Here is a 288,358-nt window from a genome sequence, read left to right on the forward strand (position 1 = left end):
ATGGGCTGCCGAGGCAACATTTATAGTGGTAGGACAAGGGAAAGTTCTGAGTTTTGTTCCACATCTTGTAATGTGCATGCTAGCTATGTGCAAGGCATGTCTCTGCCCAGTGTAGGCTGCGGGGGACAGGACAACTCCCTCCCTGAACCCACCAGCATCTATTTGCATTTCTCAGAGCAAAAGCAAAGACTCCACCCAGCCTAAACCAGTACACCTGGTTAGAGGCAGGAGAGGGGCCGCTCAAAAATCCCACACGAGCATGATGTTTGGAAGTAAAAATGACTGCAGTGGGGGTGAGGAGGGGGACATCTGTCCTGCCTACCACATGTTGTTGGAGAGGCCCCCCACCTGGGAGACTGAGCTCATAGGCCATGTGGACCATGCACCAGTGGCTCCGCTGGCAGGGATCACCAGCACGCACTGTCCTGCAGCCTCTGCTTGGACACCGATACCTACAAGGTTGTGGTGTAACCCCGTATGGCCACCCAAATCACACTGCAAGCAGTGAGGCAGCCAGAGTCACAGCATGGGCAGCATGAGAAGCGACAGGCTTGGGCATCTTCTCACAGTTGCCCATTTGACTGCTGTAAAGCCACAGACAAAAATCTCCACTGTTTGAGTGTCAGACAATGTCCTTCACTGGAGGCTTTGTTCTGTGATCTTTATGGGTGGTAAAGAGCTGGAGGGGGAAATACTTGTACCCCGCCAGGAATTATTAATGCCTTCCTTTATGAAATGAGAAAGGCATGTATGAGCAATCCCTAGACACAAGCTAGATGGCTAGATCAGGGGTCTGCCGGTCTGGCGAGGTGCCATCTTTTATTTTGCTCTGAGGTTTCAAGCGGGACCTCCAGCAGTTCCTTGAATCCTGAGATTTTCTTCCCTGGTTAGGATGGGCCATGGGGATAAGGGCAGCAACTGCACTTCTTTCAAGCAATGAGCTCTTCCAAGTGGTGAAGAAGGAGCTACTGACACTTGGCATGTCCAGAAATCACGTTAAGTAATTGTCTACAGGGGTATGGAGCTGAGGCTAATGTCATCAGCCTGCTTTTAGAAAACTGGATCTCTGTAAATTTTCTATGTACCTTTTATACATATTACATGCATGTATCTATTTGCAAAAAGTATAAAGATGCACAATAGAATAACAGTTGTGAATACTTTAAGCTGTTGTGCCTTATTTTTTAATCACTCTTCTCTCCTAGTGAAAACCAAACTGGAAAAAAAAAAAAAGGCCCTTGATAGAGAACAAGAAGGAAACTAGATATCCAGGAGCAGGATGGGTTTCTAATTAGAGTAGGAGAGGGAGCAGGTTACAGCTGTGTCTCTAGTTTATGACTAGTTACTTTTTTTTTTTAAACACTTTTTGCACAGTTATCTTAATCTTTTAAAAAAAAGACCTACTAATCCACAGGTACTCAGTACAATATTCCATTAATTAGTTACAAGGAGGTTTATAAAATGTTTTGACATACTCAGATAGGGAAAAATTCTGTGCTGAAGCAAAGGAGCAGCTTTCTACACTGTAACCAGAATTTCTAAGAATGAAAGTCCTGACTGAAATAAACATCACACCGAGCTGAGACCCTAAACAATCTAAGTGCAAGTACTAAGGAAGTGAAAAGCATACCTGAGATTTCTTTTAAAAAACACCAAACAACAACCGAACCCAAGAGCAAATCTGTCTGTGATTCTTCTCTAGGAAGGACATTGTACTTTATACTTGTAAATCCCACATAAAAAAAGAAAACAAGGCTACTCCCACCCTTTCAGAAATGCACACCAGCCCTTCTGGACATCTATAACCCTGGAGTGACATCTGGCCTTTGTTTTACAAGTTTCTCAATTCTGGCAAGTATATTTGGGTACTTCATTGTGTCTTATCTAAGCTTTTGTTATGGGAAGAAACCAGTGGATTCAGGGACACTGTGCAACCCCCAAAGGAGCCCGTCAGTACAGTTCTATGATTCTGTGTCTCCTACTGCCTACATATATTATTTAGCCTTCTCTTCCTCAGACCCTTGCTTGTGAAATGGATGAAATGATGCTATCCTCCTCAAAGGGCTTTTGTGCGAGAAAAATATTGAACAGATAGTACTGCAGACATGCCTTTTAGTAACTGAGATATCATACGTGTGCAAAATAGATAGCAGTGCTGCACAGCGGGGAAGTGGTCAATGCAGCCCACATGGCAGAAGGACTCCTGGTTTGCTCCGTTGCTCCTATATTCCCCAAACAGAAGGGAGGAGCAGAATTAAAAAGAAAAATGGAGTTTTGTGTATTTGTAGTTTTCCTAATATAGGTATCAGACTTCCAGTAGTCAGCATTGCAGAGAACAGCAATATTAGAAAATAACTTAGAAAAGGAAAAAAAAAAGTGATGCCAAAAATAATGAAAAAGTCAAATGCTCTGTGCTCCTGCTAGACGAAGTGCCACAAATTCAGATTTAACAAAAAGTAATCAAAGATAAAAATATAAGTCTTAAGAACCAGCAGGTACTGTACTAAGGAAGACAGAGAAATCTTGCTGCATGGGGTGATGGGTGTAACAAAAAATCCCACACCTAACAAACAGAAAAAAACTAAGGAAAGGGGGAAATGAAGACTGCCCAAGAACTTGAGGTAAATAACAGAACATTTTTCAAACATATAAAGAAGAAAACGTCAACAAAGGAATCATTAGGGTCTCCCAGTTACAGAAGAGCAGAAACCAGATGCCAGAAGAGGTAGATATTACAGAAAAATTAAATGAACTTTTGCTTCACTGTTCATGGGGAAGGAGGATGAACTGTTGCCAAAGAGAGAAATGCACTTTTCCGAGTAAGAAAAATGAAACACAAAAAAAGAACTCAAGGCCAAAGAATAAAAAGTGGCAAAGCCATCACATTCTGACAATGTTTCTGAGACTCTGGGGCTGAACAGTTCCAGTCCCACTCATTGAGAAGAGCACAGCAAGGACCTCCTTAAAATGAGTTAGCCTGGATTTACTGAGGGTAAATCATTCCTGATCAAACCTTTCTATGATAAAATAAATGGATTTGTGGTCAAGGGGAGATCAGTGGTCATCACTTACGTCAATTTTAGCAAGGCTTTTGACAGTGTTTCCAACAACATTCTTGTATCTGAGTTCATTTGCTATGGTCTGGATGAGTGGACAACTGGGTAGATAAAAATTGGTTGGAGGGCTGGGCTCAGAGGAGAGCGGTTAATGTGTTGTCCTCTACCCAGAGTGAGGCTGGGACTGACTGGTTTTACTGTGAAGGTTCTGGAGAGCCCTGGCAGACAGCACACTGCCCGTGTGTCAGGAGTGTCCTTGGCAGCAAAGGCTGCTAATGGCATCCTGGGCTGTGCTAGAGAGAGTGCAGCCAGGAGCTGGAGGGAAAGGACTATCCTCCCACTAAGCACCTGTTGGAGCACATCTAGACACTGTGTCCTTTTGAGCCCCCCAATACCAGAAAGACATTGAAAAAATGGAGAAAAAAAAATTTAGGAGTTGGAGCACTAGACTTGTTCAGCCTGGAGAATAGGTGTCTTCAGGTGGACCTGAGAGTAGCTTGCCAGGACCTATGAGGAGGTCGTCAAGAAGATGACCAAGCTCTTCACAGATATGCACGGTGGGAGGATGAGAGAGACCAGGCACAAATTGGAACAAGAAAGGTTCAAACTGGATATCAGGAAAAACTTCTTCCCCATGAGGACAGTCAGATATTGGAGCAGGTTACCCACAGAACTTGTGCAGTCTCCCTCATGTAAAGTTTTCAAGACTAAGCTAGATAAAGCCCTGAGCAACCTGATACGATCTCACATTTGGCCTTTCTTTGAGCTGAGCTTGGACCAGAGACCTCCTGAGGTCTCTTTCATCCTGAATTATTCTGCAATCCTGTGATTTGGGGGGTTCAAAGAGAAGTTGGCTTAGAAGAGAGCAATGGAAGACCCCATTAGACCTTCGAGACATGCTAAAGAATAAACCACTTGAGAGTCTCTGGCAAGAGTAATAGCAGCAATGCCAATTAAAGCCAAGATTAGGAACAGAGATTAGCCAACAAGAGAGGGAAAAAAAGAGCATATAGGAGCAAAGGTAGAGTCTACCATTCAAGGCAGAAAAGCTGCTTCCACCAGCAGTGTTCTTAGCTTGCTGTGCAGATTTGGAGAAGTCCCAAGTAACATCCTCCCCAGTGCTTAAAGCCATGTTATTTCCTGCCTGTCTGATGTAAAAATATGGACAACCAACAACCCATCCATAGGAGTGCCTACCAAAGCAGGGGCAGCTTTCCTGGAGCCAAGGACATGATGATGATGACTGTGTTGAAGATACACAGATATATCCACAGGCACATTCTCTCCAGCGGAGACCTGTGGTCCAAGCCTGGACCTGTCTGAGAATAATTTTCCTACCTCTGCAGAAACCACCCAGAGAACCTCACCAGCAGGAGCAGCCACTAGGGCAGGAACTACTCAGAAAACTTCCACTATTTTTACCAGAGTTTCCTTTATCCTAGGTTAAATGCCTGTTTGCCATGGAGGGCTAGTAAATGCAAACATAGCGACCGTCTGTGGAAATTCCTGAGAAATCCAAGTTACTGAAGGCTGGAAAAGTATCCTAAAAGCATTACTGTTTTTCTGTCTCATTCCTGAGGGACTGGGCTGGGTAGACCTTTTTCCTGTTATCTTTTGTAATTCTTTTTCTGAAGTGATTTTGATTTCTATCCATAAAATGGATATTCTAGTAACGTAGGGAGTTTGTCAAAGTATATTCACAATAATAAGGGGCTGTTAGATCTTCAGATAAATGCAGATCACGAAAAACCATGTGGTTTTATGCTTGAAAATAATTACAATTTAAATTGCCATAAAAAACCAAGTCAATAAATCCATTCCCAGGAGATCAGCAAATAGCATTGTCCGAAGATTCTGACCCAAGACTGGGGTCATTCTCAATAGCTAGCTGTCTCATTTCCCTTTTAAAGAAATGGCCATATATCACACTGCAACTCATCACAAAAGTGTAATAAAAAATACACATTCATTAACCTGCAGAAAGGAAACGAGAAGGGATAAAACATGCTGATGAAACAAAAATAAGTCAGCCTAGCCAAGACAGGCGATTGCAAGAAGCTCCACATGTACTAAACCAAAGCAGGTAATTGGACAGCAGCATACTAAATGAAACTCAGCCCAGACAAGTGGTTTGCGGGAAACTGTTTAAAACCACTTCTAAACATTTATGGGCTCTGAATTAGTTGAAACCTCCAAGGAAAAAGATAAAGGCATTATTGTGGACAGCTCAACGAAGACATGTATTCAACATGAGGCAGCAATCAAAAAAAAAAAAAAAAGAATAAAAAGCTAAGGGATACTGAGCATGGAACAGATAGAGAATAATACAGCGAACATTGCAATCAATGAGATATCCTCAGCCTTGCTGAGTCAATAGACATTTATTTTGTATGCCACCTCTCCTGGAATCCACAGCCCAAAGTGCCTTGCAAACCAAAGCAACCTAATTGCAGAATTAAATAATAACAAGGGGAGATAAATTTGATTCTCTGTTCACAAATTGAGTAAAGAACAAAGGGCTGAAATGAAGTCTGGATGAGGGCTGCAGTCCTTCACAACTGATGGATAATTTCTGCCTAGAGAAGACTAGAGACAAAGGAGCAGAAGAGCAAGAAGGAAAAAAAAAAAAAAAAAAAGGGCTTGCTCTGACTTCTGAATGGGAAGCCGTGTGAGTAGATGGCTAAGTTTGTGGGTGGACATTGCCATACACAGAGAAAAGTCTATATACAATGTATTATCAGAGGTTAGCCCCAGGGGAATCATAGTCACTGGTTCAGTGGCTGCAGGGATGGACCTCAAGTGAGGCAGCCAGGGTTCAGAGTCAGCTGTTTGGATTTTCCGCACCTATTTTTCACGTTCCCATTTTTGCCTTTTTTTTCCCCTTTTGCTATATATTTTGTAGGTTACAAACTATTTCCTTATGTTTTCTGTATGTTTGTGCAGAACGGGAGGAGCGTAGGATGTTAACTGTGAAACAAATACACAGAACAATGCCGACAGACTCAGAGCAAGATAGCTGAACATCTGACCTGTCAAGGCCATGTCATATGTATACCGTTTTAGAGCGATAGTAATAGGGTAGATTTGCAGACTCAAAAGAAGGAAAAGAATACAAGGATACTACTGAGATAACAAACAGTAAAATTAACGGAAAGCCTGGGTTAAGGAGGCTTTAAGAAATTTAGGTAAAAGTAGCTGAAGCTCAGATGAACGAAGACAAAGGCAAAGTCATGATGCTGAATCCTACTGGAGTGGTTCACATTTACACTTTTAAAGGTGGAAAGGAATCGCTATCCCCATCATACAGATGAAGAAAATGTGAAGAGAGGAATTAAAGATGATTCACAAAGTCATAGAGTCAGGCATTAGCACATGGGGGAATCAAAGTCAGCTTTGTAATGACCTACCAACAGACTACACTGCAGAAAAGTCCCTGAAATGTTCTTCTATGAGAAACACCATTGACGTGCTCTGAAAGTTTCCAGCTAGAGGTGAGCTACAAAGAGTAAAAAGGCGAATAAGGAAAAAAAAATTGTCCTGAAAATGGCATTAACTTAGGTCACCTTATTTCAAAAAAGGTGTAGCAGAGACAGAATTGATCGAGAAAGAATAAGCAGATTGAATTAGCACTGCTCAGTTTTTGGGTTGTAACCCCCAGAAAGGGTACAGAAGTCAATGCAAGAGGGGAAGCTGAAGGAGAACTGGCACTGTAATACGCTGAGAGCTTCACTGCAGTCTAAGGCAATCTCACTCACCCTTTGCCTACACATCCTACCTGCGAGGTCAAGCATTCGCTGCCAATCTCTCTCAATGCACACACTTGGGCCCACTACATAAGCCTGGCATTAGTATCATGAATATATATTTTATTCTGACATGCAGAGTAAATTTAAATGTGCCAGGAACTTTTTTTTTATTGTAAGTAAGTAATTTCAATCTGAAAAGGTTGCATGGAATTAAATTAGAGAAAAGATCAGCATGGGCAGACTTTTGAAAGGAAAAATCAATCAGATATTGAAGGTGGATCTATTTTGTACCTTTTAATAATTGAAAAATTACTGAAAAAAATAAAAAGGAAAATCTCTTTACTGAGCAAAAAATAGTTTTTAATGGAGAACTAGATTGAAAAATACTGCACAGTTTTTATTTAGCAAATTCTCTCTTTTGAAAGAGTGAAATAAAGGGGGTGTGTGTGAAGAAGTTGGGAAGGAGAGTGAGCATTATTTCTTAAAGAAAGAATCTCCAGTCTAGATTTGACTTTGCGTAACACAGACATGACCTTCTCTCTTTTAAAGAGGTGAACAAGTAGAAAAAAAAAAAAATCAAAAGTGGTTCTCTTAAGTAAACATTCAATATTGTTTACTTACATCTGCCTTTCTGTCAAAGGGGAGAAAAGGGAGAGGGTAGAAACTGAAAAAAGATGATTTTTTTTTTCCTCTTACTTAAAAAAAAAAGCGCTAATTTAAAATCTAATATTGAAAACTAAAAATGGCATAAAATAAATTGGGGATATCTTATTTATCAAAGAGAAAGTGTCAACTTGGTCACAGCCATGCAGGTCACTATCTGGGACAAGATTTGAAGAAAGACACACATGACCTTTTCCTACAGTGAAATTCCCATTTGTACGAAACAGTGGTAGAGTGCTATGTGGTAGAAATCCAGAAATTTCAGAAAGCTGAACTGGAAACCATGTCTTCCCTATAAGGCCCTCTGCTTCCATGTTTAAGGCCTATTCCCTGCTTTCAGTGCTGTCATAGCTTCCATCTCAGTGCTCCCTTCTCTTAGCACTTCTCGAAGTAACATAGTTGACTAGATTAATTTAACTTGAAACTGTCATCCAGCTATAAAATCCGTATTATTCCCAAGGTGGTAAGTTCTTTTTGTTCACTGTTCTGACCATACTTTGGGGACAAAAGTGAATCTGGACTGTAATAAACATAAAATATTTCTAAACCTTTTTTTCCATAAACAGCTACCTGAGCAAGCATGACAGCCAAGTGTTACAGGACAGAGAAGTGCTTGAACAGCCATGGTCTGTGATGACCCACAAGTCAGTTTGACATGTTGAGCAATTGAAGGTCCTTTGCTTGTGATGTTGATGTCGAATGCTTGTTTGCTATGAGATATTAAAGCCAGGAAGCTCCCTTTTGCAGAACTCCACTATCCTGCTCTGCTGTCTGAAGGTGCTATTCTCACTGCTACTGGTGGTTTTTAAATACAAGGGGTTGGACTTTTTTTCCCACATCACTGTCTGTGATCTCTTGTATCATGAAACTGTTGGAGCAAACTTGCTCATTGACTCCTCCTTGAAGGTCTTTTCCACCCTAAAAACTTCTCAAAGATGTGTTTCTCTAAAAGATTTAGAGATTGAGGAGATACCTTTCTGCCTCAGTCAAGTGAGTGAAAAACCCATGGCTATGCCAATGGCTATGCCAAAGCAAGACTCAGCAGCTCCCCTCAAATTCACATTCACCTCTCACAACCAAACGATCCTGCAAGAGGTTCCATCCACCTGGGCAGAGCAGTGTGCTCTGAGCCCTCCATGCAGACTGTCCACAGGTGGGAAACAAGACAGTCAACGGCACCAAAGGCAGGTAGGACATTTGGGACATACTGCACTGCTTTAGCAGCCTCCAACATGGCTGCTGACTTCCTGATCCAACTGTGCAAAGCCTTTGCAGGCCCACAGTTTGCTATATCCATCCTCTGGAGCACACCAGCTAGGTTGACCTTCCATACAGGTTGCACACCAGCAGGACCCACATCTCCTTTCAGGCCCCATGCAATGCACCTGAGACACTAAGAAAGAACTAGTATTTTTGTTTTTTTCTCAGAGACGCACAAGGAGGTCTATACTGCAGCCACCAGAGCTCCACTTTACAGTGTGAAAAAGAAGGTGTGTTGCCAGCCTTGCACCACTGCGCAAGAGCACCTGGTATGTTTTTGGGTGAAGACTCCATTGTCCAACTTAACATGTGTCACTAACTATTGTCAGGGCTGTCTTGCCATCTTCCACATTCAGATAAGTGAGTCAGTCCCAGAAAGAGCAACCAGGTCCCCCACTTATCTTTCAAAAGAACTTTCAGGTAGCAGAACTCCTTCAGATGCTATGGACTGACACCACCTATCTTATCTTCATATTGAAATTGTCATGTCTGGTCCCAAGCCTCCCCTAAACAGCTACCTCATATTAGCTGTAACACACTTCTTGGTCAAAAAGAAGCTAAGAAATACATGAATAAATTATTAACCTTGTTATTCAATTAAGCAAGGGATCTAGAGTCTGTAATACAGTATTGTCCAAGACTCTTTTCAGAAACTAGAAATACAAAATTTAAGCATAAACCCAACTCTTAGAACCACCTATCCTAAGGTTTCCTGGTGCTGGTTTTTTTTGTAACATTTGTGTACTGTAGCCAGGACAAACAATATGTCATTTCGGTTTCTTTCACTCTCTCTGTTTTGTTGTTTTTCAGTAGAAAATGTCCTGTTCTACATTTACGCTGCTCCAGCGGTTGTTCAGTTATAACTTGCTGCAGGAAACATCCTGGGAAAAGGACATCAGAAGAGAATGTTACTTCTCTGAAGCATCTAGAAATTAATCTGCTACTATATGCCAGTGCAGGCAGGACAAACAAGTCAAGTCCTTACTTCTGCTCACGTCTGAGTTTGTAATAATATATTTTCTCCCTCAAGGATTCATGTAAAGACTATGGACAATAAATGGCTGACTTATCAAGCAGATTCCAAACCAGATGGAGTTAATGCAATTCTAGATGGCTGCACCCAGTCAAGAAGACATTCTGCCAGAAGAAGAATGCACTCGTACTATGGCAGCTTACGGTTACCATTCCTGGTATTTATATGCTCCTCTTCTCTCATACTAGTTTTTGATAGCTTCCTTCAGAAACTGAACAGCACTCCAAAGAATTGATTGCTTAGGACCACCATAGAAGTAAGAAATATTTCTGGAAATCAGCTTCCCCAAACATACAAGATTTTAATGCAATAATCTGGGCTCGATAAAGTCTTGCTGTTTCTCAATTATGCAGTAAAACTGTACAAAGACAAGGAGGTCAAAAGATTGACCAAGGTCACAACGGGAATCAGTATCTCAAGTTGACTGAAGTGTACAAACATGTGAGCTCTAATTTTCGTCATCTAACTATTGGACAACACTCTCTATTTCCAGCTACTATTGATTTACACCCTTCTAGCCTCGGAATCCAGCTGGCATTTTGTTAATTCAATATCCAATAGCTCACAACGATCCTGCTAAAGATAGACTGCTACGAGGCAGCCAAACTCCATGAAACAATTGTGTAAAAGTGTGATCAGGAAGTCATTTTTCTTACACAGTCTGATATGTAATTCCTCAGTCTGAAGAAACTTGTTGCTCAGCTAAGTTTTATGTAGAGCTGATAAGAAAACTTCCAGTGGAAGAGTTTTCTCGCAGAAATTGTTGAATATGTTCAAACTGAATGGTTTTCAGGAATGATTTTTTTTTTTTTTTTAATTCTCAGTGGGATGATATTGAGATTTTCCATTTTGATAAGATGGAAATTCTTTCCCCTAAAAAGGAAAGAAAGAAAGAGACTGTTCAGGAGGCATGACTATCAGGTAGATCTCCTTAAAACAGAGGCTAATAAAAAAAGAAGGAATTTTATCACATTGTTCATTTTCCGGATTCCTTGGATGACACAACATGTCAACTGGCATCACTCACATTATTTGCCATGACGGATCCTGCCTGACACAGTGAATCACAGTCACCCAGGGCATGTGACTGGCAACCATTAGTATAGCGGGGCTGGTAAATCACTGGTTTTCATTTACACCTACCTACTGTACATATGCAAAAGCTGTGGTCGCACGTGCAGCCAGCTGCTCTTGGTTCGTTTGCAGATTCAGAGAGAGCAACACCAAGGGACGGACAGAGAGTCCTTTTCAGCACTCCTATTTCTTTCCAATTCTCTTTGCAAAATTACTAGAGATTTCCATTAAAACATCAACATTTCTTTCTAGATGTAAGACCAACTCTGTACAAGATAAAGAAATAAAAACTGTATAAACAATCTTAGCATTCAAAAGCCTTTCCAAGCCAATTGCAGTATAATGAATTCAGTGTAAATTTGTGCTGACCTTGGATACAGAATGATCTCTTTCTGCCAATAATTTGCATAGTGGATATTGCTTTTGAGTCAGGAATACAGTAAATTGCAGTATGAAGGTTTTAAAGGATGAAAAGAAAGCAGAGACTGAATCTCAGCTCAGAGAGACCTGCACAAACCAACAGGGACACTAACAGAGTCAGCAGAACTTCCTTCCTCAAGTGAGGAGAGAATTGCATCGTTTTTAAGGAGTAAGTGCCTTTGTGTTTTATTCACGTATATGAATCCATCCACATGGTCTGGTTGGAAGCTCATAAAGTAAATTGTACGTAGGGCAGAGAAGACAGAAAATGGCTGTTCAACCTGCACCTGCTGCCCAGACAGCCAAATGCCTTTCCATCAACCTGGGCACGCCTTGTGCTTAGGGCAGGGGATGGTGTGGATCCAAGCATCTCTCTCCACATGCTTGTGAACCAGCAGCTGGATCCAGAACCAGCCTGCATGAAAGCAGAATGGAAAGGAGGAAAAAAAAAGAGTTTTCTGGCCCCTGCACCAAAAGGTTTTGCTCAGACTGCTCTCTAAAAACTTCACAGGCACTAGCATGCCATTGGGACTTCTGCAATCCACTCAGCTGCAAGGACAATGCCTCAGCATGGACAGAGCAGGGCTGCCTCCCTCTGCCAGCAGCAGCCTCTTCCTTGGAGGATCTTCCTCCAGTCACGGTAAAGATCCTGAATAGTCCTGATCCTCTCTGCTCTTGTCAGTGCTTTCCTCTTTCTTCTTCACCTTCATGTTACGTCAGCTCCTTGGAGTGTCTCCAACTTCTCCACTACCCCTTCAAACTCCCATATCAAACGGGTCCATAGTCCTACCAGTAGGACACTTCTTGAGTACTCTCAGGATACTGAAAAGTAAGGCAGGGCACCTTGCATGTGCTAAGCACCACTGGCCTATAAGCAAAGGATTCTCTGAAACGGTGGAAGGACTGAACACACCTGAAAGTTGCAGTCCTGCACCTTGAAAGCATCACTCTTAATTACAGTTTGTCATATTCAACGCACATGCCTTTAGACCCTACTGAAGGACTGATTATTCTCAGTGTAATATCAAGCCAGTGCAGATATTTCCTCTTACTGGTTGATATTGTAGAGCATAAATTGTGGTTCCTATTTCTCTGTCTCTTTTTAACACGTATAAGTATTTAGTGAGCTATTCACACTACATGATCTTATCTAGTTCAATCGTAATAAACATCATCTCGTGTTTGTAGAACACCTTTGTCCCATAGGATCTGAAAGCACTTAACAGAATTGCACTGTTTTCCTGGATAGAATCATTTTTATTCAATAAGATCATAATGTGCCTTGTACAGTCAGAGATTTTTTAAGTGAATCTTTAGATGTGTCAGCCCTTGCCCAAGAGAATTTCAGTAAATATGCCTAGATCATTGATTCATGCAATTCTGGACCTCTTCCACTTTATTCTGAAAAGTCAATATTTTTGAAGGATTTGGTATAGGAATGTTAGTACGGTACATTGGTAAAGACAGCTCTTCTTCTGAGGGGATATGAACGCCAGCACCAGAAAAACACTGTAAATATTTAGAGAATATTGCATATGACAGAGGAGCAGATGAAGTAAAATGAAGCCCTGACTAAGCACATGTGCTGTATATTGGGTGGGTACTTCCAACAGTGAGGAAGGGTTTCCTGCTACACGGCACGACACAACAGATATCAACAAACACAGTGTGGTTTACAAACTGTGTTTGACTTGCTGCCTGAAGGCATATTCCACCACCTTCCCCAAATCCTGGCTGACGATAGTATGGGAGAGCACAGCGCTGTGGAGGGCCACAGGGGAAAGGGTTGGATGAGATTTCAGAGGAGACATGGCAATGGAGTCCCACCTCTGCCCATGACGTGTTGCACTGCAGATGTCACAGAAGTCAACCAGACCATTGGCACTTGATGGTGTTTGGTCTTTCCGCACTCTCAGAAAGGAGCTACGTTCAGCTGTCTGGCCCCACTACTGCCCAGGGCTGTCCCTGTCATCCCCATTCTTCTCATTTGCACAGCAGAGGTAAAAAAATGGCTTACTATGGTGACACGAAGGGCTTTGAGACGATGCAGTGTAAAGCACTGGGTAAATGTAAACGACAGCCAGGTCACTGAGAGTAAAGAGCGTTTGACTTTTCTTCCTCTATTTGCACAGGGGATGGAAGCGAAGGGGGGTGACTTCGAAGTAGAGATGAGCTATTTCTGTTGATATTATTGGTGCTGATGATTCTTCCAGATGAGCTGAGAACAAAGGACTCAAACATACACATCTGCCCAAAATATAGTAATAGGCCACTTTGCAACATCTTTGTAGCCACAGGACAGTGGTCAAGTGACACCCTGCCCTCTGACATCCTGCCCTTTGGCCAATATTGTCAGCATAGGCAGACTGTTGACCCTCTGCCTTTGACCAGCATTGGCAGCACAGACTGACTGCCAACACCCTGCCCTCTGCTTGGCATCGGCAGCGTTGGTAAGATACTGCCCACATTAGTCATGTAAGCCGTGCTTCTCTCAAGTCTCACCACGATCAGTGGCAGAAGGCGCTTGCATCATCGGCTGTTGCTGCCAGATGACGGAACACCAAGTGTCCCTGGCAGTGCACGGGAGCCGTAGCATTGCTTCTGATCCTGTGTTTGCTATCAGTGACAGGCTGAGTTGCCGTATGGGCACGTTGTTGGTCTTATTTCCTACTGCATCAATAAAGCTTTGTTTTAGGAAGTGTTGTCAGACTCCATTGCTGTTTGGACTACACCAAGGTAGGTGGAAACAGTTAGCAATCTTAGAGCAGAGTAAGGGTTTTGGATGAAGACACAAAAACAAGGGTGAGAAGGTTTATGTGCAAGCAGGAGACAATTTAATACTTTCGAGCACCCAATCGATATTGCAAAATTATCTCAGTAACAAGTGTTCAGTTCCTGGTGGGATCAGATGATTCATCTTCCTTCCATAGTTTAAAGACAAGCAAAAAAACAGACAAAAGCCCCTTCCTATAGTACCCTGTAGTCTTGTTCTTCAAAACATTGCTGGAAAATGAAGGCCCTAGAGCTGTCCCTAGACAGAATAAATCCTGTGACACCTGTCATAAAAAGAAACATTTGTTGGGGAGTTATAGAATCATAGAATGGTTTGGGTTGGAAGGAACCTTCAAGAGCATCTCGTTCCAACTCCCCTGCCATGGGCAGGGACACCTGCAGCTAGATCAAGTTGCTCAAAGCCTCATCCAACCTGGCCTTGAACACTTCCAGGGATGGGGCATCCACAACTTCTCTGGGCAACTTCCAGTGCCTCACCACCCTCACAGTGAAGAATTTCTTCCTTAAATCTAATATCTACCCTCTGTCAGTTTAAATCCATTACCCCTTGTCCTATCACTACACAACCTTGCAAAAAGTCTGTCTCCAGCTTTCTTATAGGCCCCCTTTAAGTACTGAAAGGCTGCTAGAAGGTCTCCCTGGAGCCTTCTCCAGGTTAAAAAACCTGTCTTCATAGCAGAGGTGCTTCAGCCCTCAGATCATCTTCGTGGCCCTCCTCTGGACTTACTCCAACAGGTCCATGTCCTTCTTGTGCTGGGGGCCCCAGAGCAGAACACAGTACTCCAGATGGGGTCTCAAGAGAGCAGAGGGGTAGAATCACCTTCCCCTGATTTGAACTTCTTAGTCCTGCTGCATGTGATCCTCATCATCTGTTGGACCTCACAAAATGCCCTTTGAGTCAGTTGGATTCTCCTAATTGATTGCAGTGGGGTTTGCAGGTTACTTTTGCTGGGAACTCCTTGGGAATCCTTAGGGCACAAAAGACATTAAGTGCTTGATGGTAGAGAGGAAGGACGAGCTGCTTTTGAATGCCAAGCTCCAAAAGAAACAAGTTTGAGGCAGGTCATGGGGGAGATCAGACATAGCCATTCAAACCCACATATTTTCTTACGGAAAGTAACTTCACTTGTTTCAGCTAAGGACAGAATAAAATAGAAAAGCAAAGGGAGATGGAGACTTAAACAGATTTACTACAGGATCACTGAGCTCTTGAGCAAGACCTGTGGTCTCTCTGGCCTCTTTCTTGCATATTCTTTCTCCCAGTCGTACAAGAGGGATAACTACATGTTGCAGGATAGTTGCTGAAAGGAGAATTACACAAGTCTTTGTTCTGTGTTTTGGAGCCAAAATCTCTGCTACAAATGGGGAAATTAATATTGTTAATTCCAAGATCAAGTCCTATACGGAGAATTATTTGTTATCAGGACACTTTTCCTCTAACACCAGGGTTACTGCTGAAAGCTTTGTATTTTCTTGATTTCTTGCTGTTATACAGCAGCAGAGAGGGAAAACTACTGCTATACACACAGGTGGTATGAAAGTTAGGAGTGCAGGGGTAAATGGTCAAGGATATTAAAAGAACTTGGTATCATGCAAGCAGATGGCCAAATTCCTAAGATAGAGGCAGCCGCCATAAGAGCTACACAGACTTGGTCCAATGTCGCTTGGGATGTGCCTTCATCAACAGTTAAGAAGGGGTTGTTTGTCCGACATATGTTTTTCCATCTGACACTAAAGGCCATTTCACTAACGGCGCATCACAATATACGACTTCGAGCAGCAAAAGGAAGCAGCTGAAATATGGGATGTGCAAACTAAGCCTGAAAAGGCTAAGTATGAGGTTATTTGTTCCTGTTCTCCTAGAGGTAAACTAATAGTTGTCTGATGCAATCACATGGGTTGGATGAACTGGGACAGCTACCAGAAACCAGACGATCTTCCTGTGCTGGGCAAGGAGCTGACCCAACCTGACAACTTTTGTGTTGTAACCTCTATGCCAAGCCCCAGACGGGTGATTTTTCGATCAGATTCATCTCACCAGACCTTTCCAAGCTTGATTTTAACATTTTTGCCTAAGGGAGCATAATAAACATGAATGCTGAAATCTCTGCCTTCTGAGGGCTGAAAGTATAGGTGAAAGAAAATTTCATTTCAAACACTTAAAGCTGTGTCATTGTTAACTTAGTTGGCAACTAAATGCCATGCAGACACTTGCTCATCATCCCTTACCCCAGGGGAATGGGGAAGAGAATTAAAGGGGAAAAAGGAAGGAGACCTGCGGGTTGAGATAAGAACTATTTAATAACAACACTATAAAATTATAATTAATACTGATAAAATAATAATAATATATGAATATATATATTACAGTAATAATATATACAGACAAGTGATGCACAGTGTAATTACTCACCACCCAGTGACCAACGCCCATTCTGTCCTGGCAAATGATTCTGAGACAGATAGGTCCCAGCACCACAATCCTGGATAGATGAGACTGAGAGTCCGAAAGAGCCCTCAGAAGAGAGTTCTCAACTTCCCGGTCAACCCTCATCTACATATTGGGCATGTTTTTGTATGATGTGGAATATTCCATTGGCCAATGTAGCCCTCCATCCTAAGTCTAAGTCCATATCATAAGGGGAGTTGTGGGCCCTTTGTCCCATCTATGCTTCCCCCCAGCCTGTTGTTCTCCTGCACACTGGCAAAAACATGGGAAGCTAAAAAGTCCTTGATATCTCAGTGTCAACTATAAACATCAGTGTGTTGTTGTGATGGGTTGATGTAAAGGGGTTCTGGTGGCAGGAGAGGGGCTTTGCTCCCTGTGACTTCCCTGGTTTTAGAACCGGGTCAGATCTGGTTCTGGCCAACAGATCGGACTCCCATCTCCCTTGGGGTTGAGCCAATCGGCGCCTCTGCGAATTGTCCTATTCATAGAATCATAGAATCATCTGGTTGGAAGAGACCTTCAAGATCATTGAGTCCAACCATTCACCCTGCATGGTCACGGTCCCTAAATCATATTGCTCAACACCAAATCTACACAGTTTTTAAACACCTCCAGGGATGGGGACTCCACCACCTCCTTGAAGTTGGGACAAAGGAACTGGCAAAGGTGTTTTGCCCGGAAGTGAGGAGAGAAGAGAGGAGGGCACTGTCCCTGCTCCCCGGCACCCACTGAGGATGGCCGTGGCGGAGCTGCCTGGGGAGCTCGGGGAGCACCCTGCTTCCGGAGTGCCCATTGGGCCAAGTTCACCTGGAGAGGACTAAGATCTGAGAGAAACAGCCACACAGACACCAGGTCAGTGAAGATGGAGCGGGACAAGGTGTGCTGGAGTTGAGTTTCCCCTGCAACTGGTGGTGAGACGGCAGGCGGCCCCCTGCAGCCAGGACAGACTTGGTGGAGCAGAGACCCACTCACAGCCCGTGGAGAAGACACATTGGAAAAGAGATGCCTGAGCCTGAGGACGGTCGTGGAGCATGGGATGCATGACAAGGTAGAGATGCATCTAGAGTCCGTGGGACGACCCATGCTGGATCAAGTGGCAACAGCTCCCTAAGAATCCGAGACTGTGGTAAAGCCCTCACTGGAGCAATCCGATGGGGAAGGATTGCATCCTGTGGGTAGGACTCACACTGGAGAAGTCTGTGGATTTTCCTTGTGAGTAAGGGATCCACTGGAGCAATCCGATGGGGAAGGATTGCATCCTGTGGGTAGGACTCACGCTGGAGAAGTCTGTGGATTTTCCTTGTGAGTAAGGGATCCACTGGAGCAAGGGAAAAGGGTGTAAGGACTCCTCCTCCTTTAAGAAAAGGAGCGGCAGTAACAACACGGGATGAACTGACCTGCACTCCCCCATTCCCTGTCCCCCTGAGCCACTAGGGGAGGAGGTAGAGCTGGGAAGAAAAGGAAAGGGGGGGAGGTGTTGTTTTTAACATCTGGCTTTGTTTCTTTTTATCCCCTCAAGTAACTGGTTTTGTTTCTCTTTATCCTTTTAAGTAACTGTTAATAAAATGAATTGCTTTATTCCCAAGCTGAGTCTGTTTTGCCTGGGACCATGGCTGGTGGGTGCTCCTTCTCTGTTCTTGTCTCGACCCTCCATCCTTTTTATTATATTTTTCTCCTCTCCACTTCACTGGGGAAGAAGTGAGAGAGCGGCTGTGTGGAGTTTAGTTGCCAGAATGGCCTAAACCACGACAGTTGTCAACATTCTTCTCATAAAAAATCCCATACTAAGTCCAAAACACAGAGCTCTTCTAGCTACTCAAAAGAAAAACTAACTCTGTCCCAGTCAAAACCAGGACAAGCTGTTCTGTTTTTCAGAAAGGAATTCAAGTTTTCATGTTCCTACCATGGCCTGTGTGAAATAAATTAAGCACTCAGATGCTCAGTTCTTTCTCTCAGTGCTCAGAGAAGAACGTGGGTACTAAACCTCTTACTAACCAGAGAGGAAAACAACGGAGAGTGAACTCAGATTTGACAGCGTTGCAGCTGAATGCGCTCCTGCTCTCGCCTAGGCATTGCAGTCAAAAATCTTATCTTACAGGTGAGCGTTACCGGACTGCATTCAGCAGTGCCCAGTGAGTTGGTGCACCATGTCTGTACCACCGGCCAGACCCCCGTGCACCACAGGTGAGACTTTACAGTGAGGGTGAAAAGGCTCAGGAGCTGCTTGCTTGAAATAGCCTCTGTGACATTGACATTGCAGTTAATTAATTGTCAACCTTCGAAGTTACTATTGATCACAGACTGACAAGAAGCCTGGGGATAGCCTAGGACAGGTCTCCCCTTGCTGCCTCCCAGCCAATTGATACAACTGAGGTCCCATCACGCTTTCCCACGCAGCAGCAGCACCTCTTGCGCTGGATAAGTTCCCCGGTGCCCTGCCACCGCTTATTCCCTCCCACGTGCCTGCCTTCGGCCAGTGCCAGTGTGCCCACCACTGTGTGCAGCTCGGTGGGGAATGCAGCCAATGCCACCCACGAAAAGGGGTGTTCTTCAGCTGCACCATCACTCTGGTCTGCCTTTGTGGCCACACAAATAGCTGGGCTGGCCACGAGCAGCAGCGTGACCGGGGCCAGAGATCAGCAGGGCTGCTTGGGGCAGAGTAATGCTGATGAAAAGGGATGTCACAACATGGCTGCTGAGCAATCTTTCTCAGCCTGAGCTTAGAGGGAAGGTTGTTGCTTCTGTTCCAGACCAGACAGAAGGCTCGAGTGCCTGAGAACTTGTCTGCTTTCTTCCAGATATATTAATTGGTCTGATAAAAAAACGCCTCTCCCTATGACCTTCATCTCCTGCAGAACGCAAACAACCCTTAAGATAAACAGCAAAGTCTAACTACATGATGATTATTTAATATCAAGTCGAAAAGGAATTAGCCACTTTATATAAGCCGCACAGGAAGGCAACAACACAGCTTTTAATGGTCTACACAGATCCAACATAGAAAAATACTGGCGGATCCAAAAATATGATGGAGCTGGTCTTATGGACATGTGGCTTCAGTTCCCAGTCATGCACAGGTAAATTCCTCACTCCTCAAAGTAAAATAGGGGTAATACTGCATCCCACACCCCAGGAGTTTCTGGGGACCAAGGGGCTGATGTTTGCAGGATCTGTAGCAGCCACAGGCATAGAATTTTTCTGCTATGGTGGGGGACACTGTTTTGCTGCTCCTGGCCTGTATTTTTGAAACTAGTGAACACAGGGACATTTCAGAGAGCCTGGAGTGAGCTGGTGCCCACAGAGTGGTTCTGTGTTCAGCTCTCTGGAGACTGGGGATGCAAATGGTCCATCCCATTGGAGTGAGCACCAAGGAGAGCAGGAGCGTCCCTTACACCCATCGGTGGGGAAGGCTGCCAGGAGCGATGGGACAAGGCACCAGCTTCTGCCATCCCCAGGCACCGGTGCTGAGGCAGGTCTGGAGCAGACCCACAGCTGCTGAGCACCTGTGCCACATGCAGCAGCAACCTGGGATCACTGCCAGCTGAACCCCAGTTCAGCAGAAATCTGTTTATCTCAGTCCTTACACACCCTCTTTATCACAGTCTAGAGGTAAAGAAACTTTATACCTGAGATAAGGAGGGTATTCATCACTGGGAGCCAGGAGGTCAGAGTTTCGCTGTGGTAGGTGCCAACCAGGAATTCCCTTGCCCTGATGAATTTACAGAGAGGCAGCACCAAAGGAGAGCGAGTGGCTACTGACGTCACGGAGAGCGTAAGACCAGTATTCCCAACCATAAATAGTGACTTTATTCTTGTTCTTTGCGCAGTATTAATAAAATAATATAAACCTACTCTTTGCACAGATCAATAATTGATCAATAACAAAAGCAACTTCTTATCACAAGCAGGAACTTTTATGGTCCCAGTTAAAGTGCAAGATGAACTAAAAGGGGACACCCCTCATAATGATTTCACTGTGTTTGTATGTTTAAAAGCTGAGTGGTGCTGTTCATTTCTAGTCTTGCTCTTCAGAGCCACACCACAAGCGCTGGGATCTCAGAAGCCTCCTGCCACACTGCGTGCTGCACCAGGCTGCACGGACACCTCCACCTTTTCACCCTGCTGCTGACACTGCCTTCCTGAGCGTGACCACCATCCGATGAGCAAATGAGGGGTGATCCCAGGTGGTCAGAGATGGCTGCTGGGATAGACAAGCCCTTTGATGAACATGGCAAAGGAACCTGGGAAACTATTTCAAAGCAGAGGCTTCATGGAGTAAGTGGTAAGGCCCTTCATTCCCTCCTCAGGCCATCATCAGCAGCTGAATTTGGGAGAACAATGCATCTAGAGCAAGGGCTTTGGCTCAGCACTCCCTTTCCTTCTTGGCTGGAGAGAGCCCTTTTCCATTGACTGTCATGGATCCGGACAGTCTTTACTCAGGTTTCCACAGATGGCAACAAGTCAAGGGGCCCAGGCAGGGAAAGCAATTACATTTTCCATGCAGGCTGGATCTATTGTTTCTGGAGCAGACTGGTGTACTCAATGCGTATCACAGGCCTGGCCTTTGGAGAGATTTCAGGAAGGCAGAGGGACATATTTTATCCATTGGTCTTCTGATTTCTGCATCAGCAGAACCAGATTTGCAGCAGTAAGCCAAGCTTTAAGGCCAGTGGGGTCATTATGGTCGTCCCATAATGCCCAAGGGAGCCTGTCAGATAATCCCAGCGATGTCCCCATCCAGCCCAACACCGTGCTGTTTGGCGAGAGCACGCTCCTTGGAAAGACAGCCGTGCCTGATTTTACAGGTTCCAAGTGATGGAGATTCCCTCCCATCCCCGGGTAACCTGTTCCGATAATGAGTTACGAGGAGGAAGGGAGCCGTTTAGTCAATGGTATTTGTGTTCCATGATTTTACATGTTGCAACGGTGCCCACTGCAGTAAGTAAATTGCCCCCTGGCTTTCATAAACATCATCTGTACACAAACATTATCCAGAGCAACTGTATGGCAGGGAAATTCTCCAGTGTAAGATAATGTCATCTCCACAGCAATAAGAAAGGTAAAACAGTACTTACCAGCTGGGAAAGAGGGAGAGGCGACAAACAGCAGCCAGCTGTAAAATGACCGTGTCAGGGCTACAGCTGCTTAGGTTTGCCTGATTTAAAGCACCAGCCCCACAAAGGCATGCTGAGGAAACTAATTCTGTGCAAGAGTAACTTCATACCCAGGAAAATGATGAGGCACCCAGAGGTCAAGCTGGTTCTGTGGGGTGCCTTTATAATGCGGCCACCAGCAGAAAACATGACGGAAATTAAGTTCCATCTAATCAGGTGGAATTGGCAATAAAGCTGGGACTGCTCCATTTATTTATTTATTACATTAGGTCCAAGGGAACAAGAGCCCTTTTTCTTTCTAAATTTGGATGTAATTATAGCCAGCTCTTCATTAGTGCTTTCTAACCTCCATCTTGGAGCACTTTGCAGAGGAAGCTGATGGCATCGTTCCTGTTTTACTGGCAGAGAAACTGATGGCTAGAAATTGAAAAGTGATTTGGCCAAGTTTTTGCAACATCCCAGTAACAGATCAAAGAAGGGAACGTGGCCCTGCTGCATCATATCCCTTCCCCATGTCCTCTCAAGCTGTGCCCAGCAGGAGAAAAGCCCTGACAGTACAGCGTAAATCTACCACGGCAAACCACGTACCGTTGGACTAAATGGTCCGTTTTGACCACGGCCAACTCCCTGCCTACATCTCTGAAGGCTGCAAGAACCTTCTCTGACGAGTGATCAAGGGGATCAGTATTTTGCTCATGTAGTGTAGACTCATCTAATCATGCTATTAGGAAGGTATGCAGAGCTCAAGTGTCTCTATATTAGGCTATGTGACATCATTTGAAAGATGGGACACAACTGCTCTAGGTCATTCAGCTATTGCTTTTGTCATTGATTGTTACTTTGCAGGATGTGTCATTTAGCACCAGGGCTGACTGCTTCCAGATCTCAGCATCCTCCCCACCACCCTGCTCCAACCAAGGGAATGCTGCTTCCAGCAGCCACTCTGCTCCACTGGAAAGTAAAAAAGGGAAAGAAAGAAATGATGGTGTCAACCGAGCAAACAGTCTCTTTGTGCACCAGAGCAGGAATGTGAAGCTTTCGTCTTCCATCAGCACCTTCAGCTTCCAAAGAAAACACTAAGCAAATTGCTATGAATTCCTCCAACGTGGGGACCAAGGAGTTAATTTTATATAAATCATCAGGCCATGTGCCCAACACCAAGCCCCGTGGTACTAGTCAAAGGCATAAAATAAACAGCAGTCATCGCTCCCAAGGGCTTACAAATGGCTGGATCTTTCTGAACAGTTCAGCATGGCTTTTTTTTTCTGTTAAATCTATGATTAAGTGTCCTAGGGGTGGCAGCTGCCTGATGAGCACTTCAGGAAATGTGACCCTTATCTGCAGGTGCTTAAATGGGAGCCGAGCCTTGGGGAAAAAATCACGCCTCTGAGTATCCCAGTGAGTGGCAGTGAGGATGGCAGGGAGCTATTCCCTTGTCAGGAGAGCATGGATGTGATCCAGTCTGGGCCAAGGCAGGAGCAGGGAGAGCAGTATAGCCTCCCGGAGCACTCCCCAGCCCAGGAGGCGAGACGATGCAGGCAGCCAAAGACAACCATGAGTAGAAGGAAGGGCAAGGACCCAACAGCCACAGTACCTCAGGCAGCATCCCTCCTCCTGTGGGAACAGAGAAGCTGCTTCACCTTGGCCAATGCCAACACATGCACACGCATGGACACAAAACAAACCAAAAGCAGGATCTACCAAATAAAAAACTTGTGCTAAGCTGCCTGTACAATACATACTCTGCTCTGGTGGTTCTTCTGGCTGTTCAAGCACCCCAGGCATCACCAAACATTGCATTTGTGTTTAGGTCCCCCGTCTTGGTCCATGAACAGCTTGGCAGTGTTCCTACCAGAATGGGGCCAAAGCAGGGGCAGAGCACCCAGCTGCCAGTGATGTTCCTCATCGGCACTCTTCCTGGCATGGTTTTGGCCTGCGCCAAATCCTTGTCTTCCACACATCACCCATACACTATTTTGAGGGTGGCATAGGCTGGGGTCTGTACCTACCAGCATTTGACCATATTCATATTGGTTTTGAGGCCAGAAAGGGAAGGAAGGGAAAAACATCAGATGAGTGGACGCAAGCCAGACATGACATTCAGCCTCAGCGCTGGAGAACAGACCCTGTGCTGTTTTAGCTGTTTAGTTGGAGCCATTTTCCAGCCTTTCCCCATTTCCAGTCCATGGGTGTCAGCAGCTCTCCCCTGCTCTCCTCTGTACCCTCTGTTCCCTTTCTTTGGTTTTCCCAGACCAAACACTGAAGTCACAGGTCTGAGTCTAACATGCCTTACTCCAGCAGCAGGACTTGATGCCTTCATTAGCACATTACAGAATATTGACAGTGGAAATCACATGAGCCAGTCAAATTTCTATGCCTCAGAGGCAGCTCTCATCTTCTATTTCTACTGTCTTTGCTAAACAACCAGTTTCTGATACAACCGAACCCAAACTCCCAGCCAGACATTTTTCTCCTGCTCTTGAAATACTTGGCTTGTCCCATCTAACCCTTGTCTCCGGGGATTTCTTGCAAAGAAACCAGGCAAATAACACATGACCTGCTCCCTCTGCTCACTTCATTCTCACCTCTCTCTCCTCCACAAGCAGGTCATGAGTTTGGGCTAGAAGGGACCTTAAAGATCATCTAGTTTGTCTCCCTCTAGCCCCCAGAGTCCCCCAGGACAGAACACCCTCTGTTCTCTCATGGCTACACAAACACAATTTTGATGCTTTATCTCTTTACTAAAATTCTAGACCAATTTGTCTTCCCCTTCCTCCTCAGTCTGGAAACCTTTGCCACTTCCCCTGGTTGCTCTCATATCTTTTTAATGACTCCCCAGGGGCTTTTCTTCACCTTCTCGATAACTTTCAGGCAGAAATGATGTGGATCTCTGCTCCCATTTCTCTTCTCTTCCTCTTCCAAAGCTTATTCTCAGCCTATTCTGCTTATAAACTGATTGTTCCTGGACCTCACTTCTTAGTTCAGATCTGCAGGGACTGAGCACAGTGCATTCTTCCATATGTTCTACCACATCTTTCTGCTCACCTGCTCTCTAGCCAAATTAATTGTTAATTAGTCACAAAAAGTGAACCTTTCTGAAATAAACAGGAAAAAAAAAAAAAGAGTGAAGAGGAAGAAGCAGACAGAGAAATGGGCTTTGCAGCAGAGCGGGGAGGGTGGTCAAGGAAGGCCAAAGCTTGGAGGTCTACTTTGCCTTAGTTTTCACCTCCTGAATCACCCGAGCTACTGACAGCTTTCCTGGAAGGGGAAGACTTTTGTCCTTCTCCTTTCCTCCTCCTCTGTGGAAATGGCTGCATGGAAAGTCCCTCCAAAGTTGTTGGGAAGCAGCCCTGTGAGAGTGCCGCTGTCCCGTCACACCACACTGCCGAGGGCATGGTCCTGATCAGGCTCCTCTCACGTCCCAGACACCCTCCTCAACCAGCTCTGCGATGTTCCTTGCTCTTCAGCTGGTCTGATGACAGTTCTATGTTTTTATTAGTACTTTCAGCATAATCAGGTTGTCCCATTCATTCCCTCAAGTATTTTAAAATATACTAGACAACTAGTGAGGAGCAGCCAAATCCCACCCCTACACTCCTATCAAGAGCAAAGCAACAGCATACTGCTGCCCCTAATGGGATGTTTCCAGATGCCTTCATTGAATGTATGATCACATCATCTATAGATGAAAGACTTGTGCTATACATCTCCTTGCAAGGGCAAGATCCATACCCCAGATAGAGGACGTATACTAGATACTAAACATCCAGGACACCGTTTTCTGCCATACTGCAGCTGCTGAGAGCCACTGTCACGCAGCAGAGTAAACATAAACCTGGTTAAACTGGGTTTACAACTGCTTTGTGTTAGCAGCTGGAGTTCGCCGGTAGAACTGGCCCCTACAATATTCTCGGGGCCATGTCCGGCCTTGTTCTATCAGCACACTTTAGATGGCAAGGGTGGGAACTGTAGATCATGAATGGAAGTGCAATGAAATCAGTTAAAGATGATGATGCCCTCTCTGTGTCAAATTACACCGTAGCAAGTATTTTCTGGGAAACCCTTCATATTTGCCCTGAGGCTCGCAGGAGCAGCAGTGCTGCAATGATCTTATCCATCAACATCGTCTTCACTCCCCAGCCCAAGCCTTGCTTGAACATTGAAATTAATCACATTGTGCGGTGAAAAAAACTGATGTGTTGCCTACTTCTAAGTATTCATTTACTAACTTTCTACCACAGAGTCGAAGACAGTCTTTTAGCCTGGAGTTACATGTAGAAAGTTCATTGTTCACACAGGTTTGCAAACCCTCTTAATACGATGTGATTTAAATTTGAAGTAGTATAAATATGTAACCAGATAAAAAGGGGTAATCTCAAAAGAGTGCAAGGCAGAGCACACTTAAACCAGAGTTTTGGAAATTTAAAGTAAAAAAAGAAAGACTCAGCACTCTTTAGTAAAGAAGGAGGTTGTGTAAGCACTTGAGAGGAAAAAAAGGAAGAAAAAGCTTTTTTCTATGCGGAGAATTAATCTGCGCACTGACCTTCAACCCGCTCTGGCACTTACACAGCAGTACAAGGGGAAATGCGGACATAGTGCAAATGACACAAACAAATTCCTGCGGAGGAAACTCTTCAGATGGAGACATCCGTTCTCCAGACTCAAACCCACCGTGTGAACACACTTGCCTCTTGCACAGCACACGACTCCTGCTCCTAATGGAAAACTTCCCGCACCAAGCGCGGCTGAACAAGAGAAAAAAAATCAGTGGTGTCAGATTTGAATTTCTCAAGCGCCAGAGGTACCAGGTTTTGGCAGTGAGAAAAGCCTTTGGCTTTGCAGGGTCACCCAACCCACACAGAGCCCGTGCAGGTCACCAGCCTGGAATGTCTACAGCCCTCTGATCTACTGCACTGCGTGAGGCAGGACGGATGGCGGTGGGCTGGGGTTATCAGCTACACTGAGCTACTCCGACAGGTGAAAAAATGGATGCCATTGCCTGCTCGGCAGAGGAAGGAACAGGGAAGCAGCAATAAGGGCTGGAGACAGTTGTTGTAAGTTTGGCTAGGAACAGAATTAAATCAATGCAGTAAATGGCACTTAATGCACTTTAGTGACCCGATGCATTTACTTCATCATACTGTGCTGTGTGGCTGATTACATTTGATGCATAACACATGAAAAGCACTAGAGGCCATTGCTGGAAAATCTCAGGATGCGAAACAAATTGCCTGGGCACCTCAGGTTTTTAGCATTTCTGCACACATGTGCGCACCCGCACTCTTTCCAGGGCTCGATAGCACCTTTCAGAGGTCACCTTGGCACTGGCTTAACACTCCCACTGAGTTTGCCTTGTTAGGATCAAGTCGGGGCTCTGGCCCTGCACAAATTCTGACAGTTTCTGTGGTTTGGTTTGATCAAAACAACACAGCTGCTTTTTTTTTCCGGACCAAAAATCCAAGAAAACTTGGTACAATCTTGGAAAACTAAATAAACGGTCAAGTCTGCCAGCTGCAGAATACAGTGGGACTTCACTCGTTTGCATGGCATCAGTCCATACACACAAACCAGGCAGGCTGTCCTTAGAAAGTTCAACTCCGAGGGCTACGTGAAAGCTCAGATTTCTTCGTTATGTGACATCCTGGGGAATGTCCAATGCCAGAGCAGTGGAGATGTGAGAAAGGCAACACAGTCCTGGAAAGATGTTAGTTGTTGTGAAAGCTAGGTTCTTCTTTTTCTCCTGGCATTCATTTGCCTTATTTGTGTGCACACCTGCAGGAAAATGATCTTATTGGCATCATGGAGATGTGGTGGATGAATCCTATGACTGGAGTGTCAGAATGGAAGGATACAAGCTCTTTAGGAAGGACAGGCAGGGCGGGGTTGCCCTCTATGTCAATGACCAGCTGGAGTGCATGGAGCTGCACCTGGGGACAGATGAGGAACCAACTGAGAGCTTATGGATCAGGATTAAAGGGAGGGCAGGGACAGGGGATGTAGTAGTGGAGGTCTGCTACAGACCACCTGACCAGGAGGATCTAGTGGGTAAGATCCTCTACAGACAGATAGGAGCAGCCTCACGTTCACGAGCCCTGGTCCTTATGGGGGACTTCAACCACCCCGATATCTGTTGGAAGGACAACACAGCAGGGCATAGGCAATCCAGGAGGTTCCTGGAATGCATGGATGATAACTTCCTTCTCCAAGTGGTAGAGGAACCAACGAGGAGAGGTGCTTTGCTGGACCTTGCTCTCACCAACAAGGAGGGGCTGGTGGGGAACATGACGCTCAAGGGCAGCCTTGGCTGCAGTGACCATGAAATGGTTGAATTCAAGATTCTTAGGGAGGCAAGGAGGGTGCTCAGCAAGCTCACTACCCTGGATCTCAGGAGAGCAGACTTTGGCATCTTCAGGGATCTCCTCGGTAGAATACAATGGGATGAAGCCCTGGAGGGAAGAGGGGCCCAAGAAAGCTGGTTAATATTCAAGTATCGCCTCCTCCAAGTTCAGGAGCGGTGCATCCCAACAAAGAGGAAGTCAGGTAGGAACACCAGGAGGCCTGCATGGATGAACAAGGAGCTCCTGGACCAACTTGGACACAAAAAGAAGGCCTACAGAGGATGGAGGCAAGGACAGGTAGCCTGGGAAGAACACAAAGAAATTGTCCAAGCAACCAGAGATCAGGTTAGGAAATCTAAAGCCCTGATAGAGTTAAATCTGCCCAGGGACATCAAGGGCAATGAGAAAAACTTTTATAGGTTTAAACCTTTTTTTTAGGTTTTATATAGGTGATAAAAGGAGGAATAGGAAAAACGTAGGGCCTCTCTGGAAGGAAATGGGAGACCTGGCTACCCGGGATATGGAGAATGCTGACGTTCTCAATGACTTCTTTGCCTCAGTCTTCACTGGCAAGAGTTCCAGCTGCACAGTCCAAGTCACGGAAGGCAAAGGCAGGGACTGGCAGAATGAACTGCCCACTGTAGGAGAAGATCAGGTTCGAGACCATCTAAAGAATCTGAAGGTGCACAAGTCCATGGGAACTGATGAGGTGCATCCACAGGTCCTGAGGGAACTGGCAGATGAAGTTGCTAAGACGCTATCCATCATGTTTCAGAAGTCATGGCAGTCTGGTGAAGTTTCCACTGACTGGAAAAGGGGAAACATAGCCCCCATCTTTAAAAAGGAAAAAAAGAAGACCCAGGGAACTACAGGCCAGTCAGTCTCACCTCTGTGTCCGGCAAGATCATGGAGCAGATTCTCCTGGCGACTATGCTAAGGTACATGGAAAATAAGGAGGTGATTGGTGACAGCCAACATGGCTTCACTAAGGGTAAATCGTGCCTGACTAATTTGGTGGCCTTCTATGATGGGCTTACAGCATTGGTGGATAAGGGAAGAGCAACCAACATCATCTGCCTGGATTTATCCAAAGCATTTGACACTGTGCCACACGACATCCTTGTCTCTAAACTGGAGAGACATGGATTTGACAGATGGACCACTCGGTGGATAAGGAATTGGCTGGATGGTCACACTCAAAAGTAGTGGTCAACAGCTCGATGTCCAAGTGGAGGCCAGTGATGCGTGGTGTTCCTCAGGGGTCAGTACTGGAGCTGGTGTTATTTAACATCTTTGTTGGAGACATGGACAGTGGGATCGAGTGCACCTTCAGCAAGTTTGCTGAATGATACCAACTGTGCAGTGTTGTGGACATGCTGGAGGGAAGGAATGCCATCCAGAGGGACCTTGACAGGCTGGAGAGATGGGCCTGTGAGAACCTAACGAAGTACAACAAGGCCAAGTGCAAGGTCCTGCACATGGGTGAGGGCAATCCCAAGCACAAGTACAGGCTGGGTGGAGAATGGATTGAGAGCAGCCCTGAGGAAAAGGACTTGGGAGTGCTGGTGGATGAGAAGCTCAACATGAGCTGGCAATGTGCGCTGGCAGCCCAGAGAGCCAACCGTGTCCTGGGCTGCATCCGAAGAAGCGTGGCCAGCAGGTCGAGGGAGGTGATTCTGCCCCTCTACTCTGCTCTTGTGAGACCTCACCTGGAACACCGCGTTCAGCTCTGGAGTCCTCAACACAAGAAGGACATGGAGCTGCTGGAGTGAGTCCAGAGGAGGGCCACAAAGATGATCCGAGGGCTGGAGCACCTCTCCTAGGAAGACAGGCTGATGTTCATCCTGGAGAAGAGAAGGCTCCGGAGTGATCTTATTGCAGCCTTCCAGTACTTAAAGGGAGCTTACAGGAAAGCTGGAGAGGGACTTTTTACAACGGTTTATAGTGATAAGACAAGGGGCAATGGCTTTAAACAGAAAGAGGGGAGATTTCGATTAGATATAAGGAAGAAATTTTTCACATTGAGGGTGGTGAGGCACTGGAACAAGTTGTCCAGAGAAGCTGTGGCTGCCCCATCCCTGGAAGTGTTCAAGGCCAGGTTGGATGAGGCTTTAAGCAACCTGGTGTAGTGGAGGGTGTCCCTGCCCATGGCAGCGGGGTTGGAACTAGGTGATCTTTGAGGTCCCTTCCAACCCTAACCATTCTGTGATTCTGTGATTCTATGGTTCTATTTGCCCCCCCTTGCCACTGTAGCTAGGGAAGATCCTGAAGACCCTCTGAGACCCCTTGAAACTCCCTGAGAGACATCATCGGGCAATCCAACAGCTAGCCCCTGCCCAACTCCGCAAATTCCTGTCCCACAAACCAGGCAGCAGGGAGGCTTTTCTGCTACTCTCCACTCAGTCCAAGAGCTGAAGTTGTGATCTTCTGTAAACTGGCTTACTGGGCTGGGAAGAACCCCGGTGGGTGCTTTGGTCAGGAGGTCTGCAGGGATCCACAGCTCTGTGCATGACAGGCACCTGCCATGGACCTGCCTATGGCCACTTCCACTCCCACAGTGATTCTCCTTCAGGGCAGCATGCTGAGAGCTTGCAAGCGGATGGAGAAATATCATCCTGAACCCAGACATCTAAATTGATGCTGAGGGCACAGGTAACCTCCAGAACAGCTGGGTCTGAAGACAGTGCATATCCATAATTGTAATGAACTAGAACTCAACAGGGGCTGGGACGGCCATGCCTTCCAAGACTGGACTTCAAAAGTCTGCCCCTCTGTTACACAGGGATAATGGTTTTGAACCATTTTTGTAAATGGTTGTGACTGTGATGTTGTTATTCCTGTGTGTCACCATAAATCATGCTTTTCCAAGCCTTCTCTTCATTTAGAGATTAAATAGAACAAATGAGTGGAGACTGCAACCCATTACATACGCAGCAAGATGGGGGATTAGAAGCAGCCGCTCCCACCTACTAGTACCAGTTCCAGAGTGTCTTCCACATGATCTAACAAAAATTTACTTTTAAACCAAGTGCTTCACCTGAAGACCATAAAATGATGGCATGAACCCCTGAAGCTCACATTTTTCCTTCCAGAAGGAGGACATTTATGAATATCCACTTATTGTTTAAGAATAGGTTGGTGCAGAGAGGTTAAATGGGTTTTGCCCTCAGAATAAATCACTACAAGAGTTGGGAATAGGACCAAGAATCCTATCAACCAGTCCTCAGTCTCATTACATGAAAACCGTCTTCCTCGGCACTTTACTTAGTACTGACATTATTCCTCCAAATGTATATCAGACTTGACTTCTGCTCCTTGGGCCATAAAAAGCAATTCAGGGAGGCTGAGCCCCATCCCCACCCTGTTCATCACATCCCACTTCTGGATCCGTATTGCATCACAGCACAACCCGCACAGCAAAGCCACCGCACCCTCTCAACTGGCTTTGAGGGGAAGAGTCAGCCCAAGGTGACCTCAAGCCATGCTCGCCCCAAGGCCACGTGGCTAAGGAAGCTCACTGGTCTCCTGTGGGACCACGGCTTCGGGCTCAGGGAAAGCATGAGAAAACTGCAATCATCTGGATTTACTCCAGTGTTGCTGAGCGCAGAATTTGGCCCTGCTCTAAGAGAGGGAGAGAAAAATATATATAGGATTTATTTGCCTTTGGAGTGAACTAGACAGATTTCAATACTTAAGGGGATTGCATTTAAATCATCTGTGAATTTTGAAAACAACATTATTGCTTGGTATCACAAGCAATTCCCAATTTTTAGATCTTCCTGAGCTAGACTCAGTTTTAGTCCTAATAGCAACAATTCTATTACTGCTGCGAGGGAAATGGAATTGCAATGAACTGGTATACTTTTTCCTTAAAAATTATAAAGTGACAAATGTTTTATTTCAGCTTCTCTTGAGGATTTGCTGGATATTGAAAATAATCTTAATGTAGTGACTGGTTGGCATTAACATGGTGCCTTAACTGCCTGTTTTGGGGAAAGCAGAGGATTGTGTGTTTTCTTGGCAGCCTCTCACAAGGTGCTGCTCACATTGTAAATGGGCTTGGTTATCTAGCAGCATCAAGACTTCACTGAATAAAAGGGTATCATAACTTCATCCTTTGAAAGTCTCATTCCACCCTTTTTCAGGCCCAAAACAATCCACTATCTTCAACACAAACAAGCGGGATTTACACCAATCCAGTTCCTCTTGCTGTATCAGCCCTTCGTTACTGTCTTTTAAATTCTTAGTCTTCGAAGCCCATTTTTCAGATACTTTTAACTTGCCCATTTTCATTTTTTCTTCCCAGCTCCCTGATGCCCCGTGAGTCGCAGCAATAGCATGTATGTGGCAATCAATCAGGCCACTGGTACATTACCTACTGCACTGTACGGCTCCACAGCAGTTTTAGGTGATGAGACAGTAAAACAGGGCAGATTTTCAGAAAAAACTCTAGTACCCACACAGCAAATCATGATAGAACTAAAAACTGAACATTTTTAATATCTGACTAGTCCATTTCAGGCTTGTATTTTCAAAAGAACAGAGTGGCTGCAGATGCCTCAGTTTCTCCATCTCCAAGTCAAGGTGGCATAAAAGGTCCCAAACATTTCCTAAAAAACTTAGTACCTTTTCAGTCTTCTACAAGACTACCAAAAGAAAACTCCACTGGGGATGCGACAGACATGAGGATGCTTAATACAAGCAGGAACTCAATGTGGATCTCTTTTAGCAACAAATCAACCTCAAAATGTGTCCCTCAGTTGCCAGGATAGCCTGGTCTGCCTTATGGTTGTCTTGTGATGGTGAATGGGAGCTGCTTCCATGTAGGGAGGAAGGCAGAAATTTGATGGAAAATATTTTACACACTCAAAATTCTCATTTCTGCCGCAACTTCAAAAGACCATGGTGTCAGTTTTTTGCAGTCAACACCTCAGCAGTTGTTGTTAACATTACATTCCTCTTCTTCTTCAGGAATGGCTTTATCTTATGTCTTCTGGAAAGAAAAATATCTGTTCCTTAGTTCACTTCATCACCATCAGCAAAACAATAGTTAATTACAGAAAGGAAACGAGGAGAAGCCACTGCAGCATGGAGCACCCAGCCATCCTTAATGCGCAGTAGAAATGCAGGTAATGTGCAAAAGGAGCTGCCTGGCACTAGCAGCACCTGGAGCAGGCAGCTCGTAACAGCCGCATACACAGCCCTGAACGCCAGGTAGAGAAACAGAAGGGTGGAATAAAGCACATTGTGCAGCTACTAGAACGTCACCGTCACACTGCTCGGAATCTTGAGCAAAATCTGTTTCTCTCTGATAACATTGTGGATACAATTAGCTAATAGCTTTCAAAAGGGAAAGCAGAGGCTTGTTCCTTTTCTCTCTGCTAATCGTTTAAAAGAGAAAATAAAATAAGGCGTTGATCCATGCCAATTCTCTTATCTGTCTCCATTCAAGTGATAGCACACTGAGTTTCAGTGAGATTGTTCAAAAAACCCCTCAAAAGGGCATTTAAAGTTGAATTGACTATGTGTTAAGTATTTTGGGCCAGATCTTCAGTTCATGTAAGCAAGCAAGGTCCTAGGGACTTCACAGACCTGGTTTTGATTTATTCCAGCTAAGAATCAGTTTTTATTCCCTGTGTGGTGGGATGGCAAGCAAAAGTGACACGCAACATGGGATTCTCCTCACCTAACAGTACAACACAGAGATCTCCAATGAAGCTTGTTCTTCCCTTACCGGCCACTTCCCTATAAAACAGAGATGAATTAGGTACAAGTCTCTGAGGGCCCTGTTCATCTGATTTACTTGGGATTTGATCTCCGCTGGCTGCCAGGCTGTGAGGGGTGCACAGCGACAGCAGTGGTTCGGTTCAGCTCAGCATTGCACTTCTGAGATGTCTATCCTGATTTTCCCTGCTTACCTCATTTTGGTTCACATCACGGGGCGGTGTTGAAGCACACAAACCAGATCCTTTTCAAACGAAACTAAGCTGGAAAATGCAGAAGGACATCTGGCGCACTCCATCTCCACATCTAAATCATCCCCTCCAAGACGTGCATGGTGTGGATCTCAGGCTTCAGACTACAGCCCTATTCCAGCTAGCCCGTGCTAATTGCTAATGTATACAACAACCTTCTAGTAGCTCTTGCAGATGCAGCTATCTGCACTCAACCAAATGAATTCCACCCCAAGTTGTTTTGTACAAATAACATGGCCACAAACCAAGAATTCAAGTGTTTAAGGAGTAGGAACACTGGTCTCTGACTGTTTTCAGAGTAACATTTTTTGTTTGTTTTCTTGCAGGGAGAAGCCCATGGCCAATGTCAAACATCAATGGTTGTTGGGATGCTCTGTTTTGGAAGAACCTGTAGTGACTCAGAAAACCAGGAGCAGAGCAGACTCGCCCGCATCTTTCAGCCTCTTCCTGAGATTCCTTAGTCTTCTATGACTGGCAGGACAGATGGAATGACAATATAAGGACCTCTCCATGCTCTAGTAGTCTGAAGCCCAGAAGGGATGAGATCAGCCTGGACATCTCTGATGGGAACAAACCAGTGACTAATCCTTCAAATTTACAGGCCATGATCCCAAGCCCACTGGCGTTATCAGGAACTTTCCCTGCGTGGGATTCATCTGACCAGATGTTGGGACCAGTGCTGCAGGACCTGCGATCAGCGTGCTTGTTACTGTCAGCAGAGAGAAAACAACACACGCGAGGTGCAACTTATGTCATGCTAAAGCCCATGTCTGAAACAGGTGAGGAGGATAATCCTGAGCAATATTTCATCCTGTCCATTGACTACAAAGGAAGACAGGGAGGTCCAGCTCTGACAGAGAGGAGGGCTTTTCAGGCACCTAGAATTAGGTGGGATGAATGCGATCCTCTGTGACTGTGACAGGCTTCCGATAATCCCCTAACAACAAATATGGGTCAATAAGTGAAATATTCTCAGCCTGCAGGGATCAGCTTCAAAGGCCTCCAGGCTGGTGGAGCAATCCTTTCTGCACATATAGATCTACAGTGACTCCTTCTGAAAGCCACCATTACCTACCAAAGTCTGCGTCACAACACAGGGATACTGTCCTGCCATGCACAAGTGACAGAGACTCAATGTTTTTCTGCCCTCAGGTAAGATCTCAGGACCTGTCAACACTGCTAGACTAGTTACCACTGTGTATAGGTTGCCCAGAGAAGTTGTGGATGCTCCATCCCTGGAATTGTTCAAGGCCAGGTTGGATGAGGCTTTGAGCAATCTGGTGTAGTGGAAGGTGTCCCTTCCCATGGCAGGGGGGTTGGAACTAGATGATCTTTAAGGTCCCTTCCAACCCAATCCATTCTATGATTCTATCATTCTATCATTCTACAGATGCTATACCATGTGTATTATCTACGTAACAGAGACACAGGATATCCATATAGCCATTGCTCAGTTCAAGTGGATGAGAAAGCAGATAAAGAGTCATTTGTTTCACTACCCTGAATTTGAGACACATGGCAATCATACTCCCAAATTTGCATTCGTAAGAGCACAAGCAAGATCTGTTATTCTACCTTAAAAATAAAACCACACTGCAACAGAAATGTACGTCCTTTATTAACAACTTTTCAAAATAAATCTGAAGAAAAAAAGTCTTTGGTGACACTATCTATAAAAACAACCTATCTTAGATGGTAAACCTATGATGTTATACAGGTTAATGAAGTAAACCAAATTATATGGCTTTTTAATTTCTCATTCTCTCTTTTTCTCTCACTCACACACTTGCTTTAGGTTTAATTGCACCATGTTGTCAATAGTCAAACAAAGAGGGAGAAACACGTTAAAAAAGATGTGGCAGCACTATGAAAACATTGGTAATGCATTAGAAAATTTTTCTCAAAAATGTACATTTTATACAAAATAAGATTGTATTTTCTGTTTGCTTTTTTGCTTTACATTTGCCCACCTAAGAATTCCCATTTCAGGTTTCCATTCCCATCATCCAAACACTATACATATTTTCTCTCAAAATAAATATACAGGATTATGTACAAGGTCGCAAGGCCCATTGGATCATCACTAATCCGCTGTGAAATAGTCACTAAAAACGTCATGAAAGGGTAGGAGGGAGCATTCAAAAGCATCTGATGAGCCCCATAACCCCCCCTAATTGAACTCCCCCTGATTTAACTCCAACTTAAAAAATGTGTGTGAAGAGGGTTAAAATAGTGGTATAAAGGCCAGCTTGACTTAGTTTTAAACAAGGGTGAGATGTACAAAATTTTGGAAGATGCGGTTTTATTTCCAGCTGACACTGGCTAAGACCCCACGTCAGGCAGGTCCCTTCTTGGAAGACCCCAGGCTCATCCCGGTGAAATCCCGCTGAAGCCCAGGGAAAGGGCTTTGTCGGGCTGACGACCTTGAAGGCCACATTTCTGCCATCGACCGACAGCAGAGCCAGCCTGGGCAAAAAGGGCAGACCACCTGTCCACTCCGCGCTGTAAGAGAATGTTTAACTGGAGGAACTAATAAACTTGTCGTCAATTGATACAGATGTTATGACAAACACTGAGTAGACTTTTAGTTTCGCTATGGAGGGAGAGAGAAAGAGGACGCTGGATTTTACATCGAGCACGTAAAGATTTTTAAAAAACCCGAGTCTACTTCTCGTTGTTTCTTTCATTGCTTCAGTGTCAAATGATTGCTTCCATTCTCCAAATGACATCTTTTGGTAAATGAGCTATTTTCGAAGGCGCCCATTGGTGAATGATTAATTTCTTTGTCAAAGTTGGCTCTGAAAAAGAAATTGCAATCTGAAATTGATCAAATCCACGATGTTTTCCGATGGAAAAGATCAAAGCGCTCGATAGCCATGCATTAGCACACCAGTGTGTTCACGATGAAATTGTTACAAGGCTTAAACATTCACATCTAGAAAAAGTTATGGTAATAATTAGAGTTTTTCACAAAATAGAAAGAGGGCAAATAAAATCTTGTACAGGCCCAAGGGGCTGCAAGGAGAGCCAGGCACTTTCCATCTTGGAAGTTTGCCCCTATTTTTGTGTCGCCTTTTTCTCATTATGAAACCCTCCTCCAGCAATAGATCTCATTCAAATTATAACTGGGAAGGGTTTCATTCTTTTTTTTTTTTTCTTTTCTTTAACAAATTCAATTAAAAATTCATCAGTTCTCCCAAACTCTAATCCTTACTTTTATTCTGTTTTAATGGCATGGATCTATTCACATTCATCCATCCATCTCACCCCTGATTAAATTAAGGTCAGTAACCTTTAAGAAAGGCCACATGCGTAACACTCAGTCAAGTCATCAGGCATTCAAGTACCTGTAAAGTAAAGGCTAACATAGCCTGCTGTTAAAGAAAAATAATAAAATGAAAAACTACAAAAGGAGCAACAAGGAGTGAACCTTGTTTCAGCACCATCTGAATTAAGGAGGGTGGGGGAGAGGGAGAAAAAATAGAATAAAGAACCCTTAACTCGCACGTAGGACGTGATAAAAGGGTGATTTCATTCACTAAGGAAACAACACAGCTCTGTCCAATGCAGATGCACGCGGGAGGCTCGGAGGCATGCCTAGTGTCCTTAGGAGCGTTGGCCAATAATGTCCACATTGAGCCTAACACACCGAGTCTAAGCTGGATCTGTGTCCAGCCCTGCCCCTGGGTCCCTGGGCCACGGACACGGAGACTGACGGCTGTTTTCGAGACTGGCTGCAGGGCACATTCTTTCCTAGAGAGATGGCTATGCCCGGGAAATGTGCTGTGGAGAGAAACTCTCCTACCTATCGGCATCCCTTCTGGAGCTAAGCCTTGTGACTTGTTTAATTAGCGATCTGTAAACGGAAAAAGGCATCGAATCACCTTGCAAGTGAGCTTTAGCAGTCTCAGTCAGCCACCCCAAAACAGGGCGATAACAGAACATCAAGCACCTTAAAAGCTTGGCCTGACTTGCTGCACTTCAATAATGGTTAGGTACTCCCTTTTTTACTAAAAACCCAACCCACGTGCCCCAAAATAGCATTGACTAAAACCCAAGCAGAATCGCAACTCTCATTTTTGCAGGATCCCCTCTTTCCCTCTCCCTGGCCCCTCTTGCTGGCTACAGACCATTAACGGCTTCCCAGAGCTGCAGATGCTCCCGTGGACACATTCACACGCCTGCCTGCACATGGGGACACGAGCAAAGCGCGAGCCCTGCCTCATCCGCTGTTTGACACATTCCCCAAAAATCAAGTCTAAGAAGGCCTGTTCCAGTCCCTGAAAGAGCTGCCTGATCTCCAAGAGGAAAAAGGGTCATGGAAGCTGCTGAGCCATTCACACTGGAAAATCAAACCACTGGACTTCACCTTCCCCCGTGGATCAGCAAACGCAGACCTGAGAGCACAGGGAAGTGAGGTGCAGGTTTTTATGGGATGCGGGGAGCTGAATTAGCAGCTCACCCTACACAGACAGGAGCATAACCTGCTCCCCTTCCTCCCTGGCCCTGCCTACCTACTCTTGCCTCTTTACACATCTCTCCACACACTGATTTAACTCTCTAAAATGGCATTAAAAAAAAAATCCAATAAATCATCGGACTGTTTTTCATGATTTTAGAGAGTTGAATGGGCTCACAGAAGCATCTGGTGGACATCACCGTGGCAGAAGGTGTGAGGCGAGACTGCATGGCCAGGGGCTAGGAGAGCAATGGGAGCAGGGGGAAAAGTGGCACCTCTTCCGAACAGTGGCACCAGCATAAGTCACTAGCTGCAGTCTCACACACGTTTTGGCAGATTCCTTTAAAGATTAGGTTCAGATTAAACACAAAATGTCAGGAACCTGATGCTCCTGCCCTAACTCGCTGTGTTCTGTTCAAATATTGCAATATATATGCAAAGCAAAGGATTCTTTGCAAGTCTTCACATGTCAGGTTGCATACGAACATTTAGCAATATGCACTTTGCACTTGTAAAGCACTTTCTATTTAGGGATTCTGATCTTAGGAGCAAGAGAAATTATTTAGGCTTCACAGCATTCCCTCTACAACCATTAACTATCACTTTTTCAAACAAGGAAACTGAGGCATGCCTTGGTTATGGGAGTTGCTTAAAGCTGCATAATAAAGCAGCGTCTGAGCCCGAACAAAACTGGTGACAATCATAGAATCATAGAATCATAGAATCGTTAGGGCTGGAAGGGACCTTCAAAGGCCATCTAGTCCAACCCCCCTGCAAGGAACAGGGATATCCTCACTTGGAGTATTGTGTCCAGTTCTGGAGTCCCCAACATAAGAAGGACATGGACCAGTTGGAGAGGGTCCAGAGGAGGGCCATGAAGATGATAAGAGGGCTGGAGCACCTTTCCTATGAGGACAGGCTGAAAGAGTTGGGGCTGTTCAGCCTGGAGAAGAGGAGGCTCCGGGGTGACCTTATAGCGGTCTTCCAGTACCTCAAGGGGGCCTACAAGAAAGATGGGGAGAGGCTGTTCAGGAGGGCCAGTTGTGATAGGACAAGGGGTAACGGTTTTAAAATAGAGGGAGATAGGTTCAGGTTGGATATTAGGAAAAAATTTTTTACCATGAGAGTGGTAGAACACTGGAACAGGTTGCCCAGAGAGGTGGTGGATGCTCCATCCCTGGAGACGTTCAAGGCCAGGTTGGACGAGGCCCTGAGCAACCTGATCTAGTTGGAGATATCCCTGTTCCTTGCAGGGGGGTTGGACTAGATGACCTTTGAAGGTCCCTTCCAGCCCTAACCATTCTATGATTCTATGATTCTATGATCCTAGTCCACCCTTCCTATCACTCCAGCTACTCCTCATGCCTGCTACCGGACCGACTGCTTACAGAGGAATGAGGTATAGAAAGGCTTGCTGGTCTTCTGGGCGTCGGAACGAAACCCTCCCATTGTGACTTTAATAGAGCTCTTGGGGGTGGCGATTGTTACAGAGCACCCCAAATGCACCTCATCAAAATGTGAGAGTTCAAAACGTTTTGTTAAAGTGCTTATTTTCTTAGCAAATTGGAATGGCATCTTCCTGACCCAAATCACCATTTTTGTTTTCATTCTTCAATTGAAAGAAACACATAAACAAGCAAAGCACTACAGAGAAATAAACAACTGGAGTATCCCAATTTAAAAATACTTCTATTTGAAATGATAAAGCCATTTTGGCGCATGAGCAGCACCAGTATTTCAGGGGCAGGTTTTTGTTTGAGTTACCCCACCCCAAGTATGCCTGGGAGCACCTGCTGCCGCCAGTACCCAGTGTCTGACCACACGCTTTACTTCACGTGTCAGACCTCCAGGAGAGAATATCTCCACCTACTTGCACTTAAAAAAAGCACCACAAACCCAAAGGAAGAAAAAAAGAAAAGCCCATGCTTTCATTTCATATAAACCAATTTGTTACAGGCCAAATTCCTGCACTGCGAGCGCTAACACGCTTTCTTTTTTTTCGCCAACACCCCTTTTGCCCTCAGAACAAAGCTATTTCTAGAAATTCAGCTGCTGCGGCCAAGCAGTCCCCGTGGCCCCAGGCAGCAGGGACTGACGCAGGCTGTGCATGTCCCACAGGGCCACCGTGCTGACCATCCCTGCAGCGCTCATCCACAGGTGGGCCATTCGGGATGTGCCTCTCCTACCAGAACACACAACCAGCACCGCACCTCTGCTGTGCGTGAAGCCCTCCCTGTGCTCCACGTCACCGGTGTGCTCCTCGGCAGTAATGGTCCCCTCTCCCTTCAAGGCAAGGCTGAATACCTTGAAAAACGGGGTCCCCAACCAGAAGGATCTACACTCTCGTCTGGCTGGTTGGGGGTTCTCAAGTTTTCCTTCCGTCCAAAGGAGTTTAGCCATAGTGGCTGCTACCAGCTTGGGGAAACAGGAAAAAAAATTAAAAAGTCAGCAGTAAAACATTAATACTTCGGCTCTGCCCTGTTTGTGCTCAGTTTGTTTCTGAACCTGCTGCATTTTCTCCCCATGAGATTCAAGCGTTTAACTTTGCAGGGGAAATGAATGAAAATTGCAATGACAATCAAATGCATGAAAGAAAGAAACGGCAGCTTTGAAATATTCACAACCAACACAATTTTGATTAAAGAAAGAACTCTGTTTTTAATAGTTTTTTTTTTTGATCATTAAAAAAGTTTAAACCTGCATAGCAATCATTTCAAAAATAATTATTTAATGTTCCATAATGAAACTGTACACGACCTAGTCTTGAGCGACAGAAGCCTGCCGGGCGGTGCGAGGCAGTCCGGAGCGGCGCAGCCCCGGCACCGGCACGTGGCTGGCCGGGCTCGGGCGCCGGCTGTCGGCAGCACAGTCTGGCTCCAGGCGCCGGCGGCCGTGGGGCGGGGGGCGGCTCAGCCCCCTCCGCAGCGCTCCTCAGAGTCGTTCAATGTCTCGGTACTTCTTCCTCAGGATGGAGACCTGGTCTTTAAAGAGGACAGGGTCGAGCCTCATCTGAGAGTGGATCAGCGGCATATAGCCAAACCAGCTGGCGAAAGTGTTCATGCAGCTCTGCCGCTGGGCGAAGTGGTCGGGGTCGGCCCAGCGTGAGGCCCGGGATGTCTGTATGGAGAGGAGAGCAGAAATCAAACATTGGCCACCACACAACAAAATCACAGAATCATAGAATGGTTTGGGTTGGAAAGGACCTTAAAGATCATCTAGTTCCAATCCCCCTGCCACAGACAGGGACACCCTCCACTACATCAGGCTGCCCAAAGCCTCATCCAACCTGGCCTTGAACACTTCCAGGGATGGGGCATCTACAACTTCTCTGGGCAACCTGGTCCAGTGCCTCACCACCCTCAGAGTGAAAAATTTCTTCCTTATATCTAATCTAAATCTACGCTCTTTCAGTTTAAATCCATTGCCCCTTGTCTTGTCACTACACGCCCTTGTAAAAAGTCCCTCTCCAGCCTTCCTGTAGGTCCCCTTTAGGTACTGGAAGGCTGCGATAAGATCACCCTGGAGCCTTCTCTTCTCCAGGATGAACAGCCCCAGTTTTCTCAGCCTGTCTTCCTAGGAGAGGTGCTCCAGCCTTTGGATCATCTTCATGGACAGCTCTATGTCCTTCTTGTGTTGGGGACCCCAGAGCTGAAGGCAATATTCCAGGTGGGGTCTCACGAGAGCAGAGTAGAGGGGCAGAATCACTTCCCTCGACCTGCTGGCCACGCTTCTTTTGATGCAGCCCAGGATACGGTTGGCTTTCTGGGCTGCCAGCGCACATTGCCGGCTCATGTTGAGCTTCTCATTGACCAGCACTCCCAAGTCCTTTTCCTCAGGGCTGCTCTCAGTCCATTCTCCACCCAGCCTGTACTTGTGCTTGAGATTGCCCCGACCCACGTGCAGGACCTTGCACTTGGCCTTGCTGAACTTCATGAGGTTCTCACAGGCTCATCTCTCCAGCCTGTCAAGGTCCCTCTGGATGGCATCCCTTCCCTCCAGCGTGTCCACAACACCACACCACACAGTTGGTGTCATCAGCAAACTTGCTGAGGGTGCACTCAAAACGGCAGGAAAGGGCGGGTGGTGCGGCCAGGCTGACGCCATGCTGCAGAGCCGCGCTGGGGCTTGAGAGCACCTGGCTCTGCGGCAGCTGAAATCTGCCTGGCGGGGGGTTCTACCCAGGGGAAGGACGCTCTGCCCCAGTGGCAGCCAGTGATGGCCAGCTGGCCACCCCGACCTCCAGCAGTGCTGAGGGCAGAGCAGCCTGGTGCCCTGAGACCAACCGTGAGCCTGACCCACAGCACGACACCCGCCAGCACTCCCACAGCCTGCCAGCACCGTGCTTCACCACAGCTCTCACTCCATTTTTTTCCCCTAAACCCTCAAGCTATTTCAGAGACAGAACAAGTCCTTAAAAACTGCCAGGAAAGACAAGGTGGCCACTGTGCTCCACCAGAGGTGCCCATTCAAGCTCAGGCCAGCTGCTGCTCGTGGAAGAAAACACGCTGCGATTATTACGTTTTTTCAGGTCAAAACCGCACTTTTGCAACCCAGTCTGCAGAAATTTATACACAGTAATTTCAAGCAGCTTGTCACTGAGCTCAGCAGAAGTCTTTACATGCTTGGCACTACTCATGCGAGTAGCTGTCCTGCAGAGAAAAGCAGGGTGCTTCCAGGAATCCCACCGGCCACGGCCAGTGCGTAAGACAGTATCGTCTTACGGACTGAGAAAATTAACTGAAGTTCCACGTTACATCACGTTAGAGCTCTGGCCTGAGGACGAGACCACGGTCTTTGCACGCATACATGCAAAATCCTGTGGCCCGATTTTTCAAAGATCAGGGCAGGTGTAATTCCTATGAAAGTCTATCGAAACTCAGCACGTCTGGAAAAATAAGGCCTTAACAGCTTTGAAGCAATTATTATTCTCTATCTGAACCTCAACTATATTTATAAATATAATAAAACTATTATTTAAAAGTATGAATGCTGAGAATCTAAGGTTTTTTTTTGTGCCACTTCTCATGCATCTCTCTACAGCACTTATGTTTCCACTATACTTTGAAAACAAATACAAATTCGCAAACTCAAAGTATGTTAATTAAAACATGAAGAAACTGATAAAGTCAGAGACTTGCCAACTAAATGTCGTATCAGACTTGATCTTTGTCCAAGGCCTGTCCAGTTTAGCTCAAGTGGGAGATTATAATGTGCATTGATTACAGACTCTTGATTACACCGAGCCACTAAGGAGCAAGCAAAAGCTTGTTGCTAGAGGATTATAGCAGACATTCTGGCCATTAACAGTGAATTTCCATATGCCTATTAATCTCTGTCACAACATTGAGGTTATGTTAATTTTTTATTTTTCTTTCAAGGAATTATGAACATGGTCCATTACATTTCCCAAAGCTGCAGGAACAACTTGTCTTTAGGAGAGAGTTATAGCTCGTGGCTGACTCAAGTCATCCGCGCTATAAAAAGAAAAATGAATGTTCAGACTTTGCCAAACAGCCAAAGCATGGCCCTGTGGAGAGGTGAAGCTCAAACTGGAAGCAATAGGTACTTTCTGGATGGCACCTTCTTGTTCATAGAAGGTCTCCTGGGTACCCGGATGAGTCAGAATTGCTGACTGCTACCTATACCTCATGACGAAAGTGCAGTGGCATACAGGTAAGGCAGCCTACGAATTCGTGTGGCCACTCCCAGTCAAAGATCCAAGTAATGCTAACAGGAGAAAATGTGAGGGGAAAATAGAGGGCCCTTTCTTTCTCCTGCTCCCTAGTAATCATGGTACTGTTTGTAGTGAGGATCACATACACCATGGCAACACAGATGGAAGGTTGTTTAGGACTTGCAGGTCTTGCAGGATTTGCTATTCCTCCCATCGCTTGCTCACACAGGGCAAGAGGAAAAGTGCCCCCAGGTTACCGTGTATCCCCGTTACTAGCAGGTATATCTATTTCTGCAATGACAGGGTGCTTATCCAGTAGCTGGAAGAGGATCTAAGGCAAGTAATTCACGGCGGCTAGTGAGTGATGGCATCACTGTGGGACAAAATGTTCCTTGTGGGGAAAAAAGCTTGAACATCTACCTCTGTTGTGACAGTCCAATGTCAGTGCTTGAATCACACTATATACTTTAAAACAGTGGCCTGGTACATTATATTAATTCATAATTATTAAAAATAGAATATCTTTCTGCAATTTACTTCTGCTTCTAGCATTCCATGACTAGGTCTAGAATAGTTAATTAGAAAACTGGAGTTTAATTGAAATTTGGTTACTACTATCATCACTTCCATGAGTTTGGAATCACCGTGAATAACACTGTGTAAGAAAAGTATGAACAGGAGCTGTCATCCACAGTAGAATTTTGCCATTTCTCTTTTTCCTTCATTATAATAAGCATATCTAAAGTCCATACACAGTTCTGCTAAACTAAAAACTGCAAAAAAATTGACAGAACTGTATCACTCTGTAAGCCTAACCTAGAAGGCAAACTATTGTATTATCAATACATCCTAAGTGCTAAACCATGCTGTGGATACATACCTGTCCCATCATGGTCTCCTTATACTGTTTTTTCTGTGTTACTTTGATTGGAGGCAATTTTGTCACGGCTGATACCAAAAAATTCATTAGAATGTCCTCACAATTGGCCAGTTGGTCCACCATATTCTTTAGGCTGGCAGGCAGGTAATGAGTGTACAGGTAGTGATAATATCTGGAAACCAACAGCAGCGTTATTAATACAAGTCACTGGGCTTTCAGGGATTACAAACTCCAGGAAATTTCTATCTCAGTTGAGACACAAGCTTTGCACTCTATAGCACTTCCTTTCTTCGGTCTCATCCTCCAACAAGAAGGGAGAACAAATCAGTATCTCACCAAGACAGTAAATAGCGCTAACGGAGAAACAAAACATATGCCTTTTTTGTACCTGGGTTGAAAGAAATAATGCAGACCTAAGCATCAAGATAATGGAGAAGTAGGAAAGAGAGCATCGTATTGCTACAATGTGATAGACAACACTGATGGATTCATCCTTCACCTCTTCTCTCAAAACCGTTTCAAAACCGTTTCAGTTGGAGAGAACTCTATTCAACTGGCCTACATCTGTCTCTACTGTTGAAATTATTCTCCTTTGGGCCTATATCATCCCCTATGGTCTGTCTTCTCCTTTGCAGGGATGTGGATTAGATACTCTAGACTAATTTGCCGACTTTCTCCTAAAATCTGGAGGAGTCTTTTGCCCGCTGAAGCCCTAACAACAGGGGTCTTCTCCAACATGCTGCAACATGCTGATCTGTGATGTGTCCACTGTACTGCATTTCTAGAGTAGCCAGAAGACTTTGCAGTCTGCAGCTGTCAGCCAACACATACCTAGAGCTGGTCTGGAAGCAACCTCCTTTCTGCTACGCTACAGGCCATTCAGCCGAGCAGCTTAATGAACCCGGTAACTCTTTGAAGTGTGTAATTCCTGATGTTAAAAAGAGCAGTCTGACTGCCTCAAAATACAAGTGACTTCAAAGAGACCCAACAAGCGCAATAATGATTACCAGATCCCCAGAGCTAAGTCAAGAACATAAATTATTACCCCATAAAAAGCAGACCCATTTATTATCTTCCCATTTTTCCCCTCCCCGGAAGTATGCTCTTCACACCCACCCACCGCCCTTTACTATTTTGTTTCATATAGAAGGAGGACAGCAGATGCTTTGGGTTCTTACTTGTGGTAAATAGCAGCTCCTGTCAATACCATGGAATAGTCATTAGTCCATTTCGAGGTATAACCCCACCTCTCCTTAGTGTTGTCCCAGAAGTGACTGCGAGCAGGGTAACCTACGATCCTCTCAGGAAAACTCTGCCAAACTGTAAAGGCAAAATCCACCTGCGGACAAAGGCACAGGCCGAATGAATACTGAAATTGTTTCAACAAATGTCAACAAAACAAAATATTACCTTGCCACTAATTCGTAATTCAAAATCTTGGAACTGTTGCAAAACATTAATTCTATGTATTCATCGGTAAATTAAACTGACTGCTTGACATTTTGCCCTATAATTATGCACATTTTAATAGTTCCTGTTAAAGGGAGTCTAGAGCATCACAGCATTACATTAACATTTTCAAGCTTGCCCTTTACATATCAAACCTTTTCAAGTTACAGAAAGAATGGGTGTAGGTGCAGGTACTTAGATGCAATATAGAGTGGTAATAGCTGTGTGGTAAACGGAACGTTTTGCACATCTTTGTGCATCTAACCTACCATTTCAGTACCGTCAACACAAAGCTTGGAAAATCAGGAGTCAATCACCTTAAATTATAAGGGTGGCTCAGTGAGATTAAAACAGGCAATCAGTGCAGAGTCCTTTTATATTTTCCACCCATTTTGAGCCTTTGAGGACCGTGCAGGTCATACTTCTAAGACTGCCTATATAACCAAGAGGCTTAAACCATAGCTTAATAAAGAGGAAGATAAGATTCCCATGTAGTTATATGGCTTTAGAAGCTTTTACTTTAAGAAAAATGCTTGATGGTGCATGAGCCACAAGAAGATGTCAGCAGCCACAACTGCTGCCAATAGTGTTTTTTTTAATTATTTTACTGTCTTGCTGTAACTATTTTAATAATTCAAATCTCTGAGAACTGAAAAGGGGACACCATGTTGCTACCCCAGGATCCCACCAAACAAATCCTGGTGACACTAGGAAAGGGATGATTGAGGGAGTTTGCAGAAGGCTGGTCAGCACTAGATTTGAAAGGAGCTTGGTAAAAATACATATGGAAAGACTTTTATCACTGTAAAGTTGGTTGGCAGTCTCTTCATTTCAACTGAAGGTTTGGAGCTCAAACTAGACCGAAATTTCAAAGTTAAAGACAATTCAAATTGTCCCAGTCAAACCCAAGAAAATAAGGGCTTTGTTTCTGCACTGCACATCGAGTTCCCTCCAGTACCAGCGGGACCAAAAACTTTGCTCAAAAACACTTGAAAAACCTTCCCAGAACCCAGCCAAAGTCAAGGGTGTAGAGGTTAGGTAAAGAATAACTGCTCCGAGAACAGTCACATTTTCTGTGATTACTGTCAGACTTCTCTCATTTACAAGTGTTTTTATGAAACAGAAGAGTCGCACATGTACTGGAACACAAAATTAAGGACTGGTTACTTTCTTTCAAGTTGTTTCAAGGAATCTGAGGCCAACTAGAAAGACAATGTGCACAAACCAGTTACCATTGTGATAGTTCTGATCTCATCCAAATCAATACCACATGAAAGAACTGAAGGGTTGTTTTTTTTTCCCTGTAAAGGCCTTTCCCATAAAACGTGACATCTGTTTTCTTTAGGGAAGTCTGAGGATCTCAAACTTAAATAAATAATAAAGCAGCTGCACTCAGTGCCCTCACTTGTGCTTTCAAGTATCTGTCCTTGCACCACTGAGAGACACTAAAAAAAAGCACTCTAAGAGAAAACTCCCTTTATTAAAAAACCTCCAGTTCTCATCCTATATAATTTTCTGCACCATTATCACTTGGCTGATCAGCAGCAAAAGCCAACCAGGCTGCCAGACTCTTAAACCTCCGTACCACTTCTGACCCGTGCTGATTCCTAATTACGTCCCATGCAAACATCCCTCTGCGCGTGCAACACAGCTCCTCTCACAAGAGCAATTGCACGCCGTTCTGTTGTGAACAGAAAACCTTTACTACGCTAGAGACGGAAAGAATGAAGGATGTGCCTGGTGACTGCTCCTCCCAACAGGAATGCGATCACGTTTGACCATGTTTCTAAATTACCTTCTTGGGCCCTGAAGCTTTGCCACACGACCACCCATGAGCAGCCAGTTTCAAGGAACGTTTCACACGAGGCGTTTCACATCAGTGTTTCAATGCGCTGTTTCTTTGTGTAAGCCGCATGACGGCAGAAGTGAAGCAATAGAAAGGACCTAGTTCTTCGCAGAGAGTCGCCAACGAGAGTCGTGACCCTGGCACAGGCACACTGAAGCTGCAAGGCTACTGCTAGCAAGAGCTGGGCAGCTGGTTCTCCCAGCAGCACAGGGGCCACGGGGCTCGTAGAGCCAATATCCACTGTGCAAACATGCAATATTGGCTGCAAGCTGCTCACAGGAGGGAAGAAGCCACAAAGAAATGTGTATGTTGTCTCACACAACAACAAATATTTGCATTTCAGAATGTTTAGGGTAAAACATGGCCAAGTTGAATGAGAAACTCTATTTATTTCATATGTGTTCCAGAAGCCTGAATGACTCCAAAGTTTAGATGATGATTAAATACCAGCCAAAACAAAACAAAACCCCAGATCCGCATGGAATCCACGGGCTTGATTGCTGTAAATACCACCTCAGTGCAATGAATCACAGAATGGTTAGGGTTGGAAGGGACCTTAAAGATCATCTAGTTCCAACCCCCCTGCCATGGGCAAGGATACCTGCAACTAGATCAGGTTGCTCAAAGTCTCATCCAACCTGACCCTGAACACTTCCAGGGATGGGGCATCCACAACTTCTCTGGGCAACCTGTTCCAGTGCCTCGTCACCCTCAGGGTGAAGAATTTCTTCCTTAGATCTAATCAAAATCTCCCCTCTTTTGGTTTAAAGCCATTACTCCTTGTCCTATCACTACACACCCTTGCAAAAAGCCCCTCTCCAGCTTTCTTGTAGATTTCCTTTAGATACCGGAAGGCTGCTAGAAGGTGTCCCCGGAGCCTTATCTTCTCCAGGCTGAACAACTCCAACTCTCTCAGTCTGTCTTCAGAGGAGAGGTGCTCCAGCTCTCTCATCATACGCGTGGCCCTCCTCTGGACCCTCTCCAACAGGTCCATGAAGTCCCTGAGAGGGCAGCTGAGACAAGACCTTTCATCCTGAGCAACAACCTTCTTAAGAACTCCAGCCCCAGGACAAATGCCTTTTATTGGTTTTGGTTTGTTTTTTTTTTTTTTGGCTGTGCAATGTTTGGCAGCAGCTGTATTCTTCCTCATCTAGCAGAAACCACCAAGGTGTAACCTCGGTATCAAATAGGTCCAATGCCAACCACTTTTTCCATCTGTGCAGCAGAAGAGGGCTCTCATGGCTCCTTCTGGAGCAGTCTAACTACAGCACAACAAATCCATACTGGGAGAAAAGCAGGTGCAGTCTCAGTCATTTAGAACAACTTTGGTGACATCTTGAGGTAAATAGCAGTGATGGGTGACTAATGTTAGGAATTTCTTCACTGACATATAAGCGGTAGAAGCATCAGTGAAAGATCCCCAGCACTGATAAAAAAGCACTTCTATAAAGGTGAAGTGAGGAGAAGGGAATGGCCATGAACATGGGGGGAAAAAAGGGAAAACAAAAGAAAATCGAGTTTTTCAAGCTATTCCCTGGCCATCATTAATAATGTATTTCCCAAATATTGCACTCTATATAAACTGTCATCAGTTTCCCCTGTGGTTCTCAGGAAGAGGTTCCAGAAATCAATACTCATCCTAGTTGTAAAAATTGGTTTTCTACAGTATTTTTCTTTTCTTAGCGCTATCTTGCTCTTGGCACAAACACTCTAACACCTAAACTAGCAAAGATCTCCAATTTTATGGGGTGACACAATGGTGAGAGCATTCCTCAGTGAAATCCTGCATTAGGGTGGCAAAGCTGTCTTTTGGAGCGACAGCAGTCTCCTGCTGCTGACACTTCTTCCCTCCCCACCTACACCCCACTGATAACGTGGGGGTGAAAAAAGCCACCCCAATCAGAAAAGTGAGAACAGAGTATTAAAGCCGACTGCTCTTGGCTGCCTACACCCGCCTGCAGCTATGTTACTAAAATAATGAAGAACGGAAGAACCATATGCTAATGATGAGCCAATTAACCAGGGCGAGAAGCTCCTCTGATGGCAGGCAGTGGTAAGGCTGCTGAAACAAGTGCAACGCGCTAAATCTGAGGAGCGTAGCAGGAAATCTTGTAACATTCGCTCCCTGGCAAAGCCAAGAGACGAGCCTACCTGCTGTGCTCAGGATGAGCTGAGGAGCCAAGCCGACAGAGACCCTTACCTCAGTGGTTGAAAGCACGGTGTCCTCATCCAGGCTTAGCACTGCATCTGTCACTATGTTGTCGTAGGGTAGGAAGCGACTGCTCATAACCTGTGGGTATCCAAGGCAGGAAGGGGAGAAAAAAATCATTTGAAGGACTCGTTTCCAAGGGAAACACTCAGTTTTATCCCTCACTCTTATTTCATCTTGCCTGAGGCACATCACCTATCTCTGTCTGATGGAAAGGACCCTTCCACTCAAGAGTGAAAGACTCTCATTTTCGTCACTCCGGCACTCAGCCTATACCTTCTACCTCAGGAGTAATTTCTGAACAGACCTTCCTCTTTGGAGCAGGTTGCTTTCCTTTCGTGACAAACTGCAATGGTCTGTACTGAGAATCAGATGTACCTACAGCTTCTTTAGGGAGGACATTATCTTTGGGCAGTCTTGGCTCACTGGGGAAGTTCCGCTGGACTGGAGGCTGGCGGATGTCACCCCCATTTACAAAAAAGGGCGGAAGGAGGATCCGGGGAACTACAGGCCTGTCAGTCTGACCTCAGTGACGGGCAAAGTCATGGAACAGGTTATCTTGAGTGCTATTAATGAGCACATACAGGTTAACCGGGTGATCAGGCCCAGTCAACATGGGTTTATGAAAGGCAGGTCTTGCCAATCAAACCTGATCACCTTCTATGACAGGGTGACCCGCCTGGTTGACGAGGGAAGGGCTGTGGATGTAGTTTTCCTGGACCTCAGTAAAGCCTTTGATACAGTTTCTCATAGTGTTCTGGTTGAGAAACTGGTAACTGCTGGCCTGGATAGGCACACCCTCCTTTGGGTTAAAAACTGGCTGGATGGCCGGGCCCAAAGAGTGGTGGTAAATGGGGCTAAATCCGGCTGGAGGCCGGTCACCAGTGGGGTTCCCCAGGGCTCAGTGCTGGGTCCAGTTCTGTTTAACATCTTTATCAATGACCCGGATGAGGGGATTGAATGTACCCTCAGTAAATTTGCGGACGACACCAAGCTGGGAGGCTGTGTCGATCTGCTCAAGGGTAGGGAGGCTCTTCAGAGGGATTTGAACAGACTGGATCGTTGGGCTGAGGCCAATGGCATGAGCTTTAATAAGGCCAAGTGCAGAGTCCTTCACTTGGGGTATAAAAACCCCAAGCATCGCTATAGGCTCGGAGAGGAGTGGCTGGAGAGCTGCCTGGCGGAGAAGGACCTGGGGGTGTTGGTTGACTACCGGCTTGATATGAGCCAGCAGTGTGCCCAGGTGGCCAAAAAGGCCAATGGGATACTGGCGTGTATCAAGAATAGTGTGACCAGCAGGAGCAGGGAAGTGATCCTGCCCCTGTACTCGGCACTGGTGAGGCCGCACCTGGAATATTGTGTCCAGTTTTGGGCCCCTCGCTTTAAGAGAGATATTGAGCTCCTGGAGCGAGTCCAAAGAAGGGCGACTAAACTGGTCAAGGGGCTGGAAAATAAAACTTATGAGGAGCGGCTGAGGGAGTTGGGGCTGTTTAGCCTGGAGAAGAGGAGGCTGAGGGGAGACCTGATTACGGCCTATAAATACTTGAGAAAAGATGGTGGGGAGGTAGGGGAAGGGCTCTTTACATTAGTGATGGGTGATAGAACAAGAGGAAATGGGCATAAGCTTAGTCAGGGGAGATTCAGGTTGGATGTTAGGAAGTATTTCTTCTCTGAAAGGGTTGTCAGCCACTGGAATAAGCTGCCCAGGGAGGTGGTTGAGTCCCCATCCCTGGATGTGTTTAAGAATAGGGTGGATGATCTACTTGAGGATATGGTTTAATGGGGATTAGGGATGGTTGGACTCGATGATCTCTAAGGTCTTTTCCAACCTAGAAATCTATGAAATCTATGAAATGAAATCTATGAAATCTATGACATTTTACGTGGTAGCTAGGACTGTCCCTCTGCCCTCCTACGGGGTGTGAGGATCAAAGATAATAAACGCTGAGAAGGACTTTGCAGCATTCCTAAGGTTACACTGCTGGGAAGTCAAGCAGTCCAGGCTGCATGTGAAGGACTTTATGTTACCAGGATGGTTCCCCTGTAATGTGGTACAGCTCCATCTCCGTGCAGTGCTGTTGTATCCATGGGGAGCTGCTCCCAAATGGTGCAACATTCTCCATCAGAAAAGGAGAATATGCTAAAGAACATGAGTATCAGCTGAGCTTCACTTGCCTCGAGAATTATATTGGTCTTGTAGCATTTTAAAAAGTCACATTCTTAAATGACAAAATTATATATATATATAATCTGTATGTAGAATAAGCTTTCAAAAACTATGACAGGACAGTTCTCAAAGCACTAGGAAATAGATGAGAAAGCAGGATCAAAAAGATAACAGCAAGAAATGAGAATCCATATGGTTTCTTTAGCAGAATAATTAGCACCTTTTGAGAATTGATGAATAGTAACAAGGACACAACACTGTTTTTTTCCCTCATTTGTTAGGAAAAATATCCTGGCTAGTTAACAGACTTCCAATTTGTAACACCAAAAAACCACCACAAAAATCAGGCCCAGTAAGAGGAAATCACCATTTGGAAACAGGGACACAGAAAAGTTTTACACATCCCTCATAACGGACATGGTCAGTTCAGCGTGGCCTGCAACCTGTTTGGAAGCAAGTCCCTAAATCTATGTCTTGATTCAGAGAAATCTCTGTCTCTATAATCAGGAGGTTCACTGAGTCTGTCTGGAGAGCATCCCTCCACCGCCACGATAGCCTCGGTCCGGGGCGGTGGCTATGAGGAAGAGGTGATCTGGCAGTGAGGAAGAGGTGATCTGGCAGGGACTGATGGTTTTGCTTCGCTTACGCAAAGGCAAAGCAGAGCAAGCAGCTGGCAGGAGACCAGCGTTCTCACCCCAGCTCTTTTACAGATTGTGAAAAATTGTCAAACAGTAACAGTCAGGACTTCCCATGTATTTGTTTTTGTACTTAAAACTCCCTCCTGTAAAATGGGTGTGATAATATATCTTGGTTTCACGGGGAAGAGTGAAAGTTAGGCAAAGGCAGACCCCTGTGATCACCTGCACGGAGTAACTGTGCCTGCCAGTACGCTTCAGTGCAGTCTGAAGATGAAAAGCAGTTCCTTTGTGCAACCTTTGAATTGCACTGCTCTGGCTCTGCAAGCTTTGTCCAAACAAACAGCTTTCCACGCAAGAAGCCATTTGGCATACGTTGGGATATTAGAAGGGAGAGACTGTCCACTATAAACACACCTTTGTGTACTCAGGAGACTCGTTTGTAATCTAAACAGTGCCCGGGCCAATTTCTACAAACACTGTAGAACTGGTCAGAGATTTTCTCCTCTATCTCACCTCTGTAAGCTTTCCAAAAAGAAAGAAAAAAAGCCCACGACGTTCAAAAGACTCAGAAATCACTACAGCCTTTCTTGGCCCTGCAGCAACTCTCCTGATACTGTTTACATGGCTAGCTAAGGCAAGAGCCATTAGCTGCCAACCTTGCAGGGCTCTCGCTTTCCACTTGTCAAGGTGACTGGGAGAAAAGACAGGAGACAGGACTATAAATTCAAAACAGGATCGTACAGCCACAGCAACTACAAGTTCCCTTTGCAAACGCAGAGCTCGAGAGCCAGCTGACACACATCGCAGAGGGGACCAGCCCAAATCTGTCTCAGTCAGAGTCCAGAAGCAAGAAGTCTTGCTTCTCTCAGGCCTGCATTTGGAAAGGAATCATCCACTTCAGTGTGGGTTTTTAAAAAAGCCTCTTTTCTCATGTGGGTGGTGTCTGTTTCGACTTTGTGGAAGTGCAAACAAACAAGTGTGCTGCACGGCAAGAGATAACACAGTGGTTTTGTTCCCACACAAGTGTTCCTTGTCCCTTCCATTTTTTTGGTGGTGGGATCCCATCACTGGCAGCAGTACCCTACAGGGCCAGGAGAGAAGGTACGTTTCAAAGGTGCGTTAACACCATTCATTCTCATCTTTTCCTCTGCTTTTGAGTCCACAGCTGACCCCCAAGTCTTGCATCTGACTGCTCAGACTCAATTAATCCAGCTGCATCACTACTTTCATGCACCTGCAGAGAGAGAGAAATCTCCAAAGATAGGGCCAGCACTACCTACTCTCAGGTCCACATTTCAGAACCAGGTGCCACCTGTGAATCTCAGATTCATGGCATTAATGGCCATGCTGATGATTTCTGAGAGTATGGGGCCTCATGCATGAAACACGAACCTGTGACCAAGCTGGTACAAAGGGCCAAGGAACAGAAAGGAGCTGTCACACCGTGGGGAACTACAAAGCTTTCACCAAAGCAACTGGAAAAATAAATTCTGATCCCACTGGAGAATATACGCCAATCTTTTACGATGTTTCTCTCCACCTACCTTGCTCTCTCCTTCAATGACTATGACAGGCACAGAAGTGGCAGGCCAGCGGTGTTTGGCTGGGAGGGGTTTATCACAATTCCATAAAACAATAATCTGAAAGAGAATATCGGACCACGATCAGAGACCTTTGTGACAAAGCAGTCCAAACCCTAAAGACTCAGATCTCCAGACAGAAATGTTACATTCAAGTCAGGAATTTCAAAATCAACAATGATACAAATTTGTGTAAAAATAACACTTCCTACAGTAATTTCACCCATCCTGACTCTTTACAATATATGTCCTCCTAAGCCAAGACAGGCTGGACAGGAACTCAGGAAGTCTCTATCTAGGCCAGGTCACACGGATGTCTCTGGTTTACTTTGGCTTACTTTACAAGGCTAAACCACTTGCAACAGTCCACTGTAAGAGGGTGCTCCTACTGAACTCCCCAGGGTTTCTTTTAGAGAAGCCAAAATCCTCACACTGCTGAGACTAAGAGCCGCCGTGGGAGGAAGGAAGATCATGTAGGGGCTCTTGAGGCACAGACATCCTTTTGCAGTTTGCAGCACACACAGTCCTGATCTTTAAAGTACAGTCATTATTTTACCTGCCTCATGAAACAAAGGAGTTTAATTACTGTCTCTATTCCACTCCCACTATACTCAGAACTTTTGTTTCCCATACACGTAGGTCACAGACAATAGAAATCTCAGAGAAAAGAAACACCAGAATTGAATCAAGGGTTTGAAAGAGGACTGAGAACATCTGAAGTCAGTAGGCTCTTCACTCCTGGGACAGTAGTCTTGTCTCCAATGTGACTGACAGTCAAACAACAGCACTGCTTACCTGTGCACAGTACTGGGACTTGGCTACAGCAACCAGGAGTTTCAGTACAGGCTGAGATTGGGAAACCAGGGGAGTTACTGCGTGGATAACGGCAGTGAATGTGGAAAGAGGCTTCAGACCTGAAGTGAAGACATTATTTGTTCAGTAAAGACAAAATTGCCCCAGTTAGTACAGATTAAAGGACTCTGGAGATGGAAAAATAACTCGCACTTAATGCAAACCTTGCCATATTGTTTTAGGCCATCTCCTTTCGTCTTGGACACTAGGATACCAGATGCTTCAGAGAGATCACACTTCCCTTTAATTCCCACACCCTCTGAAATCCCTGACTCCAACACAATTACTGCCTTTTCTTACTCACTATTTCCACGGATGTCCTGCAATCTCTTTCTTTCATCCAGTTTGTCTCACAGATAATACTGCCATCTAGTTTGTTCAACCAAATGTCTTCCTTGACATTGGCTCTTGTTTTGCTGCCTGGCTCTGGATGCTTGATGTTTTCTACAGATTATCTCCACAACTTCCAGGGACTTGTTCAGTTTCCTCAGTTCCATTACAGTCTCTGTCAGATTTTTGCTCTTTCTGGATCAATCCCCATCCACATGCATCTTCAATTACCGCCTGAGCTGATAATTCTGCTTGCATCCTTGCCTTCCATTCTGATATTTTTGTCTCGCTATGATTTCCTTTCCTGCCTGAAATAACAGATCCTACTGGTGTCTACCCTTCATTACTGCTCTCACTCTTATCTAAATTCATCTGTGTGGGGTCATAGTCGTTTTTCATCAAAATTCCCACAGAAAACTTCTCCCTCTTTAACATGGTAACTGTGAATTTTTAGTACAGATCCACACAAGTGGGATGGCACAGGCTGAGCCAAAAGTAGCAGCAGTCTGGTAAGCAGCATCACTTCAGCCTGCAGGCACATTCCCCTGCAGAACTCATCTTTTAAACTCTGCTTCAGGAAGGAGCCACGACTTACGTCCTATTCATTCCTTCTAGTGGAATCCGTACAAAGACACATAGTATGGAGAATAAATCCATACCAACTACGCACTCCAATAACAAGTGTCATGGGTAAATTACCACTTTTCCAATTTGCCAAGCACAAATAAACAAAGCAAGCAAAAAGCTATTCCTCTTATGTCCCCTTGGGCCATGAATGGGTCAGTAACTCAGGCATTAATTACTGGCGACTGAAAAGTATGAAGGGACATAGATTTTTTAAAAAACAATCTTTGCAAGCGAAAGGCACATGATGCATGTTGATGAGTCAGAGACATTCCAGTCTACAGTGGGCAGGGAAGATTGAGACAGGATAAACGAAGGGCATCATTAACTAGAAATGAATGGTAAATCACTTGGCACATGCTATTCAAGGACCTAGTTCCAAATTTCCACTAGAAATGCCAAGTACCACTAGATTATAGCAAGGATTCACTCACCGAGATTAGCATAGTAGTAAGGAAAATCTCCCAGATATGAGGAATACTGTGGCAGTACAAATAACCCACCAGGATGTTTGTTCCATATTAAGCTGTTACGTGATATGTGCTTAAATATTCTGTCCTGAATAATCTGGAAAACAAGAGAGGCGATGATTTTTAAATAGACTGTAATAGTCACTGGTAGAAGCTTCAGGGACTCCAGCTGACTGGAATCATCACCCATTCTGCAAAAGCTGAGGCACACAAATAACTAGACATTCCTGCTTAATCTCTCTTAAAATGACACAGGACGTGCACACTGACACCACTTCAGCAGCTCGGGCTTTGTGCAATAGGTTTCAGAGCACCTCATTAGTCCCTCTGGACATGGGGACCTTGCAATTCACTGCATTTTGTATTTCAAGTCAAATATTTTTTCCATTAGAGTATCTTAGCAGTTGTAAGCCCGATTAGTTCATTGTCAGTTTTACTACCCAGAACTCACAGAAGATAATTATTTGAGGATGGCATTACAAAGCTAGGTATTATTTTGAGATAATGAGAGCATTCAAAACCACAAAGACTTTCAGCAAATCAGGCTGCACTAATTATTCATTTTTGCTTAATTATAAAGGGATATTAGCATTCAGATACATTACTGATTCGACGCCTCTGTTTTATAACAGCACCTTGTTGGATGAAACAGAAAAAGATCTTTTGGCAACTACTGTCTGTCTCTGTAGAGGGCCACAACACAGATTCCTAGATTTTTAAGGTCAGAACAGATTGCTAGGTCATCTACTTTCGCATCTAGAATGCCCCGAGCCACAAAAAAAGATACAAGGCTGTATGTACATTAGCATGTATTTGTAAAACTAATTGCAGTTACTCCGCATCGGATGACTGTATGCAAGAACCACAGCGTTTCTTGCACCGATGGGAGCTTTTTCAAACTTGCTGCAAAGGCCTAACAAGACTCAGCGTTGGGAAGCTTTAACTGGACAAATTCAGCCTCCAAGTAAGATGCAACTTGCTAAGTGCAATCTGCTGTTGGGCTACATGTTCTTACAGATTTGCCTTCCCCCAGAGCATCAGAGGTTGGCAGGTCTGGAGGTGGGACACTGCAAAGGGCCATGGGGTGGTGAAGAAAGAATTTTCCTCTAAGTTGGCTAAGCAGGATTGCCTTGCCTTCTTCTGCAGCTCATCTTCTGCGATCTCCCAAGGAGATTTCATGTAACTGGCAGTTTATGCATTGCACAGTGCTCAAGTGCCAAGAATGTGTTGGTTCTCCTAACCTACCATCTCTGGCCTTAACATAGGCATACATAGGTGAAACTCTATGACTCTGAATTTGCACTAAATCTGATCCCTCATCATTCATTCTGGCCTTAAAATCTATGGAACTAAAGAAGGTATATACCCACAGCATAGGAAAACCAAAACCAAGCAAAAAGATCCAACACGAGCCAAACAAAAGCAGCTGCTGGAGACTAGACAAGCTAAAATCTCTGCAAGCAGCTGAGTTCAGGGACATTTGGCCAATACAGAACATGAATAAGTGCTGCCACAAGAAGTGGTTTTCCTGGAATTCTTGATTGCCATGACAAAAGAACCCGCATTAAAACACAGTCACACATTGTGCTAGACAATCCACTGCTGGTGGCAATATACGTACTGCTAAACTGGGGCAAATGTTAGGTGTTTGCATGCTTGTCTGAATCTTGCCTACAGCCAATTACCATAGCTAATATGCAGTAATTTGCTCACATGAGTAAGTTAATTTAACCTTTTTTTTGGTCTCAGAATAACAGACTTAGGCCTGTATTTCCATCACTGGCAAGAGTGTATTTGAATATTTCTGTTTGAAAGTTGGGTGTATCAGTTGTCAGATCTCCTACATGGTAGCGGAGAAAGGAAAAAAAAAACCAAACCATGACTGGTGTTTCTCCATCTGCAAGTTATGCCACTAAACAAAGACAGAACCTAGAAGTACGTATTTTCAAGTGTTTACCAGAAAGCCTAAACATTGCAGCTCCTTCCTCCTGCTTTCTCAGAACCGCGGCGGCATAATCAGATAAGGAGAAGTCTGCGAATTTACATGGTCAGGAGGTTTTCACAGACAGTGGAGTTTTCCACTGTGCTGGTAGCCAACAAGGCTGCAGGGGAAACACATGGCTCCCATTCAATGCCGCCCCAGCGCACCCGGAGCGAGCGCAGCTCCAGCACGGAGCAGGCCCCCGGTGCCATGCAGCACACGCAGCCTTCGGTGCACATCAGGCACACAAAGCTCGCCGGTGCGGATCCGCAGCAGGCTGGGGAGCTGGCCTCGGTGATTTATCACAGTTAACAAATGGAAGATTAATTTATCACGCTCCTGGTCTATGTAAGAAACCTAGCTGTCTGTCATGGCAGAGAGGAGAAAAGACAACTTGGCAGAAAGAGAACAGAAAAAGATAAAAAAAGATAACATGGAGGACCAATCAATTAAAATGCAGAGAGTATAGCACTGCACATATTGCAGAGACGGACAGCAGCTACACGGTCTCTTCAATGATGAGGCATAAAAGGAAGTTTAATCAGAGGAGGAAGGGGTTAGGATCTCTGGTGAGATCTCCCTTTTCTTTTTGGAGTTCATTAAGAGTCCAATATTTTTGTCTCCCTCATCCTCACACTTCAAAAAAGTTCACATATTGCCTTAATCATTGCTGCTTCACAACATGCCCCAGGCAAGCACCAAACATTTGTCTGCACTTTGTGCTATCCCTCTCCCCTCCTCTTCCTGAGCAGAGGACTGGGCACGCTGCGCAGGGATTTAGGGACGTTTTGGGTTTGTTTTCAGAGAAGACCAAGCTGAAAAAGTGCAGATACATGGGAGCACGTGTCCGGATAGTGTTTGCAGCATCCCATCGCTGTCGGCGCTGACGCTCGCCTGCCGGGGCAGACCTTCATGAACATCGTTTCCTAATCCACACCATGTCCACAGCACTGGGCTGTTCCTCTGTGTCTGCAATATGGGGTTGCTGGCCAAATGATTCAAACTCCTCATTTTGGGCTATGAGCAGTTTGGCTTAGGCCACCAAATGCTGTGAGAGGATGAAGGACATTAAAAAGTGAATTAATGTTTTCAGAGGTGTCCAGGATAAAGGGCAGAGAAGAGCTATGATGTCCTTGCAGACATATGAGTTGGTGAAGACTTTTTCTGTACTGATATTCTCACATGTGGACATGTACCAGCACTGCAGTCAGGAGGCAGGTGATTATTCTCATGGTATCTAGCATCATCAGAGCACTCTGACGCAACAGTGTTACAATAGAAGATAGATAACATCCACCAGAAAAAAAACAACCTTGCTAGGAATTTACTTCCAGGCACCAGATGTTAAGTAGAGGATATACTGCTTGCAGATTTCCGACACCAAAAATCACTCTCAAGTGTTCTATTCCTTTCCTAAGGAAAGTTAACTCAGGACTTTACTTAGGCAAGTTGAAATGTGAAACAATTATCTGTTCACAAGAACAGAATCCCTCTTAGCTGTCCCAAAAATTTCTGAGAGTCCTGAATTAAAAAATAAACACCCCTCAAACCGAAAGCACCCTTGCAAACAAATGAAAAAACCCAGAATATAACTTCAACACCAGGCATACATTGTTCGGTTTCATCAAATTAAACCTTCCAGGAAGATTTTTGGTTTTGCTTTAGTTTTCCCCTCCGAGCGGAAACTCCAGCTTGCTGGTTGCCCAGCTGCTTCAGCTTTATTCTGGGTTTTGCTGTCCCCTGGGCACCTGCAGCCACAGGGGCCACCGTGTCCCAGGGCAGCGCTAAAGACACATCTGTAAGGGTTGGAGCTCGATGCGATGGACACCAAGGCCGTGGGGGCTGCAGGTCACATCCCCTTGAGACCAGCCCCAGCACAGGCGGGAGAGGGGCAGTGAGGAGAATCATGCACCCCTCTGCTTTTAGCAACCCCCAATGATAACGGGGTGCATGCAGGGAAGGGGTGGATGACACAGGAGGTACCTGATTTTCCCCAAGGGTACTTCTGTACGGGTAAATTAGACTGTGAGCACAGGCACCTGGTCTTCCAGCTTTGTGAGTCCGATCCTGGTGAGGGCTGTGACAATTACCACCACCTCATCGGTGCTTATGGGGAGTCTGAGAATGCAGAGCAGTTCCCAACGGGCAGCTCAGATGAAGACATGCTCTTCCAAGGGCGAGGAGAGCGTTGCGAGGACAGCTATGCCAGGGGCTCCAAAAACATTCCCTGGCTGGTTTTCTTCACTGGCACAGGAAAGCCTAAGGGACTGTCTTGCAGCAGCTGGAGGTAGATCAGCCACGGGCAACCTGTACTACAGGCAGCCGTGCTCATTTGCAGTTTTCAGGGAAAAGCAGGCACAGCAGGAAATGTGGAGCTTTATAACTGTTCACAAAGACGGATGCAATTGCAGAAGCATTAGCATAAGACGAATGCATTTGCACCTACAAAGTGAGTCACTTTCAGTGGTAAAAGTGTGTAAAAAATTTATGTGCAAAATTGCGAAACAATTAGAAGAGAAACCTGCTTTTGGAAGTGTAGCCTGGGCCCTACTTCTAAAGAGCCTTTCATCTCTCCTCCGTCTCTGAATTCAGAAAGGATTCTCTCCACAATTGAGATCATCTGTCTCCCTGTTTAATAGCAGTCTAATTATGATTATTTATTAATATTTTATACGGATGATCAGGCCTTTCTCTTACCCTGTGTGTGAAGATAAGACACCGTGATTTACAAGCCTCTCCTTTTCCTTCAGCCGGACCAACAGCCCCGTCACAAGGCATCGAAGTGTTAAGGAATGGTCAAGGAAGAGTTTACAGTAATATTTTTTCCAAAATGAATTCCGGAAAGGTTTCTTAAAGAAACACATTCACTATCAATGACAAGGATAGTGATTCATAAGCCATAAAGCTTTGCAAAGGCAAGATCACACATGACAACTTTTCCACGTGTCGGGTAGCTCCCATTTTTCACTGTGTCAGTTTTCTAATGCGGATTCCGATAATGAAGAAAGTATTTCCTTAGGGGAGAAAACTTATCAAGATGCCGAGTTTTTTTTCCCAGTGACCAATTGTGTGTCACAAAAACCGCAGTCCAACACCGGCTGAAGACAGGAGCAGCTGGACAGGTACAGAAACCTCGCTGCTCGGCAAGGTCCCAGACAATTTTTACTCACCTCTAGTGTAGTCAATACAATCTTCTCAACTGAAGAAAAATAAGCCTCCCACAAGAACTGTGTCTGCTGTCTAAGTGCTAGGATTTTATCCTGATGGATAGACCTGATTGTAGAAGGAATCTGTAATACAAGATGTAATATAGTCAGAAGCTTCAGAAAACAAGGCAATCTCATCAAATTAATATGCTGCTGACAAGCCCTCTCCTCTATTAGCGAGCTGCACGGCTTCGGCGCTCCTGTCCGACAGAGATGCGTGTGTCAACAGTCAAAGCCTTGATGTAAAATGAATGAGACACAACCCTTTATAACCTCTGGTACTGCATATATGATTTTTTTTTTTTTTTTAATTCCACTTTCTCTTAGTTTTCGGTTGCTTTATAGTAGAAAAGCTCCCCCTCCACAGTGCTGTGGCGTGGCACATTAAGGAGCTCCTCCATACATCCCGCGTGCACAAAGCTTTTCAGGGACTAGCATTTTAACAAACTAGCACCTGCAGGTCTTCAGAGTCCAATAATAACCCCCACTCTCACAGTATATTAACGGGATCTGGAATTGCACTTACCACAGCATGGCGGCACTAAGTGTCCTAAGGAAAACATTGCAACATCTTACATAAGACTCCACTTTCTGGGAGCCTGTGGATCAAATCACATTTTACTAATTACTGTGGGTGGAAGGAATAATGTCTCCCACACCACCTGTTACTCACAAGGGAAAACACTGCTGCTTCTTTCCCCTCTCCATTAAATCAACATGTTAATTCTGGTGTAAGTTGCCTTAAAAGTAGAACCCAAATTGTCCTGCTGCAATGCTTTGCCTTTAAACTGCTCACTGGATCAGAAGGGAAGGGCTTCACTTCTATGTCTTCCCTCATTCCCAAGTCCCTCTTCCACACTGGAGGGAAACCGATGTACGAACGTGTCATTGTTTAACTTAGGACCTTGACCAAGGCCTCCAGCACACCACTTTGACAATGAAAATTGACATTATCAAGGGAATTTAACTGCCATTTTCTTCAATTACAAGGGCTATTCACAGCATCAGAGAGGCATCTAGGATATGTTCCTGATCTGTGTTCATTTTTTCTAGGAATGAAGAATTGTGCTTTTGCACCTACTTTTTTGTGATTTCAAATTAGGCCACCTTCTTCTCAGACACTCGTTTCTCATAAATCTTTTACCTAAGTCGTTAGCTGTAAAAGCATATACCTGGGCTGTGTCTTGTTTTTGGTACATCCCAGCTCCTTCTGAAGTGTACCTGCATTCTACCACATCCCGCCCCTTCCTGACCATAACACTTTGCTTATACCTAAAATAATAAGAGGTGGTGGTAATTGTTATTTGCTTTCACATGCTCCTGAATCAAATGATTTCACATGAAACATTTTCCTGAAGAAAATTTGAGATGTTAAGAATGTATATGCAAAAAATTTCCACCAGAATCAGTAAATTCTTTACTGCATTGTTTGCACCCAGGTCTGGACCCTGTGTCCAACAGGACCATGGCTCCACAGGGTGCAGTGACAGATGGGACAATCTCTGCGCTCTGAAGTCTTCATCTCTTCGACGTTCATCTTAGAGACACTGCTAACTATAATAAAGCATTTGAGCTTTTAAAGGAGTTACTACTACAGCAAGGTGGAACAGAAGAAAATGGTCAGACTGTTGAAAATGGTACTTTACATTCCTCCGCTATGGGCTCTTTAGGTAAAACACAGGACTTTAGGTAAAATATTCCCTGCAAAACAAATATGAAAGACAGAAGCTAAAAACATGTATTAGCACATTCTTTTCTAACTGATCATGTCACTATTCCACAATGGTAAATAATTGCATCAAATTTCATCTTTTGAGGTGAATATTCTTTCTTTTCATTACTTTTCCATTAAGTTCCAGTAAGTAGAGGGATAATGAACATTACCTGTTCCAGCTGTACACAGATGTGTATTAATCACACCTGGGATTGTTATCAACAGCAAACCCATGATCAAAGTCACTTTACAGTGGTGATATGGCATTTTTTCTATAAACTCATTCATTTCATCGCATTATGTGCAACCTTGCGTGCGTGTGCATATGTGTGTGAGCAAGAAATAAAATCAATACTCATTCCCAACGATGCTTTTTGAAAGGGAAGGCTGCTCTGACTGTGAAGGTTACTGCAAGAAGTTAAGATTTTACAGATCACACCGTGCCTGCGAGCGCTGGCAAACACAGTGCCAAGGTTAAAAAAAAAGTCTTGGTGCCTGCTCCGTTACTACAGCTGGAAGGAAAAAGCAGAGCTCCCATTTTAACTGCATTTGCCTATTAGTTATTAATCTACTTGTCCAGAAAGACAGGTGGGGAAAATGATGTATTAATAGTAATCTGGTAGGATTACACTGGAATTATTAGAACTGGATGACATCTTAATAAAAGGTCATTTCAGCAATAAGTAGGGGGAAGGGAAAAACCACCCTGCACAAATAAATGCAGAAAGGCTGGATTAAGCTCTCCCAGTGCTGTGATGGGGAGAATATGCAAATAAAAACATCCGAGCTGCTCTCAAACAGGAAATGAAAAACTGTAACACAACAAAAACATTTCCCAGAGCAGACATTCAGGCCCTCTGCCAGCTCTTTAAAAACACTGTTAATAACGGTGCAGTAGCTGTTCAATATGGAAGCAGCTGTGAAGAGAACGAATGGCGTGTTACCGGAAAGCATGAAGATCAGCAAATTATTAGTATTTAAAGAGAGAAATAATAGAGAGAAATAATTTTGCTCAAAAAATGTGCTGTCCACAGAAGCAAAAATCAAATGGCCCTTTTATATTTGCAGCTTATGTTACATTAAGGAGAACAGGCAGCATTTTGCAAGGCTTGCTAGGCCACCTCTTCACAAGTATTTACTTCTTCAGACATGTAAATAGGCATCTAATGAGATTTTTGAAGGTACTTTATTTTTGGGGTGCCAAGACACATGTACCTTTGAAGGCCTCTCTCCATGGATGAAAAAAGCTTGCCACTTTGGAAATGAGTTAAATTCAACTATAAAAACTGCCTCTCTTAGTGGCCTCTTAGTGGCTATTCCAGGTCTCGTGGATGTCAGCTTCACACTGGGCAATGGCACTTTATCAAATGCTACTTCGGGAAAATCAATTTTTCAAGAACTTTTTCTAACATCAACTTCTCCATATACTTTACAGAATGCATTTAGACTATGAAACCCACTAGGGAAACAGAAGAAAAAAAAACCTAGTGGAGCTAAAACCAAAGTAGATGCTGAAGGTAGCAGGGAATTTCTAACTTCTCAGCTTGCTTTTGTTCTGTGCTCTCAAGGAGATTAACAATGTGACACGAACACTGCTTCAGAAAGCACCGTTACATGCTCCAGACATCAGAAAAGGGACAGATTCTGCCTCCCACAAAAATGTTAGGTGGTAACTTCTGCCTGAGAAAATGCCTGCTTTCCTGATCAGTCCCTTCACTACCTGCCAGCCAGACACACACCCTGACGATAAACTATTTCTGAAGGACTAGAGCAGAACCTGCCTTCAAATGGTTTCTCTCTCATCACAGCACCCAGCCCAGAACGGTTCTGCCTCAGAGAGGCATCCAGGTGCTCCACACCAGAAGAGATTTCACGCTTTTAGGAAAAATAAAAGTCTCCTGCGTTTACGAATGTGGCCTTGTGGCTGCAATGACCTTCAGGTCAAAAAATGAATGATGTCATATTAAATGAGTTCATAGCTGCTGTGACACAGACAATCCCTTCACGATAAAAATTCTTTTACAGCCCTGACCTTTTGGATTCATCTTCCCCATCCATTTAGACGGCGGCAGCAATAATCAACTGATCTGCTGAAGGCCACGGTCTTTTTCTTACCTGTAATAACAATCTCTCATCGCCTATGACGGCAGCTTGGTTCCAATCAATCACTTCCGAGAACGGCAACTCCCATCCATTGCTGAGCATAACTGGGACGCAGGCAGCCTGCACGCACACAGAGGCATGGCACTCGTTAGAATCCGATAATTCATAGAATTATAGAATCATAGAATGGCATAGGCTGGAAGGGACCTTAGAGATCATCTAATCCAACCTCCCTGTCATGGGCAGGGACGCCTCTCAACTAGATCAGGCTACTCAAGGCTCCATCCAACCTGGCCTTGAACGCCTCCAGGGAGGGGCATCCACAACTTCTCTGGGCAATTTATTCCAAAGTCTCACCACCCCGTACTGAAGAATTTCTTCCTAAGATCTAATTTAAATCTGTTCTCCTTCAACTTAAACCCATTTCCCCTTGTCCTATCAGTGGACACTCTTGTTAAAAGTCCCTCCCCAGCCTTCCTGTAGGTTCCCTTCAGGTATTGGAAGGCAGCTATTAGGTCCCCCCGAAGTCTTCTCTTTTCAAGGCTGAACAATCCCAGCTCCCGCAACCTGTCCTCGTAGCAGAGGTGCTCCAGCCCCTGGATCATCATTGTGGCCCTCCTCTGAACACGCTTCAACAAGTCTATGTCTCTCTTATGGGGGGGACACCAGAACTCGATGCAGTATTTGAATTAGGGCAAGCTTTGAGGTTTGGACCAATGTCATGACTGTTGTTTTCTGCACAAGCTCTGAGCCAGCTCTCATGAAGGTGGTCAGGAGAGGCAACTTGGCAAAGAACACCAGAAGCCAGAGGCCATCGGAAGGCAGCCCAAATTTTTACAGTTTTCCATTTTGTCCTTACTCATATTCACTGAAAGGTGGGGTTTGCATGGAGAGTGGCATTGGAAATCTGGTGCTTAGCCTGCAGGTGAGGGCAGAACCGTTAAAATGCTGCAGATGTAACACCAGAGAATTTAATGCAAAATGATGGCCTCCCTCGCTGCTTTGTGAACCATTCAGCAGGGAGCTAACTCCCTCAATTTTTGTAATATGTCACAAGACAACCCTACAGAAAATATGCATCATATTTAATTCCAGAGCACTTTTTCCACAAAGGAGGAGTGAATTCCCTATCGTGTTTGACATCAACTCTCCAAACAGAGGCAACTGCAAAGACACAACTCATCTGTCATCACCTGTCTACAAAAATAGGAATTGCTTTCTGTCTTAAAACAAACAAAAAGCGTACACATTTAGTATCTATTTCGTACCAGTATGATCTGTCTGAATTATTTAATCTTTTACGAGTTGCACAAGTTCCTCTGCACAGACAGCAAGTTTGCAAATATTCAGTAAATAAGGCAGTTATTTCCATAAATAAATGATCGCCACTATGTTCTGGTCAGCCAGATCATGACATAAGATCCAAACCAAAAGCCTCCTGATGTGATGCAAGAACCTATTACCAGAGGACCTGCCTCGAGCCTGTGCTCTGGTTCAGTTTCTTTTGGGTTAAGCCAAGCTTAAGCGCTCTGAATTTGGTCCAGACTGGGGTCAGTGCCTCCTGTACCTCGCAAAAGATGGTATAAAGGGGAACCTTTCAGACCACTGTGCCTTCCTTGGTAACATGTATTACACACAGGACCTTAGACTGGTCAAGTCTATGTATTACAGCCGCGTTCATAATGTGTAAAGAACTGTGATCTTCTCTAAGGAAATGACATTAGTGCATGAAAAATGCCACCAAAAAACACTTAGCAGTGTGTTTTCATGTTTAAAACATTCCACTAATGTCGATTACATCTTTCAACATGTCCTGGAGCCAGACAGAAATTGGGAATTCATCATAATCAGCCGTATACTGCTGCTAGCCTGCTAGGAAAATCCTCAATGCCTGCATTTTATCATCATCAACCTGGAGCCTCCAAGTTCTGCACAGCGAGGTACACTCCCTGCTTTCTTCTCTTGAGATGATCTATCACTTGTGACCCAGTCAAGAAAAGAGCTGAGCAGTGCACTTCATGAGGATCTGAAATGACTCGTCATCCCAAATAAGCCAGTCCCACATCCTTCTCCAAAGAGGCTGGAGAGGGAACAGCACTTTGCAGGCTATTAATCTTCTCCTGAGTAGGAGCAAAGAAGTACGTGACAGTCCAGAATTGGGATCTCAAATGTGACAGTAGGTGTAGGGTTCAGTGGTTAAACCTGTGCCCAGCACATTTGAGATGCTCTGAGGCATCCAAGATACCCATCCAAGGCCGGCAGACATGATGCAGCACCTACCGGAGACCTTCTAGAGAAGCAGCAGAAAGCCAGAACGGTACCCCTGGGCTTCTAAATGACATTATATACTTCTGCTTAGTACCTGAATCCTGCTCTGCATGGCAGTAAACAATACTCTTTAATAGCAGCTGGGACATTTTGTGATTGATGAAGAAAAGCGATGTGACGCTATTCATTAACAGCTTTACTGCCAATGCTGCGATGCTTCCCAAATGGCAAAAGGACACCTGGAGGCAGGACCCTGTAAAGTGTCATCTCACTGACACCAAGAAGCGCCTCAGCATCCCCTTCCCTTCACTCCAGCCCCCATGCAAGTCCAGATGCCAGTCCCAGAGAGGAGCTGCAGCATCTCCCAAGATGCTCTGTATGGCTGACTGAAGATCCACGACCCCAGGGCTGAGCTGATGCTTGCCAAAATAAAGGTCACACTGGCTGCAGCCAGGGTAGGTCCGGGTCAGGCTCGATCACCGTGCTGCCAAACCCCACTGCCACAGGGGCTCAGGAGCCCCTTTGCACCGCCCTGTGCTGCTGGTCAACAGCAAAAAACGGAAATCATTAACCAAAACGCTTTTAAAAGGAGAAGGGGATTCAGGTGCCATCCCAGGCACATTGTAGCACCCTGAGCTCAGCCTATATCCACTTCCATGTGAAGCTTCCATCTGCGGCTTTACAACCTCCAAGCCACCTTTGGCATGTTCAGCAAGCACGGTGGCAAGACAGGCAATGCATAAGCAGGCCTGTTTCGGCTAAGTGAAAACAAAAAGCTGTTTTTACTGCCCCAGGGCTTACTTGTAGAGGCCTGTGACTCCCATGGGAAGTCTCACAGCTTGACAAAATACTGCTCTAAACCAGTCCAACCTCTCAGCCCCACCACATCCAGGGAAACTCTTTTCCTGGAGGTAACGCAATTCAACCTTCAGATGAGCTCAGTGCTCAGCCCCTCCTGGGAAGAAGCTGCCAATTGCTCCAGAAGTATGAAGAGAAGCTTTCGCAAAGTGGATTACTGTCCACTAGGGAAATGAAACACATTTCCCTCCCTCCTCCCCACCTCCTCGCTGTTGCACGCTGAATTGTGGCCAGCATAGCCGATGCTTTAAACTGCAGCTCTTACCTGCAAGGCTTCCAGAAACCTGAAAGAGCCAAGCCTGCGGCCACGGGGAACCAGACAGAAAGTGGCATTGTGCAGCATTTCACGGTAATCATACCTAACAAGAACAGGGGAGAAAAGAGAAAATTCAATTAGCGCCGAGTTCTAGAGTAACTGGGCGTGAAAATGCAAACAGCTGTTGAGACACATCTGGATAAAATCATCTCCGACCAAGACCGCTCACCACCAGGTTAACTAGCTCTCTCCGTGCACGTGCACGTGCGTGTCAGCCGTCTCCCCGCTCCTTTTTGCTCATTCTAAGGAGCAATCACCATGGGAGAGAGCTGGAGAGTGTGGCAATGAAACTGAGAATGAAGGAAATCCTTTTGCCTTTGCAATAATTAGGCATTTCTATATAAACAGGCGTGCGTGAGTTCTAACGATAAACTTGTATTAGATATTTTGATACCCAAAGTATCGTTGTGGCACTTCTGTGACCCGGATTTCTATTCAGATTTAGTCAATGGTATGCACGAGTGTGTCCATTTCTGCATAGGAGGTTCGTACAGAGCAAAATATTCAAAGTATGCCAAAGGAATCTCCACTTATCAAGTAGGCATTAAAAAACAGAGGGGAGTGGGGTGGGTTCACAATGACTCACTTGGTGGTTATTGTCAAGTGTGGTGAGAGGGATAAACTTCCACATTTTGGCAATTAACCACATAGCTGCAATGACCCCTGCTCCTCCAAATTAAAACTTTAAGTGCTTATAGACACTCCTGTTTTTTTTTTCCGATTCCCTCAATCACCTCAAAACCATTTACCAAAACCACACATCAAATCCTAACAGTTTCCAGCCTGTCATTAGCTAATTGTACTTCTGGCAAACCCAGGGAACTGTGAATGGCACCGACCTCATATGAGACAAAAGAATCCAGATTAAACGCCCTCTGTTCTCCAGAGTGTCCTGGCCTCTGCAGACAGATGTTATTTTGACAGTAACTTGTGGCATTGAAATTTTTGAACACTAATAATCTAATTTAACCATAGTCTGCAAGCAGAGCAGGTTGTTTTTTTTTTTAATGTGTGTATATGTGTACGCATATACATATGTATATGATTACATTTTATACATAAAAAAAGTCCGGATCTACGTTTGTATTCTCACACAGGCCAGACAGATGGGAGTAAGCCAATTTTCAATTATAAGTTCCCTCTTTAGGAAGAGACATCTTGCAAAGGCCCATTTGCTTAAACAAGCGTGTATAGCTAATTTGCACAAGAAAAGGTCACTGTGAATGGATTAAGATTATCTCCACTGAGAGTAAAATAAAAACCCTCCTTGCATTAATTAAAACTACAAAACAGACTTCAAAGTACTTTTTTTTTCCTTTTTTTTCCTAAATCATATCTCAACTGTGGTTAAAATACATATATACATGTTCCATGTGAGTGGCAGCAATTTCTTTTTCTCTGTGCGGGATATTGATTGGCAGCCATGTCCCGGCTCACCAGCCAGCAGTGACACAGCACACGGGGGAAAATATTAGGAAATTGGAATACAAAAAAAATAAAAGAAGTTGCCATTTTTAAGCATTCCTTTTTTACATACTGAGAGGTCTGAGGCTCATGGCTTTCACTGTATATTGTGTGACAGAAAATGTTAATAAACACCAAAAATAGAAAACCCCGTAGGGCTAGAATACGCCAATCAGCAGTCCCCATTAGCTAGCTAAATATGTAAAATCCTGTTAATACCCCGGAACATAACGATATCCACAAAACACTGATGGCAGAACCAGAACACAAAACAAAGTAGAGAATGAAGGGAGCACAAGTGAGCCCTCCATATGCCAGCAACGTCTGATGTTGGGCACCTTTCCTATCTAATCTGCTGATATTAGGATAGATTTACAAAGGAAAACAAAAAAAAACAAGAAAAGGATTTTGTTGATCATTTCCCACCTGGAAACCAGTTAGAGTCTTGCTGCCGTTTGTGCGTTTTAAAGCCTAACGCGTGATTTATTGCTGAGCTCTGGAATAGCACGGTTCATGGTCATCAAGCAATTTATCTACATCATACGTACACAGAGAGCCTCATCCTAACCTTGATGTATGGGCACAAAATTTCCACTCACTTCAGGGAGGGCCCGCAAATACAACAGGAGGAGACCCAGAGTAAAGCAATATCCGTCGAGAGCTGCTGCGGCAAATGAATTGCACCAAAGACTCTTCTCATGAACGAATTTCTCTGCAATTTTAACCCAAATGTTTTACAGTGACTCGACAAGATCTTTGAGCGCAGTGCTAGCGGACTGGTTTCCAGTTTAATCCCCCTCAGTGACCACTCCAGGATCAAGCATCTATTTGAAATCCTTAAAGACAAGGTGCTAATCTTTCTCCTACTAGTTTGTGGGTAGCATGCAAAGCAAGGGGGACACCCTGCCTTAGCCAAAAGACAGAAGACAGCCCAGTATGTTTAAACACAAATTCGGAAACGCCTTTCGCACAACACCTGTAGCCAGCCACAAACACATAAACATCTCTGTCGAGCTGCAAGCACAGCTTTGTAATTTGAAGCATCGCTTGCGGAGGAAATCATTTACATGTACCAAATAGCACTTCAGAGTTGAGTTTGCAGCAGGGACTCTTTCATGTTTTTCTCAGACTGCCAGGCAGCATTCGGAGGAGACCTCGGCCACAAAAATGTCACCTGGTGAATGAAGCTCCAGCCCACTGGCCATGGGAAGGACAGAGGGCTTCAGGGACACCCTCAGTTTCAGACTCCTTCCCGTTTGGCCCTGTAGGAACCACGCACGTAGGAGGAGGTTTGAGCTTTGCTGGTGTTTTGCCGGGGAGAGAAAATTGCTTATGTATGATTGGCATTTTTGTCCACATACACGTCTCACCTGAAAGCATCTCTGCACCTCCCTTAACTCTGACTCGAAATGCTCTCAGCAAAGTCAGAGAGATAATCTCTCTGATTAAAGGGAGTTATCTGAATTAAATCTTTGCCAGACTTGAAATTTCTCCTTCACTTGTCCAGGAAAGAAACGGGAGCTGGCACAGACATCCAGGAACAGCCTCTCAGCTACAGCAGGACACTTGTACATCAAGTACTGACCTGGCATCTATTGCAAATACCAGTGTCACATCAACAATGGGCTTGATTTCCCCACCATCTTCTCTGACTAATCTCAGCAAGACCTCAGGGAGGCAATGAAGTATTCTAACCCTGCTTGCAACTGGCGGAGGGGCCTTAAATTACAGAGAAAAGAGTTAAGTGTTTAGAAGAGGTGCTTCCAGAGCCTCCTCTTCTTCTTCTCCCCTGGCAATGGGGGTTACATCTGTTTTCAGAACTACTTATTTCCATTAGCCGGTAACAGCTGAGGATGGTAGGGAGATTTGTTACGGTCTTCCAGCTTGCATCACTCTGGTTTCGGCAAACCCGAAGCTGCCAGCTTGTGGGGACAGCTCAGCATTACCTGCCTATCCAGATGCTCTGGCTTTACTCAGCTACGGAGGTTTTTCAGGCTCCACTTGCACATGAGGAATCGGAGTGCCGACCAGCACCGTGAGGCACAAGCAGCCGGCCGGGTACTCCTTCCTCACCCATGCCGCTTCTGTGTCGCACTCCCAGAGCTTTCCTTTCCTTTCCTGTTGCCAGTTAGTCTTCCTGAGCATTTAGGAAAGCTTTGAGAAGAGTCCTCTGCTTTGCTCAGAGGGTATTTATTTCCAGAAAGCTCCTGGTTTCTACGTTAGAAAACTGCCAGGGAGTGGTGGAGGGGGCACATGCTTATTGCTCACATTCCTGTATTCCTTCGTTCTGCACGCTTGCGTGGAGGTAACATTTTACTGCCAATTTTAGGGTTGGCTTGGCCTGGGCCGCAGCTGCATCATTCAAACATGTTAAAATCCAAAATGCAGACGCTTTTAAAATGACAGTTGGGGCTTTATAACTAAAATGGCTCCAGATTTAACCCAAAGCTCGCGTCCCTCCGTAAGGATCACCAGTGTGTTTTATTAACTTTCAGGCTTCCTTCTGTAATGATTAAGTGCACCTTGTTCACAGCTAATACCTTTTTAGGCAGCATAAACAAATAGCTCTATTTGTAATCAATTCTAATTTATTCACACTTTAATTGAAATACCCCTCCCTGCTACCACCCATAGCTGAGAAAACATGTTCGGCCCCATCTATCACGCAGGTGTAAACACTGCAACGCCGTGCGGGCAATTATCCGAAGGAGAAACGCTGCTCGGCCAAATGCTCTTACCCTTTTAACTTCTTGATCCAACACATTGCTTCTGTCTTTCCCCACTCCCCTTTTTTTTTTCTTTCTGATGTGCCGACCTTGTCAGTCAGCACACGGATTAGTGGGCTGCTTGGGATTCCTGGTTCACCATTATCCCAAGGAGGCTGGGCAGGCTGCAGAGGCTCTGCAGTGACTAATCAGCCATGCCATACATTCCTTCTTACAGCTTAAGCATTTCCCCATGTCGCTACACTTAAGAGATTATAAACTACCCTGGGAAACATTTTCACTACCAATATTAATATGAACTATTTTTTCCCAAAGCCACATCGTCATCACCATCACCACTGATTGAAGAGAGATCTGAAAAGACGCTGGCTGTTTAGACCAGCAGATATGTCCAGCTACCCAGATGTAATGATTATCGTACTTTATCCAGCTATATGTCTCCTGTCACATAGGAATCACAAAGCAGTGTACATATTGTCTTATTTAATCTTCTGAACACTGATACGGGACACCATCACCATTCCCATTTCACAGAAGGAAAACCTGAGACAGACCTGGAAAACAGATGACTGGTGGCTTCTCTAGCAGCTAGACAGACCTTGGGAACGCTAACCTCAGCGTCCTCACCTGCCTCCCTCTTCTCCAGTGATAACGTCACTCACCGAAAACCAGCTGTACATCACGGCTATCAAAATTACGATGGAAATACAGGAGCAGAACCCAAACCAAATACAACAGGTTTAACCCAGCAGTACATATTTTAATGGTGTTGCATGTAATCCATCTTTTGGAAGATGCTGGAGCTCATCCTTGGCCGGGAGTATCAGCGCATACCGACATAGATGTCGAATAGGACCAGAGCTGGCTTTTTCTTTCCTGAGCCAAAAATTGCTATGGCACTTAACCAACTACGTCCAGGGCTCCCTCTCTGAATCTGCAAGCCCACAAACGCACCCTGCAACTTCCAGAAGTCTCCAGTCCAAGTGCTACAACAAAGGCAGATATTAAACACCTACAACGCAAGGCTAAATGGCGGAGTGTTTCCCAGTTTTCCAGTATATTACGTTTCAGCTATTAACCCATCGGCCAGTTTTCCATGTGTGGAGGCTTAATGCAGATGGCTCTGAACTACTGGCTGGAAAGCCTGAAAAGAAACCCACACTGTCACACGGAGCATCGCGTTGCTTGGTTTCCATTAAGGTACGCTGGCTTTTAAATAAACTGTCAAGTAAAACTTGGCATTGAAAACACCCAGCGAGTAACTGTCTTTGTAGAAGAGCTGACAGCTCAGCTGTGCGTCAGACAGATAGCTGCCCAAGACCGAGCTCGGAAGGCTCCACATCCCACTTGGAAGGGTGCCGTCGCCGCGAACTGCTTGCTTTGGGATTTACGGCTGCGCAATGCTTTGGGGTGATCTTAATGCCGGTTAACAGGCTACTGGCTGGCAGTTCATCTCCCTCTCCGCAAGCGCTGGTTCTGGAACTAGAAAGTTTGGAGGTGCAAAAAACATAATTGGAAAACTTTTTTTTTTTCCCCCTGCTTAAAGGGCTAATTGATTTCACAGGTGTTTAATTATCATTTGCTGTGAGATAATACCTTGTAGTGCCATAAAAAATGGATTTAATTTTCGAGTGCTTGCAAAACCATTGCCAAAGCCAAGTTAGAGCTAAAGCTAGATAATTATTCTATAAATCAAACACACTGCCTCCTTTCTTTGAAATTTTTAATACTTGGCTATAATGATATCTGACGACCTTGAAACTAACATAAAAAGGATTTTCTTGCCAAGTGCTGGAAGGCAGCCATTGGAGTATTTCTTTCAGCCTGGTTCATTACCGCAGCCGCCGCCGCCATGCTGCCCGGGCTGCAGGACTCCAAGGGATGCTACGGTGCAAGAACAGCAGCAGCATGTGCAAACAGGGATCACGGCACACAGGCGACGGCCGAGTACGGGTACACACAAAAGCCCAATCTGAAAATGCTGATAAATTACTGAAAATCCGGCACAATACTTCTAGGCCTGGCAATGGAAATGAAACTGCAAACATCCAGCATCTAACGTCAAGGTACAACTGTTTTCGCCTTTTCATGCCAGCATCTTCTTTTAGTTCAGAAGGTTTGGTTAACAAAGAAAAACAGGGAAGCAGAGTTTTCACTTTAACATACTGCTAAAGGAACTTTGTTACAGTTAAGCTGGACAGTAGCCATTGAAATTTAAATCATCTGTAAAGTCTTCAGTGACGTCACGGTTGGATTCAGTTCACTTCCATATTATGCACAGAAACATTTGGACACACAAGCCATTAAAGTCAATGTACATTCTAACAAGTAAAAATGCTCTATTTTTGTCTAAATATTTACATGGATGCCCTGTAAATCCATACAGTGCTTGCAAAGCACGTGCAACATTTGGACTGCCAAGTACTAGCCAACCGGCTCCCAGTGCGGCGGTTACACCATCTAGAACGAATAAACTAGTACAGTAGCAAATGTGGTCTCACCAACACCATCTGATGTTTAAAGACAACTGCTTATTGAACAAGTGTGCCAGGGAGGGTTCGTGGGCAGTGTGTCAGAGGCAAATCTTGGTGAGGTGCCTCTTGAGGCAGCGTTATGCCCCAGTTACCAACAATCTGCTGTGTAGCGCTGCTTCTAAAACCAAACGCTGGCTCCCAGGCTTTGAAGTCCTCTAATAGCGCCTGTTTCACAACAGCACCTCGCTGTGCTGGCTGCAAGAAAGCTCGCAACACGCCTGAATAAGAAAAGTCCATGAGGAAGCAAATGCACTGCTTGCTTGGATCTTCCAAGGAATGTAAATGCAGCACCATGTATTGCAAATTCACTACAGTCTAGGTCGGTGGGAAAGCGTTGAGGACGCTGATGGTCGCACGCATGGATGCAGGCACAGGAACACACACGCACACACTGACCACAGGGTACGATTTTACATGGACCCACTGCATTCACCATCCCCTCTGAAGTGACATAAATGTATATGAATCCTTTTTGCCTGAAATGTGCCCGTCTGGCCCATTAAGCTGCTGGGCTCTCACAAGGTAAAGGTAAGACCAACCTGTTAAGATGATCCAGTGGTTCAGGCAGGCTCTTTCTAACAGGATTCTTATAACAATAAATTATGACAACACTTCACATCATTATGGCACCTCTACCTTGCCATTTTCTGAAGATCACAAACCCCTTTCTGAATATTTTAATATAAAGAACCTCAGCCTGCCAGTGGGAGAACAAAGTGGCATTTCCATCTTGTTGATGGGGAAACTGCCACGCGGCCTGAACTTGGGCTTCATCTACTAAGCCTTCTTCCCTAGTACTCTGCAAAGAAAAATGCAGGAGTAAGTTGAAAGTAGTATCTAACTCTTTGACAGTATGCTTTGACATTTCAACAGAGAACTAATACCTTGGGCTGCATCCAAAGAAGAGTGGCCAGCAGGTCGAGGGAAGTGATTCTGCCACTCTGCTCTGCTTTTGTGAGACCCCACTTGGAACACTGTGTTCAGCTCTGGGGACTCCAACATAAGAAGGACGTGGACCTGTTGGAGCGGGTCCAGAGGAGGGCCATGAAGATGATGTGAGGGCTGGAGCACCTCTCCTATCAAGACAGGCTGAGTTGGGGTCGTTCAGCCTGGAGAAGAGAAGGCTCCAGGGAGACCTTCTAGCAGTCTTACAGTACCTGAAGAGGGCTTATAAGAAAGATGGAGAGGGATTTTTTACCAGAGCGTGTAGTGACAGGACAAGGGTAACACTTTTAAATTAAAAGAGGGTAGATTTACATTAAACTTAAGGAAGAATTTGTTTACAATGAGGGTGGTGAGGCTCTGGACCCGGCTGCCCAGAAAAGTTGTGGATGCCCCATCCCTGGAGATGTTCAAGGCCAAGTAGTATGGAGCTTTGAGCAACCTGATCTAGTAGAAGATGTCCTTGCCCATGGCAGGGGGGATGGACTATTATGATCTTTAAAGATCCCTCCCAATCCAAACCACTCTTGTGATTTTATAATTTGAATTTTTAAAATTGGGGCTATTATATTCTCTCCTTCACTTTGTTCAGACTTTACCCTTCTCTTAGCAGTGAAGCAGTGTCAAACACTTGTCCTAAAGAGCCCCATCTGGTTCCATTAACCGACCTCACATGCTGTGACAGTCTTGCTGTGAACATCTTTGGGGCAATCTCCCACTGCAAACTCAGTTTTCTTATTGGTTTATTCTCTAATTTTTTATTTTTTTTTTTTAAAAAGCCCATTACTGGAATTTCAGTTATTAAAGCGTCAGTTTGGATTAAAGGTTCAAACAAAGAAAAATCCATACTGCATTTTCCGAACAAAGAAACAAATTTTAGCTCATCTGCCACCCACTCTAATTTTGTGATTACAGGACATACCTGAAAGCCTCAGAGCGCAGAGAAATAAAAGACTTATTGTGAGATCTCTCACCTGTCAACACCTGCTGGCTCTGAAGCCGATGATTCCCTCCTGCCTGTCAAAAAAAAAAAAAAAAAAAGGCCTCCAAATCCTTCTTAATTATTTTTAAATAGCTCTTTATTGAAAACTCGAGGTTAAAAAATGCTGAAGAGGATCAGTTTTCTAGAGTTTCATGCTTCAGTATCTGGGGCTACTGAATGTTTTAACTAACCTAGAAAGAGAAATGGTTGATTACAAGCCCTGGACGGTGAAATATGAATAAAATCAGTGCTCTGCACCCGTTCACGCCACAGTCCAATAACTAGACCCAGCAGAGTCCAGAGGACTCCAGTATAAAGAACACTTTCCTCTCCATTAAGCTGCCTGTAGGATCAGGACTTCATCAGGACAGTAGAGAAAGGACAAACCCCTGAAGACTGAATTAGAAGGGGCTATTGTTTCTATTCTTTCATTGAATGTCTGGCTGAGCTCTTTACCAAACGATTTAAAATAGTCCTTACGACGCTTATCATTTTCTATTCAGCTCCACAGATTTTCCCATTACGGCTATCGAGCTCCTAAGTGGCTTGTTGGCATCTTTAAAAGTTATAGTCCTCCAGACGAAACATCTAAAAATGGAAAGCAAAGATGATGTGCAATACTGGCTCTAATTATGCAGGAGTTCATTTCTATGAATGACTGGATTTGTTTCAAAAAAAAAAAAAGAGGGACTTTACACAGGAACTGCTGGCAGAGCCCCATGTTGTCTAGGCATGCTGACCCAAAATGTGACCATGCTTGGAGGAAAAACTAGTTCAGCAAATCCATGGAACAACTTTGAATGAAATAGAGAAGCGATTTATTTTTACTCATAAGAAGTCAGCTGCAGCTTAGTCCCCAGGAGTGGTAGCATCACAACAGATCTAGATACTTCAATATTGCACTTGTTTATTAGTTCTCATATTTGCCTTTATCTCAGGATCTCAAGTATTTTCTTTCTCCCTTCTATACATGACACAAAGCTACCTCAAAAATAGGACTGGGACACAAAATAGGGGGGAAAAAAAAACCCAAACCACCCTAGTTCTGTGCATTTTGATTTTGTAAAGCTCAACTTTAGAGTGAAATCCCAGCATCATTAAAGTCCAGGGGGGTTTCCATGCAGTGACTGTGGGCATAGATCTTCTGGACTTCATGAAGATCAACTTCTATAGTAAAGCACTTGAGGAGCGTGAACTGCGGACGGGCAGGAAACTCCACAAATTGTCTTCCTATTGCAGAACAGTGAGTATTAAAATAATTTTCATTTTCAGAGAGAGAAAAGAGAAGATACCAAGAAGAAATATAAAAATGCACTGAAAATTGTTTTTCGCTGATGCCTCTCATTCCCATCCTCAGTTTTGTTAACATAAAGCTAAATTAGGCCACCCCATGTGCACTTTGAGAACTAGGACCGTGCTTCACATTGCAGCCAGGTAAAACGGGGTCTGTCACTCTGCAGATCTGCTCCTTCTCTGTGCTCGCTCACTTCTGCTGACTACAGTAAAATCAAAAGTTAAAATTTTCTATTATTTGCTCTTCTCAGCAAAAAATGCAGCTAGAACAAGAGCACGGCTCCTGTGCATCTCTGCATCACCAAGACCCTTTTGGAGCTGGACTCTTCTCTCCTCCTAAGCCGGAGAAAAACACAAGCCACACGCCATGAAGTGTAAGTTTAGAATTGCAGCTGGCCTTTGTCAGGCAGCTTTCACCTTTTATCGGGTTGTTCAGGCAACTGTAATGGTCTTCAGTTGGCGTTACACCAGATCAGGGTGACTACATTCCATTCAATAGGGCTGGAGAGAATCTTACCCACTTTCAACAGGACAAGGGGCAATGGTTTCAGACTGGAAGAGGACAGGTTTAGGCTGGACATAAGGAAGAAATTTTTTACAAGAGTGGTGAGACACTGGAACAGGTCATCCAGAGAAATTGTGGATCCCTCATCCCTGGAAGTGTTCAAGGCCAGATGTGGCTTTGAGTAACTTGGTCTACTGAAAGATGTCCCTGTCCACGGCAGGGGAGGTTGGACTATAAGATCTTTTCAGGCCCCTTCCAACTCAAACCTTTCTATGGCTCTGTGATTGACCATGGTGGCACATGGGACTTATTAAGTCCCAGCCTGAGCATAGAAACCGGTGTCTAAAAAACCCCACAAGCACGCTTGCATCCATGCACACTTACACGTACATACTTCTGCACTGTTTACAAAGGACATGCATCTGGAAACCACTGATGCATGTGCATATCCTTCTTCTCTTGCCTGACTCTGCCCTGACACAAAAACAACGTCACACATGATTTTTGCAAAATTACTTTTTCAAAAATCAAGGCTTGTTTTGAGGACAAAGTTAGAGGAATAACCAACCAAAGCGAACTGAAAAGCTTGTTTTGAAGGAGAGCTCTTCTCAAGCATGCAAGGCGAGTCTTTTCAAAACCAGTCTGCAAATGTAAGTGCCAAACACTATTTAAACTGGGCCATACCGCATCTCTAAGCGCCGCTTTTCATTTTGCTCCTAAGAGTCCCAGGGAAACCACATACCTGCTGATGGCGAATGCCTGACTGCTCACATCTGTAGCCCTGATGCACCACAGCAGTGTCAGGCTGTGTTGGGACCAATCCTCAGAGATGCAGACTGTGTTTCTTGGTCCCTACTGATGCCTGCTCCCGGCACTCAGCACCATACAGAATCATCTGCTTCGCTTTTTTAGCATTTCTGCCCCGCTGGGCAGTGTCTGCCTGAACGTGCTACGTCTGTTTGTGAGCTAATACATTATTTACACAAACTATTCAGGCATAGCAGCAAAGATATAAAACATTTATAAACAAAGGGACCAGTTTGTCATTTTAAAATAATTATGTTTCTTTAAAGAAACCAACAAATTCAGTTGTCTCAGAATTATTTATTAGGTTGCACAGGCTTGAAAGGACTCTCTCTTTTGGAGGGAGGAGTCTCCACTCCAAATAAAGCTTTAGCCAGAAGAAATTTTATACCTAAGCAAGGAAATCTCAGGCTCAGGTTCTTTAGCCAGAACCCTAATCAGAAGCACAGGTCACGTTAGGAGTACGTTGGCACCTTCTCCTGTGATCTGCCAGACACTGAAACACCTCAAATGAACTGTGGCCTTGTAGGGCAGGAGTCCCAAGTGTATTTGTAATTCTGCTCCATTGTCAGTAGCTGGAGCACACCTACACCACACTTACACCTGGGAGCAGCTCTACCAGCGCCAGCCCTGGTGAGATACTCTCAGGCATCTCCTCCAGCCCTGCTGGGAAGGGTGCAGGGCCAGCCTGGCACTGCCTACCAAAAAAGCTGTTTGCTCTCTACCTGCTCCCTGCCCAGCGCTGCCTTTTTACACCTCCTCCAGCAATTCAAGCACAAGGACAAAAATGGAAAGGGAAAGGCATCAGCATGCAAGTGCTCGGATCGGAAATAGACCTGTGATCTGGTGCGCTTTGCAGATTGCCAAGGAAAACACAACCGTCCAGACAAAAGGGTTCACAAGGGGATGCCAGCAGTGATCGGATTAGTCGAAGGAGCGACAGCTCTTCGGCCAAGTGCTAACAGCAAACAGATGGAGGGGAATGATGTTGACTGTAGGAAAGGCCATGTGATGACACAGTGCAAAATGCAACTGGACTGCTTTTTTATATAGGTGTGTTGATTTTGATATTAGTTTTAAAATATTTAACATCAGGACCTTTATCTTTTTCTGAACCTTCCAGGGATAAGCACAGAGTAGGTACAAAGACATCTGTAAAGGGGGTTTTCGTACTGGGCTAACTCCAGCTTCCTACCTCTTACAAGCCATAACCGCAGCACCCTGTGCTGGTGGGAGAACAGGCTGCACGGTTCCCAGCTGAGTCTGGGTTTTGTGTGTCACGTCCCCAAGGGGTATGAATGAGATTGCAAGCTCTCTTTGCAAACTTCTGAGCAGCTGTTCTCCCCCAGCTCCCTGTCTCAGACTCCAGATGGGCTGTAATACAAGCATTTTCCTACAGCAGCGCCTCAAATCATGTGTTAGACACGTCAGCAATTTCTGTCGACATTGGAGGCTAAAAAGGTGCAGACCTGAAGCAGGTTTTTTTGCAGTATCCTCATGCAGTGCAGACATCTTTTACGTACCGCTTAAGAGACTATAAAACGCAGTAAGCCAAAATCCTCTGTAATGTCTGGCATCTGAAATGAGACTTTCTACCTTAGAAAGGAGCAATTCTTTAAAGGATTAGAGGGTCACCATGAACAAGCAGCTCAAGGCTGTTACAGGAGAGCAAATGAATCCTTAGACACATCAACACATTGTACGCACAGAGAAGAAATGGTCCCTGTGTACCTGGAGTTGGTGAGGTAGATACCAACCAGAAAACAACCAATGCTAATACGCTCACATTTTAGAAAGATGTTGAATAATTGAAGACAGAGAAAAGGGACAGAAGAGTTATTTAAAGGACTGTAGCAAATACCCTACTGAGAGAGACTTAAAGACCTCGGCTTGTTCAGCTTATCAGAGAGAAGAGGAAGAAGTGGCTTGATTACAGCACGTAAGTGTCTCTACAGGGAGAAAAAGAAAAGGAACTGAGAGTTCTTCAACCTGCTGAAAAAGGGCACAACAAGAATCAAGAGGTGGAAGTTAAAAGCAAAACAAACATCAATAGAAACCTCTGCTAACGCCCCAGCACCGAAGGTATTTTAACTACTGAACCAAACTGCCGTGAGAGACGGTGGCTCCTCCGTTAAGTGATCTCTTCAAATCGGGAGCGAGTGCTTTGCCGGAGCACAGGCTATAACCCCTCCCGGTTTGCTGGATGCAGCACAGGGGTAAAGCGGGTGACACAGAATGGGCTGCGATGTGCAGGAGATCAGACGGAGTAATCTCCTGGTCCATCTGGCCTTCCGTTTGCTGTAAAAGCTGCTAGTATCCGATGCTTTCTGATCGTCCTGAGCACAAAACCACCACCTCTGATATTCCATCATGCAAACTTCATCCCATTACATTAGCACAGAAATGCATGGGGACACATAAAGGGACAGTATCTTCTGATAAGCAACCCATGGCATACTGAGATCACTTTACTAGACTTACAATAAATTCTGTAAGACTAAACAATAACAGACTAAACTCGATAACAAACAGCCTTCAGGATTTTTACTACTTCAGACCAACACATTCAGCTTACTCAAGAATTATTTAACTGATGAATGGAACAGTTTAAAAGTATCTATTGTTGTACAATGTATCATATTTCTATAGATCTCAATTGGTTTCACTCTTGTAAAACTCGCCATACAGCTTTCCTGCAAAGATGATCATCCTGATCAAAGTATCAAGTGAAAAGATTCACTCTTTGATTATCATTCTGACAAATTTAATAGAGGCACCCATAAATTTGCGGGGAAGAAGGAGGGAAAAAAACCCAAGAAATTATTATGCCTAGGTGGAAATTTTTCGAGTTCATCTGCAGATACTGGAAACATGAATGGATAAAACTGGAAGCCTAGGGATTAGCGAAGTCATTACCACAATCGTGTTCTTCTTAAGTGGAATATTTTGCTTTCTCCTCCCTCCACCTTTCAAAGGTTTATGATCTCTGTCTAGTAATGCAGCCCGTTTTTCCACAAAATGTACCAAGCCCTCTATAATTCAGTGGGGAACATCGGTGTTTATTATCTTTTGCAGTGAGCAGTCCTGGTTAAAACTAGTTTCTCATCACATATTAATATTCTGGTATGGGAGGTTTGCAAAAGCAGAGAAAAAACAAGAAATAAATTTGAAGGCAGCTCCTTGCCTGTTTTATCGTCCCCCAGGTTAGTCTGTGTTCAGAGGGGAGGAAGGTCTGAGCAGTGCAGTCATACCTCACAAATACAGTTTTTTTGGTTTATACCTTCCTCTGCTTTGGGTTTTCTCGCTCTGCTGAGTAAATACATCTTCGTCGGGAACCCAACCAGGCGAGGAGACGTGTGGTTTGTGCCTCGCCCGCACCTCGGCAGCTCGAACCAGCTGTGGTTTCCACAGGTGTCTCCCACTCCGCTCAGCCTCGGAGCTGCCTCGCTCACACCATCTCTCATCCCCGTCTCCCTTTTCAGCCTCACAGGTTCAGCGGGGTTCTGCGGCGACCTTTTCCATGGAGTTACGAAGGAGAAGGCAATTGCTGCCTCAGCAGATTCCCCAGAAATTCATGAGAGAGGTTTCAGCTCTGGTTTTGTGAGGAATTTGGAAAAAATGAAGCCTTTAAAGTGACACACGACCTTACTGTCTGTCCCAGCGCTGCCACAAATGTCAAAAGCCTCAGCAAACACTGCTTGCATGAGAGATTCGACAAAAGCCCCATAGAGAAGTTATGGCAGACGATGTTAACCCATTATTCTGTCAGTTTTCTCGTAGCCAGTCATTGTTGGGTCTCTCCTCAAGCCCCGGACTCCCGACAAATGTGCAAATTCATTTTGCCCAAGGACACCAGCACAGAGTCACTGAACCGCTGCGTGTTTAGATGAATGCTGCAGGGAAATGTCCAGGTACATTCTCTGTAGCTGTTTATATTCATCACAGCTGCAAACCAGCAGTCTCTTCACCTCGGGTCTTACCGCACCTACACTCTTACTCATTTGCAGGAACAGAACTAATCTGCACGTGCTGCATGTGGAGGGAAGAGCAGCTTCGGCTGGACCAGAGGACACGCTGCTCCACGGCGTCCCAGGTGCAGTGGTGCAGTGCTGCTTCCCCTGTCATACAAACCACATCCTGCTAAACCTGGTACCTGTCTCATCCAACTTCATTTCCAAGCAGCAGAGAAGTCGGTAACCCCTGCTGCACTGGGGAGGAAAGCAGTGCCGAGGTCAGAAGAGAGCAGGCTCAGGAGACAGCCAGATGCTGCGTGGGAACAGGAGCTCCCTGCCTGCAAAGGGAGAGCTGGGCTCCGGGGTTAACCGGGATCGAAAGGCCAAGCCCCCAGCAGAGACAGCCCCCTGGGGCTGGCGGGGACCTGGCAGTGGCTGGGTCCCTGAAGGACAGGAGGGCAGCCTGTGGGCACCATCCCACTGCGCCAGGCTCTTACCCACACGCTGCTGAGCTGCGCTGCCCGCAGGGGCCAACCCAGATGCTCCCATAAACAAGAGCATCGAGGTCACCACGGCCAGGATTTTGCACATCCCGGTCTGCAACAGCCCCGCTAAAAGCTCTGCTCCCTTCCTGATGGCATGTGGCTGCTGACGGCAGTCCCGGGTCAAAGACATGCGGTGCCCGGGCCCAGGTGGCCATAAGGGCTGCTTCCGTGCCTTCTGCCTGGGGACGCGGTGCAGCCGCGAGCATCCTCTGTAACCACAGCCCCCAAGATTCAGCCGTTGGGGTTGGAAAATCTGGCCATAGTTTTCACACATCGACAGCACCAAGGCTGTTACTTTGCTCCGTCCGTTGCTTAGCAAAACACACCAAGGTCACAGAAAGAACATGACTTGAAGGCTCTTCCCAGTAGCATCGGGGTCTCGGTGCCTAACAGAGGTCACGCCAGCCGGAAAAACGCTTCTGCCTCTGACGTCTGTATTGTGACCCCGCACAGCCAGTACTGGGTGAGTTTTGTGCTTAGCCCGAGGACTGTTTGTAAAATGATCGATGACGCACGCAAACGGGCTCTTGTTTGTCTTACTGTACGTGGCAAATATTGCTTTTAGCAACGAGGTTTTTGCCAAATGGTTCTGAACACACCCAAACTGCAATCCTAGAGATGAAATCGCAAAAGCAAAATAATGTGATCACCGGCCGTCTTCCGAGAGGAACTGATCAATGTCTTCTGATTTGGGATTAGCCCGCAGGATTGTTTTAGCAGGGGTGAAAAACAGATGCAAGCAACGTCACCTATCCACCCCTGCTGCTCTTCGGATCAGCCCGGATTGCAGGGAGCTGTTGCACTGCTTTTAAGCTGAAAATCCTTTCCCACTCAGCTTCTGGAGCGACTCTAGTCCTTAAAATTTAAATTTCCTCAACTGCCAAACGAGATAATCGGAGTCTGTTTCAGAAGGATTCTAAGTTATTAACGAATACACATGTGCAGGTTTCAGTAGCAGAATCTCTAATTACTTTTACCAATCAGTGAAAGTAAATTGGTCATTACTGTATGACTGCACCACGTCCCCAAACAAGCAAAACTGAATTCACTCCTCTGAAACTGAGGTGCAAAAGGCTTATAAGAGGAAGGTAAGCGAGCTCTTCCCCATCCGAGCCCTCTCCTGACGTCAGGTGGATGATGTTGGCCAGATTCTGCTCTCAGTTACTCTGGTGTGAATCTCAGTGGAGTTGCTCTGGATTTACACCGATGTAGCTGAGAAAAAAACCTGCCCTGTCAGTTTTCCTTCTTCGTTGACCATTCTTCTAAATCTTGGGCTCCATCTTAGATCTGCTTCTTCTTACAGGTTGCCTGACTCCACCAAGATGCCAGCTGGCATCTCTCTGCTGCTCTGCCAGTTTTTAACTCAGAGGATTTCCAGGCGGCTTCACGGACGCTCTTAGTTAGCAGAAAAAAAAGCAGCTCAAGAGGTACCTTGCCTATTCTGAGTGCAGTCATTCGGCTAACAGGTCCAAATGGCTCTGCTCGCGCCCCAGAAAAAAAAACAGCAGCATCACGGAAACTTTTTTAATCTTTGGCACCCATGAAAGGCTGTTTTTCGCAAAACTGAGTGATAAAACCCTACAAGAAACACTCATCCCCAAACTATCTGTGTGGCTTTTGCGCACATCTGTTTCTCTCCTGTCCTCAAGAGATGTCTAAAATCTAATTAACCAATTAATTTGCAAATATATTCTAATTTATTCAAGGCAGATTTTCTTAGTGTTAAATTATCTGACAGTGAACCATACGCTGTACACAGGAACAGGACTTCATTAAAATACCAAAGGTTACACAAATGGAATAAAAATTATATTTGTACTACAGTCAGGACATACTTACACTCTCTAATGAGAAAATGTGTTTGTATTTCCCTATTTCTAATTTGTTTTTGCGTGTTTGGTGTAAACCTGCGGTTAATATATTTGCAACACCAAACTACTACACCTAGTGTGGAAACATGAATATCTTGAGAGGTTTCCCAGTCTATTTAACTTGCAACAGACATTAAATATATGTATAATCCACCATTAGTGCTGGTCAAAGTCTCCTCTCAGCCCGCGTGCTGCCACAGTTCACTCAGTAATGAGAATTACATCCCTGTCCCCAGCCAGCCCCGCTCCTCCTGCCTCCCTCTGCAGGTAGCACCATTTGCTGGGAAATCTCAAGTTCTAATTGACTGCACTTGTGCGAAGCGAGTCTGAAGGAAAAAGCTGATGCCTTCTTCTTGATGGCTGCATTGAACTGCTTGCTGCTTTTTTTGTTTCTTTTTTCCCAACTCAATGGCTGTGTGGGTACAAAATACAACAGCCGGTTTCAATTCTGGCAGCTACTGGAGTGATTGTATCATTCATCGTCGCGTGGCGTCAGTCACAGCTCCACTCGACCTTCTCAAAAGCACAGGAGATGCGCTGTTGTGCTCCATAAAAACCACCCAACAACAACAACTAACAGAAAAAAAGCCCTTCCCTAGTTACTAACTCTCCAAGTATCTCATTATACAGCGTTAGCACAAACAAAAATACTTTGTCTGTATACACTGGGAACAGAACCACTTCTTGAGGACAAACCAAGCTGTATTCTTCGCCGGACAAGCAACTTAGCATTTTTATTACAGTTCGTTACACTCCCATTGCACCATGGTCAACTAAGACCAAGTTACAGTTCTTCTAGGTGTACGTATGCAGAAGGGACTGCTCCTATACTGAAAGACGCTCAAACTATACCTGTAATGCATTAAAAAATAAGTGACTTCCCCTCCATCACACAACGGGTCAGCAGCTGAGCTAGGAACGGCAGCCGGATCTCTCGGCGCTGCAAACCCTGGGCTGTCGAGACGCACTCCAGCCTGTTTTCAGGCCACCAGGCCCACGTGCTCGCAATAGGATCCATACGTCAAGCCCTGCTCACGGCCGCGGGCGCCGGAGTGGCAGGAATCCACCAGCGGCAGCGCCGAGCCCCCGGGAAAGAGGCTGGGGGCTGTGGGGGGCACGGCACCTCCCATGGAGTTTGACAGCCCAGTGGGATGGTCCCAGCGGGAATCGAGAGCGCTGGCAGCGCTCTTCATTAATGAAAAGAGTAGGACCAGGCAGCTAGTCTGGGGGTGGGTGAATTAGGTTGCAAGACCAGTTAAGCCGGGGGAGGGCAAAACCCCCATCTCTCGGGGCACGCTATCGATTTTAAAATGACACTTTTCACACTTTTCTCCAGTTATTTTTAGAAGCAATACTTAAGGTAAGTACACAAGGAGGCAGAAGTGCCCTGTGTGCCCCCACGTCCTTATATTTAATTTTTAAAGTGTTTACTTTGAGTATGCACTGACCTGGAAGAGGGGATGACCTGCAAAGCGAACGACTCTGCAGGTGACTAGATGTATAGCTAGATGTATAGCAACTGTCAGAAGGGCAAGAAAAATATGAAAGCAACGGGATGAAGGAGGAGGGAAGGCCCATTAGAGCTCAGTGGTAGGATATGAATAGTACTGCTCAGGCAGCCTCGAATGGTCCCACAAGAGAATCTGGTCTGAGTCCAAAGATGGCTAATGAGAGGCTAATGAGAGGGGGCAGAAACAGTTTCCCAAAAAGAAAGCAAGTATTTAAGTTCAGGGAGGAGACTGGAGCCAGTCCGATGGGGAATGCAAAACAATGAGCAATACAAAGGAGGAAGACTTGGCACTTCCATTTGTTTTTAGCTGTACAATAAGAACAGCCAATAAAAAGAAGATGGATTTGAAGTGCTACAAGATTTTAATTTTTTGTAAGCCACAGTTTATAATTAAGACATGGAACTAATTGTCACTAAATATAATTGAGGCCAGGAACTTCTGGGAGATCAGGGAAAGGACAAGCAATAGATAAGGTGACTATCACAGTTACGTTATATTCCACGTAAAATGAGCGAGAGATGCTTAAACTCCACATGCCTGTGCTGTACCTTGGACCGGAGGTGAGGGAGAAGCCAAACCTTGGGGGAGCTATTTTATAATCAACCCTTAGGGACTGTAACATGTTCCTCATGCATCAGTACTGACCACAGCCAGAGGCTGGAGGAGATGTCCACAGACGCCAGCTGGCAAGCAGCCCCTCCAGGAGACCAGCTTAAGGAGAAGCAGAGAGACTCTCTCCTGTGCCGACAGGTGAAGGACAGATACAGAGAAGGACAGAAGACAAGTTGTGGGGGACTGAGGAGCAGAGACACAGTGTAAAACTAGTTTTAACTCCTTTTCCTACTTTTTTCCCTTATAGCTGTAGGTGAAGTGTGGAGAAAGCAAATGCCCAGGTACAGGGCCAGGAGCAGATGGGGCAGCGCTAGCAGTGAGGTGAACTGTATGACTTTCCTAGCACGGCCCATTATGTCAGGAGGATCTGTTTGCGTGGCTCAACATGGTCGATTACTCCTCCAAAAAGCCTTCAAATGCATTTATTTTTATTTTTTCTCATATCCAAATCGAACAATTAAGCTGTGCAGCTATTTATTTGCTTGCTGCAGTGGTCACAGACAGAGCTACCTACAACCACTGAGGACCAAAATGAAGCTCTTGCAACTTCACAGATAAACCACAAAAACCTCCTCATAGATGCTCTCAATTATTGTTAGTCTTTGACTCGAAACCCTGCCTGTTTGAGCTCCTGTGACCGAACTATGAAATGCAGACTGTCGCACACAGTGGCTCAATGCGTGGGGGAGCACTGGGTTCATGCTGGTTGCCTTGTGAGTTAATGTGGTTGTCAATGTACATGGGTGCAATCTTGGTCCCTTATGGAAAAGGGAACAAAATAATTGAATAGATTAACTGTTTTAATTGATTTGATTACATATCTGAGAATCTTTCCCACTTGTGCTGCTCCATATCCTTCTTCCACCCTCAGCCTGTGGTGGAAGACCTTCGAACCCTGGATTAACAGAAGATTGCTTCCTTTCCCCAACTTTGAAGCTTTCTTGTCCAATAAGCTCTAAGTATTTACATACTTGGCTATAATGCACCACTTCAAAATCGTGCAATCAGACAACACTTCTCTGGTTTAGTTACTAATAAAATACAGATGCAACTTCCATTGACCAAGGATACAAAGGTTGTGAAACATGAAAAAGGTTGATTAAAACCAGCTCTCGTTTTAGCAACAGCTTAAGCTATTAAAACATAGTCAGTTTCATCTGCCTTAATGTCAAACACAGTAAATTACTGTCCCGATACAGAGGATTGCAGGAGCAGAGCATAATTTCTTCTACATTTTTCATATAAAGCAGATGACACTTCTTACCTTGCTCGAGTAGGGTCTACCACTGACAACACATTTCATACGCATTCCGCTTTTGGCTCACCTCTGAAATGGCAGCACATACTCTCAGAACTTCCCGACAAGCTTTAGCGTATTTAAGACTTGCTCAATATTTTCATTGTAGCTGCTGGGAGAGGAAAATAAGGTGGGGAAAAGTCTGAAATTGTCACACCACCAAAGGGCATTGCCTACAATCACACAGCCATGATTTAAAGCCAAGTGACAGTCTGTAATTGAATTATCTGGGGCTGCCTATGGTTTAGTTACTGAATTCAAACATACTGCAGGGGGGTCGAAAGAGCACAGGTCTTTATTTATTCATAGGGAAAGCAGAAGGGAGGCCCTGGCACTCCAGGTACCTCTGGTATCGAGGAACCCTGATGACACCAAGCTGTGTGATGTGGTCGACAAGCTGGAGGGAAGGGATGCCATCCAGAGGGACTTGGATTGAGAGGCGGGCCTGTGCGAAACTAATTAAGTTCAACAAGGCCAAGTGCAAGCTGCTGCACGTGGGTTGGGGCAATCCGAAGCACAAGTACAGGCTGGGCGGAGAATGGATTGAGAACGGTCTGGAGGAGGACTTGGGAGTGCTGGTGGATGAGAAGATCAACATGAGCCAGCAATGTGCCCTTGCAGCCCAGAAAGCCAACTGTATCCTGGGCTGCATCCAAAGAAGCGTGGCCAGCAGGTCAAGGGAGGAGATTCTGCTCCTCTACTCTGCTCTCATGAGACCCCACCTGGAGCACTGCATTCAGCTCTGGGGCAAAAAGACACGGACCTGTTGGAGCAGGCCCAGAGGAGGGCCACGAAGATGATCTGAGAGGGCTGGAGTACCTCTCCTATGAAGAGAGGCTGAGAGAGTTGGGGCTGTTCAGCCTGGAGAAGAGATCTTATAGCAGTCTTCTAGTACTTGAAGGGGGCCTACAAGAAAGCTGGAGAGGGACTTTTTACAAGGGTGTGTAGTGATAGGACAAGGGGTAATGGCTTTAAACTGAAAGAGGTTAGTTTACGATTAGATATAAGGAAGAAATTTATTACAATGAGGGTGGTGAAACACTGGAATAGGTAGTCCACAGGAGTTGTGGACGCCCCATGCCAGGAAGTGTTCAAGGTCAGGTTGGATGAGGCTTTGGGCAACCTGATGTAGTGGAAGGTGTCCCTGTCCATGTCAGGGGGGTTGGAACTAGATGATCTTGAAAGTCCCTTCCAACCCAAACCATTCTATGATTCCACTTCAGTGGAGCAGCAGCAAAACATCACCATGTCAAGCGGAGGGGAAGATGTGCCCATCGGCATGGGACTGCCTGCCTGAGGAGAGGACGCAATTCCTTGCAGAAAATTGCTTAAGTCTCTCTAGACGAGGGTTTCACCAGGCTGAGAGGGCAGAGACATTTCTCAAGCCCTTGCCTCCATACCCTCCTTTTCTCCTGGGCCTGTCTCGTGTGGGTCTCGGGATGGCCTTTTGGAAGCAGGCACAGCTTCTTCTTCAGTATACTTAGAGGTATTGCTGGATTAAAAACAAATAGCTATGACAAAGCATCCAGATGAACCCATGCTGCTATCCTAGTGTGGGGCTACACAAAGGTGTGGCAGCCGTGCCAGCCCCACCAGTACAACCCTGTTTGCAACAGCCTCCAAACCCAAGCGGGCGAATGAACACCCGTGGTGGAAGCGAAGGACTGCTAACGCCTCCACTGCAGGGAGCTGATGCTCTGGCCCTGACCCCAGCCTCTCCGTCAGGGCCATCAAGACCAATTTGGACATCTGTCCATGGGAAAATAAGAAATAAAGGTCTGAGGCCATCAACGCATTTAATACCGAAGAGCTAGCAGAGTCTGTTAATCTGCACCACCACGACGTGTTAATCATCAGCCCCTGCCAGCTAAGGTCTCTGCTTCTCCAGAGTCATAGAATAAAAGAAAGACAATGGTTACCACACATTTTTCCCAATGAGAATGCAGCCTGATACTCTGGATATTTTACAATACTTACACACAAAACTGCAGACATACAGAAATGCTTCTGCAAATCTACTGGAACGGTTTTCGTGTGCTTTGCCACATGGGCTTTTAAGGACATCCTGTTGTCTGCCTTCTTTGCTCTACCAGTGAGCTAACAGCACGCAGGTGTTAGGAGGAACGAGGTCTCCTCTTGTAGCAACTAGAGTAGGAGGTAGGGAGAATCGACATACATATACACACACCCGCAAACACATTCAGATCCAACCTACTCCCTTTGACTCAAACTGGTCTTGTGTCCATTTGTGGCTGAGAAGCCCTATCCCCTCTGGCACAGTGGATTCACTGCACCATTCACTGGGAAAGAAGATGGGAGTGATGCTGTGGTTTAGGCAGAACAGCCTAGATAAGTGCCTGTCACTAATGACGAGCTCATAAGAGCCTTCGACAATACTATCCGTAAATTTCTGCGTGCTTTAGCCAACTCTAAAACGATCTGATCACACACTGGACACCCCTCAAGGCTGATCTAATGAGTGCTTTGAAACACCAGGTTTTAACTATAGCACTTCTCTTGCCATTTTTTCAGTTAAGGACACTTTACCTTTGCCCAGTATAGATATTTAGACTCATTGTAATAACCTGGGGCCATCCAGCTGAACCAGCTGATGCTTCCTGGTGAAACAAAGGGTGTAGCATTAAGGGGAGGATCAACTCTGGGACTTTTGGGATGGTATTCACTAGTCTGACTCTCTGCTCTCTCGGTCAAGCCCTAAGGAGGGGAAGGAAAATGCCAGGTTCTAAGTGGACGAAGCCTGAGTGTTATGGACTTGCTGTTCACACTCTGGCAAAACTATGGCTGTGAGTGAGAAAAAATAATCAAGTCCCAAATCTGCATTAAGATATTTTTGCAGGATTTTTCTCTTCAAGTAGAAAACTGTTCCCACGCGGTCTATTTTTAGGTAATCTTATATTAAAGAGATCAGAAAAAGTCTTCATGTTTTAATTTCTTGGTGGGAAGTTTTTGCAGTAAAGATACTTGGAACCAGGATAACGGTGACAAGAAGAGGGGAATGAGTAAAGACTGTCGTTTCTGGAAATACAAACTTACAGCTGGAGCCAGTGCAGGGGCGGTGAGGGGCACGCTCAGCTCTGTCGCTCCAGCAGCCAGGGTGTACCCTCATTAGCCACAGCTCATTTGCGCCTTATGATTACTTGCAGAAAAATCTCAGGTATTTTGGGATAATAAACTACCAAAGTACTGCTTATCAGTTCCATTCACACAGAGTAAGTCCCAGCATCAATCCTTCTGACACAGCTTCACTGAGACAAGCATTATAATTTCAAGCTGAAGTCCAGAGCAGGGTTGGGGACGTCCCCAAACACGGGAGAGGATGCTCGTGTCCCTCTGGCACTGCAAGGAGGGGAGAGCAGAGGGCAAGGAGAGGAGAAGAGAAGGACAAGGGTACAGAGAGTGAGGCGGCTTGAGTAGACAAAGGGATGAGAAGGGCTTTTTTTTGTCTTTGAAATTAAAAATAAGGCAGGAGCTGCTCCACTGCTTTGTGAAGCTAGCGGAAGGATTTTCTGCATCAGTCCCTTAGTAGCAGATGCTTGATTTTATTTTGTTTTTAAATAGTTTTTGAACAGACTGCAAGGCTACGTTCCAGCAGAGCCTTGGTGCCCTGGATTCAGTTCTCAGGTCTGTGCCCAAAACTCTGAGGTCTTGGTTTCTGAAGTTTGCTTTGCGAATCCCCCCGAGTCCAGCCTCGCACACCCATTGCACAGATCTCAGGGAGAAAATCATCTGTCCGCACCAGAAGCAGCTTCTGCATCATCCGCCGCATGTTTCCCCTTTCACGCAGAGGGAAAATATCTATTTCTAAATTCTAATTCCTTCCAACCCGCCCCAGAACATGTCTTTAATCCTTCAGATTCACATCCTCCACGATCCCACACACCAACGTGCGGAAAACCCCTCCCTCGAAGACGTGCTCTTCAGGACCCGGCCGACAGCACTTGGCTTGCAACTGGATGGCTCTTTGGAGACACATGTGACATTTCATGCTGTTGGAGAGAAAAAAATTGCCCAAAAAAGGCTGCTTGAACAACAACTTCTTGCCTTCTTGCTCAGCACCAATTAAAAAGAACTAAGGGTATTGGGAAGGAAAATTTTAGTGATGGAAAGGCCGTCTCAGGCCTCTCCCTCCTCGGCAAGATGCCAAGCAGCCAGCAGCAGCGCTGAACCACGCAGCGTCCCTCCCAACACCGTGCAAATCTAGGCGTGAGAGACTCAATCCCACGCACCCAGCTGGGAAATCATAGAATCATAGAATGGTTAGGGTTGGAAGGGACCTTAAAGATCATCTAGTTCCAACCCCCCTGACATGGGCAGGGAAACCCTCCACTACCAGGATATCGTCTGAAATTCACTTATTCACTAAACACAAGGGGATTTAAAAGCCTAATCCCGAGAACCGCTTGCGATGCTGACTAAAGTCAGTGTTTCCAGTCACATTAAAGATTAGGGAGAGCAAAAGCAAGGCCAAAAGCTACACGTTTGCTAAATTCCCATCAAAATGAGTATGTGAATGGCGCCTACAGGCTCCTGCGTATCTGGGCTGGAGTGTTTTGGCGCACACCACCACCGAAAGCATGGAAAAGAGGTTGGATTCCTTCAGATCTCCAGGGAGAACAAAGCTACCATGAGCATTCCCAGTACGGCCTTGCGCCACCTCTCACCCCGCTGCCGTTGCTCACCTCCGCGCCACATCCACCTCGAACCCAGAATTTAGGTATTTTACCACCCAAAGAGGTGCAGGGAAGAGAGTGCGAGTGAACATGGTGCTGAGAAATGAACTGAAGCAGCAGTGTATTTCACGCTGATGTGGTCTGCTGCAAGTAATGGGGAAACTTTTATTTATTTGGGCTTTGGCAGACAAGTAAATTGGACACCAAGGGTGCCATGGAAGGTGGATCACACGTCCTGTTTCAGGCAGACACTCCCAAATTAGCTCGTCTGATGGCCATAAGCGTCAGTGTGGGGCAGTCCTGCCCAAGCAGGAGTCTTGTGCACCCCCAGCCACGACCATTTCATGTCACTAGAGGGGTAGATGGGACAGACAGCAGTCAAAATTGTCACCTTGAGCTGGTTGAGGGAGACCTATTGGACTAACATCCGTCTGGGTGAGAAGTGATCCACGTGTCTCCTGTGGCCCTTTGGACCAGGGCAGAGCTGGAGCAGGTCACAGCACTAAGCTGGCCAGAGCTTCAACGCTGCCCTCCCTTCTTAGAAAGGAAACACAAAGCCTGAAACCCTTTAAATAAGAATTTGACATCATCCCTTATAACAAAGAGATACAAATAACAAATTTCTGACATCATCTGGTTAGGACATCACATCTTGTCCAATTTCAAATTGAGTGCTGCTAATTATTTAGGCTCCAGAGCTTCCAGATGAACAGAGGAGCGTGCAGTCGCTGCTGCTCGCCAGCAGCAATCCCTGCAAGACCAGCCCCACTGCGATCCCGGGGAGCCGCCTCGTCCATGCGCAGCCAACTGTCTGGCTCCAGGCTCCAGGCAATAACCAGCACCAGACACGAGGCATGTCATTGCCTTCGTGCAACGCTTACGGTTATTCTCGGAGTAAATAAGAGGCTCTGTCATGTTACCCATCGTTTGAATCATCGGTGATTCGAGTGGTTTTGCCTATAAAGATGAGGACATCGAGCAACTCAAGAGCAGAAGTAACGAATGTCTGACGGACCAAAGCAAATCCAGGTCCAAGCTGGTTTTTAAACTGGCCAATTTTTGAAAGGTTATTTGGCAGAGTCTGCTGTGTGTTCAGAGACCTGGCCTTTATTCTACCATGCTGATGAACTCCGCTTTTGAACTTTCTGTGCTTTAAGCCATTGCCCATTACCACTCATAATGCCATGGATTTTCAAACACTGCCAGAAAACAAACCTGTATTTCAAGCAGGTCGCTGGAAAACAGAAGCAAGGGGGAAGGAAGGGAGTGCGAACAGAAGCCATGCTCCTCGCCTAAGCCCTGTAAGGGGCTGGATGAATGGCTACCTGATTTGGCACCCTGGAAGCCAACGACCCATGCTGCACAGCAATGTCCCCTGTAAAACAGCTGAACCATGACTGGTCATCCAAAGCATCGGGGTGACAGAGCAGGATTTGGTGCCTGCAGGGCAGGGAGGGGAGACTGCACATGAGGGAGGTGCAATAACATGTCCCTTTAGGGACTACCCATCAACCACAGACACAAGTCAACCATAGCCCCGAGTCAACCAAGAGCTTTTGATCAGCTTTAAGTGACGGGCTGCAGCCCAGAAACGTTCCCCTGGTTTCACGTGGGCAGGTTTTGGGTCGCTGCCTAAACTTGCCTTCCCATCATTTCTGTGATGATGGCACCTGAACCACTCAGCTTGGGAGGGCAAAAATGTGCAAGAGGGAGCAGAGAATCCAAAGGTGTCATTTTTCTTTCAGAAATACGCTTCTTTCTCGTTTTGTAACCAAGCTTGAAAACAGCATCTCAGTAGGCTTCTGCTTACTTGAATAGAGGTTAATAAATTACTCTGCTTGAAAAATGTCCATATGTTTCAGACAGTGAGCTTCTGCTTGGAAGTTTCTTTAAAATCTGTTTTCACACTGACAGAATAAAACCAACTGTTTTTCAACTGTTTTTTACCCCCATGGCAGCACGTCTTAGACACCAAATAAGCACCCAAATGCAACCACGGGCGCAGGTTCACTTTGGGTGAACCCCTTGGGGCTGCGGGTGTGTTTCCACCATGGCAGTGTGCCCAGCAGAAAGAAGGATGCCAGAGCGCTCCGAGCATCTTGTCCCATCCCTGCCTCCTGCTCCTGGCACGGCTGCGCACCTTCTCCCACCATGCTCCGGACGCGGTGACGGAGATGAACATCCTTGGGCGGATGAGAAGGAAATCTGCCTTACATTCACCACAAATGTGTTCAGCAGTCGAAAGAAAAATTGCTTGAAATTGAGGATAACGTCTTTGCTAAAGCTGATTATGAAAAAAATAAACTTTTCATTGATTAATTTGTTTTGAGGTTGCTCACTGAAATCAACTTTTTTAGCGAAAACATTTGATTTAACATTTTTTGATGTAAAATCAAATCATCATCATGTTTGGTTTTAATATTTTAAGTGGTGGAAAAAGTCTGGATTTCTGTTTAAGAAGGCTTTTGATTTAAAAAACGAATTGAAGTTTAAAAGAAAAGCAAAAGCTTAAAAGCCAAATGGGGCCAATTGTCATTCTTTCATTTCCTGTTTTCGTCTGTTTGAATTTTATCTCTGCCTCAGACTCTTCCCATATTTTTCATGATTTCATAACCATATTTTCCCATTAAAAACAAGTTTCTTGTTACTGGAAGAACATCCTCAAAATCACAAGAGAGCAACTTACTGCCAAACGCTACCGGAAGAATAATTATCCTGACTATACAAGGCACTGTCACACAGAGTCAAGGTGAAACTCCTTTCCATGAAGAGGTCCAACACATGACTTCGGGAATTCACCTGCCTAATAAAATAGAAAAAAATATTTTTGCTACATTTCCTCCTAATCTTTCAGTTATCCCAGGTGTCGGTTATACCGCACCTTTGTAAAATACCATGAGGCTTCAACTACATGTCCCCAGAAGCTGTCCTTTCTCAAACTGAGGAGCCAGAGTCCTTTAAGTGAATATAATGTGCAAAGTCTGTGACTTATGTGGAAATCACCATGGACCAAACAGGAGATACTGCTGCTAATAATCTGTAAATAAAGGGAAAGTGGCTTTTTCGATTTCCCAATTAAGCAAGATAATACTTTCATCAATTATATTTTTATGTGACATATTCCCAATATGGATATAATAAATGATATTATGCTTCTTGGTTAACGGCTCAAAGAAAATCCATTTAATTGTCCCTGCCTTTGCAGAAAGTAACACCCATTGTCTGTAAACAGTTCCCTAACTCATATACATGACTGGTACATTCCTGGAAGCCCAGTTCAGCTTTACGTATCATTACTCACTAATTAGCAACTTCTCATCATAGAATCATAGAATGGTTAGGGTTGGAAGGGAATTTAAAGATCATCTAGTTCTGAATCCCCTGCAATGGGCAGGGACATCTTCCACTACATCAGGTTGCTTAAAGCCTCATCCAACCTGGCCTTGAACACTTCCTGCATGGGGCATCCACAACTCCTGCGGACTACCTATTCCAGTGTTTCACCACCCTCATTGTAAAAAATTTCTTCTTTAGATCTAATCGAAATCTCCCCTCTTTCAGTTTAAAGCCATTACCCCTTGTCCTATCACTACACACCCTTGTAAAAAGTCCCTCTCCAGCTTTCTTGTAGGCCCCCTTCAAGTACTGGAAGGCTGCTAGAAGGTCTCTCCAGAGCCTTCTCTTCTCCAGGCTGAACAGCCCCAACCAACTCTCTCAGCCTGTCTTCACAGGAGAGGTGCTCCAGCCTTGGATCATCTTCATGGCCCTCCTCTAGACCCGCTCCAACAGGTCCATGTCTTTCTTGTGTTGGCGACTCCAGAGCTGAATGCAATACTCCAGGTTGGCTTTCTGGGCTGCAAGTGCACATTACTGGCTCCTGTGTAGCTTCTCATCAACCAACACCCCCAAGTCCTTCTCCTCAGGGCTGCTCTCAGTCTCTTCTAAATCTCAGTTTCATGCCACTCCTCTGCTCAGAGAATATTCTTCCCTCCAAAGCAAAGCCAGGATTATCCCAGTGCCACGAAAGTCCTGGGGAAGGTGGTCCCTTTGTGATTCCCGTATCGATGGCCCCAAGATTTCTGACCAATTGCATGAGTCTCACATGAATGGGAGTCATGGGGTCTTGGCTTGTTTTCTGCTGGGAAAGCTCCAGCTCAGGGTGGAGAGGAGGGTGGAAGGAGGGTGGTGAAGTTCACCCTTTGGGGGCAGTTGATGGTGGTTTGGTAAAACAGGGCAGAAAACTTGAAGCACTGCTGCTGAAGAGCTGCAGTGGGATCCAGGCATCTCATGCATAGTGACTAAATAAATGCAGGTGATGAATCCTGCCCCAACTCAACCAAAAACCAGAGCTGTAGAGGAGAAAAACCAAAGTGAAGAAGATCCTGTCCTGCCAGGCTCTCTCAAGAGTGAAAGAGGAGAAAGGTCTGTCACTTGTGGCTACAGCCTCAGTCCAGGCCTTCTGACCACTCCCCACTTTGTTTCAGGGCATTATAGCAGAAACACGTTCTTCACATATTTTTCCCAGAGCTGTTTGTCTCCTGGCCGCCCATTCTGCTCTGTGTAAGCAAGATGGTTTATGGACTCAGCGCTTAGCAGCTATTTGTAGAGCTTCCCATATGTCATGAAACACTTTATCCCTAAATTTCATCTTGCGTATTCCTATTTCATTTAGCTTGCTGCTTTGCATCAAAGCACGCAGTGGCAGGCAGCTGCGACCTCATCCATCTCCCCCACCCAGGCTCTGAGCACGCTGGCTGAACACGTTCATGGTTTGCTGATTACACCTTTATTTTAGTGCAGGGTGAAGCGACTGAATATCCAGTCAGATTACAAATCCTTGACAGAAACCTTCTACGTTTTTCAGAAGCCGGGTGTTCATGTACTCTGGCCAGGAGAGCTGCTGAGCTTTCGGATGCTCCACCAAACGGCTGCACATCGGGCCAATAGCAGCAAGGCATCTAGGTCCACATCCCACGACAGGCTGAATGTTCTCAGGGAGAAGGCGGTCACTGTCAGCCGCCTCGTAAGCCCTGTGAAACCTCCACTGCTGAGCGGGGTGCTGCTGAGGATCCCTCAGCCTGCTTTCAGACCTCGCGGTCGTCATCTCATCAGCTACAAATCCATGAAAAAGGATGAGACAAAATCTTGGGAGTTTCTCTATTCTTCTCCAATGGTGATGTCTGAAGACCAATATGATGGGAGCTGGACCACGTTGGAGGCTGCGCTGTTTGACCACAGACACCTCCTTGAGAGCAACATCACTGCTGAGGCTTAAAGCCCAGCAGGCAACTATTTTCCCTCATGTGGAATACACCGTGTCAGACTTATGGAAAATAAGCTAACACGTACCTGTTTCTAGGTTTTCATTTGAATGGGGTGGGCGGTGAGAGAACAGCTCAGAAGCAGAGCCAAGACACAGAGTAACCAGCAAGTCCTATTCCTCAAAGCTTTGTGAAGTGGTAAAAAAAAAGGAATGAAAAAACTCTATTATTTCCAAGGCAGGTTGCTTCCCCTATTAGTGAGTCAGCTCTGCTAATAAAGATTGCAACAGGGCATGAAAGCAGTGCTGAAGATGGGAGTATTTATGCAGGTCAGTGGGGGTTTTCCTAAACATTTTGATTACAACTTTAACTGCACTAAAACACATGCAAAAACCCTATCATTAAATTTAAACAGCCTGATGATATGCGGTACCAGACTATGAGAACTGCAAATAAATTGCTGTAATCTGCCATACTGTCACTTACTCCTGCTCCTCAGCAGCCATAATTGACTAATAGGATAATAAGGTGGCAGCTACGAATCTGAAGGCTCGACTCCATTGTTTTTAAACACCCTTGAGGAGAAAATACTCCAAGTCAGAAGACAAAGTGGCCTGATCACAATCATCTCCCTTGATTCAACATATTTAAATGCTCATCTGGACACCCGGATTATTCGGCATAAAATGAGATGCCATCACGGCTGGTCCTGCAGGGTGACAAATGCCCAAGCAATGCCCTTGCTCCGGAGAGCCCCTGGCGCCCCCCGGCCCTTCGCTGCGCAAGCCTGGGAAGACACAGCAAGAAGCGAGAGACCCCGAGCTCGTGCAGCCCGGCTCTGCCGCAGCCTGGGGAAATGCTCTGTTAGCTCCTCGAGGCCACCTTCGCCTGACCTTGGGAGCAGAGCCCCAGCAGCCATCCCGTCCATGCAAGGGCTACTGGGGAGCAACCTCACACCGATTTCAGCAAGCGGATCGTCACCGTATGAAAATGGTCTTGGTGAGCTGGGACGTGGTGTACTGATCACTGGGGCAGATTCAGAGGATCCACTCTTCAGTGCTGTTTACAGAAGAATATCTGAGGGCTAAGAGCGAACAAGGCATTTTCCAAGCAAAGCAGAGGCCAATCTGGATTAGAGAAATTGCCTTTTTGTTATCACAGCACTCCAACCCATCCTGTAGTTGTCCTATGGCTAGAGTCAAAGCTCACACACAGACCTCCTACTATGTGTGTGTACACACACAGGAGAGCTGGACCACAGGAAACATCCTCACCAGCACTCAGATCCTTAGAGATGGGGCAAGATAAGCCGACGTGATATGGCCACACGGGTACCAGAGCAACCCTTCACACCAGCAAAGTCTTTCAAAGAGCTGAACTGCTCCCTGGTGTAAATGGAAAGCCAGTGACGAGAAACGGATAAGCAAACTGACCTCCAGGGTGGATCAGCATCTGTACTTCTGCAGTCAAATGTGCTCCTCAACGCAGCTCAGTGCCGGAGGGAAGGTTGGAATCAGTGCCAGCTCTCCATCTCCCACGGCTTCCCTCCCCGCTGCTCCAGCCCGCGTCCCAGACAAGCACTTTATTGCTTTTTCCCCTGCCCTTTGCCTTTCTCAGACATCAACAACTCGTTCCTCCTCTTCCTTATCGGGAATTAAAAGGAGCAGCGGGGCCGCTCTGCCGCGCTCGCCGCAGCGGGGTTCCCCGGCCGCCGGCCAGCGCAGCACTGCGGGGAGGCCACTGCCACCGCTTCGTCTCACCCTGAACCCACGTCACTCGGACCATCCTTAGCCCGGGTAAGAAACCACAACGGAAAACTCTCCAGTCATTTCACAGAGATTTGTTTTTAAAATCTGAGGCACTGCTGCCAGTTCTGGGAATCAGTCTCACAGACCCCCATTGCCTCCCACCCCTCACCCTCAGCAGCCACAGGGCCCCCACTGTGACCAAGAGCATCACTTCTCCATGGAGAGCATCACTTTTCCACAGAGAGCGTCCTGCTTGCTCCAGCTCCTTCAGGCAGAGCATATTTTCCAGCACTGTCGTAGGAGAGGAAAGCCCTGCTTCATCAGGGTGTCCCCAGCCCATCAAAGCGGGAAAGATGCAGGGTCTGCACAGGGATGGACTTTCAGAAAAAGAAAAAGGCACCACGAGCCTCAAAGCAGCAACACGGGTCCATGATCAACAGGGAGAGAGAGGCAAACCCGGACAACAGAAAAACAGCCAGAAATAGGATTCCAGAATCAGAGAAGGGATTGCTCCGCAAGCACCCAGGGCTAAAAATCAGGATTAGGAACTACTAAAGAGGAGTTTTTCTTTTATTTTAAGGACTTAGTTCCCTTGATTTAAGAATAAGGATTAACTCTTAATTTGAGCCAGCGCCTTTAACCCTACCAAATGACAGAGTTGGAAAGGACTGCTGTTTAGCCATGGTTCAGTCTGTTTACAGCGCAGCATCCTAAAGCAATTAAGGGTCCTTAAAAATAAACTACTCCTGAACAGTACGTCATTAGGTCCGCTTGAGCATGCAGTATCAGCAAGCAAAACAGTATCTCAATGCTCTAAGACAGTTTGAGCCTGGGTAATAACTTTTCTTTAATAATGCAAATTACAGAAAATAATGAGAACATTTGCATGCTTCCTCGACAAAGAGGGGCATTTCAAAGTCTCGGGAGCAGCCTAGGCAATAAGAAATGTTCTTGTTCTCATGTGTCAAACTGCTTTGCTTTTCCTCTTTCCTGCTGACCGAAGGGTTTCACGCTGCAAATGCTAATCACGCTTGCGTTTGCCATAGCTCACCCTCTTGTTCTTATTGTCTACAGAAACCTGCAATTCAACCAAATCACTGGCAACCGCGGTATTCACTACAGCGCATCCATATGCCCACACATGCTTTACCCAGGAACTCCTCCGCACATCCACACGCATGAATCATCGCAGAATTCAAGGCGATGGCAAGGGCTGAAACTTCCTAAGTGTTAAGCTAAAGAAGATGAATCCTCTCGTTTTTCTCTCTGCTGCCAAGTGCTTAGCTTTATGCTCCCATGCAATCATCAGATTAAAACGCTTGGTTTCCACAAACTTCGAAATTGAGCTTATTTGAGAGCCAGAAGATAAGAAGCTGAGGGTGCCTTCTGCTGAGGCACAGGCACTGCCTGGACAAGCTAAACAGTTATTAAGAAAACTTGAAAACAAAGAAGCAAAATATTTTCCAAAACCTCAACAGGAATGTAAAATAACTGGAATAATAATATGTAAGTAAGAGATTTAGAGGCCCCTAACCCAGTCCAAGAATACCGCTCCGGCTAGCACAAGCCATTTGAGAGAAAGCCCTTTCAACTGGCACATACAGGAGAATCAACGCACAAGATGCAAAGCTGTACTGTACGTAAAATCTGGCATAAAGTTTCCTAGTGTCGTAACTCATACACCACGTCCACGCACCACAAAGGTCTCACCCAATGCACATTCAAATATGCTTATAAAATTTCTAATAGGCTGACTTGGACTGGCACTGACCCCGGGAGGGTAACTCATACACCCAAGTGTGGATGTCTGCTAGCTTTCAGGTGTCCCAGGGTCTCCTGCCCAGTCTCCAGCTGCCGCTCCAAAAGGGTGCAGATGTCCATCGTGTCCCAAACCACATCTGCCAGACCTGGGCAGATGCCTTGGATGCATCTCAGCTGCTTGGGGATGCCCAGATCCCTCTCCTGGGGTCCTCACGGTGCTGGTGAGGAATCTTCAAACCCAGCCGGTGCTGTGCTTTGGCTGTCCAGAGGGTAACAGCTCAGGCGTGATTGACACATGATACCCTCATTAAAACAGCACGGGGGCTCTGAGAAATCTTCCCTTTCAATTATATTGGTGGAAACCAGAATGATGCTGCGAGTGCTGAATGCCTGTAGAAAACATAAATTTGGGATCGTTTTCAAGCCACAACATCCACCACTGTCTCAGGGTTACAAGCCAGGTAGTTCATTCACACTTACACCACCTACACACAACAACATCTGTAAAAAATTACTAGGTTAAAACAGTTTGTTTTAAACAAACTCGCTGCATTTTTCCCTGACTCTTCTGACAAGGTAGGATGTGAAACTTCTTAAAAATGCGGTTGAAAAACTTAAAATTTCATCTGTAAACTGAAAGAAGCAATAGCAAGCAAAAAATAAAAGACTCCAGTTTTTCCATTTCGTCTGCACTATTTGTTTACAACAGCAATAGCAAGCTCTGCATTACCTGCTAACTCCGGCTGTATCGTGGGGCAGAAAAAATGAACGAATAGCACTTTCTAGACCTAGATAACGACAGCGATCAGCTCAGAAGACAGCGTGTGGGAAATGAATTCTAGGGGACGCCCTCATTGGCTTTGTTATGCAGGAAAAAAATTACTGAGAAACCTAAAACTCCATTACATTCTCCCTAATCTTACACAAAACTTTATGAGGATAATAGAGTCTTCGGAATGATCCTAAAACATCTTTTCATGAAAGGTCACTTGCCTGTGCACAGAGCTCTCTGATGCATTTATGCTGAGTAATATGCACTCCCCCACTACAGAGGAAAGGTTGCATTTAGGGAAAGCACTTATTGAGATTAAATTTACATTTCGGAGATTGTCAAAAAGTGCTTTTCATGAAGAACAACTGGAGAGGCTGCACTCACATTTAGAAACACTGCAGAAAGCACTTTCCAAAATAGGCTTTACCACTCCTGAACCTGACGGAGAAAATCCACAAAGGAGCTGACTGACCGTTTTTAAAGAAATGTGTTGATGGCTTCAAGATTAAAAACAATATCAAAATTAATTCAGACTACAACTTAAATGAGAGATAGGTTCATAGACTGAACTGCCCACTTAGCTACATCTCTGACTCAGGACCTTATATACACATATATACACACCGGCATGCACAAAACATCTTTACAATATTTATGCAGGTCTCAATCCAGTAAAAATGCATTTTGTATATGTGAGCTTGCACTTTTACGTTAGAAACGTGTGCATGTTATACACTTGGGGGACACAGGCAAGAAATTCCTGAGACCGCAGGAAAAAGAGTTCCCAATGTATACAAACCAGTATTTTCTCTTAATACAAAGACCAAAAAATAAAGCAATTCCAGTAAGGCTCAGCCGCCATCTCCGCCGTTTCAAGAATCTGTACTATGAACTAGAACCAAACCCTACAAAGCCTGATAAACCAACAGCCCTGAAGAATTTACTGCACTAACAGCTCCACTCCTCTCTGCTTCAGCGCACGTTCTGAGGTGAGGGTTACATCCTCATTTCGGATAGTGGGGAAACATGCCTATAGCATCAGGCATCAACAAAAACCTACACTCCAGTTTAGTAAGTGAAGTTGGATTTTGCAGACGACATTAGCAAATTCATTTGCCAAATGGGTTGTTGCAACTCAAAATTCTCGACCACATGAAGCGAGTTATTGGACAAATTAATCCTTCCTGGTCTGTGCTCTGAAATATCAACAATTTGTCTGAGTTACAGTCTGCACTGAACCTTTTCCGGTGTCCTGTGAGAAATGAGTCTGGTATGTTTAGCCCAGTTGCCCAGAGAGCTAATATTTCTGCACCACAAAAATTATAACCTCCGTTATTGTTCTCCTTGCTGGTAAGTCTCAGCAGAGACCTCAAAGACTGAATATGCTCAAAACAGAAATGACTAAATGCTGGAAACAGCCTATTTTCAATCACAGGGAGCTCTGCTGTTGCCATCGATAGACCCAAAATTTGCTTCATCCAAGAGGAGGAATCCACACTCAAGTCAAAAGAAGACTGAAGGAGTTTGCTGTATTACTGCTACGTTGCTCTGGTACAGAACTACATTTGCTTCCTAGAAATGTCAATAATTATCTATTATTGAAAAGAAGAGCAAAAAGACATGACTTAAAAGTATTCTTGTTTTGATCAATTTTTGCCACTGTAGGCAGTTACTCATTAAACATTTAGACTTGAAACAGTAATTTGGGGAGATTACTACCACATTGCAGAGGCTCAGCAAGCAAAGAGCTGCTTCATTTTAAATTGCTACATTTGGTTTTTTTGTAAAAATTTGGTGTGCTAGATCACCCGTATCTTACTTCACTGAGATGGTTTTATTCTTTTCCTCTGATTTCTGAATGCATCGAAGATATTCTCCTGTGTCACTTTAAGAGCTACATCACTTCAGTGCCAAAACCAACAGTAATAAACAAAAGACCAAGCTAGTATATCTGTTTCTATGCATATGCATGGGAGTATATATATAAAGAAAAAATACAGCACAGCATTCTCATCAGATAGCTCCCTTCAGCTCTAAAAAAATTATTCCCCAAACACTCCTTCTTGGCCAAATTTGATTTAGCTTGATGAATATTCTAAAAGGTTTTTTTTTTTCTGCCTTTCCTCTCAAGGCAGAAAAGAATCAAAGTAATTAAAGACCAAGAATAGCCTCCTCCTGACTCACAACGAAAGCTGATCATTCCCACAAACTTTCCTACTTGCGGCTCTTTCCAGCCCGTGTGAAACTCTACATTCATGTTTAGCAAGGAACCAACACGGACCTTCAGTAACAGTGGATTGTAACTCTAGAAAGCAATGGAAAAGGAAAGGAGAGTATTACTAAGAGAGAAGATAAAACCTACTGTGGCTGGTGATGGTGGCCCAGGGCTGGAGGCGTGATGTGCTGGGGTACCACTGCTGGGGCTGCTTCCACAGCCCTGACACCGTATCACCGCAGCATCACCTTTCAGACAGGCTGCCTACCGACTGCAACAACCATCTCCTGAGCACCTCTACTGCTCAGCCACTAACACGGTAGAAGGTATTTAAGATCAACCACGCTGTTGTGCCACTAACAGCTATTTAATGTATTCTCTTGCTGAAATCTGGCAGGGCTATTCTGTGCAAAGGACAGTAACATCTGCTTCTTTCCATGGTGGTCTGACAACTCAGATGATAAATTTGACCTCTCCTCTCCCCTTCATTCTCCTTCCTTGAAGAGCCAGCATGCCATGGAAATCAAGGCTGACCAGCTCAGGCTTATTCTGCTATTCATCAAACAAAACCTTTATCAGCAGCCAAAATGGAAGGAAATTCAGGATGGACAGAAGTGGTACTTTCATAAGAGTTGCTCATCTGTTGAGTACATACAAAAATAAATGAGCAAAAAAGCAGCACTTGTGGGACAGTGCTGTATCCTTCCTCCAGGCTTATGATTACACACCGTGGAAGCAATTCAAAATCGTACCAAGATGGTGTTTGGTGCCAAACACTGACTACCACAGACCTATTCATCACTCCAAAAATGCTTGCACCAATGGCCCTCTCAGAGTATAGTCTATCCTGTATTAATATCATCTTGCCTCTGCATAAAAACACAAAATTAAGGTTCCCAGCATCCTGTATGCACCTGAAAATGTAGTCATTCCAGGAAGAATTCTCCATTAACATTCGTAATTATGGAACAAGAGAAATGTAAAGATTGAGCCCAACCAATTTAACTGCTCTACAGTCTGCAACACTGCATGGAGCTGAGAATTCAGAACCTAAACCTCTGCCATCAATTAAAAAAAAATTCTTTCCCTGTTATGGAAATAACGGTTGATTTATAGCTGGAGAATATAAAGTTGGCAGGTTTAGGAACTCCTCCAAGGTTGTGGAGAGTCAGCAGTTGGTCAGGAACCAGCTGGTGGAACCCAAACCTCTCCCTGCTCCAAGTTGATGATGGGTTCACCTACTCTGGTGAGCACACACAGGGCTAGAAAGGCCGTTCTCCCGAAGCCAGCTAGCCATATTATCTCCTGAGAAAAACAAAAATACATTTTTGGACAATTCCTGATGAGGACAAACTCCTCCCTGCAAGCTCACTGTGATGACAGCAAAAGAGCGAAAGTGGGGAAAAATCCCTCCCCAAAATCATTATTAAATATTAAGGTTGGTGCACTTAATTCCAGGATGACTTAAAGCATATATGCGAGGATAGATGATGCTTTCCAAAAAAACTTCGGAAAAACTCTTGGCAAAGGGTGCTTCCCTTGTCTCTTATTAGTGCCAGTCCAAAAGAACAAGACAGACAACAATAGCTGCCTCCCTGCAAACAAGTGCTGCTGGGAGTGCTGGAAACAGCCAGTGACCAAAAGTTAATTTTTATTAATTAGAGCACAAAGCATCCTGGCTTGTCCCTCATTAGGGCACCCCAGGCAGTTTGGCTTGGCTAAGCGGAGAGCCGAGGGAGGCGGCAGGCACCCTGTGACAAGGCTGTCGTGGAGAAAGCCGATTGCTCCCACTCCAGGAAAGCTTCTTCAACCAGGACACAGCAAGTTTGATCACCAGCAGTTTCCCAGGCTGGATAAAGGCAATTCCAGTGCACTGCTGGCATTGGTTGTCTGACAAGGCTCCTGAAATCTGAGCCTGCGCAACAAAATCCATCCATTTTAGCCAGGCTCATTTTTTTAAATAGTCTGGGAGGGAGAGAGTGCCAGGGAAGGCAGGCAGGAAACCAAGCAAAGGGAGAAGAAAAGAGTGAGAGTGGATATTACAGATATTTAAATACAACCCTACTATGTCTGATACACCAGAGCACAGGGTCTCAATTTGAAAATTAAAAATAGCTTAGACTGTGGAAATGAACCTTGCGGGGCTGGCACAACTGGAAATATACAGCACCAGGAGTCACCAAACTTGGTTGTTTTTTTTCCCTTATTGCAAAACAGACTCCCAGCACTGAAAACGTAGCCCCTCTAGATCATCCTCAAACCCTGAGAAGTCAGCTGAACGTCTCCAGATGTGACTGAGAAGACAAAGAACATACAGTGCCTGCAAAAACATCGCTTATGAGCTACATGTCCTTTCCCTCTGATACGCTGCAGATAAGGAACGCTGTTTCGCCCAGCACAAGCTGTGGGGAGGTGTGTGTCCGTCCACTCACGTGTCAGAGTTTCCTCTTTTTATTTCTTCTTCTCATTTTTCATTTCTTGTTCTCCTGGGAAGACAGCTCAGACAGTGCCTGGCCTTACCCGGAGATAAACCTCCTTGTTCTTGTCAAAAGTGGTGCCGGATGAATGGCAGTGCAGGCAGCACGGTATTTTAACTCTCCCTTTTAAAGATGGATTAAAGAATGGCAGCACAGCATTAGTGCTGGCACAGCTTACGCACAACTCACCGACAACATCCGCATCTTCCCAAAGCACCCAGTCTTTCATTTAAGTGTCAGCCAAACATTCTCATTTGCAATTCCTAGCAGGAGAATATCAAATGATACTTGTGACATGGTAACATATCACATCAAATTAAGGAGAGTTTAAAAATTAAAATCAATCACCAATTTTAAACTGAACTCCTTGGTAAGCTCAATGTTGCTGCCTCTTGCCATTTCTGCCAGGCACAGGCGGCTTCATTCCTCAGCCATCCTTCTAAACACTGTGTTTTTGATTCAGCTGCATTGCATCTGTCTAAAGATCAAAATGTGCTTTTCAAAAAATTACAAAACTCTGAATTAAGTAAATAAATGCACAAGCTGAGGTTGGAAGTATCTAGGAAATATACCCTAGCGTGAAGTTAATAAGCAGCAGAATTAGAAATAAAGCTGATCTCTAGATTCAGATTTCTTTTAGGAAGTATTTTCGAAGTTGTGAAGAAGCTGAGCCACTGGGATGCAAAACCAAGTATCTATTTCTTCAAATGACTTTAAAAGGTAATTTTATACATTGGAGCCCATGACTGTTCAAGTATTTTCAGAAAATTCGCTGAAAACTCATTAGTATGCCTTTTATATGCGATACTGTAGCCCAGTACAGAGGCAATAGCCATAGGTACCACATTTGCATTTTTATGCAGACATTTACATGAATAAATGAAGTGTTTTGTATGTCTGGATTCCCATTTAGACACAAATCCCTGTTTCTGAGAGCACATTTTCAGGAGCATGCTGAAAACAGAGCCCTTAAACAATGTCTTGCTGCAGCAACCTTCCTCCAACGTGGCAGTGAGCCTGCAATTTTAAACTCATTTTTCCTCGGTATCTCTGGAGCTGTGCAAGACCCTTTTGAGTATTTTAAACCCCTATGAGCGTGCCTGTTTACCCATGGCAACGCTACAGTTTACAGCAAATTCATTCCCTTGCAAATGATCCCCTTGGCACCACATTTTGGAATTTGCTCCTTAATTTCCAGAGAAGGTACAGCGAGACCTACAGAAGCATCTAGGCATGTGCATCCTGTGTCTTTTTAGCTCACTGAAAATCCAAACAATTTTAAAAAATGGAGATGGGGGGGAAAAACGGACCATGGGGAAAAAAAGTGATTAATCAAAACATTCAGACTTCCTTCCAGCAGGAAGGCTCACTTCAGCCGCAGCTTCTCCCAGATAGATGGTGATGAGGAATTGCCAGGGACTTCATGCCCTAATCAGTCTCTGGGGAAGTCTGCTCCAACAGCGACAGACGTGGGCTCTGGGTCTGCTCTGAATTTCCTGGGGGACTGGGCGAGTTATTTGAAACTTGCAGTGCTTCAGCATTTCGTTAATTCATCAGTGGGTCAAATCACAGTTTAACACCAGTTCCGATTTCTAAAAGGAATTTATTCAGTTCAGAAGTTAGTTATACATGTTCTACTCACTATGAGAAAAAAGGAAAAAGAAGTCCCCATGCCACTATTTAAAAAAAATAAATATCCAATGATATTTAGCACTGAAGCACTGCTTTTCACTAAATTCTGTGAAATGTTATGACAAGATATTTGCTTCCATCCCAAATAATTCCCCTTAAAAACTCTGCAGCTCAGTTGCAAAGTCTTTATTCCAAGCCTTTGGAAAGCTGGATTTTCTGAAGGATGTGGCGACCTTCGCTCCCCCGAGCCCTACTGCACACACACATCTGGGAAGCGTGGCTGGGGGACCATGGGGCTGAAGCCTGTGAAAGCCAAGCACGGCTTGGAAAAAAAAACCCAAATCCACAACTCCCTTAGCAAACATGTGTTTTTCTCTTTAAGTCGAATCCCCAGTTTGCCGTCTCTGAGGCTAAAGCTAAAAAAACCTATAAAATGTCTAAGCTATTCCTTTTTTTTAAAGGCCCAGACTTTAAGCTATTTGGTGAACAACTGTTTTTAGGCGTGAGAACAGCAGACGAATCATTATTTTTATCAAGTTCTGTATTTAAGGCAAAAATCCCCTATTGGAAAAGAAGTCTGTGGAGAGCCTGGCTTTGCAGATAGACAGCAGAGGGTAATTAATGCTCTGCCATGAAAAGACACCACAATATACTTAGACCCATACCCTAAGTCCCTCTTTGTCCTCTCCTTACCTGAAGACAGTGCTTAAGGCATGCTGAACCACTCTGAATCTCAGATTGAACACCATGCTGCCTAGGTGTCAAGTACAAACCTGCTGGAGCATCTGCCAGCCCCACCAACCCTCCTTTCTCCTTGCAGCCACCACTGCAGAGCACCCACCAAAAGGTCTTGCTCTACCAGTGGAACTTCAAGGCCTGGGTTCCTCCCCTCATAAAATAAGCCAAGGGTGAAGTCTCTAAAATTGCTCAATGTCTAAGGTCTTGTTTTTCTCCCGAGGAGACTGGTAGGGCACTTCAGCTCCAGCCTGGCATGCCTGCAGCTCGTCATCGCGTTTTCTTTCTTTTCTCTTCTTCTGCTGTACTCTGAGCCGGACAGAGGCTAATTGAAAAAACAGCCCAAACATTGCTTGCAGGGTGCAACGCTATCATCAAAACGTCACACCTCCTCCGTCAGGTACGGCAGAGCATCCTCTCCAGCTCAGTCTCAGACAGTGCGATGAAGGACATGCTGCCAGCGGTTCTCAACAGGCTCCAGCGTGACGACGGCAGCCACAGACAGGAGCGTGTCCCAGAAGCGATGAAGGGAGCATTTTCAATCTTGTTAGTGCAATCACATTAAGCTTAACGAAATGAAAAACACGCCTTGTCCGTCAAAACAAAGGCGTCGGACCAGCCAAGGCTGCTTTCTCAGCTCTTCCACTATTACTCTCGTTAGTGTGTGTGTACAGTATGTCTGGACTCCCTTCTTTACACCCTTAGTGTCCACATACGTACCTGAACCACCTCTCTTTTTCCTGTCTTTAAAATGGGTGGAGGAGCCTGCCCACACCTCGCTGGGCCATGATGCAATTCCACCACTGTTTGCAACATGCAGTGAATTTCTGGAGGAATGCAGTGCTTTCCTTAACTGCTCGGTAACGGAAAGCCGAGCGACTCGAATGCTGTGTTCCTACTTGGCTCTTCTGTGAAGTGGAAATTTTTATAACAAAGGTAAAATCATCAACCACACCAGGAACGACTGTAACGTAGAGACTCGTGCTCTGGCTTTTTGAGTCTGTAATTCCAGCAGGCCTTCCGTGGGGTGCCAGGACAAAATCGGCATCACAGGGAGAGAGACCTAGAAATGCAGCCGCCTTCCAGCCTGCTTCATGTCTGGTCTCTCCAAAAAAGGCTGAGACTCTTTTTTCCCTGCAAAGTACCTGGAGGAAACATTGGAGCTGCGTGCACACCCGCCTGGGGCAGCAGGGACGTGGGTTTCCCGGCCAGAGGAGTCCACACAAGCAGCTCACATTTTACCCCAAAGACTGGATGAAGTGTTTTGTTTCACCTGACTAAAGACTATGGTCTGTAAAAGGCTGTGCAGCAAAAATACTGATGCTACTGAGTGTGCCAGTAGTGGGCTGATGTGCTGGAAAACAACTAAGGCTGCAGAAATGGAGGATGGGGTTTGTAGGTCCAGTAATGCCAACGCTTTTAAGCCCTTACTTCACAAGTACCCCTCTCACACAGTAAAAAAAAGTGCCTTCAGAAATTTGGCGTTAGCCACCAGGAGGCAGGCAAATCTAAACAAGTTAACACAGAGGCAAAATTAGACCTGACAGCCGTACCGCTCCTCGGCAAGCAAACAATATGACCAAAGGGAAGCGGCAAAATGGTCCCGCATTTCTAAGGCCAAGCTTAATTGTAAGCAAAAATCCTTCCTAAAGGAAGGTATGAGAACCGATGGAAACCAACGACATGGCCTGTCACCGCAGGGGACTTTGTGTGCTTTGCCTGGTGCCTCTGCTCCGGGCAGTGGCCGGTGGCCCTCGGATCCTGCATAAACTTGCCAAGCACAGCTCCGGTGGTGGAGAACACACCAGCCCCGCTGTCCCAGCCCCTGGAGAGCAGGAGAGGAAGGAGTCAACCTGCTCCCCTGCTCCTCGTCCTCTGGGACCTCCTGCAAGGGTTATCGCTAAGGGCTGACCTGCAAGCACAAACGCTCCAAAAAATCCTTTAAAATGTCTATACATAATTAGGAAAATGCCGTGAACTATGGTGTGTAAATCACAGGTATTCTATAGACCGCGAGAAGGCATTTCAAGGCAGCTGAATTATCTTGACACAAAGGAGTTATTTATACATAAATTACAGTAACTTCGCCCATGCTAACGAGGCTGTCATCCCCCTCTGTGATTTACCGTGATCTTGTAATGGAAAAGCTTCATTTCCCTGACACTGGAGTGGTAATGGGACCGGTAATTCCCGCACTGCTAGCGCTTCCCCTGCCAGAGGTGGTGGCGAACCCTGGGGGCGTTTGCAGGTCCGGGGTCCACCAGCGCCCCCGCCCCGGGAGGCTGCCCCACGCACCGGCATCGGCCCCTGACCCGCCGGCCGTGGGGCGGTCCCAGCCCGAGGATGCCTGCCCTCGCCTAGCAACCAGCTCGGAGGAAATGGCATCAATACATGAGTAATTAAAACGAGGGAGACTGGCTTTAAAGCCGAAAGCTTAGCAGGAAAATTAAAACGTGGCTGAAGTGAATTCTTCCGTAACAAAGGCATGAAGAAGGCATGAAAAATTAGCCTCGTTAGGGCGTTTGCTTTAATAAACAAGGTGCTTTTTTATCTGCCCTCTGGATCAGCCGTAACTCACAAGCTCTCTCCCACCAGGTTTGCTCTGGCCACCGTCGGGCTGCCCATGGCGGCAGCTCCCAAGCCAAGCGAGGGAGGGATGGCAAGGAGAAGTCCTCAGCACAGGGCGCAGCTCAGCCATGATTCGGAGGTGCAATCACAGCTCCAGGCCCAAGGCAGGCTCTCCAGTAGGAACCCTTCCTTTCATCCCTGCAAAAACACTCCAGCTTTCCTCTCCATGCTCAGCTCCCACTCAAACATGAGTCTGTGCGAGTGCCACCTTGAGTCTTCTGCTTTTTTTCCCCTGTTTATGAGGCAGTAAAAAGGTATTTATCTCAATTTCAAAGCAGCAGTCACCCTGCGCAAGCCTAAAATTTCCAACGTGGCAGCACGCTGGCCCTTGGTGCAGGGTACAAACTCAGCCAAAATGACAGGAGTCGGTGTCAAGTCTGCATTTATGTGAAGCTGGAACTCAAACTTGCTTAATTAAAATACCTGATGGGGAAGCACTGGGACCAAGTTAGTCGAAGTACTGAGTCTTCTCCAGCTGGACTGTGACACAGAGCAAAACTTGGCCGAAGGATTGCACTGGCCCAGCTGTGCACGTGCAGTTAAAGACCAGCCTTACACCTGCCCAGCCTGGGTCATCCTTTTGCCAACACTCTGTTCCTATACACCCTGCCTAGCATGGAGAGACACAGATCCAGGGGGAGTTGGATCCATCCCACAGCGCTGGATCAGCTCCAATGGCAGCAGCCCTTTTGGGAGAGAAGGCTGCAGCATCCACCGCCACCATGCTGCTCAGCCAGTAGCCCCCGCCTGGGTGAAGGCCACCCATCCAGCAGCAAAATAAGGATGATAAAACCAAAAGAATTTCTCTAATCTGTGGAAATAAAGCCCACAGTGCCTCCCTGACCATCAACATAAACTATTCAGCTTCCAACCCTTCCCCATATTTAATACAAAAAATAGTTTTCTGCTACATTGGCAGTTAGAAAGGTCCCTTAAATCCCTCTAAGAAAGGAAAACGCTCCCTCACGCTCAGCGGGGCTGTCCTGCTGAAGAAGATAATCCGTTTAGGAACCACTGTAACTGTTCTTGGAGAGAAAACAACAATCTCAAGGAGACACTTTCACCTCATTCTCAAAACTCCCAAGTTTTAGCTACAAGGCTGCTACCCCTCTTCTTCACCACAGGACCCAGGAGCCTTGCTGTAAAGCGAAAAAAAAAGAGAGAGAAATGGCAAAGTGAAAAGAAAACCTCAAATGTGAAGAGAAACATTAATTTTGATTTTCTGTGAATGAGTGTAAAAGAAATCTGGCAAATTGCTTTACACCTTTTTATTCCTTTGCCTGTGACCAGGCGGTGTAAATGCCAAAGCCAGCTACTAGTAACGAACATGGACAAGAAAAGAGGAGTAATTTTCCCCGGAGGGGCTGGCTGCTTTTCTAGTGGTACTTAGAAAGCCACTCTTGACCAGAAGCTCACCAGGGTATTTCTTGGCTAACAAGGCTGCTGCGAAGCGAACTGGAATAATGCTAAAATGAGTGGGAATCCCTTTGGTTGCATTGCTAACAGAAGCTAAAAGAAAATTATCTATTTACACCTTCATGCAACATCCTCTCAAATCATCTGAGCACAAAGGTAATCAGCATTTGCCAGCGATTGCTGCGTTGCGTGGCTCATGGCAACCTCACGTTGGCCTCATGGGTTATATCATACGCTTCAGAGGAAAAATAATTATCACCGCAAGCCTAAACAAGTCGAATGAACAGGAGATGGGACCAAGCGGCTGCAGTGCTGTCCACCAGGTTTATGAAAACGGAGTAATTGTTACCGCTGTGCCTTGCAGGCATACAAAAAGAGAACAAAAATGCACAGAGGTAATTTGATACAAGACATTTCGTACAAAGCGGAGTGATGGCGAGTGAGTCAAGAATCAAACACCTCTAGCCAGCAGACTAGCTGCAAACCACATCTTCCTATTTTGCTGATTTGCTGACTTCTCAAAAGAGCTCGCTCTCCAAAGCTAAAATTGTAATTGACTGGTGGGAAGTCAACGTGAATATTGGGACTTAACACTTACCTTTCTGATGCACGTATGGCCGCAGAGACGAGAACCCCCATTCCACAGCACCGAAGTGCTTGAGAGACAAGAATTAATGGGGAAATAATAAGAAGAAGTGGGTCAGACAAGAGATAAGCAGAGCACAGCACGTTTCACATCGGCAGGGTAGGCACGGGACAGGGCAGGAGCTCCAGACCACTCAGCTCCTTTCCAGCTCACTTTGGGTGGTCAAAAGCCCATTGGTTGTCTTCTCCATGGGCTAGCTGCCACATCCATAAAACGGAAACAGGGGTACCCATCTCCTTTGTAAAACTCTTTAAGATTATGACTAAGAAGTACTCTGTGAGGTTTTTACTATGCTATGCATATGTGATACACACATAGTTCACAAAGGATTTTCTGAAATGAACTAACTGTTCCTGTTGTTATTAATACACTCCATGCAGGATGGGGAGCGACTAATTAGACTACAGCTTTTTGGAAAAGGACTGGTGATTACAGTGAATCATAAACAGAGTGTAAGCCATGATATATCCTCCTGTGGAAAAAAACCCAAAAACACAACAAGAAGGAAAAACCCCAAATGCCACCCAGCCTGGGAAAGCAGAGACAGAAGCACAGGCTGCAAGACACATGAAGTCATCTTTCCACCGCTGTCAACAGCTCGCATGGCCACAGCTGACAGAGCAGAGGTGACGTGCCTCCAGAAATATGTAGGGCAATTGAGTTTCCAGAGAAAGCCCAAGTGAGGTCACGTTGTACACCAAGGGAATGGGAAAAGTCCTTGAACCAGAGAGCCCTGCTGTTCCACACTGCTAGGCTGGCTGTGCATCGTACTACCGAGGTGGCCAAGAGGACGTGGTTGGGATTAGTCAGCCCAGTACTGCTGCACAACTGATATGGAGGACATTAGGCAGCCCTGGTGGTGAACAGCCAGGGAAACATCTGAAGCTACATGTGTCAGCCCTCCCAAGACAGCCCCCACGGCTCTGGAAATAAAGTTGTGTGCCAGGGATGGCACAGTCCTGCTGGGCACTGCAGCAGCTGCCATCACAAGAAGGAACCGCGGAAGGCAATGCCATGAGCTGTGTCCTCCCCCTGCGCATTTCCCACTTGGCTTTAGCATGGAAACCCCTTTCCAGCAAGTTAACAGAGCTGCCTTTAAGGCTCTGCTGGTAAACACTCCAGGTCAAAACGCTTTCCTCTGCTTCTAGGAGACCTGCTGTCTAAAGCAGTGAAGAGGAGATGCGGTTCCCTCTCCTCCTCCTTCTCCAACTTGGTTCATGCTTCGGTCTCCTCCCTCCTCTGCTCCCAGCAGTATTTCCTTGGGCTCAGCTGGAAGGATTGTAAATAGAAGCGGGTCAGGACGTGCAAGCTATTCAATATTTGCACTGAAAGAGGTCAGGTGCCCAGGGAACCAGAAAGCCCATTTTCCCCTGGACAAGAAGCATTAGCACTTTCTTAACAAGACTGCGCCCAGTAGTTAATTTAGCGACTCGGCACACACGTTGCACAGGTCACGCTGGCTTTTCAGAAGCCTATCCAGCTCTGAGATCGTTGCACCTCATTTCTTTTTCGTATATTTGCGATAAACCAATTTGTCATTTATGCCTGAACATCTATCCTCTGAGTCATGTCTAGGCACGAGGGTTTTTTAAGACCAGCATCTGGGGCATGAACAAAAAAGCCATTAATGGTAGCGGAGGCTACGGACAGTCAGAGGTTTAACTCACCCAGTTTATGAAAGTAATTTGCTTTCAGGTTATTGGTGATGACGGCGGACATCAGACACGCATTGCAAATATGAAGAAAGAAAAAAATCTGAGGCTCAGGAGCCAGGCTAGAAACAAAGCTGCAAATGAATAATAGTGGAAAACATTACTGAAAAACACTATATATCCTTTTTCCTAGAACGGATAAACCTGTGAAAAAGAAGCCAGGTCTGGAGACTAGTTCTCCTACAGTCTCTTTTTCTCATTTCCCCATTTTTTCTTAATACTTCATATTCACCAAGTGCAATATTAGATTATGACTGGCATTTCTCTTATGTGGCTTATATTAGAGAGGGGCCCAAGTAAGAGCCAGTTGGAAGGAAAAAAGGAAAACATTTCCCAAAATTTTTCATTAAAAAAGTATCATCTGCTATGAAATCCACATCTGGATTTTGCTGCTGAGACTTATCTCTATCTTACTTATTTCAATCTCTCTATTATTTTGCATATCTACTATTGAGTTTTCCTTATGCATATACCATTACATATACTCAGGTTCCCAGATAATCTTGCAGCCAATAAAATCCTTTTCCATCTAAAATCAAATTACTGTCCCCAGTCACCTCCAGCCCTGCTCTGGGTACAATGCCTACCCAGTTTTCAAGTCATCAGCTAAGCTGGATACTGCATTACACTCCGCTTGGGTTTTCTAAGTTGAACAATGCCTTTCTGTACGTTGTTAAGCAGATAACCTGTTTCTTAGAGGTTGTGTCATTTTACCAATGACCAAAAAGAAAGAAAACATGTTTGTATACAAGTTTAATTTTTTCCCAAATGTTAAGGTCCTTTATGTTAGGTTACATAACCTTACACCTTGGAATGGAAGGTACCATAAGAACATTTACTTCTACATATAAGAGTAACAGTTATACATATACACTTATATATAAACATATTATTTATGCAGGCATATATATCTTAAATTAAATGAATGAGTTTCAGCACTACCGTTTAAACACTGTTACCAGTTATTTGTGGATTTTTTTTTCCCCCCGAATCTTCCATGAGACTCTCAGTGATTGAAAAAACTGCACTACCAAGGTCTCCTTGTTAATGGATGTGTCAAAATCCCAGAGGTAAAAGTAGTGACTGCAGCTCCGCACATTACACTGCATTTCTCATCCATTTCACAGCACAGAGTTGAAGTTATTTTTTAGGCCATATGGATTCGCTATACTTGCAACCTACAGCTAATGCTATACTTTTAAGTGCATGAGTAGGCATTTACATACACAGAATACAAAACTCAATCTCGCAGTACTCATTTACATACATATCTTTGCACACACATGTGAGATTTATGTATAACGGATGCAATTAAGAAGCCCTTTCTGATCCTTGAGATATTGCCACCTCCAGTAATATGCTCCATGTTTGAGTGGAGGCACGTTATCTCTCCATTCCCCACTCCTTCCGCATACTACTGGAAGGCATAAACTGGTCTATATAAGCATTATGTATTTATAATATATGGCGCATTTATACCCAGAGAAGTACTCCCCATGCATTCATTTTGAGCAGCCTGTGCATAGATTGCTGCATACATCACCGGTGCAATCTCGTAAATCAGTCACCCTAAATTGAATCTCCACTGCCACAAGCATATCTTGTATGAAGATGTTAAACTCAGCAACAATACAATAACCACCTCTCATGACCTACTAAAAATTGCACGTCCCCATTTGTGACCTTGCTGCCTTAAAAGTTGATGGCACGCAAAGTTGCTGTGCTCAGTTGCACGCTTGTGTTTGGAGAAGAGCAGCCGAGGTGTAACTGGTAGTCAACCAAACCTACCATACGCTCAGACACAACCAGCATCGGCATCTCCCCGGGTCTTCCATTATGTGAGGAACAAAACACCGCCCAGTGCACTTTTATTTGTTCTATGAGAGCCAGGGACAAACATAAAGATAAATAAATAATGAGAGTTGGTGAGGTGCTACCTTTTATTCAGATTGTTCATTCACGAGGATAAAGACTAGCTGCCTCTACGGACCGGCTCAGCTCTCCTGAGTTACAGCAATACAGCCAACAAAAAAAATTACGAGGGAACCCTTCCAAGACTAAGTGCTATGCAGACAGGGCACGGATGGGTTTGAGTTTGGTTGGGCATTCATCTTCAGCAGGTCAGGGAGCACGGTCATGTCGCACCGATGTATACAGAGAATATATGCTGGGGAGGAGAATTACAAGGCTGTAAAACACATCGTGGGGTCCAGCTGGCATTGCATAAACCAGGAGAACGGAGCTCAAAGGGCTTGTGATGCCAAAGGAAAAGCTGTGAAGTGTTTACCGCCAGGTTCAATGTCACTGTCATTTCTCTTTTGTACAGTCCTGTTATTCAGATGCTGCAACACAGGCCATTTTTACATTTCATGGCTTTTGTGAAAGGGCTATTCCTACTTCGCCACCTTTTCCTGAACTACATCGACATGAATTTCAGCATTAATTCCACTCATTGCCTGATCTGCAGATGGTTATGCACATAAACATTTGTCTGTGCCAATCATGTTGATTCAAGGGAATTATTCAAATATATAAAGACAAGCAAAAACCTAAGAGCAAACAGGATAATAGCAAATAACAGAAGATGTATCCTGTTCAGTATTTCTTAAAAAACAAATAAACGAGAAAAGATACAGTGTCAGAAACATTGTAGAGATTATTAATAAAGCTTGACGCTGCATGATGCTTTATTTTTTACTGTTACTTACCTGACTTAATTAAGGGAATAAGTTAATGAAATAAATGAGGGGCACACCAAAAAAAATTTAAAACCCCAACATACTAGTGTTCACATTTTGTCTCCAATGTCATCCACAAAGCTACTGCCCTGCGAGTCCTCCTCAAACACCTTGAGACTAATTTGCCTATAAAGCCAAGGAGACTTATTTTCCCCAGGAGAAAGAGTCATTTCATTCTGGAAGCAATGTGCTACGCAAGCAAACCCAGGACCAGGCGACGGAGGTGCTGCGTGTATGTATGTGGGGTGGGAGCACAGATGCTGCAGAGGCTGGGGAGATGGGGCAGTCACTGCTGCTCCCCTCCGAACACCTAATCCGCAGCAAGACATAACCAGAGACCCGTGGCAGCAGGCAACTCGCACCGCTTGATGGGCATGCCAGCATTTCACACAAATACTCCCCAGCGCTACAGCCCAGCAACAGAACCCGGGCCAGAAAATCATATTTATTGTATTTTCAACACACGCACGGATGCAAAGAGACACTGCAAAGAGAGGCGGGGGAAAGGTTTTCCTTCTTCCATCCCCTACAGGCAGCTGTAACTGTGTGCCTCAGCTGAGCACAGCCCTGCCGGCTGAAAAGCTCTGGGATATACCGGCCGGGGGGGCGGGGGGGGGTGGGGGTGGGGGGGTGTGGTGAGTGGGGTAGATCCTGTTTAGGGAAGCCACCTTTCCATCCTAGCATGGGCTGGCAGAAGGTAGCTTTTAGGTGAAACTTCCTTTAGCTCAGAAATTAGGTTTCTTTATTTTTTCTGGAAAAAAGTAATTCTAGCTGACTCCATGGGAGTGATTCCTGTTACAAATGAAAGGCAGAGGAAGGAGAGGCTTAGCATGTATATTAAATTTAAATACAGACATTTGACATTTGGAAAAAATTAATCTGCAGTATTTAACCGCAGAGCTGTACAAATTGGTGCTTTCTGTTTACATAGGAGGCTTATGCAGTCAATTCTCATAGTTCAGTGGATATTGTGTTTTAGCTTTAACTCTATTAAGCTTATTTTTCTGTGACAGAGCGGAGGGGTCCGGGGAGCACGGTGTAGGTTACGCTCGGAGCAGATATCCTACGAATATGTCTGGAATGGTTTAACGAACTCTTAAATTGACAGCCAAGACAGGATAGCTTTCACGGAGAAAGGACTGGAAGGAAAAAAGGAAGCAAAAAAGGTCATTTTAAGAACGTTTTTGTGCCTCCCAGATGCCGTGCTGTTGCAGAGCTGTTGGCTAAACCGGGGTTGCTTCACAAGCACAGGACTCCAGGAACCACATGCCCTCTCATCCCACCAGCCCCTTGTGGGTCCCCACACCAGGAGGACCTTCGGAGTCCCCTCTGTGCCCCCAGCACACAGCCCACGTAGGGGCCGGATCCTGCCCCCGAGCCACTGCCCTGTGCTGGCCCTGCTGTGGCCCAGCCCAGCCCCACCGGCAGGAGCAAGTGGCTTCTGTCCACTGCTTCGGATTAAAAAAGAGAGAAAGAAAAGTGGTATCTCTCAACAAACAAGAAACAAAACCCAATTTCGCATTCCTTGCTCTGTAACCGAAGGCGGATTATCTATACGCTGGCGGAAACAGGAAGGCAGCTGCACGCTCCGCATCTCCCAAACAACAGCGCGGGTGTCATTTATCGCCGGTCCTGCACGATGATCAATCAAGCCCTGTTTTGGCTGCTCATAAATTTATCTGTGTAGATAACGTACCGTGTAAGAGAGAGAGGGAGGGAGGGAGGAAGGAGACGGAGAGAAAGCAAAACAACAATGCCACTTATCCCCAAGGCAATCTTAACAGCTTTCGGCAATCTGATACAAATTGGATTTTAAAACCTCAACGAGCATCTAACAAAATTTGAGATGGCAACATATAAGGGTATCAATGTGCCAAAGAATCACGTCCCTTCTCCTTTTCTTTAAGTAGTTAAAAGTTGGAAAGCTAACATCTAAAACCCCCAAACTTGTCCCGTGAAACACTCATTTCAAGGAGGTGCTCTGTAAGAGCCTGCAAACAACCAGGCTTGCACAGCACTGATGTCAAGTTGTCAGATGCACAAATCTCCACCATCAGTCAGGCTGATTAATATTTGAATAAAGCCCCTATCTCTACGTACACAGGAAAATATGTGCAAATGAGATACAGCAATGTAAGGGAGATTAAGAATCCAGTACAACATGAGATTAGAGATATTGCTCCTGTCTGGGGTGCGAGGTCAACATCACTCGCTCTTCCTGAGACGCAAAAGCATCTTTCTCAACTGTACACTAAGGGCCCTCCAAGGCTTTTTGTCGACTTCAGTTGCACGAAATAACACAGGTCCCTTGGTCTGGTGGTAGGTGCGTTTGGATTTTTTTGTGGCTTGGATCCAATGCAAGCCAAATATCAGATGGAGATGAGATGCTGAAATGCCCTCCTGCTGGGAAATGCAAGGTCTGGAGGAAGACGCCAAGGAGCCTGGGGCAGGGCCATGCATCCCAGCTCCTGTGTGAGGAGACTGCACCAGTAAGCAGTGCCTGAGGGGCAGAAGGACATGCTCTTCAGACTCTGGGCCTCCATAATGTGGTTTCATGGTCCCAACAGATGGGACTCTTGTCTCTAAGAGCATACATGGTGCTTGCTCATGGCTCTCTGCAAAATGCTGAGAGGCTGCCAAGACATGTGCCAGCCCCGCCATAGGTGTCGATGGGGCGAGACACCCCAAAATGGCCTGGAGCCATCCAGTAGCCAACAGCTGGCACCAGCTCTGGGTCACTGGCAAGCCCCACGTCTGCCAGGAAAGTGCATCTATTGATTGACCTTTCTAATCCTGCTGCATCTCATACACACCGCAGCGGATTGAGCCAAAGTGCTAAAGTTAGGCTTGAGAGTCCCCGTTCCTCGAAAGCCTTATCCCTCTGACACAGCTCATCATCTAAAAAAGAGATTTTCTCAGTCAACTGGATCTGTTCTGAGTGCCTCCCTCTGAAAGAAGGCCAAGAGCGGGAATTCAGGGGAGACGAGGCCAAATACCCTGCCCTTCATGCCAAAACCCATCAGCTACTGGCATTAGGTGCCGTTGCCAGACGTTCACAGGACAGGAGCCGAGGCTCATCAGCCCAGATGAGCGGATCCGGATGTGCCACCACAGCAGTTCGGAGCAACCTGGTGGCACTAACCCAGGCAGCGGCAGCCCCGCAGAGAGCTGCAGCACAGCCCAGGGTGGGCAGCACAGCTGAAGTGGGGGCACCACGCGCAGGTCCTGCCGGGGGACAGCAGTGGAACGCTGGTGCTCCCGCTCCCTTTTCCCTCCCTGCCCGTTCAGGCGAAGCAGGGGCACGTCTGTTCGTAACAGAAAGGGTCTTAAAACAACAAAAAAACCCAGACAGCTCTGCTTTTCTGCGCTTTGTTAATGACACGCTGGCCTCCAGTCAATACAATAAAATCCAAAGGAGGATACAAAGGTCACGTTACGAGAACACAACTCCCTCGACTTCAAAGAGAAATGCAAAACCACTGGCAGATTAGGGTTTAAGATTGCTGTAGGTTTCCCAGTGCCACATACCACTCACATCCCTGTGTGGACCCGGCCCCTGCACACGAGTGACCATCACAGCTCTGCTCTGCAGCTCCCTTGTGTCACTCTTCCAATGCTCCATGAAGATATTTTTCTTCCTTCTGTGGTTTTTTTTTTAACTTAATTGCTTCATTTACCAGCATATGCTGGACATCTGACATATAAGAACCTTTCTAGACTAAGAAGGAACCATCACGCCTGCTTCCTGCCATGAACAAGCTCATTTAAAACAAAATACGCACTTGAGGCAGGGCATCCTGTGCTGAAAGGCTGAGGCACAGAATCACTTCCTCCCTGAAAAAAGCAGCAAAGATTAAAACCACTCTGACACCGAACTGTCTGACAAGGACCCTGTTTGTTCCAACACACGAACAACCAGACACACGTGCGTTCGTGCCTACCGCAGCTGCAAACCATGTTACAGCCACGCTTGCCGAATAAAGAGCAATCAAAACCAGGCCATTATCGGCATGGATAATGGCCACGTATAGCTAATCATACAGAAAAAGTCAATTTTCAATTATTTCACATACAAATTATTTATCAAGCTCCATTCCAGTGCCTTTTCCCACGCAACTTTGACAAGTAACGGATACACAGCAAAATTTCACAAGGACTGAAATATCTGAGAAGCCATCTCTGTCCCGTTGACATCAATAAGACCTGAGCCAACGTCCCATCTAAATACACCTAAAATATATTTTACATAGACTTAAAACTGTACTCGAAGTGGAGGCACAGTCCCACGGTCTGAACACAGGCTGCCAGCCCTGAACTGGCCTGATGGCAACTCTGCAGAAGGGCTTTAGCGATTCACTTCACTTCTCTGCCTGTAATTTTTGCCTGTGTGCAGAGGATAATAATAACAGGGTTTTATCGAGTATAAAGGGGTTCTGGGATTAACATTTAAGAAGCACAGCGCGATCTAAGCGTTACATTTGATTAGGAGCAAGGCTCAAACTCTGACACGGAGAATATCTAAGAAAATGAGGATGTATAAAAATCACCATATGAAAAGCAGCTCTGTAACAGAGGAGCTGTTCTTCCCGGCCCTGCAGGACCATCCCGACTGGAAACCTCCAAGCTATGATTTGGCATTTCTACGTAAGATTTTCTCCTCTCTATCTCTCTCTTTTTTTTTTTTCACGTGATTAACAGCTTTATTAATTTAACAGCTCCTTACTTAAGAGGATTCCACCAGCTTACTGGTAGGATTCTGGATAGACAGCAAAGACTGTACAGTATACAGAAAGGCAATATAAGCTCATCCCTATGTAACAACTTCACACAGTACTTAATATAATCGAAGACACACAATGAAAGTATTCTTCCTAAACTAATCAAACCATTAAAATGTCAGCCTCAGCCCAGATGCATGATGCATTGTGTTCAACTGGCGGCGAGTCAATTCGAATGGCATCTCCCTGAATCTCCCTGATTTATTGAGTCTGACCGCGTGCTTCTCCCCCGTACCCCTCCTCGGTTTTCAGTGCTGCCTGCCCGTGTAAAGCCTGAGCGAGCGGATGCCTGGGCGCACTGCCAGGCACCGGAGCACAGAGCAGAGGTTTCTCAAACCCTTCCCCTGCGAGGCAGTCGTGAACGCTAATAATAATAGTTGCAAAAAAAGGTATTAATAAAATAATCCACCTCAGGATGCATCACGCTTTGGTGTGCTTTGCAGTATTCGCTCTGAGTCAACCGGTCAACAAATCAACCCATGAACATATTCAACAAAAAAAAAAGAAGAAAAAGGAAAAAAAAACGTATATAGTGCGCAGCGAAGCGGGAACGGGCGGGGGTGTGCAAGCAAAGCAGCACATACCACAAGTCGGATACAGACTGATTACTCAGCAAGCAGGAAGCCGGTGTCATGATCTGACTCACATTTCTGAAGTCACTCTGTGATGATTACAGTATCCACAGCCAGAGATGGCTGAGATTGCTCCAAAGAGGTAATGCCAAAACTATGAACAGCTAGTTTACAAGTTCATGGGAATTGTGTGACTTTTTTTACTTGAAAAACATTCAGTCTAACTCAGATGGCAACCTTCCTATCCCCTCTGGAAAATGCTTGTCTCCTCCAGAGCCAGCCCCAAGGACACTGCACCCACAGCGACGCAGAGGTTGGCTGCCACAGCCCCTGTGAATGCTTTTCTTGGTAACTGCATTCACAATACAAAGATTTTGTATTTTCTTCGAAGCAAGGCTTTCATAAAAACTTTTTTTTTTTAAGGCATTGATGATGTTTTTAATATCTGTTCTTCTTTGTTCTCTTCTGCAAAGCTGTATTACCTTCCAGCACAAGCAGTAACTCTGGCCCAAGATGAGGCACCTGATAGCCCAGCTCCCACCCCAGCCCCTATGTCCCCCCAGCCCCTGCGCACCCCTACAACAGCCCCTTCCCCCCCCCTCCCCTATTCACAAGCTCCTCTCCAGCCCGATTTCAACAGTACAGACACAGGGAGTACAACCTCTGCGCTTGCAACCGTACAAGAAGTACAACCTCTCCCCACTTTTTATCATTAAAAAGGAGCAAAGCTCAAGGGCAGGCTTGCCCGGTGACTCGGCTTCCCGTCCTGCCGTGCCAAAGGACTCGGCTGACGCCCGCTCTCCTTCGGGCCACAGCCCCATGTGCAATATTGCATCCAGCTGGGAGCGCAGAGCCACTCACACAGGCCAGGGAGGTCCCTTCTGGACTGCAAAGGATGTCAGCCATCATGCCAAGAAAAAACTCCCAAACCTCCCATTCCCCAGAGAAGCCGTGGGGAGGAAACGGCACACACTTCTTTGACCATCAAACACGGAGTAATGGAGCAAACGAGGCAGAGCAACATCTTCTCCCATGGTCTGTGCATCTCTGTTTCACCCCTTTTTGGGAGTATGGTCTATCAGGCATCACCATTCCCATCAGTTTTTCCCTGTACTTTGAGTCATGGTCTCAGCATCACGGTACTCCCTTCCCTGCAGACTGTACATCCTCACCCAAACCTCCTTAGCCCTCCAGACACACTAGCTGTGAGACATCCTGGACTGGTTCATTGTCCTCCTGCAGAAACTTTTTACTTCCCCTGTTCCAAAACATTTCCATGGCAATGCTCTCGCAACCAGAGCTTCCAGCCTCAGAGCAACACACATTTATGCTGGTGACAGTGATCCTTTCTGCACCCACTGACCCCTGAATGCTCAGTCTTCTGCAGTAGGCTCTCATACAGCAGTCACGTCCGATTCTCCTCCAGATTTTACTGTTTCCTTCTTGGGACAGCACTGGCCCTCAATGATCTTTTCTTTGTCCTTCCCACTCTTCTAGCATTACTCACATGCAAGCTGAAGGACATCTACAACCTCTACCACACGAGCATCCTGCAGTCCTTGTAACAGTTTCCTCCTATCAATTTTAACCACAATGATTTCTTACTCATGAGGAAGTGTAAATTTATAAAGAACATACCAGAATGTCTCTCTGGGGTATAATTCTGCTTATTAATTAGTTTAGGATTAGAAATAGCAGCAATGAGGTTCAAATGAAACACCCCCTCCGTCCTGTAACAGGAAATCCTACCCTGGCTGATGGCCGAAGCTATTGCTGAAGTCAGATAAGACGGTATCAACTCTCTTCTCTCTCTTGGTAGAAACTGACGTAAAGATGTGAGCCAAGGGAGCCTTTTCCCATGCGCAGCAGCACAAATATGCTACATACTCTGAAGATGCTCGGTGAAGGTGCTCATGGACTAAACTATTTATCTACTTGCAAGCAGAAAGGACTCAAGGGATGTTCCCGTTGCCCGCCCCCATATCCCCAAGGAAAATCCTCCTTTTCCACCCTCTTCCTTATTTGAAAAGATACATAGAGTGGAAGCTGCCAGATGGGAAAACACAAGGGAAACACAAGGCATAAAATAGGATAGCACATAAGACTAACAAATAGGAGAAAGAAAACACACTTTTTGACGGTGTGGTGCGATCTTGGCCAAATAAGCGTAGCAGGATTTATGCAGGTTCATAACCTGCTTCAATAAACAACAGACTTTGCTCCAGAAGAGAAAATGTCCCTAATAATTAACTTTCAAGTTGCTCTGTGGGATTTTCTGATGATCCCTTGCTGCCATTTGGCATCTCTGCATGGGACTTTCTGGGTCTGACTCACATCTCATTATACTCTCTTTCCTTACGCCACTATAATTTAATCAACTCCAATAAACTTACTTATGATTTACATCACCCTCAGCAAGAAGAGAGTTGAGCCCTCCGTCAGTTCCTCATTCTTAACCAAAGCTTACTTTTTAATTTGGCTAAATTGTGTCCAGCACTGTTTCTCTGTTAGACATCTAGATATAAGGAAAGCTAACACAAAGATTTTTTTTTTTGTTATAGGGAAAGAAACAGGTTGATTAAAGACATTTATAGGATGTTCTCTGCCATATGAATGCTACCAACACTGCACACAAAGACAAGCACAAACCATGTAAGAAATTACCTACATACATGTACAAAAACCTGCATTTCCACACCTACAGAACCGGCGCAATTTCAAACTCTTCTGTGCTTTTTATGATACAATGTGACCTTACACATGCTGTTTCCCTTTAGTTTTAATCCAGGATTCACATAGATTTGCTTTCCTCCTTCTTGTATTTAAGGCTTTTTTAAAACAAAACACCACCTAAAAAAAGAAGAGATAATTTAAAAGAAAGCATTGACCTTTCTGCAGCGTAAAGGAGAACAGCAGGAATGCTGCAACAGCACTAGCAGGCAGAGATGCTCTGCCCACTCCACGACATCTCTGCACACCCCGGGTGGTAATGTCTTCCCCAGACAGGCAGGACTCTTCCCTAAATGCCATTCCTCATCCCAGATTTCTCTGGGAAGGGGCCGACCGAGCATACACCAAGTGGGGGGTTTACCAGCAGCAGGCTCTGCAGACCCAGCAGTGTGACCTACGCCTGAAGCTGGCCCAGCACGGGCTCCATGCCTCCAGCCCCTCCAGAGCACAGCTCTTCCTACCTGGGGAGGATTAAAATCCTAAAGACTGCAAAGTATTCAGAAAAACATGCATTCAATCTCCGCAGAACCAAGTGCTCATTTCTCCTACAAATTTGACCTGACCTGTAAGAAGACAGCTACTGAGCGGGGCTGCCACGTGGCTGCTGACGCCGGCTTCATGCGAGGGGCAGGCGTCCTCCATGAATTAGATCTAAACTTGCTCAGTTTTGCCACAATCACACTTGAACTTAGACCAAGAGACTGGGAACAAGCTCCCTGATTTTCTCCCTGGCTCAGTTGTTTATGCATTTTCTGCCTCGTGTCTCCAAAAAGAGTAACCAGCTTCAAGTGCACTTGCACAGGCATTATGAATAGGAATAACGCCTTAAGCAGCTGCTAGTCATTCAAGCCTTCGAGGATTAGGAGACTCGCTTCTGCTTTAACCTACCCTTATAAACCAGCTGTGCGTTAGCCTTCCCATTTATGGTCACTGACACTTCTCGGGTAGTGTTTAGATCGAAACCCAGGTTGTATAAACAGCACCAGGCAGGCTGCATTGTGATTTCTTTCATGCCCACAAGCCCCAGCTTCTTTCTTTTTTTATTTAAAAAAAAGGGCCCTCCATTATTTGGTCCTTATTTGCCTTTCAAATAAGAAGGCAAGGCACTTTAAATAAGGAGATCTGCACTGGCAAAGATTAAGAGGGATAATTTCAAAAGCACAAAGGCCACTTATGCACCCAAGACCTACGGTAAGGGGACAACAGTGGGGAGAGGAAGGAATCAGGAAAATTCAGGACCTGAACTTGCGCCTTAGAGCCGTCACTGCTGATCCTGCCTCCCTCCAGCTCGGCTGCTGTTCCCCTTCATCGCATCTGCTGAAACAGCACTTGAGAGCTGTCTGATGGGAGTATTGCAGCCTGTATTCAAACCGATGTTAATGCCTACATGTGCCATTGTCCTCCAGCAGCAGAGCCCAATCCACTGCCAGGGACCTCCCAGAGATTCCTCTTTAGCTTGAGAAATAAAAACCAGTAGTTTGTAGCAGAAAACCTTGGATTCTCTAAATATTTTGGTAATGACATTCCCAACAGTTTATCCTCTAGTCTATTTGAAGCTTGACAATGTCCTCCAGAAGTCTCGGCTAAACAAATGTTTAAGAGCATGACGTGCGTCCTTACTGGGACAAGTGAACATTGCATTTATTTTTGGGTCCTTGGTTTTGGCCTAAGATTCCCTTCTTCGTCCTATCAGTTCAAGGTGTTCCAGCCCAGAAGCGTCTACTTCTCAAGAAAGCTGGATGCAAAGTGCTTTTAAGTCTTCTCTATCATAGTCTGACATGCGAGCATTAAAGATAAAAAGGTAAAAAATAAATTAAAAAAAACACAGATAAAAACTCTGGAACATGCAAAAAAACTCTATTCAAAAACCCAAACAAAACTAATCTGAAAAATGGTGTCAGGTGCATGTTTCTGAAAGCCACATGGGCAGAAGGAGCATGAAACCGCAAGCCTTATAAAGTGACTCCCAGGCTCCCACGGCTAACTGCAGGCACTTGCAAGCTGAAAGGAGAGGAAAGAATTCACGTCCTCCTCTGCTTGGACAGAGAGAGCCAGCAATAATTTTATACCAAAGAATGCAGCCTCATCTTACACTCCTTAGGAAAAAAAAAAAACAATCAAAACAAAACAGAACATGCCTAAAATGCTTCTGCTCCTGTCTAGACTTAGTCAGCCGAAGGGATTAATCAGCTTCTTTTGCCCAAGCTGTGAACCATCCTGGTCATCCAAGCAATGTCAGTGGTGCAGGGGGATGACCCCCCAGGGGCAAGAGCCCTGTTTAAAACAGCCAGCGGTGCTGTGCAGCTCTAACAGATGACACCCAGCAAGACTTCCTTCCCCACCACCCTCACTGTTTCCTTGGGATGAAACTACAGCAATGCTGCTTTGGTACAGAAAAAGTCAAAACTGGCATTAAGAGGAGGTAGCTGGCCACTCCTCCTGGCTGGGTCCGTGCACCAAACTTGATCAGGGCAAATCCCTGCCACACTTGCATGTAACCTTCTGAGCTGTCGGTTTCTTCTCCAGGTTAAGGAGCTCCCCTACCCGCAGGGGGATGCGCTGGGAGCAGGGTGAGGGGCAGGGACATGCTGGCCATTTCCACGCTGACCCCAAGAGCATTCCCACTCGGGGCCTAAAGCATCCAAGTGGCTTAATGTGCTCAACCACGTTTCCATTGAAACATGTTTCGTTATAATTGCAAGCCGGTCTCAGTAAGATAAGGCTATTGGGATTAGATACCGAAGTGATCTTATCCATTTAACCAGCTATTAGCAATAGCTTTACTGAACGTGCAGCCAGAAAGCAGCCAGGCCAGCCCAGGGCAGAGCAGCCTCTTCATCGGACCTCACCAGCCCAGCACCAGTCCCTAAATGTCTGTCATCCTGCAGATGCTTGACCCCTTCCAGCACGGCAGACTGAGCAGTGAGAGCTCATCGGGGCAGAAAGAGGAAAAGCACACACATAAAGAAAAGCCCTTACTATAAAATCTTACCAGTAACTTTTTCAACAGGCATCAAGAGCTCTCGTGCTTGGTTTAAGATCTGAGAAACGGTGGGGGAGGAGGAGGAGGGTTGGGGAAGCTCGGCAGCATATTACAAAGCGGCTGTATTAAAGCCTCTTCGAGGGGTGGCTGGGGATTTTTTATGATTTCGCAAGAATCCCTTGTAAACAGAAAAACTCAGTACTTCTGATTCAGAGGTATCTGACTTACAAAATAGTGTTAGCTTCAGCCCATAATGGAAATTTCTGTTCAGAAAAACATCTGTGTTGATTTAGGTATCACTGAAACCGAACGTGTTCTCTAAGTAGCAGCACTCCAGTAACAAAAACCACAAAAAAGGGCAAAAAAGCTCCCGTCACCTTGTACCGGATCCGGGTCTCAGTTATACAGATGCAAATGTAGAGGAAACACCTCTGACTTCAAAGGGAACACCACTGCAGATTTACACTGGGCTCAGAGATTAGCACCTGCCCTTTTACCTCCAGCCCGATACGCGAGAAAAAACACTGAAAAACAAAGGGGCAAGCTCTGGTCCCAGCGGCACCGAGCCGTAAGGCAGCGGGGCCACTGCAGGCAGACAGGACCCAGAGCAGCACAGCCAGCACGGAGCCCAGCATGATGGGGAAATGGTCGCTTGCGGTCCCCACTGCTGCCTTTTCTCCTGATGCTTGTACCTGAATTTGCTGCACCTGAATTACCAGCTCCCATACATTTTTTTAGCATGGCACACCGAACATTTCAGATCCAGTCCAATCCTCCTCCCAGAAAGTAAATGTCCAACATGAAACTACACCATTCAATTAATTAAATAACCTGAAGGAAGTTTCTAAGAGACTGTCATGCATATTCAGTCAGAGCAGCAGAGGAACTTGAAAAGCTGATATTCCTGATTGTCTGGTGCTTAGGTTAATGTTCCCAAACTTTTTGCTCATTAAAAATTGGCTATTCCCAACAAAAAGATCTTTTATAGATAGGTACAATTCAAACACCACAAATGCCAGGCAGTAAAGAGTACATTAGAAAGTTTCAGGAGTATTGGGTATTGAAGACTCAAAGCTAATTTTTAATATCAAGCATATCAAAAGGATAATACCCACTCCTTACACAGCACCAGTGGGGAGGGAACCAAAGAGAGACCTCCACAGAAAGGACAGGGCTCCCCACTGGGCTCAGCAGAAGCCATCTCCAAGTTCACGTGCTGAGAAGTCAGTTTCAGCATGGCTAAAACTGTGACTTGAATTTGAAATGAAATAAATTTAATTAAAATGGTCTCTCTCAGCTGACAGCTGTAGACAGCCACCTTCCTGATGGGACAACTTCTGTGACGGCAACAGTCCAGAAGCCAGAAGCAAGACAGAGGAGAGCAGTATAGTAAGTAGTAATTACATAATGCTTTCTGTTTTAAAAAAAAAGTTTTTCATGATCAATAATTAATCCTGGAAGAGAAGGGAGGGTTGTTATATCTGTGTGCTAAACAGAGGTCAGATAGAGATCTGACTCTGATCTCAGCTACACTGAGGTAAACCATGATCACTTCTGGAGATTTCGGTCAAGCCAGGCCCAGTTGACAGCAGAAACGTGACAGCACACTGGAGGTCTGTGCAAGGACATGCAGGGATCCTGAATCGGGAGTTTCTGGCCCTGATATTTAGTACATTAGATCACACTGCACCCTTGCTTCATGGAGCAGCACAGTGTCATTCACTGCTTCGGACGGCACGTCTCTTGCTGGGTACCTGGAGGTTAACCAGTGCAGGGATGCAATATTCCCGACTGCCCCCCACGAAGGATGCCGGCGAACTCACTGGAGAAGGACGCCTGGGCTCCGGCTGCACACGACGTCTCCCCAGGCGAGCCCAGTGGCAGCGGCGGCAGCACAGCGGGCTGATGCCAACCGTGCTGAGCAGCAGCCTCCCCAAGGGCCCACATGATCAAATACAGAGGACATCTGCTGTGTCGTAAGACCTCCGAGTCATGAACAAGCTCAATCCTCTGCCCTCTTCCCTTCCCCTCCTCATTTAGCAGTTACCAAGCATTTTCTACATGCTGCTTTCATCACTTAAGCTATTGTACAGAGTTTTTTCCAGGCGTTGCAGTTTACAACGGCAGTCAAAGTGACTTTGGACTATTTGCATACTAATTTATAATTAAAAACGGAAAAATATTCCCGACAGAGTAATTTTAGATTCTGGCAATCTTTTTTCCCTTGTAAATTTAACAGGTAATGCTATAAATCCTCATTTCCTTTTACACTGAAGAACAACGACACAGCCTTGCTCTATGGAACAGGAGGGTCTGGAAAGCAATTCATTTGCTGTCCACGTCCCCCCAAAATAAGCATGGGGGCTGGCAGCAGGAGCACAACGCCTTTTTTCTGCATCAGCAATCCAGCGAAAAGCTTCCCCAAGCCCGGGGCCACTGGCACACAACGGAGAGCCCAAGGAGCTCTGCATCGTGGCTGGCTGCTTGTGCCCCTCCAGCCAGGCTGACACTTTTACAGCTGGGTCAGCCCGGGAGGCGAAAGGGCAGGAGGAGATGGGGCAGCGTTCAAAGCGAGCCCCCCGTGAACCTCAGGCTCCTTCCTCCAGACTGAAGTTGCCTCCAACATGTAAACAGAAGGAATTGCTAGCGTGTCTGGCTCGCTGGTGATTTAGACCCGTTATTTGACTTACAGGGCATTGCAAAGGCATTGTCTGGCAACAGGTAAATCATCTTATCCCCCATGGGAAAGTCTGAAAAACTAAAAAAGGGGGGAGTTAACATCTGCAGGTGCTGTTAATAACACAAGGGTGCTTTAAAATTCCTGACTTAACTACTCTCTCCTTGTGTTTGCATCAGAACCTCTGCAAAGGCAGACGCTAATTAGCTTTGACTAATTCATGAAGAAAAAAGCTAATTAGCAACCCTCCAAACTCTGGACGACCTCTCTTCCCGATGCTCGCTGTTGCAGCCCATGAGCACCCATAAATTCTTTCCTCAGTGCAAAGAGAAAGGACGAAGTGTAACAAAAGGGTGAATGGCAACGGCAGCTAAGGGTCAAAACACAAGCTTTGTTTGGTGGCCTCGACCATTGGCATAAAAAGGGAAGGACTGGTTGAAGACAGAGGAATGAAGGTACCAGACACCCAGCAGCAGCTCCTGCCCCAGTCCCACGTGTCATATTCCCAAACCTTTCACACCGCACCCCACCTCTGGCAACAGTTTCACCAAGCCCATGAAGGACTCCAGCACCCACCAACAAGCTGGGTGTCACTGTGTATGTACCCTCTTACACCTTCCTAAGCCTTGGGCTTACCCCACTGCCTCAGGCGGATACAGAAACAGAGTAAAGACTAGGTAAGGAACAGCCCAAACTCCAGATCTCCTGCCGGGCTGGGAGGAGGCAGCGGATGCATTCTGCTTGGTGAAGTGGGACCCTTTCTGGTGGGACCTCATAGACGAACCCCCCGAAATGCAAGCGCCCCACCCCTCCGATGGCCTTAAGAGGTTTGTGTTTCGAGAGGAGAGTTCAGGGGTTTGAGAGCAGCACCTACAAGCAGCACAAACGATACCATTACAAATTCAGGATAAAAGTGAAACATTTACCTTGGCACAAAAGCCTGAGCTATTCTTTCCTAAAATTCTCCCAGTAAAAAGAATTTATTTTCATTACAAGACGTCTGAAGAGCTTATATTGGCCAGTAACACTGACACTGTGGTATCAGTGCGAACTGAGGGCTCGCCGTCCGCTTGGTGAATTTCAAAACATTTGCACTGGAATCAGTTCATCCCACCCCAATTTTTCCCTTCCCAATAAAGTGGTATTAGCAATCCACTTTAACTCCACAATTCCTGGCTGAATTAATAACCAAAATTACTGAGAAATGCGTATGTTTAGAAGGCTTCAGCTTCATGATTCCTAGTTAAAATAAATTTGAAGACATGATTAACATTGAATGCATTGATCTATCTATTTATCCAGTAAGATGATGTTTTAATATACCCAGGACAAACAGTAATTCATGTGCAAACATATTTGAATTGAAAAATGAAAGTCAACTATGAATTATTCCACTATCCATCATATTTACAAAAGCTGCTATGGCCATTTCTAGCTGGCTAAATCATACCATTGTCCCTAGAAACACCAAGCAATATCTAACAGTTCCTTCCATCCTATTGCAGCTCGGTTTTTACATTTTTTTTTTTAAATATGCTCTCTCAATTTACTGTTCATTTCTCTAAAACTGTGTGTTTAATACCTGTTTCCCTTGCTATTCCTAAGAATGCAGTCAAAATTATCACCACTGAAAAAGAAAAATAATTTTCTCTTTTTTCATCCTGTTTATTTCGTATATTCTCGGCTTCTCTGTTTCTTCTGAATATCTGGCAGTTTCTTTGTTTTCTGTGTTGTCTTCCACATAGCAACAGAAGAAAGAGCAAGGATAAAGGGGAAAATAACCCTTCACATGGGAAAATATGAGCTACTCTTGAATCCAAAGAACTTAGTACACTCAGAAGAGCTAATTACAAACTAAATATATACTTGGAATCAAACACTGACGCACAAATGCAAAACGAGGAATGAGAATCTGAGGGTCATGGGGAATCACAACATAAACATGAGTCAACAAAGTAATGTTGTTACAAAAACCCCAAAATCTTGATTTTTAGGAAGAGAAGTGGCATACATAAGAAATGGGAGATAATTACTCTGTTTATTCAGCCCTTTTGAGACCTCAGCCGCATTCCTGGGTCCAGGCTCAGACAATGCATTTTAAGACAGATACAGCAGCAGATAAATTTAAAACAGCCCAGCCACTGAATAGAGGAACAAAAGTCAGAAGAGATTTAAGAAATTTAACCAATGACTAAAGAATAATAGAATTAGACGTACAAAGTCTAAAATAAAAGATTATAAAGTAAAAATATATAGTAAAGCTGAAAAAAAATAATTTAAAATATAAAAAAAAAAATTGAAAATGACTATGTCCAATGATGGCTGGATATAAAATCTCAAATTGCAACAAAATGTATTTTATTTGGGTACCAAGGGAAAAATAATTCAATTTTAAGGGTAGTGAAACACTGCAACAAGGGCTTCCTAAATATGCTGTGATACTAACTTAATGGAAGTTTTCAACAGCAGCTTAGACAAATGAGATCAAGTCAAGACTTCTTCTTGTCCCAGTGCCAGAAATGAGATCGTTTCTCGCAAATGTGTGTGTCTTTTCTTCAGGTTTCTAATGGAGTCCTGCTCCATGCCTGAGGCTGAGGATGGAGCAGTAATACAGGTAGCAACAACCCAGGACAGAACGAACAAACAAACAAACAGAAATGAATCACACTCATCCAGCACCTCTTCAGATCATGGGGAGGATAACAGTTTGACAAGAGATGTTCATTCCATCTGCATTGCATTGACATTATCCCGTGCCAAGATCCTTGACGTTCATCTTCACACTGCAGAAATGTATTCCTATATTTAGCTAAACATCCAACCCTGACAAATAAATGTTTCATCAGCAATCTTGATTAGCAAGGATGGAAGAGTACAGATCTCCGCTGCAGTTACGTTTCAGTTCCTGAAAATATTCCTCAACCACACTGCAGGGAAGTTGTGTGCTGGGCCCATGCTTGCTTTAGGGGCTAGAAGCAATTGCAAAAAAGTCACAGGTTCCCACCCCTTGGCTGCAGCACGCTGCCAGCCAGCTGCCCTGTGCCCGCTGGCACGGGCTCGGAGCGCTGCTTCAGCCGCACCTAATATCACTTCTTGCCATACCTGATTCCCCCGTGGAGCCCGTATAAAATACCCAATTCATTATGTCCACTCCATTCCCGGAGGTGATTGAAATAAAAAGCTGTTCTGGCAGAAAAGCTTAGGAAATGAAACACGAGAGAGATGGGGAAAGAGAAGGAGAAAAATAGAAATCAGGAATAGAAAAAAAGCACTCAACCAGGTGGATGGAATGAGTCCAGAATTACTTACAGCTCCAGAGCTGAAAGAAAAAGGAAAAATGAACACCTGGGCGTATTGTGAGATTCAAAGTGTATTTAGTATGTGTGTCCCAAAAAGGGAAAGTCATAGATCTGAACCATGGGCTGAGAAAAGAAACTCTCTTTCCCACAAAGATGGAATCTCAGTGATTAAGTTCAGGAAAGAAGTATTTATTCATAAAGATAGCTTTCTCCTTCCCTGCCAGAAGTAATGAAGATCATACTCAAAATCTACCACCTGCACATAATTACCAGTTATTTAACCACAATCAAAATATTTTAAAAAATGTAAATTAAGTACACTGATGGACAGAAATGCCAGTTCTAGCCAAATCTCCCCGTGAAATTCCTTCCGTAAAGCTGGGATTGCCACGGGGTACAATTAAAAAAAATTGTCAACGTCTGAGGTTCCAAGTATTTTCCCACAGAAAATCCACAGAGAGATCCAAGATTTGTATGCTCTATGGCAAACATTTAACACAGTCATCAGCGTTGAGAAGGTAAACTTGGGAACAGCAAAATGGAGGCTGGTTCTCCGGTACTTCTGTGGTATTTCAGCACCTCTCCTTCATACTCTGTTTCTCCTTTTTCCTCTGTTTTTCAGGAAGGATGACTATTCAGAAGAACTGATCCTACGTGGTTAATTTGAACAATAAATTAGCAAACTACATCTAAAGTGAATCTACTAAATTGAGTCAAGTCTCTATCTACTGGAAGACCTTCTGGTGCAACTCATGTTGACTTACTGGAATGCTTTGCCCTTACAAAATGCCTTCCAGATTTCAAAAGGTAAAAAAATCGCACAAACCCAAGGCATTCATCCTGGTACTCCAGACAGGCAAGTAGGAAAGTCTAGCAACGCCAAACCAGCAAGGCATTGCCTCCCAAGATCTCCAACCCGAAAGCTTCGCCACATGGCTGAGCTTCAGCTCCGTGGCATGCACCCAACACGCAGGTTTGTGGGTCCTCCCAGACAGGGTGCATCAGCTTGTGGGCAACCTGACACGGAGACCACTGAGCCGTCCTGAGGAGGGTGACGGGATGCTCTTCTGCACAACCATTCGCTAAGGAGGGATTTTGTGCCCGGTTTTGGCAGTTGTGTTATAAAAGGAGATTGGAGTGATTTGGTTCAGACAGATACGGGTGGTTGCAGAGGTAAACGGGCCACTCCCTCATCTAAGCCTGGAACTGAAAACTCCTCTTAAAAAGAGTATAATCTGTTATTAATAAATCTTCAAAGGCCTGCTGACATGCCTAAACACACACACAGAGAAAATGAGGTTTTGCAAATGACACAGCGTTCAAGGCCAGTGCCTGCTCACCATCCACTGAAGAACCAGTACACATAGCAACAGAGGATGGCTCTTACACAAATACAAATACCCTGGAAACCTTAAAATCTGACCAGTGTCCCCTGCCCCTTAGCTATCCCATTTTTTTGCTGTTTCAATGCCACATTTTCCTATTTTATGAATCTGTTTCCTGTAGCTATAGGAAAGAGCCATGCAAACAACAAGCGGAAGCTGACGACACAGGGGAACGAGTGAAGTTGGCTAGCAAACGTGAAACGAATCATCTGAAAACAGCCATCTCTTTCCTCTAAACTCATGCAATTACAACAAATTCCTGTAAAAAGAATGGAGAAAAACAGATCTCACGCAAAATAACACAAGGGCTCTTTTTTTTTCCTGTTGTTAGGCTGGCAGTGCTCCTTGAAAAATGTATCCCTGCCTTGATGGAGGCCTTAATTTCAGCCTTCAGAAAGGGCACTGGCAAAGTTAAAACATGTTTAATCCAAAACCAAAACAAACTTTTCTTTCTGGCTTGCAAATATTACATCACTGAGGTAAGAGATTGGCAATACTATTAATTAACTAGTGCATTTAAGGTTCTTTAATCCTGGAGGCTACTTGCACGAAAGCTTGGCGATGGTCCTCAAGGGACAACTCATCATGGTAGTTTGTTCCACAGACACTGCTTGGCATATCCTTTACGCCGACTGTTACAAAACAAACTTGTACCAGAGTCCAGGAGTAGTACCAACCAGTGAGGGTCATACTGGGGAGATGGCTTAGTCTGCACGTGCTTCAGTGTCGGGACTGCTCTTACAGAGAGGTTGTCCTGGTAGAGGACATAACTGCTGGCTGAAGCAACTAACAGAGTTGCTGTTGGACTGGAATTGGCCAGTCTGCCAGACCCCCGACTGTAAAGCCCGCTATCATCTCAAAATTATGAAAACCAACTTGCTCCCATTCACCATGCATGATCCAAGGCAGGAGCTGGGTTATGGGCAAGGGAATCTATAGGTGTGACTCCACTGTTGGTAGACACCTTTAGGCACAATCATGTTTAACACATTTCCTTTTTTCTCCCAGATCTCTCAGCAGGGTTCATGGAAAGATTATTTATAAAACCCTCTTTGGTGTACTGTGATTTAATCTGATATAGTTTGAATATCCCAAGATGTATTAATTACCGTTGCTGCACAAGTGCAACTGAAGAAGCAAAATGTTTTTCATTTGCACGGGCTGAGTATTTGTTTAAAATGTTCTCGGTATCATTAGGATCTAATCAAAACAGAATGCATGATAGTTACACAGGAAATAAAAAAAAACCCTACCTGCTGCTTAAGTATCCAGTTTTCTAATATTGCAATAATGTCTTGACAGATAATTGGCTTCCCAGTTGTAATGGAATTCCTTATCTAAGTTGGTAAAATTACCTATTGGTATTTTCAAAAGACAAGGGAAGGTTGGGAATGAAATGATAATTCTCGCCAGTATGGAGAGATTTAATCAGGAAGATAAGTAAAGATATATCACCTGACTTCTTTTGAAAATAAAAATAAAAATGATTGAAGTAAGTTTTACAAAGGCTCCAATCCTTTTGGAAAATTATGCAAGTGCAATTTTAAATTAAAATTTAGAATAAATTGATTCATAACTGCTAGGTTGCTTTTAATGACCTGTTTGAAGGTCCCTGCAGGTAGAACACCTGATTTGAATTTTATAAATAGAGGTAGGAAAAGTACAAAATATTTAAATAGTTTTACTTCAAACCGTTACCAGTTGTGACCTCTCTTTTCCTGTCTACCATAAGGAATGGATAAAGGGCGACATTTTCACATATTTCATGACTGGTTCTTTTTTACTTTTGATTTTCCCAATCCCAGGAAACTGTAAAGTGACTCAGTTTCCCAAATCCTGCATGTACAACCTTGGAAAAGTGGAATCTTCTAAAACTTCCCAAAGCAGTCTTCAAGAATCGTAACACTGCATTTGAATTTAAGCAAGAGGATTTTAGGAACCCTCAAGTGTCTTTACACTGTGAAGAACACACAAATCGGAAAGCGTTCCGTCATGCAGCTTGCGCTGCTGTGGACACCCTCCCATGCACACCCACGCTTCCAGTCTTCGCGGCTTCAGTTCTGCAGCTCCTTCTGCAGCCTTTCATTTCGGTTGGTCAGTTCACACGCAGAAATGCATGATCCAAGTCACGAGCTGGACTACAAGTTAATTTCAAGATCTTAGTCTTCACAGTGTCCCGTGAATTACAATTGCCTAGGAATATAGCTAAAAGATGTTGCCCCCAACTAACCGAAGTGAGCACCTGAGCTAGATTTAAAATTTTTCCAGGCTTTTAAAAATGTTTTTTTCAAATCTTGGGGTTTTTAATGAATCAATACATCACTTCTTTGGTTTAGGCAAAGCACTTCTTTAAATGATAGCTCTTTTAATACTACGGTATCGATACTTTAATACTGAAGCTAAGCCATCACTCTAACATCTACCACTAAAAGCAAATTTTTTTGTTTTTCCAAAAGTGTTCAGGCTTTCCTCTCTAATCTGTTCTTGAATGTTCTGCATTTCACCTCACCTGGGACATAACATTTCAGAAGCATGATTATCTCTTGACAAAATGTCTTTCTGAGGAGGTGTCCCTCAGTGTGGTCTTAAGTTTTCCTAACAGTTAGCAAAGTGTGAGCAAGTATGAAGCAGACGCTTTCTAATGTGACCATAAGGGGGGCTGGACATGTGGGGTGGGGAGAACACAAAGCTATGGTGTTGGCACTTCTAGGTAATCATCTCTGTACTATGAAAACCAGAATAGTCAGCTAAAGCCACTAGCTACTAGCACAGTATAGATAGTATCAACAGACAGTATATAATGTACTAGTTTTGAGAGTCGTGCCCTTTTGCAGAAAGAAAATTAAAACGGACATGCAGAGATGGTAATTTTTAAGTAGTGAATTTGTGTAATGTTCTTTATTGTGCTTTGATAGTTATCACGCTTTGACAGAAACAGGTTCTAGCCACCAAATCTAATGTCCTATCTGGGCTCTGGTGTCAGGCTCCAAAGTAAAGTTTTATTCACTGTGCAGCTGACAACTACATCCAAAATTCCACCTTAGATCTAAGTTTGGATAGAGAAACCAGCTGCTCTTTGTCCCCCAAGTATTCAGAGGGTTGGAATCCAAATGTCTTGTTCAGGTCTATCCTCCTCACAAGGAAGATAAGCCAAATAAGTCTCAATAGAGTACATATTTGCAGGTGGCCTAAGAAAAAAAGCCCAGCTATTGTGTGCTATACAAATGTATACAACTCAGCATTTGTTCTTCTGGAGGACTTCCTATCTGATGATTTCTGTGTACTTTATTAACACTCGAGTTTTAAGAACATGTATGAGGCATTATCTTCATTTTACAGATAGGAAACAGAGATATTTATTCAGATAAGGCACAGAAAGGTGAAGTGACTTGCCTGAGGTCACATCAAGGTTTCTGGCAGAGGCACGATCTTTCCAGATCTTCTGAACTCTAGGTCTCTGCTTTAAATTACAAGACTTCATCAGGTTTATAGCATCTCACCCTCCCCTCCTACCAATCGTTTGCAATGCCGAATTTGCTCTGAGCAAAATCCATTCATTGATGAACTGTATTACTCGTTCCTAAACATTACTTACGGACTGCAACTTCAAATGAAAATCTCTGCACTGCAGTCATATTTTACCTACATGGTTATTCTAATTGAGTATTGAGCAAAGTGGCTAATTAGGAGTCTTCAAGGGACTGTTTGTTTAATTTTGTTTTGGAATGTGTGCTTGCATAAATGCCATACAAGAAAAGTCTGGAGGCCACAATCATCTGCAGTGTAAAAATATTTCAGTTTCTGTGAAGTTTTTCCTCCCCTGAGGGTTCTAATTCATCTCTACTAGTTGATAAATCAAGTCAGAAACACCCTCCCCCCCTGCTTTGGTGTCTAGCAGAAATATGACCCTTTTCTTGTCCAGGCATGCAGACAAGTGATGAATCAGACTTTCCCCAAGAAAATGCTGCAGCTCTTTTCCTAAGGCACATTGCTGCCTGAATAACTCAGGTTTTCCTACAGTGGGACTGCTTTAATGGCTTTTATTTACATGAAGAGAACACAAGGTATCGGCTGGGTCTGATCTGGAGCAGGTTATCAAGTGCCATCCAGACAATGTCTAAAGAAAACTAAGAGGTCTTTTAGAGCACGCTGCTTCAGTCCTCGCCCTGGTCCTGTGCGACTGCCGAGACAGTGCCAGAGGTTTTGGTGCTTGCAGTCATTCCAGCCTATTCCTTACCACTCACTAAAGTGCATTTAGGCACTCCGGGCATACCAAAAACCTGTGAAGACTGCCAAACATGACTTACCACCACCTGCAACACATACCAATACCCCTACCTCCTTAAAGCGTTAACAGAAGTTTTAACTTGAAACATTGGTATTATTCATTATGATCTAAATCACAAGATTTCAAAATATTTTCAACTCATTAGATCCCTAGGGCAAGCGGATTTCCCCACAAAACTGTTTCTTCCCCTTCAAAGTAGAACAGGGCCAATTTCTTTTCTGCCCTATAAAGACAGATGCTGATCCAAAGAACAGAAGAGATGTGGGCTATTTAGAAACGTGAAAGTCAGTCTGCTCTAACTTAAAACATATAACTGCTCCCCTGATTATCTGGGCTTTCTATATATCCACTGGCTTGGCCCATGCTCTTCCTCAGCACCACATTCGACACTGTGGTTACTGAAACTTGCTCACATTGTTAGGCACCAACATGACTGAACAAAGAAAATACAAGTTTGGTCAATGTTCAGGCAGTAACAAATTAATTTGTCCTCACAGCACTCATGCAACGTTTATGAACACTCCCATTTTACAGAAGAAAAGACTTCTGTAGAAAGACAAAGCATCCTGGCTCCTTTGCTAGAGGTCAACAACAGACCAGGGAAGAAATCTGGGGTCTGCTAATTTTTATTTCTTGTACCCTGGAGCATACACCAACCAAGTGCAAAGATTTGAGTTTCTCTACCCCTGTTCATTCTCCGTAGCCTTTAACTCCAGGTACAAACGTGGCTCCACTGAACTCACCAGCAGCTTTTACAGTATTATTCATCAGGCTAGGATCCCACTTTCTCTTACTTGACGAGCCACTGGTCACAGGACACAAAAAAAGCACTTGCTCACAGCAAACCAACAGCTAGTGTACGGCACGGCAAGGGCTCAGTCCAGCTAGGAGGGAGGTGAAACTGAAATGCAGCTGGAGCGGTGTATCCTTCTCACTTGCTCTACAAGCAGAGGTAAGACAAGAGCCTGACTGGTGGAGATCTTTTATCTTCCAATTACTGCTAGTTGGGAGTTTCTTGGTTTTGGTTTTAAATAAGAATAAACTAAAAATTGGCATATGTGCCAACTACTTGGAAGTGCAAGAAAAAAGCAAAGCACAAAGAACCCGTTCCTGTCCATATTGCCTGACAGCCCAGCAGGATACTTTGAACTTTGCCTGCAGCATATCGTTTGCTCCAGTATGTGCTCCATTGTGTACTAAAACCAGAAGGGGAACAAGAGGGTAAGAGTAAAAAAAGTCCTCCTAAGGCAATAAGCTTGTATATATTGGACCTTCCTATACAGAATTTCCAGTTGTTCCCAAATCTCTTCTTTTCAATCACGTGTATTTGGTTTTGTATGTTTTTCCAAACTGCTTTAAAATACTGTTCTTTAAGAATAGGATTAAAAAGGAAAAGCTACGTGCATTGGAAATAAAAGTACAGTGCATCTCATGGCTTTACAGTTGTTAACTGCTAAGCAGTTGTGTACGGGCACCAATATTTAAGAATTTTTGGATCAAATTTGGCAAGCCACCGTAACATGAAACAGACTCCCAGTCTTGAAAAACTTTTCCACAGCCCAGCTACCATTTCTTTCTTCCAAGTAGATACTAAACAGACTTTTTTCATCTCCCAAGAGCTGCGTAATAGAAACAGAGTGCTGCAGGATGTATGCCTCCAAATTATTATTTATTTGGATCACTATAATCCAGACTGATTTACACAAGAAGAAAGGTCCCTATTTAAGTGAGCTTGTTTCAGTTCATTCCTATTTCACACTTACACCAGGGCTCACCGAGCCCCATGAGTTAACACAGATGTTTGAGAGATGAATCGGGAACAGGGACTTAATATAAAGTTTGCAGACACCAGGCAAAAAGAGCACAGCTGTAATGCACAGACCCCCACTGTGCAAACGACTCCAGCTTCCTCTCTAAAATAGCTTCAAGTATTTTATTAATTCAGAGAAGGTCAGACTTACATATCAACATCCACTCGTTTCAAGACGGTCTGTGCTGCATGTTGTGAGATCTCTGGGTACAGTAACCAGCCATCCAGGTATCTGGCTGAGGAACAAATACTCTCCACGTGGCTGAGACCAGAATTCAATTCCTCAAAAGGTAAACTGCGCTTGCACAGCACAGTGAACTGAAGGCTTTTGGTAAAGGCAGTGAGCTGATGTTAGGATAGTGACTGGGAGAGATCAGTTTTAAACTAGGAAGTGTATGTGAGCAGTGCGTTACCTTGCCTCAATCTGTTACCCCTGCTTTCAAACTGCTGCTCCGTATCCTCGGGAATCACATATTCCACATAATTTCAGGGAGATGACTGAACTTGTGCACTCACTGTGCCGCTCTGAACATGACAGAGGCAGCATGGCCAAAGCTGCGTCTCACAGACTCACCCCCTTGCCAGAATCGGGGTGTAAAATCTCTACAGCATGCATGGATCTGGGCATTCATGCTGCTTCTAAGTGCTGCACCCCACACCTTATGGGACAGCTCCTCGCAGCTTGGGGATTCACACTGTAGCGTATCATTGTGATTGCAAATGACTGGAAAGACCATGATCCAAGACACTTATTAAAGTGGTCAAGTTAATGAAATAACACTGCTTGTGCTGAGCTTCACCCCCCCCTCCGCCAACTGAGCCAGGCTGACAGAGAAGGTCTAGGGGGATCTTAAACTTCCTACCTACTTAATACCAACTAACTTGAAAAATTAATCAAGGAACTTCACATTAATACAACTGACAGGCAAATGTAATTACAGTGTGCATAACATTTAATTCAATATAGTTACTGAGCCTAAAAAGCACATTATTTTCTTTATGAGATTGCTTTGCTATTTATTAGGGAAAAGGTCTTTGCAAAATGACTCTTTATCCAGCTGCCGGGAAGAACGAGAGATCTGGGAGCTACTCCCATGGCATGGAAATCACTTTATTCACTTCAGCTAGATTCATTTTTTAAAAACGAGACGTAAAGCAAGGCCAGAATTGCATTGCTGGTCTTCCATTTCTTTAGAGCAACTTCTTGGTGACCACTGTGGAAACTCACTTGAGCTGTGACTTTTCTCTTCCTCTGACCCTCCACACAGCCCTACACACATTCCAAATTGCTGTTTATCTTGTTGTTTTAACAAGACTTTCCTTTTTTTTTTTTTTTTCATCTTGCCAAATAAATGTCCTGTTCAATTCTAGGTTTCAAAGCTATATCAGATGGCAGACTTTTATCAGTTTAGCTTTCTTGCTTCTTGGGAAAGGAATGAGCAGCAGTGGTGACAGAAGAGTCACCTACTCGTAGACCTCAGCAAAACTCACTAATGCCTTTTAAATTAATTTGAAAGGCTGTCTTGGCACAGAAAGTCCAGACCTTCCTCCTTTTAATTAAAACTTAAAACAAAAAAAAGGCAGGGTGAATTTATGCCTTAATCTCCCTCTCTGGTCAAACAACGTAGCTTTACTCACCGCTAGCAAGTGGACTTTTTTTTCCCAAGCCCTGCCCTTCACTCATAAACAAACCAGCCAGAGCTCCATCTCATTATAGCCTGCACAGACACATGGTCCTGCTGCGAGGGCAGCCCCATGCAGAGAGGCGCACAACAGCAGAAGGAGCAGTTGTCTGCTAGTTTCTTATTATAACAGAGCTGCCGTTCATAGAGTGCTGGGGCTGTTTAGAAATTCCATTTTTAAGCCCCGTTCCAAGGGTTTGTAAACCTGGATGGGAAAATTCGTTACGGACTGAATTACCACACGCCGAGCCCTGCTTGTGCAGCAATACGTGGTCCCCTGCCGACGGATGCTTACGGATCCAGGGCGCTGGCTCCCTGAGCCCGACCCCCTCCGACCTCTCGCCTCTGCTGTCATGCAAACTGACTTTTGGTCGCCAGCTGCAGCAGCAACTGTGGTGTTCATATCTATGCGCTACAAGAAACAAGGCAAGAAGCAGTGGAAATGCAAATTTTCTTGTTTGCTTTTCAGTTTTGGATTCGGACAAAACATGACAAACTTGGCTAGCACAGTGAACAGAAACAGATACATTGCTAAACAAATCCATCCCTTTGCTAAGCCTGAGAGGTGCTAGCCTTAGCTACATTTTTACGGCTGTCTTAATAAAGTTTACAACTGTTTCAATACAATTAAAAGGAGAAGCAGTTTTGAACCCTGCAGTAACAATTATAAAATTAATCCAGACCTGACAGATATGCCAAAACATGCACCAGGACAAGCACGATTTCTTGATCCACAGCTGAAATGTTACAGCAGGCTTGTCAGTCAGCCACTGACGAGCACCCACTGCCCTGAGGTTTGTATGGCAGTGGAGACAGATTATAAATTGGGATAGAAGCGTGGATTGCTAATACCTAAGACAAGGGAGGCGCTCAGCGTGGCTGCCGATGTTGCCGCGTCCTCCTCCCAGTGGCTGGGACGCAGGGATGCAGGCAGGGACGCGGGCAGGCCATCCCCGCGGGTGCAGGCAGCACCCCGGCGCCTCTCAGATGGCAGCTCTCACGGCGAGGGGCCATTTGTCTGAAAACCGCCTCACACAGGAGCCCATCACCCCCGCTGAAAGCCATGTGTATTTTAAAAGCAATCCTCAGGATTGCCCAGCCTTACCCGCTGGCTGCTCCTCCCGCCTGATGGATAGGCGAGGAACACCGCCCTCCCGTCGCTCCCTTTCTTTACACACACAACGCCGAGCGGCTCCGCAGCGCTCCTCGGCCGCGCCCGCTCCGCAGTCGCTTCGGGCGCGGCTCCGCCGGCCGCGCCCGGGGCCCCGGCAGCAGCTGCTCGCCCTCGGCGCGCCGCGATCGCCGAGCGCTCTCCGCGACGCATTTGTGTCACCGATTATCGACAAGAAGCTGTGAAACACGACAGCCAGGCACAGGAGGCGCCCCGCCGCTCAGGCTCCCCCGCCGCCGGGCCAGGAGGGCCGGCGGGGGCCGGGGCGATCGCCCGCCCGCGGCAAGGAGCCTTCTGGCCTCCCCTCGCCCGCAGCCCGCGGTCCCGCGTTCATTCCAGACGGCTCCGGGCAGCGCCAGGCGGTTCTGCAGATCGCCTTTGTCAGGGCGAGCAGCCCCGGGGACAATCAGAGCAGGAGGCGACGGCCGCCCCAAGCCCGAAAAGCTGCTCCCGGGCGCTTTGGGGTTCCGGGAGGGGAGGGACGGGCGCAGCAGGCACCGTGCCCGCCCCGGTGCCCGGTACTGCTCACCACGGCAGAGAGCGGCGGGACGCACTGCTGGCAGGCGCTGCCCACACCGTGATACAGACACACAGGTATTCGGGAGTCTACAGATACAAATCCAGGAGGGTTTGTATTTGGAAAATAGGTGTGACCCAACTTCAAAAAAAATCCCTAAAAATCTACTGTAAGTAGAAGCCTTTCAGTTCCACGCTCCAGGCCATTTTTCAGTTCGCTGTCGCTTTTCACTTCAAAGGTTATTCCTTAAAGCTAAATAAAATTTATGTTACCCAGTACGAGGCATGAAAAATTTCTCTTTTGCTCGTTTCTGCGCACGGACTTGAAACCTGCCTGTAATTTCCCTCTGTCTGCAGGTTTAGCGGTGAATATTAAGCGCTCATTACTACTAATACTGAAAACCAACAACCAATCCCAAGGTCAAACCCAGATATTAAGTGCTGGGTCATTTCCTGCCTCAGTGACAGATCTTCCCCACAATGCTTGCTATCACATCAAGTCAATTAGATTTTTTCCTTTCCGTATCAGAGGTTATGGAGAACTTATTTCACCGGCTGGCACAAGGTGGACTTCTGCCCTGCAGGGAACCCTGCCCAGGTCACAGACTGTCAGATCCCTATTTACACGCATGCAGCAAATGTAAATACTGGTGCTCGACTTATCAAACAGATTTGGGTTTATTTGTTTGTATCAATATATCAAACATATCCAATTTTGTTTTCTTCCACCAACTCAGCTAACAGCTCACTGCATATACTGTGTAAATAAATCTCATAATATTGCAGTTCCATTTTTGTTTGTTTGTTTAAACCCCCAGCTTTAGAGCTAGCAGCTCCCAATTCAGAAATGAAAAGACAGGTTTACTCATCCCTGAACAAATTTAACTCCTGCTAAATTCAATGTTATTTTCCTACTAATTTCATTCAGGGTAAGAGAAAGTCCAAGGCTTTCTATGTCCTGAGTTAAATAGTGAAACTATAGTTTTCACCAAACACTGGAAGCGAAAAGGGCCATAAAAAGGCAATCATTACCCATCTACTCCCTGTGCATTTACTAGCCAAAACTAGTCTTTCTAAAGGCCAACTTTTCCCGTTGATGTTGCATGAGTAAATTTAATGCTGTTCTACTGACCTCGCTCCTATTTTTCCGTCGTAACTTGGTGTAGGCAGGTTCGAGTCATGTGGACAAGAACATGGAATCTTCAGAGACACAGGATTTACTTTTTGCAAACATTGGCCTTATCAGAGTAGGTGCTGGATTCCATCATGTAAGAGGCTTGATTAAAGCATTATAAATATAAATAAATAGAAATAAAGGTTAATAAAGCATTTTATTACCCACAACCCACCTCCAACCTGCATCAGATGAGAGGGAAATCCCTCCCTGTCCATGGGAGCTATCATCCCTGCCAAAGCAAGCATGAAACTGAGAGATGCTTAATGAACCAGAAGAACCAATCTAACCTACAAAGGAAAATGAGACGTTCATTTTGAGGCAGTGTAACCAAAAATATACTTCAGATGCAACACACAACATTGGGAAGCCAACCTAAAGGCAAAGACTACATTCACACATGAGCTATGGCCGCAAGGTGCCACGTGTCTTCTCAGATCCTATGGACACAAACAAGTTTCACTGCAGGCATAGAAACCCAAACTCATCGCGGGGCATCATCTGGAGCTGTTGTACATTGGCACATTAAAAATAACCCACTTAGTGTGATGATATGTGTGTGAGGCCATCATCATGTAACACTTACCCAACAGGTGGAAGAATAGCCCCATCTAAAGAAACTTTGAAAGAGGGCCTGTTGTCATAAAACATGAAATAAATTTGTCCTCATCTTGACAGCTTAAGAAACACAAATGAAGAATAATCCAGTAAGTAAACTATTACCACTCGGGGTATTCAAGTATTAGAAAGAAGCTACTTAAAGCCAATTGGGAGATCAAATATTAAATAATAATGTATTAGAACTAATAAATTAAAGATGAAACGTGCTTTACAATTTCAGTCAGAAGTACCACTGGCTTTAATCTGAAAAAATGCAACATAACTAAGAACAACTGAGACGGCATTAATCTCTGAATTCAGCGCTGTGACGGGGAAAAATAAAACAGAAGGACTTTAATCCCACATGAGGTTTTATCTTGCACTGTTTTGATCTGGCAAACTTACTTTGAAGTTTGCTTGTTTTCACAGCATTTACTAGAGAATGACAACAAGGGGCCAAGGTCCTCCATTCGGCCAAAGCTTCCCGGTAGGCACCAGTCCCGCCGTCCCTGCTCTGCACATGAAGCAGCACAGTGTCCAAACTCTGCTGCCTGCACCTCCATATTAGAAGATAAGCACGCCCGCAATCTGTTCCACTTCATGCTAATTACAGACAAATCCTGTTTAGTCTACTCATGAAAGTAAATTGATTTGCATGGGATTATTTGCAGGGGTAAACGGGATCTAGACTGGCCCTAAGGATTTGGGGCTTTTGGGTGAGATATCAATGAAGTCCCCAGCTGGTTGAATTTTGAGTGCCGTTTACATTGTGTTAATACAGGTCACCAAACGTGATAGAGAGATATCCTCCCTCCACCAGCCCTACACAATACAACTTTTTTTTCTTTTTTTTTTTTTTAAATAACAAGATTGGTTTACTATTTTAAATCTTAAGCTTTGCTTTGAATAGCCAAAGGATCTGTTTACAGTAGATAACTGTAGATTTTAAATTTTTTTTTAAGGTATTCCCAAAGGGACTACCTTCTTCAGACCAGTTTGCACTTTTGAAGGAGACGGGTAAAGCAATACTACCGCTTGGCCCAAACCTTCCTTTTGCCCCATTTACTCCACTCCTCAGAGACCCCTGCATCTTTTTGAAACAAGGCATAGCTTATGTACCTCATACATTATTAGTGCAGCGTTTTCTCCCCAGGCTTTCCAAGCTCTCAGCTCCCTCAAGAGCCGCTGTTGACACTTCACATGCACCTACTTTGTAGCTCCTTTGTCTTATGACAAGATAATCAGCGCGAGGCAGATAACTTCCTTCCACGTAGTGGCTAAGGTGGCTCTAGCGCAGGGTAGTCTACCTTCAACAGCAACGAGACTGAAGGTGACGTGAGGAGAGATAGCTGTAACCTCCAATCTCTGAATTTCAACTTTCTGGAATTCCCCCATTAACATGACGGCGCTGGTGCCGGCAGAGAGGGAAAGGGGGATTCAGCGTCATGCTGTGAAGCTCAAAACTTTGCATCTACAGTAGCTTCATCTTTCAGCAACTGCTGCATTGGCTGGGGCGGGAGTGGGGGGTGGATCACAGTTTGCTGGATCCTTGCTTTTCTCTTACATACATACCATCTGCACTTGCTGTCTTTCATCCTTGGATGGGTCTCCCAGTGCCTGAGGTCTCACAGGTCCAGCACAGCTCTCAGGCTCTTCTACCTCAAAAGAGGTACCATGGATTAAACTGGTCCCTCAAAGACCATTGTGTTTCTGCAAAGACTGTGGTAGATTAATGGATATTAACATGGGTGTTTCTCTCTTGGATATCTAAACGCAGGTGAGATTAGCCCCCTCAGGCTGCGACCCATCCTCCCCCTCAGGCCAGGCCAGAAGAAGGGCACCTTCTGGCCTTATTCACTTTCAGACACCTTTGAGGTCAACTTACTGTGTCCAACAGAATGGGTGGGATTTTTTAAAACCATTTCCAAGTTGGCAACATTTTAAAATATCCTAAATGTTGCACAGCTCAAAAAAATTTCCCTTTGCTTCAGCTCTCATAGCTGGGTGGCTCCGTGAGTAGGTGGTTGTTTTTTTTCCAAAGGCAGATAACCTTCCCCTTTAAAGCTCAGCAAATGTCAGGTATTTACAGTGTCATTGCTCCTCTCAGGTTTCTAAGGCCTCTCTGATACAGATACTCAACTATCACCAGGGCTCCTACACAAGAAGCTTTGGGTTTTTTTTCAGTTTGCCTGCCCTAACAGCACTTTAAAGCTTTTAAGCAGTAAATTCCAAGTCAGCTACAGGACAAGAGACAGAATTGCCTTAACCCAGCTCCTCTGCTCTCCCTGTGATCCTTGCTTACTCTTCCCATCAGCTACCTCACGTTAACACAGCAATTTTCCCAGTTTACTTCCTGTATCTACCACAGCCACTCATCTGCTGCTTAGGACAGGCAGCATCTCTTTGGTGAGCACTTCCAGGGACGCAGAAGGGTGAACCCCAACTCCTTGTGAGATCCCAGATCTGCTAATGCACAACAGCAGCAGCTGCAATGCAACATTCCCCAATCCAGATAGTTCCCACTCCTTGGAATTCATGAGCACAATGAAGAATTATATATGACCCTAAAATCCAGCTCAGTAGGCACCTCGGCCTTCAGCAGCTTTGGGGTGGGAGGCAGTCGGTCGCGGATCTCCTGGCTGCCAGTACCCAGGGGCAGTCCATCTGCAAACCAGCAAGCCTTCAGGTGATGAGCCAGACCCTTTGCCAAAGTCATACAATGTGTTCCTGATTCCTGACCCTACAGCGTTTCAGTTCCTGACAGCTCGGGATTTGGCGCAGGAAACAGGCTCGTTCAGTCACTTCATCCAGCATCCCCCACTTCCAGAGGGGCTTATCTTCACCAGTTCGGTCTGGCTAGGAAATGCTGCAAGGCATTTGGCTTTGCTTAATGGTGGGTGTATCTAGCACCGGTATCACAGACAGCAGCGACAAGAAAAGCCTGCAATTCCCAAACTTAACTAATGAGAAGAATAAGATGAATTCAGGCTGGATCAGGAGATCTCCTTTGCTAACTCGGTTTATTGTCTGTATTGACCGGCACAATCTGGTCAAATCCCCAGTGCAAACAAGCAGTTTTAGCCAATATCCTCACAGAGCCAACAAGTCTTAATTTGCTACAGGAAATGCTCATTTTACTGTATCTTGTACATCTGGCAACGGCTAAAATGCATCTAACTTAGTCAACAGTCAGATGTGATGAAACACAGCCAGCATTTTTCCACTGGCGTAACGCAGAGCTCAGCAGACGAGCTGAATCCAAAATTTGAACACCACTGAACATCAGATGCTTCTACATTCATTTTCAATTAAATGTTTTTGTGCAAGGCTCAGAGAGAAAGAGCCTGTCTAGAAATATGCTACATGACAGAAGATACATAAAGGAAAAAATAAATAGCAGCACCTACACGAAGCGCAAACCTGCGACAGTAGCACCGCAAAGAAGATCTCTTCGTGTTGCAAATCAGGTTTTCTCCCTGTCCACTGAAATACTCAGAAAGCTGGTTTATTCTTTGAAAGTTCTCAGAGGGTTGGGGTTGGGTTTTTTGACAGCTGTCCAATACAAATAATTAAGTTTGACAATTTGTTCCTATCTGAAAAATATTTAAGCCTTCTGACCCACGTTAGATCAAATCCCCAATTTTGTTTTTCATTTGGATAACATTTTGTAAACACGCAGTTTCCTTCTAGCCCTTTGGTCAGAAGGGAGCATCGTCTTCCTAGGTGCCAACACTGCCTACAAAATGAGCAGCCGATCCTCCCGTCCATCTTCCCCCCTTCCTCCTTCCATATACACACACTCTCCATGCTGATTTCAAGTTTTCCAGGATGGAAAACTGCTCCATGCAGTTGCATATGGAGTCACGGGGAGACGACCGGGAAAATTTTCCTCCGCTTCTGGAAAACATGACTAACCAGCATCTGAGATGGCTCCAAAACTGACCTGTTCTCCCAGCAGAACAGAGGCATTGGTTGCTAATGTGGAAAGCCCAAACTCCCAGCAATCGTGCTTAATTTCTGACTCATTCCTGTTACCATCATTCATTTCTCCCTATCCCCTCTGATTTGCTCTTCCCCTGACCCACAATTACAAAACCTTGGGAAAAAGTAACACAATAGTAATTACATTACATTTTATGTTCACCCCGAGAAATTGTCTCCAGTTTCCTTGTTGATCAAAGGGAAAGAGGAAGTGATGATCTCCACACCTGAACAGTTTCAGGATAATTCACTGATTACACCAATTTAGAAACACTCGGACTTTGATACCAATTGGTTGGTTGGACTTAGTTTATATGAAGTAGTACTTTCCTTCTCTTCAACCAGTTTCTCCTAGATTAGCAGACAGAACAGCAACAACATAAACATCTCCCACTTATTTCATCCTTATTTCTAGTTTTCCACTGCACTAAACCCAGTGTTTAATACCAAAGTATTGAACATCATATTAAGAAATGTATTACTGCAAATGAGAAAAAATACAGGCATAAAATCAAGTCACTTGATCAAGGGCACAGATATTCATGTTCAGAGTAGGGGCAAGAAACTGGGTCTCCAGTGAAAGCTGACATCTATTTCCCTCCAAGCAAGCAGAGCTTCATATGAAAGTCAGGAGTTTTCTTGCTTCCTCCCTTCTTCACGCTATCACTTGCTTTGGGAGTCTTTATTTTGGTCTGACACTTTTAACAGGGTTGGGATCAGCTCTCAGATTTGCCAGTTTTCTCATGGGAGGGATCTGTTTGGTTTAAGAGAGAGTGGGAGAGGAAGTGTCTGATTTTGCAAACACAACCTGTGCACAAAGATATTTTTATTCCCTTGCTTTCCTATCAAAAGGTCTAGGCTCAAAACCACTGAGCAAGAGGTGGATTTAAAATATCAAGATTAAACTGCAGAGTGCAGGTGGGAGGACCTTCAGTTTTCACTGGGGGTTTAATCCCACCACCCTCCATTGCTTTGCAACAGGCTGGGGATGAGACAAGACACACTGGCCGTAGCGCTTTTTTTTCTCCTGCTACACTGCTGCTGGCATCCTAGGAGCTTTTTCTGATTTTTTTCGGTCATTTTTACCTGGTGTCAGGCAGCAGCTGGAGGTAGAGGCAAGCAGAGAGGATGGAGATGCCAGGGCCTCCCTTCCTGGGGCCGGCTGCCAGAGGACGGAGGGGATCCCCATGGCCCAGCCACCCATCCCTCCAGGGCCAGGCAGCCGAACCGGGATCGCCACTGGCTGGGATCGAGGGAGTCAGTAAGTGGGGCTCGGCTCCACCTCTTGTCCTGCATTTGTCCAGCAGCACACAGCACAAAATAATCTTTCCAAACCACATTTTTTCATCCCAAAAGGAACTGCCTGTCTAACGCTGAAAGCACCCTAACCTCCTCTCCCCCCTCCTTTGGAGGAGGGAGCAATAAGTCTCTCACACTTGGGGGCTGGAACGGCACGACCCCCTCCAAAAACCTGGAGGCAGAGCCGAGGCGAGCAAACCCACGCTATGCTTTATCCCAGGGCTTAACAGAAAGAGGTTTCCTGCCCCCTGCTCTCATGAGATGCATTGCATGGACATCCGTCAGTAAATCAGAGCCAGTCTTTATGGCGGATCTCCTACCCCCTCGCCGGCAGGACCCTCCGGCCCGGCAGAGTCCCGCACCTCTCGCTGGCTCCCTGCATGGAGCCGCTCGCCCTTCGCTGCTCGCAGGGCAGGAGCACCCCGACACAGCTGCCCCAAGGGGCTTCAGTTGCCCAAGCTCTCCAAAACACAGGGCCACCTTTCTTTGGCCTCCACACGTGCCTCGCAGGAGAAGAGGGCTATTCGCTCAAATGCAAATAAGCCAAAAACCCCTCAAACCAGCGCTAAAAGTGTGAATGGGATAAATTGCCAAACCTGCAGAGCATTCCAGGGCTACTGAAGTCAGCAGCAGCATCTACAAGTATTCAGCACATTTGAAAGATCCATCAGTAACCTGATCGATTTTTTTTTTCTCTGCATGGAAATGTTACTTTAATGTAATTTCCCTAGTGTGTTTAAAATGACAGGATGTATATCTTTCTTCTGATCCAAAGAAAAAATATTTTTTTTAACATCTCACAGCCAGCTACAAATACCTATAACTTATGAATGCAAAAAACCCTTGGAAACAGAAGTAAAATCTCCTTATCTATATACTATTTTTTTCATGCAATGGATCAGGATTCTCAGAGGGCTCTGGAGCTGGAACAGGTTTTCAACTGTGGCAATAATTGTGAAAATTCTTCAGCAAATACAAGAGAATTCCAAAAATTAAGCTTTTATCTGCCTTCTGCTTCCAGTGCTCCATGCACAGCACTCTGCCTTCTGAGCAGTCTTGGTTGTCCACTGTGAAGGAGAATCTGTTCCATGGTACAATAGAAGTTTAAGTCATTTAAGTAATTCCTCCTCACCAAAAGAAAAAAACAAAGATGGTGGGGTACTGGGCAATGGGACAGACCTGCATTCATATCAGGAGGGAAGAAAGCCAGAAGCATTCTTCATTAAATTCCAGTAAAACAGTTTCATGTTGCAAGAAAGCAGCAGGATAAACTTCATTTCCAAGGAGAAGAAATACCGGGTTACAAAAAGCAGTTTGAATGAATCTGGTGTAGAACATGTGAATGTAATCCTCAAAGCTACTCCAAGTGGGTTACTCTCAAGCTGTGTTTCTTTTCCTTCTGGATTTATCCCCTTTTCCTTTTCCCCAAAATACACCATATTTTTGGAGCAAAGCTGTAGAAGCTGAGGGCTTGTGTTTCATTCTGTGTTTGTTTTTTGTTTCGGAGCAACCATTTCATAACCATAATATTCACAAACACTGCTTGCTTTTCGGCCAGATGTTGCATTGTAATTCCGTCCAAATGAATCAGTTTGGGGTTTTTTATTTGATTGGGGAACAAAGCCGATAAGCAAAACCACTGGGGCCATGTGAAATTTGCAGAAGTTTCGATGAACTAACTTGCAAGATTGCCCAAAAGCAACAAGACTGACCACTTGCACTTCCAAGATAAATTCATCAACAGCTGCTTTCTACTTCCCTCCCTAATATGTGTCTCAGAAGAAGCCTCAGGCAGACCTTCTCTTAATCCACCAGAGGGCTGGGGTCTAACAAGTTCCTGGGGATGGAGGTGAGAAAAGAGGAGCAGGACACCAGGGACCTGCACACACACGAGGGTGCTGCATCAGCTCCCTCTCCTGTGAGCCCATGCTTACCCAGATAGCGCAAAACCAGATCAAGGTAGCAGAATGTTGCAAAAGGACCTAAAAGCATGGGCTGAAATGAGGCTTGTTAAAGAAGAGATAAGGGAAAAAACCCACCCACACATGCCAGTGGAAAATGATGGCCCCAGAAGGTCAAATACTGCACAAAGGGAAAAAATGCTGGCTATTACGCAACACGAGATAAATTAATCGAGGCCAGAGAAATAGCAGCTGCTATGCAGATGGCACTTTCCACATCTTGACTGCCAAACGGGACAACTCAGGACTCTTTATTTCCGTTAATCTTCTTGGGCAATGATGGGCCGCAGCAAGCAATTTAAACAGTCACGTCTGAGCATCCTTGCAGTCTATGGAGAGCCTGTGGAAAACGATGGCTCTGGGGTTAACTAAGCCACGATCCTGATGAAAAGCAGATGCCGCTTAATTATTGGGGAGGGGTCCACTAATTATAACCTGTGGAAGTATATTTTATAGTACAACAAAGATCAGAATTAACAAGAGCCCAAGGCTACTAGTACACATAGTTCCTCCTATGCCATTAAAATTGTATGAGTGGAAAAAGCAACAGGCCGCTCCAACAAAAAGCCATCATTTCTGTCAGTGCAGTAAGTCCTGCATCTTGATATAAAAAGCAGTGCAGCCTTAGCTCAGGCTCCTTTTCTAACTGTCTGAGAGACTTCCTTTACCAAAATAAAACCAACTTCACAAATCAAATCTGTGTTAATCCAAAAGTTTCTTCCCTAGCCTTCCCCCTCATGAATACAGTACCATTCCTGACTAAACTACAACAGTCTTTGGCAGCTGATTTTTTTTTTTTTTAGACTCTGTTTCCCATTTTCTGTACATAGGAGCCCCTGAATTACGTAACAGGATCTTGTTCAAAACCGAAGAATTTAAATAATTTTTTTTCCCGTCTGCATGGTGATTGTAAAGGCATCTAAGCCACGAGCTCTTTTAAGCTGTGAGTTCCCATTCTGCTATGTTTGGAAGAAAATGCTTTCTATGAAGAGTGAGGTAGGAGGCAGTGGCAGATATCCAGATAAATTCCTTGCTTTGGTCCATATGCAATCATTTCTCAGTACCAAGAAATCCTAATGACCTCAATTTTTGCTCCTAAGGTTCACTTTTCACAGTATTCTAAACACACCACCCCCCCCAAATGCTCTTCAGATCTAATACATGCAACAATCCCAGGAAATTCCTTTTGGTTTACCCTTGACTTACAAAGAAAGCCTCACAGATGAAATTAATTTCTCCTAAATTCTTTAAACAATTGCAAGCAGCACAGGCTTCAAGTACAGTGCTAATTATGGGTAGCGGGCCTTTTTCTATTTAAATGGTCAGGTTAAAATTTACAGTGTGGTTTACAGACTACGAAAATTCCTAGTTTAGTAGGTAATGTTTGTGGCCTTTCCTTGTGAGGATCCTGTCTAGAAGCAGGTGAATGTAACGGCATTAGAAGGTACATCAAGACATAAAGAGCAAGACTTTAAATCACGTGTAGCAAAGGCTAAGGTAATCTCACCTCTAAGTTAGAAAATGCCACAGGCACAATTCTCCCAGTGTTTTATTCTCACGCGGAGGGTTTACCACATGAAAGCTATACACAGGCATCGACAGGGAGATGGTACAGAAGCAAGAGCTTGTGTAGAAAGGCAACTTGCCGTCCTTTCTCGGAAGAAAAGTCAGCCTGACTCCTTTGGTATCAACCCGTGGTAGAAACTCACAACTTCCCGGGTTAGTGGCGGTTCACGCTTCACTTATAGTACTCAGCAAATCTTTCAAGTCAAGGAAGAAAGCCCGGAGAACCGCCTGTGCAGGCGCCTTGCCTCAAAAGCCCTCTTCCTTTGGGGTCAGGCAAAGAATGACACCATTCGATCTGCAGCTGAAACTACACCCTCTCGCAACCTCTCCACCTTTAACTCAGCCCAAGACACTGCTTTTCTGCTATTCAACAGAGACTTGCCTTCCTTTACATTTCAGCATCGCTCCTCTGGCAGGCGGGCAACGCCAGCAGACAGCAAGTGCAAGGCTGGAGGGTTCCTCTCCCCCTCCCCGCAAGAGCCGATCGCACACCGGCTTTCCTGCGAGCCCTCACCCCAGTAGCAAGCGGCCTGAAGCCTGTCTCATTCATTTTAAATCCCCAGGAAAGACAAAACGGGATGTGCCAGGTAGCAAGAAAGCTTTTGTTGTACCGCAGCTTCCTCCACTCCGCATGGTTGGGGCTTACTTAAAAGGAGCGGAGGGCTGGTTTGAATTCTACCCCACTTCCTCCCCTTCCCGAGGAAGCTCTGGCGTTCTGACCCAGATGCTGGGAGCAATTCCAGCTCCATCTGTTTGAGAGTTTTGAGTTGTGGCAACATAAATTTTACTTTAATGTGTGGTAATAACGACCTCCAAAAACCCCATCTTGCCTCTTCAAATGTGCTAGCTGAAAGCCAGTTTTCATATACGTTAACACATTAAGTATTGCGGGGTGCATGTTAATGCTGTTTATGAAGATTAAGCCACACAAATTCCCATTAGCGCTAATGGCAGTTTCACAACCTAATCCCCGAGAAACGCAAGAAAACCCTCTATCTTTGAGAAGCTCAATCTCACCCCCGTACTCCCTACCCGTGCTTGTCTGATCACTCCCACGTTTCAAACATCCCACGTGCATCCATTCTCATTAGGTCTCCCAAGCTCCGCAGGTTCGGGACAGGTCAAGCCTTCAGACTGAAAAGGCTTTTACAAAAGTTACGAAGTGCTACAGGAAACGGCACCAGTGCTTCATTAAAGTGAATTTTCCCTCTTAAGGTAATATCAAATCAGGGCTAGGAGTTTGTCATTAAGTTTGGAAATTTTAAACTTTGCATAGAGTGAGTCTTTGGCTTTCTGCAGAGACATCTGCATGGCCTGTTTTAGCAAACCAGAGACAATTCTGGCTGGGCTCCCTTTCTGTAGCTCTGCTTTTTCACAGCCAACCTATCCTATTTCACCTACTTTTTCAATGGCAAAATGAAGACACAAAAGCTGATGAACTGAATGTTTTCAAATGTAAATCTCAGTTCTCCTGTGAAAAGGCAGAAAGCACTGTATTTCCTCCCACAGGATGCTCCCCCCAATCTTTGTTGCTTTGCTTTAATTCACATCCTAGCAGATAGAGAGAAGCACTGAAGTGTTGCTTTCTGGGTGATGTATTATTATCATATATATGTTATTTGTGTTCACAAGCACATACCTAGAGAGAGGAAAAAAAACTATCTGTTCTTTTCCAGGTGGCACATGTTATTCAATGCTTTTTCTTTTGCAAGCAAGCAAACATCCAGCTTTGCAAGAATCAGCATGATGGTTTATTTCTTTTCATTCTGCAAAGATCTTTGCAGAGGTCAAGGTCACAGAAGAAGGAGCTGTGCAAGCGGCAAGTTTCGTCAGAAACCAGGAGGAGGCAGAGTCAGGTCTTGGGGGCAGATTCACGCTGAAATAGTCATTTGCACCGAGCCAGGGTTCCCAAAGGTGCAGTTCTCCTCTTCATGTTGTCTGACTTCCTCTATCCCAAGATCAGTATTAAAATCAGACAGCTCCTTCCTCTCCCCACTTCATGCCCCCCCTTACTCTCAGAGTACCCCTAAACCTGATGGCTGTGTTGTCCACGCCTGTTCGCTCTGCACAGCCACGCACAAAGCAGCTCAAGGCTCCATCTCGGAGCATGCAGGACGCACATCTAGAGACTGAGATAACAACACGTTTTGTGCCATTCCTCACATTTCACAAACTAGGTCAAGGCAGTAAGCTACACACCAGACAATGGAGTAAAACAACGATACGCATCATTTACTGAAATTATTCAGCTCTTAAGACTGAAACAGTGTCTGTGTATCCAGTTACCACAGAAAAATGTTGTCCCAAGGCACAATGAATGAAGTCACGCATTTGGCCTTTGAGGTAAAGGAATTTTCTTGTGAACTGTCACTGGTAATAATAGATGATGAGAAAGGCGGTCATTTACTCATTGTTGATGATACTACAGAGCACATCGGTTATATGCACTGCACTGAAGCTTGCCTTTTAGTTTAATCTAATGGCAGTGAAGAAAACTAATAGATACATAGGCTTCAAATGCATGCTCTCCTGAAAAAGAATCAAAGAAACTGATGTTAAAAAAACAGAGCTCATATTTATGTGCAACACAAATCTGTGCATACCGAAACCTAAATGAATTTATGAAGTAACTTGTCTTTCATTCAGCAAACAGGCACAAACCTTTGTCCATGCTGAAGCTGCGCTCAGCAGTGAGCTGATGGACACAAAACCCTACACCTGTAGTGGACTCAAAAGATTACCAGTACTTCTGATTTCAGATTGTCTGCACTTATTGTTCCTAGCATCTTACACTAAAGAGGGGAAAAAATCAAATGAAAAAAAAAGAGCCAGAAGTTGAAGAGGAATTGAGCAACTAAGGAAACTGGATGAACTTTGATATGGAGCAGCTGATAATATACATTGAAATAAGCCCTAAGCCATGTTTGCAAAGCCCCAGTTGGATGCAGTGAAAGAGCAGAAACAACAGTCAGGACAGATCTGAATGCCTGCGATGAATAAAGAACAACAGAGTTAAGGCCAAACATGATGAAATCACAGTTTATTTTGTTTAGGGTGGGGAGCCCAGACTTTTCCCACTGGCCCTTTCTAAAATAAATAGGAAAAACTAACTAACGTCAGAAACTACAGAAAGTTCAACAAGCAAAAGGATTAGCCAGAGGTTCCAGACGACAAATTCTAATAGCTGGCACTGGCATCCTCATCCTGTTCTGGCTCGCCTTTTACTGACTTTTCAACAGGTCTAAACTGTCAAAAGAATCGTATTTTGGGCTTAAGAGTTTTGGAGCAAGGGAGAATCCAGACCCTCTCTCCTTCCCACATAATGTAACAGAAGGACTTAATCTAGTTTCCACAGCAGGCTTGCTGCCAAAATATTTAGTCACTTTTAGTCTGTTTGCTTTTGATACAATTATACGTTTCTGGTTTGTCATATCCTTATCTGATTCAGTTTGATATTTGTTCAACATGAGTGGTTTGGGAATGGGGTATGCTGTTTGTGTGCACATTCACATACACCTCTGACCATCATTCTCTGAAACACACGGACTCCTCCACACTCCCACACACAAATGAGGGCAGATTTAGTTAATTGCCATATGGAAAAACAAACATGTCCAAGACATCCTGTGAAAGAAGACAAGGAAATTGTAAACTCCTGAGCAGTACATAAAGAAGGTTTCGAGGCTTTTATTTGAGGACGCGATCAAATCATCTAGCATTCTGTTTTGGTGATTTGTGTCAAATTGACATTGCAATTTCGGCAGCATACATAAAACTGCACAATTATTTAGCACTGTACAGATTTTACATAACTCTTGAAGTTACTGACTTGATTCATTTTCCTTCTGACTGTAAGACAGATTAATCTGAAATGAATTAAGACAGGCAACCAGAAGTAATGTTACTATAGTCAGTAAACATTCTTTAAACTGCTATATCAGTAAGCCGCTTAAAAGCCTCACTATCATAGTATGCTACATCTGCTCAATAATTACTACCATCTCAAAACCAAGGATTATGACTATATACTGCGTATTGCAACACAACAGGCAAAGCAGTACAGGTAGTCAGCCATCCTGAAAGCAAAATTTGGTTAAATACTTAATTATTCACACACAAAATGTTACACCCCTGGAAAATCAGGTGGTGTGGGCAGCATGCCCACTCCCTCGTATGGGCAGATGCTCTGAGCCTTGAAATCAGAATTCTCATCTCATCTTAAAAAAAAAAAAAAGAAAGATCTAATAAGGCCAAGTGCAGAGTCCTTCACTTGGGGTATAAAAACCCAAGCATCGCTATAGGCTCGGGGAAGAGTGGCTGGAGAGCTGCCTGGTGAGAAGGACCTGGGGTCTTGGTTGAGCTACCGGCTTGATATGAGCCAGCAGTGTGCCCAGGTGGCCAAAAGAGGCCAATGGATACTGGCGTGTATCAAGAATAGTGTGACCAGCAGGAACAGGGAAGTGATCCTGCCCTGTACTCGGCACTGGTGAGGCCGCACCTGGATATTGTGTCCAGTTTTGGGCCCCTCGCTTTAAGAGAGATATTGAGCTCCGGGAGCGAGTCCAAAGAAGGGCGACTAAACTGGTCAAGGGGCTGGAAAATAAAACTTATGAGGAGCGGCTGAGGGAGTTGGGGCTGTTTAGCCTGGAGAAGAGGAGGCTGAGGGGAGACCTGATTACGGCCTATAAATACTTGAGAAAAGATGGTGGGGAGGTGGGGGAAGGGCTCTTTACATTAGTGATGGGTGATAGAACAAGAGGAAATGGGCATAAGCTTAGTCAGGGAGATTCAGGTTGGATGTTAGGAAGTATTTCTTCTCTGAAAGGGTTGTCAGCCACTGGAATAGGCTGCCCAGGGAGGTGGTGAGTCCCCATACCTGGATGTGTTTAAGAATAGGGTGGATGATCTACTTGAGATATGGTTTAATGGGGATTAGGGATGGTTGGACTCGATGATCTCTAAGGTCTTTTCCAACCTAGAAATCTATGATCTATGAAACAATCAAGCTACCGGTGCTGTGTTACAAGAGGCAGAAATATTTCACAGAAAGAAGAAAAACTGAATTTTTAAGGACAAGAGATTATATTGGAACTAAAGTTTACTAAGGTTAACCAAAAAAAAATATAAGGACTGTGCCCAGAGCGGGGTAGAGGAGGAAGGAGATTCCTCTTACTAAAAAAAAGGCTTTAAATTTGAGACAAAGACAAGAAGCACTTTAGGAAAGATCTGTTAATTCCTATAGGGCTGGTGTTTCTGTCGTGGTTTAGTCCTCCACACCTCCTACACCTAAAGGAAATGCAGGTGTTTAAAGAACTCCACAACTCCACAGAAGTCCAGGATAAAACATCACCTCTGCCCACAAGCACTTTGTTCTAGGAAAGGATTCGGATTGCACAGAAAATGTAGCAATTGTGCACTTAAAGAGTTTGGGCTGGTAGAAAGGAAATCATCACCACTGAGTGTGAAGCTAAGGCCAGATCCTGGTTGCATGCAAAACTGGTATTACACAGCTGCAGTGGCTGCACTAACTACAAAAATAAAAATAACCCCCAATGAAAATCATGCTGTTCAAAAGACAGGCACAGACCACAGCATGGAATAAGAATAAAGAGAAATTTGGATAATAAGAACGTTTCAGTTCTAAGTTTAAAATTAATTTATCTAAACTTGCCAAAGAAATATTTATCTCCAAGATCTTAATTCAGTGATGTCTCAGTCTACACAGCAAGAGACAGAAAAGAATCAAAGGAAGAATTATTGGCAATGTAACAGTTCCCAGTCTTGATTGCGTTTGTCTCCTCCAACAGTATCTTGCACATACATGTTCTAGTATCTGACACTGGAGACATCTGAATTTTGCTCTCGATCCTCCAGAAGAATGCAAGAACATAAGAAAATAGCTGTCTTCCACCTGGGCACTTGTTATACTCCACTTATCAGATTGTTTCCCGTTAAAAGTTAAAAAAAAAAAAAAATCAGTTTAGTTAAGTCACACAGAAATTTTAATTACTGGAGCTAACTCCTAACTACTGGTAAGTTTTCAATCTCTTGTCAGAACTGATTAAGAAAATGTATCCAAATACCCAAAGATATAGAAGCTTAGAGAGAAACAGAGCTGTACTATTAACTCTTTAGTTTCAGGATGTTTGGTAGCACAAGGACCTTCTCACCAAAAGCCTTTTGAACACAAGCATCACGGAGTTTAAACTTCAAGTAGAACCAGAAATACCTTTAAACTGTAGTTCTGGAAGAGACTCAAAGAAACGCAGAGAACACAGTCCTACGAGCTACTTTTTTCGAAGCCAATGTGTACAATTTAATATCAAGTAAAATTACGGCTGGATGGCACGGCTTTTATGAATGGGTGTGCTTCACAGGACTTCAAATGTGCTATTTAACAAATCAAAAGCAATGGACCATGCAAATGTTTCAACAAAATAGGATCAATGCTTGATAGAAAGTTAGCCAGTGCTCAAAGTAAAATGAAATTACAGTCTACAATGAGAATATTTAAGAAGATGATAACTCTTGTATGAAATAAGCCCTCTCTTACTCTTGCTCCTTCTATGACGTTGATAATTAATTTGGGCTAGAGGACAAAACAATGTAAGGACTCCCATGTGGGATGCTGTTCTGTCATTACCCAGTAAAAGGGTATACATTAAATACAAGCCTAAAAATAGTTCAGCCTCAAGCTTTTGATCAAGTCCTTCAGCATATTTATACCCTCACTGCTGTTACTCGGCTTAAAAAATTTCAAAGACGACCATGGAAGACCAGCATGGAAACGGGGGGACCAAGTCAAAGGGGAACTAAGGAAATTACCCGGTTACTATTTCCAGGCTGTCTTGTGGCCTGATCGCATGTCCCTGTGCGATCAAAAAGAGAGGAGCCAAGTCCGGAGGGCCCAATTCTGCAGCATTTACAGACATAGTCAAATAGGATGAAAAATCATCCGGGAGTCACACAGCCACCCCAGTGCCAGAGCAGGGTGGCGACCGCCAGCTGATCCAACGCGTTCCGGCCAGCCAGCTGCTGTGTACCCAAACTCTCCCACGGACACAAACGAGGATTTAAGCACCTAAATGCTTCATTATCAAACCCACCCAGGGACCCGGTGGATGCCCTGGATATCATGCTCATTAGTAGTGCTGCGGTACTGATGCTATGAACAGAGGCACCTGCACAGGCTCCCCAGCTACGGACGTCCTGCTCCATGCTGTACAAAACACACAGGAAGAAATAGTTGTGACAGCTCAGACAGGCACCCACTGGCACTTACAGCGACAGAGTATCACTCGCTCCTCCCAAACTGGTAACCTCACCTGTCTCCCTCCATCTGTTTTAAAAAAAAAACGAACTACCTCTACATCCAGGGAACCCGGCTTTGCAGGGCACATATCCTCCAACCCCGTAATCCATTTTACATACGTAAATCTGGTTTGCATGCACACTTCTGAACTCCACCAGTTAGGTGACCAGTGCTGGTTTTCTATCCCAGGAAGCACTGGCTGATTGCTCTACTGCATGCCCTATTTGGTTTAGAGTGATATATCTCTCTGCGACAAATGGGCTGAGGACTTCAAATGACTTGGGGGGGAAGCTTCTCCTTATTTGTGTTTCATTAAGAAATACTATGGTTCCAAAATCCAATAGAAAATTTCACTGTATTATCTGAGCAGACAGAAAATGTGATTTTTATTTTTTTTTTCAAATATACAGCTGCAGAGCATCTGACAAAAGGCAAGTAACTAATCCTTGTTTAAAATAGCTTGCTTGTTTAAAATACAACATATGCCCCCTGGCATTAACTACTTCAGATCTCAGGGCTTGAGGTTATTTCAGGATTCGGTAACTAATGGAATAATTATATTACTAGGGGTTTAAGCAACAACGTCTACATAGTTTAAATATCTTCCTGTAACTGCCTGGTGATAAACGCCATTACACATCCTCCAAAAAGGGCAATATATTCTGAATGCTCAGACAATATTTATGAGTTTGTTTCAAAGATTTCTGATTTTATTTAGAGTGTTCAAAGTGTGTAGGCATAGTCAAAGCAATACATTTTAAACCCCGCCATAAATCATTCCTTGTGCAAAAGCAAACTTTCATTAAAAAGAAAGCCCTTAATTGGTGAGAACTTCCTGAATGTAAACTGTCACTGCTGGGTACCACCTCTTGAGCCTTTCTTGTAGCAGATGGTCATTAACTCGCGGCAGGATGGACACTGCGACTGCCCGGATCATCTGGCTCTGCTGTACCGCCTCGGCGATCCTGCTGATGGGCCAGAGACCCCCCCACCAGCTCGAGCCCTCAGCAGCCCATTTAGCAGCACAGACCACCTTTACCACCCCAAGGACCCAGCCCATTGTTGTAGCTCCCGGCCTGAAATTCAGCGTTTCACTACCTGAACAAGTAGCTATGAGCTGAACCACTGAATTAGCAGAGGGACCAAAGATCTCTTCTGCCATTACTCAGATTTTTTCTCTAGTGTATGCTCTCCAGATCATACATTTAGCTTGGTCATGTAAATAGGCATTTATTAAGTTTATGGGTGTAAGGATTGCCTGTTAAGATCTCAACTGTCTTCACCTTAAACAAGATCTAAAAGAGATTTCTAAAAGGCATAAGCTGACAACACTCCAAAATGTGAAACCAAATTCTTACCACGTCCTTCTCTGCCAGCTCTTCTAAAGGCCGTTTCACACCTTGAAGAAACCATTCACATTTTAATGTACATGCTTTGCCTTCACTGAGGGACAGTTGATTTGCCTCCGCTTTCCTGGCTGCTCCACATGGAGAAGTCCTAAGGTACATTGACACTGCTCAGCAAGGGAGCTCAGCAAGGACCCTTTCACATGCAAGGATCCCCAGGCCAAATCCAAGTGACACCATCCGGTTACGCAGGAGGAGTTCGTAAGTGAGGGGTCAAAAGACAGAGATGTTGAAAACTGCATGGAAGGGCAGAATTCAAAACCTCTTCTGAAGATAAGACAATGCCACTTTAACAGACCTTATCAACATATCCAGGAAAAAAAACATGCTTTAGTGGTAAAGAAATCCAAAAGATTCCTTCTAGCCAGCTGCACAATAAACAGGAGAGAAAAATACTACTTTCTGAACCCAACAGTTGTTCAAAAACATGGACGCTGAGCTGCGTGCATCGCAGCTTTTACATCAGCCCTCTACACCTGCACACAGGTAAGGAACTCGGAGGTAACAGAAAGTGAGGGAAGGGAGGAACTGTAAGGATCAATAAACCCCTGATCTTATTTACAAGCCTTCTCAGAAGAAGGTACCTAACCCCTTCAAGCTTATCTCCCAACAAAGAATGTGACAATCTCATCTAGAACAGCACAGCACTCATCTATTTTCACATTTCTTCTTTTATCATGTCCTTTAACTGGAGACCTTGGTGCCGTGGCCCAGGTCACAGTTGCTCTAGTTACTGGGAAAACTGGGTGATTCCTCTGTGCAATGTCAATTATTATCATTCAGGATGCTGACTTTGTAAGCATTAGAAAAAATCAAATTAATTTCATCTGCATTACAAAAATGTAATTTATTTCTTTCATAAACACTAACTGGTTTTGCTTATCCAGATTTTCTAGCAACGAACCTTGCTCTTTAAAAGCTGGTCACTGACTTTTTTGTGATGGGCAGTTTTCTTGTACTGGCCAGAAACTTCACTTAGCTTTAATCTCCTTTTGTACCGCATAATTGAGATAAAGAACACTCTGTAGCAGTTAGGAGTGCTACATAACGCTATCATCTTCATGAAATTTACGTAAGAGTTTTATTACCTGCTGTGGTGGCTGTGATGGGCAAAACCACTCTCCAGGGCCAGTTTCACCATTATGAACACTCAGGAAAACTTCCTGCTTCATTGGAGTTTTCATATGGTCACGGCCATAATGCAATGTTTGCCAGTGTAAAGCATTTAGATATTTAATATACACTGCAATTCATGTCATCCAAGATCAAACTCGGTAAGGAACGGGAGGAGAACAGGGACAGCCACGCAGAGTAACAGCTGTAGATTAAACAGCATCCACAGTGCTTTGCTGGAGGGGAGGACAATAAACAAACGCAGAACTGCTGATCTCCACTCAGTCCTTGAGGAGCTGTAAGGTCCAGGCAACAGAACAGGTACCGGCGTAAAACCGCAAAAGCTACTGCACAGACAAATTTGGATATGTCTGTTCAAGAGAAGAGTCCAGGCTTGAGCGGGGGAAGGATCACAGATGTGTCACTGTTGAGAAGGAAAACCCAGTCAGGTAAGAAGATTTAGGTCACCTGCATAGTAGGACTAGGAAAATCCAGGCTGGCTGCCTGACCTGCATGTGACCTGCTGGAAAAAAAAGGCTCAAATTTACTCTCCAGACCGACAGCTCCTTACAAAGGAAACTGGAGATTAAGACTCCAGTGGAAATTACCACTTTGGAGATGAATATGTGCACACAACACACACTAACGCATTGGAAATGCCCTGCTGGAAGCACACCCGAAGCTGGTGGAAACAGCATGGAGACCAGAGCAGGCAGGCTGCTTCAGGCTGTGGGGTTTAATGCAGCCATAAATATTACTGGTCTCAGCTATTCCAGCTTGATGCAACCACTGCTCGTCAATATTACTGTCAGCTCCGCGTCAGCAACGAGCCGCACGACAGCCACGGCTCACCCGCTCCCCCCGCCTGGAGCTGCAGCCGGAGCTCGGCGTGCCCGCACAGGCACAGCCCGGGACACCTTCCTGCTGGGGGCAGAAAGAGGAAATGCAGACGGGAACACGGGTGTCATCTAGGAATTTGCTTGATAGCAGCTCTGTGATCAATCGCTCGGGGTAGTGGGCTTTTTAGGAATTATCCAGGAATGCAGAGGCAACCAGAAAGCTCTCTCTGAAGTCTTGCTGGAGCGAGTGACCTGCCTAACTGCCGAGGTGATGGATGTCTGCGTCAGGGAGGCCCGTCCTCTCCTCCTGGCCTCAGGGAGGGGGGCTCCGGGGCAGGGAAACAGAAAGGCTTTGATGCAGTGCGTGGGTGTACATGTCAGTGGGTGTCTACTGTGTGCTACAGAGCTGTCAGACCACTTTGCTAATGCAGCTAAGCCTTGAAACAGAAATATGAGAAATTACCAGTAATTTTATTTTTTAATTTCAAGTTCTTCTCAAACCACTTTTGATGCTGACCTCACACCAACAGGGAGGGGCTTTACTCCTTCCTTTACTAAAAGGACAGCTTTTAAAAATGGCATCTGCAGTAAGATGCATCAAAAGCAAGGTTCAGTTTATGGGTTTTCAGAAAGCTTTAACTATTTGTTCACTGGTATTTGCTTTGCATTCTTTAAAATACTCCCCATTCCTCTTCACTGTTGCATTATGTCTCCTATAATGTGTCTACAACTGGGTCGGATTTTCAGAAGGAGCCAGCTCTCGCACAATTCACCCCTGCTTAAACCAACAGCAAAAAATATCAAAGCCTTTGATCAGCAGTCATCTTGGAACTCGTGGTGCTGAAGTACTTCCACCATAAACATTCGTTTTCAAATTTCATTCTGAATATTCATTTTCAAAGGTTTAAAAACATTTTATGGCCCCTTCTCCACAGGACAAGCAACTTGCCATGAGATTCATGAGCTTTGGTCTAGATTTCAAAGGTGTCAACTTCCCAGTGAAGACATCCAGTGTCTTCTGGAGAAGAACATGCAGAGCAGCAGACTAAACTTTGCAGAGAGGGAGAAGTCATGGAGACTCAGTAGAAGAAATATTTTCTCTCATTCATAAAAGGTTTTAGTAGGTCTCCCCAGTCCAGCTTTCCTGCAAACAGACTAGCGTAATTACACACCGCCTTTTCCACGTCCCCAGGGGAAAGCCTGGAACACTGTACCGCATCTGATATACTGAGCTGCGATACCTTTGAAGAGACAAGAAAATGAGTTTTCTAGTTATTTATGTAAGCAATTCAGAGAGCACATCCACCGGTTTCTCATCTCAGAGAGATTTTATGTTTGTGGGGACTTTTCAAGGACAAAGACGTCAATTCCAAAACTTTAGCCCAGGAAAAGAAAAAAGCAAAAGAAATGAAAAACCCCAGACGCTATTTTAGCAACACAACGCTGCGCCAATTGCTGCCATCGGTAACTTCTTGGTGTCCCTGGCACACATGAGTGCCTGGTCAACCTGCTGTGATGGCAGCGGTTCCTGCTTGGTCTCGCTCCCGCGGCGCTCCTGATGGACGCTGCGCTGCCAGCACCACGTGGCATCCTCCTCCGGGCACCCGGAGCCGCTGCCCTTCAGAAGATAAAACCCTCCTGCTGTAACAAGGAGTCAATAAGGGAGATGAGAATAGTGGGCTTGCGTTTCCTTCAGGCAAATTAACGGGAGGATTCGAGTTCACTGAAATGTTTCAAATGGAAGGTAGGAGGGAAAACAACTGATGAAATACAACCCGCAGAACCTTACAGGGTGCAGTTTATGTGTTCCCGCCTCAAATGCCAGTAGTATCTCAAGCAGGGATCTCTAAATCAGGAGCTCTGAGCGACAGCCCGGTCACGGCACAGACTCTGGCAGCACTGGGCAGAGGGCGCGATGGCTCCGGCTCACCACCAGTGCTGGGTAGGGAGGAATGCCCAGGGCCCCTGGCAGCCTGCCGGGCCACCTGCAGGGACACAGCAGATAAACAGGATCTCTCTGCCTTTTCGGGAGTCATCCTGCACTCTCAAGGGGATTCCCTTAAGGAACTGGCACAGAGGTTTTTCCCCCCTCAGAGCAGAGGCAGGAGCACGTGCTGGGGCTGTCCTCTCTGCCTTTCCACAGAGCATCGGAGACCCCGAGCGGGACCATGAGGCTCCTTTGCACTTTCCCTTCCTTCACGGTTTCCTGCCTGTATGATGGCCAGCCATGGCAAACGGATCAGTGATGGGGACAGAGCAAGCAGCAGGGTGGTGCCGGCCTCGCCGCCGGTGATGGCAGTAGGGTCCTTCCCCGGAGCCACGCCATGCAGGTGCAGGTTGGCTGTTATGGACCTCACCAGTCATGAGGCCAGAAATTGTTGAATCGTAGACTTAAAGATTTACAAACGGCATCATAAACAGCTCCATCTCTCCAGTGACAGGAAGGACGTACTCGATAGCTCGCTGGAGCGTCTGCACTAGTGACGGGGGACGGCAAGGGGCAATGAGGTGCACACCAACGCAGAACGGAGGCCAAGGGCATCCGAAAAGGTTGTGTGTAGGGGGAAAACCCCACTTTACCAGCATTTCACTAGAAAACGCAAGTGATAAAACACGGGATGGAAACACCAGTGTTGCATTCTCAGCAGCACAGTGTCTTACCACCAAAACCATCTTGTTAAATACAACTGGAGTATTCCTGCACGAAGGTATTACTGCGTCCAAGTCAAGAACAGCAGAGTTGTTTGCTAGAGAACAGGCAAACAAAGCATGAATCTGAGAGAGAGCGCTAACCAAAGCAAACTGAGATGTTTGCAAAAGACTACTAGACAGGGTAAATAAAAGAGAGCGGAAAAAAAAAGAGTGGCTGTATGGAAAAACTGGGAGGTAGAGCTGGCTTCTCCCTTCTCAATATTTCTAAGGAATATCATTGCAAAGTTTTGACAATTACAAAGCACGTTAGCTAATCATGAAAATTCATCAAGTATGTCATAAGTGACAAGGAAAGAGTACTTGACTGCTAAAATTGGATGAGCCACAAAACCTGCTGACAATCACTTACATAAATCACAGGAACATATCCATCATTTGACACAGAAGGTGTTTCCAGAGACTAATATTTTCATGCCAAGAACAAGAAAGTTTGTATACCTCATTTGAATTATACCATATTTTGATCATTACCATATCAAAGCCATTTCAGTGAAAAAAAAAAAGGGTTATGCTTTTGTGGTTTAAAACCGAAATATTCGCAACTGAAGCAGAGGACCCTCCTGTCCACACCAAGGCAGCATGAGCAAGGCAGAGCTGCGTGCCACCATCTCAGGAGTGCCGCTTGCATGTAAATAATGAGGAATGACAGTAAACACACATGTACACTTTACACGGTGACACTTCGATCCAGGAAGTAGCACCAGATTAAAATGTTAATCCTAAATGGTTTACAACATTATTGGAACAAAAGAAACAAGGCAGAAGGTTTATTGCGTTTTGTTTCAAGAAGTGCACATGGGGCGTTACAACATACCCAAAGTTAAGAGCTCTTAAGCGAGTGCAATTGTGATTCTTTTGTTTCCAAACGTTAGGTTCCAGTTTTGCCAAACGTTAGGTTCCAGTTTTGCATCTGTAACTAGAAATGTACTAATTCATTTGTTGGTGTTTTTTAAACTTGTTTCTCTTCCCCACCCCTCCCATCCCTCCATCCCAAGTATTCCAAATACGAATTTGTCATTAATGTCATTAATATGAAATTTCTCTTCTTCCTACTACAAATACAAACCCAAGGAAATGACTTGCAACCTACCTGAAGATAAAGTATTCTTTGGTTTGGCTTTTTTAAAAGAAGCTCTGCTCACCTCCTGTACGCTCTTTGGAGATGATCCCCGTCAGCAGCCAGAACTGTTCTGTTCTTTAGACATTTGGTTGCATCTACCCCACACGGAGTACTCTCTGCATGCCTCCCTTTAGAGCAACTAAATGCCTTCCTTTTCCATAAATCCCAAGTGTAGAGTAGGAAACAGCACATAGACTAATACTGGTTAGCAGCTTATCAGTTTCAGCAACTGATCTTTGCATAAGGCAGGGTTTCCCTTCAGGAAGGGGTAACATCGAAGTATGGTAACACACAAGATACGGTAGGTAGTTCTGCATGCAAGGTAACAGGAGGATGCAGACAGCAGCAAAAAATACACATTTCTTGACACATTATTCCAAGGAGAAATAACCTGCCATCCGCAGCTTCTTTCATTCTGCAATTATCTTTTTTCTTATTCTGAGTCTTGACAGTAGCTCTCAATATCCCATCATGACATTTTATATAATATTATGCATTGTGAACATCCTATGGACTTCGAAGAGATCAACGATAGCTTAAAAAAATAGCACATTTGTTCTGTTCTCTACTGTTCTTGAAATGTTGTCAAGAGATACATTGATAATTAAATCTCTGTGTACATCAAAAGACATCCTTCAGCCAGGTAAAATGCATACACTCCAACAGCACAATTAGTCTGAGGTGACATCCTAGATTTTCTAGCTAGCAAGTCAAAAGAGAAAAGATGGGAAATAACACCTATACAACGGCAATCATTACTGGCATATGTCTGCGAATCTGTTGGCTGCATTTCTTTTTTTACATTTAAAACTTGTCTTGCTAGCAAAAGGAGAAAAAGATTTATTTTATATTCCATACACTAAAATATAGCATATTGAAAAACAGATTATAGAACAATATTCCACATGCCACATTCCAGGCCAGTAATTGCACAGCAGTTCTCACCATCTTCATGTAAAAATTTCTGCACAGTTGCCACCTACTTGAAAATGAAATAAAAAGTAGGTTGTCCCAGTAAAAGTAAGGCATCTCCATATAATACCACGAGCAAATTACCTTGGTTACCAGAATCACAGGCAGGTGGACAGTCAAAAAACAAGTGATCTTCAATTATTTTACAACAATATTTGCCACCAAATGAGCTCAGCTAAATTACTGTCAGTACACCTGTGCGTGAGCACGCGGAAGCACGGAAAGCAGCTGGAACTCCCTGACAACAGCAGCACTGGTTACGGCCACACAAAGGAAACAAAGAAGTCACTGATATTTATACTTTACACTGTTTATGTGACATTATTCTACGAAAGTGGATAAATCTGAAATCCCAGTTCTTTGCATGACCTGCAGGGCATGCAATATAATACAGCTCAGTAATTTTGCTCTTTACCTCTCCACAGAAAGAGAATTACATTTCCCTGCACATGCTGTGATTTATAGCGTTCTGTTTTGTTTGTGCTCATAGATTCCTATTAATACCATTAAATCATATAGCCACTGATGGACCTCAATTAGCACTGAAAACAGACAAGAAAAGCTTTGTCAAAAATAAAGTTAGCTCACAAAAGACATCTTCGAATCCAAGTTTCCTCATACAACAAAACAAATAACCTGATGAAATGAAATACAATGGGAAACTAGTTGCAACCTTAACTATGGAGAAACACCCCATCAGTTCATAATGAGCACGGGACTGTCATTTATCCTGAAGCTCAGAACAAGGCATTGTCCATCCGCTCCACCAGTTCTTTGTTACTATCCCCATGATCATTTGCAAGCATATTCAATCCAATTAACAGTTTTTAGGAACAAGTATCTGGCCTTTGCTAGGAAATGTAACGAACTCTTTGGAGAGAAATCGGAACCTCTCACTGAATTCCCGTTCATTGCACAAGAAGTCCAGGCTCCTTCCCACCCCCAACCCCAGAGGATGGATTTTGTCACGGTCACTTCACTCAGGGCTGAACCCTCAGAAAGCCAGAAGAGACTCAAATGGATGGCCTAGAAAAATTTATGCTCCAGAAATTCATTTGAAACAAGAATGTGCACAACAGTTTTGAGTATAAAATCAAATGCACCAAGGGGTAAGGGGTGACAAGAACTTTAAACTGCCATCAACTCCGACATTTGGCACTACTGTAATCAGAAAACCAAACCAGCCACGAAGCAAAAAAATCATTATGTATTCCTGTTTAACAGAAACACATAATGTTTGGTGGGTTTTTTACGATTATCAAAAGGGTACATCAAAATCCATCTTAAAGGTACCGACAGAAGATAAAGAACTAAGGTTTAATTAACGACCATGAAAACAAGTTAAGAAGCACCGAACAATGCTCACTACTGTCTTAACTTTCCAGAAGATGTAGAACAAGACAAATTCTTTTCCAGCCTCTCCAAACAGATTATCTCATGGGTTAACACATTCACTGTACAAACTTTTGAGTAGTAATTACAATAGACTAATCTTTTGTAACATGACAAAACTAGATTTTTTTTCAAAAAAAAATACTAACTTAAAAATCTGTAGTCGAAGTTATGAGAGGGAAAAAAAAGCAACAAAAAAAGAATAGTTCCTTTTTACCCATTTTCTTTCCTGCAAACAGCTGAAAATAATTTTTAAAATACTCAATTTAAAAAAGCTTGCATCAGTTGGCTTGGTCTAAAACCACGTAATATGTTTTTAATTAGCATAAGAGAAATTCTTCACGTGTTTTTACGAATAATAGAGGGATTCAAATAATAAAATATGAAGCACAATAAAAGCACAAAAGGAACTTTCAAACCTTTGCACTGACAGCGAAGTATCAATCCTATGAACCCTAACCACTGCGCACAGCACTTTCCCTCTTGCGCAGCTCCGGAGGGAACGGCTACTTAATGTCTTAAGCAATGCATCCCAAATCAGACAATACTGGTCCTTAAGAGATCGTGGGAAATGAGTAACACAGCTAAGGATCATATGGGATGAACATCCTTAATAGCCGGCTACTTTCTGAACAGTCAGCAGTGGGAGAAAGGAACCTTGGGGAATGCCAAGGAATTAAATTTGCCTGTTGGCAAGAATGTACCAATTTTTGGTTGAGATGTAGGGGTAAAAAAGGAGTGAGAAAATGTAGCCAGACCATGGCCCCTGGTCCTTAAGTTAAAAAGAGACCTAGCTAATGACTGTAAGTTTTCTTTTCCCGTCTGATCTGATGAAGCCATGTCCAGCTTAGACCTTGGGGAAAAAAAAGAAGTTCCAGAATAATGCAGATAAATTCTTAATTGCAGGTAGAGTCAAACACTGGTGATCCAGGGATTTATAATTAGTGGCGAGGAGCTATGAAGAACTACAGATATATTTGTGCTTAAGTAGCCGGAGGGAGATTTTACAAAACAGGCTCTGCATTTTCCAATATAAAAGGAAATGCAAAACAATAAGCATTTTAATTGGATTCATCTCTTAAAAATTAAATATCCAATCTCGGACTGAAAGCAACGATCCGCATTCCATCCACAAACAGTTGCAAACTTGTGAATATTTTAATTTCCAGTCTCCTAGACCTGACTTCTGGCATTTATCAAAAGTAACACAGGTTTCTACAAAGGGAACCAGCATGCATCACGTCGCCTTGTAAAAATGCATCAGGAAAGAGCACCACTTGACTCAAAATTACCATCTTGTTGCAGGGAGATAGCCATGCTTACTTCTGTAAGTGTGTGCTTTAACAAATCTCTGTATAGTTCAAATAAACCAACTGACCTAATTAGCAGACCACAGACCACAGGACAAACAAGGGAAAAGCTTCCTTGGCAAGTGCGTTTTCCTTTCCATTGGTGTCTAGGACCATACCAGGTTTATTAATTTTAAAATAGTCTACATAGATCACACTTTGACTCAGTATGTAGAAACACAACTCTTCCCTTTCTGAGTACTGTAACGTTTTAGAAGTGGTAAGAAAAACAGTTCTCATGGTGGCTTTTTGAAGAAAAAAGGATCTGTGGAAAACAGTGTCATTGGCAGGTAGGCTCCTGCACCTTCCTCCTACTTCTTTCCACCGATTTAGGACATCCACATTAGCAGATGGAAAGACGACGAAGATTTATTTGCTCATAAACACCTCTCGAGTCAGCAGCAGACAGCTTCCCTCTGTCTCAGGGAGAAGACTCTATTCTGACAGGCACATCAAATGCATTTGTCAATATGTGCTCGCGCACATCGATACCCGCTGCCTCTCATTCCCAAGCGTACGGTACCTCTTCCCCACTCCCATGCCATGTGACACGAAATCTGACTTCTCCTCAAGAGAAAACGAAGAACACGTACACTCGCATACACACGCACGCCTTTGACCCATATAAGCTCAAGATGCAATAACTTCCGCTCCATTATTCTTATCCTGAAATTTGACAACTGCAGAAGAGAGCCCAGCCACTTCAAAGTGAGATGAATCTCGAACAAGTCAACAACATTGGAGGAAAAAGAAAGACACACTTTTAAATAAGCCAAACACCTTGGTCAGGCTTGTGCCCAGACTGCTGTAATTTCAGAGGTGCAGGAGATCTGGATTTGAATTTTGCAATTTGGAGCTCACTCCAGGCCACCTCTTCCATCTTCTTCCACCAGCTGTAGCTTTCAATTGAGGCAGACTGCAGCTAACAAAGTTGTACAATTTAGCTGATCCAATAAAATCATCCAGATGGGAAAGATCCTTCCTCAAATGCCTTGTTATCTTAATTAGATAATAGAGTTTTAAAAGTTCTTTTGTTTGGGCTGCTAGGAGGCAGACACATACACATGACTCATAGAAATGACCCCCTGGGCAAAGTTCAACTATCTCCTTGCACCTGCATCTGATTTAGCGTGACTGTTTCTTGCTTCTTCGCTACTGGCCACATCAGCTCCTTGAGATTCTGCAATTTCCCAAAGTGGGTAAAACTCTGTCTCCCATGATTTCTTAATGAAATTGATCTTTGGAAAAAGCCTCCTTTGCCTTCTCTGGAGTAAGTCTTTCCTTTCAGCCCCCTTGCTATTCATGCCAAATAAAAGAGGCTACACATACTAACCAAGCCAAGAATGGAAAAAAGGTCCATATGGTTTAGTAAGGAGTTTGACATGATTACAGAAAGTTTCCAAAAACTAATAACTTTCATGGACTAAGCTGTGCCCTACATTAGCAAAATGATTTGTTTTCCATGAATTTGTAGCCAGCAGGTCGAGGGAGGTGATTCTGCACCTCTACTCTGCTCTCATGAGACCCCACCTAGAATACTGTGTTCAGCTCTGGAGTCCCCAACACAAGAAGGACATGGAGCTGCTGAAGTGGGTCCAGAGGAGGGCCACAAAGATAATCCGAGGGCTGGAACACCTCTGCTATGAAGACAGGCTGAGAGTTGGGGCTGTTCAGCCTGGAGAAGAGAAGGCTCCGGGGTGGTCTTATAGCAGCTTTCCAGTACTTAAAGGGGGCCTACAAGAAAGCTGGGGAGGGACTTTTTACAAGGGCGTGTAGTGATAGGACAAGGGGCAATGGATTTAAACTGAAAGAGGGGAGATTTCGATTAGATATAAGGAAGAAATTTTTCACTCTGAGGGTGGTGAGGCACTGGAACAGGTTGCCCAGAGAAGCTGTAGATGCCCCATCCCTATAGGTGTTCAAGGCCAGGTTGGATGTGGCTTTGGGCAACCTGGTGTAGTGGAGGGTTTCCCTGCCCATGGCGGGGGGGTTGGAACTAGATGATATTTGAGGTCCCTTCCAACCCTACCCATTCTACGATTCTATGATTCTAATTCCTTTGGTCTTTTGAAACCTCCCAAAAGCAGCACATTTCAGATGGTAATTAGCTTTAGGTTTGTTAATTTTTGCTATATTCCTCACAGAAAATGCTCCTCTTTCCTTTCACAACAGACGTTTCAGGTATCTCCTCCTGTTCATTTTCTGAGAATCTCCACACGTTCTAGATGTGCTTCTCTAAGAAAAGCTCCACTGAACAGGGCATGTAGATGCAACTAGGCTGGGCAAGAGGAACGGCACTTAGAATTGTCTCAAAATAAAACCACAATATCTAAAGCTTACACTTGAAAATAATATCATGAGAGACAAAGTTGATAACTAAAGTTCTGGAACTTCATTAGGGATCCACTGCTGGAGTGAGACATTTAGGATGGGTGTCCTGACACCTAACTTCAGCCATCTGAAAGCCTGGCACTGTAAGTCAGCAATACAGGCTCTCTGAGCCAAGAGAAAGGGATTCATTTCTCCAAAACGCGGTTCATTCTGTCCATTCCATTGCATGGTGTCAACATTCCATTGCATGTATGCAACATACTATCCCGAACAGTGCAGGACCACCCTCTGGAGCTGCTCTCTCTTTCATTGCCTAGAACGGGAGCTTGGTTGCCCATCCTGGACGAGGTGTCATGTTTCAGAAGACTAATTCTGAGCAATACAAACTGCTCTCTAATAGCAGGTACTTCATACATCTCAGAGGTGTTACACACTTTCATGTACAGATGTCAGCACGGTTCGTACACAGATACTGGAAGAAATTGCTGATGGAAGTAGCACACACCAGGGCACTCTTCTTTTGTGACATGCCAGTGGCACACAACCACCGCTCACCCATGTCTGTCATCCAGATGCAGCAGCTTTAAGTCTACTTTATAGACCAAGCAGGCATATACGGGCATGTCCTATAATATTCTGTACAGCTCACCACTGCCCTGCTTGGCATGTGTGAAAACGGAGACTGTATAAGCAAAACAGGAGCTGATCTAGGGATGGAAGAGTAGCAGCAGGAAACTTAAATACTTAAAGCTGCTTCTTTATGCGCAGGAAGATACCTCCCAAAGGAAATAACTCACTCTCTTCTTCACAGAGCAAAAATGATGTGGCAGTCATGAATGGGTAAAAGGGAAAGGAAATAACACAAAAAGAACTGAACACAGCCTAAAGCCCATTGTGCAAACCATGGACTTTCGACCTCAGAGCACTGTCTTGAAGAACTACTGCCACTGGGCCAACTAAGCTGAAACAACCTGCTGTTTCCAGGCCACGAGATAACACCTCACAATAAAATGGCTCTAAAGTAAGTTATTATGAAACAAGATTAGCTGCACACACCATGCATGCAAAATCCAACATGCAACATCAGGTCTGCCCTTCTGCAAAGGAACAGCAGTAAGACAGCCTGAATTTACTCAGAACATGATCGCTCATTTTATTTATCAATCTAGGGCATGCAAATCTTAAGGCACTACGTGAACAGCCTATAGCAACAATTTATGACCCACAATGATATTTTAATACATGCTGAAAAGCTAGATATCTACATCCTCCCAAGTGGAACTGAAATATATAAGGCCTTATGCAAATACTGAAGCAGTGTTATTAATGTAGAGATCCCAGCACAACTACTGTAGGCACTCAAAAAACCCCAGGCCTGGCATAAAACAGATCAAAACTGAAGTTTAGTAAGATAAGCAATATCCGGATATAACCAAACAGGCTAAATACAGAAGGTTGTTTCAAAGTTAAGGTTGTCTGGATCTAAATAACACTGGGTCCACTCTGTGCTTCAAGATATTGTCATTATTATTTCAGCCTTTGAATTTTTGTTGTACCTATAAATAAGGATCAGGCACAAGCATGTCCGCCATCCAGTGACCTGAACACTTCTGTCCTCGTTGCCTGCCGCACCCTGGCTGCAGATCAGGTTCACACCAGTCACATTGCCTAGGAAGAGCTCAGTCCATCTGAGCTGCTCATGAAGGCTGCAGCTTGCTCAGTCGCATCTCTGCCAGATCCCATGAAGACCTAGAAGGCAGCAGGACATCTTTTTCTAGGAGTTTCGGTGGTGACCCAAACTCCACACCTGAACACGTGCACGCTCTAGCAGAAGGTAAGCCATGCTGAACCTCAATCCTCCATTCTACTGTCTGGATTTGGGGGCAAACTTATTTTTACTAGCAGGTTACGCTAATATTTAGGACAATAACCCAGAAGCCCAGCTGACATATAAATGCACACAAGGGGTTCACCAACAAGCCAGTCTTCCAGCATAGCTACAAACCGTTGACAGCAGTAGCATCTTAAAGGCTGCAGCAAGACATGCCAAGTCTCAGCGGCGCATAAAAGCCCAAAGAGAGAGAAAGAGATATCCACCAGCATGCCTTCAGCCAAACAGAACCACTGATAAACCAAAAGAGAAGACAGATTTTGCAGACATCAACCTGTGAAGGTTTGTGAACACAGGTACCAACAGCTAGAACCTGAAATTTAGCTCAGTGGCCTCATTTCTGAAAGTCTGTAGACAAGGAGCACAGAGGAGCACAGGGAGCCAGAGCAGCACGAGGAGTTTGAGGGAAAGGGTCACTGGTGGCCACCACAGTGGATCACGGGTGCCTTAATGCAGGACTCGGTGCTGCTACCAGAACTGTTTCCAAATCTCCTCGTTGCAGGGGATGGGAAGGAAGGTAAGAGCCGCTGCTTTGCTTTGAATGGCAAAAAGAGCTGTGCTCTGGAAAAAGGATAAACCAATACAAAGACACTGAATGGTCAATGATGCCTGTTACTCTGAGCACCCTCATGACAAAGGGAAGCACTCAAGGCAGAGCTGGAAAAGGAAAGGCGTCCGTGGAGGCTGCCCACCTCTGCCAGACCCTTTCTGAACGCCATCCTTACAATTACCATGGCGGTTCAGAAGCATATGTGAAAGTGCAGATATTGTGAAAGAGAGGTCAGGCTGAGACGGGAAATCTCCCTCACCCACTGCCAGGTGCTTTTGACAGCTTTCATATTCAAATTTCTACAGGGTAAAAGACTTGGCTTAAAAGCTTCCCTTCATATCATCAGGGAGAACGAGGTTGTGCTCCCAAACAGCAAAATCAGAACTCAACCACAAAGCATGACTTGAGAAAAACCATGCCCCCGGTACCCAGCTGCCATCTCGCAGCTGCAGCCTTTAAACCAACACCTCCCTTCAGAGCTTCCGCAACAGAGGCACCACGTCCTCGTAGGTGGGACCAGTCTTTCATGCCACTCCATGCTTTGCCTTTGCTCCTCGAAATGTTTTCTTGTCCACATAACCCAGGCAGGCGACAAGCCCAGGGACACCCCCAGGTCAAGACGGTGCGTGACTTTTGCATCTGTCTTATTAGAGAGGGCGGTGGGAAGGGAGGAAGCATTACAGGGAATTTAATAAGAAAACAAATGCACAGGGGCAAAGTTAACTGCATCTAAAATCGTTGGTTTTGCCTTTCAGGTGTTAATCTTAAAACAATATACTAGAGATATCAAGACAAACAGGCACAGAAGACAATCAGAGGAAATGGCAAAACAAACACATAAACAGAGCAATTTTGGAAAGGGAATTAGCTCTCATAAAATGTTAAGCATGCTAAACTCTAACACGTTGATTTTCTAATACAAATGTAAATTTTACTTAAAACTTAATTTATTTTCTTTGCATTTTTCCAACACACACATTACAAGCAAGTTGTTGCTGGTGGGCTTACTCAGCTATGAACACTACACTACTGCTATCAGTAAGATCAATCATGCACTAAATTGCTGCTGAAAATACACTCTCTCTTCTGGCTTTATCTCTCCACATGGCTGAGCTGCTATTTTCTACTGTACATTTTTTATGTAGGGAGTAACTGCATTTTGAAGTTGCCTGCAACTTAACTGTTGGCTTTTGCACAAGGGTCAGTATGAAATATTTTTTTTCCCATACTCCAATGATACAAAAAACTGTGGCCAATATAAACACACAAGTTGTGGTCACGTTTATTTGGGACTGTGCTGGTTAACCAAGGAGTTAACAGGCTCTTAAAGGGAACTACATCCATTTTCGTCCGTTTTCACTGAGATGAACCCATAGCATTTTCCCTCTTCTCCTCAGAACAGGCAGATTTCAACTACTTCTCTCATCAGAGATTAGAAACTAATTAAACAATGATTACACTTTAAAATAAATTCTATCAGCAAAAGATAACTATCAACAATCTAGCACCACCATTTGAAAATTAAAAGATGCTGAAATAGAAGGCTCACAAAGCCTCTGCTTGGCTTTGATTTACCACAATTAGAGCTCCGGGAGGAACCTGGGCACCCTTTAAAGGTTCCCAGCTTGTTAAGCAGACATGCATGAAGTGAATGGGGGGCTGCAGGCTCAATGATAACCCTCTGGCAGGTGCTTCTGATGCTGGTGGACCCAATGACCACGTTAAAGACATCTGGAAAGGAATATTGTTTTTCTAGCACCTGTTTGGTTTTTTCCCTCAGTAGATTGCCTATACTTCTCTGCTGCTTTAGGAGATTTAAAGTAGGCCTGGAACACTTTGGGGGTAGGGGAGCAGCACTGGGTTTCTCAGTTACTTTTTACCTTAGCACTCTAACATACAAGAAATCTGGTTTTCCCCAGTGGGATATTCAAACATGAATCTTAAAGTCACCTTCATTTTAACTGAAGGCTTTGAGGTACTGCACTTCTTCGGGCTGGCTCTTCAAGAAAATTCATTAGATGCTAAATTTAAATGCGCTTTACAAAAGCTTAGACACTTGTCATTCAATTGTTTTTACCCTCCCATGGTTTGCAATTGTGGTAACAAGTTAGGTCCACCAGTGTGTGCCTGGCCTTTTTCTAACAGATGCTTTCCACTGTATCTCCCAACATTGTCATGGACTTCAAGGACTTGTACCCGTCACACAGTCTGCGTGCGGATTTCTGCCATCACTGTGCCATAACACCATAGCTGCTCTGCAGCTTATAGAAAACACTGCGTACCAGAAAGAGAGGAAACAAAGACTGCAGCATTATATTGAAAACCAAAAAACAAGCAAGCGTTGCTAGTCACCCCTTCAGGTTTGGCTCAGCACCGGATTAGCAAGTCTAGGTTTTGTAATCCCAAGCACAAAGGATTTCATTTTCTGTGGTCTTGGAGACACCTGATTCAGAAAGTATCACCTCAGTATCTCTTCCAGTTCTCCAGCTCTTTGATAACCCTTATTCTAAGGCTGACCCAGCCCTAATAGGTTGGGTTCAGTAGCGTGAAATATATTAAACCTTGTCCTCAGACAGAGGAAGGAAAACCAACGAGACGGGGTTTGGGGTTGTATTCAGTTGTGCACACGGCTGTATAATCCTGAGCACGCCGGTCAACCTTCCCATGCTTCATTTACCACCTGAAAAGCTGGGACCATGCTTAGACACTCCAAAAGTCTGCTACAAGGCTTAATTAATTAGCATCTGGGCCTTAGCTCAAAGGTACTGAAGTGACCAATACAGTCACTTGGTTTCTCTGAAGCTGGGGAGAAGAGGAGGCATTTTACACCGTACAGGGTCTCTGAGAGTGATGCCATTGATGGGTAACAACAGTCTCCTTATGGGAGAGTGAAAAATAAAGCGTCATCTCAGTCAGGACATAAAAGCGAGCAGGACAACCTGTCACGCACAACTGCCACCCTCAAATCCTACGTACCTGCCTAGGTGGGTACCAGCACCATACTATACCAGGGGGCCACACGAGCACCCCATCTTTACTCTGAACTCTTCTCAGAGGACAAACTGTATTGTCTTCTCTTTGCAAAAAGAAATTACAAGGGCACAAACTGATAGGTCTAAACTGACAAAAATTCTCCAGCAGAGCTGGGATTTGAACCCGCTTCCAGTCCAGGGCCTTATCTATTAGGCAAAGCTGCCCAAAAAGATAAGCTCTGTTTCTACGTCCTTGCTAAAAAAGGTTTTCTATGTGGGTTTTTTTCCACAATGACCTAACTCTTTCTCATTACTGTTTCCCTTGGAAACAAAAATATATTTTCCACAGTTTCCTTTGGATTGCCTTTTTTTTCCCCGAGAATAATTGCTCCTAAAATTAAAGATTTTTTTGTTGGTTTGTTTATTCAGTTCTATATGGCTCTTTCTGATAAATGCAGAATGAAAGGCAAATGGAGTTTAACAACCACGTTACTGAATAACCTTGATTTATGTATCCCAGCACCACTCTGTGCAGACCTGACCCAGACGCCGAGAAATCTTGGCCTTGTGCTTAGGCAAGGTGGCTGCTGGACCAGCAGCATGTTGGCATGGTTTTCAGGCTTTCTAAGCTACATTTTTACTCTCTTGCCTAGTGCTGAGGAAATATTTCCTAAGCATCACAAGCAAAATGGACAGCATGCTATCTCCTGGGCATTAGTGAACAGTCCCACATCTGTGTCGGTAAAGAGTGCATCTTTACATGTATGCTGATGTCCTTATTTTCGGAAGGAAATTATGATACATTGCATCAGAAGAAAACACTTTTTTAAAAAGAAAATATACAAAATAACTGTTCTGTCAACTGGCTTGAAGTCCCAAAGTCATCTATTTTGGTAATGTAGAGGCCTGGCCATGCTACATGAGACGCCTTACCTGAATGGCAGGACCAGATGTAAAATCTCAGGCAGTTTCCGACAAGGAAAACCTTTTATGAACAAGGACACAGATTAGAGTATAGGGTTTTTTTTGTCTGAGAACAGCACACTTACACTTACCCACCAGGGGACCTTTTCTGGTAGGACAGAAGCTTCCCTTCTGTTTGAGGGACTCTACGACCCTATTAGTGTAAAGGTTGTCTGCTATCACTCCTCTCATCAAAACTGTGTTTGGCCCCTGCTGCATCTCCACTGTAAGGTCAAAAATTAGCAGAGGAGAAAATCAACAAAGAAACAAGCTCAAAATATTTTTTAAGAATCAAACGTGCTACGCAAGCGTGCCCTCAATCCTTGATTACTGGATACGACGAAAGAGGGCAGTGGCAAAACCAATAATCAACTTTGCAAGATCAGCAGGAGTACAAAGAGAAAATGGGAACCCAGATAACTCTGAATATACAGCTCCCAAACTATAGCTTTAGGTTTACAGAGCAGGTTAGGTGGTATTCAGTCCCCACCAAGCTTACCTGCTACATCACAGCAGAAAATACTAATATTCTTGACAGTTCCATCTCTCCGTAAACAATTACAACAAGAAATAACATGGCCACAAGCGAATGAGAAATTAAGAATGGCCTATGACAACGTTTTGCTCAGATTGCAGCATCTGTGAAAAGCACATTTGCAGTATTGCTTATCTTCTGCCAAAAGTCATGGAGCAGATCCTGTTATGCCTCACTCAAGTTTATTTCTTTTTGGAACCACTAACAGTTATAAAGCCATTTATAAAATTCAGTGAGAAACAGCCAATTATCTTCCTTTCTTTTTTAAATATATTAAAAATAGAATGCAATAAAAGTCCAATTTCACTGTGTCAAGAGTACTACTCAAAATCAAGTGCTAAATTATTATTCACTTTCCATTCATCGCTGCTTTGCAGAATTTACATACATCGGAATCTCAATAAAAACAACTTCACAAGGGTTGTAGACAAGGAGAGACGCGAGACCTGGGCAAGTCTGTGTACTAAACATGACCATCCAAGTCAAGCTTCTACCTTTTTCAGGCTGTAAACCTGTGTCCTAGCACTTCAAACCAAAACTGAAAAGTGGAGATGTAAATATAACACATTTTTTCAGCTGCAATGAACTGCAGGAGCAAATGTTTTCCATTCTGTAAGCCTTAAGTTCTTTCGAATTAATTTTTACTCACATGACCCTAAATAGCTAGAAAGCCAACATTTATTTTAGCATACATTTCCGTGCTCTTCTTGGAGGTGACAAAAAGAAAGAAGGGATTGGCAAGACACATTTAAACTCTAAAGTAATCCTTTCAAATGACATTTTGCCAGGACATTCCCTTCAATGTAACACAAAAGAATTAATGCAAATAGACTATCCTTATAAACAGAATTGAAACACTCCCATTTTCTCTCCGGTGCTAAAACCTTTTAGCAGAACCACTGTAAAATAGTTTCATTCAGGAACGTGAGCACAATACACCAGACTCTCTTTTCTTGTTTCGGAGATACTGAAGCCCTTATTGCTCTAATCCTCCCGCAAGCACCACACCACTTGTAGCCCACTCTATCCCAAACTGAGGCTACACAGACAGACTGGCCTGCTTCCTTCCCTCTCCCACCGCACTCCCCCTGTTCACACCCTGACTTTCCCCAAAATTAAACTCTGCCAGTTGGTTTCAAATCATTTCTGCAGACCTCTTTCAAGCAGTTGGGCACCTTGAGCCCTTTCCCCAACGCAGAGGTAAGAGGAGACACGTGCCTGGGGTTGCTGCAACGTGTCCATACGCCAGCTAGGCTGCCAAGACTCAGCAAAGCCATCCTGTCCCCAGCAGAGTCCTGTGCACGCAGCAAGCTGCGGGCTCCAAGCCACCTTCTCTGAGCAAACCCTGGTTCGACACCCAACTGCTCAAACCCCACGTCACCTTGCTGCCCTCCAGCTTCTCCAGACCAGCCTGCCCCAGGGGTTCAACTCCTGTCACATGAAAAAGACGAAGGGTAATGGGTACAAGTTACTCCTGGGGAGGCTCCCATTAGACATAAGAGGAAAATTTTTCACTAGGAGAACAACCAGCCACTGGAATAATGTTCCCAGGGAAGTGGTGGATTCCCCAACGCTGGACATTGTTAAGATTCAGCTGGACAGGGTGCCAGGTCAGCATGTCTAGGCAAGGCTTTTGTCAAGAAAGGTTGAACCAGATGATCCTTGATGTCCCTTCCAATATGGTGTTCTATTCTATGATTCTTTGACTCCTATAGCACACAAGCTCTGCATGGGGCCAGCCCATGAGGCACCAGCTGAAAATTGGTATTTTTTTTCCTGATTTAGCATAGAAGCCTGGAAAAAAGATGCTACTGACAGACAAGTGACTGACCAAGTGAAACAAAGATATTTAACATTTCTGCTCCCTCAGGTTTTCCTTGTGATGTTCCCAGGGAGGAAATCCTCCCTAGCACAGGGGGTCACCACGAAGCCAAGATGCTACTTCAATCCACCTATGAAGTATTTTGGCAGCTACATGGGATTTAAGTGACATCTCAGTCTCACACAATATGGGGGAAATTCAGCTTCCCACAGATTAAAACCTTTATTGGATGTTTCTCCGCACGGCCTGGAAGCATTGCTCTCCAAAATGAAGACTTGTATCCGTCTGACAAAACTCAGCTATTGAACAACACACCATGGTTCATCCTTAAGGCTCTGTAATATTATATCCATTAAAAGGCACTTTTTTCCAAGCAGCCTATGCAGTCACAAGGGGCTACAATTTTGCTTGCTCTGTCAGCAAGATACTTTGAAAAACCAGTACCCCAATGCAGAAGAGCTGAACTGGGGACTGCTACAAGGTTCTCATATTTATCCTTTTCATCAGGTTTCACAAACCAAAGGAATCTTGCAGAGAAGAAACTGAGAAAAGAGAATCTTCATTCTTGCCTTCTCCCATGCCCTCTTTAAGATTTCAATTTATTTCCCTGTTCTGCTTTTTTTTTTTAATTATTTTTATTTACTTACATATTTAGGTGACGCAATCCCTGTTCTGCGTAGTTTGGAGCTGGCTCCCAGGCAGGCTACCAGCCATGGCCTGGAGCAATCAGCAAAACCCATGGCCACCACCACCTCGAGAAGAAGAATGAGCCATACACTACAGAAGCCAACAGTGCAAACCACAACTCTGTAGTAAAATCTTCAGAGACATGAGTTTGACCCAATTTGTCTTCTTTTCTTTTTCTGTAAAAAATACATCTTGTACACCAACCAATCATTGACAAAGCTTCCCCCTTATTTTAGCTTTTATATCTATTAGTAATATTTGAATTACTAGAGAGGTGAAGTAAAAGGGTAATAGATATTCCACTTCTTTAAAAAGTCGAAGAAAGAATGGGCCAAATCCTGCTTTCAGACTGAACTGGCATAGGCAGAGTAATGTGGAATAAACCTCACTTTCGACTTTAGTGTATTCTGGTTTTCCTGAAAACACGATCTGTATGTTTACATGGCAGCTATATGCAATATCTGTACTGTCCACATGTCCTCAGAAGTTGGAGGCCCACTGGAGAAAAATAAGTAGATGGTGATTGACTCAGTGACAGCACTAACCATTTATATTTTAACTCAGTTCTGTCTGAAAGGTGAAAGAGGAGGTTTGGGTTTGTATTACTTTCACAAAAAAAGGAGGGAGGAAGATGCTTCATTTCCTTCTTCCTACTTGACAGTGCTGGTAGTTTATGGACTTTTGAACTCCTCGGGTGAAACACAGCTGAAGTTTTCCAGACCAAAACCCTGCCTGCAGCTGCAGTGGCCTCTGAAGAGCTGAGACAGCCCCATCAGTCCCTCTCCAAACTGCACGTCTGAAGAAGGGGTACCGGGACACCTGCAGAGTACCTGCTTCCAAAGTCAGCTACGTATGCACAGGCACACAGGCGCTGCCTTGCATAGAAACAGGGCTTCTAACAAGCACTTCCAGTATTAGGGAAGGGCAGTCGCTTCATAGTTCTCCTAACTAGCTCTGGTGTGCAGTTTGGTGTTCCCTGAACCCACGTACAACACTGCAAGGTGAAATTCTTTCTTCTCCTTGGGAAGATGGAGGAGAGAAGTGAGACCAAAGGCTCTGCTCAGCAATCTGGATACAGGGGCCAAAAGTGACTTAAAAGAAGAGCTGGCTTTTGAAAAGATTTCCTCCACTTATCTCCAATCACCACAGCATAGATCTTCCACACACCATTCGGATCTTACTAAAAAAAAGACAGATGCATGTCACAAGCTGCAATTTCACGAGTCCTGTACTGTATTCCTCACTGTGGACCGCAAGCATCACTCATAACAGGAAGAAGTATGCAACCATGGTGATCGGCTCTGCAAATTTTTAGGGATCAGCTCTGCAAATCAACATGCTCACAGAATCTGTGACTTACAACAGACTGATGGCCCCACTCTTATTCCTACAGAACATTTGCCACAAAACCACTTAGTAAGACAGGCACCATGACAATTCCAAGGGAGAGGCAAACAAGGGGTCCTACATGGCCATGGGTGTGCTTGCCTGCCTGTGAGGGTAGGACAATGGCAAAAACACCGGGGAAAATTTCTGATGGCAAAAGAACATAGAATGGCACCTCTGAACTTTGCGCCGGTACAACGTCCAAAACAAGCAACAGGGAAAGCTGTTCATTTTCCAGAAAAACTCAGTATGCAGCTTTTCCACAGGTAGTGGAAATAGAAATATTTGTTCTTCCATGAAAGTATCACCTCTGCATAGACTGGTTTTAAGCCCAAGCCCAAATCCATATTAATGTAATCCAGGGACAAGTCATACCCTCAACAAGTAACTACAATCTGAGCTAGTCATCTAGTCTCTCTGCAGAGTTCATGGTCAAGCTCTAGGGTCTGAGTCATTTGACCTATTTTTTAATGCCATGTCAAGAGAAGAATTGCACCCTGGAGCACGCATTTCTCTCCAGCAACTGTCACACAAATCCAGACAATCTACCTTGCACAACGCGTCTGCATTTCATTTCACGCGTCCAGCTTATTTAGCCTGCAGAACTGATATGGAAAGCCGTGCTTGTGACCACGCTAACACTGGTCACAGCACGTATCTACCCAGGTACGACTGGTAGAGAGACAACTGGCATCATCCCTTGTTTGGCGTCAGTCCCTCAGACACAGCAGGCGTGTGCAGGGAAGGGGCTGGCAGGATGGCTGAGCTCAGATGGGCTGCAATTCCCGTGAATACACCACACTCAGGGCACAGCTGTCCCAGGGCTACCTCAAGGCACGCACACCGGACAGACTGCTAAGAACACTACACCTTTGCACGTTTCCTCACTGTAGACACTGAGAAGGGCTTGGACAGGGCAGAAGATAAACCCTTCCCTCTGCCCCCACTTTGCTGGATTACATAGATTCACTCACACACCAGTTACAGCTTCAAGTTCAAGAGAGAGATTTCTCCTTCCTTTCTCTTGAATGTTTCTTGTTAGAGGAGATTGAGGGAGTAGGACACCCGGGGATGAGACCTAATGGATTCCAGCACAGAATCAGAGTCTCAAAACAAAATCCTGCTGTCGCTGAAATGTTGCTAGCTATCTTTGTTACTCTTTCCAGTATCTGTCTTCTTGTTTCGGTGCTATCAGAACGACCATGTTTCCTTAGCACGCGAACGCCCCAGGTGCCACTGTTACTGTACTCCAGGAGCTCACACGGCATTTCCAGCGCCTAGGACAAAACAGGGATTATTGCAGCACACGCTCCTGCCTGAGAACTTGCAAGGTGCAAGGACTAAACAGCAAAATATGAAAAAAGCAATAGGTAAGTTGCTACAGTAATTAGATTATACAGTCAGCATGGATATGAAAGCGTTTGGCTGCAGCCTGCATTCATTAAAAGTACAACCAAAGAATTGTTTAAGAAAGATTATTTTTTTTTTTAGCACACACATATATTTTGCTATCGGCAGCAGCACAAAGATTACCAGTGATTGCACCTCTGAGTCCCAAGGACTTGTTAGCTCTAGCTATCGATCCACAAACTAAATATATTTTTCTGGGAATGTCTGGCCAGGAACGTCCATACTGACCCAAACCACTGCAGGTTTAAGGTCTCTCATGGACTGTAACATCGTTCTCTGTTCATCAGGTTCATGCCTCCAAACACGTTATTACCCACCAGGCTCCCCCACTAAGTAGCAAACTGCTGGGATTTGATTCTCTTTGTTTGAGGGCACTTATTTGGAGGGGGTGATGGGCTACTAACATCAGGGTTTAACTCAAGTACACAAAAGCCAGGAAATTCACAGCTAGGGCTGAAAATGTGTGCTGACACAGCAGCATTATCTCCTGCCATTAAGCCTTTTCTGGATCTTTTGGCACAACTGCCTGGGTTAAAGCCTGCGTGTCAGCAGAGATTTTTCAGGCTTCACCATTAATTTCTTTGAGCCAAGCTGCTAGCATCACTCAGAGATATTCTTCTTAACGTTGTATGACCACTGCATGAAGATGAAGCACACGTGCACACACACATGCACCATGTCTTTCCATGTGTGGTTTCACCTTCGCTCTCTGCAAGTACTGTGAATACAGCATGAACCAACTTGGAAAATCCCAGCCGTCGTTCCGAAGTGGACACAAAGGGGGATTAAGCGGCATTGAACAGCACTGACGAACAGACCTGGGTAACCGTGGCAATCAGTATTTCAGAGTAGTGTCACATCCCAAGGATCCAGCTTTGGCTCCCCTCCGAACTTGGGAAGTCGAGTGGGAGGAGAACCCTGGGGATTAGCCATGGCATAGCTCTCCTCAGGGGAAAAGATGCCAAAAAAGGAGCCAGAGGGAACCGAGTCTTGGCTCTTTCACCCACCCCCACTGAATTCATTTGCCTGCTTTTTAAATAGGAGCACAAATATAGGAAGCTTTGGGGGAGTTTATCAGGAAGCGACTTCCAGAAAGGGGAAATTTTGCTCCTGATGGCAGTGGTGGGCCACTCCTGCGGGACGGGCTGCCTGGGTGCAGGAAGGTGTTGGGCTGTTCCCCTCCCCAGTTTTGCTGCATCCCCCACTGCAGACAGCACATGCGCGGTGCTGGGGATTACAGCCTTGATGGGTCCCTGGGGTCCGGCACACACAGAACATCCCACGCACGGACAGCGGCAGGAAGCAGGCACAGCTCAGATAGGGATCTGCTGTCTCAGGAATGCTGAAGCAGGTAAAGTCTCCATCGTGTCAGCTGGAAAAAGAGACCCAGGTGGAGGCAGGGAGCTGGGGGAGGCTGCCCAAGTTAAACACCAAGCTCGTGGCTTGGTGACTGCACAGCAGACCCCAGCTCTGAACCAAAACCTGCTCCTTTCCATGCGATTCAAATGTCCCAGCTATAGCTGCTGTTACGGCTGAGATCACGGTGGGGTATGGCACAGCCCACACCCACATTTTCTCCATTCACTTTTAAAATCCAGACCAAGGCTGCTTGCAAATTTAAGAAATTACTTAAATGACAGCAAATGACCAAGAGATCCTATCTCACCAGGAACCTAACTAACTTGGCTCTCTAAACAGGCACTTTAGAAATTACAAACTAACCTAATTAGAGACTTTATCTTGTCAGTTACAAGCCACTCGTTATAGATTTACCAGCAAATTGAAAAAATGGGAGGTTACTTACACTGGCCCACAATTTACCAGCTTTATACAAAGGACTCGCCAGGATGACTCAACATCAAATAAAAGGGCAGGGTTGGATTTTACAGTTTTAAAGAGATGTAGTTAATATCATCTATAAATAACTGAAATTGTGTTTCTGAGTGAAAGGGCTATTGTTCATTTTTATCACAGGTGTGAAGAGGAGTGCAACGAGGAAGGCAAGGGAGGCTTTCCAAAGGAACACTACAGATTTATCTTATAAAAAAAAAAACAACCCAACAACACAGAAGGATACCTTTGGGGCAGCAGTTTCAGGTGTGCTTCAGTATAGGAGCAGAAGCTTTGACAATATGGATGCCAAAGGGATGAACCTTACAACATACACTGGAAAGAGAAAGGAGACACTGGTGACAGATAAATCTGCATTTTATTGGGACTCTAAAACCGTGTAGAATTAAAGTTACCATTAATAGAATACAGCTACTGAGGAGGAGTTTTCCAGATTAAAGTGAGCCATTTTGGACAATGACACTTGAGCGGTTTCACAGTCACTCAAAGCCTAAACCTAAACCAGTCCTTAGCTTTAAACCAGATCAGTTACCAGTTCGGGTTCACTGGGCAACCACAGAAACATTTGTCTTATCACAGGGGAGAAAAAGGTACCGTCAGAGGCAGATAAGCTCCTTTTGATGGCAGTGACATCATTTTGACAGTAAAGCAACAGTAAAAATTTGGCAGGCGATAAATTCCTCTTTGAAAACGCTGCTGCAACAGTACTAGCTGTCAGGAGCAGGCAATGTCTTGGGCTGGAGAGTCTTAACCAAATGACCCTGCATCTTCACCCATTAATCCGACTGGAAACCAGTGGGTCCCTTCCTGCTTTCCATGGGGTCTGTGCAGAATCCACAACATCGTCAATCGGCAGGGAGAGCAAAGCTCCCCGGATTGATGGGGCTGGCAGGAGAGCAGGCTCCTGCCCAATTAGTCTGCCCCGCAAGGCTGGGCAGCTGATGTTAGCCCTGCGGGAAAAACAACCCCTGGCTCCAAACATACAAGGGATTTAAAACCTCAGTCCGAGATCACAAAGTCTTCCTCACAATTAACTGAAATAAAAATACAAATACCAGGGTGGAGGAGGTTGCTTAAAAGAGGCAGCCTTAAAGTCACGTAGTAATCTGGAAAATAGGCAAAAAAAACCAAAATCCAAAGCCATGCTACATCACCCTCCCCCCATACATGTTTTATTCCATCGATGATGGAGGACTCAGTCAGTCAAGATCTGTAAATTGGTAGGCAGTACATTCTGTGCTGTCTGTCAGTATTACACATCCTAAAGGGCCGAATAAATAATTGAAGAATAAATAATTGTGCCAGGGCTTTGTCTCATGGGCCATTTTTATAGATTGCTGTCTAATGATAGCACCATCTGCGACACTCCGCATTAATATGGGCTAAAATTGCATAGCGCTTTGTTTGCTCTGACACTGTGATGTTATGATGTCTCTTAATATTATCCTGAACAAAAGGCCAGAGCAATGACGGAAGTGCGTGTAAACTCTCATTTAGGGAAAACCAAGTTTAAGCAATCAGAGACGTTTTCCCCCCCAGGGATAAGATAGGGAAGAGTGGGGAAGCCTTGCTGTTTTCAATGCATGTCACAGCAAGGTAATTAAAAAGAGGGGAGCTTGTTAGTGCCTTTTTGTTATGCACGTCCAGCTCAGAGCCTGCAGGTGAAAAGCCCTGTGCTGGCAAGGAGGCAGCCGGGCTCACCTCTCGGAAAACGGCGCCCCAGCTCCAGTCCCTTCCTCAGCAGAGAGGCAGGCAAAGAGATCAATCACAGGTTCCCACTCCCTAAATCCAAGGGAAACAAGATGCCTTACAGCAGTTTTATCTGGCACAGAAACATACCATGGGCGATGGAGGGTACCTGCGAGGAGACAAAGGCTTTTTTGGACGGGAAAGAAAGGTTTAGCTCTACGATGCAACCACCACTTGCTTTCCGGTAACATTTTAGACTTCTTGGCAATTCTTCACCCGACAAACAGTTGCTTCTTTATTCTTAGAATAAAAAACCTGAAGCCACAGTGAAACGTTCACCAACAACACGGCTGACACTCCTCCTGCCTTCTGTGCTCTTCTCCATGCGTGCAGGATACCAGTGGCATTTCCCTTCCCTTCCAAAAGGCTCGTGGGACACGGTATTTCCCTCCTTCCACAGCAAAGGTGCGGGGAGGACAGCACACCAGAAGCCCACTTCCCTCACCCGGACACATGCACGTCTGCAACTGCTGCGATGAGCAGCTGCTGGCCGGGTAGGTCTGCACGGACAGGAGCTCATTTGGATCCCAGGGAGTTAGAACAAATGCATTTTCTGCCTCGTAGCTATTACTTACCTGTGGAGCAAGTTGTGACATTTTAAGTAGGTTCTGCAGAGCTGAGTCTCACCACTGTCACGATCCAGCGTCACGCCAGGGAGGCTGCGACAAGAACAAGTTTGGCCTCTCAAGGCCCAGCCCTCCATCCTCAACCCCAGCCCCCACTTGGCACCTCTGTCCAGAACTGAACATTTCAATTTTCACATCCCAGAAAAGTGGCCTGGGAGAGACGTGGGGCAGATGGGTCCCCCGCAGTTACAACACCGGTAATGTCATGACTGCAATCGCAGGCTTCAGGAACCAATTTACAAAGCAAGAGTTTTCAAACTCTCCATGGACCAGGTTGAGCTCGGCTTCAGAAGTACAGGGACCAAAAGAAGAGGGTTTGCAGGAGGCTTTGGAGATCAAAGCATTGTGGCTGCTCCAGTCACAGGGATGACAGTGATGGGAAAACCTCTTGCCTCCAAGTCTTCCTCCTTCCATCAGACAAATATTCCTCAATCACTCAATCGCCCCCTAACACTAAGAGCTGACATACAAACCAATCCAGGACGTGTAGTTATAACTTGGTGACCAGAGGCCAAATTACACCTAGATTAACAATTAGAAAAAAAAAGACCTAATGAAGCAATCCCCAACAGGAAGATGCCTTCAACCAGCATGAGGCTCCTCCAAACAGACAACATGTGCAGCATTCTACCTGTGTTCTCACCAGCATGGACCACAGCCGAGATAACTACATACTTATTGGTTACAGTGAGCAGTTTGGTTTCTCTCAAACCTCAGAAACCCAAACGCATGACACAGGCTCCCACAGCACACCAACACAGCACAGCCATGGTGGAAACCTGCTTCTGCAAAAAGGGCTCGTTGGGGCTTTCAGATAGATTTGGCCATCTACACATTGATCAGCACCAGCATGTGCACACCCGGAAATCAATTAACTGATGACCGTGGTTCATGTAAAATGGACTGAAGGGCTTCACCCCCAAACTTGCATTAAAGGGGGTACACACCAGGAGCCCAAACCAATGGTGGCAGATTTGCCCTTTGTACGTAGCAGTTCTCGGCCCCGGTGTGTTTCCAGGGCTCTCTATTACAGGCTTCTTGCACTCAAGACAGCACAGATGTTAAGCAACGACGCTGTCTGATTTAGGAGGGCTGTCCCTGGGTCTACAAATCACTTAAAACAAGTTCAAACACAACAAGATATAACCAAGAGGTGTGCTCACCACAGGTAACGTACTGGTAAGTTTCTACTTCACTATTTTTAGGGGTTCCACCTAAAAAAAACTCCTAAAATATCTGAAGTCTACAGGCACGCTCTTCTTGTTGGCTGATGGCGACTTAAAACCAGGAAAAACTCCATGAACGGTATTGGAAGCAACTAAAATCCAACTAAAGTGGATCCATTTAGGGAAAACTAAAAGGGAAACAGATAGTCAATGATCCTACCACTGCAAAGGAAACATTCGTAACTTTGGGTACAACAGGCATTGACTTTAGTTGAGCTTAACATGTATGTGCTGGTACGGTTTTGTTTTTCAGATAGGAATGTCGTCAAATAAAACCAAGTAGGTCCCCTCCAAGGTGTACAGATTGCTACCTCTCCTCCCTCCAGAGGAGGACACAGCAGTGGCTTTCTGAAACACTGAGCACGGATGCGTAGAAAATTCCCAAAACCAGTTGGTGACTTTTTGGCACGACTGGGTGCTGCCAGCAGAAAACCCTGGTCCATGGCTTATCCTGCCAGTGGCCATGAACCTCAGTCAGAGCACAAGCAACACCTGGGAAAAGCAACCGCACTGGATGGCCGCCGAGGAGCCCCGCGTCCTGCCCTCAGCTCTGACACCGAGATGCTGCACAGCTCCTACAAATTCCATCATCCATCCTGCAACTCCATCTGGTTGACAGGGAATGTAAATCCCTGCCCTACAGCAACGGCAGGGCTGTTCTGCATCGGCGCTAAGGAAACGTTCCAACGTACCCAAGCAGACCCACACAGCACTGAGCAAAACTTACTGTAATGCCAAAACACCACCACCTTTGCCAGGTGCAGCTGGGTGTCCTGGGCATGCCTTCCTCTTCCTCCTGGAAGAAGTAAGAGCCTTCCTCGAGAGCAAAAGGTGGAGCACAGACTTTGCATCTGCACGAAAAGCGGGGGACAGCAGACAATATAGACCTTGAAAGATAACAGGGGAAAAAACACTCATCAAATAAATTACTAACGAAGAGGACTCGGGCTACGAATTGGAAAAACGCCTTTTCTTCAGCAAAGAAATAAAACACTCAGGGGGTGCCCCAGACACGGCAGATCCACATGTGCCCTTCAGAAGTGGCTCAGCCTTGCAGGCACTCCTCCATTTCTGCTGCAGATAAAGAGGGGTCAGCGACCCATGAAGCGTGGGGGAATTCATCCCCCGCCGCCCAAGCGAGGCGTGGGACCAGTCATTGTGCTCCAGTGAAGTTCAATCGCAAATCCCGTCGGAAGCGGCACCGCTCTCTGGGGGCTGCAGAGGGGGGCCGGTGGTGGGGGCAGGAGAAGGAGAAGTTCAGGCCCTTGCCAAATTGCAGATAAAATAAAAATAAAACATAATAATTAAAAAAAATATACGAAGACCACAACTGCGTTTGGGTAAACTTTCTCACAGCTACAGCCAAAAAAAAGTGGAGGGGTGAAAAGGAAGGTGCAAGTGGGGTGTGCACAGGGAACACTGGCCACTGCTTGTTCTGAGGCTGAATATCCACTGTTGTCGAAGGAGAGAAACTGAAAAAAGAATAATAATAAGTACTGCTCTTGACATTAAATATTCATGGCAACAGCTACAGCGTGGCTAATGGAAAATGTCCGTAGAACCTTTAAGAAGTTTGTTAATGCACGGAGACCGGCAGAGGTCATGGCATGCTTGGAGCAAACTGGGAGCAATTGAACAAAAATAGTTTGTCCCTTTTCAAACCAGCACTAAAAAGGTGTCCATTTATTGCACCAAAACCACTGAAGGCACCAGGAAGGGTCATAAAAACTCGTAACACTATTCCTAGTAGCTGGTCGCTCAGCTGCACAGCCATTAAAACCCCCCCTTACGATTCTGACACCAGATTTTGGTTGTGGGCAGAAAGGAGGCTGCCAAATCCAAGGACAGCTGTGCACACTCGGTGCCACCTTCCTCTGTCCCATGCTAAGAGGTAAGGGCCAAAATCCACATACTCCAGTGATCTCCACCCTGCAGTGAAGCTCAGATGTGATTAGTGAACAAAACACGTTTACAGAAGCAACTTGCAGGACACTTGTCTTCACTATCTCAATTTCGTAACAAAGCCACACGCAGACCTCAATAGCCCTGTGCTTTTAGAGTGAGCAAAACATCTGATGCTCCAAGGCTGGATCAGCACCACTGCAATTTGCCAAAGTGCCCAGTTCTGTTCCTTGCCGTTGTTCTCAAGACAAATCAGTTACCCAAATCAACAGTCTCAAACTCTGATTTTTGCAGTTTCCATCACTGTTTTATTCTGAACAGCAGCAAAGAAATTCAACTTTCCATCCCACCCCAGGCCATGCAAAGGAACATGTGGGTTTCTGTGGCAGAGCAGGAGCTGCAGCAGTGCCCATCACACACCAGTCTCTCCACCGACAGCGCAGACATAGGGAGTGGGTGTTTCCAGATGGCTGATCTTGATGTAGTGGTTCACTCCCTGTCGGCAACGCGGGAGAGCACCATTTAAAACCACCTTGGCTATTTTGACGGAGAGCACTGCCTACAGTCCTGCAGGACCACACCAGCCAGAATAAAAAGCACCAGTTTTGAACACCACACATTGAATCCTGCCTTATTTTTTCAAGCAGCCCCGAGGATGCAGCCAAGCACAGCAGCTTTCTGTTAGGAGCCCCATCTTGTACCATCTAAGCATTGACGAGCCCCAGCACACAGTGTTTCAGTTCTGATGCCAGTCTTCCAGCATTAATGCCATGCAAATAACACGAATGATAAATCACAGAGCCCTGCCATCCCATCAATCCAGACACAAAAGCAACTAAAACCGTTTAACATCTACATGACAAATACTAACCACACTGGCAACTTTGAGGCTGCCAGGTAAACACTGCCGGCAGAAGGTGACCAGGCACAGAACTGCTCGCAGCCTAAAGATCGCATGGACAAGCATGTCCAGCTGTTTTAAATGTATATGGGAAGACTTGGAAGGTACAAAAAAATTGCCCTGATCACTCTTTCTCCCTGTTGGCCAATAATTTTAATCCGTATACAGCTCCTGCTGCATCAGCACTGCATTTCTAATGCTGCTTCTAACGGCAAAGATCAAGAAACCAGTCGCTTTGTTTTACTCTGGATTTTGGAAAGCATAGCGCCCACAAAATCGTTTGCAATGCAAGAGTAGATCACATTAAGAAACCAACATATTAGTCATATTAATAGATTTTTGTCAGGGATTTGAAGGCCCAGGAATCTGTCACTTCCATTGCTTGGTTCAATTAATCTGTACCAGTTTATTTATCTCCTATGGGTTGCTCAGCTTTCCAACCACTCGTATAAAAGGTTTTCTCTCCTTTACTTTTTAATTACAAACAGAGTGGAAAAAAAAATAAATTGCAATTCACTCCCAAGACACAGAAAAATCCATTTGTGATGGAAATGAAACCACCAACATATGCAAATATTTCCTAGAAAGCCAACAACTGTTAGTGGGCCTTTTTAGGTTAATACCCATGGCATGCTTCGGCTTTATTTTACATAGAAAAGGTCACCATCACATTTTCCTCTTGAACGTTATTAACCCTCCATATTCCGCGGGTCCAAACACCAGACTTTCACTGTGGCAGCTTCCAAGGTGGTCATGGATCTTTTGTGAACCCTGAGCTCTCCTGTGAGCCCAAGCACTGGTTAAACTCTGCTCAGCACAGAAAAGGGACTCTTGGGTTGGGTTCTGCTGCTCTTCTCACTGCTATGGCTAGGTTTGACAAATGAATTTATGAAACAGTCATGAATAAAACCTGTAAAATCCACCATGTTTCACATGCTGAACTTTCTGCTTGTGGCACCTGTGCTCCATAAGACCATCTCTTCCATCCGTGTGCGTTAGGCTGGTTTTCACAGCTAACATATGAGGCACATGTTATTTCAGAGAGTTTGCAGTGACCTAACTGGAAAGATGATTAAATACAAAGGAAGGAGGGTGAGTTGGTAGGATGGCAACCAGCAAAGCAAAGAAAGTCATAGAGTGTTGAATACCATTTAAAATGTGTGTGTGCATGTAAATGACAAACGTGGTCTAGACATCAGTTTTGAACAAACACAGAGACACGCAAATCATCTCCATAACAGAAAAATTCAGATGCCACCAGACATGACATATTCCACCCATGACTATTCCCATTCCCGCAGAGGAGACAGCTTTGCAAATTTAACTTTGGTACAAGACATTTCAGTTTGGGTGAAAGTTTTTATTGTTAAAAGCATTTATTTTTAAGAGCATCCATGTGGCTTCCTGAAGTAATGCCAATACAAGTAGTGCAAGGCATACTAGAGCACCATGTAGCTTCGTGCTCATATTAGGTCAAGATGTACCCTTCACCTGTTCCATGTGTGCTCCCAGACATCATTTGGCCATCAATTTCCCTTCTGGTTTCTTCACTTTTAGAATATCTCCAACAAAAACCTCAAACTACTAACAGACTTGCATGTGCCTTCCTCACACAAACACTGAACAGAAAACTAAATAGCAGAACATTTCACATGGTAAGCGTTGAGCCTGGGTTTAAAGTAAGGGAAAAAAGACAGATCGGCTGAACTATTCAAAGCCACAAACACAGCACAGGAGAATTCGTATTCAAGACCTTCCCGGATTCGAGTCCAGCATATTAGATCATTCTTTCCTGCAATAGTGTTTTTCTTTCGCTAGACTTTGCCACAACAACAAATCAAACCGATCCAAAGCCAGAAAGCATCAGAGATGCCATTATCCTCAACAGACTTGCATCAGGAATGAACATGACTTGCAGCACCCAGGGGAAAGAAAGTAAAGTGCTGAAAATAAGATATTAAGAGCCAAATTAATTGGTGACATAAGCAGGTACAAGTACATTGAGTGAAATGGAGTAGCTTATGCCTGCAATGAATATAACCGTAAGCATTTAGCAGGTTCTTCCTCGAGTCTTTGTTTAAACAAATCTGAATTTATTAGTCTGCTGCTGAATAAATATGATAAATTCCTATTGAAATTATCCTCTGGCGAGCAGCAATAAATACTAGGCAATATTCTTTCAAGTGATCCATTATTTTAATCTGGCTAAGAGCAACTCCAGGTTTTCTGCATGCACAGACAAAAGTTTTATCTTTACTACAATAAGCGAGTGTAAAATAGCATGATGCTGTGAGTTTTGGGAGGAACAGGGAAACATTCCCAAGCTCGGTACCAAATCGAGCAACTCGGACACCCCATCTCTATGGACTTCATACAGTAACAATACAGAACATTTCCATACATAATTTACAAGCTACTGTGAAATGCTAGAGGTCAAAACTTCCAGGGCATAATTCAACGATGGAAACGTGCACTGTGTGTTGGATCAGCCTTTGTGATATTATCAAAAACAAAAAAGTGGAGTAAAAACGCAGACAGCAATTGTGATCAGGAACAAAAAGTCACTGTTTGTCAGACATGGCATCCAAACATGCTTCAGAGTTTATTTCAATAACAAGTACTTAGACACACACACTGGCCCCATAAAGGACAGGAGGAGAATGTTACTCAAACGCACACACAGAGTCACCTTAGCACTTCCCAGCATCCTCCAGCCTCAGCATTTGACAAACCTTGGTGTTGTGAGACATTTTGCATTTTAATACCACAAAAGATGACAACCTTTGGCTGTTTCAGTCTCCAGAAGTTGAGCCTTGGGCTGCTGCCTGACTTGATCCCTTGCCCAGGAACCGAAAGCAGGCAATGCCTCATCTTTTACACCTTCCCTCCAAGATATCATTTGTGGTGAAGCTTCAACCACCGTTAAGTTCCTGGTGCAACAGCGTCGAGCGGCGGGTGCACCAGGACCTCCTCCAGATGGGCTCCAGAAGCACAATGCTGCCCATCCCGGCACCTCTTCCCTGCCCACACCAGCACTGCCTCCGCTCCTCTGCCTGCATCTCCCATCCCATGTAGCAGCAAAGCATCTCAAATACCACCGCAACAACTGCTTCCCAATGCAACTGCACTTGATTCTTTGTACAAAAAAAAAACAACCACCAAAACACGTAAGCATGTAACATAACATTTGAATAATAGTGGGCAAACAGAAAATAAGACAATTGAACTCAAGTCATTACATAGACATAAACTCTCTGCTGAAGGGACACAAGACAAACATACTCTATTTAAAAACACGTCTTGCACACCACTCTTACCACATTTAAAAGAAAATCTCGCTCTTTAAACCAGAGCCATCTGCTAAAGTTCAGGGCCCTGTCAGCCCTGGGCTCTCCTCAAGGCCCAGCTGCAACGCCTGGGGAGCCTGCAGTGGGGAAGGCATCTCCCCAACAGCTGAGTCCCCTCCGCCTCCAGTTTCAGAAGGTGAGAAGGTACCTGATGTGAGAGAGGATGCCCCAGTGGACAGCTGGATCAGAACAAACCCTGCCAGATCTACCTCAAGTCATCACACTTCGGTGGTTTGTTTTGGTTTCTAAGGAAATTTGGATCAGTGGAGTGAGTTCACACCAGGTTTGTGCTTTGAAATCACGTGCTTGTGGTGCACCATCAGGCACTGCCAGCTCTCAGATTTGGTTTGGTTTTGACACAGGGTGCCAGACACAAATGCCCTCACACTAGAAGCTCTCCAGGTCAACGTGAATGCGTTTCACGTCATGGTGAGCAGCTCTGCTACAGTTGCCTTTGTTTCAACTATGTGGTTGCCCATGTGGTTTACAGTTTATCTCTCACGTGAAAAATTGAGAGTAACCTTCTTACCGCCTCGCCTCAAACCAAAACAGTGTAACCCTACTTCTAGCAAATATGTACAGGAAGAAATAGAGCTGGGACGGAAGAAAAAGCTGTTGCACTGAATAATATAGTGCTGCTTTGCAAATTCTTAGTTTTCCCCCTCCTTCCATCCTTGGGCTTTCACAGACAACATTTATCTCCTTGATATCTCTTTGAAGCTTGCTCTGCTTCTCTTGATGCCCAGCAGACGTCTCACCTGGTACCCATCCAGCCCTGAAGCTGAGCCACCCTGGCAGGGCAGAAGCCACCTCTCACACCTCGTCACAGCTCAACCAGAGATCCTTTTTATTTCTTTTTTTTTTTTTTTTATAGTAGGAAGCATAGACCTTCACAACCTTGCTCATGAATATACCCCCTACTACAGGGCTATATTTTACTGTTTAAAACAAAATGCACATTGCTTTCTTTTTAGGCCACTCCTGTTACTGCTTTCTAACAGCAGGTTGCTTTAGGGTCTTCTTTATTATCTTCCCCTAACTCTAAAAATTACAAGGTCCAGCAACAGACTAATTCCTAACAAAGACACTGATAATCGTAAACAGAAATGGGTCAGACAACAGCTTTATCTATACTTCAGAAAATACTGCAGTGCCTGCAGCCTCCAGCTCTTCACTTTGGCTTTCCTTTGAAACCCCAAAGATGGCACCTTTATCTATGCATTTTTCTATCTCAAACGCCCGTGCAGTTTACTGCTCTTTGCCTTTGAGAACACCAGTAACTCAGAATATCCTCTGGCAAAGGACACCCGTTGCCTTGATATGGTCCCTTCGTGCAGAAGCCTCCACCTGACAGAAATAACTCCGTCCTTTCCTCCACTTCTTTCCAGCTCGCCAAACAAGCAGATGCACAGAAACAGTGTCTACATGAAGAAATTTCGTCAGGCGTACGCTGCTCTGACAGCGAACTGCCAGGTTCCCATAAAACCCGTCTGGGAAACGGCTGCGTTTCAGATGACTCAGGAAACAAAAGCTTAAATAAAGTCACTGCATCTGCAACAGATCTTCAGAGTCTCCTTTCCTCCTCCCTTCTTCCCATTGGTCTTGTTTCCCCTAAGTATCTTCACCCAGCAGTTGTAAGGGAAAGCAGATACAAGAATACACCATTGTCATAAATGAATTGCCTCAGTCATGCCATTAACAGCCCCACTTAATTGTACAGTAGCATTCACTTGGCAGCTTCTCCCACCATAACGTAATAACAACCCACCACACTGTCCCGAGTGAACCACCAGGGCTCAGTTTACCATGTCGCTTTACTCTCCACACCAACTACCCGAAATGCTATCCGCTTGACTCTGACTGCCCTGTAATTAAGCAAGTAAGTCAAGATTAGAGGAGTCAAAATCCACCTCAGCTTTTGTGACCAACCTACAGACATGAGGTCAAATAAAGAAGTATCACTGCACAGGGATACTTACCAGCAGCATCCTTATTACAGGCAAATCTGTCATTAATCGTGAGGTCCAAGACGGTGGTTTTAGCGTTTTTGTAGGAGAGGAACGAAGTCAAGGTTACACATACAGCTGGCCTATCAACAATAAGACTTATCAAGCACGCCCTTCCTGTCTCACCAGTCCTGTCTTACTAAGTCCCTTAACTTGAAATAATCAGTCTGCCTGGAAGCATAGAGCCCATTACAAAAAAAAAAAAATCTAGACTTTCACCATTTCCTAAGTAACCACGAAGGCTACTCGTATATAGCTCTGGATGTGGCCATGGAAAGACAAAACCTCATCTGAAAAAAGAAATCGGAAATATCCCATGCTGTTTTTTCCGCACGAAGAAGCACAGCTTTATATACACATAAAATATTACCAAAAGCTAACCCGAACCCCCCATTTAGGAACAGAAGTAGCTTTATGCGATACCTTTAATCTGAGGATCATGAAGCACTTCTAAAAATTCAGTAATCCCATCTTTCAGACAAAGAAGCTAATGTACAGCAAAATTGCTCAACTGAAACAGAGCTGGGGAAAACAAACCCCTCAGTTCTATTATGGCGCCGCACAGCACAGCAGACTGGCTTTTCTGTTTTTTACTTTGGTGCTATGTCTAAAAAGACAGTAAAAACTATTTTCACTCTTTTATGAGACAGGTACTATTTAAAAGAATGCATTTTTGAAAGTATATATTCTATTTCTTTAGGCTCCAAAGACTTATTATTCTGCTAATTGACCCTGCCAGCTTCACTGCAATCAGTCAAGCGGCACGGTGAGCTGAGGAGCTGCCTGCTGTCTCTGCAAGCAAGTCCTCCTTGCGGACTCTCGTCCTGGTGCCGTAGGGAATCCATAGGGTGGCTTCAGTAGGAAATGGGCAACCTCTCTCCAAGCAGAGGAAAGCAATCCTACAGAAAAGGAGACCATCAACAGAAATTTGGACGACACTGTCTCTATGCTCCTGTAGACAAGAAATACTTTTCATTTCCAGCTATTTAAACGCGGTGAGGTCAGAGTCAATGAAAAAGGTCTGGTACAATTGATCCCAGAATGAGGCAACAATAACACTTAGGAACCAATATGGATTTTTTTTCTTAACAACAGTGTAACATGGCATGTTACAAAAATAGCAAAACCTGATAAATATAGAAGACCTGTCTTCCACCGAAGAGCTGAGTGCTGGAGTCGCTATTTATGTACACATTACTAGCAATGCCACGCACTGTATCCAGTTACAGTATGATTTTCAGTTTAGCGCACGCGATTCCTGCCCGCTGCCCCCACGAGCCTCACAAGGAATCGCACTGTTCTGTGCAGCAGAAAAAAATCAAAAAACAAACCAACCTCTGGCTACAAACAGAGTTGTCTTGCCTTGCAACAGGAAGTTTTCGTTTACCACTTAAAGCATCCAAACACATACCTGGCTGCTTCCTCCCCACACTGTAAATATTGGTCCAGGCCATTCCCAACTTTTCCCTTTCAGCATCCCCTAAGAAACAGCTACACTCACTGTCCTACTGTTGCTGGACACTCAGGCTCAGCTACTGATAAAGACCAGAGGGGTGACGTGAGGATGAGGAAGGGGATCCAGCAACAGGAGTCTGAGAAACCTGAGCTTTGGTTTCTGCCCTGCACTGACTTCCCAGGCAACCTCGGTGACCTGTCTGGGGCTATGGTTTTCCAAAACCCAGCATTTGGGGTGACACTGGCCTACGGTGCCTCCTATCCCTCCTGCCTCCAGCTCGGCCTCCTCCTTTGGGCCAGTCCAACTGCATGCAGAAAGATGCAGTCACGGATATTTGGGCTGATGCTGTGAATTCAACAAGGGCCCAAGGGAATCGCCTCCCAGCAAATGTAAATCACTGACACTCAACAGTTTACCTCCCCACATCACAGCCCCAGTCTTCTGGTATCAGTCCTCTGAACGCCCCATCCTTTTAGAGTTGGATGGATGGGGAACACATCATGCAGTGAAAAGCACCAGGCCAGAGCAAGGGGGCCAAAGCAAGATTTATGCATGCTGCCTGTTGAGGGGCTGAGGGAGTGGTTTTGTTGTGTTTTCCGTAAGAAATCCATGGGCTAATTAAAGAAAACGCAGGGCTTGATGTTCTGTGTTACACAACCATCAGCCACAGTCCATGTAGATCACACAACCAAGGTGGGGTTTTTCCAGGCAGCAGGGATGTCTGGTCAGATGTTGAATTCTACCATTAAAAAAGGACTCCAGCAACGGGCAGAGGCTTCTCCATCTAATAGCAAAAAAAACCAAAACAAAACAAAACAAAAAATCTTTTCTTTCCCTTGCAATGGGTTTGGCCAAAGACTTACAGCAAAAAGCTATAACTGAAGCGAAATTAATTGCAATTAATGGATCATAAGGTATGCAGGCAATTGATCCTGGCTGCATTTGCTCATCAACACTAAGGATTTTCCCTAAAATTCCCCTCTACTGCTAGAGACCAAAGTCCAGCTCTGCTACACCTGGATGACAGACCTACAACAGCCTTACCCGGTCTCTGTTGGGGACACCCAGGTAATGCCCCCTGTCCTCCACAACTGCCCCATCCAAGCGTTCCCACCTTCTTCCTTGCACTCATCGGTGTTTGTCCAGATGCATTTTCCCCACGCCAGGGAGCCAGCTGAGCTTGCCAAGCCAGCACAATATCCCAGCCACAGGATCAGAGCAGTGTCAGTGCCAATGCAAGAGTGGTAGTAACCATCCACCCCGCACCATGGGCCAGGGTCATGAGGCTTGCCCCATCCTCGACCGATGACAACGAGATAACCAAGATAACCACTGCTGTCGAACCACAGCTGAACAGGGTTATGCAAACAAGTATGAGTTTTCTGATCAAACCACAGGCCAACTACACTGACCTACACCACTGACGTACTCCTTCATACCAATGCGCACACTGCTGATCATCTGGCAGCCCAAGGTTAATTAGCATGAAATACAAGGACACAAATCACATTTCTGCCAAACCAGCCACAGCACATGGTGTGGCGTTGATGCTGGCATTGCCTCCCGCCTGGAAGATGTTCTCTCGATCCAACAAAGCCAGAACTGCTCTAAGAGACAGAAGCCAGCCTGCCACAAAGTCTGAGGCCACATTGCTCCACATGCAGCGTTATCTGAGTGGCTTTGGCTTCAGAGATCAATTCCCAATCGGAGCTCCCATCGCTGTGGTAGCGACTCCTGCTCCATCTGGAACGTCGGCAGGCCATGGCCACATCTAACCCTACAGACATGCCTTTTATCTCCTCTGAGTAATCCTTATTTCTTCCTTTGGGAGAGTTCAAAGCAAACTAACAGAGCAATGGCGGCTTCCTCTTCAGGTCTTTCGAGCCACCCATTCAGCTGAACTCAAAAGCTTTCTGAACACACACACCTCCCAGGGCTGCAGCTGCAGACATTTTGGAGCACTCATCCTGCTGAGCCTGGAGCAGAGAACCACACAAGGGAGTCCACCACTGGGCACCGGATTATAGAAGCCCTGAAATCCCCTTTCGTGGCAGCTCTACCATCAGCTCCAGCAGAGCCAGGAGATCTCTCTACCTGCCCAAGCTCAAAGAAAAAACATGGACTAGTTTGAAATAGAGGGTTAAGTGTATGGGAGCAGAGATCTTCAGTGTATTGTGCTTCCTACAAAGAGTCTCACAAGAGACTCAAGCTGCCCAATATGAGTTCAAGCCAGCTCTTTCTTCCCTCCCTTTTTCACCCGACATCTTTTCACAGGACCACACTCATAATGATGGAAGAGTTTGAGTTAAAAGTGTCATCTACATAAAGGTTGCCTAGATACTTTGAAGACAAGTGCCACAGAATGTGTGCAAATAACAGGATTTCACTTTATGTCACATTTAAAAGAAAATGCACCCAATGCTACTACTCTGCACACAATGAGAAAGAGAACAAATAACGAGTCCACGTCACATTGATAGTAGGACTGAAGCTAATGGCTTGGGGTGGGGGTTGTTTCCCCAGACACACATTTACACTGGTAAAGTGAAAACTGTTTATTCTGGAGACGTGAAGAGGCTGAATCAGTAGCTACCCAAACTTTTAAATTCAATTCTGTTGTTGTGAATGCAAAGCAACACTGGTCTCAGAACATTTTGCAGACATTAATTAAGGACCAGTAGACTTTCCAGGGAGATATCTCCTGATTCTACATATGAGAGAAGCAATGGAAAAAACAAATAAGGAAGAAAGATGCATTCCAGACCTTGCACGAAAAACTAAGTGGAACATTATGTAGTCGGGGGAGGGTGTCAAACATCTCAGACTATTTGACTTGTAACTGGACTCTGCAGCCTCTGACACATATGGCACATTAGGCTCACATGTGACATGAGACTTTGCTGCAAAAGGAGACATTTACACATCAGCCTGCAACCTGGCACCCATCCTCTGCTTCTCTAGAGGAAGGCAGGCTTCAGTTTGAAAAGATCAAAGACTTGTGGCCACGGAAAGTAACATAAGCTCACACAAGGCTGTTGGGTGCCTCCTAACACCTTCTCTGCTGCTGCTGGCCATCCATTGGCTAAAGAGCCAGGGCAGCCACAACAGCGCTTTTAGGAACAGCTAAAGCCAGCAATGTGCTCATTACACCAGTATTCCCAGACCAGATGACAAGAAAAACATATTTCAAGGAAAACGTATTTTGAGGAAAGGATTCCAACACAGAGCAAAGCAGCAGCTCAGCGTATGGCCGTGTCCAGGTGCTGCTGCCCAGGAAGCAGGGCTGGCTGCGGGAGCATCTCCCAGCCCCAGCAGCGGGTCGCTGCGCCCGGGGCTGCACCATCGCAGCCTTTCTGCGGAGCGGAAGATGCAGGGAGAGAGGTGCTTTGAGACAGGAGATTTCTCTCCCTGCGAGGGTATCGTTTAGCAATTCGTTTAGTGCTCCCAACCCCATTGTTTCCGACACTCACAGAAGAACAAAAGCAGCTGCTAATCAAGATTCAAAATTACAAGGCTTGTCTTGCAGAGAGAAAGCAATACCTAAGTCATATCTGCTTTTGAGAAGGCTACAATTCACATAAAAGCTGAGTGAAGCTGTATTTCCTCTTCTATCACTTTAATTAAGTGTGCAAAGAAGAGTAGGGTCGAAGCAAACATATTCCAAAGCATGCCAGAGTTGAAGGTGCCTTGCAGCCCTACAGCTTTTTTTCATTACGAAAAAGTGGATTTTTGCTTATTACTATTTTAAAGAAAAATAAACAAACAACAGGCTTCCACCGTGAGTCTTCTAAGAGGATTTGGTTCTCATACCAAACAGAATAGCCATAAGCCACTAGCATGTCTCACTTTAATATCTAATTGGTTTAAATGATCTACTTCCACTTTTTCCCAGAAAAAAAAAAACAACAACCGCTAGCAGACGTGGCAGTGGGAAAGGCTTTTGCAGGGTTACAGCAGACCAAAGGGAAGCAAAAAGGCATACTGCCCTATCAACAATGAGCAAACAGAAAATCTAAGGTGAAATGAGTGTCATTATCTGTTTAAAACTGCTGAATCCATCACTGTGCGTCCCAGTGACCAGACTGGAGATGGACCACGCTAGCAACGCTCCAAAGAGATGAAAATACGGCAGCAGTTAAGATCTGTCAGAAAGCAACGAGGGCCAAATCAAAGAGTCTTCACATGCATCCAAGCATAAACAATTGGATGTACATCACCATCTTTTACGACGATAAGGATAAGCTGAAAGGGCTCAAACCCAATTTAATGCCCACAGCTCAGAAACACCAGTCTCGTTCATGTACCCTACAGATATTTCTGCTTCTTACTTTACCAAAGCTTTCAAATAAAATCCATTGTTTGGAAGGAAAAATTCTCCATGAAGAACACAAAAAGCCTCTTCCCCACCCCTAGAGATCCAGCAGTGCTGTCCTGTGCTTGCACTCTGCCATGGTTTAACCCCAGCCACTCGCTCGATCCCTGCCAGCGGGATGGGGAGAGAATCGGAAGGGTAAGAGTGCGAAAACTTGTGGGTTGAGAGAAAGACTGTTTAATAGGTAAAGCAAAAGCCACTCACGCAAGCAAAGCAAGGGATTCATTCCCTCCTTCCCATGGGAAACAGGCGTTCAGCCATCTCCAGGAAAGCAGAGCTCCATCACACGTAGCAGTTACTTAGGAAGACAAACTCTGTAGTCCCAAAAGTCCCTCTCTTCCTCCTCCTTTCCGTCAGCTATTATTACTGAGCATGACATGATACAGTATCAACCCTTTGGTCAGCTGGGGTCAGCTGTCCCAGCTGTGTCCCCTCCGAACTCCTTGTGCAGCCCCAGCCTAGTACTGGTGGGATGGGATGAGAATCAGAAAAGGCCTTGAGCACTGCTCAGCAATAATGAAAACAGCTTTCCACCATCAACACTGCTCTGAGCACAAATCCAAAACATAGCCCCACACTAGCTACTGTGAAGAAAATTAACTCTATCCCAGCCAAAACCAGCACACACTCACACTACCTTACACCTTTACACACCAGGGTTTAAAGCACTGTAATAACCCATTCTCTACTAATCAGGAGAGGGGCTAGAACCATACAAAGGCATCCTTTATCTTACAAATAGACCAAAACAAAGCAGAAACAAGCTCATTCTCAGGCTTATAAAGCAAGCCTTTACAGATAATTATGTTTTATTACTCTTCATTTTATGAGGATTGTGTTATACAAAACAAATACCAGATGCCTATTTGTTGCATTTGGGGTGGGGGGGAGGAGGAGGAATCTCTTCAAACACTGCTGTAAGCAGCCCTGCTTTTAATTAAACACAATAAACACATAAAAATTAATACTGTTTGAAACCAGGAGGCAGGACGCAAATGCCTGAACTGTAGCTGGTGAAAGACCCTCTCCCCTTGGAGCTTCTGCTGCAAGAGCAGCCACTCATGAGCCAATCGCTTAGTGCTGGTGCTCTCTGAGCAAGGCTCCTTACCTACATGTTTCCCTGAAAAATTAATACCAAACTTCGCAGATAACCAAAAGCTTAAAAAAAGAGGGGGGAGGCAGCAGGATTTAATGCTACTTCCATAAAAGAGACGCATATAGACTCAGCCAGGAAAATCTGTAATTAAGAGTCAAGGAGCTTAAAGATGAGGGGAGAGAAGGCAAGGAGGTGTAAAAGGGATTTCTGGCGACCTTAAAATAAAGCAACCATCCAAAATGGGCTGGATCGTTCAACTGCAAACTTGCCAGACCCATATAACATGCTCCCAAACGGCCTGACAGAGCGTGCAGGACCGGATCCCATGCCTGAGACGAGGGACACGCATCCGAACCACGGGGACACAACCGGAGGGAGGCACGCAAAGCACGCCCCGTGCAACAGCAGAAAGGGGACACAGCTCCTCAAGGACAGCAAAACACAGCCAACTTTCCAGCAACCGCCAGATGTCAGCCAGCCATCCCCTCCCCAGAGGCACCACTAGGAAACCTATTTCCCCTTTTCAATGGTGGTTTCCTTTTTCATTTTAATTGCATTAAGATCCAATCACGGGGTGACAATACACACTTCTTACTTAAGGACTACATTGTAAATCCGGTTTTCAACATCATGCCTGATAATGCTTTAATGTTCTGCAAAAGAGACTGAAATTGCATACACAGGATCTCATTGCAGTGGGGAGCCTTCTTCTAGAAAGATTTTTTTTAAGAGAGATTTTAAAGACATGATGCAGCAGTAAACACAAAGTAAGTAGCAGAGGGATGGTTTCCATGCTTTGCTGTCCATTTCCAGGTTTCCACCATAATTACTGAAATTGAGGACAGGTCTCCTCCATTATCCTCCACTGATGCATATTCTCAACCTACTTCCTAATGATGTTTTTTTATGAATATTCATTAGATTCCACGCTTTATTAGTCCAGTCAGTTAATTATAAGACCACAGCACCACAAAATGCAATTATAGTAATCAGTGCATTGATTACTGTGAAACACGGTTACCCTGAGACTGAAGTGAAAGTAAGAACTATTGCTGTAACCAGTAACCACACCAACAGGGCAACCTGGGATCACATCAATATCTCTAAATCCTTAGATCTCCAGTTTTATACCCAAACAACACAGACGATCTCACCATTAAGTATTTTACTACGACCTATGTCAGAAAGATTTTTCATTAAAAAGTAAAGAAGAGTAAAAACCTTTTTGTTAGAAAGAACTATTATCACAGGTCACCAGAAACAGCTAAGAGAACAAAAGCTGAAAACCTGTTTTCACTGCAGTTCACTGATGTTTCAAGGCACAAAAGAGAGATGTGTGTCCTAATGGTTCCACTGGTTGTTTTGGTCCTCAGTGGCAGTAACCAAATGGGCACCAGTGAGCTGAGGGCAGCGAAGAAGAGTCCTGCAAGAGTTGGCAGGTGCAAAGCACAATGATTTTTTGACACCTTCAGAGCAAATAGTAGTACTTGAATGACCACCTCCCACCATCAACAACTCAGGCACTTACTTCCTAACCCTCCATGTCTACAGAAGCCAACTTCCAAGGAAAAAAGCTAAGGCTTTATTACCATTCTCTGCAATTAAATGTTGGGAAGGGCGTAGAAAAGCCATCGCATTCGTGTACGTGTGAGCTCACAAATTAACCCCAGGAACTCTGTTTACGGCAGGGGGGTCATTTGCGAGGAGAAGCGAGAGCAGGGAGCGCCCACACCCACCGACTTTGATGTGTCACCCACCCGCCTTCACACAGCTCCAGCCGCCCGCGCACTTTGATTATCCCAGCTCTCTCTGCCACTGCTTCCCCCAGTCGCTTTCATCTCACCACAACAACAGCACTGTGAAAAGAAAGGGGGAGAGGGAAGACAGCAAGAAAGAGAAATAAACAGAGAGAGAGAAAAGAGATTTGGGGCTGGAAAAGTCAACTTGATGGAGGCATCTGGAAAGGTCTGATGTGCCGTCAGCCAGAGATGAAAGCGCTGGAAATAAGGGATGTGTCGCATGTTTACTAAAATGGTGGGATGATTCTCATAAGGAAAGCACATCTTTGACACCTTCTCAAAATCACTCCCATAAAAAAGCCACCCAGCAATGCAGGACTGCTAAATTTAGCACCAGTTTTATCTTTTGTCAAATATGTATAAAAGCTCCTTGAAACACGTGTCCAATTCAAAACTAAAACAAAACATATTTTAAAATATTGTTTAAAATGATCCACATGCCAGAGCATGAGACAATGCCAAGCAGTAAAGGGAAACCTAATACCAGCTCGAATTAAAAAACTTGCAGAACTGTAGTTAAAAATAGGCAAGGAAGGAAAGAAGAGCAGATATGAAAACGCACAATCACCTGAAATACTTACCCACCTTCAAAAACTGTCGCCTTGAAATTCCTACCTGCTTCATTCACCTTGCTGCTATCAGATTTTTTTTATTACATTCACTTCGGAGAATTTCTCTGGCACTTAGTATGCAGGAGCGGTGCACGGGAATAGATCCCGCTGCCATAGATAATGCGGTTCTAAGGGAAACCCATCAATTGTTAATGGCCATGCAAATTGTTGAAACTAGAGAGTTATTCACAGTTATCTCGCTGTGATTTGGTAAGTGTCCATGCCTGATGTGATCACTCACTTGATATATTATTCCATTACAATTCAAGTAGTAGCCTTACCTTTCAGTTTTAGGGGAAAAAGCGTGAGGCAGAGTGGGAGGGTGAAGGGACGTTATTTGTTTTAAATTATTTTAAACAGTCATACATACCTTCTCATGCAAAGGGTTTACAGCACAATAAATCCCTCCCTGAGACTACAGTCATGCCTTACCGAAACCTTTAAATCCCTCCGATCAGAAACTAAAGGAGTTTGGCATGCAATTTCAGACCCTGATCTTGCAAAGCACTTTCTTACGTTTCAACTGTACACATGGTTCCCACATCCTTTGTGGAACTGGATCTTCCAACTGCAGGTTGCACTGTTTTACATTTTCTGATGAGGGTTTTCTTCTGCTTACGTCAAAATCTGCTGACATTCAATAAGCTATAGGCGTCTCCTCAAATCCACAATGCATTTGCTCTCTTGCAGCACCAACTTACTGATCATTAACTTTCAGCTTTATTGCAGCTCCAACATATCAGATGCTTTTTATACTCTTATTGTCTGAGATTTATTACTTTTAGCAAAATGTAGTTTGCTTTTTTTTATTTTATTTGCTTGTTTTTAAACAGCCCTTAAGGGGAAAATGTTACTCTTCTTTATAAAGTAATTCTGAAATCACAGTATTAAAAAATAAATCCTGTAATTATGTTTCCCATTAGGATTAGATAAATTATATTTAATTAAAGAAAAAATCAGCTAGCACCCAGCACAATGGTTGGTGGCAAATCGAGGAGATGAAACATTTATGTGTTTATCTTCCTGAAGCAGCTGATTGAGTCTATGAGCAGACACACCCGCACAAGCCTTCAGAGATAGAAATTCAGACATTATAAACAAAGATTTGTCCTTCCCTTCAGATAAAGGTTCTGATTTTTAGAAACAGCCTCTGATTCTACTCTTGCAGACTACAGCAACTAAAATTTTGATGGGCTTTCTGGCAGTTACACACTGAACCACTCGAATGCACCGGGATCGCCAGTATTGCGGTAAAATGTCTGCAATTATTTGCCGGGCAAAAAACAGTATCAGAAGTCAAGATCTTCTAGGAGAATTAAGAAAATCAGGATTCCTAACCAAACTGCCCGCTCACCCCTCTCCAGTACTGCTGTTGGGCAGGAGATGTTCTCCATCAGCCTGATGGCTGTAGGGGTCATAACACATATTGCAGCTGTAGGAAATGATTTATACCATGCTCCTTTTCACGGCCTCGCAGAACTAATTATGGGCGGGACAGGGTCCCCCACGCACGCTTTGCAAATGTTACTGTGTGCACTTTCCATTTAGGAATCACTGCCAATACTGCCACGCGCAGCCCGTCAGCATCGCGCTCTCAATTTTGTTTAGGAGCTGAAGAATGATTGATCTTATTGGTTTGTGTCAACAGTCTGACATGGCTGTATCGACCAGCGGCGATTTTGTGGGAGGAGCGGGGAGGGGAACTGGAGACAGCATTTTCTGTGACACGCCATCCTGCTCAAAGAGAAAATGTCGCCAGCGATGCCGGTACCGCCATCGACGGGACCGCGCCGGGACTCAAACCGACACGAGTGAGCGACGAGACATTTCCCATGACCGTGTTCACAGCAAATCCACTGTTAAACACCCAACTGTATAATTATAATCTATTACAATTATGCAAAGAAGTAACATTCCAGCAAGGCCTTCTCATTTCCCATTCTTAGCATTGAATACTTTTGTTTTGCAGCCAATCAACTAAATTAGCCCTAATTCTGTTTCATTCACAAACACAAAGAGTATATTAGAAGGAAAAAAGTGAACGAAGGAGAAATTCACTTAGAAACACAGGAATTATTTTGTTTTCGTGTATTTATGGACTAGAAACCATCTTGGCGGGGAAAAGTCAACTTAAAGCAGAAGAGCTTTACTGAATTTGCTAATTGCACCATGAGAGCTCTTGGAGTATCCATCAGAAACGGCAGTGCTTCAGTGCCTGGAAAAGTGGTGGCCTTTGGTAGCACCTGAGTGAAGCAAGGAGTTAAAAGGCTCATGTATCGAACATGACCACATACCCTGATCTAGGACAAGTGTCAAATCCCAAAAAATCTGTTGTGGGGATTTCCCCCCCCCACACACACACACAGAAGAGCTGCTCTGTGCGGCATCTGACAACTATCATCTTTTATTGGAAAGTCACAATTTAGACCTACACTCACTGATGCTTCCTGAGAAGGGGATACAGAAACCATTAATGCATCATATTTCAGTTTTACATAGCGCTTTCTCTAGAACATTTCAAAGCACTAAAGTAACCCCTAAAAATGCTTAGGGAAAGCAAAGTGTTCTTCCCTATTTTAAAGGCATATGGAAACATAGCAATGGTGGCCAGTGGCAATCCTGGCTGTCGGACTGCAGTCCCGAGACCACAGGTGCTACAGGCAGGAGAAAGCAGGAGCTCCTGGGACAGCCCAGCCAGCACCACACTTCACCCAGGGACTGCAGGAGCATGGAGAAGTCTGTCTTACTGGAATATGAAATGGGAGCCTGATTTAGCCAACACAAACACCCCAACTCTACCACCTTTCAGGGAACACCCGCTTAGCACCCTAGCTGCATCCTTGCCGAGAAGACAGCACTACACCACCCAAAAACCTGACGCTAAATCTCAGCAAGAGGCAGTGGTCGAGACGAGCGGGGAAAAAGCAAGATATTTAAAGAAAATGGCATCTTCTTTCTCTTGCTATTGAGGAGGCCTAACCCTCCCTCCTGACTGGCTTAAATTTATGTTTTCTTATTCTAAGATAACATTTCAGGAAGTCAGATCGCATTTAGAAAGCCATCAGCCTGGCAGCACTCACAACAGTTCTTTCCCAGCAAAGCAGCACAACGTTTTGCTGAGACAGGGCCTTTATTTCTTAAAGCATTACTTCCCTCTTCTCATGTGAAACAAATCTCCTCTCTTTTGTTCTCATTTGGAATTCATTCCTTAAACTAGTTTCTCCTGCACCATCGCAGCATGCTGGTCTCCCATCTCTCTGCTTCCAAACCACCTTGCCGGCCTCGTGCCACTCCATGCTGCAATACCAGGACAGGGACTGCTCTAAGCACGCTCTTCAGTTTCTTCAAATTCATGGGTGTCAACCGTTATAAATTATAATATGCTCTATAAGCGGAAGAAATCCTCTGGCCCCTCCTGCCCCAGCTCCCTTCTTGCCTGCTCCAGAGATGTGGAGATGAGTTGTATCAGCATTACGTAGCACCGATGCTCCTTCCAGTTGGCCGAGGAGGCTCCTAAATTAAGGGCAAGACAGCAATGACATATGTCCTGTCTCCTCCTGAAATCTGGATTAAAAAAAGAACAACACAAAACCTCACATAAAAGCACAGCATAGCTGGATGAACAGAAGAGAAGGAACAAATCCACTGCTCAGTGTAAACCATGAAAAGGTTTTGAAACCTATACGTCCCAAAATACTTGGCCATGTGGAAAGCTGCAAACCTTAAATATAACCTGAAGTTATACTCACACATTCCCACATGCTGAACTAATCTCCATACGACATGAGACAGGAGCATATATCTTGCATCACCATCCAGATATAGCCAAGTCCTTGAGCAGTTAGTCACCTTAGCAGCACGGAACGCTGCACTTCACTCCCTTCACAGGCCAGACAGGCACCTACATACCTACCGATTATTCTTCTCTGGTTAGCAAAACTTGGTTTGTTTACCCAAGACCTCAAAGCTCTGTAGATTTTCTGAAAGAAACTCGGCAGAGAGAAAGGGAAAACAATCACAGATAATACTACAGAAATCATCAGATTACAGCACATTCTCTTGACTCACATCTGTTGGGTAAATAAGCGCTTCGTGCCGACCAGTTTCATTTACCTCACTCTCCCGCAAGCGGCTGCCGGTTTACTTTCCAATGGGCTGTTCCGGGGCTGTATGTGGGGCAAAAAGATTATTTTCAGCAGAATCAAACCACTAGCCTTTTCTGCTCGGGTTTGTCTTGAGCTGAAACACGTCTCATTCAATCCCAGCCTCCCAGGGAGAGGCACCACTTCAGAGCTGCATGGATGTAAAAAGATGCACAGCTGGGAACACCCTCAACGCAGTGAGGAGCATCAGGCAGCAGCATGCAAGCCCCCAGGAGAACCCCAAATTTGGCCATCCCTCTCCCTTAGAAGCAGTTTCAGCAAAGCTCACCTTAGGCTGGTATAAAAAGTCCTGCAGAAGTCGGGGTTTGCCCTGTGATACACCTGGCCAGGGAAGGTGAGCAGGCAGGGCCACCACGGGATGCTCTGCAGCACCTTCTTTGCTGAGAGTGCCTCGCTGGGAGCATGGCAGGGCTCCATCTTGCCCAAACAGGTAGCTGGAAACATTCCTTTCAGCTCAGTTCTGATCTGAGTTCAACAAACCCTTCAAACTACCCGTTTCAGGATTAATTCCGCTTAAAATTAAAATGACGACTCAGATAATTTTTTGGCTTGAGTTCTGTTCTATCACCGAGTGTCTCTTCAGTGATAATTATTTATCAATAAATTATCCTAGAACAATTTTCCTAGGCAGGAAAAGTAAAAGCAAAGCCTCTCCAGCCATGAAAGCAGTGCTCACCTACATTTCTGCATATAGAAAACGCCTGCTCCGGACCAGATCAGCCATCTACTCCAATGCTTTGTCACCGCAGAGCCTCATACGAGATGCTTCACAGAAAGGCGCAGAAAAGCCTGGGGCAAGCAATTATAATAATAACTCGCCCCACAAGAAAACTTAATTACTTGAGGTTAGGAGGGTGCCTGGTTCAAGGCCCACGGGCAGGGTGGGCTCCTCTGCCAGTGCCTGACCCTACACACCCGGCCACACACGCTGCGGCGCTTGGCACCGCTCGCACGGGGAAACACGCTCGTGCACACGCATCCACCCCTCTTCCACCCCTTTTCCAAGAGGGAAGAGCCTGGTGCAAACAGTCAGGCTGAGGACTGCACCACTGGCTGTGAGCTCAGGGATGCTGCCCTCACCCCTGATCCCAGCTCCTGCCAGAGCATCAGCCCAGAGCCTCCCAGGTGGGAGTCCCTACCCACCCTGGGCACTACTTGTATTAAATCGGCATTTAAAAGGCACCTAAGGACACTTTGCCATACATACGGAGAGCAGGAGGAGGAATACAATAGAGCAAATCCCATATTTCTCAGATGCACATTAAAGCTTTGTTATTTACCTGCTTACTGGATTTTGGAATAAACACATTGCTAAACAGGCAAATTTCCAGTTTCTTGAAAATCAATATTAAAATAAAAAAAGCAGTCTGGTGGGGATAGGTCTCTGCAGGAGCCAAGATACTCTGGGAAAATGCCCAAGCTCTCTCAGTAGTTCTTGAGTTTCATCCAAGCTCCCGGAGCAGCCTGGTGATATACAAGATGCCCGGACTGGTTCCCATCTCAGTTCGGATGTCCTAGACAACAGCCACCCTGAACCTGGGTGATTTCTCAGCCCCGTCCTAAATAGCTGCAAAGGAGCTGACTTGTGAAGGCTTTTAAATAATCCCCAAATAATCCAGTAACTGATTAAGTGTGGCATTTATATCTGTATTTGAATACAACATGCTGAAGCTCAGTATGCTGAAAATACAGGAATTTCGCCTTTGTTCAAAACATGCACAAGCACGCGCACGCAGCGTCTAGATCATCATCACACGCTGGACGGGCACGCCTGAGCCTCACCTCACGTTTTTGTGCCGGTCTTGTGCGTGGCAAAGTCACCCTCAGTGTCTAATTCTACCACTTCTTTTTTTATATGCGGATTTTATTCCTGGCGGGAGGGAAGCAAAACTAAAAGTTGCTCTTCTTCCCATTCTGTGCCTATTGCACGCCCGTAACCTTTGCTCAGGACAGCATTTTCATGGGTAGGAGGCTCAGCCGTGACTGGCACACGTTCCACTAGCAGTCTGCTCACCAGTTAAACCTACCAGGTACTGGAGATCAATGACAATGTTCAGCTGGATTATTTTCACCTGTGAAACTACACGCACACGACCCTGCTCAACGCTATCACGTGCCCTGCAGAGATGTCTCACAGGCAGAAGCCCGCGGCGTGCTGTCGCTCACTCCCTCTTCTGCCAGCGCCCAGCAGCCCCAGGCAGACCTGTGCACAGCTCCTTCCGTAGGCTCCTCCTCACCCGCAACCTCCTCTTGCAGAACTAGTCCCACCTTGTGAGGTCCTGTGTGTTTTGCCTGCCTTTCTCAGATCAGTCTTGATCACGCAGGCTTTTTGAGCACTGACTAGTCAAAAAACTTAAGTGTATAAAGAACACCTTGCTACACCAGTTGTCCTTCACCGTAAGTTCCCATTTCTCCAAAAATACATGTTTTGCTTACTTCCCCTTCTCCATCCCACTCTCCTCAACCCGGTTCATCATTTGTTTTTTCCCCCTTTTGTATCATTACCATCAATAACTTCAGCCATCCTGTTCAGATATGAGCAAAAAACCTCCTCGAATGAGCTTTTGATCAGACCTTATGTTTTTGAATACCGTCATTGCTACTCTCTCCAACTTCCAAGGGCAGGGTTGTTGGAGACAAGGGGATACACCACAGACAGTATTTACTTTCCTAGAAAGATCTCCATTTTGGTGCAAATCGCTTCTCTGCATCTGGCTTTACTAGAACATTGCATTCCTCCATTTCTTTCGGTACCCATAATCATTTATATTACCTTCCAAAAAGTAATTATTTGGAACCAGTTAAGCCTGTACATGAATTCTGCCTTTGTTTAAAACACATTGTACATATGTATATATTTAGACTGTCATTAAATATTTAAGAGGCTGTCTTCAAACTTCAGCAGCAGCACTGTTTATTCACTTAACCCCTTGTGAAACAGAAAGCTTGACGCCAAAATCCTACTGTGGAGGAATTCAGAAAGTCCAGCTGCCTCAGCACTCGGTGACAAAGGCCAACTTTGACAGTCAAGGGCACTGTAAAGAAACTTAAAAAAAGAGTTTTTATTTGTTTTCCTCTATGTCCTGTTTGCTAGTAGTCTAATCGTGATAATGTAATTCATTTCAGTCTGCATCAGCTTTATCTGCTGAGATGCATAACTGGGATGCAAATTAATTAGCTGTAACATACAGATGGATCTTTCAGTACAATTCAGGGAGACAGCCAAATAGCGCATACCCTCCTCTCCCTCCACCAAATGAAACAAGACACTCTCTGCATTTTCCACAGGTCAAGAAGTCACCTTTCTCCACTTTTTCAATCTCCTGGAGAGGAAACAACGCATCCTGCGGACAGGCGGACCTCATTCAAACCCAACACCAAATGTTGCGCCGTAGGTGAAACCCCATCACAACTAGCTTGCAACATGTGCTGGCACTAAGCATAACACAATGTTACATGACTACCCTGTTGACACGATTACCATGTTTTAAATCTGGTCACCTAATCTACCCGGCTCAGCAAGCCCTCTACCTAGAGCCAGTCATTCACGTTTCTCCCTGGCAAGGACCAGTACCTCACGGCCAGCACGCCAGCGCTCCTGCCTTCCACACAAAGCGAAATAGCCCGAGTGTCATGGCAGAGGATGAGAAAGCCAGCACAGAAGACTGTGAAATGCGACTTTTCCGAGTCTATATGGATACACAAATATACGTATCCTGGAGAATGCATTTTTCTTTTTGATTAAAACCTTGAGGACACATTGTTAAATCCAAGCCCCAAAGCCCCATGAGAGCAGCTCTGCACGCAGTTTTCAAGGCCCAGATGCATTTAGACACATTTCTTCCCCGAGCACTACAGCCTCAGTCACGATCGGGTGTGGGTGCCGCTTTGGGTGGGGTGAACGGCGGGGTCCCTCCTACAGCTTTCACACCTGGGTTACACATCGGCACAGAAGCATTTCAACCAGCTGACCACGGTTACGCTACCCTGGGGATGTGACCGTTGGAATTTTGCACAGGGAGTGGAGCGCCAGGCATGGTCCGTACTTGCATGGGGGAGACGGAGAACGCGGGCCGCCGCGGGCCACGGTGCCGGGAGATCAGCAGATGGCATACTTCGCTGTGAATCGGCACGGGAGCAGGCGCACGAAGGGGCAGCGGCACGCGCCGCGCCGGCAGGTGCGCTCGCTCAGATAAAACACCCAGTTCAAGAGCTTCGGCATTTGCAGCCGTTCGTCAGAGCCAGCCTGTTCGCCTCCGGCCCGACCACGGACTCAGCCTGCCTCAGTTCTTCCAGTAATCTTATTTTCCTGCAATCACCTTTTTTTACTTCCTGTCTTTAACAGCAGCGTTGTGACGAATGCTGAAGTCCCCATACCCCACTCCAGCTACGGCTGCATTTTAGCAGCAAGTCTGGATTTTGTATGAATAGCACAGGGTGGCAGTTGGGTTGTGCTTCCATATCCCCTGAGGGCTGCTACGTACACTCCCTGCTAGAAAATAAGACACAAATACACTTTAGGAGGGTCGGAACTTACGGGGAAAAGTCTATCTTTTATTAGACCAAATGGCACAGCTGTAAAATATTGAATATGGCCCTACAAACATCAAACCACAGGTAGGTATGTTTGTTTTTATGACAACTCAACAGCACACATGCTGTAGAAGGTAGCAAATAACCAGGGCTTTTCCTACCTGTAAATTACCCCCGATTGCTGAGATCTATGCCAAAAACCAGCACAGCCTGTGAGGATAGAGTTGTCAGGTCTCTCTTTTTCCTCCCCCAAAAAATACTCCCTCAAGGAGATCACAAGCGAAAGAGACTCCCTCCCAGGTCACAAATAACACGAGGTTAGCTTAGTGTTTCTAATGATCACTCGGTACCACCGCTGTATCGCTTCCACATGTGCGTCACTTCATCGCTCGCCCATTAGTTTTCTGAAAGTGAATGGGATGAAAAGTCCACCAAGTATTTGCACTGCTGCCTTCTCCCCCTCTGCAGCGGATCTACAGTACCCAGAGGGTGAGCAGAGCTCACCCAGGCACACACCAGCTTCCCAGCGTTGCAGTGCTGACCTTCCCGGTCTGTCCCAACCCTCCGTGGCTAGTTTCAGTGGAGAAACAGGCAGCCAGCTGGAAATTTTCATCAGCATTAATGCTGCTGTAGTTTCTTCCCGACTGCTCTCCAGGAGTATTTTTCCACCCACGTTCCTCCATGCAAGGCAAACCCCTCCAGCCATTGGCAGCTCTCAGTGCCGCTCCACCGCGCGCTACTCAGCGCTATACGGCTGGTCTGGTTTAATTCAGCATCTAACTCCTGCTACACGGGAAACGTTCTTATGCGAAAAGCTTCACATATAGACACCTACTCTGCAGCAAACGTAGCAGTGGTCGGCATTTAAATGAACTGATCGGTTGCAAACGGCTTAGTCAGCATCGCAGTCCTGGAGGTAATTCCCAGGAAGCGATTTTCCCGGCAGTGACATACACAAACCTGAAAAGCGGACTGGGAGACAGGGGTAGCACCACAGCGACATGAAATTTAGCTACACAGTGACGTTACCAACAAATAAAAATAAAAAAAATCGGGAAAAGCCGAGAAATCAAGCATTCACAGAAAACACCCACGGTGCTCACACCACCGGTGTATCCTCTCACATGTGAAAAATCAGAAACTCAGACAGAGGACGTGAACACAGTCAGCGGTTCTTTTTCCTCCTTCCTTTACTGATGCTGTGCCAGTGTGAACCAAGAGAAAAAAGACAGCAAGGCAAGTTACTGCCTCGTCTGTGGAGACATACAGACGTCGGCCAGGCACCACGCAGCGGTTTCTGGAGAGAGCATCCCAGCCATCACCCCCAGCAACCAACCCACCGCGGGAGCCGGGCTGACGCCCACTGAAGGGCTGAGGACTCGTACAAACTTTGTCTCGGGACAGGGAAGGCACAGGGCATCGACCCTAAGAGGCACCGGCAGGAAGCTGGGCAATGCCAGATGCCGGAGCATCCTCCAGCAGCACCTTCACTGCTGGCTGCATTTGCGAAGCCAAAGGGCTGCGGCTGCCGGTCATCTGTCCCCAGGCGAGCAACGCCACGGCTGCGGGGCGCCGTGCCGCCCTTCCACGCCTCCCTGCCGGCTGCCCCGGCCAAGGCAGCGCCGAGCCAGCCGGCAGCCTCGCCGGGGACAGGAGGAGCGACCGACTCGTCCGAAGGAGAGATCGCGACTTTCCTCCGGCCGCTGCCAGCGCCTTGGCATACACCAGCCCGGGGGCCAGGGCCGCCCCACGGAGCCGGGGATGGGGGCATGCCCCTGGGAACACGCGTGTGGGGAAGGGGTGCCGCTCACTTACTTTTCATATTCGGCGTTGTCTCGATCGCAGCGCGAATCCTTGTGCTTTTGCCAGTCTTTGCCATGCTTGCAGGTGGTCAGGAGGACAACATCCTCTCCGTTATGGACGTGATATAAGGCATTCCTGGTGTCTGACCCTATCCCCGTCAGGTACCTTTTCCCCTTGAATACCAACATGTACTTCCTGAGAGGAGGGATGGTGTTAAACCTCAAAAATCCCTTCTCCCCTCCTGTCCTAGGATGATCCTTAGAAAAGAGCGGGATAGAAACGTCAAAGTTGGGTCTGAAGTTTTCAGTACTGATGCTGGCTTTGGCCAGCATGGCCTGGCCGATGTCGAACCCCACATCCTCGGTGTAGTCGGGCCAGGTGCCAGAGTATAAATTAAAAATCAGGTGGTTTCTGCCGTTGTTCCACAGGTGGAGGCTCTGCACCTTTGAGCGCAGGTTGTGCACGTACTGGGGGGAGAGCTGGTCCCGGTCCAGCGTGTCCAGGCTGAGGACGAAGAGGCAGGCCTGCCCGGGGTCGGAGGTGTAGAAGCGGGAGCCCTCGATGGCGGCCAGGACGTTCTGGTAGCTCTCGGCGATCTTCTCTCCCTTCTGCTGCGGGTAGACGTAGACCTTGAAGCCGTTTTTTCCGGCACTGGGCGAAGTCGAAGCAGGACTCCATGCGGCAGCGGCGCCCGCGGTAGAGGCCGGCGCTGGCGTCCCGCCGCTGCCGGGGGGAGACGCGCCCGCCGCCGCCGCCACCCTCGGGGCCCGGCCGCTCGGCGGGTGCAAAGGGCCGCAGGGCGTCGGGGAAGCGGGGCCAGGGCCGCTCGGCGCCGGGGCGCGGGGGCGGGCCATGCCGGCTACCGGGCGGCGGGTGCCGGGCGGCCCGCAGCCGCACGCCTCCCAGGTAGAGCAGCAGGGCGAGACAGGTGCCGGCGGAGAGCAGCGTCAGGTAGCGTTTTTTGGCCTGCATGTGTCCGGCGGGGGTCCGGGGGGCTGCGGAGGAAGGCGGGGGCGGCCCGAGCTCGCCGGGCGCCGCTCTCAGCTCCGCTCCGCCATCTTCCCGCCGGCGAGCGCTTCAAACTCTCTTCGCCCACCTCCGCTCGGCGCCGTTCCCCAAGCCGCCGGCCGGGGCCGCGCATGTGGGCGACCGCCGCAACTTTCTCCCCGCCGGTCTCTCAGGGGCGGCGGGCGGCGGCGGGCCGGCGGCGGCCCGGCGGGGCGCCCCGCATGCACTCAGGGGCCGGCCCCCCCGCGCGGGGCGGGCACCGGGGCAGCCCCGCTCCCGCCTTCCCGCCGCTGCCTGCCCTCTCCTCCGCCACGCTCCCGCCCGCCCGCCCCTCCCCTCCCCGCGTCGCCAGCCCAGCCCAGCCCAGCCCAGCCCGGCCCGGCCCGGCCCAGCCCCGCCGGCTCACAGCCCGCGGCCGCCGCGCCGCAGCCTGACGAAGCCCTGCATCGCCCGGCGCCCCCCGCCCGGCGCCGGCGCCGCTCGCTCGTCGCCGCGCTCCCTCTGAATGGCCCCCGGGACGGAGCGGCGGCGGCGGCGGTGAGGACCCTCCTCCTCCCTCTCCTCCTCCTCTCTCCTCCTCCTCGCCCCTCCCCCCTTCCCCGCCTCCCAGGGGCCGCGACAGCCGCGGCCGTGAGCCGCAGAGCCCCGCGCGCTGCCCGCCCTGCCCTGCTCGCCCGCCCGCGGGCTGCGACCCCCGCCTCACCCGGCCCCCCCGCGCACCGCCCCCGCCCCGGCACCGCCGCGCTGACCTCATCCAGCCACGCAGCCCCGCGCCCCCATTGGCGGGGCGTCACGTCCGGGGGGGCGGGGCTTCCGCTGCACCCATTCATAACCCGGCGGGCGGGGGGCGCCGGAGCGGGCGGGGGAGGTGTCGGCAGCAGCGTTGAGGGTTCTGCCTGGCGGCACCGGTGCGCCCCGCTGGGCTGGGACCCAGCGAGGCCCAGCCCACTGCCCTGGGGGGGAGGGGGTTTGTCCTCCGCCGCCCCCGAGGTAGCCTGGCCCGCGCCGGTCGGCCGCCCCCCCGCCCGGTGCAGCTTGCAGCCCCCGGCCGGGCACAGCCCGCTTCGGCCCGGCCCGGCTTTCTGCCTGCGATGCCGCCGCTGCTGCCGCCCCCTGCCGAGCGCGGCGCCGCCGCTGTGCTGGAGCCGCCCCGGGGCACGGCGTGGCACGCTCGGGCTGGGAGCGCACCGGGGGGAACGCTCCCAGCTGCCCGAAAATGGGGGGAAGCGCAATTTCGAGGCGGCGGGGAACAAGCGCCCTTCGTGGTCTGGGCAGGGCCGGGAGCCGTGGCCGCGGCTGCCCTCCCATCTCGCCGGTGGGGAAGGCAGGAGAGAGGAAAGGACATGGTTCTGCTGCCTGCCCTGGCGCTGCTGTGAAATGCAGGGGCACCCAGTGCTCCCCACCATCACAGGCCCTGGCCGGGGTGCCATGTGGTTGGCATCCTTTGGGAGCAGGCCCTGCACACTGTGGAGGTGGTACTCGGAGCTGGCAGACATGGAAAAAATGCTCATCAAGTGAGTAGTCTGTAGGGAGCTGCCGAGGTGCCTAACCATCCCTGCAGCTACACGTTTGTGCTTGATCTCATCCGCTCTTTGGCATTCAGTTCCATCACCAGCAGCCTGGGTTACTGGGAAGAGCCTTTGTCCCTCGGGCAGGATCCTCTGTGTGGCAAACCCAGTGCAGGGCCCGGCTGGAGGGGGTGGTGGGGGCACAGCTGGGAGCCCCGGCTCGCTCTGGCACTGCTGACTACACTGCCAATGGGTGCATGTGCTTTCAGTCCTGCCAGCTCAGCAAATAATAGCAGGGAAATTGAATGTTATGGGCTTCAAGCTGGTTGTGCAAGACCCTGGATGTCAAGGAACTCTCCTGTGCTAAAGCCTGTGCCAATGTACTTTCCCTGCGGCTCGTATCCAGTGTTAAAACTGGAACGGATTTGCCTTCCCCAGGCTGTGATCCCACCACCCTCCTGCTGCCAGACCCAGAGGTGTCTCTCACCAGCTGAGGGACAGAAGCTCTATCCTGGCCAAAAGCCATGCTCTTCCATGTCCGTCCCACGAGTGAGCTGGGACTCCTGTCATGTCATTTCCTCTTCTGCAGATTTGAAGAGGAGAAATGTAAGGATAGTGCATGTGAAGACAATGTGCCTCCTTAGCAAACGAGATGAGAGCCTTCCATGGAAGGGCACGTCACTGACAGTAAATGAGGTTTGATCTTGTAGCTGTAGCCAAGAGAAGACAATTCCCTTCCAAAATAATTTGATTGTAGGGAGGATTGTGAAAGGAAGGAGGCCAGGGCTTGAGGCAGAAGAAAGGAGCTGGGAATAATAATAAGAAAAAGTCAGATTCTGAGAAGAAAGTCATATTTATGGCCAGCATAGGTTTGGGTCCAGGGGGCAGAAATTTTGGCCAACGACCTGATAGCGAGGAAGTGGGATTAAATATTAATGTGTTAATTAACCCTGTAATCCTTCCCTGAAACATTTGTCACAGCCCACATACCAAAACTGGGATGCTGTTCAAGAAAAAAGAGGTCAGCTTCTTGAAAGGTGAACCAAGGCTGCTTGCAGAGGCACCTTCTGTCAGGCGCAGGAAGATGGAATCCCATTACTGTCTGCAAATTAAGCCTCTGGGGACCGGTTTCAAAGAGAAAAGGAAGCCTGTGAGCTTTGCTGCCTGCGCCAAGGACAGGAGCTCTTGCGAGGAGGTTTTGAGGATGGGGAGCTGGTGAGCCCGTGGCACAGAGGTGCTGCTCACCGCAATAGAGAAGGGTAGGAGGGAAGTAAGAGCTGTTGGGCTTGCAGCTGAACTGCCCTGCACTCGAGGTGCCTGCACTGTTCCCTGCTTCACAGCAGCAGTGAATACTGAAGCTTCAAAATATTTGGATCTGGACAAAGGCAGTTAGGGCATCGTTTTAGAGCACAAAGAACTAAACCTCTGCGGATCACTGGTACCTGGCGTTATCCATAGGATTCCTGAGTGGTGGTATGATTGCTCCAGACAGATCTGGAGCTCGTTGCACTGGGCAAGACTCACTTAGGGAGACATGTACATGCCCATAATTGGGGGAGAGGGGCTATGGTGATGAGTTGCCTTTTTGAAGACCACCCTTTTAAGGCAGTTATCACCCACTGTTCGTAATATTCCTGCATAAGAGGATGAAATCAGCCTGTCTCCAGCCCGTTTCATTGCTGCTGCTCGGGCCCCATGGGCAACACAGCAGCCAACGGGAATCCCGCAGCCTGCCTTTGGCTCTTTGGCCAGAGAGTCAGCAGCAGTAGCGCAGAGAGGTGCTGGAGGCAGAGCGCTCCAGAAATGGAAGCCTACCTTTTTCTGCGGTCATAAATCTGCCTGCATCTGCTACCACGCAGGTGGATGGTGGAGCACAAACCTGCGTATAACAGAAATCCTGCCTGGAGAAAAGGAAGAATCGGTGGTGAAAGGGTATTTCAACGTATCCACGTGGCAGATACATGAGTCACAACCCCCAGATTTGCTCTGGCCACTGGTTCCTGCTAAGGGTCTGCAAGCTTGCAGGTGGCTTTTGACCCTGGTCCATCATCCTTTGCTCTCTTCCCAATAATTTATATCTTCATATGGCTGGCAGTTGTCTGGGAATCTGTCCAAGCCCTCAAATGAAAGGCCAGGAGAGGGAATCGGTTTTCTATTTCTGGCTTTGCAACTTAACACCTGTTCGATCTGTGGCAAGTCACTTGGGGCCAGATTCTTAAAGAGGTGGATTAGTGTGGGCTCCTTGGTTTGAGTCTTTCTCTTGGTGTCCAACCATAGCTTTAGATGCCTTCAGATTTCCCTGCTCAGCTGCTACCTAACTCTGGAGGAGCATGAAGTCCATGGTACCTTCCACTTTTTTAATGTGAAAAATTTCCTGCTGCGTTGCCCACTTGGATGTACATTGGTTTTGACCCTGTTGAGTAATTTCCTTGACTGACCTGCTGAGTGTTAGATGTTCCTGCATCTGCTGCTACAAGGTTCAACCTCAAACCTCAAAACATGCTTCTTGGATTGAAATCCACACAAAACATAAAGAGAAAATGCTGTCATATGCTCACCTGTTCCTAACCCCTTACTGGTAACTCTGTGCTTAAAGCGTTTGCCTGACTAGGAGAACTAGAATCACCATTGTTCCTTCCAGGAGAGTGTCCTCCCACGGTGGGTGGACTGGGACTCCCCTCCTGAGATGGGCTTGTTAAGGTAACTACCTGGAGTAATCACCCTATTAGATTACCTGTGGGCCTCAGATTTCCAGCTAAATGGGGTTGATAACGCTCTCCTGGCTATTAGGACAGCACAAGAGCTGATTTATCACCATTGTCAAGTGTGTCATGATCCTAAGGAGAAAAGCAGTATAAAACCGCAGCGCAGCTAAGGTGTTTGGAAGGTCTTCACACGCACAGTTAAAAAATGTCACCCTGTTGCCTAATTAGCTCAAACTGACATTCTTTGTGCCACAGACATGCTTTTCTGTGCCTAAGTGCAGCAAGGATTTCCAAAGAATTAAGCAAAGCCTTGCAGAGCCGGCAGCCTGGAGCTCCAGGCTTGACACTCGGTTTCCGCAGTGCTGAGCAGATCCCACTTTGATTTGGATGATTATATGCAGATTGAAGAGCGAAGCTTCTAGTAGAAGTCCTTCACCTGAAGGCAGTGGGAGAGGAACTGGCTCCTGTGTGATGTTTGCCCGCCTTCTGGTGGGAGCTGAGAAGGTCCCTGGGAGGCAAAGTCAGCACTCGTTTTATTCCGTAGTCAACAGTGTCGGGTGAAACTTTGGAAAGCATTTTTGAAGTCCCCTCCCCAGTCTGGAAGGATTTAAGGCTGGCTTACACACTGTCTCTGCTTCAAATAGCCCTTGCCCAGGATTGTGTTACTTTATCAAAAACAAAAGGAAGAGGTAAAAAGGAGGGAAAGACTTTCAAATAGTCGTTTGTGGAATGGTAATAACTCTGTTAAAATTATTCCTCGGCTTGGAGCAAATTGAAGTGATCTTTCCTCCACAAATTAATGCTAACGCTATGGTTGTTTATCACATCGTGGTAACATCACATGGAAATAAAAATATCAACTCTTACCCCTTCAAATAGCTGAGATGTAACTGTTTGAGCTTCGGCATTGCAACAGCTGTTTCTCATGTCCTCGGAAATAATTGGTTGTTACAGAGGCTATTTAAATGTGAGAAAATCTCCGTGGTTTTATAATTAGTTTATTTTTAAGGAAAAACAGAGCTGCCCTTTGCTAAGAAGGTGAGGGTTTCAGGTGGGGTGGAGGGATAGCAGTGTAGGCACCTGATTTACCGTGACATTAAACAGGTAGTAAAACCAGAGGCTTATAAATATTAAGATCTTGATCTCACAGTAGAGCTCTGCTGGGGGAAAGCCAGAGACAAATGAGGCTTTGCCTGAAACTAGCGGTAGGGTCGGGGCCCCGGCATGCTGCAGTATGGGGCAGGATGACTGTGCTGAGAGGGTATAAATACGAGCAGCTGGCTCTGACAGTAGCATTGTATGAGATTCATTAGAGGACCTAGGCACATAAATTCATAAAAGTCTCTTTTTGGGTGCAGCCAAATTTGAAAACACCTTAAATCCACAAACATCTAACGTGGTGGGATTGGGAACCCTCCCAAGCTGCCTGCATGTCTACTCTCAGGCGTGACCAGCATTGTGGACAGCTTGGGAGCAACCAGCGGCAAGGTCCCTGACTCCCCAGGCACAGAGCTGGTGGCCTGATTTCCCACCTGGGTTTAACTTTTCCCTTGATACCCCCTGGCAGGAGACTTGGCCAGCAGCCGCTCTGGAGAAGATCCACCGCCGGGCAGGAGGGTCAGCAAAGAGAGAGCATGACACGGGGCGCGGGCAGCATCCTGCCGCAGAGGTGCTGTGCCATGGGTTACATCTCCACCACCGGTTTTGGGGAAGAGATGGCAAACGCTGCTTGCTTTGCAAGCCAGTTCATGGCCGGGAATCCCCAAGGAGGACAAAGGGAGGCATTTAACGACTGCGCGCGGCACGACCCTGTCCCCGGTATTTCATAAGGGCTTTTCTAATCAGTGCTCTGCCTATTGCTTCGCCTCACGTGTCCTTGGATTTTGCTGGCCGTTCCATCCCCTCTTGTGCTGGCTTTGGCCCGTAGCTTCACTGGGACAAAGAGTCGGCTCGAAGGGCTCCTCAGACACGAGCCACAGGGCTCGTTCCTGCAGCGTGTGCTTTCTCTGCGGGCTGCCGAACAAAAGCTGTTTCGCAGCAAAGGCGGGCTGGTGGAGAGAGCTGTAGCTCTTAGCCGGGTGCTCTCCCCGAGAGTGCCGGCAGCCTCAGCAGTGCCTATTTATTGGTGCTTCTTCCTTCGAGGAGTAATAACTTCCAGATTTACTCCCTTTCTAACTGAGCATCTTTCAAAGTGGGTGTAGAACTATTTAAATAGCTTCTGTGGAGGTGGGATGAGAAATTGCTCTTATTCTGTAGTCTGCAATCAGCACCAAACAAGCACTTTTCTCCACTGCACACACAAACAGGCAAGCATCTGCCAGCAGCCTCAGCACTTTAGATCTGATTTTCTGTTCGCTGGTGTAAGACACGAGGAATTCCACTGACATCAACAGAGTTTCAACAGTGTAATTTTTATTTTATTTTATCTTTAACCTGGTTACATCTCCAGATTTTTTTTACCCCAGGGAATCCTCAGTTTGGGGCAAACCTGCACTGTAGTGCATGGTTCTGTGCAGCCCTTCGCCTGGGTTTTGGAAGGGTCGAGGAACAGCTATGTGACTCGCTTCTTCCCAGACAGCCAAACGCATCCTTCTGCACCAGAGAGAGGAGCTTGCAGCATCCCTGGAGGAGGCAGAGGCTGCGGGTGTCCTGGGGTGCCCTCCTGGGACATCAAAGTTGGGCTCTTTGCTTTGCCAGCTCAGCAGTGGGAAGAGCCTCAAATCCGAGGGCTGATCGCTTTGGCAGAACAGACCCTGTGAAGGGTAAATGTGAAGAGTGCAGTGCCCCAAACTCATCCCTGCTTGGATGGATCAGAAACATGGTTGGGAGCAAACAGTACAAAGAAGCCCCAGGCCTTCAGAGGTGGTGGAGTCAGAGGTGAGCCAGCCTCTCCAGTGGCTTCTAGAGAGAGCCCCTGCCCATCCCAAATGGACGTGTAGCCACTCACCTTGGCAAAGCCCAACAAAAGTTGGGTCCTTGCTGAGTCAGTTCTGTAGCTGCCAATGTGTGGCATTTTCGCGCACCGCTTTTTTTTCTTCTGGTGCAAACATGGGTGGCAATCTGATTAGCTTATGATTCACGATTTGGCTGATGTCCCTACTTCCCCCGTCCCCACCTGTTCAAATAACTACTACTGTAAAGTAGGCTGTTAACTTGAAATAACTTTTCCATCCCCTTTCGTAAATGAGCTCTGGAAGCTGCTTTAAGTCTCGTCCATGGGCAGAAGTTGTAATAATTTAACTTAAATGCTTTTAAAACCAAATCAATCTGGTGCAAAACTTTACGTGGGCATTTAGGAAGAAACAAATTCACTTTGGGCTGTTCCTAATCTACTAACACTGTGATCAGACATGCCGTTCTGGGAGAGCCTGGTTTCCAGCCCCTGCTGCTCGGCGCTACTTCTTGCCAAAGGCCATCTCCTCCTCAGCTCTGCCACGCAGAAATATTGCGCCTCACCCAGCCCTGACAGCAGGAGCCGGGTGATTGAACCCTCCCATTCCAGGAGTCGCGGCTGATCTGGAATATTGTGCTGCAGCAGGGTGAGGAGAGGCTGCTCCATGTAGTTTGGCTGCCAGACCTCAGCAGAGCTGAGGGAAAGCAGCACGAGCAGCTGCGGTGGGTTGAGGCTGTCGACTTGAGCCACATCAGCGAGTCTGACACCGCACCTTTGGTCCCTCACCCCCATGCCCACCGCTCATCACTGCAGTTAAACCAACCTGAGTGAGTGACACCGGTGGCTCCATATGCCCTTTGCACCAATTTAAACAGATCAATCAGGCTTGGGACAACTGCCCCTAAGACCTAAATTATGCAAGCAATACAGTGCAATCAGAAAAAAAAAAAAAAAAAGGAAAAAAAGGAAATTCTGGTACTGAACTCTCCAGAGGATTGGTTTATTCAGTTCCCCAGCTGGCCAAGATATTGTAACAGAAAGGTTTGATAATTCTGAAGCACACATGCATTTCAACCTCTGTGCTTACACCCTCATGAAGACCATTAGATGAATCCTGATCTCGCCCAGTCCTCTTCTGACCATGGGATCCTCTGCATTCACCTGTCTCCTTCCCTACACAGCCCCCAGCTGCTGGTTTGGTGCATTGTAGTGTGTTTGGCTCTCACTTCCTCTGTTGCAACATTCCTTCACCTGGAAATTCACCCTTCCCCTGTGGCAGGTCAGCAGGTTAGGGTTTGCATGCAGCACCACGTGCCATGGGCAGGCTGCAGAACTTCTGGACCTCCCTGAACTGGCGCAAAGGTGGCAGGGAGAGGAGCAGCTGGGCGACCATGCCGCTGCAGTCGGGATCCAGGTTTTGCACCAAGGGAGGTAGATGCTTTGCCTGGGGGTAAAAGCAGTAGGTTCACCAAGGAAGTGCCTCTCCATAGGTGGTGTGCTAATTTCACCCCTGGCAAACAGCATTAATATAATACATCAAAGCTGGGCGCATTAATAGCAAACCAAGGGAAAGGATTTGCTATACATGCTAGCTACTTTTCAAATGCAAATGTCTGTTTTAAATCAGATTAAGACAGAAGGAAGCCTAGAGAATGCCAATAATTAATACCTGATAAAGGAATAAGCATCCAGGGCATCAAAAGGTAAAATGCAACCACAAAGATAAAAGTAATCCATCTTCTCCATGGAGCGCGTTCTGCTGCACGGAGTAAGTGGGTATGAGTCCCCATTCCTGTTTCCATAGGTAGGTGGTGAGTGTAAACCCAAAGCAGCTGCTGCTATTGAGTAGCATCCCTCTTCTGCTGCAGAGGAAACGAAGAATCCTTAAGCTCAGCTGGGGAAGTGCAGAATCCCTGGGCTTGGCTGGACTCTCCAGGCTCCCCAGATTTTGTGAACCACACTACTGCAGAGAGGGAGCCTTTGGCAGTTGCTTCTGTTCTTTGGCATGACCTCGGTCCCTTCAGGGTGTGCCCATCTAGCCTCTGTGGCTTTAAACCAGTGGGAAAGGTGGTGTTTGGGATACCCACTGAGCCATGAGTAGACCTCAGAAATATTTTGCCCTGGCTTCCCTGCCTCCTTTTCCACACCTGAAAAGCAGCCCAGCCTCTCCCCGCTCCCCTCGCTCCCCTAGACCTGCACATCGAGTTACAGTTGAGGTTACAGCAGGACGTATCTCATCTACCTTGAATCTTAAAAGAAGAGAAATAGGAAACTTGAGGGAAAACGTTAACAGACTCTATCCCCCTTTCATATTTCTTACAATTCACACACTGCTGGCATCAGACCCCCAGCAGTGCCCTGTGGTTTTACTTCCTTCTTCAGCTGATACTGAAACAGCAGCACTTACTCTGGCTTTATTAAGCTTGCATAAGGCACCAAGCTGTAGCAGGTCGTGCATATCGATAGTATCAGGAGATAAGCAGGCCTGACTCACACGCCGTCCATGAGCACGAGGGAAGCGAGCTTCTCCGAAGGCAGATAAACATCGCTGTTAATGTTTGAAAGCTGCCACTCAGCAGTGAGCTCCATCAGAGAAGACCTGTTGCTGCTGGTTTCAGTGACTGGTCTATGTACCAGTCCCTGGATTTGAAGGGTACTTATCTCACCAAGCAGTTCTTTATTTTCAGCCCTAGATACCAGAAAAGAAGCAGAAGTTTCTTCCCAGACCTCTTAGGAGTTGTGTTGCTGACTTAAAGGTTTGCAAAGTGCCCCCAAATCAGAACATAGGCCTTAGAAGTCAAATCATAGAACCACAGAATGGTTTGAGTTGGAAGGGACCTTCAAGGATCACCTAGTTCCAACCTCCCTGCCATGGGCAGGGACATCTTGCACTAGATCAGGTTGCTTAAAAGCTCAAAACCCTGTTCAGCCTGACCTTGAGCACTTCAAGGTATGGAGCATCCACAACTTTTCTGGGCAACTTCTCTGGGAAACCTGTTTGAGTGTCTCACCACCCTCATCATAAATTTTTTTTCCTTATATCCAATCTAAATCTACCCTCTTTTATTTTAAACCATTGCCCCTTGTTCTGTCACTACAGAAAGTAAAAAAGTTGCTGGTAAAAGGTCTCTCTGTCTTTCTTGTCAGCCCCCTTTAAGTACTGGAAGGCTGCAATAAGGTCTGCCCAGAGCCTTCTCTTCTCCAGGCTGAACAACCCCAACTCTCTCAGCCTGTCTTCACAGGAGAAGTGTTCCAGCCCTCTAATCATCTTTGTGGCTTTCCTCTGGACCCGCCCCAACAGCTCCATGTCTTTCCTCTGCTGGAGGCTCCAGACCTGGACGCAGTACTCGAGGTGGGGTCTTATGAGAGCAGAGTAGAGGTGAAGCATCACCTCCTGCATCACCTGCTGGCCACACTTCTTATGCAGCCCAGGATATGTTTGGCTTTGGTGCACTTGGCCAGCTTGTAGTCATTGCAAATTATTACAGACTGAACAGTAAGGATACTCTGGGCTCCTCTCTCCTGATTTATGATCATCTTCATATGGACAAAACCCGCTTGCTGGCCCTTGGAAGTCCAGGAACACACTTTTTTAAAAATGAACTGAAAAAAATCATACAGTTCCCATGAGACTCTTTTACAGTTCTCTTTCTTTCTGATCTTCATTCAAACCCCACATTGGGCTGAAGGGAGCCCCAGTCTCAGCCATGGTGTGGACAGATGGGCAGTGTGGGCAGCCGGCCTTTCCCACCTGACATGGCAGGGATAGAGGTTACTGCTTCCGTTGCCTGCTGATAAATCCGTGCTGTCTGCCGGCAGATGCAGAGGCAGTTCCAGTCATTCCGGGAGAAAAGCCCACTGCAGCCCAGAACGGCCGTGTCATCATAGAATCATAGAATCGTTTAGGTTGGAAAAGACCTTTAAGATCATCAAGTCCAACCATAAACCTAACACTGCCAAGTCCACCACTTCTTCAGTGAAGAAATTTTTCCCAATATCCAATCTAAACCTTCCCTGGTGCAAGTTGAGGCCATTTACCCTTGTCCTATCAATTGTTACTTGGGAGAGGAGACCAACACCCATGTCTCTACAACCTTGTTTCAGGTAATTGTAGAGAGCAATAAAGTCTCCTCTCAGCCTCCTTTTATCAAGGCTAAACAACCCCAGTTCCTTCACCTGCTCCTCATAAGACTTGTGCTCCAGACCCTTCACCAGGTTCATTGCTCTTCTTCAGACACACTCCAGCACCTCAATGTCTTTCTTGTAGTGAGGGGCCCAAAACTGAACACAGCATTTGAGGTGCAGCCTCACCAGTGCAGAGTACAGGGGGACAATCACTCCCCTAGTCCTGCTGGCCACACTATTTCTGATACAGGCCAGGATGCTGTGGGCCATCTTGGCAACCTGGCCACACTGCTGGCTCGTATTCAACCAGCTGTCAAACAACACCCCCAGGTCCTTTTCCTCCAGGCAGCTTTCCAGCCACTCTTCCTCAAGCCTGTAGCATTGCGTGGGGCTGTTGTGACCCAAGCACATCACCACGCTGCTGCAAGGGCCCATGCTTTCCTGCACTCAGTGTACATCCTCGTTATCATCCTCCCTCAGAGCATCTTCCAGGTCCCTCCTGGAGGACGCCTGTGCTACTGGAAAAACTTACGGCACAGACTGGGCCTCTCACAGGGGTGGAAGGAGCAGATTCTCAAAGGTGAGGTCTCTCATTGCCTGGGCTTTACATTCAGCTCCGTAAATTCTGGAGTCATTGCTGGCATAAAAGTCAGAGAATCACAGAACGGTTGAGATTGGAAGGGACCTCCAGAAGGCATCTGGTCCAACCCTTCTGCTCAAGCAGGGTCACCTAGAGATGATAAAATAAGAGAGAAGCAGCCAGTGCCTGTGGTGGTTTGGCTCTTAACCACATGTAATGACAAAATCCAGCCAACCCTTCCTGGCTGCTACTCTTCCACCCAGCCGGTGGGATCAGTCAGAGGGATCAAATGACAACCAACCAGTCCTTGTCCAGCCTTTCCTCACTGTGGAGGACCCTGGCAAGCGTGCAGATCCAGATGCGATAGTATCATCTGTGCTGTCTGGATTGCATGAAGAGGAGATGCCAGTGCCACCAGCAGCATTCATGTAACAGCAGGTACGGTACCGCCTTCCTGCCAGCAACTGCAGGTCTGCAGAGGCCGTTGCAGCAGCAGCGATGCCTGCAATCAGCAGTTATCCTTGGGAAGACAAGCTGGGCCAGCAGAGAAGACAGTCTTCTGGATCTTCTGAGTGAGGAGTATGTATCTCCTCAACCAGTGGTTATTTAGGCTTGGCTGTACCCCTGTGGACAATATCAAAGCCTTCTGGCTGATTGCAGGTGTCAGCGAGGACTCTGATCTTTGGCTACTGCCCAGAGAAAATTATTAATCACTTTGACAAGCACTATCCTAAGCAAATCTAAACAAGTAGTGCTTCAGCGTTCAAGATTTCAGGTAATATCAAAGTTATGAAAGGTCTGAATCACTGTGACCAAATATTGTAGAAGTGCTTACCAGCCCTCATCAAGGGGATGCCTGAGATGGGAATTACTCAGGGGTGGTGGTGAAGCAAATGCTGCTTCTAAGACCTGCACATAGTTACTTCCTATATGAACCAGAAGAGGGTTGTGTCCTCAAAAGATGTAGGTGATTACCATGTGCTGGAGTAGAGTAGACACAAACCTTTACCTGTGTATATGTGGGAGAAAATGACCTTTGGAGATACACTGCAATTTTGCCCTTGATTTCCACAGGACTGAAACCCCACTTGGGCAAATCCCATCAAGGGCTGGGCTGCTGTAAGGAGCAGCCGAGCCCATTCCCTGCTGGCATTACCGTTGAAGCCCGTTTGGTTTCACAAGACATTCTAGTCTTAAAACCCAACATTTATCAATTTTAATTCTATTAAGAAAGCAGGGCTTTCAGCAGGGAAAGAAACTAGCGGACTCTGGTGGATTCGGCATTTGACTTCACAAGCAATTCACTTTTGCTGTGTCCTTCTGTAACTTTCATGACCGGAGGGAGCAAGCTGAGTTTCACAACATTTTAGGTTCTGGTTGGGCTTCCATCGCAGACAAAAGTGATATTTGCAGGTTGAAGCGCAGCCCTTATTTACCTTAGCGGCACATCTCCCAGCAGCTTCAACTAGGAAAGAGTTTTGTCCGCGATGTCTTTCGCTGGCGGGGGTTTTGTTGCCGTGGTCGAGTCGATAACCTTCCCGTCCACCTTGTCCCTGCGGCGTGACATCGGGCGGCATCCTTGCTGCTCTTCTGCAGCCACGACAGCTCCACTCCCTCTCATAAACAACCACTTGCTTCAGGTTGATTTCTACCCTAAACAATATTTCTTCTTATAACTTCATTTTTATTTATTGCCTAAAATTCTGGATTAAATGCCATCTCCTAGCAACTGGTGTATTTTCGTCCCTAGTCTGCTAACTTTCAGTGCTTGGATACTGCTCTCCGTTCATTTTGCTGTCTCAAACAGAAAAGAAAACACTACTTTCCAGATACCTAGTGGTATTTACATTTGTTTGTTAAATTTCTAAACAGTTGAGTCAGTTGAACAGCTACCTTTATATCCACCTGCTTGTTGCCTCTAGAGATGTGCTCCAGAGAAACAAAAATACACGGCGTAGTCCTCCTGTTTGGTGCATCTTCAGCAGAGAGACACATGGGACAGAGCTGCCTTGGTGGGGGCACCCCACCTGAGATGTTTTGGGATGGGGCTCTTCTTCCTGCTGTGCAAACCCTTCATATTTCTTGACATGTCAAAGAAACATCATGGAATGTGCATAGTAGCTCTGCAGACTAAACCACATGTGTCCTCTCAGCAAGCCATGGCAAAAGCATGTCATGAATCTCAAGAGGAGGACAGGGATGGGTTATGCCCACAGTGAACCTTTACACAGTGGCAGGTGCCGGTCCTGTGAAATGGGTGCAGGAAAGGCCTCACATGAAAAAAGAACCATTTCTTTTTGGCTGTTCAGCTCAGATTCTGCAACATGACTTTTAAACATGCGTGTGGAGAGGTATTTGCAGCTTTTCTCTTGGTAGGTCGCATGGCGGGAGCTCAGCATACTGCAAAGAAGGGCTCGTGCATCAAACCAAGTATCTATCATCTCATCTGAAATTCTCAAAACTATTAGGGACTTGTCTATGAATTTGGCTTCAAGGAGCATTAGCAGGCAGGGTTCATCTCACCTAACTTTAGTAAACCACAGCCTTTATCTGAGCTTGCTCTGATGGTCAACAGCGGGAAACGGCAGCTTTTAGGTTGCGCTCCATCATTGTAGCTGCCTATTTTAGACTGGGATGGAGAATCCCCAAGTAGAGCCCATAAACAGACATTGCAGATGTTTACTGCTGTTCAGGTAGATCCCACTAAAACAATGCAGCAGAATCTATCCTTAGACTGGCAATTGCTTTTTCGCAAAGACGTGTCACTTTTCTATCCATGCAAACTTAACTTCAGCTATTTTTTCTGTTTGCGATGGTTATAAATTGAATTTATGTGTAATAAAAGATGCTGTCCACGAGCATAAAAGAACAACTGATGATTCATGACTTTTATTTCTGTAACTTCTCACTTCCAGAATATCTATTTGACAAACTGAATCATGTACATTGGCTTGGATGGATATACTTAGCTCTGATTTGTACAGTGAGATGTAAATAATCAATTAATTAAATGAAAATTTTCTCCGTGAATGATTGCCTCCCCCCTCACTCCTTTCCTCTCCCTTCCTTCTGCTTTAACTCACCACTGTTCAAAGACATGATCCCATCACCTGACACCCTGAAATCATGCCACACACCTATTCCAGCAGCAGCATTTCATTCAGGACCATTGGCAGGTATGAAGATGGAAGCTGCCCATGATGTCCAGTAAAAGCAACGTGGTGCCAGGGCTAGTTACAAGCAATGGGGCTGCATAAAAAGAAGTGTGGCCAGCAGGTCGAGGGAGGTGATTCTGCCCCTCTACTCTGCTCTCGTGAGACCCCACCTGGAATACTGTGTTCAGCTCTGGGGCCCCCAACACAAGAAGGACATGGAGTTGTTGGAGCAGGTCCAGAGGAGGGCCACGAAGATGATTAGAGGGCTGGAGCACCTCTCCTGTGAAGACAGGCTGAGAGAGTTGTTGGTTGAGAGTTGAGGTGGTTTAGCCTGGAGAAGAGAAGGTGCCAGGGAGACCTTCTACTAGCTTTCCAGTACCTAAAGGAGGCCTACAAGAAAGCTGGTGGGGGACTTTCTACAAGGGTGTGTGTAGTGATAGGACAAGGGGCAATGGCTTTAAGCTGAAAGAGGGTAGATTTTGATTAGATCTAAGGAAGAAATTCTTCACTCTGAGGGTGGTGAGGCACTGGAACAGGTTGCCTGGAGAAGTTGTGGATGCCCCATCCCTGGAAGTGTTCAAGGCCAGGTTGGATGAGGCTTTGAGCAACCTGATGTAGGGGAAGGTGTCCCTGGCCATGGCAGGGGGGTTGGAACTAGATGATCTTTGAGGTCTCTTCCAACTCTAACCATTCTATGATTCTATGATTTAATTTTACATCTCTGCTGATAAAAGTACTTCCCGCTCCATGCTTCAACTGCCCTGGCTAAGAGAGGGCACTTGTGACGTTCTTTAATACCACTTTGTTTTCCAGCACAAGCCCTGCAAGGTACCGGCCAAAGCTCTACTTCGACAGATGAGCTTGGAAGGGCAGACTTGCGTCCTGCTGTCTCTAAAATTCATAACACATGTGTGTGAGGAAGGATGTGTGTGAGTGATCCCCTGACGCCTGAGTGCAACCGTAGATAGTTGCGATCACCCATTGAGAACACGAATTTTGTCTGATCTTGCAGAGCTGGCTGGGTCTTGCCTGCTACGTGCGATGGTCTCATTAGCACCTCCTGACAGATGTTTCCCTCTTGGTTTGGCCAGGGTGCCTGCCTGTCAATAGGCAACACCAAGCGGAGACGTGTGTCAGCTTTTGGCAGCATTACACAGTTTGGCTGCAGAAGGATTAGACTCTGCTCGTAGCACAAAGTCAGGTAACCGTTGTGAATTCAGACGGAGACCCAGTGAGCAGTTGTGTGTAGCAGTATTGGGTTAAAACCTTCTCAGCACCGAAGCCTTGTAAAAGAGGATATTTGTCATTTTTGGTAGAGCAGAAGCAGTGAAGGCAGTAGATCGCTTCTGTGTGTCCTTTCTCCTCACTCCTGGTTACCCCAGGCAGAGCACTGCTCACACATGGAAAGCAAGGAGCTCTTCTCTAGAAAGTGAAGTCTGGGATGGACTTTTCCATGATCTGACTTTGCCTCCTGCACAACCCACTCCCCTGTTGTGGGACATCCTGCTCCTTGACTCAGTTTACCCTTATTTACAAAGAGAGTCCTGTGGCACCAGTCTCCTGCACTCAAGCTTGTCAAGTTGGGTTCCTTCAGAAAGATGAAGAGCCTGAAAATACAGGCTTTGTCTAGAGGCAAACGGTACCATGCTGTTGTGTGTCTTGGAACGATACACAGGTGTTTAGTAATTCACACAAATGATTCCTCCCTGCACCTGAATCCAGGTCTGTCACTGACACACTGTGTTGTGTTTGTGTGGCAAGGGTTTGGTAGCAAGGAGGGCTACAGGGGTGGCTTCTGTGAGAAGCTGCTAGAAGCTTCCCCAATGTCCGATAGAGCCAATGCCAGCCGGCTCCAAGACAGACTTGCCACTGGCCAAGACCAAGCCCATCAGCAACGGTGGTAGCGCCTCTGGGATAACGTAGTTAATAAGGGGGAAAAATGTTACTGTGCAACAGCAATTGCAGATGGAGAGAGGAGAATATGTGAGAGAAACAACTCTGCAGATGCCAAGGTCAGTGAAGAAGGAGGGAAAGGAGGTGCTTCAGGCACCAGAGCAGAGATTTCCCTGCAGACTGTGGTGAAGACCATGGTGAGGCAGGCTGTCCCTCTGCAGCCCATGGAGGACCTCACGCTGGAGCAGGTGGATGTGCCTGAAGGAGACTGTGACCATGTGGGAAGCCCATACTGAAGCAGGCTCCTGGCAGGATCTGTGGCCCCTGTGGAAAGAGGGGCCCAGGCTAGAGCAGGTTTGCTGGCAGGAATTGTGACCCTGTGGGGGACCCAGAGTGGAGCAGTTTGTTCCTGAAGGACTGCACCCTATGGAAGGGACCCACGCTGGAGTGGTTCATGAAGAACTGCAGCCCACGGGAAGGACTCACGTTGGAGAGGTTTGTGGAGGATTGTCTCCTGTGGGAGGGACCCCAGACTGGAGCAGGGGAGGAGTGTGAGGAGGAAGGAGCAGCAGAGACAACATGGGATCAACTGACTGCAACCTCCATTCCCCATCCCCTGCACTGCTCAGGAGGAGGACGTGGAGAAATCAGGAACAAAGTTGAGCTTGGGAAGAAGGGAGGGATGGGAGGAAGGTGTTTTAAGATTTGGGTTTATTTCTCATTACCCTACTCTGATTTTGACTGGTAATAAATTACACTAATTTCCCCAAGTTGAGTCTGTTTTGCCCATGATGGTTGTTGAGTGATCTCTCCTGGACCTTATCTCAACCCACCAGCCTTTCGTTGTATTTTCTCTCCCCTGTCCAGCTGAGGAGGGGAGTGAGAGAGCGGCTGTGGTGGGCACCTGGGATCCAGCCAGGGTTAACTCACCACATACGCCTTGGCAGCATTCCCTTGATCTTGATGCACCAGTCAAGGATTTGGTCAAACAGCTGAAGGGTGGAGGTGATGTTCCTGCATTAAACTGGAGAAGCACAAATAAATGTCTCACATGTCTATGGCTCTATCACTTTTTAATGTTCCATCTCCCTAGGATTTACCTTTGTACTCATGAATCCTGCAAAAGTATAGAAGACCAAAGCAAGCTGCCAGGCAGACATGATTGCCACGATCTACCCTCCAATTCCTCTCTCTCCTTCCAAAAGGTAGATTTTCTGGCCACATTTTTCTTGCCCTAAAACTTAAGCCATAAAGCCAGTGGCACAAAATAATCACAGCTTAGAAGCACATGTGGCTGATCCTAGTCTGATGGGTGCAGCTGCTCCCAGCATCTTTCCATTTACCCGCATAGATGTGTCTTGGGGACCCTCCCCATGGACTGGTGCTACACCACATGAGGCTTGTTCAGAAAAAAAGAAGGGGATAAAAAAAAAAGTGAGCAAAGCGGGCCATGAGAGGCAGGGGTGAACTGTACCAAATGCAATGAAAAGGCAGAGGTAGGGAGCAGGCTGTGAGGGACAGGAGATGTGTTGATGGAAAGGCAGAAGGGAGAGCCAGAGAGGCAGGGAAGGAGATGTAGGAATGGTAAATGATCTTTGCAACAGGAATTTGAATGGACATGTGCCAGGAAAGATTTCATTTGTCTGGGGCAGAAGGAAGGACATTGTGGTGAGACGTGAAATGATGTGAAGTTTAGCTGTGTGGATGGAGGGGAAGGGCTGTATCTCGGCCATGGTTTGAAGGAAGAGTCTGCAAGGCTTCAACGTATCCTGGAAGTAATTGAGGGATGCCCTGTGGCCTCCGTTATGCGCAAGGTCAGATTAGATGATCACAGTGGTCCCTTCTGAGTTTAGCATCTATAAATCTGTGAAATAGGAGCTTTAAACCACCATGAAGGGCTGAGTCCTTGGAGCATCACATTGAAAGCCCAGAGTATCCTGAGATATTGGCCTTTAATGCTGGGATTTGGGGGTATAGGAAATCTATTTCAGGATGTCTTTTTTTTTTTTTTTTTTACATTTATTTCATCTACCTGGTTTTACAGGCAGAGTCTATAAAAAAACCTCTGATAAAATATTTAAAGCCCTCTAAATATCCCTAAAAGACTCTTTTCATAACATGTGTTGCATAAACAGGCTAGGTGCTGCTGGGATGTGGCACACAGATGTCATCGCTTTGATAGTTTCATAGATTTCACAGCCAGAAGGCACCACCATGGTGGTTTCCTCTGCCCTCCTGCAAAATGCAGACCGTGGAGCTCCGCCCAGCAATTCCCACACCAATACATGAGCTACATCATGTAGAAAGACATCCACGCTTAATTTAAAGATCTTTTTGGGTGATGGAGAACCTACCATATCCCATGTCAGCTCCTCCAGTGGTTAATTACAAGGCCATTAAGGAGAAAAATGTGCCTCATTTCCAACTTGATTGTCTTTTTTTTTTTTAGCTCCAGTCTTCCTGGCTTATATGGCTTTGTCTGCTAGATTAAATAATCCTCTGATACTTCATTCCTCCTCCATGTATAGACACTTATAGATCTTGATCAATTCATCTCTTATACTCCTCTTTGGTAATATAAATGGGTTGTGCTCCTTTGGGTCATCGTAAGATATGCTTTCAATCAGTCTCATAGCACTTCTCCCAACCTTCCTCAGTTTTTCAACAGGGTTTTTAAGTGTTGACAGCTGACCTGGACTATTTTTGTCTCATTAATGTCAGGTATAGAGCTAATACGTTTCCCTTACCACTCAATATTCATATTTATACATCCTAGAGTTACATTAGCCCCTTTAGCAAAAGCATCACATGGGGAACTCGTATTCAATTGTTTATCTGTCGTGACCTCTAAAGTAAACAGCCAAGAACAGCTTCCTGAATATTCCCTCTATAAAAACTCCCATGGGATCACTATTCATTTGCAACTTCTCTTCGGAGACCTGCCATTTAACTGCCTCGTAATCCATTTAAAATGTGCCATATTGATTTTTAACAGTGCTACCATTCAAAATGAAACCCCCAGAATCGCTCAGACGATTCCTGAGGACATATTTCCATGGAGATGCATGCCCACATTCTGTGTTTCACCAAGCTGTAACGCAGGCAGCTCTGTGCCTTGGCTAGGAGCATGTGAACGTGCAGCCACCCCAACTCCTGTCTCTGATGGTCTACTGCTGCTCCAAGTCTGTAATGGGAAGCAGAGGAAATTGGAGCAAAAGTATCAGCCATGAGCTCTGAAACCACCAAAGAAGGTAAAACTGGTTTAAAGTTAATACTTTGGGAGAGTGGAGCTGTTAATTTTTTGTGCTTGGATACCAATGCCTCTTGATGGCTTTCAGGGAATGTTTTGAGACAATATCCTACACTCAGGGGGTCCCAAACTGGCCTGTGGAGAAGTATCAGTCTGAAAATCCCATATAAACGCCCTGCTGCTAGTGCTTGAAACCACACTGCTTTTAGAGTGGTTTTAATTTAAGTTTAACGGGGAGGGGTGTGTGACTGGTGACCCAAGAGGAACGCTGATAGCTGAGGGTGGTCCTTGGTCCGACGCATTTGGATAATGTTCCAGGCAATCTTGGTCTTCCTGTTGGTTGCCACATCCCTCATGGGATTAGCAGAACACTGTCCAAAAGGCCCATATTTTGGGTTTAAGAGGCAGCCTGTTATGGGACTAATAACACAGAGAAAAGAGGGGAAGCATGAAGAAAGGCGAATTCCCTCTACTTGATACTGTACAACTCAGGGAAGTGGAGGGGGGAAACAGAGCTACTTCCCTGGGGTGAAATGAGAAGCTGTTGTCTCCAGGTCGACCTAGGCAGTGGGAGCCCAGGCTCCCACAATCCCTCAAATTTCGGACCAAATTTTACGTCCCAAGGTGGCCAAATCCGGGCTGAGTGTGGGACATGAGGGACGCGTACAAAACCAGTTAGTGTAACGGTATCCTTCATGCTCCGAGTTAAAGCTTAAACAAAGGCAGAAAACCCCATGCATTTTCCCCAAAGTACGGAAATTTCTCGCCGTAACGACGACAGGCAGGGGCTAATCCGGCTGTCCTGCTCGTGGGAGCGTTTTCGCTGAGCAAACGCTTGCAGCTGCGCTTTTCATGCGGGGGCAACACATGCAGCTAAATAAAATTGTTAAAATGAGTTAATCAGCTTAGTACAATGGTTCCCAATATTTTCCATAAAACAATTTGCCTCCCACATAGTCTGCGTCTCCGTCCCGTTTCGCAGCACGGAGGAGAGCCGAAGCGCCCCTCGGGCTGAGCATCCGGCGCTCCGCACCGACCACACTCTCCGCCTCGCCCTGGGAAGTGCCAGAGCAGAGTGGCCAAGCTGAGACTCACGGTGTGCCCTGGAGTGTCTAATTTCTCTGCAGTGAAGCTCCCCAGTGAAGGGAAGGCGTTTTCCCTAACCAGCCTGCAGCTGTTGGTGGAGGCTGGAGATGACCATGGACACCCTCTCAGCCTGCCCGCTGCAATGGGTGGCTGAAGCTATCAAGGCTTTGGCCAGCTGGCTATAAAACATTGCCCCTCTTCAGCTTACAAGTGGGCTCAAAATATTGTTCGTTTTTTTTTTTTTTAACCCCCTCATTTCAAGGCTCTTCTCCACCTAGCCCTAATACCCTCATAGTGCCCCGTAGAGACCAGATGAAAGCCTGGATATTGGTGATGGGCTGAAGCATGATCCTCACCCTGATCCTAAAGGGTGCCACCATTTTTGTGCCCTTAGTCTCACTAATTGCTGCTATTTGTTCCTGTATAGCACAGGAGTTGGACCCTCCACTAGTTGGACCCTCCACTAGCCCAGTGATTTTGGGTGAGAAGGTGGGCCCAATCCCTGCTGTCACTCCAGGCTCTGCCTCTGTGCCTGGACGGGCCGCGGCCGTGGACACATCTCCATTTCTCAGCTGACAGCCTGACGTATTGACTTAAATGACTCTGGAATTACTCAGAGCTATATAGTAGCAGGCTTTTCTCTCAAAGAGGTAGAAAAAGAAGAGCTAAATTGAGTTCCAGTTGAAATGTAATGATAATTAACACGGTTAACTCTTTGCTTCCCGGTCAAGTCTTACCTGTAGAAAAATGGGACTGAAAGAGATTTTGGTAAACAACTTGGTCCATCCTCATGCCCTGCCACAGGGTCAGGATTGCTGATGGATGCTTTTCCAAGTTGTTCTCCATCTCTTTAAGCAGTCACTACTGCTTCATACTGTTCCTAGAGCATCCTTGTTCCTAGAAAGCTTTTCCTAGTGCCCAGAGTGCCTCTTTCTTTCTGCCAGTTCAGCCCATCGCTCCAACACAGACATGAAGAAGAGGTTAATCCCCACGTTGCCCTAGAACAAACCCATAGCAATTTGTCCTCTACTTCATCTCCTCGTAAGGCCAGTGCCTTGGTGCCATTTAGTTAAAGCAAAACTGCTTCACTTGAAAGTGTGTTTCTCGTGTGCAGTAATTTCCTGCTTGATGTCAGTAACAGTAGAAGGCAAGAAATAACATCAGGTGCAGAAAAGCAAGAAGGTGGCAATGACAAGGCAGTGACATGAGTGAGACAAAGGAGCGCAGAAAAGAGGAGTAAACCTCAGCAAACCGAGTGTGGGCTGATGCAACACGTCCCCTGTGAAAACATCAGCCATGCGCTGGGACTCTGACGGATCGGAGCCTGGGTGCAGTGAGAGCTGAACGTCAGATAAGCATGAGCTGCAGACGGCAACTTCTCATCTCCCAAATAAAGTGTGCTGGTTTTGTACCAAGATGCCTGGTCTGTTCAGATCAATCCCACTTGGAACATAGTCTTCTGGGAAGAGTTACAGTTCCTCCATTGAGTTTCAAGGTTTAGCAGTGACAGGTGAACGTAGTTCCCATTCACAGATAAGGAGGTGGGATATGAGGAGATGATGTGAGGAGACTTATCTTCCCCAGCACAAGAAGGACATGGAGCTGCTGGAGCGGGTTCAGAGGAGGGCCATGAAGATGATCCGAGGGCTGGAGCACCTCTGCTATGAAGACAGGTTGAGAGAACTGGGGCTGTTCAGCCTGGAGAAGAGAAGGCTCCGGGGTGATCTTATTGCAGCTTTCCAGTACTTAAAGGGGACTACAGAGAAGCTGAAGAGGGACTTTTTGCAAGGGCATGTAGTGATAGGACAAGGGGCAATGGATTTAAACTGAAAGAGGGAAGATTTCAACTAGATATAAGCAAGAAATATACTTGAGAAAAGATGGTGGGGAGGTGGGGGAAGGACTCTTTACATTAGTGATGGGTGATAGAACAAGAGGAAATGGACATAAGCTTAGTCAGGGGAGATTCAGGTTGGATGTTAGGAAGTATTTCTTCTCTGAAAGGGTTGTCAGCCACTGGAATAGGCTGCCCAGGGAGGTGGTTGAGTCCCCATCCCTGGATGTGTTTAAGAATAGGGTGGATGATCTACTTGAGGATATGGTTTAATGGGGATTAGGGATGGTTGGACTCGATGATCTCTAAGGTCTTTTCCAACCTAGAAATCTATGAATCTATGAATCTATGAATCTATGAAATTCTTCACTCTGAGGGTGGTGAAGCACTGGAACAGGTTGCCTAGAGAAGTTGTGGCTGCCCCATCCCTGGAAGTGTTCAAGGCCAGGTTGGATGAGGCTTTGAGCAACCTGGTGTAGTGGAGGGTGTCCCTGCCCATGGCAGGGGTATTGGAACTAGATGATCTTTGAGGTCCCTTCCAACCCAAACCATTCTATGATTCCATTATTCTATGATTCTATGATTCCATAGACAGCAGGTCAATGGAGTGATTTGGAACATCACCTGGGCTTCCTAGGGCTACACCTCATTCACTGGACTTCATTACGGACTAAGGACATTTGCTCATACCACGAGACTTTGCTCGAATGACCACAGATCTGCTCAGCTAATAAGGTTCCAGTTCAGGAATTCAATTTTCAGACATGTCATCGGAGCCCAAGGGTCCAAGCAGCACAACCCGGGCCTGTAACCCGCAACAGCTGCTCAGGGTAAGGCAAGCTCTGACGGACCTGCAGGACAAACATGGATATAACGTAAGAACCCGTAAGTCTCATCAAGTACTAATTATCAATGAAAGGAAACCAACTGAAAAACCAAAAGCGCGCAACTGGTTGCTCCACCAATGACTTCTGAGTAATAAACTGCGAATGAAGAACCTGTAACACCATTGGTGAGATTTATAATGCAAAATCCATACGTGCACACACGGAAACTCCTTGTTCCACAGCGTCAGTAGCTGTTTTCTCTGCCTCCAGGGAGGAATATTTCATTATCATGGTAGCTGCTGTTTCAGTATAAAGCAGATCTGATTTAGATGGCGTATTGTTTACAATGGAAATAATCTTAGTGGGCAGCACCCAGAGTAGTAATAATATGGTGCCACTGTGACCCCTATGGAGACCCCGATGGTGCAAGGGACATGTGACATTTCTTTACTTGTATGGTTGCTGTAATTTCCTTCAGCCCGAGATGTGACGTGCACAGATTTGTACTAAACTGGAGCTTTCCCTGCTAACATATTCTTCTCACTGACAAAGTTTATGGAGTAGAAAGCTTTTTAAAGATATAAACAGAATTTAGTAAATTGCAGCCCAATCACGAGATGTTACAATAAAAAACACGATTTATGATTTTTTTAGATGACAATTTATCTTGACTTTGTCAGTTATACTGCACGCTATATAATTTCATTCTATTATTTTGTATTAAGCCCAGTATTTTGTGTTTGATCAAAACATGTCATCAGTCTCTACCTTACAAGTGCAAGAACATTCAGAATTATGGCTGAAAAGAAAAAAACCACATATATGGGAGAGCATAATATCAGGCTGGAACATCAGCGTTAGTTTTTTTCTGAAAACTACCTTATCTACTGACTTTTAAATTACTCTCATGCCACAAACGCTGAGAATAAATGAGGGTGGGACGGGAGTGAAATTCCATGCACCATAAACAGTCTAGTACCTGCTCCTTTTGCGGTTTGGTCCCCTTAGAAGATGCTTCACTGCCTACAAGGGCATCCCCCAAGTCTTGAGAAATAAAGGCGACGAAAGCGGAACACTTCCTCGCAGCGTGCAGTGTCTGCTCGCAGTCACGCTGCACTAAATCCGGGAGAAATGGAGCCAAGTCAGCGCCGTGGTTCTGAATTTACACCCAAACGCTGCCGGGCAAAACACAGCCCCTCGCTCAGTTAACACCTTCCGTTAAATCTGCGGATACGTTGCATTTACTTAGCACCTGCGCCTCGCACAGCAAACCACCGCACAGACCCCAAGCCCTGCAGCTGGGGAAGGAGACGTGCGGGTGGGTGAAAAGCTCTGCCCGCCTTCAGGTGCTGGAAACCCCCCAAACGAGACTGGTCAGAGTGTTAAGTGTGAGTGCTTGCTGGCAAAACCCTCTGTTTTGTTTTGTTTGTTTTGTTTTTCTCCTATTCATGTGATGGATCAAACCCTGACCTTGCTTAAATCAAACAAAATACTTTTACCGTATAATAAAAATTCCATATTTTAATACATCGCCATGCACAAATGAAGTCAAACAATGCAGAGTACAAAATTGTCAAATATACAAAATGATAAAGCAGATATCCAAAGCTTCCAGAGATCATGCCCAAAGATACCAAAAACTTGATATTGATTTTAATTTCATCGTTTAAAAGAATTCCTCCCTCCCACCCGGGTTTTGTTTTTTGTTGATTTTTGAAAACAGAAGGAATTAAAAAGGAAATATAAAAACTGTAGGGCGGAATTAACAGTGATGGCCACTTTGTATACTAAAAATCGGATTGCATGACAATTTCTGTTTCGGGCAAAAAGCACTGCTGTACAGATGAACACCTTGGATGCCTGGGGAAACGCAGTGTACATCAAACAAAAAGGCACACTTTTGTCTCATGCCACCTCATTTGGCTCCGTCTTTAAAAAGTTCAGCCACAGCCAGACTGGGACTAACAGTGTGCTGCTTTTTAACCATTAGAGTGCTGGCATTTTCCCAGATTTTCAACCAAGTTAACATTAAAAGGAGATCACTGACTTAGAGCATATTTCCTTAGTGAACGTGAAGCAGAACTGACTCCAAAGGAAGCTGGACCAGACACAACTTGCCGGGCTACGAGAGACCCTTTTGACCATATAGCACGGCAGGGAGCTTGCGCTCAGCCTTTCTGCATCCAGCTCTCCTGCATCAGGCCACCAGATTTCCCGGGACCTTGATCCCAGCCTCCCTCTCGCTCCCTGGAGCTCGCATCCATCATCAGCTGCTGGCGCCAACGTGCGAGCACAGCCTGGCATCTGATCCTGTCCGTGGGCTACTGATTTGGGGGCAACCTTCGGAGACAACTCAGCTGTGGCTATATTCCAGCTGTCAGTTATCTGCTCTCCTCATGGTCAGGTTCAATCAACCTTAAATGCAACTCCCCAAACTAGAGGAGCTCCCCTTTGCTGCTTTACGCTGCGCCGTCAGGCAGGCGTTACTCCCATCTTACCCTTACTTGTGACAAAGAAATAATAATTGTGAGGCAGGGCCAGATAGTTGCAGTCCCTCCAACAAACTAAAAGCAAAGCCCAGCACGTCCCAAAGCACATCCCTGTCACTTTCAGATTCTATGATAACTGTGAGAAATTTAAAAATGTGCCTCTCAGACTGGCAAAGTACCGCAGCAGCTCAGTGCAAAGCCAAGGAGTCTGCTCAGAGCACGCAGCCTCTCTGGGGAAACGCTGGTCATTGCCATTGCCAGAGCATCGCCCCTGGAGCTTCATTTGTATTTTAGGGGAAACCCAGCAGACAGCAGCAACCCCAGCTGATGCCCTGAAATGCCAATTCCGCAAAGCAATGTGTCTCCTGCGATGGCTTCGAGAGAGCGCTCAGCATGGCACAGGGCACAAGGCTTCGCTTGCGGGTCAGCCCAGCACGACCCCGTTCCTCCCCTCAGCCAGCGGTGCTGGACTCAGGGGGACAAGGCAGAGCACTGGGTCTCATGCTGAGAGGCTTTGCATAGGCTGGAAGCTCGGTCCCTCTGTGCTTTCTCTAGTGCCACTTAATCTCTTTTCTATCTTTCTGAGGAGAAAAGCAGTGGAGGAGCCTCTTGCATACAAGGGATGCAGAAAAAGGAGTAAGAGGCCTCCAAACATTTCTTCATTTGGACTAGTCTTGAAGCCAGAGCCTGGCTCAGTAAGCAAAACCTCTGCTTAGATGTAAACCCATGCTCTCAACAAAAATACCAACCAACCAACCAACCAACCAACCAACCAACCAACCAACCAACCAACCAGCCAGGTCCCCACGGCATCTGACAGGGCAGATTGTGGTTTATTTTTCTGCTCTGCACAGCTTCTTATTGCTTACATGCAGTTCTGCTGCGGTATCGATCTCCCTGCTTTAAAAAAACCCTGTGTATCGCTATTTAATTTGGTGACTTATGATATTAAATAGATGAATTCAAGGCAAATGCTTAATAGAAGCAATGAGATGTGACAACAGCCAGAGCGGATTTTTTTTTTTTTTAAGTTGGAATTAAAATCAGAAAGGAGCTTTTCATCTCATTCTCAGACTAAGCCCGGCTGCGTTACAATAATGCCGGCAATCCTGCTTTTAGGGCAGAAGCCGACGTTACACGGTCATCTGCAAGTTCAGCTGCTTCTCCATCCAGCCTGACCCAGATGTGCCCGTTAAGGACCGCTCTCCTCCAGAGCTGCACGGTGCCTCAGCAGTGTGAGGACACCCATAAGCCATCATGCACCGAAGCCAGTGACTCCGCAGAATTTATTTGAGAGGCGGCCGGCATGTACCGATGTTCTTAAAACAATAAATCTAGACCAAACTCATTTTCTTAGGATTTCACACTGGATTAGAGCAAGAATCCCCAAAGATCTTTATCTTCTTAGCTGCGGCTGCAGCTAGCTCCCTTCTTGTTTCAGCTTCTTGATGTCGATTCAATACCAATTTGCAGTAAGTATTGCTTTTATAGTTTCTCTTGTCTGTGTGAACTGTTTACTCTTTAAAACGTGCATCCCGGCTCGTGCTGCTCCCCGCTGCCTGATGAAGCATGGTAGAAGGTGGCTCTGACGGTTGGTACTCGCCTCGCACCGACTGACAGCCGTTTTGTGAAACCTGAAGCAGGCGCCGAGCCCTCCTTTGCTTATTTCTAAGGTACAACATTCAAACCAGCTGTCATGGTTTGATCTAACCCGAGACACCAGCCAATGGTAACAGGGCCCAATCTTGCAAAAACCCACTGCTGGGAGCAGCTCTCATTACTCCGGGTAGTCCCACTGAAGTAATTTCGCTTCCAGGGCTTTATTAACCGGCTCCGATGGGGCTCGTCATGATAGCAGGAACAGTTTGCTGTCTTTGAAGCAAGGAACTTGTGCACCGTGTTCAGCTGCACAGAGATACAACATAATTCTCAATCAGCGCCGTAGCTTCTCTGCCGGTTGTTGAAGGCAGGAGAATCTGTTTCTTGCCAGCAAGATGCTACCTCCTTAATTAAGAGGCAAACCCACGGTTGTTATTCCTTGCTCAGACTACACTTCCACTCGGCCCCATTGTTTGAGAGCAGCGTTTTGTCTCAGGTTGTTATTAATGAAAGACAATTGACTTTCTCTGTATGTCCAAGGGTTTGTGTTGTCCCTTCTGGTCTGGTTTTCTTCCTTTAATTACGCGCAGAAGGACCTTGTGACTGCAAGCAGACCTACTGATACTCAGACCGAATGCTGGTGAGCACAGCTCTGTCCACAGAAGCTGTTTAAATTAAGACTATTTTGTTTGAAAAAAAATGGATATAGGTTGCTCTGCCTTCCTGTAATATTGGGAACTTTAAGATATTTTTAATTTAGAAGTTTACAGTTGATGATCTAGTCTAATCCTTGCACAACACATGCCTAATAATCTCATCCAGTAATTGCCGCACCGCGCCTGGATTTCAGTTTGAGGTAGAGCTTATTGACTTAGAAAAATACTCTGCATACATTTAAAGACTTTATGTGATGGAGAACATGCCAGGTAACTAAGTAAGTTGTATCCACGGGTAATTATCCTCCCTGTCGAGTGTTTGCACTTAATTTCCAGCCTGAAAGCAGTTTCCAACCAGTAGAGCACATCATTCCTTTTTCTTCTAAATAAAAGAGCTACCTGCCTTCAGACAGCACTTCCCTGCCCAGGTAGAAGATTGTGATTGCAGACGGAGATCGAGTCACCTCGTCAAATCGCCTCTGATAAATTAATAGCTTAAGCTTCATTAGTCTGACACCATAATAAAACCTATTTTCCTGCCCTTGAATGACACTAGGAACTATTGAAAATAATCTTTCCACATTGTCGATACCCTTTTTGAAAGACGGGCAGCAACCGCACAAACTGGAACAGCATCTCTATTGCCAGGTCCTGCATCCCAGCTGGCAAGAGCATCTCTGGGGCTGACATGGAACAGATTATTCATCACACCTTCACGGCTGCTGTATTATTCCAGACGTGCTGCCCATGCCTCTAAGCCCGACTTGCTGCCATCTGTCCTGGATTTCCGACTCTGCCATCCTCGAGGTTACTCTCTACCACTGACCTGCGTCATATCATTATTTATCATGTCCCTGTTTTTGTCATCTCTGGCTGTTGCCAAAAATAATTTCCTCTTTCTCTGGGAGAAGTATTGAAAATGGAGCATATCTTGGGAGGAGCTCATTAGAAATAGTCTCACTGATGAGAATTTCATATTTACAGGGGTTTTTTTTGACCTGGCCTGTAATCAGTTTAAATCCACTAAATATGGGCGATATTGATTTTACGTCGTGCTATTTTGTTCTTCATCAGAATCAAATGATCTACAGGAGGCTAAGTATAGTATGCCAGCAGAGTTTCTTTTACCAACACGCCTTTGATATCACAAAAAATCATGGCAAGTTTATTTGGCATTATACGTTTCTGTAAGAATAATTTGGAGGGTTTCATCAATTTTTAATTGCTTTAACGATTGTGCCACATCAACCTTTCCATGGTTTTGCCTAAGGCCGATAGGAAGCCAATGAGCCTATAGTTTTCTGCGTTAATTCACTCGTTCTTTTGAGTTACTGGCTTTTTGGTGTCATTTGAAGCTTCTTTTATGCTTTCTGGTTCTGAGGAGTCCTAGGCGGGTTTTCCTTCACTTTTGGATTCACATAATGGTTCTACAAATTTAAGAATATGTTTGGATAGTTGCTGCTTAATATTACCCGTAATTACTGATGGAGTAGGAGGAATTATATTTTAATGTGCAATCTGACTCCCTCCTTCTCCTGCTTTCAAATGCAAAACAAGAATATTAGTTGGTTTTTGCATGTACCGTGAGTAATCACTGTGCTGTGCCTGCCCAGCATCAGACTTAGCTTTGCTACGACTGTATTTATTAGGATTTATGTAAAGTTCTGGGTCTAGCCAGCCCTAGCCTATTGGCCACTGACTTCCCATACATTTTTTGGCTTCCCTCATCAAACATCTACTTTTCTCACTTGCTGATTTATCCTCATGAGCCTGCCCAATCACCCATACGTTAGGTTGGTGAGTTTTTCTGCGTTCCAGATAACTCTCCTGCCTTTTACTATAGGAGGTTGCAGGTAATGCCGATAGTACTTTTCCCCTCACTCATCAATTTTAATTATACCAGAGGACCTGTTTTTTTTTTTTAAATTAAAATCTTATTGACCACAGTCTATATATACCAAGGTCAATGGCAGCGCAGTCCTGCAGCGGGGCTGTTCAAGGAGACTCTGATGGCAGAGATGTTACTTGCTAAAAGGGCAGTGGTGCAAAAGATGCAGGATTTCACTTTGCTTGCCTGAGACAATTGTGAATAACTGAGACCTCGTGGCTTTGTGGCGAGTGGAAGGAGGTTAGTTTTAGTGATAACAAAAAACCACCCCAGGCCTGGCTCCATGGCTGGCATTAATCAACACACCTCCAGAGACTTTGATGGAGTAGCGCCAATGTAGATCTGCCAGGGGTCTGGCCTGGGGTGGCCTGAAAATCCACGGCAGAACAAATCCGGAATTTTGTCGTTTTTAATGGTTTGATTTCCCCCACGATGCTGCAGCTGCTGTTGAGTGACAACACTTACCCCAAGGACAGGGAGGGATGAACCCACGGGTAGAGCATCGCCATGTCCTTGGGCAGGCAAAACCAAAGAGCTCACGGAGCTTTTTCAAACTCCCCTCCTGGAAGGCTGCGTTTCCCTTAACAGAATAAATGGTGGGTGTTCAGGCACAGAAAGCCAGGCTGATGAATAAACCAAGGAACAAAACAGTGCAAAGGATGCTTTCGGCTGCAGTGTATTTTATGGGATGAACAATTCCTTCAGGTTTCTAGCACAGGACTTCTCATGGTTTGGAGCACTGGGGATGGCTGAGTCTCTGTCACGTTTCTTAGCGGGGCCTGATGCTGCAACCTCTGTCGACACAAAGAAAGCAGGCGAGTGTGGCGGCAGGGAGAGGGACCGGGCATGGGGGTAAGGAAGGCTGCCAGTCTGCACACGGGGAACAGTGTCCTGATGGCAATACTGGTTTGTTTCAGAGATGATAACTACTGACCAATATAACAGCAGCACTGGCCTTTTTGAATTTATCTGTCTCCACAGGGCTGATAATTGCTGTTCTATGAAAATAGCGTTAAGTCTCCTACTCTTTTGCACCAAACAAATGGCTCTGAGCGTATTTAAATTCACTTCCTTTGCCGGAATAACTTATTCGCTCCCTTTCATGTTGACTTGGTCTTTGGCACTCTCGACATAAATGATTTATTGACTAGAGATAAAGCATTCTTTCCCCTGCACTGTTCCTGCGACCCAGGCAAAAGCGGATGTGTCTGCTATTAATAAGGTGTTCGGCATAAAAAATGCAATAGACTTGATTGTCTGCACTCAATAGCCTTTCCGAGAACACAGTACCTGCCCCCATTCATAATAACAAAAATCTCTCCCACATGTTTATTTATATTAAAAAGTTTTCAGAAGAACACGCTGGGATCCAGATAGTTGTTCAGGAGACGTAGAACAATTTCATAAATATCCCTGAGGAAGCATGGCCTACTTTGGGAGAATAACAGTGATTAGAAAATCCAAACACGATGAATAGTGAAATACAAGCCAAAAAGTACAGTTATTTCCGTATGGCTCCTGCAGACAGTTACACACGTGAGAAGTGTCACGGGGCTCGGGGGAACTATGCTCGCAGTTATCCACATGCACAGGCTGGCTGGAGGATGGAGACCTACCCCAGCTGCCAAGGAGATTTGTCCGATAGGCACCTACAGCAGCCTTCTCACCGAATCTGGCTCCGCAAGGGTCTGCACTCGATTTTCACATTTCTCAGGGCCTAAAACACTGCTTTTCTAGGTCGCCATAGCTAAAATCCTGGGAAGCTTTTAAAACAAACTGTTTTAACAAGAGAAGTGCACACATCTAAATTCATGCCCATATACTGGAAGATGTTCAAAACTAACATTGATACAAAAAACGCTTCTAGTGGCTCTCCGCCTAACTCAACTTCTTCTCGTACGCCCTTTTAAGATAACACTCTCTGATAAACTCTTTTATCATTTGAATTATTCCAGATTTTTCCACTGAATAGTAAAATAAGAGAATCCCTACTGCAGAAGTAGAGCATTCTCCTTCTTTTTAAAATAACTTATATCAAAGTGTTGGTTTTTTTAATTGCTGCACCAACATGAAATTGATGTCAGTTGCCAGAGCGCATTTTTAAAACCTGTAGCAGAATGAGCTGTAAAATTTGCTGAAGCTTACAGTGGACCTGTGCCATGCACACGACTGGGTCTCTTGGTATCAGATTCCAACCTGCAACACTATGAAAAGCTCTAAAAAGTGCAAATGTTGCCATTGGCAAAGATTCTTATGTCTTAAGGAGAATTTTTACACGAATTTAAAATTAGGGACCAGGATTTTCAGAAAGAGAAAGCTTACTGCTTTGCAATTCTTGGGAGTTCCATTTGAGAACCCATGGAAAGATCCAAACCATTAGAAGTCACCAGTGACTTCTGAAAATCTTGGTCATCAATAAAAATAATTTGCTTTTGGACTGAATACTATAGAAGTACCCAACATGCTGAATCTGAGATGGGTGGAGAGCTGGAACCTAAACCAATACCCATCTGAAAAAAATTAAGCCCTAAGGATATTTATCTGTTGGTTGTACGAGCACCCTCACTGGTAGACCTTCCATTCTCTAGAAATGAACTGCACAATAGTTTTTAAGAATAATAACACAGGAGTGTCCTCTAAAAAGGTCCCTTCGACTTGATGTAGCTGCACCTTCTCTCCATCGCTGTATCTTTGCACCAGCATGGCGTCTCACTCACAGTTTGGCAAATATGCTAACAGCGACTCCACAGTACCTGTCTATCAGGCTGGAGAGAGTGATGGTCTTTAATTACACAAAAAGCTACCTTTGATATTAAGGAAAGAAGGAACAAATAGGTAAGTCCCCTCGGTATGTTTATGGCATCAGTTCATTAAAAAGAGTGTGTCAAGGAGGTCCTGATGTGAGGGACAGACACTAATTCCACTGAGTCCCCATGGAAGAAACAGTACCACAGCCAGCTGTGATACAGCCAGAGATGAGGCCAGCCATTCAGAGACTGAACGAAAAACAACGCTCAGATTGAATGCAACAGTCTTGAGCCTGCTACAGTATATTGAAAGGCTTATTGGAACAATTCGCTTATTCCCAGTTCCTACCAAAATACTGTTTTGGATAGAAAGTGGAAAAAGCTAATGAAGAAGTCTGCTCTCTCCAAAGGGAGTGTCTTGCTCCTTAGAAGTGTAGGCTTACACTTTACCTTATTCAGAGAGTTTGGTTTGGACTACGATTCCCCAGTCCTGCCCAAAACATCAATGGTGGCCAGCATAAAGAACCTGAATCCTTCCAGTTTATTCTAGTTTTATCATAGACCAAACCCAAGGTCACACACATCTCTGAGAAGGGCTCTCTCTCTCTCGCCTCTCCCTCACCGAGTAAGAAAACACATTGGCAAACTAGAAACGAGAACCTTTAATATTTGGTGGATGAGAGGGAGAGCAGACACAGTGTCCTACAGCTCATCCAACCCACCCTGTTCTCGGCTGTCTCTGTGACAGCTGTTCTCTAAGTCTCAGTAAACAGTCACACCTCTGCCACGTGCAAATCTATCTACACAATCTACTGTGAATCGGTGAAGGTATGCTAGTAGTGGACTTCAGTTTGGATGCAGTCTCAGCACAAATACTGAAACGTATCCTCAGTATTTTAAAAAAAGACCCTTATATATATATGTATATATATGGACTGTGCTAGTTCTGTGCAGAAAGCACGTATGAAGTGCTGATATCGTTTAACAGAATACCATTAGACTGCAAAACTAACATATACAAGACATTTACATTCCTATCGGGGTGTAATATTGTGAATGTATCCACTGAGATTGGAGAATTGCTGTAAGTTTTTCCTAAAACATCATGCCATCTGCATACATAATAAAAGAATCCAGTAGTTGCCATGCTAAAACAGGACTTCTAGTGAAGGGCATAGACAGTCCCCTAAAGGGAACTCAAAAGTTATGCACAGTGATGAAAACTGGAAGAAATTTTCCAGCTAAAGGTCTGTCAATGACCATTTTCAACAAATTAGCACTGGATGTTATGCATCACATTTTCACTCCACAGCAAACCAGGTCTTCCCAGAATACATCATCTTGAGTAGGCTGAATTTACTTCAAGTTTGTCTCGAGTCCTCCACGGTCACCCTCTGGCAGTGCCATTTACTATGTTTTTTTTTTTTCATGAAGGAAAGTTCACTTTCATATCAAGTGGCAGGACAGCAGCTTTAGAGGCTGGAAATGTTTATGGAGAGCTCTCTGCTGGGGCTGTAAGAAACAGAACAGAAAACCAAAACCAGACAGTGAGTATAGAATAGAGCAAAGGAATTACTGTGTATTTAAACTAAAATAAAAAAAGTCGGGTTTGAGCTGAGTTAATGTAACTTCTGCTGTAAAGTCAAACTACTCTTAGAATATATATTGTGACCCTAGTACTTTTTTAATCAGCTTTACTCATGAACCAAAAAACTCAATGCTTAGTCAATTCCTTAGATAAATATAAAGCACAGACCAGCAATCATTTGAATGATTTAACAAATCCTACTTGATTTTTATTGCCTCATGTGAAAGTACTGCTTACTCTTTCTCCAGTCTGAGTCCCAGAGAGCCAGTGCTTCGGTTTGGTTGGGCTTGCATTAACTGCCGAAGGCTTGATAGTCAACTGCTGGAAAGGCTCCACCAAATGCCAAAGTAGTGGCTGATGTTACCTCACCATTTTTGCTGGCCAAGATGGCAAGAGTTGGCCATTGCTGTGTAGGAGATGTGAAAACAGCTCACCCACTCCCTTTCCTGCTTCAGAGCCCGTAAGATAATTAGAGGATTGCAGAGAGTTTCTCTTTCCTTGCTAAAGGCAGTAAAGCACATTCAATTTTGGTGGCTGCTATTCCTTGCCTGAAAGCCTGTCCTGGTTTCAGCTGCGACAGAGTTAGCTCTTCTTTTTAGCAGCTAGAAGAGCTCTGTGCTTTGGATTCAGTTTGGGACTCGTTACAAGAAGAATGTTGACAGTGCACTGATGTTTATAGTTGGTGCTGAGACATCAAGGACTTTTCAGCTTCCCGTGTTCTCACCAGTGTGCAGGAGCACAACAGGCTGGGGGGGAGCATGGCCGGGACAGAGGGCCCACAGCTCCTCTTGTGATTTGAACTTAGACTTAGGATTGAGGGTTAAATTGGCCAATGGAGTATTCCATATCATGCAGTGTCATGCCCAGTATATAGATGAGAGTCAACCAGAGAGAGGAGCTTTTGCTCTTCTGGGGGCTCTCAATCCTGGACTCTCAGAGTGCTATCGCTCTCTCACTCTCTTTTCGGCCTCTCGCTCATCCGGGATTGCGGTGTTGGGACTTATCTGTTTCGGGATTGTTAGTCCAGGATGGGACAGCCCTTGGTCACTGGGTGGTGAGCCATTACACTGTGCATCACTTGTTTGTATATATTATCATTATTATACATACATATATTCATATAGTAGTAGTAGTATTAAATTGTTCTTATTTCAACCCACAGGTCTCTTTGCCTTTTCCCCTTTAATTCTCTTCCCACTCCCCAGGGGTGGGGGAAGGTGAGCGAGTGGCTGTGTGGTGCTTAGTTGCCGGCCAGGCTAAACCACGACAAAGCCCTTGCAAAGATGTAAGGTGATCACACCATAAAGGAGAAGTATGTGGAGGTTTCTTGTAATTTCTCCTCCCTCCACCCTACCTCTTCTTTGCGATGCAGAACAAAAGGACAAGAGGCAATGGACACAAGATGCAATGAAAGAGACTCCAGTTAAATACAAGGAAAAAAACTCTTCCTAGTGAAGGTGGTCAAATTTTGGAACAAGTTACCTGACCAGGTTGTGTGATCTCCCCCCTATGGAGATATCTGCAACTCAACCAGAGAAGGCCCTGAACAACACAACTCTGCCCTGCTTTGAGTGCGGTTGAGTGGAACGATCTCCAGAGGTCCCTGCCAACCTCAGTTATTTTAGGATTATACATCTTCTGATGGGGATTTGTGCTCCTTGTTCTGCCTTTCTGAACAGGACACGAGTGCTCGTGTGGGACTGCTCACACTGAAGCGCATTTAGTCATTTATTCCGTGTGTAGCCATGAAAATGCATGTAAACCCATCACAGGCTTACGCTAGACTCTGGAGCCAAGGAGCTGTGCAGAGGCAACTTCACCGTGTTATTTCAACATGTTTGGACACAGCTTGGTTTCTCACAGAGCCTTCACCCACGACCAGGTTTACAGACCAGATCTCTGACCAGGGCAGTGCTGGGATGGAACTCATCAGAGTGGGCTCTGCACCCCTTCCAGCTGATGTCCTGCTTCTTGCATGAGTGTACGCATTTGTATGCATGGAAAGAGATGGATCGTTGGGGTTTTTTTGGGCCAGATTCCAAACTGCGAAGCTAATGGGATACTGACACTGCCAAGACAGTATTCATGTCGGCCGAAACTCAGGCTGGTGGTGGCCTTCTGCTTCTCACCCCTTCAAAATCACACCCAGTGGGCTCTTCTCTGTGGGATGCGGGCTGACTGGCTCTGCCAAGCTGCCAGTTTGCCCATATTTGCCTCTCTCAACCCCAAACTCTTTTAACAACCAGCCAGGTTGGATGAGGCTTTGGGCAACCTGGTGTAGTGGAGGGTTTCCCTGCCCATGTCAGGGGGGTTGGAACTAGATGATCTTTGAGGTCCCTTCCAACCCTAACCATTCTATGATTCTATGATTCTATGAAGGTCTGATTGAGCAGGTAAAGGATGGAGTGTTAAATCAGCAGGTGCTGGAAGAATGCTGAAAAAGATTAAAAAGACCTTTACACCCTGCCATAAGCATTTTATCCTTCAGTGTAAATATCTCCTATGAAATAGAGGAACAATAAAAACCAGTCTCCTTAGCTATTTCCTTCCTTATATGGGCATATTTGCCTGATAACAGTGCTACTTTTGATTTCTGTTTTACAGCTGCCTTGCTTTTACTCTCAAGGTTCTCTAGTGCCATGATCCCACCACCACCTACTGTCATCTACTACATGAGATACCCACGTAAGTAGCAGCCTGAGAAAGATGCACTTTTGGGACCCACCAACTGTTTTATTCCATGGAAGAACAGATGGAAAGGTTTTGAGCCTTCAGCTGGTCTAGATAGAGAACTGAATGCATTCCTCAGAACGGAAAAGAAAGCAAGGGTGATATTAAGCAGGTGTGAAGATAAAAGGGAAATATGAGGGGAAGTTTTAAACTTGGAGAAAGGCAAATTGGTACCTAACCTCAAAAGTGTTTGATTCCAGGAAAACTGAAGGATTATCTCCCATCTGTGTAGCATTAACAGAGATGGACTTGTCTCATAAAGGAGAAATAGGACTTTTTTGAGGTTAAATAGCTCATCTGCTGCAAAGAAGGGAAAATTCAAAAAGTTCTCCCAAGCAATGGAAAATACCTTGCCTAGCCACAGAGCTGCAGAACTAAAATACAATGGGTGGACTGGCTAATTATACCAGGCCAGGCCTCAGGATTGCACTCCCACTGAAATTCCCCAATCATCCACATTGTCTGAGCCCTTGCCTTGTACTCATGCTTCAGTTTGAAATGAGCCAGCTGGCCCTTCAGACGGAAACCTCTGATCGAGGAGAAATGAGCACCGATCCCAACCGGAGCTCCATCCACACCGCAGAGGGAGCAGAACGGCTTTGAGCCAGGCTGGACACAACTGGTGACACTGACCAAGGCAATAGCAGCAATTCTGTTAAGCTCTGCATTTAGAACAAGCAAACTGAGGATTTAGTGGTCATCTAGCATTGTTTCTTCTCTTCTCACTTTGTCTTTTGAGGCCAGGGTTTTAGAAGCACCTATTCTTCCTCATTACCTGTATAGTTTTTGGTGCCCAGCTGAAGACTCCTCTAGGAACCCTGGTTTCCTAACAGCACGTACCCAGGGCTTTCTGAAGGTAAGATCTTTTTGAAAGGTATCACAAATGAGCAGTTGTCTTTGAAAACCCTGCCTGAGACCGTAAGCTCTTGGAGCGCAGACCGCCCTTTGCGGGGGGTTCGTACACAACGGCACACAGATCTAATCTCACATGACATTTTTGAGAAGCTGCTGTAGAAAGACAACAATCGTTTCAAAGCCAGAGATGTGTTTCATTTTTTGAATACCTGTACTGTGTGATTTTTTTTCTAACTGGGAAAGGGACATATTTTTCGTTCCTTTTAAACATACGTCAGTTCAGCTCAACCTAGCAGTGTTATCTGTTTGTCATGTTTTCATAATTGAGGGATTCTGATAAAGAAAACAAGCATCTGTTACCTTTGCCAGGTTTCTTCTCCCAGAACTAATTTTATGTTATATTTCTAAGGTCAGGACATTTCAAACATGGGATTATTATGAAAAATGCCTATTTTCAACACCCATCTACCAACTATTCCTTGGAGTCCAGTGAAAAACGGCATTTGGCTACATTTACTAGTATTTTTCCTGTGTCAGAAAGGCCACAGGTATCTCGATTCACGCTTCTCATGTCACTTGAGACATTATAATATTCTGCACATTATTGCAGACTTGTTACATCTTGCTACTTATTAAAGATATCGCTGGCTTTGAAGAATTCCATACCCTGACAAAAGGAAATAGCTGGCAGCCTGCTTGTAGATTTACCCTCTTCTTTATTGTGCACTGAATTATTGTCACTGAGGTGTAAAGCAAGAGGCCTCGTCTCTGTGAGGCTTGTGGAAGTTAAGGTAAAAATGAAATATCTACTTGAGAAGCTGCTGATCCCAGTCAGTGACCATACTGGAAGGATGAAGGAGGATTAGCAGAGGCTGGGAAATGCTGCTGTGGGGCAGCCGTGGCAGGGATAGGAATCATTTTCCCCAGGTCAGATGTGACCAAAGTTGTACCAGAGTTTGGTTTCACTCTGTCACGAAACCATCCCATTACTGTTTTGGGTGGAGAACAGCACCAGTTCTTTTAACCTCCAGGTAAAGGCAGCTATTGCTGCACATCCTTATTACCTAACAGGTCACTGATAAGCAGAGTCAACAGTGCCAGAGATCCAAGGTTTGTCTGCTGGTAGCTCGCTGGAGCCAGCACGGAGGAGGTCTTTTTGATAAGACTACCTATTTTGTTTCGATTCCCAACCAGTCTTGTCTTGGTCTGGTTTGCCTGATTTTCCCCTCATTACCAAGACCTGGTATCTGATACCGTCTTGAAGGTTATTTAATGTTGTTTGTCAAACGCAGTGTCAATACGGTAGAAAAATGGCAAGGGGGAAAGGAAGGAAGTCTCTTCTTGGTTTTGATTTTTGAATTTGCTTGCCAAGCAGGAAACCAAGATTTTAGTTTTGGAGTAGCTTGACAGAAAAGGTAGATCTATGAGCACAACATCTACAGCATCAAACACAGTAATCCTAATCCCAAGCATTCAATATTCATGAATGAGGCCATGCAAAATAATTACAAAAGCTGAAAACACACAGCATTAAAAATAAATGTTGTTTTCCGTTCACCTTGTTGTGGTTTAATTCAGCTGACAACTAAACGCCACACAGCCACTCGCTCATCCTCCCCCACCTCTGGGGAATGGGGAACAGAATTAAAGGGGAAAAGGGAAGGAGACCCATGGGTTGAGATAAGATCAATTTAATAATAATAAGAAGAATAAGAATAAGAATAAGAATAAGAATAAGAATAAGAATAAGAATAAGAATAAGAATAAGAATAAGAATATGAATATATATGTGTGTATAATGATAATCAGATATACAAACAAGTGATGCATAGTGTAATTGCTCACCTCTCGGTCACCAAGGCCTGTCCTATCCAGGTAAACAATTCCAAAACAGATAAATTCTGACAGTGCAATCCTGGATGAGCGAGAGGCCCGAAAAGAGAGTGAGAGAGGGAGAGAGCATTCCGAGAGTCCGAGAGTGAGAGCCCCGAGAAGAGCAAAAGCGCTTCTCTCTGGTTAACCCTCATCTATATACTGGGCATGACGCTGCATGATATGGAATACTTCATTGGCCAGTTTGGCCCTTAATCTTAAATCTAAGTTCAAATCACAAGAGGAGCTGTGGGCCCTTTGTCCCGGTCATGCTCCCCCCCAGCCTGTGTGCTCCTGCACACTGGCAAGGACACGGGAAGCTGAAAAGTCCTTGAAGTCTCAGCACCAACTATAAACATCAGTGCACTGTCAACATTCTTCTTGTAATGAGTCCCAAACTAAATCCAAAACACGGAGCTCTTCTAGCTGCTAAAAAGAACTAACTCTGTCCCAACTGAAACCAGTCACTACTTTTTTTAGGATACAGTTAGGACATATTTGCCATGAATATGAAACCCAACCACGAAACAAGACATTTTTTATTCAGATAATCAGGGGTATTGATGTATCATCACAAGACTCCAGGAGTAGTCTTTAAAACAAACAGCTGACACGTAAATTGCTATTTTTGCAAGGATGAATTTAGCGTTCCTCTTTTTGAAGACATTTCTTCTGGACACTTTGCTCCCATAACCTGGTACTCTTAATCCTCCTGGATATAGCTTTAATATCTGTTGATACCATCACCATAAATATGCTACTGAACAAATATTCCCGTATGAGATCTATGGAAGAGCATGACTTTACATGCAATGAACTCCTTGGTGTTATTTACGTATTGCCGCACAGCTCACTCCAAGGGGTCCCAGGTCCACACAAGGGCTTTGAAGTGGCAGCTGGCATACAGCTTGCGCACAGCCTGCTCAGGCACGGCGCTGTGCGTGACGCTGCCTGACGCAGTGTGAAAGCCCTAATAAGCCATCGCGAGTACGTGGGTGTGCATGATCCTGTCTGGATCAACAGCAAATCTCGTCTGAAGGAAGGCTTCAGGGTGGCCTTCAAAAGGCAGTTTAGACAGGATGCTCAGTGCTTCAAGACAGATGATGAACATTCAACAAGGTCGGGCAAATTCTTTTCCCTATATTCTGACTCAAGAGAAAACTCGCTTCTTGCCTGTGATGCCGGACTCTCTAGCCTGCATCAGGCAATTCTGAGACGAAACATATCTGGGAGAATGGATGTCATGGCAGATGCTCTCAGCAGGTAACCTTCGGAAAAGCCAATTAGTCAGAGGTTATCGCAGCTGCTCTGTGGAACACAGCTGGTTCACACAGAATGGGTTGAAAATGTAGATGTCCAAAATGTGTTTCACTAAGCTATTCAATGCCCTCAGACTGTCAGATTAGCCAAGAGTGTCTTCATGAATCAAGCACAACTCCAGCCTCCCTACCAAAGCAACTCTCTTAGCAACTTTACTAGGTTAAACAAAATGAGGACACACAGTGATTCTGTGTACAGATGATTTATGCAGGAATTTCAGTTGCTTGCCCCTTCCTTCAAAAATGAGAGTTCACGGTGGGCAGCTCTCAAAAGAGCTTGAGCTCCCACTCCAGCCTTGTCCTGAAAAATATCTTAAAAGCCTTTTAGTATCTTCTGGGCTTGATTTTATGGTGTTAAGGGAACCTCAGAACAAAAATCTGTCCCAAGAAATTATGTCCTTTTCATGCCTGAGCCTAACAAGCACATGAAAATTTCCCAAGCTTATAAGTTTGGTTCAAACACCAGGCAAAATCCTGGGAGAGACGCTTCTTTCAGAGTGATTCATTCATCCCTACTCGAGATGCTTCATACATCCCACCACCTACCTGTTGCTGCAAACATACAAAGAGAAAAGAAACACACTTTTGTATTCAACAGATCACGATGATTTCCTTGAAGTAACAAGCAGTTACAACATTTTTCAAAAGTGCATGCAACCACTTCCTTAGTGTTCATAGCTTCTTTCAAAGAATTCTCTTCATCTGCTGCACACTTGCCCATCACTGCAAACAGTGAAGTGGCTCTCCACCAGCATCCTTCTCTGGAGACTCAAACTATAACAAACGGAAAGATTTAAAGGAATGTCATGCTAAGGAGTCTCATAGTCTCAGCTGGTGCCGTCTGAAACTGAAAATGCGTACAAGATTGCTGACTTTATGCCTTATCATGCATATCTCTCACTGCCTGTAACCAGTTCTTGATCTCACAGGTCCGTGCGGGCTGCTCTGCAGGAAGTGAAAAAGGTTGCCACAGATGAACAGTCTTCCTCGCTCTGTGGCACTAACCAGCTGTTTGCACTACGTCGCGAGCCTTTGCATATCTGTTGCTTTTGTCTCGAGAGACTGGGTTTCAATATGAAGCACCAGGAACTGTGCACACTGAGTGAACTTCTAAAAGACATGGCTTTACGTGGTATCTTCCGCATGCACGTAAGGTGCTTAACCACACAGTCCCTGGTGGCCTGCAGTGGTTTGGTGGCTGCTCTGATCATCGCCTGGAACTTGCCCTTGATTTCTTCTGCAGCTTCTGCAGGACGCTTTCAAGCCTATCCTGTTCAGAAGCGTGCAGCAGCATCTGGGAATTAGTTCTGTCCATTCTATCATTCTATCACTTCCTTTGGGATCTTCAGCAAAATAGCCATTAAGTTAAGAAACATAATCAGACAAAACCAAAGACTACACTGGAAAAATCAAAGTATTATAGCAAAAGAGTTTGGAAACACTCTGGAGCTACAACTCCCTCACTGCTTATGCAGAGCTTATGCAGGATTAATAGGTGGAACAAACTATCCACCTTTAGGGAGATATTCACTGTGAGGTTCCCTGAAATGAAAGTTTCCATTCTGTGAAGTGATTAACCAAGTGAAAAGGGAAATTATACCTACTAAGGGTACCTAAAAGACTGCACATATGCACACACACATTTACCACAAAACAAAACAAAACAAAACAAAACTGCATCATGAAGCCTACAAAACCAGCCCCCTCCTCCCTCCTTAACTAGCCGAACAAGCAACTTTAGCCCTTTGGAAGCATGAATTATGATATACCCCTTTACCTGTATTACCATATTGTGTTATCACTATGTTTTTCCCAGGATCCCTTCAAGCACCAAAGCGTACTTCAGTACCATTTGGTACTTTGCTTTATCCTTGCAGTTCAGCCTGTGGCACTTCACCTCATTTAATGCACAACATCCAACCCCAAACTGGAAAAGATGTGGACACAGTGTGCAACCATTTCACAAACAAAATGCCTTAATTTCCAAATACATCAGTGAAAAGACATCACCTTATTTTACAGTTCCTAGTTAGGCACAAAGAGAGTTACAAGGCTGCACTGGTGCTGTCTGTCTTGGTCATGGCTCCAGCACCAAGAGCTTCAGGCCATCAGAGCTCTGTGAAGCTCCTGAGTTAGGTGAAAACCCTATGGAGAAGACAGGGTTTGAGGAGGCTCCTGGAATATATAGACTGGGTCTGAAAGCTGCAGCTTCAAGGAGGGGTACAAGCAGGACCCTAAAGACAGCAAAGTCTCAGTTTGACCATCTATGCAGACTTCTCAATATGCTTTTAGATGATGCCTTCTCCTAATCTGCCCCAAAGTCTGCTGTTATCTGGAAACGGACACTTACTGATTGCCACCTAACAGAGAAATCCCTGGACTGTCACTGTTACAATCCAGCATGGACCTCCATGGCCACTGGGTTGTCCAGGAAAAAAGTAGTCACCGTTTTATCCTCAGCAATCTGGTTGTGACCAGATCGAGGAACTCTCCCTAGGCATCCTCAAAAAGGTCTACAGAAAAATTAGCACAGTGCATACAACACTACTGTTTTAAAAATCAGATCAAATCAAAGGCTCCTGGTCTCATTCTCCCTGCTGCAGGACCAAGCTCAGGGAGAGGGAAGGTCCTGCTCAAGGCAGAGGTCCTCTTCCACTGTAGGACTGATGCTGTGATGGAGCAGGCAACTGAGAGTGCTCGCCGCTCTCCAAGTTGAGCTTCGTGTCTCTCTCTGGGTAGCTGGAAAATGAACTACAAAGGTAAAATGAGTTACCACCTTTGAAGAGTTCCTTAGGTGATTATTAAGACTATATCTTGATGTACACCTACCAGAGACCCTAGATACCAGTAATGCTGCTTCTGCAAAGGGGTTTGATAAAAGAAAGATGGGCTGATTGTATCGAAGAGGTTCTTAAGTCAGGCATGAAGTCCAAGGCCTGAAATTATGTGGGCTGTATTGACCACAGAGTCAAGCAAAGAAGTCATTCACGAAAATAGAATCATAGAATCATAGAATGGTTAGGGCTGGAAGGGACCTTCAAAGATCATCTAGTCCATCCACCCTGCAAGGAACAGGGATATCTCCAACTAGATCAGGCTGCTCAGGGCCTCGTCCAACCTGGCCTTGAACGTCTCTAGGGATGGAGCATCCACCACCTCTCTGGGCAACCTGTTCCAGTGTTCCACAACTCTCATGGTAAAAATTTTTTTCCTAATATCCAATCTGAATCTACCTCCCTCTATTTTAAAACCATTACCCCTTGTCCTATCACAACTGGCCCTCCTGAACAGCCTCTCCCCATCTTTCTTGTAGGCCCCCTTGAGGTACTGGAAGACCGCTATAAGGTCACCCCGGAGCCTCCTCTTCTCCAGGCTGAACAGCCCCAACTCTTTCAGCCTGTCCTCATAGGAAAGATGCTCTAGCCCTCTAAATACAACAGGTATGAAACACAGAATATCTAGTCAGTGTTCAGCAGGCACGAGATGTTCAGTCATTCAAGCTTTTAGTGAGTAATAATTAGCTCTGCACAGGAACTCTCTGATCAGTCGCAAAATCTGCTTTACTCTGATGTGTTCCTTTCCTACTATTTAAGTTTGGAGGCTATCCAAAGCACCTGCATATTTTTCTGTCTCCTTTCACATCACACACATGTTCCTGAGAATACGATTGCACAGAAATGTATATGAATGGTTTCAGACCACAGTGGCTGTTCAGTACGCTGTGGAGATGATGCTGTATTTTGCTTGCTGCCATCCCAAGCAAAATGTTCTGTAATGTCCCCCTTTGCCCAAACTAAGCAACATGAGCCATGTCTGCAATGTGTTCCAGGTGGGTCCTGTGGGGCAGATTAGAGGACCTGCTGGAATGCCCCATGTCCACCAGATGCCTGCAAACCCAGCTTTCTGGCAAGGGAAGGCCATGCTTGGGAAGATGGCACACTCCCCATCCTCCCCCTCACATGCACCCATCACTGGCCAGGCTGGGCATTCAGCACTCAGGGCTGGGATGTGCTCCCAGGTGCTGCAGCGGAGGCACACCCAGTGTAATTCAAGGACAGGGCCGATGTACTTAGCAGCAGAAAATAATTCAATACCAGGTAGAAATTGACCTTTAAAAGTCAGACAGAAGGTATCGCCACACTTTAAACAGAGGGGTTTGGGGCTAAATGTCGTATCAGGAAAAAGACTTTAATTCATCATTCGGATTCTTTGCTTGCAGAACATACCAGTATGGACCGACGGATGCAAGACAGTGAAATCTATAGCAGAGCAGCAACTCAGTGGTTAACGTGAAGGCCTCATCTGCCATATCATAGACCAGCAGACTTCCCTTTGCTGTCTAGTTAAATAAATACATAATTGTTCTGAACAAAGTGGAACAGCATCAAAAAAAGATATATAGCCTATCTCCTTCCCACGTGGAAGCTCGTCTGTAAGGTTAGAGATGTAAATAAATAAGTTTGCATGGACTTCTGAGATGATTCAGTTGAACTTCTCCAGGTAGCTTGACTAAAGCCAGCTGGGTATTTCCACGTATAATGGCAGAGTGCGACCCAGACCTGACGCAAACCACAGACAGAAGTGGGATAGCAGAATGCAGCCCTGCCTGTAACGAGCTGTGAGAACTAACTCCCTCTGCGGAGGACCAGCTCGCTTGGCGCTGAAGCCTGCATGGTGGTTGCACAGAAAAACTTATTTCACCCATCCTAGACAGGCAAGCTAGTTATCCAGGCTTCTTCAACAATCAGTGGAGAAAGACAGAGACCTTGGAAGAGTGACCCACCTACTTACTTGTCATATTGGATAAATGGTTCTTTGGCAGTACCTCTCTCCACTGATTATCAAGAAAGCTGAATGATGAGCTCAGAGTAGGTATCCAGCAATTAAATGGCAAACAAGAGGTGACAGGAATTGCAACTTAATGCTTAATTTGATTGATTGTTACAAATTCCAATTAGCATGTGAAATGTAGGTACTGCAATGTTCAGGATTAGCATGTTTAATGCTTACATTTCTACTGAAATCAAGAATGATATCGATTCCAGCGAGGGATAAGAGCCCTAAATTCCTTTGAGCCTTGGATATTGGAATTTGACAAGGAAATTACACACTAAATAATCTTCTTAGAAATTCATATACACAACTGAGATAATGAAATGTTTCCTGCAAACAATCCACAAAGTACTAAAGTTTTTTAGAGGAATTATTTACTCAGCACTATTGGTATCATTTTGCAGCTGGATAATTTATTGTGTCCATGCTGCCAAATTGTTTCGATTTGCCACTGATTTGCTTTTAATTTCCACTTGCAATAGATGAAAAAATGGACATCACAGTCAAGGAATTCACATTGGTAAGTAAAATTAGAGTAAACAAAAATAATGCTTTATTATCAAACACCTTTCATATTTTAGCCATGGTAGCCAATTAGGCTAGTAGGAATTTGTAACTGGGGAAGTTCTACCATTTATCTCAGGACAAACAGTCCGTCGCAGTTCATGCGCAGACAAACTTCTGTGCTTCAAAAATCAGGGGAAAATATTTAATGGGATGTGTTATTTCTCTTCCAGTGCCAGAAAAGTACAGATCCCAATTAAATTTTTGCTTCAAGGAAGGAAGGAAGGAAGAATTTCTGCCACTGGAGCATGAAACAGATTTTGGCTAGAAAGAAGATGGACAAGATTTTCAAAAAAACCCCAAGTGATTTGCACACCAAAGTTTCATTAGAAGTCAACAAGACTTTGATTTCCAAGTTACTTGCAAAAATTTTCTCTGATGATTCCTACGAGTCTCTTAATACTTATCCTAAACAAGTGCTGACACATCATTCAGAAGTAGATCTGGAGCTGCAACAAGTTCTGGTAACCCCTCAAGACATTTCTAAAGCCTCACCCACAAGAGATTCAAAACTTCTGGCATGTCCATATGTCTGAAATCTTCAGTCTGCATCACACATTCGTCTATTTAGGATAATTAAGGGTATGCCTCCATGAACACATTACTGCGAGGTAACCGGCGTCTGGATTTACTGCAGAACAGATGCTCTGCTGTAACTGTCCATGTGTATGCCCTACCCCGTGGTGAATGCAAGGCAGCTCGGTGCACGGTCACTGAAGGAGAGCATGCAACACACATTCAGCATTCAACCTCCATCTTCCACTTGCCTCCCTGTAACTTTCTCAGGTAGCCACATCATCAGATTTGTTTTGTAAGTAAGTCCAGCCACTATCACAGACTGCCCAAGAATAAACACGGGTAGAACATCTTTGGCTAAGCCATTTTTTAGCCTCATCACTGTCACCTCCAACCCATCCTTCAAGGATTTTGCATTCAGTGCTCATCCCTGCTTAGGCTCCACCAGGCTGGGGGCATCATGAAGAAATGGATGCTGCCACTGGTGAGCTAGGAGGCTAGCTAGGAGGAGCCATGCCCTAGGCTCCCAGAGAGGCTGTATTTAAACACTGTACTCATAAAATGGCTAAATGGAAAAAATAAAGCTATGATGTTGCAGAGACTGCAAAACTAAACAGCACCCTTGTCAGAAAAGCAGTGTGAGATGTTCAGGAACTGCCACTTAGTTCACCCCGCTAACAAAGGGTTTTTCTCTGGAAGAGTCCCAGATCTCAGATTCTGGAGTTTGGCCCCAAAGGGTATGGGATTCAAGAGAGCTGTAAGTACATTAAATATCAACTTCTTAATGACACCGTCATTCAGCTTCTACTTTCAATTCTGAGATTACAAAGTGATCTCACCTCACTAGGGCGTAGCTAGAACATGCTGCTACAGCTCAGGCCTCCCCTTTTTTTCCAGCTTTCTCTGGTTAGAGGCTCCCATGAGATTACTGTATCTGCAATCCTAATGGAGCATTCTGCAGATGTCTTGGTGATCACCAGAGCACAGCCTATCAACAAGAACTTTTGTCTTCAACCTCTTGGCCCAGATTCCAGATCAGAAATTCCTTTTAATGTCTCAGGAAACTACGTCTTCTGACATAGTTGAAAGGTATTTCTTCATTGCACGTGGATATTGTTCATAGCTATTACACAGGCCAGGACACTCCAGTAAGCATTTCTAAATCCACTGCTATAAATCCACCCTGACCATCAGTTGGAAGTTAAGGAAATCCTTCCATTCCAGATTTCCACCTTGTAGATCCTACTGGCTTTTATGTGGAAAGGGGAAAAAACAAAAAGCTTTTAAAAAACCATCTTTTTTGCATCAGATTCAAAGTTTCAAGAATTTCACCAGTAAATAACCTGAAAAAGGTAAGATTTCTGAATCTGGGATATAAAAAAGGTGATCCAATAGTTCTGCCTTTCTCTCCTGGGAAGCAAGTTTTTCTTTCTGTTCTAGCCTCTTACGCTAAAGGATATGGTTTATACAATGCTGGGATTGCTAATATCCTTAGCTATGCAAACTCCACATGGCATTTTGGGAAATATCTACCTGTTTTTGGTGTATGCACATTCTGTGTCCCTTCAGGATGCCGATGGGCATCGTTCTGTTCACTGCCAAGCTAGCTTTCTTTTTGCACCTTCATGCAAGGGTAAGAGTTTCCTATTCTGCCTGTGAGCTGAAGACCACGGCTCTGCTTCCAGCATGCACACAATACTGGGAGCGCGATTCCATGTGATGAATCACACAACGGCAGAGACAGAGGTGGTCCTCCAATCTCCCCTTCCCTGCCTCCACTGCCCTGCTCCTGAGCCAACCCTGCTGCACAATACAATGGACCTGTGAAATAAGCCCACCAGAAAAGCAAGACCAACGCTTTAAACCAATCCATTTCCCAGATCTGCTGTAGAGCTCCACCACAGCTAGAGCAGTCCTGGTGGGGAGCGGGGAGGAACAGCCGTGGACAGCAGCAGAAGCCTCTTCAGCCAGCTCCCCAGTTGAAGTATTCATCGCATGGAGTCACTTCTTGTGTCTCCTTGAATGCTGACCACGGCCTCCCAAAGAACATTGATGTTTAACTCGATTTAGAAAGGTAATAAAGAATGAAGCCAGCAGCCTGCGAATGGATAGACGGCGCTGTAGATAACAGGCACAGCTAATTCTGGTTTTAACTAACAATAGGGACAGCAGACCCACTGGCGACAGCCAGAGCGTTTCTTCAAATTATTCATTCTCTGACTTTCCTTTTGCTACTGGAGGGCCCAACTCTGCAAACTATTTTTAGTAGCGTTACTTTGTCAGTGCCCAGCCAGGAATCAGGGTCCCACTGTGCTATTCGAACACTTAACTAAAGGCTGGTTTCTGCCAAAAGACTTTGAAATCCAACTTGCAAAAATCCCATAGGTTTAAATGGCAGAAAGAACTACATTAGCAGTACTTTCTTTTATTGTCTTTTATTACTTATTTTACTAAACATTATTTACTTCATTTGCAGCAATCAGAGAAGAATAACAAAAAATGTTTTCAAGCAAAAGGCTGGAACAACTCTGCAGTACTGCTGGTGAAATAACAAACCATTTCAACGAAAGAAACTATAAGCATTGAATAGCCCAAAAAGGCTTCCACAGAGCCACAGCAGTATTGTATGCAAATCTGTAATTTAGTAGTTTTAATGTAACCTGGCTATTTTGTAATCACAGAAGTAGGAATTAGACAAATGGGCCATATGCCATTTGTAAAGAAACTACATGGGAAAAATATGTACTGCCGTTATAGTCCTGATTATTTAAATTTAGATACTCAAGAAACACACTGTCAGCTAACAGCAAATCACTCAGTTTCATTAATGATACTGATTCGGAGTGAAAGTAGGAGACACAGAAGTGAAAGTCTATAAATGAACGTGATCTTTTAAAACCAATTTTAATAAATGGTGATTATCTTGCTTTTATTGAGGGCTGTTCATCCAAGTGTGCTTTACAAACCAACTGCACAACCGCATACTCAGTAGCCCATAAACAAAGGAGTTCACGTGTCTCTCACTAGACAGCCATCATCTCTGGTGTGACAACATGAGGTGCTCATAAGCATGCATAACACTTTTAAAACACTTTTGCACAAGAAATGCAAAATATAGACAGGATCTGGGTCCAGAATCTAGACAGGATATGTGTCTATGATTAGCTAAAATATACTGAGAAACATACATATCACAAAATGTATCGTGACTATATATAAAATAATCGCAACTGATTATGACTAAATACCTACATTCTGCAGATCCAGCAACTCATCCATACCACCATGCTGAGATATCATTTGCAATGACCTTTAAAGAAAATGACCCCTATTCCCAGAGAGCAGACTGCCTGCAGGACAAATGCCGAGGATACGAGCTCATGATTGAGTGGCTAATATCTTTACACAACTCTAGTTCACCTGATCCAACAGCAAAAACAGTTCTGAGACCATGGTTTTGCCCTGTGTTTGAGATTTTGCTTCAAGAACCTTTGTAGCAGCCTCTAAGAGGTTTTTGGAAAGCTTGATAACCTTCTCCGTTAAAGTCAAGGCTAAGACACAGCCTTATGCGCTCCTGACAGCCACAACTTAATTGGATTTCTCTAAATGGTCTTTAAAATCTGTGGTGAGGATCTGGATCTGTTCTGAAACCACACTGAGTCGTCTACCAAGGACCAAGACAAAAGTACCACTGAAGGTGGCAGCAGCTAATTGCCTAAAATGGCCGTTCCCCATCACACAGCATTAGCTACTTACGTTATGTAACACATTCAACCCAAAGTCTACCTACCACGCTTGATATTTCTGGGCTGCTGTACCAGCAAAGGTCTTGCAAATGAAGAAGTGGCCCAGATTCATCTGACTATTTTTAGACACCTACTGCTGTTACCTATATTACGTCTGCAGACTGTCCACGCAGTCAGTGCAGAGACAGTCACCTGCCTCCAATCCCCAACCCCAAACCTGATCGCTCTTGGGAGACTCTCACTGCTGGCTACAGTGGGAACACAGAGAAACCAGGGAGGTACCTGTGGGTAGACGGGACCTCAAAATTTGATATAGTAATGCAGAAGAGCAAGGTTTTCAATGATAGAATAGTTCAGTTGGAAGGGACCCAAAACCATCATCTAGTTCGACTGCTTGACCTGCCCAACTGTTGACCTCAGTTAACAAGTGAGAAAATGAACTGTGAGCTGTGCTGCATCTACAGAGCTCGGGAGGAGAAAAAGCAGCAAAACTATTTTAGTTAACCAAGCCTACACGCATGGATCTGAATACACACAGGGAACAGATTTTTTGAGTAAGGCGGTGCCATTTTTACATTCTGATGAGTAATAACACACTCTAAAAATGTTTTATAGGATCTGATTGTGAGAGACAGAATTAGTTTGGAAACTTTGCTTTTTGAAGACCATGGCAACCACTAGCAAGGTGAAAAATAGTCTCCCTGGGTCATTTCTATGGAGGTTTCTGACAGTAGCTTGACTGGTGCTCACTTCTGTGCCTGGCAGCAGAATTACTGACTTTGCTGGGAACAGCCAAGACTCCTTGCTTGATACCAAGTGATGACAAATCACTGTTAATTCTAGTGCTGGCTATAAATTGCATTAAAATCTTTATTTGAGATTTTAAGGACTAGACAAAGGATTTGGAGGACTGGAATGGGAGTCGTCCCTGGTTGATCAGGTTCTCTGTTAATTCCATACAGGTGCCTTGATTCTTGGGACTTCTCCTTTCTCTAAATAAAAATCGATGAAGGTCTGAAACCAGCTACCTGCCAGCTGTTAAATGTACTTCTGTGACTGCACAGCAAATCACCTCAGTCTATTCTGACTGGCACTGATGGAGCACTTATCACCCAGAAGCAACATCCATCCTAAATGGATAGTAGCGCCCAATCCTTAAGAGTCTTTGGGACTTTATGGTGTTGTCTCCGCACCCCATAGTAGTTGTTTGGTGTAAGAAAGGGCCAAAACTTATGCACAGAAATATGTGTGTGCATATGCATACACTATAAATGAGGAATAAGCAACTTCTTCTCCAGCACCTCTTGGAGATGTAAAAACATCACCTGTAACCCTGCTGCAGCCAGTAACTAGTTTCTAGTGTCTTCAGACATTCTTTCCCCTTGTTATTTTTGGAATGGCCTGCAAATTTTCAGCCTTTTAATATCGAATGTGAAATCAAATTATATAAACAACCAGCCTCTCAATCTAGTAGAAATATTAAGTTCAATTTCCAGGTAAGATATTTAGATTGGAGAAGATCCCATTTGTACCTTTAAATGAAAAGCTTATTTTTGAGGTTTATTCCCCAAAAGAAAGGCGATTTTAATGCTGATAATTTGACCTCATTTGAGTTACTGATGGCCAAGATGAAAGGGCCAGAACCAGGATGAAAACATCTCAGCCCTTCCGAAGATGTCATCTGGACCTATGGAATGAACATTGCCACTCTATACGTATAGACAGTCGAATCTGCCCTATGGGGATGAATGAGGAAAACACCCCTTATCAACATCCATCCATCCATCCATCCATCCATCCATCTGGATATCAGATTTTTGTCTTGTCTATCTGTGTTGGCACTGATTCCTGCATACACCCACATTGGCAGTAGCTCCAAACAAAAATATTTTTCACGATTCCGGTTCATCCTTTGTGTGTCACGATGCATGCCAGCCTTACCCCTAAAGTCTGCATTTAAGTGTTCCTGTTTTGTCTCTCCTTATTCTGAGTAACGCTTATGGGAAATTTCCTCTTTGGGAAAGGTACGACCAAAATGGATGTGGAGTGATACTTAACCAGGAATGATTTATTTCAAAACATACTGTCATCTCCGTAACTAGTCCAAGCAAGCCAAATGCTTTAAAAAAAATACTCTGGTTATTACTTGTGTACCTGAAGCCTGCTGCCAATTTTTGTGTGTTTTCTGCCATGTGTTTTCTCTTTAAATAATCCCAGCTCAAAACAAAACAAAAAACCACCACAGGCACCCACAAACTGTTAGGGAAAAATGACTTCACTTCTGATTTTTAGAGATGCTCAACCGTGGCAACTTCCTTTAGCTTCTGGAGAAAGGAAGTGAAAAAGCCAATCCTGGGTAATTATAAAGGAGAACAAGCACAAATGTGTATATATTTAAAAACAGACCCAGGACAATAGAGTTCCACAATGTAAGTTATAACCTAAATACAAGCAAGCAGACAAATTAAGCAGATGTATGTTCCATGTATACATTAATGTTCGTATAAGACCTCTAAAAAATAACTTCTCATTATGCACTCCTTAAGCAACTATAAATTCAGTTGGCACCTGCACGCCAATGGAAGGACTGAAGCAGCCAGTGATACGAGTTGTTGTTAAGCTCTATTTAAAACAATTATATCTTTATGCTAGCTGAAATTCTTTACTGTTCATAATCGGCTTTCAGCTCTAAAATCCAAGTCACCAGGATATATACATAACTTACATTACACTGTAAGACTATGGCTGTAAAAGAATATTAAGGAGGAACCCTTGCCAAAATAATACTAAATAATTCCTTTCTAGTTAAGACTAAAATTATGGCTAAGAGAGTAGAGGCTCGCTAATTCACTTTAATGATTGGGGAGATCCACTGCAAATTACTGAATTTTGCAACTAAGTGAGAAGCACATTAAAAAAGCGAGTGTAATTTATCACAAAATGCACTTTGCTCATTTATTTTGACAACTGTTGTTTAAATTATTTATGCCCCTTCATCAGGTACTAGTAAATGTACTGTAGTCTGTTTTGTAAAAACAGCCATCAGTGAGATTAGGGTAACATAACAGCCGCTATTACCCTTCGCTTGGAGGTGAGGAGAAATCAGCATTTTGTGCCTTGCCAATGCAAAACAGGGTTTCAGAAAAGAGCTATGTTGGTGGCTCTCAGGGCTTTTTTTGTTGTTTTTTTAAACAATGCTGAACCTACCGCAGCTCCCAACCATTTCAAATATCCGCACTGAAACTCGAGTGGAAGGAGTTGAGAGTTGTTACCTTGAAAGTGCGGCCACTTTTTTCAGTGCCTTATTTAAAGGCTTAAAAATCTGGTGTTAGGATTCTTCCCCTGGAAATCTCCATCAGTGTACATGAACAAGGTTCTGAACCTGAATTCAAAGTCAGTAGGGAGCTTTGCTCAAACAGGCTGATGAACATTATTGAGTACCTTCTGCTTTGAATTGATGTATCTTCTTTAAAGGAAGAGAAATTTTGCCTTCTCCCTGGTCCTATTTCAGATCTATCTGGAGAAACAAAGGAGGAAGCCACACCTTCCTCTCCTGAGCTGTGGTTTGACTTTACAAACTTGGATCGCGGGCACAAAATCGAGGTGAGTAAGTGCAAATGAGGAAGGAGAAAAGTTAAAGCAGATTTGGCTCTTCTTGTTCCCGGAATCAAGTTATGTCAAGACTATGAGACGCTCAGGGTGTTGGCTGGAGTTGCATCACAGTCAACCTACGCTGATGAACACCATGTACTCAGGAAACGAGGCAGTTGGGCATCCCATGAGGATTAGCGCAGCAGGCTTGCCAGTGCATGTGCTTCCATCCGTTCTATCAAATATATTGCAACTCTGAAGAAGGGAGAAAAAAAACAACGCAAAAGCCTGCTCCTCACCTCCCCAGCAAATGATTAGCTCTTGTGAAAGATGCCAGACTGACACCCTGAATTAGGGATGTGAGGGGTTTGGGCATCGGTAGCCAAGCAAGGGACATCACAGGAGATCTTTGGAAGGGAGCTGGAGGACTTCTCGAGACCCCTTTCCTCTGTTACATACAGAAACTGGATCAACCGGAGTCTGACCTTACAATTGCATTCACCACACCTAATTTATACCTTAAGTAACGATGATTATTAATTACCTTTAATTACTTTAGATCCCCAAATTAATGACGGTGCTTCTAATTAGAAGTGCGGTTATCCTTGGTATTCGGTGCCTCAGCAGATGCTGTGAATCCAGGCCCTACAGTATCACCTTCTCACTTCAACACTCATGACCAGAAGTGCTGAAAATCCTTTCTGGGCATGGCTAAAAAAATGGCCTTGAAGACACTCACTGTGAAATCAATTATTAGAATTATCTCCTGAACCTAATAATTAGCAAGTAAGCTTTAAGACATGTTTGGGGCTTTAAAATCCGCCCCCAGCCCACGGGAGCGTGGCTCTGTGCCTCGGCAGCTGCGAGGAGAGAGCCAACCTCTCCACAGGACCGAGGGAAATTTCGGGCTCCAGGAAAGCAACAAGCTTTATACTTAATTCACAGGGTGTTTTTTCAAAAGCAGAGTCATTAAACTGTAATTTAGGGGGAGGGGGGAGAGGAAAAGTGGGAAAAAACATTTACTGATAATCTCATCAGTCATGTGCATTAGCTTCCTCTATGCTGACTCACCTTTAGCTGTTTAAACGTGTTTCCTTCGACTCTTTCCTTGTTCTTTTTTTTTGTTGTTTTTTTTTTTTAATGGCATAAATTTTCTCTACTTTATATGGTAAAAGATACAGGCAAAGACACTCAGGCCTTCATCCTGCTCATTTTTTCCTCCCATTTTCTTCTGCCTCCCTGGCTCTATGGAAATTTAACCAGAGCGTTTCCTCTCGGATGTAGCCTGTCTGAAGGGCGCCCGCAGGCAGATTAAGCAAGTCCGTACCATGCCCTGCAAGTGTTACAATTCGTCCAGCACCTTTTATCTGGAAACACACTTTCAGATAAACAAGTTTCCAAGCAGGAGAGTAAAATTTAACGGCATGGCGTCCCCAGAGCTGGAGGATGGCTGTGGGAAAGCCTCTGGTACAAACCAGTCGGATTTCCCCGTCAAATCGAGAGCAGCCTCATGAATGTGCTGCTCAGACGTGACTCCCATTTCTGTGCCATTTACAGCAAAAAACATGACAGTTAATCCTTCCCCTGCCTCTTCCTCTGCTCTCTTCAGATGCTCAACTAAATGCAACTCAGTGACTATTTTTTAAACAATTTACACATCTTTTGGATGGGGTGAGACAGCTGTGGATGTCTCGGAGCTGTTTGCTTCCTTGGATGAGACTTCTCCTGTAGGAGCCAGGAGGACCTGCACAGAGACCAAGTCTTCTCAAAACAGGGCTGAAGGCAGGGCTGTTACTAGTGGGAGTGTTTGGACCACGCTATCAGATTAGTCTTGGGCCATGGACTGGTGTTTCCCTCCAGATTTGGCTGGAAACTCCAAAACATCAGTAGTTTTTCAGTCTGTGTTAGTTTGTAGCCCTCTAAGAATGCCCATCCTCTGGCGGTGTGGGTCCCGTACGATGCCTGGAAGCCTGCTGACCACGGTCAATCTTGTCTTAGTTACCTCTCACCAGCCCCTCAACAACAACCCCCGGCTCCCGGCGGCTGCAGCCACTTTCCAAAGCCCTATTTTGAACAACAAAACGACCACACCGACATTTCTGGATCCTCTGTGTGTGTGTGGACGGGGTATTGCTCTTTTAACTCCAGGCTGGATCTCATTAGGATCAGAGTAAGATCACAGTACAGCCTCTCTAAAACACCCCGGGAGAAAAAAAACAAAAATGCTGTCAACTACCATTAGCTAAACCGGGACTGTAGTGGTAGTTTTGTGCACACAACACAGCAAATTATTAAACACACTTCAGCTATAAATAATAATACAGTCAAAGAAGCAAATCTTCTTAAGGTCTGCAAAACTCAATCTTAAAATTTTAGGTGCAGTTCTCTAGTTAAATTACAAAGCACTAAACCTAAAATTAACTTGCTCTGGGCAATCTTAAAATAGTAGATTGCTGGATCTAAGCTTATGGGTGTTCTCAGTTAACTGCTTCTGAAGACATATAAAAGTGGTTTATTACATCTATAATTACAGTGAAACTTTGCCCTGTACTTTTCTCTTCTGGCTGGAGGAGATGAGTTTGGATGTATCACGTGAAACCGAGCACTGAATATCAAAAGGACAGGAATTCTTACCATGTCTGAGCTATCAAAGCTCTTGAGACAAACCTGATACAGCCTTATGCACGATCCTGCAGGTTCGTCTCTTCTCCTGCAAGACCACTTATAGGTGTGCACAGAACACGCACACATATGCATATATATATATACGCACTCATATGTACACACACAATTACATACATATAAATAAATGATCCTGCAGAAAAGGAGCTTTTGGGATATATTTAAAAATAGCTGCTCTTGCACACACACAATTGCTTTTCAAAGTATTCTCCTCTTTCCATATTTCTACCTTCACTTTGTCTATCAATAGTTGTATTTTTGTATAAAATTTGAGACCCTGATCTTGACGATAAAATATACTGCCAGAGATCACAGAATATTGACAATATTGTCAGTCTTGCCTGAAGATGAGAGTCAGACTCCCCTCCACAAAACCATAAGCCTGGGTGAAAAATCAATACGAGAGATTGATCTGCTTTCTGATTTTTCAGTTGTTAGAGTCACATTTCCAAGCTGTTCTCTTCAGACCATCAAGGGCCAGAAACTTCTGTTTTATTGCTTAATGAAAGCTGAAAACTCACAATTTCACATGACTTCTGAAGCAGTAGCTTGTAGAGAAATACCAAATATTGTCACAGGCATGATAAAGCATACGATTGGCCACAGTTTTAAGATTTTGAGGGTTGAAATGCTACTTTTGGCAGCAAGCCATGCAGATAGTCTTTTAAGCAAGGCATGAGTTGTAAAAAAGTCTAGAAAATATTTTTCTATAAGAGAAAAGACAGAATATTGCTATTCTATAATGAACTCCAATACAGCGTGGATATTTTGTAAGCTTTTCTACAGGGATTGCAGCAATCACAATTTATTTTTAAATTCCTCTGCTTTAAAACCCAGTACATGTCGGAATATTTTCAGGTAGAAGATTTCTCTTGGAGAAAGTAACACATCTGATATCCCATGCTCTTCTATGAAATCAGATGTAGCTCCTGGCTCTTGATTGCATTTGCTATTGTATTGCAACATTTTATAATTAAGTCAGTAAACTTAACAATATTTAAACCACTGTTCTGATTAGAGTGCTTAAAATATGTGGAGAGTAGTGGGGTTACTTTCAAAAGCACTTGGCTTAATTTTTCTTCCACTGTATTAAATGAAAATGACTGATTCAGAGAAGTATCACAGCAATACCGGGTATTTAGATCTAAAAAAATGCAAACCTTCCTATAATTCTGTTTGCCCTCCACAGCTTTTTCTACTGTTTTCCAGTCTATTGCTTTTCTTGAACTTTTCCAAATTGCCTCTCAGAAATTGACAACTTGTACAAAACATTGGCAATATGAGAACGGAACAAGTCAATCTCACAATTATGCAACCCAAAATTTACTACAAATTTCAATACTGTTCAAAGATCGGCAGACACTTTTCTTAACAGAAATTACTTTTATAGTCAATAGTGATGACTGGCCAGCTCTGGAAAAGTACCATGCTTCTCTTACAGACTATTTTAATATGGAAGGCAAATCTTGAAATATTAAAAAGGAAGTTAAACAATAACGAGTGAGACATGTAAAGACTCCCCTTTCAAAGTCTCATCTAGAGAATGAGTCATACGTTCATTTACAGCTAAGCTTGAATTAAATTGCTTGCAGTGAATTTGAAAGCAGAAAAACAAAACCAGCACTACTGTCCAAAGATAAACTTTCCACGTCAGAGAAAAACTAAAAGGCTTTCAACATATATTTCCTTGTGTTTGTTCTGGTAAGCAAACTGAATTAAGAAAAGACAATGCTGAAATTTTAGAAAACATGAGAAATCTAATTATTAAAAATTCTTTGCTAGAACCTATTTGATGATGACACAAAGGCCCTCCGTTCCCTGCAATGCGCCAGCTGCTTTTCATGATTTTACGCGCAAAGAAAAGCATTCAATCCAGAGTTCTAGAAACTGCAATTTCGAGGCAGTAAAAGACCGAAAATCATTCAATACAGAAGTTCAGACCTATTCAGTACTCTGCAGCCTGTGCCAGGTCTGGCCAAAAAGGTCCAGTGACCTCTGAATCATACTGATCTCAATCTAAGATAAATCTAAATTATCCCCTGCTTTTCAGCGAACGGAAATGAAGGTAATCAAAACGTTTGCCAAAACCCATACAATTTCAAACTTAAAGAAAATACACAGTTGTTTTTGCCTAGGGATTGTTTAAACTCATTTAATCAAAACTCATGGGATAAGAAGAGCTTGATCCAAATATGAGGTTGCACATTTGCACAAGATCCTTTTTCCAGTGTCAAGATATTTTCCCTTTCCTTGTATCCTTTAACTAAACGACCCCGAGCAGCATCTGACAGGCACTGCAGGTGAGGTTACATCCCGTCTGCTGAACCCACTTGCCCAACCTGCTCCCAGGGTTTCTTGTTTTCACCAGCTGGTGTTAGGGTGGATTGGTGGTGGGCACCAAACCTGCCTATTTCTGTGCTCGTTCTTTCGGAAGGATTGCTGACAGCGACATGTGAAAAGCAGAGCTGTGAAGTCGTGCCTCCTGTGCGCAAACTTATTTTTCACAGCGTCAGTCAACTGTCTGGGAAAGATAGCCATCCCCCGTATGCTCCCCATCTCCTTCCCCAAGCCCCTTCCAGACAGTTAAAAACAAGTCTTGACTCCAGCCAACATTTTTTTTTAATATACATTATCATGCCAAGAAATCCTGATTCTTTGGGCTTTGTGTTACACTTCAAAACAATATAGAGAAACAACGGTCCCAGGACAGTCATGGAATCATAGAATGGTTTGGGTTGGAAGGGACCTTAAAGAGCACATATATTTTTTCATTTACAGTAGTCTCGATACAGAAACATTTATCATGGATTTTGTTTAAAGGAGACCCAACAGAAAACACAACCAGCTTGTGTCAACACTGCGACAGACTTGGTGTGCAATTTTTGGGGGTCTTTAAACAGAAGGCGACATGAGAAAGAAATCTGATTTTGACAGAAATTACTTGGGACAGGCAAAAGTAAAGGCTTTGATGCATCATGTTGCTCCATCATCCTAGGCTAACTGTGAACTAAGATGAAGGCATACTGGGACTGGGAGTGATTTTGAGCCATTTTATTATGAAAGTTTCCTTAAGTAACAGGCATTCCTCCATTACCCTTTCAGATGACAAACTACTGAGTGCACTTGGGCAGTCTGAAAAAGAGATCTCTTTCAGCCCTGCTGAACAGTTTTCTTGGAGAGCAAATATTCTCAGAAAAATGCTTGGCCCTGCTATTATGTCACATCAATATTTAAATATTTAATAGCATACAATGCCTATATCTCTTAATACCTTTAACAATAATGACCTTAAATCTTGAAGCAGATGCTTATTCCTAACCCTTTTGACTCCTTTTCTCTTTTTTTTTCCGTCTTCTCCTCTATATTGCAATTCGGTTCATCTATTTTCAAACTTCAGTTAAGCTGAAAACACACAAAGGAAAACTTGCCCACACTTGCTCGATACTATTTCACAGCTCGGGTTAAGAACAATGAGAGGTCTTTCATTGTATGCACAACACCTTCGCTTGGATTGAACATGTCAGTCTGCCTTCGAGCACTGGCTGTGAATGCCAGGAAAGCTGGAGCGTTGAGATTGCAGTTTTTGGAAAAGCTGCACTACATTTGGGCTTATCTGGGTAGGAACGTGTATCAGCCAAAAAATGTTCTTTAAGCTTTTTGAAAGAAAAAGCTTGCAGAAAAAGGAGGTGAAAATTAGGTATCCAACCACACTATTTTTTGCATCTAGAAATGACCCAACATTAACAAGGATGGATCACTCTCACATTCCACCTCATGGAACGGCATCCACAGACTTCCAGCACTTCCAGGCTTAAGCTTCTTAATCAGAAACTCGCATCTGACTGCGGGAGCCAAACGTTAGCAGTTCAGCAAACTAGTTCCTGCTCTGCCAGTCTAGAGAATGACAAGGTTTAACCATACCACAGGAAAAAAGTGGATCCTTCAATCTTACTTAACATTCAATGTACTCTGTCCACTTCTTGGGAAACAAACCTGAGCTCCAGGGAGTCTCACAACCTGTTGTTTCAGTGTTGTTCTCATGAACTTCAGCAAAGGGAAGCACAAGGTTCTGCCTCTGGGCAGGAATAACCCCAGGCACCAGTACATGCCTCAGCCAAACGTCTGCAA

At 45.2% G+C, this 288,358-nt stretch overlaps 1 protein-coding gene across 1 annotated transcript; it reads right to left on the reverse strand.

Annotated features, from left to right (window-relative positions):
• Positions 1 to 41,311: 41,311 nt before the first annotated feature.
• EXT1 (exostosin glycosyltransferase 1) lies at positions 41,312 to 226,663 on the reverse strand. Its single transcript, XM_086609534.1, is given in 12 exon segments — positions 41,312 to 41,497; positions 44,935 to 45,106; positions 46,113 to 46,273; positions 50,430 to 50,519; positions 54,788 to 54,883; positions 55,619 to 55,737; positions 57,064 to 57,196; positions 62,251 to 62,370; positions 66,116 to 66,223; positions 69,495 to 69,588; positions 225,704 to 226,335; positions 226,337 to 226,663. Coding segments are annotated over 12 exon segments (2,238 nt in total).
• Between the last annotated feature and the right edge of the window lie 61,695 nt (positions 226,664 to 288,358).

Source organism: Tauraco erythrolophus, chromosome 3 (assembly GCF_009769465.1).
Source record: "Tauraco erythrolophus isolate bTauEry1 chromosome 3, bTauEry1.pri, whole genome shotgun sequence".
Classification (NCBI taxonomy): domain Eukaryota; kingdom Metazoa; phylum Chordata; class Aves; order Musophagiformes; family Musophagidae; genus Tauraco; species Tauraco erythrolophus.